A 288,358-nucleotide genomic window follows, 5' to 3' on the forward strand; every position below is an offset into this window, starting at 1 on the left:
ATGAAGCATGTAATGGACACTGTCCCATATTGGTGAAGACTTTATATGAAATCTGAAGGACAGAGACTCCACAGAAGAAGACCTGGGCAATCCTCATGCCTGAAATTCTCACCCTTTGCCCATGCTCCACTTATCCCTTTAGTAAGACAGAACCTTGTCACTTTGTATCAACAGCAAACTCACAGAGCAGCAGACAATGCCATTCTCAAAATGACTTCTGACGAAGATGCAAGAGCAGGGTCAGAAGGCATCTGTGATACAAGTTTCGAGGTCATTGTATTAAAGAATCCATCAAACCAGTGCATTATTATGTGACTTTAACTGGGTTTGATAATAGTCATGTCCAAGTCTCGTACAACAGCCATGCCTATTGTTTTTACCTTGGTACTGGTTCTCAAGAACCGGAGTCTCCCTGTCTCAGTCTATGACCTCTCCCTCCCCTCCCACCTATGGTGAAAACAAAAAGCTGTGTGATCACCAAATTCATTTCTTTTTCCTTTGCGGCACATAGATGGATAACATTCGCAGCCCTTCGCAGTTAGTTAGGATCATATGACTGGGTTCTGACCAATGAAATGTAGACCAACATTACACATGCCAACTCCTGTGTGGCCCATAAAAAATCCCTAACTTGTGATCTTTTAGTATCCTCCCCCAGGAGGTTCAGAGTGACCATATATTGATGTTGAAAATGGGATCACAAAGTGGAAGACTTGAGGTTCCTGAGTCACCATTTGGCAAAGAGCTGCCTACCCACATTGAACTGTGAAGAAAGAAAAAAGAGAATTTTTATTGGACCATGTCACTGATTTGGGGGCGTTGTGTGTTACAGCAGTTAGTGGTTACTTGTTCTAATACCCTCTCCAGGATGACAGATGAGTCACCCTCTAGAGGAACTCCAGCAAAATCACTTCCAGAAGTTACCAGGAATTTTCATTCCCACATGGGAGAGTCTTCTAGCCAGAGGCCATGTTTTGTTCAGCTCTGAACCCCCAGTGCTTCTCACAGGGGTTGACCCAGAGTAAACCTCTTCATCCAGGAAATATTTCAGAATACCTGCTGTGTACCTGACATTCCCACAGGCACAGGGGAGACCGGGTGAACCAGACAAATTCCAGAGCATATGGTCTAGCGGGAAACACGAACCAGAGCATACAAACAAAAAATATCTTAATCTAATTTCAGAAACTTGTAAGTATTTTGAAGGAAATGAAATGAGGCAAGGTATAGAGACTGAGTTGGAATGGAAGACTTTTGTCCATAAGATGGTCAGAAAGAGGCTTCTCCAAGGACATGACATTTAAACTGAGGCTTAAATTCATACGTCTACACCTTCATTTAACAAACAGTTCCTGTGCATCGAAGATGTGTTACTGTGCCAGGAACTAAAAATTGGTAGATATTTGATGACTGGCTTCAAGTCACCTTCAACAAAGAAAGAAGGTCAAGGCAGTGAGCAGGGGAAAGAGACAAGGACAAAAGTTCAGAGTCAGAGACAGAAAAGGGAAACAGAGGGAGAGGGAACACAGACAGGGGGTGCTTTGACCTGTGTCATTCCATTCTCTTTGACCTTCTGCCCCTGCAGCCCCAGATGACAGGTGCCTCCTGAAAGACTAGGAGGTCTTCTCCACCTAGGATTGTGAGGCGGATCTCATCTCATCTGACTCAGGGAGGGCACCTGGGATCCCATTCCTAATGAGCCCCTTCATGCTAGACCAGCAACCTCAGCAAAGGGTTCCCCAGACCCACCCAGCCCTTGGGGCCCAGAGGGGCCCCCTTTACCTGATCACCTTCAGAGAGCTCAGCCCTTACACCCCTCAGGTTTCTTCCAAGAACTGGCTGCTTCTAGATCCACCTTGAAGCATTTTTAGCAAGTCTTTCCCCGTCGTCACTAAACAGGAGGGGACATTCCCAACGACATTTGTTGAAGAAGTGAACTTCAGCATAACCCTAGAGAAATTCTCAAACTCCCAGACGATGTCCAGGCTAGAGAGAAAGGAGTAGTGTCCACTGCCAAGGATGTTCCTACCAAAGCTTCCTGTGCCCTATAGGGTCCCACTGGCAGCTGTGGGCTGCAACTCTTGGAAGTATGACTTCCAAATATCCTGCAGACACACAATCCATTCCACAAGCAACAGAAATAGCCTGAAAATGCTACTGTGTGAGAATCCAAACCACATGCCCCAGCCTTTACTCTGAGAGTGAACTATTCCTCTCAGACCACAGATTACTACTGATATATTCTCACCTCTTATCCTTCCCTGCCTGAGACCTGTCTTTCCACCACAGTAAACCGTTCCCAGAAGTCCCCTCCCCCCTCCCCCCAAGCTCTTCCTTTTGCTTTCCTGCACTTGCTCCATTTCCAAGGATTTCAACATACTGTCTCTCATTCTGGAGAGTCTGTCTCAGGTGCATTCTTTATCCAGTTAATTTCTCAACCTAATGGACCCAACTCAGTATCTCTTCTTTTGAGGAGCTTTTTATAATCCCTCTAGGTCAGGCTTTCTCAATTGCAGCATTTTGAGTCCCATTATTCTTTTCTGTGGGGGCTGTCTTTTACATTGTAGAAAGTTCGATGGCATTTCCAGCATCTATCCTCTAGAGTCCAGTGGTAACCCCCCACCCACATGACAACCAAAGGTGTCTCCAGACATTGCCAGTGGTCCACTGAGGGGTAAAATCTCCCCAGCTGAGAACTACTGTTCTTGTTGGAAAAGGAGCATCCTTTCCTCTATCCCCAGAACATAGAAGCCTCCTGTGACACTTCTCTCCCATCTTAGCATTCCTCATACTGGGTTCAGTTCAGCAATTGTCCCCCATTATACTGTGAGAGCACGAGGGGAAGGACCCATACCAGCACATTACGTGTGCGTGGCACACAGCAGTCTCTCAAGTAATGTTTATGAATTAATGAATGCACGAACCAGAGCAAGACCTTCAGGAACAGAGTCGATGAACTTTACCGCCCCATACTTCCCTTCAGAACTAGTCTGAACTGACTAGAACTATCTATTCCTTCTGATCCAGGTTCTCTCTATGCCAAGCTCTGAGAAATTGGCCTTCTGTGATTACAGGCTGCCTCTACTCCAGCTGGGAGCACTGTCTTCTATCAACATTCTAGTCACTAAGAAAGCCAAGGGTTTTAGTTTCTTTCTAGGCTTGAAAACTTTGGTCAGCCCCCTTCCCAACCCCACAATGACATCGTGCTGCTCCTAAAACCTCAGTTCCTTGAAAGGAGTTGTCCTGTTTTCTTTATTTTTGTAGCTCTGTCCACACCCAGTCATCCAGCACTGCTGGGCACGCAGAGGCTTGTAGGGGGCCGCCAGGGCAATATTTGCTGAGTGCGTGGCAAGTACGTGCCACTTTGAAACCCTGTGAGGGTGAGAACCCCGTCTGTCTCCCAGTAAATCCCCAAAGCTCCGAGCATGCAGAATGGAAGAATGGATGAGTGAATGGTGGGATGGCTGAAGCCATGTTCTAAGATGTTCTAAGGGTTTCACACATGTGGCTTCACTTAATCCTTATGGAAAACCCATGAGTCAGGTATGACTGCCCTTTGTAAAACAAAAGAGAAAAACTGGAGCTCAGAGTGATCACTCCTTGACACTAAATCAGACAACCTCAAAATGATGGACCCAGAGACAAATTTAGATCTGCTCGACTCCAAAATCTATGCTTGAGATGTTTGCCAAATTCGTCGAGCTGCACTGAACCTCACAGAACTGATGATAACTGGTCATTTTGACTGGATTCCAGGCCTCCAGTGACTTTCCCATGGGGCTGTGAGGCACTTTGGGGACATAACTGGAGCATGACAAGTCTTTCTTGAAGGGTGTTTTCATCTATGGATTGCGGCCAAACTCTCATTAAACCCCCACGAGGGAGGAAAGGGTCAAGAATTGGAAGCCATACTTGAAAAGAGAACTCAGCCGCCTTGATTTGAAGACAGGACAAGGAGGGGCTTGGAACAACAGTGAAAGCTAAAGGGTCTGGAGAAGATGCCACTCCAGGGACCACAACACCTGAATTCACATCTCTGCAGAGCAGTCCCACAGAAGATGGTTTGGGCATGTTTTGTCCTGACCCTAGAAACTAACAAAGAACAAAATACACAGGCTGAGGGTCAGTAATAATAAAGAGCTCCTTAGTTAGCAGTGAGGAGGGAGGGAAAGAGGGAAGGAAGAAGAGGAAGGAGGGAGGAGGGACAAGAAGGAAGGGGGAAAAGGAAGGGAAAGGCATGGAGGAAGAGGAGGGAAGGAAGGAAACAAGCAAGGAATCAGAAGGGAGATGAGAAAGAGCTATCTTGGGTGGGTCTCCGTTCCCTGCACCCTGTCAAGCCTGACTCGACTGACTTCCTGTAAGGCTAATAGAGGCTCAACAAGGAGTAGCTATTATTATAGTCATGACAATTACGATTTACGGAGGGAATTTTGAGCATAGGGGCAGGGTTGGACCGGCTGATCTTTAAAATTCCTTGAGGCCCCGGGAGCCCCTGGCTCTCACTCAGGGGGCCCCCAAGTGCAATGCTTGCCTTCTTTGTAGTAGTCTTGCCATCTCGCCTCCACTGCCCTTCACTGCTGTCTCTTCAATCCTTCCACCTCAGCAATTCAAAATACTTTCCTAACACATGACAGCAAAGTGCAAATAGCAAAAATCAAGTCCCAAGTTTCTGTCAAACCACTTAATCATAAAATGGCCAGAGTCAATGCAGACAGTCTGTTGACTAAAAGTCCCTCGTACAACAATAAGCACCTGACCTCAAGCTTCCACAGATGGCTGGGAGTGACACCAGCCCTTTGGACGCTGGATCTAAGAGATCTTCTGGAAATGCCTCCCGAAGCCACGGCCTTTCCTTCATGGTGGCTGTCCCAGCACCACCAGAGACTTCCCAGGCAGGCCTGGGTGTTTTTTTTTGTTTTGTTTTGTTTTTGTTTTTTTCCTGTCAAGGGACCAAGATTGGATAAAGCACAGCCAGGAAGAAGACAACCTGTGACACCGGCGCATAAATTCTATAGAGGAATAAAGTATGAGAGTTGTCCCTCCCCAGAGTCCAAGTACAGCCAGAGCTGTCCCAGCAGAAGACTGCCACAAATACCCAACCCCTCCTCCCACCTGGTTCCTTCTAAGTCACTGATTGTGCAACAAACAGGTACAGTACAGCGTACTTATTCAAAAAACATTTAACACCTACTATGTGTTTGCAAGTCTATGAACATATTCATATGCCCTAAACGTACCTAGAAGGCTGCAGAGGATTACCAGCCCATGCAAACACACACAGACACACACCTTCCCCAGACATCAGCACGCATGTAAATACACACAAGTACACGTGCAAACACACCACAGTGTACTATGTGCATAGATACGGTCCTACAAAAGCATGCTTATTACATTAGAGTGTCGGTGCAAGTGACAGAATCCCAACTCACACGGGCTTTAGTCAAAAGACGAATTTATGGCTTAAAGCAACAAGAGGTAGAACTATAAAGCCAACTGTAGAGCAAGGATGCAGCTGGTCCTCAAAGACAACTAACCCCAGAACCACAGACTTCATCACGTTCGTCACCCACTGTGGTCTCAGTTTCTCTGGACTCTATTTCTCTACGTGCCCGTTTCTCACGAAAAGCATGTGCGGAGCCAAATGTGGGAAAGAAGACTTACAGACACATGAGGGAACCAGGCTACAAATTTCCTGCTCTCTGGCCACAGATCACAGCAGACAGAAATTACAACAAGTGTTTTCTGGCTCTAGGACCAAAAGTCCAAGGGATATGACAATTGATTCCTGTGCCCATCTGTTTTAGTCAGCACAGGATAGGTTAGGCTGCAGTCATAAAACGGGAACAAACGCTGAAGATTGCTAGAGTTTACTTCCAGAAGGATTCGCTTTCACTGTGCTCTGGATTCACTGTGGGCTGGCTAGGGCTTGGCTCCACACTATCTCCTTTCTGGGTCTCGGGATGACAAAATCGCCTTTATCTGAATGTCACATGGCAAACGGAAAGAACAGAAAGAGGGAAAGAAGTAGCAAGTCATGCAAAGGTTCTCAGAACTCCTGTGCAAGTGTGCTTCGAGTCACCTGGGCTCTCATTCCATTGACCAAGGAAGGCCATTCTGCCATTCCTAACATCAGTGGGGAAAAAGAGCCAAGGAAAGTTCTGTAGTGAGCCCAACTACCACACCATCTCCTCACCATCTGTGACCAGCTGAAGAACGGACTCATCCCTTGACAAACTGAACTGAGCCAGGAGGCAGGACCAGGCTGGGCCCCTGTGGTGGCTCCAGTAGCCATGGTGTGACTCAGTTGTCCTGAATGCGGACTGCTGGGCGGACAAGACCACTGGGTTTTAGCGATATCTTGGACGAACTCATGAGGTGACATGTGCTCAGCCCCACAAAACCACACGGTGGGCCCTCAGACACACAGTGACGAACTCGCGTGCACAGACCTGGGCACACATATGCAGACCTATGAAGGCCCACGAACCTGTGTGCATGAACAGACATGCACCGTGCTCATGTTGGGGTCCAGTCTGCTCTCATTTCCATGTCAACCCAAACGCACACACACATGTGTGCACTCTGGCTCAGCAGGGAGTGGCTGCTTCTGCAGAGGGAGACATCAAAGGCAGCTGCTCTGGTTGCATATTTAAGGAGTCTCTGCTGCTTCCCAGGAGCTCTCAAGCTGAGCCCCCTGCCTAGCCAAAGCCCCACTCTGGGATATGCATGCCCCCCCACTCTACCCCAGGGGAAAGGCTTGGAATCTAATCACTTACTTAGAAAGGACCCAGAAAGAAGTCTTGGGCCACATGGAAGAGCTGCTGGCCCCTAGCTCCAGAGGCTAGGGCCAGGGTTGGGGCTCTCAGGCAGAACGGACAGCCCTCCTGGGACAGCCAGGCTCAGTGCCAGGGAAGGAAGGACTGACCCCACGCATTCACTGAGGACTTGTATTTCTTCCTGGGGAACACTCACACTGCCCAGACTTGAAGATGGATTTGAGACTTTGTGAAAAAGTCCCAAAAGGGGAGCTGAACCCTGGGTCGTCATCCTGGCTTTGTCACCAACTCATTTGGACCAGTCACTTTCCCCTTTGGCCCTCAGTTTCCTAGAAAAGTAGAAATTTAGAACTACTAGGAATCATCCAGTCCAGGAATGACAAACACCCGGAACACCTCCCATGGCCCAAACTCCTCCACACCATGGATGGCATCACTAGCCCGCCATGACTCCACAGTAGCTGCGTCCAGATGGGAATACTTGTGCACAAAATACTCTGTTGAGATACTAATTTGTCAATGTAGACTCATGAAAGGAAACCTATTACCAGCCCTGATCTAACCCTAGGACTTTGCTACATTGATAAAGAAAATGAGAGAAAAAACTCTTCTCCTAATCTCCTGGAAGCAAATTTGGAGGTCAAAACAGGGAAAGCCACAGCCCTGGACTTCTCCCTCCCCATCCTGTTTTCATCCAAAAAAGACAAGCTGGTTTCATCTTGTTTGCAACTTCGGATCAATTGGCAAGAGCTGAACAAAACATCATGTTGAGAAGACTCCCCACGACCATGCCCGGGCTCAGTAGGAAAGGGTATCATGATCAATTACCAACATCTGCCATCAGCACAGGTGTGCAAAGCCAGCCCAGGCCTCGTTCTAGCCATGTTTATACTGAGGGTGAATGATGCACTTTGCTACACATGCAAGATAACGATCCCAACCAGTCTGGAACAGGAAATACGCTTTTGCCCAAGAGTCAAGATGCTTTTGGTTGAGTCTCAGGAGACATATAGGAACCTGTTTAAAATGCCACTGCCCTCAGGGCGCCTGGGTGGCTCAGTGGGTTAAGCGTTGGGCTCTTGATTTCAGCTCCATTTATGATCTCAGGGTTAGGGATCGAGCCCCACATGGGGCTCCCTACTGGCTGTGGAGCCTGCAAAGTTTCTCTCTTTCTTCTGCCCCTCTCCCTGCTAATGTGAGCTCACTCTTTCAGCTCACTCTTTCTTTAAAAATAAAAGGAAAAAAGAGAGAGAGAATGCCACTGCTGTATAATAAGTAATGGAGAAAACAAAAACAAAAACAAAATTAGAGGGGTGGTGGGTGTGGGAATGAGTAAAGTAAGTGGTGGAAAAAAAAAAAACAACACCCAAACCATTGAGGAGATAAGTCCTGGGCTAAGCAGGCAGCCAGCACTTCCTTCCTGCCCTTGGGACCCTGCAAAGGCACATTTCTATTGCCAATTCAGTTTGCACACAAGAAGAAAATGGATGTAGCATCCACACTATATGATTCCTTTATGCAATAACACCAAAACAACCACATTATAATAATAATAATTTACTGAGCACCTTCTATGTGTCAGGTACTGTGCTTGGCTCTTTATACAAACTATATTCAATTCTCTCAACATTGCTGCAAGCGAGGCTGTATATTTGCACTTGACAGATAAAGAAAGGACACTTAGAGATGCTATCTGACTTGCCCAGTATCATTCATTGCCCAGTATCCTAATCAGGTAGCAAACCAGTAAGATCTGAGACCACTTCTGGCTGACACCAAAACCTCTCCTTTTTGTACTAGATATGTTTTGAATGAAAATAGAAGAAAACATGGTCTCTATGAATAAAAATTCCATATAGCTTTGGGATGGGAGCAGAACAAATGGGATATTGGTACCCAAATTTTTTTTTAATATTTTATTTATTTATTTGATAGAGAGAGATCAGAATCAGGCAGAGAGAGAGAGAAGGAAGCAGGCTCCCGGCTGAGCAGAGAGCCCGATGCGGGGCTCGAGCCGAGCCGAAGGCAGCGGCTTAACCCACTGAGCCACCCAGGTGCCCCTGGTACCCAAATTTTGATAGTGTTTCTTCCATCCCTTACTTCTTAAATTATGTATCTACTTTTCCATCAAATTTAAAGCTCACGCATGCATACCACTCAGATGTCTAGGTTTTGGTAAACAGATACTATGAAAATTTTATTTAAACTTCTGAATGCTCTTTATTAAGACTTTGATTCTTTTATCTCTTAACACAAAAGCATTACATCACCACTGAAAGAAATGGAAAAAATACAAATAAACATACAGAAAAAAAAATAAGACATACGCCCAATTTCCTAATCCCCCCTGCCCCGATATAGACATTGCTAATACTCTGAGATACAGGAGTCCCTCCCTTATCTGGGAGATGATATGTTCCAAGACCCCCAGTAGACACCTGAAAACCAAAGACAGTACCAAATCCTACACAATCAAAGTTTTTCCTATACATACATACTTACGATAAAGTTTGATTTATAAATCAGGCACAGTCAGAGAGTCTTAGCAATAAATGATAATAAAATAGAACAATTACAACAACATACTACAATAAGTTGTGTGAATGCAGTCACTATTGCTTAATATCTCATTGTTCTGTACTCACCCTTCTTCTGAGAATGACAGGAGATGGTAAGTGCCTGCGTGACTGAGATGAAGGGAGGCAAATCATGTAGGTGTTGTGATGTAGCGTTATGTTGACTGTGACATTCCAACTACATGTCAGAAGGAGGACCATCTGCTTCCAGACCAAGACTGACCACAGGTAACTGAACTGTGACAAGCAAAACCATGGATAAGGGGCGGTGACTATGTTCCCTCGCAGATCTTTTCCGTATGGACTTTGTTTACACAGGGAATTCACACTGCAATACAATCTATTTTTGTTATCTGCCTTTTCCTTCATGATACCTCACGTTTTTTCATCTACTGCATTACTTTTTTGCTTTGAGAGAGAGAAAGAGAGAGCTGGGAAGTGAATGAGGGGAGAGCAGAGGGAGAGGGAGAGAGAGAGAGAGAATTTCTGGTAGACTGCCTGCTGAGCATGGGGCCCTCTATGGGGCTCAATTTCACCCCCATGAGATCACAACCTGAGCTGAAATCAAGAGTCAGATGCTTCACAGAATGAGCCACCCAGGCACCCCCAGTCTACAACGTCACTTTAACTTACTGATTCACAGGGCCGTGTGTGGATGTATTATATTTTATTTAACCAATAACTACTAGTGGGCATTTAGGTTCTTTCTAATGAAGTGTTATCATCATAAAAAATATTATAACTAAAACTTTGCACCTCTTCATGGTAGATGATTCCCTTAGAATAAATTCCCAGAATTTGAGGGTCAAATATATGAATACTTTGAGGGCTTTGTTACCTAATCCAAATTGCCCTCCAGAAAAATTTGTATCAACGTACCAATTCTATCAGCTTCTCTAGATCTTTGCCAATATTGGACACTGCAGTTTTAAATCTTTGTTTTCTTAACTCTTATGAACAGGAAAACAGAGGGATGTACTTTGGAGGGGCCCCCTGGGGCACCCCATGCATCACAGGCACTGCCTGTGAAAATGGACCTGTTGATTTATCCAAGTGAACATGTGTTAGCATCACTTGAAAAGAAGGCACCAATATACCACCTCAGGAGATGATACTCCCCCATGCAACAGCACTGCCTAGACCCAGATATTATACACTGTAGAGTGCTGCCTCCCCGGCCAGAGAACAAGGGACAGGATCTAAGCTATATTTGTCTCTGCAATCTGCCAGAGCCTCGTGCAGAGCCCTGGATACAGGTGATAAGTCTGAATCTACTGTCTTCATTTCTGTCAATGATGAGATCCTGGAGATAAAAGCGTCCAGCCTGAGGTTCCTCCGGAAAAACCAGAAAGGGTGATGACCTACCTTAAGGGAGCAGGCTTAGGGTTTGCCTTTAGGAGTTCTGAGTTCACAACCTGGGTCCCCTGCTTTTTTGGGCAAATTCCTTAACATCTCTAAATTTACTTGCCTATTCTGGGGGGTGGGGGAAAAGGACATGACTACTGACTCCAGAAGGCTAGTTTAATTAATTAATGAGACAAGGCGATTGAGGAAGCCTTGCAAATGGCAAGTATTATACTCCTGTTTCTTGGACTCTTCTCTTAGTAGACACTGAGAGTTGTTTTATGGATGTCCCTCACCAGGGCAAAAACGCAAATTCAGAATTGCTTCAAACTTTTCTCCTCCTTCTAAAGCTCCCAATCAACGATCAGGGTTAGGGTGTTTGTAAACAGATCTGAATTGGAATCTTGGCCTTACGACTCCTTAGCTTTGTGATCCTGGGAAACTAACCCAAATATTCTGAATCTCAAGTCTCCTTGACTGTAACATGAAGATAATAGGGTCAACTAATGGAAATCAGATACCCAGTGTGAGGCCCAAAGTAGATCATATATACAGAAGTGCCTGACCCAGGCTGGAGGTACAGCAGGAACTCAAGAAATACCTCCTTTTCTCCAACCATGAGAAGTAGAACTTTCCTAACAATCAATCTCAGTTTCCTATCTGTCATTTTTTGGTGTAACATATCACCCCAAACTCACTGGCTTCAAATGGCAGCCATGCATAGAGCTCAAAATGCTGTGAGTCAGCACTCCATCGGCTGGTTCTTCTCGGCCTCCTCTGGGCTCATCCATGTGGCTGCAGTCAGTGAGCCATGAATGGCCTCACTCGCATGTCTGGTAATTGGCTGCATATCACCAGGGACAAAGAAAATAACTGAGCCACGGGTCTCAACTTCTAGAAGGCTATTTGGGGCTCATGCACATGGCAGTAAGTGTATATTTCCAAGAGTAGCAAGAGGACAAGTCACTATGCATAAGTAATACCTCTGTGGCCAAAGCTAGATGACGGTCAATCCCAGGTTCAAAGGGTGGAGAAAAAGACCTTGCTTCTGGACGGGAGAAGCTCCAGTGTCACATTGCATGGGGTGTACATACTGGGATGGGGAGGATCTATGGCCATTCTTGCAATTGCCCTCAGAGGCAAGTGCTTCTCCCATGCTGTCTGCACCCCATGACCCAGAAACTCACACAGAAAGTAAATCTCCTCCATGAATGTCAGGAAAGTCCTCCATAACTTTGCCAGCCCTCCCACAAATCAGTGCCACCATGGTGCCATGATCTCCAGCCTAGAAGCCTGCGAGCAGGAGACAGAGACAAAAGAACAAATGCTTAAATTATCTGATGAATGTCAGATACATTAAACTAATTTATGTAATAATGTAAGCACAGTGATGGGAAGGTAATATGAGAGACATAAATTATACATTATTATTGTCAGTTCTAGCACTTATCTTAGTAGCGTGTCAAAATACATCCTGATACGTTAGCATTTATAGAAATGAACAAGTGCTTATGCTCGGGGATCTGGCAGTGAGAAGCGGGGTGTCATTTGCATGTATGCACCCAGCCATCATTGTCTTTCCCTGGAATGATAAGGTAATGAGAAGAGGGTGTCCAATGTTCTTAGCTCCCCTAGACAGCCTTGGGCTCCGATCCCTGCAGCATGAGTCCCAGGGTACGATCAGAGTGGGAATCCATGAGAGAGCATGGTCTTAGGATGAGACTGACAACTTGCCAGCTCTCTGATCCAAGTCATTTCGCCTCCCCAAACCAACGTTTTCACATCTGTGAAATGGGAATGATGAATCTATCTTCAAAAGACTGCCGTAAAGATAAAATGAGATTGCTTTGTTTTTCTTCTCACTGAGGTGCTTCATGGGTAGTGGCAATAGGAGACGTACCCGAAGCACTCTTAAACAGTGGGGGTCTGGAGGAAAACCATCCTGATCATCTGAAGCACAGTTAATAACTGCCTGTGACCGTGATTTTGTCTATTTTCATTCTATTCACAAGATACCACCCAATGTCTCACACTCCCTGTTGTATTATGGCCAAACTATAATTCTCACGCCCAGGGTATAACACCAGAGTGTAATACTAACAGCAACCTCCTAGGGCTGGCAAGTCCTTTAGGGAACTATGGCTAATCTTGGACCCAGCCAGGGCCTGGTCTCTGAGGCTGATAAGACTCAGGGTCTGAGAGACTCAGAAGTGTGCAGACATTAAAGGAACCAGTAAGTAGGACAACTCCTACTGAGAAACATGGCCCTGAGGAGAGAAATTTGGCATAAGGGTCAGGCAACCAACCTCAAGAAGGATGACCCAAGGATGACAGCCCATTCCAAGGGAATCAAGGGTAGGCCCCAGCTAAGGCAAAGCCAAGCTCTGAGCATAGACAACCCCTGAGGAGGGGAACTGAGAGGAAGAACAGACAGAAGCTTAGTAAAGAGCTCCAGGAGGAGAAGCAGGCACAGCCCCTAGAAGCTTATCACATCTACCAGTCAGAGGTGAACCAAAGCCATGAACCTTTCTGCCCAGTGTATCTTCTGGTCTGGATGCCTAGGCAGGCTGAATCTATAGGGGGGACACAAGAATACAGAGTCCAGAAGGGGGAAGCTGGAGAAGCAGAATCTAAAGGTAGAAGAGCAGCAAGAGCCCTGAGGTTGGGATCTGGACCCCTGAAATCCATCTCCTTTCCCTTCTCCTTCCTTAGTAGCCCCACTGCCTGGGCCTTTGGTCTTCCCAGGTTCCCGTTCCTGCTTCTTCATTCTGAACAGCAGCTAAAAGGCCTGACCACTTAGCCCATTCCTCTTCTGGACCAGCTGTCTCCCCAGGGCCAGGACTAGGGCAAGACCACCAGAGAGCCTGGAGCACAACCTACAAGGAGGTGCTCTCAGAAGAATGCAGGTAGAGGCCCGGCACCTGACGGGAGGTGCTTCCTCAATGGTGCACCCTACTTTATTCCCTTGCCCCCCCCCCCACCGAGTCCTGGCCCTGAACCTCCACCATTCCCTGCTCCCAGGCCTGTGCAAGGAGTTCTGGGGTGGCAACAATGAGCAGACCTGGGGGCAATCTTCAGGACCACAGCACATTGTTGCCCTAATAGGACACAACTGGGAAGAGGAGAGCCACTCAGATCCCTATCTGGACAGGAACACCTTCTCTTGGTTCCTTGTGGTCCCTACGGTACTAAGCAGAGATGTGTATGCATAAATCCAGTCCTGCTCCTCCCCACCCAGGAGGCCTCCACGGCAACCTCATCGCCCATGGATCACAGCCAACCTCCTTTACTTGGCGCTGAAGGTCATTGTCTGTTCTGGCTTTTATCATACTCTATTATGACCATTTACCGTATGACTGGACTGGATGGTGACCATCTCCAGGGCAAACGTTACTCCCTTGCCGGTACCTGGCACATAACTATCTTATGAGCTACTGAGTACCTCTTCTGAGCAATGGCTATGCCATGTGGTGGGTATACTACAAAAATGGACTTGCAACAAGGCCCTGCTTCCATGGAGCTTACACTCTAGTTGGGAGATACAAACAAAATACAAATTACATACATAAGACACCACACAATAATATGTGCTAAGAGCACAGCGCCCAGCAGAGAGACAGTGAGACAGATTCAGGCACACTGTTTTAAATGGAATGATCTTATTGGTAGAAGAGAGACTTCCTTCTGATGGACGTGTTCTGCTAGGTAGAGCCAGACCCACATGTGACTTTCAACTACTGCACGTGTCAGCAAACCACATCCCCAGGCCGTGGATGGCCTCCGTCTTCTGTTTTTGTAAATAAAGTTTTATTGGAACACAGCAAAACCTGTTTGTTTGCCTGTTGTCAATGACCGTTTTCATACTACAATGGGAGAGTTGAGCATTGTGACATAGACTGTATGTCATTTCGAGAAAAAGTTTGCTGACCTCTGAATTAGAGACTCTTACCATATAACACATAAGCAATTGCAGATTGCCATGTGAACAGACCCTAAATCCTATGGTAGAGATTCTCTCCGTGTCATTCCCTTCCTCAGCAATAGGGACACGCGCTTTCTGCCACTCAGTCTTCCCAGGCACTAGGAATGTTGGTAAATGATCGCAGATCCCTCACTTCCTGAGGGGGCAAGAAGGTGGAGGTGCCGATCAAGCAGTCTCCGGCTGGCAGGGATGCCAAGCCCCTTTTCATCTGATCTACAACCCCCCTGACACCCAACCGGCAATATCATTTTCCCCATCTCTCCGCAAAGCCAAGCAACTTTGCCCACCCATTTGCCATTCGACAAAGTCTTTTAAACAGATGACTTTTAATAAGTTAATCCATTCATTGTCTGGAGCTCTGAAAACTGACATAAAAGCACAATGACGCCTAATTAAACTTGTTCTGTGAAAACTAATTTGTCAAACCCAGAAGCACAGTTCATAGATAAATGCTAATATTTGAAAGTCAAATTAAAGTTGAAAAGGTTTGTAATAACAGTTAATTAACTCTTGTTTTGTTTTCCTTCACTGCAAACTGGAACCAACTGCATCGCGGGCGCCTCTTTAACATTTTGGACCACAAAGATAAAATTCAAAGCTTTGAGATACGCCTTTGATGTTGGTATTCTCTGCAGATTCGATATTATTTTAAGTCTCTTTGTTTAAAAATTCATTTTTATTATCCCTGCATGAAATGCATGGCAATTCCCCAAATAACGAGCCATCAGTGCAATTAACATCGTCGATCGACACCAGCGTCCTGATAATTAATACAGACGCGCTGCCTCCCCAGCGAGAACTGTGAGGGCTTGATTTTTCAGAGCAACTGTTCATTTACAGACTCAGCTTCGACCTAATGAAAATGGATTGTGAAACTTTAATGAACAAGACTTTGCTGTCATAATAATAAAGACTTTGAAACAACGCGGCGGCCTCCACAGCAAACGTCTGGCGCTGTGCTTGTTGCTACGGTACATCAAACCAATTAAGCTGTATGATGAATATTTACACCGAGGTTTTTTTCAACTCTATGACATAAGATAAACTCGTAAAAGTGAGCATTAATTCTGCATCAACAGTTTCTGACACGACATCGCGGCAAAGACGCATCCGCCCAGCCAAAAGGCTGTGTCTGCCCACCTCTGTTTTGTCTTAATAAATGTCAACAAAGGATTAGAACGCTCTGAAAATCCAATTTGCATGCACAGGTTGTGAGTACAAGTGCAAAGAAAATAGCTTCCTTGAGGTGGATGTATGCGCACGTGCTTGTGTGTGTGTGTGTGTGCATGTGCGAGTGTGTGTGTGTTTTGCTTGTGGGTATGGTAGTACCCAGGCGGGCCTGCCTGTTCTGTATGTTCGCATCTCTGTAGCTGGGGGAGTGTGTCTGCCTTATGCACGTGGCTCTGGGGTGAGGAGATAGTAGGTGTAACCGTGCATGAACTCATTTCTCTGTGCATTTATGGTTGTGTACACATTTCTATCTTTGAGAATGTACATGGGGGAATGATTTGTTGCGTTTGTTGGAGTTTGTAGGACTCTTCTTGTATCCATTCAATGATTTTTATTGAGCATCTATTACACTAGACAATGTGAAATTACAATGCTCATAAAATCTCTAAAAGCATCTCTACTCAGGGAACCATGGTCTGATGGGGGACTCTATACACCCATTAATATCCAATCACAGTAAAGCATGTCAAGTGCTCAGACGAGAAAAGGAAAGGGTATCTGGGGTGTGTAAAGCAAAGGCACAGAACATAAATTAAGGGAAATTAAGAAAGACTTTTCAGAAGAAGTGGAACTTAAGCTGGACTTGAAGATAAGGAAGAGTTAGCCAGGCAAAGAAAGGGAACCAGAGGAAGAAGCTGCATTAGGTGCCTTTGTGCGCATGTGTGTACTGTGCCCACGGCAGCTGGATCTTGTCTGGGGTCTGTGCACATGCGCCTGTGTGTGTGCTTTGTGAGACACATGCGTGCATGTACTTCTGTATGCCCAGGTCTCAGTGCCTGAGAATCACAGCATTCCGTGGCAGGAAATATCTCAAAACCAGGCACCACTACTCTGGATTGTAAATGAGGCAACCAGAGAGCAAAGGGCCATGACCTTGGAAGGGCTCAGGACAGCAACTCTGGATTTAAAGAACTGTTACCCTCATGTCTACTTTAATCTAAGTTTGCAAGTCAAGCTTTCACATCCCCATGATTGCTTGAGGTTCGGTTTTACAGACACACTGAACTTCCCAAAGGCTAATGGAAGACAGAGTCATCCTCTGACTACACAAGCTCAGTAGTGTAGAAACTTTCAGGTCAGGGATTTCCAAACAACCTTATGCTAGAAGGAAGAGTGTCAGCCATAGAAAAGTCAACCACAGGACTGTAACTCCAGAACCTAGCTGTATTTCAGCCATACACAAGTGTGCACATGTGTGTGGACACAACAGCATGACTCTTGACACTAGGTGTGGTTAAAATAAAAAGTCAAGAAGTTAGGGTTGCTACACAGATGCTCCTGTGCCTCTAAGACAAGCGCTGTAATAGAACAGTGGAAGATTCTACAGTTTGTTTTCCAGTTGAACGGTAGGCCATAACTTATATAATGTGTGTCCTGAGTGCATCCAGGTACACAGAAGAAGGTAATCAAGATGGGAACCAGCCAAGAGAGCTGTCACAAACCCATGTTTTTTTTATCCATGGGGAACTCTCTGACATTCGGAAACTCATTTTACTCACAAAATTCTTGGATGTTCATTTCCCAAGCTACAGAAGGAGAGAGGCAGTCAATTAAAATCGTAGAGGAAGCTACTATTCCAAGATGCATCAACAGGAATGATGAGGTAGATGTGTGTTCTGGTTCTATTCATCATGGAGGTAAACAGTCCTACCCACCTTCCCAGGGGAGTTCTGAGCACTGGTTGCTGTTCATAATGAAGACCCCAAGTCCCTATGACAAGGTTAAATCATACTGTTTCCTCTGGTGAAGAAAGATAGAAAGATCTGGAGCTAAATATTTTTTTTAAAAAGATTTGAATATTTAAAGTATTAACCCTTGACTATCCAGAAAGTCCAACTATCCAGGTTCAGATTCACTAGCGTATACTGAGCGCCAACTAGGCACTGGACTAGATATTTCCACCAGTTGATCTCATAGAGTCCTTATGATCCTAAGAAGCAGAATTTACTGTCCACATCTTAGAGATGAGAAAATTGAAGCAGAGAGAAGTTAGGTTGTAAAGGGCAGGGACACTTCTTTGGTTCTTGCTCTAAGTACTTCTTAGGGAACAAATTGGCCAAGGGTTCCAGAGGCAAGAGGTCTTACAACAGATCCCATACTTACAACATACTTACAACATCCCCATATTCAATCAGCAGGCAATGTCATCACTATTTGGAAGGTCCTCTTCCCTTTGCATTACCCAAATCCTCTGTCAGCATCATGGTCCCAGCTTGGCCTTCCTTTGAGGAGCAGTAGAGATAGGGACTTCATGAAGAAAGATATTAGTTTACTTGGAATGATGTATCAGAGGACACAGACACCTCTGATGCACCAAAAGGGCCTGGGGATGGAAACTGATATTTCTGCTTCCCACCCTGTGTTTGCTCAGTCTGTACCACCTCCCCAACAACATGTGCATCCATAACATGCACATTACTGAGTTCCCCTACACTGTGCCTGACTCCACACAAGCTTATGGTCTGCTTTTCATGACAAGTGGGTAATGGGAGCCCAAGAAATCTGAGATGCAGAGGTTTAGAAAGTTGCCCAAAGTTATAAAACCTGAGTGGTAGTGTTGGGATTTGAATGGAGCATATCTGACTCAAAATACAGTATTCTTTCCCTTATCTTCTGCTCCCTCTGAGAATTAAGTCCCTGGGCCCCAAGGGGTTTGCACATCTGTGAAGGTCCTTCCAGTTTGGGGTTCCTGGTACAGAAAAAATGGTTGATTGTCTTTTATCAAGTGTACGTGGGCAATTCAGCTCTCTGATCCTGGAGTTTCCTAAACTTCTAGAATGTGGGGAGAAGATCTAGTTCTGTGCCTCCTGAAGGCAAAAGGGGCTCATCAGCCAGTCTAGAGACTTAGGACAGAGACTCCTAAGGGGTCTATGGACCTCAAACATCATCTTATCTAACCTCTTTGCAACATCTCAAGGACCTGTATTAAAAAACTATTAGTGTTTAGGTGCCTGGTGGGCTCAGTCAGTGGGGCATGTGACTCTTGACCTCGGGATTGTGAATTTAAGCCCCATGCTGGGTGTAGAGATTATTTAAAATAAAATCTTAAAACAAAAACTATCGGTGTCTCCAAATTTAACCCAAAAATCAAATCTTAAAACAAAAACTATCAATGTCTCCAAATTCATCTCAATGAGGTTTATTCCATCTTTATAGAGAATTATTCTTCAGAATTAAACTAGAGCTAAAATCTGTCTATACAGTTTGTTTGTTTTTTTTTTAACCCCTTTATCCAACACTGAGTCCTTCCTCCAGGGGACCCCTTTTCTATTCAGAGAATGAAATCAGTAAGGACATATGCTCCTTTTCAGGATGCATGCCTGGAGTCTGTTAGTGGTTTTCATTCTCCTCACTGAGCTTCAGTGGATCTGACTTGCAGACCATCAGTCGGTTAGACTGGTGCTGAGCTCTTAGAGGATCTGAGTGGCTCTCTGCAGCCAGGCTGAGGGGCGGGAGGGAGGGTGTGCTCTGGTCAGGCTCTAGTCTCTATTGACTCTGCTTATCTGAACCTCCAAGAAAATCCTATCCCACAAAGCCTTTTTTCCATCCTCCACATTGGGGTCTAGGACCCCTGTGAATCATCACCTCTAGGAACCTAAACCTAAGATATGTTGAGTGTTTAAGCAAAGTACTTGGGGAGGAGCCCACTGAGTATATGGCACTATTATTACTACTTTTGTTGTTGTTACCTAGCCATAGGATCCTAGGGTAATTAGCAGCGGCAGGAACTAAGGCTCACAGAAGACACCACACTGTCTTTAATGAACATAAATTGTGCTGATAAGGAAGCCTGGTTTCTAATTACAGTTTCACCATTAAAGATGAGGAGGAAGAGAAAGATTTTGAGAACAAGGGCCACAAGGGCAAGCACCATTCCCACCATGCTTATAACCACCAGGCACATTAAATTGAATACTTGCAATAACCCTGTGAGGTTTTATTTACCCCCACTTTAAAGATGAGGAGACTGAGGTTTTAAGAGGTTAAGTACCTTATCAAGTAAGGTAAGCAATGGGATTGAATCTCCATCGTCCAAGAGTCCTTGAGCCCCTGTTACTAACCACGAGGTGGTATTTCCTGTCCCTAAGTTACTGGGTGAGTTCAGGCAAGACACTTCCCTCCCTAGGCCTCAATCCCCCTTGGCCCTGGGTTTTCATAGCACCATTAAGCCAAAGAACTGACTTGAGGAGGGCAGTGGAGGTTCCTGGGGAAGCCGAATCTCTCCCACTGGGCGTGCCAAGCTCCACCCTCCTGCATCTGAATTCCCTCCCCTCGGCCAGGGTGGCTCTCAAGCTCATCTGAACATGCAAATCAGAATTAATTATTCAAGACTGGGTCTACTTTGCATACCAATTCCATTTTCTTCTGTGTGGGAAGGTTCTCACCCCTTTTAACAGTTTAGAATAATGTGCATCAGACCTCAAAAATGAAAACAGAAGTTTTAAATAAAAAAATGGACCAAGAAGGGATTTTTTTGGCCGGGGGCGGAGGGTGGGCGGGGCGGGGGGGCGCAGGTTGTTCTCGCTGACTAGGGCTGGGCTGGGCTGGGCTGGGTGGAAATCAGAAAGGCAGAGGCCCTTGCAGGCTGGGATGCTCTCCGTCACTAATGGTAGACAAAGGGTTGGTGAGTGTCCAGATCATGTATATCTTTGAGAATCTGATGAAAACTATGGAGTCTATCTCCGCTCCCCCCCACCCCAAAAAAGCAAATCTACAAAATGTGGCATAAACCGTGGAGTGTTTCTCAAGAATACTCAGCCCTGAACTCCAGGTTAGGAAGACAGGAATGGCTCAAATCAGAAATATCATGGAGATGAAGGCCCATGGGGTTCCTGGGCATGTAGGTGTGTCAGTGAGAGTTAAGGAAGATGGCAGAGACAGTGGCCTCCAACCTGGTCCAACAGTTGACCCGACATGCTTAAGGACCCCCATGTATTTCACTAAGACCAAGGTGAACGAGGTCCGTGTCCAGGCACCAGAGCCTTGATTGGCCCGTGTAAGAGTAAATACTTGAAGGAAGATAGCTTCCATCACATTTCTGCAGAAGATGTAAAAACAGTATTTATAAATTACACTATTTTCTATGATCATAACTATAAAAATCACCACACAGAAACAAAGGTGAGAAGAAAATAAGTAAAATTTTCATGGAAGTTACTATTCTGTATAACAATAGGTAATATTTTTCATTTTGCTGATTTTCTATTTTTTTTCCTACAATGAAAAGTTTTGCCTTATGAGGGAAAACATACCAAGTTTATACCAAACATTACCAAGGCAGACGAACAGGCAGCTCATGATTAAGTCTCTCGGACAAATGGACGGTATCACGATGTTAACAAATGATAAAAGCTGGGTGAGCAGGCAGGAAAGTCTATGGTGGCCTGAATACAGGCAGAGAAAAGAAAGCTGACTGGAGGAGATGCAGAAAGAACTGAAAGCCAAGCAAGAAGCAGAGAGCAGGGCCTCGGCTGCCACTCCTCCCTGGAGAAAAAAATCCCGCCCTGGCTCCTGACTCCCTTAGGGGACGCTGCTGAGTTCTGTGACACAGCTTTAATCTTTCCACTCAATCCTCTTCTGGCCCAGGCTGGCTTGAGTGGTCTTGGTCTCATATAACCAAATAGTACCTGAGACAGCGTGAAGCCAAACAGAACAAGTGTGTCTACTCTATGATCGAGTGTCTGCGACATCTGAGTGAGTGTGGGTGACATCTGAGAAATTATGTGTAACATCTGCATGGGTGTGTTTGTGTAACAGGCTGAGTGTGTGTAGCAGCCAAGCGTTTGTGACATCTTGAGAGTGTGTGTGTGTGTGAGATCAAAGTAAGTGTATGTAGCACCGGAATAAGAATGCATAGTTAGCAGGAGTCAATAAATGTTTAAATCTGTGACCTGTCAGTTGTAATTTCTATCAGTTTCCCCTCCACAATCTGGGTTTATACTCAGCCCTAGGGCCTCATCTTTGCAAATTTCACCTGGGGCCAGGGCAGACTTTCTCTGGATGCTTTTCTGCTCAGGTTCACAGGCCTGCGGAGAGAAGGGCAGCCAGTCATGTTTACCCCCTTCCTGCTCTCCAGGCAATGTCAGCTGATTCTCTGAAACTTTTTGGACAACCGAAACCCAAGACCAAGGGCCAGGTCCCCCTTCATCTTAGCCAAAGGGCAGGATCTCATCTGATGCTCAAAACAAACTTTGGATGTCTTCAGGACAGAGATAATGATTCCTGCATCACAGGTAAGTAAAACCGAAGTCCACAGTGATGAAAACACTTGTCCAAGTCACATGGGTGGGGAGCAGTTGGATTTGAACTCAGTTCTCCTGACTCTAGAGCCTGTGTCCTTCCTAGAATGTCACAGCCCTCCTGGTTAGACTCTGTAGATGTCATAATCGTTTTTTCTCAACACTGTTCACTTCCCTTCTCCCATCAAAACCCTCCTGATGGGCATCCATTGCCACACAGAGCCTGTGGTCGCAGGAGTGAATTCAGATCTCATCTGCCAGTGGTCTTGAGTCCACTGGGGTAGGAAGAAAGGGCATTGAGCTCTAAGTTGTACAAACCTACACTTGAATTTATACAAGTTGGTATAAACTTGGTATGTTTTCCCTCATAAGGCAAAACTTTTCATTGTAGGAAAAAAAATAGAAAATCAGCAAAATGAAAAATATTACCTATTGTTATACGGAATAGTAACTTCCATGAAAATTTTACTTATTTTCTTCTCACCTTTGTTTCTGTGTGGTGATTTTTATAGTTATGATCATAGAAAATAGTGTAATTTATAAATACTGGGAAGGCAGATTCTTGGTTTCTTGGGATTGATCATATTTAGAGAACTGACAACACAGAATTGTTTTATCATAAAGTGTTTCATTAAGGCTGAAGCAGAATTCAGAAGTCTTAGAAGATTCAGCCTGGTCGAACATTTCCTGTATGCTTCTAAAGCTCTACTGGCAAAGATTCCAGAGGCAACCAAAGGGTGCTAGGAGGGCATTTCACTTGGCCAAGGCCTAGAAGAAGAATGTATTATTTCACCAGGGGCTAAGGCTACTGGGGTGTGCAGCACTGGGAGGGGGGCAGTGCTGACCTGGTTTCATGCTGCTTCTTTCCTTGTTGGTCCAATGAGACCTGCCCAGCCCATGGGGCTATCTGCAGTGACCAGCAGAATTGTGTGGTTAACTCCTATTCCATTCCATTTCTCAAACCATGTCTGCCTTTCCAAGAACTGAATTCCTTCGACTGAGCTTGAAATTCCAATGGCATGTGCCATCTGGAGGGAAATCTCTGGTTCCAACCCCATCCTCACCTAGGTACCAGACAGAACAAACAGTATCTTTCCTGGATGCCTCACTCTGACTAAATCCATCAGCGCCTTTCTCGAGAGCAGGATTTTGTGAGGATCACAGAAGGGACTTGGCTAAGGTGCAGGAGAGGCGGAGAACGTGAAAATACAAAGACAGCCAGCAACAAGTCCAGCAAACTGTACCATCAGGGCAATCTGCAGGCCTATCCACTCGCTCCAAGTGGAGGTCCTCGTGTCTGAGCACTGATGAAATAATTTCTGCACGTTGCACACAGTTGGGAGCAACTTCATTCCCATGAACTCTCTTAATCTCTTTATCCTGCAGTTCGCGGGCTCACGAGTTTGCACCAATAAACTAATTTGCAGGCTGAAAGATGAACAAAATGGCTAAGACAGACAGGCGTGATAGTGACTCATTAAAAAGGAAGAGAATGGCCTAGGGGTGTTCCTGACACTAGTTTCAAAAACATTTTTCTGCCCATGTTCTCCATAAACTATTTTCAGTGGATCCATTTTTATCCAGGCTGTCTTTTCCCTACTTGGCTAGGAAACCATCACATGAAAAATGGTAGCTTTCTCTTAGAAAGAGAAGGCGAAATCACAAGCACCACTATTAATGAGGTGATTTAAAAATATATATATTCAATCAAGAGTAATTGGGGCTGAGCATAGTAAGTCATGGAAAATTATAAGCTCTGCCCACTCTAGGGCATGACTGACTATTAAAATCTTTTTCACACCATTGCCTACAAAAAGCAGCTGGGCATCCTGCCACCAGGGAGGTGGCAGCAGAATGGCCTCATTCCCTAAACAGGCTTGCAGAAAAGAGGACAATCGGTGGGATTGCTGAATCAAAATTAACCCTTTCTGTGCCACATCGAGTGGATTTTTGACAAAGAGTGGTCAAGAGTTAACGATTCAAGAGCCAGCTGGGGAATGCCTTCTCATTCAAGAAACACGTGTTGAACGCATTATTGAATGCCCCCTATGCCCTTTCACATCCTAGTAATCCCATTTCCTTGAATTGTCCAAACAAATACATATGTCCCACTTCCTTTGCCTTTGTTCATAAAGGCTGAAACTGGAGTTCGGAGAAGCCAAGATGGTGCCCATGATCCCAGAGGCAATCTATGGCAGAGCTGTAGTTGTATATTTCGATTCTGCTCCCAGAGCTAGACGGGGCTCCTTTCCTGTATTGGCCTCTACGAACAATATGGTGAACAAAGAGTCTTTCTAAGAACTGTTTGCACAGACAATCTTTGAATATACTTCTCACCACCCAGGACCGTGAGTGGTAGGGATCCCAGAATCTCTGAAGGTGCAATTTCTCTTAATCGGCCCTTGTCTTCCTGCCATTCCCTCCTTTTGTTCCACCCCCATCTTACAGATGAGGACCCAGAAAGAGTCAGGGACTTGGCAGACTTAGGTGTGGGCTGATCCTAGCATGGATCTTTCCTTTCTTCCTAATAAATCCGTAAGAGGAGTCTCCTTTGTGTTATACTCCATGTTCAAAAAAAAAAAAAAAGGCAGAAGGAAAATAAAAATTCTATTTTAATGAATAGGCTAGGATCTGTTTTGTCAAGGTTAAGGGCCATGCTATATGATGGAAAGAACTCTAAACCAAGAACTCATTAACAACGATTCCAGCCTCAAATTCACTATTACGGGTGTAACCATGGGACATTTATTTAACTTCTCTGAATCTCAATTTCTTCAACTTCAGGTGGAACTAATGATACTTACCTACTTCACCAGAAGGTGTGAAGCTCAAGTAATATGAGTATGGAAGTATCTGGGACATTTAGCTGTGTCTTGTGCTTGTGACTTGGCCCAACATAATCCCAACCTCTGATACAAGTAATTGAAGCATTACCAGGATCATAAATGGAATAGCATGAAAAGAGCAAAGGCTTTGGGATCAGATTGGTGCTGGTTCAAATGTCCAATCTACTGCTTGCTAGTTGAATGCCCTTGAACAAATTAATTATGCCAGCAGAGTCTCAGTTTTGAAAAACTAAGCAATTGAAAAGAGCAATACTTTTCTCATTGAGATGAAGAAAGGACGACAATGGTGTGCCAGTAAATGTTTATGAGGTTTCTGAATGAAAAAAGCCCTGGTTTATAGGGTTTGCTGACTCCCATGGTATCAATACTCCACCCCAGCCCCTTCAAGTTGCCAACATTGCATTGCTAGATGCTGAACGGGGGCACTGGGCTCCTGAAAGCCAGCCTTGAGCCCGTGCCAGCCTGCCTCTCATATTAGAGGACTTGATGAATGTGAACTCAGGACAGCTTTTCCATTTACCAGGAAATCAACAAATGTACATGGACTTTATTTCACTTGGGCCCTGTCCTCCAAGTTCCAGAATCTGAGGCAGACACCGAGGCAAGCCACGGAAGGGAAATCCATAAACAGATTCCCTCCTGGAGTAAAGGAAATAGAGGTGATGACTGGAGGGAAGAAGCATCCTGGTGCTGAGGTGAGAACCAGATACAGAGGAAGAAAATCAGCAGGAGAAAGAGGATTCCCCCCTCCAACCCTGGGACACCGTGAAGGATTGGAATTCATACCCGGCCCAGCCTTGGTATCATCCAGAACCTCTTCATTCCGCCATCACCTAGGTAACTTAGGCAGGGGATTATTTGCCTGGCAACAATGCCCCACCTCTCCACTCCTGCACACACCCACAGGCCCTCACCTCTAGTGACATCCCCTCCCCACAGGCCACTGCCTGTGGGGACAACCCAACTCTCTACTGCCACTCCTGACCCCTGGCTCAGCCAGGCCCAGGGCCCATTTCCCCAGAGTACATTAGGCCAGAAATCCAAAAGTCTGCTTGTTCTCATAGCAAAAAAGCACCAGAGACCGAGGGCCTTGGACTCAAGTCTCAGCTCCCAGAGGACCAGCTGCTGGAGGACCCTGAACAGGTAGCTTGACGTCTCTGAGTTTTTGTGTCTTCATCTCCCAATGGAGATTTCGTTCTCATCTGTACAACTGAGATTTTCCTTCGCCTGCAGAATGAGGGAGTATAACATTTGCTAGGCCAAGAAACACAGTTATCCTCGATCCGTGTGGGAAGTGTGCTCTGAGACACACCAGGTGCAAGGGGAGATGAGGTGATGATTAGAATCGCCAGCAATGCTGGCATCACAGGCTTCCAGCCTCTCCAAAGTCCCCCAAAGCCAGGCTGAGGCCTAGGAACCAGGAAGCAAAGGGATGAGTGAAGCCAAAGCTCTTCCAGGACAAAGCAGGTGACATGCTCTGATGGCTTCTGAAGAGGGTCTGTGTTCCTGCCCTTCACCAGTGTAGAGCCATTTGTACAGGCCGCCCGGAAACCTCGGCCCAATAGCTTCATCTCTCCGAGAGGAAAATTGGCAGCCCTGGGAAGTGAGCCGCTCTCAGGTTGAACTTGATTAGGGACCAATTTGGGCCTGTTAGCTGAGCCTCCAGTATCATCTCGGCCAATTACTGGCCCAGCCTGGCCTGCAGCTGGCTGCCGCTTCCAAGCTGGACACTTTTATTTCCAGCAGAGTTCTCCCTGTGCCTCAGGCAAGGGACCAGGGTGACTGCAGCCCATTAAAAAGATGGAGAGAGAAATAACTCACTCACTAAGGTAACAGTGTGGGAGGGGCTTGAGCTGGAGCTTTAATTAAAAAAAAAAAAAATCTCAATAAACAGTCTTGTGCCTTGCATGTAATAAGTATGGGAATTTATAAACTCTCCCAGCTACGGGGCTCTGATGGCTATTAAACTTCACATCTGGCAGAGGAATTCTGGCCTTATGGGCAAACTGTGTTCTTCACCTCTGCCAACCCAAACAGGCAGGCAACAGGACGGAGGTGGGTGGGACCTTCTGAGACTGTCCCCCCAACCTTTCAAGAGCTTCTGGGGTCGGGCTATCCCCTAACCAGTACTGGCCCTCAGGAAAACCAGAATCTGCCAAAAGACTCTCCTTCCTGCTCCCCTTCCTTGCCTCCGTGGGTACCTGGCACTTATTCCTACCTCCCTCCAACTAAAGCCTCACTTTTAGGAATGTAAGCATGAAGAGTCTAATCTCAAAATCACATGTTAGTGCCTCCACACCCCACCCCTGGCCCGGGGCTGGTGTGGCCTGGTATGTTTCACAGCCCCGTTTTCCATCATGGCTTCAAAGCCCACCCCACCCTAGATCTGTCCCTTTCTTACTCAGTTCCTTACCAGTCTCCGCTTCCCACATTTCCTCCACGTGCTCTTCCTACCATCTCATGCCTTTGGGGCTCTGGTCTTCTTGTTCCTTCAGCCCCAAGACCCACTCCCTCCTCTTCTTGCCTGGCGTAGAGTTGCCTTATGGTGTGGATCCTCTGGCCAACCTAGAGCTGACCTCCCTAGAGGTCTCTAGCTCCTAGAGCTCAGCAGCTGTTTCACTTTGGGTAAGTTTAACCTGCTAATGCCTCAAACCCCTCAACGATCAAATGGAGATGATGACACCTGCATCACAGGGCTGTGGTGAGGATTGAGTATTTATGTGTGTGCGTGTGTGTGCATACGTGCGTGTGTGCGCGTATCTGTGTGTGCGTGCCCTGTGTTTGGCACCCAGAATACAATACCTACCTATTCGTTGTTATAAAAGTCAGCAAGCTATGGCTGCAGGCTGACTCCATCTACCCACTTTCATAAATCAAGTTTTACTGGAGCACGGACTCGGCCACACCCATTTGTTCATATACTATCCAAGCTCACTTCCTGCCAGGGCTGAGAGTTGTGACAGTGACACTACGACCCCCAAGTGATATGCTATCTGCCTTGTGACAGAACAACTGTGTTGAGCCCTCGTTGAACAGCTCATGAAGACGCTGCCTCTAACAGCTCCCGGGTGCATTAGGCCCCATCCTTACCCCCCATCCTTTCCCTTTCACCACCGGGTTCTGCTGTGGTATCTGTTTCCACCGTTGGACTGCAAGCCCTTCGAGGGAAGGAGCCACTTTTTCTTCATTTACTTTTCTCCCACCGGTCACGGTGAACAAATTATGAATAATGGCTGAATGAGGAAGGGAACACCCTGAGCCCCAGAGAGACTCAAGCACAAATTTAGTAAGCTGAGCAATGCTGCCTCGTTGGGGATGAAGCAGACCCCGCTCAATGAGGGGGAGCTGCTGGAACATTTACAGGGAAAGCCTGAGCATTATCTGACCTCTTGTCTGTGGTTCCCAAGACAGAGCCATTTCAGACTGAAATAGCTTCCAAAACATGTGGTGATGAGAGAGAAGGAAGAACCACCTTGATATCCACACAGAGGTTTTTCACTATTATTAGTTCTAAGGGTTTCAAACTCTCATTTCTCCTTCTTCAGTGTCTTTAGCTAAACTTAGTATAGTTCTCAGAGCTGCTATCAAGTTATTCACGTGAGGTTTGAGGGAGTGGGTGGTGGTGAGGCAGGAAGGGGCCTGGAGACCCAAGAAACGCAACAGGAAATAACATTGGGACGATGTTATTGTAGCAATTCCCAAGTCATAAGGGGGCTAAGAAAACAGAAAGATAGCCACGTCTGAGGTGTTCTAGAACTTTCTTCTGCCTAGGCTTTAGTCAAGGAGAATATCTTGAAGATAAAAGCGGTAGAAGAGAAGATGCTATGACCTTGATGAACACATTCATACAAGCAGGAACTACTAGTTCACTGCCTTGAAAGAAATTATTCTTTTGACACCAGATGTGGAAAATTCTTTGTGTCACAGAGGGAAGGAGGGATTTAGTGATGCACAGGTGAACGAATATAGAGAAAAAAGGAGCCTCAGTCCCTGCCTTCAGGGAGCCCATCGTCTAATGAGAGGTGAAAACCAGTAGGACCGTAATCATCCTTATAAACCTGAGTGAAAACCCAACCGACAAAGTGCACAATGAACCCGAGAGACTCAATCAGTTCCTATTACTGTGAAATCTCAACTTAACCAAAGATTCCCAGCCAGTGACGCACTGAATGTAAGTAATACTTGAAACAATAAAACCTCCAGTAACAGGAAAAGAATTCAAAGAAACCCCTGGGATCCTTGTAAAACGGTTTGGCTTATATAAAACTTGCTGCATAATTGAGTACCCGAGCGCACTGGGCAAAAGACTAGATGAGATGAAACTTTGACAAGGCTACCAGGAGGACCAAGGGCAGCAGAAATCCCAGAACTGAAACTCAGCATCTTCCTAACTGTATTCCTTGGGACATTTCTAGATATTTCACCTAGAAATTGTCATGTGAGTGTCTTTACAGTAGACTCTTTCATGGCGTTTCTTACATGGTATGACTTTTAGAAAGGAATAGACAATGTAGCATTTCTTAAATATCTTACATGTATGTGATCAGGAAACATGATTCCTACAGACTATCATCCAGCTCTCACGTTCTGTGTGGATAATGATAAGGGTATTGGTAATATTGTGAGCTCTTCAAGCAAAGAGTGACTCATCTCTTCTGGTACTGCCAGTGCCCATGAGATAACCTGGCATACAGGCATGGAACTAACCTAGGCAAGACGCTGATGTCCTGAGCAGTAAGTCACAGATATATCATAGCCTCAGGCCACCAACGACTGTCTACAGGACAGAGAAGGTACAGAGAAGTCTGATAAGCTTCTCCATTCTCCAGATTCCAACTGAGCTCAATTTAGAACACAGTGATTTCCCAAGAAATTTAAATAGCTTGTCCTATCAGCTTCCAATAAAGGCTATACCTCCTTGAGAAATGATCGAATCACATTCTTCTGAAATGGTCACGGCCTATGGACCCTCTTTTACAACCGAAGTAACCAACCAGCTCATGAGTCCCCCAAGTAGCCATTACACAGGGAAAATGTCGGGTCAATTTCATCTGTGATTAGCAGATTTCCTTGACTGCTAACACTTTAGAGAATGTTTTAGTAGAAACACTTGGGGCAGATAAGTTTCTGATAATCTCATGAACAAAATTCTATAACATTCTTACTATTATAGTGCCAGAAGATTATAGAAATTCTTTTATTGGCCATGTTAATTTCCTCTTGAAAACATCTCAACATATCAACTGGAAATAAATCATCAGAATCCTGCAGTTTCATTTAAAAATGTTAATAATCATAGGTAAACAAACCCAAGGCTGAAATTGTCTACAAAGAATGGAGGGCAGCTTGTTGGAGGTTCACAAACACAATGTAGGATAATTATACACTAAAACACTTAACCTTGGTAACACGTGGAAAATTTACAAAGATCAATCGCTCATTAAAAAAAAAAAAAGAAAAGAAAAGAAATTAACCAAATGAGAGAGTTATCTAGTAAGTGGTTAGAAACTTGATGGGAATTCCTTTGATAACACCATTTTGATTTGATTAGTTATACTATTTTTATATCTTTAGTAAACAGAATTTGATTATACCACTGTGCACCTTTTCTGAAGAACTATTCCAAACCCATTAGTAGGTAAGAAATTGGAGAAGGAGGATTCAAATACCTTTTTTAAATTATGACCTGCTCTTCTGTCTCTTCTTGTTTTTTAATAATATTAGTTTGTGAAGGCTGAAAGAGTGGGCAGGGCCGGTTACTTCTGAGGCCTCTCCTTGGCTTGTACATGGTTCTCCCTATGTCTTCATGTGGTCTTCTCTCTGTCTGTGTCCAAATCTCCTCTTCTTACAAGGACACCAGTTATACTGGATCAGAGCCCACCAAGGTGACTTCATTTGACTATGGTCACCTCTTTAAAGACCCCACTCCAAATAGAGTCACATTCAAAAGTACTAGAAGCTAGCACTTCAAAATAGGAATTGGGGGGGTGGGGGGGACAAAATTAAGCCCGTAACATTAGTAAAAACAAACCTTTCCTTTCTCCATTTTTCAAAGGAGAAAATACCACTGCCTTAAAAAATTTCCCCTTAAATATGCACATTTATACTTTGAATCTGTCACCCAGATCAAATTACAAGTATTTCTACTGATTTTTTTAAATGTTATAATCAGACATGTGTACCTCTTAATCCCCTATTTCTATTGATTTTTTACCTCTTAAATTTCTCTCTTTTTCTCTGCTTCAAGCCCTCATCATCCCTCACTTAGATTCTTCCAGCAGCTTTTGCCCTCACTTCTAACCAACATCCAGTTGCAAGAATGATCTTTCTACATAAAAATCTTATGGCCATTTGTCTATTTAAAGCCTTTCCTGGACATTTAAAAATCCAACATTCTAAGAAACTGTAAATTACATTCTTGCCAGTTTATCCAAAGGAAAGAAACAGAAAATGAAACAAGATTTTTGTTACAGAATTGTTTACAGTAGCAAAAACTGAAAATCAAACAACTCCCCAATAATAGAACACTGGTAACTAAAATCTAGATATGCAGCCAAGCAATAAAATACTGTATAGCCTTAAGAAGGATGAGACCAGGGAATATGTTTGTTGACAATGAAAAACACCTATCCTATGCTAAATCTTTTTTTTAAAGCTGAATAAGTAATGGTATATATAGTATGGTCTTATTTGAAATACAAATGAATGGGGGCGCCTGGGTGGCTCAGTGGGTTAAGCCTCTGCCTTCGGCTCAGGTCATGATCTCAGGGTACTGGGATGGAGTCCCGCATAGGGCTCTCTGCTCAGCAGGGAGCCTTCTTCCTCTCCTCTCTCTCTGCCTACCTCTCTGCCTACTTGTGATCTCTGTCTGTCAAATAAATAAAATCTTTAAAAAAATAAAATAAAATAAAATAAAATAAAAATGGATGAAAGTTACAAAGATTGAGAGACAGATGGACAGACAGAATTCAGGAAACATACAGATCAAATTGTTACCAGTGGGTCCTCAGTGGTATTATAGATGATTTCTTAAATTTATCTGTTCTTATATAATTCTTCAAAAATAAATATATTGGGACGCCTGGGTGGCTCAGTTGGTTAAGCAACTGCCTTCGGCTCAGGTCATGATCCCAGCGTCCTGAGATCGAGTCCCACATCGGGCTCCTTGCTCGGCAGGGAGCCTGCTTCTCCCTCTGCCTCTGCCTGCCATTCTGTCTGCCTGTGCTCACTCTCTCCCCACCCTCTCTCTGATAAATAAATAAATAAATAAAAATCTTTTAAAAAAATAAATAAATATATTTGCTCGTGAAATAGAGAAATTAAGATTTAAATATAAAAACTCCGCTAATCCTCCCTTCCTCGAAGATGTAAGTTCAAGCTTCTTAGCCTGACATCCAAACATCTTGGCCCTGGAGGAAGACTACCTTTCCAGGTGGCGGTCCTGTTACCCCACCTCACCATCCCCACCCCTCCACACCAGTGCTGCCTCTTCCCTCAATATGTCGTGATGCCTTCTACCTGTATGCCTTTTTATATGTTTTCCTCAATACTACTGAACTATCTTTCTCCACACTCTTCAGTTGGCAGACTCTTATTCATCCTTTAAAACCCAAAACAAACATCATCTCTTCCGTGAAGTTTTCTCTACCTATCAAGACATGGCAGCTTCCTCTTCTGGAGCTCCACAGCTCTTTGTTTATGCTACAATTTCAGCATGTAACTTCTCTCATCTTGAATGTTTTTTATGTTCCTTTCACTATTCTGGGGCAACTCCAAAGATGATATTGGGATCTTAGGCGCTAGAGAGCTCGTGAGAAGTTGGTCGCCATGGCTGATGTGGCGATCTGTGTGCTATAGGGCAGAGTGGGAAGATTAAAGGGAGTCTTTAGAACTCAGATCCTGTCACCCTTCTGTAGAGCAAGCTTTTTCGACCACCCTCACCTTTGCATCAGGATAGACCGGGCCCCTCTTCTATCATCCGGCTGTGCCCTCCCCTTCCAGCATCCCTTCTAAGACTGTTTTTCTCCCTTGGGGCAGGATACATGCATGGGCAATGTGTTCTGCATTACAGCCCCAAGACTCGTCACTGTAAGCAGTCAGGTATTTCTTGCCTAAATGAATAGGTAAGTCAAGTGCCAAGCCTAGTGCCTGGCCCACACCAGCCTCCAGGCAATGTGTTCTCTTCCTCTGGTATCGTAAAATCTGAATATTCCACACTCTGTTCTGTACCTAAAAAATCTGCACCCTCTACAGGAGACTCTAGAAGAAATCACATCACTGCTCTCTTTCAGAATGATTTTGAAATATTTCCACCAGAGACCATTCTTCTGAGGCTGGAGGAAACTCTTTTCATGCCCCATAATGGACTGTGACATTTCTTTATCGCTCTTCCAGGAAGGAACCCTTTCAGGACCATTAAGAAGAGCATGGATAAGAATACAAGCAGCAGCAAAGAAAGGACCAGAAGGAAATATCATGAGGTGTTAGCACTGACTTTCGCAGGATGGTAGGACGGTGTAAGCAATCCTTCTCTTTATTTTTCCGTCCTTTTTAAATTTTCAATAATCAACATGCATTGTATTCATAATAATAAAACAGTATTATTTGTAAAGAAAAAGTCCTGGTATGTCTGCCTTGGTGCATGTGTAAATTTCAAACTGCTTTTCCTCACTAATACACATGGACATCATCCCGCACCCTAGGAAAGGAACCCCTTACTGGACAGCTGAGTGGAAGGCAAGGAAAGTGAAAATGACCTCCTTCTTAGATCATGGGTTCCCTGCCTGACTGGGGACAGATTAGAATCTGAAAGCCTGGGCCAAAGAAGCCAGAGATGGTCCCCCTGCCTGGGAAAGTGCTCTGAGCCTCAGGAGAAGGTCGCTGAGCTTCTGGAAGCAGAGAGAGTTCTCAGAATCCCTGGAAATACCTGAGAACAGGTTTCCTGGCCTCCACTCTCAGGTTGTTTTGTTTTGTTTTTCCAGACCAAACCTCCCTCCTCTGCTTTAACCAATCTCACTCATATGAACTTATTTCCATCCCTGGTTACTCCCATCTACCGCGACTGCCAATACCAACCATCTCTCTTAAAATATGCCTCCAGGGGCGCTGGGATGGCTCAATCAGTGGAGCGTCAGACTCTTGATTTCAGCTTGGGTCATGATCTTGGGGTCCTGGGATCAAGCCCCACGACAGGTCTGAGACTCAGTGGGGAGCCTGCTTAAGGATTCTCTTTCCCTCTCCCTACCCCCTGACTCTCCTTCTCTCTCAAAGAAATAAATCTTTATAAAAAATAAAAATAAGTAAAATATGCCTCTAGATCTGTCTCAACTGCAACAGGCTGTATTAGGGCCAACACTACCCTTGCTTGGAACACTGTACACTGACTAATCTTAAGATCCAACTACAACAGAGAGGTTAAGAGCAGAGAGTCTGGAACCACACTGCCAGGTTCAAATCCCAGCTCTGACACTAACTATGTGATGTTGACCAGACTCTTGGCCACCTCTGTGTTTCAGGACAAAGGGTGGTAATGAGAGTACTGACCCCCAAGGGTAGTTAGGAGGATTGACCGGGCTCATCCGTGTGAAGTCTTTAGAACTCTCCCTGTCACACTGGGGAGTGATGCCAGTATTGACTGTTATTATGCCTGAAACTGCACCGGCGTTCATACAGGTTCTTCTGTCCCGATTTTTGTGAGAAGAGAGGAGTATAGCTGCCAAAACTCTACACTGACGGACAGTAAGATTAAAGACGAATCCCCTCAGACCTTGGGGGTGTCCCCAATATGGAATAACGCAATTGATTTTTGAGACTAAAGGCAGCAAGATGAATTTGTGTATTTCCCAAAGAAATTCCAGAGAGAAAGTGAGAGACAAAGTGAGAGGGGGCAGAGAAAGAACAGGGACAGGGGGACAGAGCTAGAGAAACAGAACAGATTGAACCTGCTAGCCCGGCATCAGGAATGAGGGTCTCAGAAAAGCTGTTCATTTCCCAGCTGGGTTGTTGGATTTTGATTTTTTTTTTTTTTCCCCTTTTGGCGCGGTCCTTCTTTTCATTTGTGTTCATACTTCCCCCTCTTGTGGCTCATCAGAAAATCACAAGTGCTCCACGCCTGCCAGTGGATTTCAAAACTGGTGCACAATCAAGCCTGGCAGATCGGGCCAAGGCAGCTGGTTCAAACCCAGGGAGGGGAGGCCAGGTTTGTAGCCACACGCATCCCCTGCTTCTCAGCCAATCACAGGAGGACAAAGCACTGGCTCCTCTGTCACATCACTGAAGACGGATGGCAGGCAACAAACACCAGTTCCTCTAGGAAATCCTCCCAAAAGGCTTGGGGATGGGGGGGGCATGGGCTTATTCGGTGACAAGCCAGTAGAAGAAAGAAAGCATACCAGTAAGCCCAAAGGAGAAGTGGCCCCCTCCCTGCTCACAGCTCCCAGTTCCACGACATCCTGGCGCCTTTCCCACACTGTGCGCTACACCAAGTGCCCATCCTTCTAGAACTAGGGTAAATGGCACCCCTTTCATGATACTTTTACCAGCCTCTCCTGGACCCCTTACCTCAGTGAAGGTGTTTTCTCTTCTCCCTCCCCACAGCAGCTTATCTCAGACTCTAATGCGGCACTGGTCAGGTCTGCTTCTATTGCAATCGTATGTGTCCTTGTCATAACCCCTAAAGTTAAAGTGAAGAGGAAAGGGAAGGGGCTGGGTTTTATTAATCTCCAAAGAGCCAGACTCCAGCTTTAGGCCTGCAGCAAAGGAGGTGCATAGGAAGCATTTGATGAATGTTCTTTGGTCACACACTTGGACGTCTCTGTTCCATGATCGAAGGACTAGGTGAGGCTGGGTCTGAGGGTACACTAGTCCCAAAGTGCATGCATTCCATTCCAGGACTGCCCAGACAAAGACAGTTAGAGTTCTCTATGTCCCCATCTCAAATTTATAGCCCACCTGCATTTAAGAAGTATTTAAATGATCTCCACAACTTATTTTTTAAATGATTCCGAAGAAAAAGATGGAAGGGAGGCAGGGAGGGAAGAGGGGAGGAGGAGGAGGAGGGAGAAGACGAGAGGAAGACAAAGAAGAAGAGAAGGAGGGGAGGAAGACGAGGTTGAGAGGAGGAGGGGAAAGGGAAGATGGCAAATGTCGCCGTTGGTGACTCCAGCTGCAGGACGAATGGATAGCCATTGTATCCCTCTTTCTACTTCTCTGTAGTTTTGAAATGTTTCAAAACAAAAAGTTGGGGAAAAGACCAAAAAAGGTCTTTAAAAATCATTGCCAAGTTTGAAAATAAAGCACGTGGCAGAGTAAGCAATAAAATCAGGACACAAAAAATATTGTCAACCTAGAAGCCAAGAAGGGGCTTTAAGGGTTACACAACTCAGGAAACTGTAAGGATGAATGCTGCTTATTTGTGCTTTTTCTAGGGAGGAAGTTAGTATCTTTCATCAGACTCTCAGATTTGGAACATCCCTTGTCCCTCAAAAATGTTAAAATAGTAACCTAAAGGGAACCAGGAGAGCCCTTCTGACCAGACACCAGGAGAAGAGGTTGCACTGGAGAATGACTAAGTCCCAAATTTGAGAGACAAGAAATGCCTCAGAGACCATATAGCCTAGACCTCTATGTCCAGTTGGGGAAACTAAGTCCAAAGAAAGGTCACTGAGTTTGATGCCAACAAATTTAACGTTTCACTGGACCCTAAATGACAACTAGGCTCACAATACTGTACTTATGCCATGGGGATATTTCTCCCCCCAGAAAAGCCGTCCTGAAAAACATGTGCAGACAATGGCCATTTGTCGGCCCGCCTAGACCACGACAGTCATCTATGTTCTGAGCCAGACGACCGCATTCTTACAGAACTATCTGCAAAGGACGCTTTGTCAGGAGGGTTGAGGGTGTCTCGGTAGCATCCAGGATCCTCTCTGCTGTAGGGAAGACACGGGCCACTAACTAAGATTGATGGATGGTTCGAGCCCTGGCAGGCCCAACACAATGTGGGGCCAGCCAAGTGGGGGAAAAATTAGTTTGCAAGATTAGGACGTATTAACACAAGTCAGACAACTGTCATGTCACAGCTACTCACCGTAATGCTGATTGGCAGGCAAGCATTTCTGATTCTGATGGCCACGGAGGCCAGGCATCTGCAATCTGTCTCGCATGACATCCACCGGCTGGCAAATCCCCCCTGCTGAAGAAGTCAGCTTTTCTTAGAAAACTGGATCCCCGGGGTCTTGTTTGGCAGGCCCCCTGGGGCCAAAGGTGCACAGCAAGGTGGGAGAAGGCAGGGAGTACCGGTAGGCTGTCAGGAATTTCAGTGGCAGTGGAAGGTAGGCTTCCAGAGCTCAGAGCAACAAGTACTTCTGGGTCAGTCTGGGGCCTGGAGCCAGGAGAGGGGTGGCTAACCCAGGCAGGAGACACCAGGATCCCAGACTTACGGAATGTTCGACTTGGGGGAAGGGAGCAGGGAGCCCAGACCTACGCCTGTGGCCAAGGTACCCAGTGATGCAAAGAGGGCCAGAGGCAGCAAGGCCATGACCAACCCAGCCCCCTCCAGCTGACCCTAATGTCTGCCAGTTACCTCTGCCCCAACCCCTCTTCTCTGCAACTAACGCGAGGCCAGCGGTCCCGCAGAGCAGTTTTCATCACCATTCGAACCTGAAGAATTTGGAAGTAGTCATGACTGACTTACACCCGTCCTCAGGGGCACTTTATTTATTTTTTTTTTTAGTTGTCAGCATTGTTTGAAATGTTTAATGACTTACACCCGTCCTCAGGGGCACTTTATTTTTTTTTTTTCTTTTAGTTGTCAGCATTGTTTGAAATGTTTAATGTGGGCCTGCAAAATTGACTTTATTAAATATCGAGGAAGTACAAAATAAGCTTTGTAAAAGCGTGCGAACTCGTCCCCGGAGGCTAGGCTAAGTGCAGTAGCCAACTGAAGTATCATGGGCTTGACACGGCACACGTAGACTTCTTACCTCTACGGAATCCCCAGCCCATCCAGACACCTCTCCAGGTAAGGCTTGGAGGAGAAGGAAACGGCGCGACCCAGGCTGCTTTGCTCTCTCGCGGCTCCTCCACCACCGCCCGGAGTCAGGGAGGGAAAGAGTAAACCGCAGGTCCCACACTGACTTTTTCATGCCTCAATCCAGAAAACGCGCGCACGTGCACGCATGCGCGCATGCAAACACTCACGCGCCCGTAGCCTGCAGCTCATTGGCTTGAACCTGTCACATGGCCTTGCCTAATTTCAAGGGGGTTGGCTCTGGGAGGGAACAGATGGGACGTCTGTGTCACGGCCTATGAGCATAGAGCGAACCCTGTTGACCTCACGGACAAATGTAAGAGAAAGAACATTATCGTTCTAGGTCCCCCGTGTGCTCTTCTCACATGCCAGCCCCTTTCCTTTCACCCCAGAGGTAGCAACCATCCTGAATTTTGTATGTATTATTTCCTGTTCTTCTTTATAGAGTTTCACCACATATGAATGCGTCCTTCAATAACAGTATTCAGTTGTGCATTTTTTTTAAATTTCCTAGGAATGGGTGCATGTATTTGGTGGTTTGACTTCTTTTGTGAAACATGCTTTTACATTTTTCTGCACGGCTGGAATTCACTCATTTTTTGCTGTTTTATAGATTTCCACTGAAGAAATGACACAAATTCTTTATCCATTATACTGCTGTATGGACATTTAGGTTACCTTCGATGGGGGATCTTAGAGAGGGTGCTGCTATCTACATTTTTGAACATATCTCCTGATGGGCTTGGGCAAAAATTTCTCTACATAAAGTTATCTAAGATAGGGTATCTGAGATGCGAGTGGAAACGATATGCATAGAAACGGGCAATTACATGAATCTAAACAAACTCTAACTATATAAAACAACATAATAATGTCTTGCGAGTTAAAAAATAAACAAGAAGGGCCACCAGCGTGGCTCAGTTAAACACCCTTGATCTCAGCTCAGGTCTGGATCTCAGGGTCATGAGCTCATGTCTAGCACTGGGCTCCATGCTGTACCTGGAGCTTACTTAAGAACAAAACAAAACAAAACAGGGATAAATATACCAAAACAATAACGATTGTCTGGCAAGGATATTTGAAGACAAAACTGTTGATATACTGACTATAGTATATAGTCACAAGAAGTGGATAGTTAATTGAGATATTTTAGTCACAAGAAGTGGATAGTTAATTGAGATATTTTATCACAAGCAATGCAGACTCAAATGAACGATTAAAGCTAAAATATCCTTGTAATATTTGGGAGGATGATACATATATGTTTAATTTTTGACTTTGACATGTTAACTATGCATAATACATTTCTAAGTTAGTCACAAAAAGAAGAGAAATCAGTAAAGATGAGAAAAATAACCCATGGGGGGCAAAATACTCAATTCATTAAAAAAAAAAAAAGACAAGAAGAAAGAGAAAAAGAAAGGGTAAGACACCTAGGAAGTACACAAATAGGGGAACAGAAATAGTTCCAATAATAGAAATAAACTGGGTCTATTTAAAGAAAAATATTGTCACAGTAATTTTTGTTTTGTTTTGAGAGAAAGGGCAAGAGCAGAGACTGTCGGGTTTGAGGGGGGGCAGGGGGACAGGGAGAGGCAGAGGGAAAGGAAAATAATCTTTAAGCAGACTCTGGGTTGAGCATAAAACCCAACGTGGACCTTGATCTCAAGACCCTGAGATCATGACCTGAGCTGAAATCAAGAGCTAGACACTTAACTGACTGAGCCGCACAGGTGCCCCTCTTATACTGATTTTTTTTTTTTTAATCAAATGGCCTCTCAGATGAGAAGGTATCTCCATAGAAGTGCAAAGTCCTCACACAACCCTCTTTGGAACTGAGGGGTTATCCTGCATGGACTAGTTCCTTCAGGCTGTGGGTTCAAGGCTCCAGGGACAGAGTTTGTATTAATGCTGTGCTGAGTTCTTGAAATAAATTGTGAGCTTTCCCTGTTTGTTCCTGGACTGAAATAGTTCCGGCACCACTGGATTTACTTTTTCTTTAAATGTTAGTCCCATCTCAGCTCTCAAGCCATCTGATGTGATTTATAAATTTTGCTCATAGATGTATTCAAGAAAAAATAGGCCCCAAAGAATGAAGGTGGATGTTTAAATGGAAGTTGGAGATAAGCAGATGGGCTGTTCAATAACCGGGTTATGAGAAAGGGAAGAATCACGTATGGATCAAAGCCTTTCAGTCTGAGCACCTGCGGCAATGATTTGTCGCCATCTCAGATGAAGACAACTGGTGAGAGCACAGGACAAAACCCTCCCGGGTGTGGAAAAGCAGCCAGGCCATCTGATATAAACACTTAACAGCTCATGAAAAACGTTTATATAAAGTCTTAGGTGAAGAATTTCAGAATAATGAAAAAGCCAGTACTCTGAAAGTTCTGAAAGATCTCAAGGTTAATTAATTATACAAAAGAACCGTGGTACTTTGCAAAATTGCATGCATACAGATAATCAACAATTTGGCCCTGGGGAAAATTTGAGGATAATCAGGCCCAAGGATGCAGTATCAGCTAAGCCCTGGGCACTATTTAACTCTGTTGCAATTGAACGCTACCCCTGGGAACAGTACAACACAGTGTCCCTGACTTGACCAATCTAATTCTTCCTGAAGAGTTGGGGAGGGAAAGGAGAATGAACCTCTTCAGGAGGTACCTGCAATGCAAAGCTTCCTTTGGTGGAAAGAGAACTGTTAAGCCCTGGACCTCCTCATGGAATCAAGTCTGGGATTGGCTGAGGAAACCATTCTGACCAGGAATGTAGACAAGTTGTAAATATTGACAACTTGTTTCTTTTATTCCTGGAAAACCACGAATCTCAGCTCTGTGGGCAAAACTGGCTCCCGTGGAGATAAACAATGAAGACTGGAACGAAGGAGACAGAGAAGAAGAGGTCATGTGGGATGCTCTTCAAAAGATAATTTGTTTCATCGCTTGCGACTCATCTTCTTTTTATGGCAGGGTCTTTCTCACCGCTGCTACTAAAGAAATTTCCATGAGAGTCTTTGAAGAAAAAGAAGCAAAATCCAAAAAGTACCAGGAAGTCCAGTCAGCTGGACTGAAGCACCGTAGCACAGCTGAGGAAGGAAAAAGGGCCTCCGGAAATGGAGCAGCTGGTGTCCTTACACTACGGGTGCCTAACGGGGTCAGGAGGCCGTGGCCGTTTGACTGCAGATTAGAGAATCAGACATCAGCACCTCAAAGGGAGGCTCAGAACATGTTGAAAAAACCAGGAAGTCTCATACCTGTGGGTTATTGAATATTTAATAGGCTGCTTTAATATATAATAGGTTAAGATTTAATCAGAATACCCATTCCAAAAGGATAACTGAGTATTCTAAATGTTTGAGCACCTGGAGGGGGAAAAGTATTGCTGTATTGATGTAATAATAACTGCTAATGAAATATCTATACCTTTGAAGATGAAATCGTTGACAGACTGAGTACAGTATCATTGTTTCACGGAGCAGTGACTGATAGTTAATTGGGATGTTTTATCGCAAGGAATTCAGATTCAAATGAATGGAAAAATGTAAAAATTGCAGATTATTCTGTATTTCTCTATGAATAACAGATGTTACATTTTTTTGTACCAATCTGAAGTTAGGAATGTAGGTATTTAGGGTAATTCTTATTTTCAAGAGGCATTTTTTTCAAGGAACTAAAACTGTAAGAAAAACTGCCATAGTGCCTAGGCTATTCAAATAATCATATAAAACTTCAGCTTTCAAAACCACTACTCAGAAGGACTAGGTTGAGGTCACAGGACTGTCCTCAGATGCTGTACCTGAAATCTTGAATAGGCAGAGCCTGAGGATCCAGTAACCTGCTCAATGTTGGTGTGAATGCTAAATAGCTTGGAGCTTAAAGTACCTAATTTCTTTGTAGCATTGTTGCTTCTGGATGGCTGAAAACACACTTCTCGTAAGCTGACATTTCAGATCATTTGTTTTAAAATATTATATGATATTTTAGAGGCTACCATGTCTGCCATCTTGCTTTTCAGACTCTTGAATCCAATTGTTTTCAACTTGGAAAGAATTAATAATAATCCTTCACTGATCAGATCCTATCTACTTAAAGGGAACACTCTGAATGCATCCCATGTCAACTGTATTTTTATTATGTACTGAAAGAGGACATGAAAGCAAGAATGCATTTTCTGAATACATCAAGTCCTTTGTCGCCAATGAATATTGAATGTCCTATTCAATGGGGAGGGAACTTCTGCTTTGGATCAAGATGTACTAATAGGGATTAGACTCGATGCCCACTTGAAACAAACACTTAGACAAAATATACAAACCAACTCTTTTCAGATGTTGGACATCAATCAGTGTAGGACAATAGATTCTCTGAGAGAGGAGGAACAAAAAGAGGGAGACCTTGGATTTTTCCATCCTACTACCTAATAAGATTTGCCGCACCACAGTGCAGGGAGGTGGAAGGCAAGCAGAGCCTGGTTGTCTCCCTAAATTGAGAAGATAGAATTGGAGTACAAGGCAGCTAAAGTTCACAGGCCAGATTGCCAGAGAGGAGAAAAAGAGAGACAGAAACAGAGAGAGAGAGAGAGAGAGAGATCTATAAATCAGCAGGTGTCCCCTGAGTTTTTGGTCAAGGGACCAATGTGGACATGTGAGAAAATGACCAAGAGCTAGAAGAATCATTTGAAAGGATGAAACTATTTCAAGTACTTCCATAGAGCGAGGGATATTCTGTGTTCCCACCATCTAGAATGGGGAAAAAATCACAAGGTATCACATATCTTTGAGTATGGAGTACTCAGAAAAGCATTGTCTCTGTAGGGGGAAGAATTTTTCCCCAAACTAAAGGCTACTCTTTCTCCTCTACAAAGATTATAAGCAAGCTTTGAAAGGCGAAACTGTTTCCAAGTAACTCAACCATATCCTAGCACACAGTTCGAGAATATTTATAGGAATGCAAAAATATCTAGTGTCCCCCCCCAATAAAATTCACAATGACTTGCATTAATTCAACCAAATAATAACCAGGCATGCAAAGAAAGATGAAACTAGGACCCATAATAGGAAATGTCAATCAATAGAAATGGATCTATCAATGGCAGAGATGATCAAAGTAGTAGAGATTCATATTAAAATAGTTCCTGAAAATATGTTCCATATATTCAAGAAGCATGTTAAGTTAAGCAGGTAGAGGAAAGATGGAACACGTTATAACATTGAAGATACCAAAAAAAGATCTATATAAAGAGATAAAAACTACCACGTCTGAGGTGAGAAATGGACTAGGTGAAATTAACAGCAGACTAGACATTGCAGTAGAAAATATTAGTGAATTTGAAGACACAGCAGTGAAAACTATCCATAATGAAACAGAACTTATTTTTTAATCTAGGAAAAAATGAACAAACCATGAGTGAGCTATGGGACAATTTTAAGCAACCCAATATGCATGTGACTGAAGCCCTTGGAGAAAAAGAACAGAAAATGTATTTGAAGAAATGATGGCCAAAATTTTTCCAAAATTGATGATAATAATAAACAGATCCAAGAAGCTGAAGGAACCCAAATCATAATAATCATTTTGAAAACTTCATATCATACTCTAATTGCTTATAATAAATGATAAAGAGAAAATCTTAAAAAAAAAACAGCTAGAGATAAAAGAAATTATATAAAGAGGAACAAAGAGGGGCACCTGGGTGGCTCAGTTGGTCAGGCATCTGCCTTCAGCTCAGGTCATGATCCTGGAGTATCAGGATCGAATCCAACATTGGGCTCCCTGCCCAGCAGAGAATCTGCTTCTCCCACTGACCTCTCTCCTTTCATGCTTTCTCTCTCTCTCTCTCTCTAATAAATAAATAAGAACAATATTTTAAAAAAATAAAGAGGAACAAAGAGAAGGATGACAAAACAAGTTAGAAGATGGTAGAGCAAAAATGGAGAAAAAACAAATGAAATTAGGAAAACCTGTCTATTAGGAATTATATAACTTGCAAAAATACCTTTTCCAGACATACAAAAGTTAAAAGACTTCAGTAGTGGTAGATTATTCCTACGAGATAACCTTAAAGAAAGTTCTTTAGGCAGAAGAAAAATGACACTAGATAGAAATCTGAATTTACATACCAAAAAACAAAACAAAACAAAACAAAAACCAACCCTGGAAATGACAGGAAATGGCATCTATTTTCTACTTAATTACTTAACAAAGACTCTGCAGTAACATGAAGCCCATCACTGCTGAGGACCACCCCGCCCCCACTCTTGGACCCATTCATAAAATACTTCTTTTCTAAACTTGCTTTAAAAATTATATGAAGTGGTTTGGAGAGTGGATTGGAAGTTACAATTGGGACTTCTGGAATATATGCAGAAAGAACCTTTCTTTTGAGACCTTTTCCAATTCATAATGAATCATGTTCAAATTACCCAGCTGCTGTGTATACTAGAACATCCCATGGCTCACTAGTCTTGGTAACTGTAATAGAGTACTTTTATATTAGTGGGATGTGTGTATTGAGATAACTTATAAAGGAACATGAGATTTTACACAGTTTGCAATGGTAACCAAGGTATATGGGGAAAATATTGGTCTCTTCTGGCCCCAGTTCTACCTATTTTAAGAAAGTTCCACTTGCCCTTCTTAGCTTTCTCCCTGTAAAATTTAGTGATCCATTCCTCACAGATGATGGTCTTAATCATCAAGAAGTCTCAATTTAATTAAATACATGTAATAATAATTGCTCTGAAAATTGTTAACAGACCCCTATAAAGGCCAGTGCAGTTCCAAAGCATCTGTAAGTTTCCTCTTCTAATGTGTGTCTCTGACATTCAAAATCTTGAATCATGTGCAAAGTGGTTCTTTGAAATCCCATCACGTCATCCATTGTTCGAATTTCATCCCTGACCAAAGATGGAATACAAGTGTGACACATTCTTTGGATCTGTCATTTAAAATGTGGGTCAGGGGCTGGTGTGGAGAATGCAGGATGCCTCCACTATTTCCTAGGAAACATCTGGAGTATATGAATCCACAGCTGCCTTTGTCTATTTCAATGCTTCCTTGATAACCGTTTGTATCATTTCTTCTTTGGCACACTCCCTGCGAATGAATGTGGCATCTCTTACTGAAGCTGGATCCAGCTCTGAACTTTCCTTCTAAAGCATACATGTCCAAAAATAGAGGCTGGTAGGGGCCTCCATTTATTCCACTGGGGCCTTTAAGAGATATGCCCCTACATAAAAGGGGCATATTTTAATTTATTATTTATTTAGTCTTCTCTTGGTGTAGCCTCATTCACGAAGGGATAATCAATATCCCTACCATATTCCAAAATTCTGTATCATCGATGTAAAAACTGTGAAGTCTCGTTCTTACGAGGATCTTCTTCTGGTCCTATGGAGATAAACTACCTTCTAAAACATTGATGTGAGCCTCGATAATTCCTCTTTGATGAATCGTTGGTAAGGTGCTACTTTTGGCCTTAGTTTGGTGTGATATATGGTAAAATTGTCATGTTTCTCTCTTCTTTTCGTAGTAGAAGTGTGCCTGGAAATGCTTGTATACAGCCTTGAAAACATCAGATGGGCCTTGAAGAATATCAGATGATGTTTCACTGAAGAACAGTGGTCTTGATATCTCTTTTATCCCTTTTATTACTATTGAAGCACTATCCCTGCATGAATGATGTACAGATGTGCAATTCTCTTTTTCTATGACTCAAAGAGCCATTCCTTATATTTATCATGAGGCTGTGGATTGGACTCCACCTTTCCATAGACAAATAACTTTAGAACCTATACAACAAACTGCTTGGTCCTTGGTCTCATTCTAGAAAGTTCTTTATTTTAAATATTTTATTCCCTTCTCCAAAAATACAAATAATCCATCTCTAAGGATGAAACTGACTCAGGTAGAGTCTTAGTTTTTGCTCCACTTCTTACACAATGTTCCCTAAGATTTACCCAGGTTTCGTCTCTTTCTTTCCTTTTCGTTTCTTCATTTCCAGATTTTCCTTTTAGGATTACATTCCTTCCACTTAAAACATATTCTTTAGATTTCCCTTTTGTGAAATCTGTTTCGTGACAAATTCTCTTAGATATTTTTTATCTAAGAATGCCAGTCTCCCTTTATCCTTGAAAAAGCTTTCCAAACCAACAGTCACTTTCTCTCACTACCTGGTAGGCAGAATAACACCCCTTCCAAAGATGTCCACACCCCAGTATTGGGAACTAGTGAGTAGGTTATGTTACATGGCAAGAGGGAGTTTGCAAATGTAATTAAGGTTATCGATCTTAAAAAAAAAAAAAAAAGGAGAGTACCCTGGAGTGTCCAGCTGAGTCCAATCTAACTGCAAGATCCTTCACAAGCAGAGAAAGTCAGAGGAAGAGCAGTAGAAGAGGAAGAGAGATGTAACAAAGAGGAAGACAGACAGGTTCATGCAAGTTCTGTTGTTGATTCTGGAATCTAGGGACCCATGTTCAAGGAGCAGAGATAGACCTCCAAGGTCTGAGGGCAGCCCCCAGAGGACAGCCAGCAAAGAAACAGATTGTCACTCCTATATCTGCAAGGAACTGAATTATCCCAACCCACCACGGTGTGCCTAGAAATAGATTCTTCCCATGGCCTCTTGGTAAGAGGCCACCTGTCTCTTGGTTTCAGTCTTATAAAACTCAGGGCAGTGAAATCGGCTGGCAGCCTGGACTTCTGACCCACACAACTGTGAGACAGTACATCTGTGTTGTTTTAAATTTGTTGGTACTTTGTTGTGACAGCAGTAGAAAACTAATACATTGATAAGAGCGTTCCACTGATGGCTTTCATTTTGGCTGTTGAGAAACAAGATGTTGTTCTAGTGATCATATTTTTTTTATTTTTAGAAGTCATCTTTTTCTTCCCCCCTCCCTATTTGTAAGATCTTGTCTTTGTCTTTGAAATTCTGTGGTTTTATTTTTATATGTCTACATGTGAATTTCTTTTTATTTGTCCTGCTGGGAAATCAATAGCATTTCTGAGTGAGAAAGTGATGTCTTTTTTTGTCAGTGTTGGAATACTCTAAGCTCTGATTTTGAATGTAATCACTGCCTCACTCTTTCTTTCCTCCTCTTCTAGAATTCCAAGTTAACATGTGTTGAACCTATTGACTGTGTCTCATTTTTATTAACCTCTTTTCCACACTGTCCCTCAAAGACTTTTCTCTTTTTTTAAAAGATTTATTTATTTATTTGAGAGAGATCATGGGGCAGGGTGGTGGGGATAAAGGGAGAGGGTCAGAGCGGGGAGGGAGAGGGACGAGCAGACTCCATGCTGAGTGCAGAGCCTGATGTGGAACTCAAGCCCATGACCCTGAAACCATGACCTGACCAGAAACCAGGAGTCAGAGGCTTAACTCACTGAGCCCCCCAGGCACCCCTATCAAAGACTCTTCTATGTACACTTTTTTCAGACATATCTTCCAATTCACCTTTTTTAAAAAATATTTTATTTATTTATTTTTAAGATTTTATTTATTTATTTGAGAGAGATAGAGAGAGACAGTGAGAGGGAACACAACCAAAGGAAGTCAGAGAGGGAGAAGCAGGTCTCACGTCAAGCAGGGAGCCTGATGGGGGCCTCGATCCCAGGAAGCTGGGATCATGACCTGAGCCAAAGGGAGATGCTTACCCAATGAGCCCCCTGGCACCCCTATTCAGCAGCTTTTTTAAAAAATATAAACATATAATGTATTATTAGCCCCAGGGGTACAGGTCTGTGAATCGTCAGATTTACACATTTCACAGCACTCACCATAGCACATACCCTCCCAATGTCCACAACCCCACCACCCTCTCCCTACCCCCCTCCCCTCAGCCCCCCTCAGTTTATTTTGTGAGATTAAGAGTCTCTTATGGTTTGTCTTCCTCCTGGTACCATCTTGTTTCATTTATTCTTCTTCTACCCCCCAAACGCCCCATGTTGCCTCTCCACTTCCTCATATCAGGGAGATCATATGATAGTTGTCTTTCTCCGATTGACTTATTTCGCTCAGCATAATACCCTCTAGTTCCATCCACATCATCGCAAATGGCAAGATTTCATTTCTTTTGATGGCTGCATAGTATTCCATTGTATATATATACACCACGCCTTTATCCATTCATCTGTTGATGGACATCTAGGTTCTTTCCATAGTTTGGCTATTGTGAACATTTATTCAGCAGCTTTTAACAGGCTTTTTAAATCATTCCTTGAGGGGTGCCTGCCTGGCTCAGTCCATGGAGCATGTGACTCTTCATCTCAGAGTCATGGGTTCAAGCCTCAGATTGGGTGTAGAGCCTACTTAAAAAAAAAAAAAAAGTCATCTATTCTCATTTCAATTACTTTATTTTTAAAATTATTTTTAGAAGTTTTTTTGTTTCTATTTTAAATCCATTTGGTTTTATAATCCATTTGAAAAAGCTTTCCAAACCAACAGTCACTTTCTCTCACTGGGTACCCAGTAGGCAGAATAATACCCCTTCCAAAGATGTCCATGCCCCAGTGCTGGGAACTAGTGAGAAGATTATGATACATGGCAAGAAGGAGTTTGCAAATGTAATTAGCAGTTATAAATCATAAATTTGTAAGTTTTATAAATCTTATAAAAAACAAGTCTTACTCTTCAAATATTTTCAAATATTGTGAATACTCTATTTCTCTAAAAAAAGAAATATTCTTACTTATATTCTGGATTTGATGATTCAACTCTCTATATTTAATGTAGATCTGGTTCTTTTTGTTGTTTTGGTCCTTTCTCAAAGTACTTTATTTCCTTTTGTGTCACGTGGGTTTTTTCCAACTGAGTTCATATATCTTAGAACTTTATCTGTGGAAATGTTCTGAGGCCTTTGAAATTGTTTCTTTCACAGAGAATTCTATTTTTATCTGATTAAAGAACAACATTAATGAAATCCTTGACCTGGAGGGTTTTTTTGTTTGTTTTTTTTGAATCACCCAAATAATGTGACTTCAGTCTGCAAATTCGCGTGCGCGCCCTCTTGTGGCACACATGTCTCTGTGTTGGTGTCAAGAACCCAGAGAGACCACTTTCCCTCCAGCCTTCTGGGTTGGAAGCTTGGATTTAAAAGCTCACCTTTATACTGAGGGTGCGATCCTTTAGAGCCCCCAACTTTGTGCTGGAAGGCTTCTCTTTAGACTCTCTGCTTCAGGCCCATTCTGGACTTGGTATTAATTCAGCAGGCTGTGAGGCTCTGAAAACCATAGCTCCTTTTTATCTGGTTTAGCAAATGCCCTCCTGGTAAAAGCCTGCCTCTTGGGTTTCTACGGTTTCTACTTCCACTTAGTTCCGAGCTTCTTATTCTCTTGCCAGCTCATTAGAGTCTTTAATAAGATGCTGTCTATAATTGATGCCCTGTTTTCAGTGAGGGCCGTTCAGGGTACCCCATGTTTGGCACACTGTGGAAATGGAAGTTCCAGGCACTCTCGTCCTTTCACAAGATTAATTCTCCAAGGGGAGCACCAGCTACCACCTGCTTTTTTCCCTCTCTCTCTCTCTCGGGTATCTTGTGAAGCAACAGGACCCAGCAGGATGGGAGCCTCATCCTATACTCTGGAAATTAGGATAGTCTTACTTTGCTTCAAGCTGCAGGCCCTGTGCATCCCCTCCACGGAGGCCCAGTCCCACTGTCCCTACTGTGCCTGCCATTCCTACCATGCCTGCTCCGCAGTTTGAATCTTCCTCATCCCTCTGTTTTGCTGACCTACTTCAGTGCAGCCTGATTCCCATACCTGGAGCACAAGTGGGTTAGACCATAGCTCCTGACAGCACTTGGCCTATCACTGCCCATTTCTTTTCTAGGAGCTCCTGCTAACTTGCCCATCTCTGCCACTACTCCTCGGGACAAGCACTGCAGAGTTCCATATCCTAACTTGTGCTGCAACCAAGTGTGGATGACAGCAAATTCCAGAACGAGGCCTGTAGTAGGAAAAGAAGAAGATATTTTGAGACCCAAAATACCAACATTTACATCCAAGGTCTTTTTTTTTTTTTTTTAAAGATTTATATATTTATTTATTTGACAGGCAGAGATCACAAGTAGGCAGAGAGGCAGGCAGAGAGAGAGGAAGGGTAGCAGGCTCCCTGCTGAGCAGAGAGCCTGATGCGGGGCTCCATCCCAGGACCCTGAGATCATGACCTGAGCCGAAGGCAGAGGCTTTAACCCACTGAGTCACCCAGGCACCCCTACATCCAAGGTCTTATCCCAGAAGTGAATTGTCACTCAAATTCTCTCAAGTCTTCATTTCCTCCTTGGTAACTACAACTATGTCAGATTATTTGAAGTACCAGAGATGATGTGTGAAGAAAATCGAATACAAAATACGTGATTCATTAGACACCAAATGGCTGGAAGAATACAGAGATGTCTGTGGTGGGGACTGTGTTCCTCTATACTTTGAAGACCAGACTTGGAGCTGGTGCACAGAGAAGGAGCAGTCCGCTGTGGGGTGTTGGCTCTGACAGAGGAACGTGGAGCGGACTAGCCAAGGCTGAAAGGGAACGTGGACTAGCAGGGTGTAGGAAGGAATGATAACTACAAAACTAAACTCAAAACTCAGCATATGGCAGAAGGAGAGAACTTAGATCAGGGCTAGTAAACAATGCCCCAGAAACAGATGGCAAATACTGACGTCTCTTACGGCACTCCTCCCTCCCTCAGCCCTGGTGGGGATTACTAATTCATGCTGCTGCTGCTGGTGACAATAATAATAATAATAATAATAATAGCAGCTAAACATGTTGCTGTTCTAAGCTCTTTACTAAATTAACCAATTTATTCCTAACAAGAATTCTGCAATCCAGGTAAGGCTCCTATCAGCATCTTACAGATGAAGGCTTGAAAGCAGGAAGAAGTCAAGAAGCTTACCCGAGAGTAAGCAGGGAACAGAGAGCACGGCTCCGGAATCCAAGCCCTTAGCCACATTGATATCCTGTTGCTAGAAGGAGAGTGTGCTATGCTGCTCTACTCCAGATTCCCACCAAAATAGCTGTGCAGGAAGCCACCCTCAATGGTCAGAGTGGGTATGTGAAATAACGTCTAATTTCCATCTTTGGCCCAGAGAGTCCTGGCTTAGAACCTTACTCCAGTGGAGTACGATGATGAAGGCAAGAGGCCCCCGACGTCTTTAGACCCTATAGGATATGTAGCTTTTTAAAAAATATAAAATTATATTTACATTATCAAAGAGTAAACTGTAAAATGTGCTCCCAGAGAACTTTGCCCTTCCCTCAGTCAGAGGACATACCTCATCCCATCATCCATTCGAGTTTCCATGTCTGGCTCTAATCTTAGGTGTGCACTTCTCAAAGGCTCACGGGCAAAGTTCCCTATTCTTTCTTTCTTTTTTTGGGGGGGGGTGTCCCTGGGTCTATCCCAGGCTCTATTGCATCAATAGAACAGGACAGTCATTTCAAATACATAATTATAAAAAGCAATAATAACTAGCATTTTGTCCTTCAATACCTTCAATGGGCGGGGCCCCGAACTAGATACATCCCATCTATTACGTCAAATTCTTAACAACAACCCCGTGAGCTGATGTTAGTCTCATTTTATGAATGTGCTGCCTTGATAGAAAATGATAGTCCTAGATTAGATAGTAAGTGACTTGGCAGGGATTTATATCCAATCTAGATGGCCCGTACACCTGCCTTCTGTCCTAGGACATCAAGAACAGGTGCTAGATGAACATTTATGAAATGAACAAACTTGATCGCACACTTTGTGATCAGTGTGCTTCTCGGGTGCGTTCTGCCATGGTCGTCCTTTAAACAACCCAGTCAAGAGCACAGTAGGTGGTGACCCAGGCGATGTCTGCCTTGTGTCCTGGGATGGAATACTGGGTTAGAAACTGGCCTCTGGCATCTCAGCTTAGAGATGGAGCAGGACTCGGGGCTTTGGGAGTGTGGGCCAGGCCTCCCCCAGCCTGGCTGGGTTGGGAAGGGTCCTCTCCTCTGCCCCTTGCCTGTTGGATCTGTGCCTGCCTTGACCATAAAACCAAACTTCCATGTCTGTTGTCATCACTTTTTGCCTACTGCTCACTCTGCTGTTTTCACCTTCTGCTTCTCTCCCACATTAGAGTACAGAGAAAGGATTTGAGTCTGAACACTGAGAATATGCATATTTCCATTGCTTAAGTACTCAAAAGAGACCTCAGTAGAATTTAGTAAATGTTTGCATCCAGCGTTCGTTGCATCCAGACAATATTCTAGAAGGGAAAGAGCATGGGCTTTTGAGTCCCACAAAACTGGGTTTCTATCCTGCATTTGCTAGTTGCTCATCGTGAAATTGAGGGCAAAATACTGAACCTCTTTGATGCAAAGTGTCTCATCTGTAAAATGGATATAATAATATCTGCTAAAAATAAAATCAAAGGATACATGTAAGGTGTTAAGCACCTTGATAAATCTTATCCCTTTTCTTCCATCTTGTCTCTTAAATAGAAAGAATCTGAGAACTGACTTTCACCCAATAATAGAAAAATAGGGGTGAAATTTGCCTTACAATTTAATTTTAACTCAGATCCTACAACTCTTTCTTCTACTGGGAGACTATGGGGTGGAAGGGATAAAAATATAGTTATTGGAGTCATGATCCATAGTTCCTTTTCAGGAGGAAAATAAAAGTAATTTCATTATTATCTCTAGAATAAGCTTTTAACATTTATACCACAAGGGAATTCTTTTCATTAATTTTCAAAGATGATCCCACTTTTAGATAGACATCTCCCTGTCAAACCACAGTTCTCGAGTAGTAATTCACTTTCATGTCTTCATTAAGCAACAACAAAATCCAATGACGATTAGAACTTTTAATTCCCACGTAGCCTGTATGCCACAAGCAAAGGAGCTGGGTGTTCATTCTCTGAATTGCCTCTTCTTGGTTCTTGGACCTCCATTCATATCTTTCCTGACTCCTACAAGGACCCATAGGACCCAGTAGGATTGGAATTTGATTCTGGAGAGATGGTCAGAGCCCAGGGGCCCAGAATCAGACAAGATATCCTTTCCTCCTACACAAGAGGAAGAGCGATTGCTGAGTTGGGGCCTCAAAACAAAAAGGACTCTGTTTTGTATGGTTACCGCATGGCCCCTTCCTCTCTCGCTGGAATTTGACAAGCAAATTGGCATTTGTGTTGCTGAGATTGTCATAGAATAGTGATTGTTAATTATACCCTAGATGTCCTGCCTCGTTCTGTCATGGATGCATTATGCTAAATGTGTACAGTGAGCAAAAGATCTTAAATTTGATTTCAAGTTGCATATCCAGCATGATGTTGGACCCGCCCCAGGGCAGAGAGCTCTGCAAGCAGCCGGTCAGGAGCTGTGTTCCAGAATTCCTGGTTCTAACTCAGGCCAGGGAGTATTCAAAAGGTCTAGCAGATGTCAGTATGAAGTCTTGACTGTTTCCAAGTCGAGGATTAACACATCAAATAACATCATGCACTGGCCTGAAGAACTGTCTCTAGATGGGGTATTGTGTGAACATTAGCTTCAGAGACTGTATTTTCCATAAGGATCTACTCCTCTAATTGGTAAATCTCTGACCTTACATCTCAACCCCAAGGCAAGATGAATGGGGCAGTATCAATTATAAAGAATGTTCAAGGGACAAACAAGTGAATAGGTGGTGTTTCTAAATATAAATCGAGTGTGGGCCAGCTCTCCAGTTCCCATGCAGCCCGCATGGATTGCTCCCCAGCATCTTCAACCTCCTACCCTGCAGGCTTTCCCTTCAGCACTAAAGACAACGCAGAGCCATCCGCTTATTGCAGCTTTAGAATCAGCAACCAAACTCAGGTGCCCGGAGATAGACAAAGACAGCAGACTCTGCTTGTGGTAGGTGTGCTCACACACTCCTCTAAATAGCTTTTTTCTTTAAAGATTTTATTTATTTGTTTGTTAGAGGGAGAGCATGAGCGCACAAGCAGGAAGAGCAGCGGCAGGCAAAGGGAGAAGCAGGGAGCCTGATTCGGGACTTGATCCCAGGACCCTAGGATCATCAGCTGAGCTGAAGGCAGACACCTAACTGACTGAGCCACGCTGGCACCCCTCTAAATAACCTTTTTAATTCATTTTGGGACATTTCACATATTAAGAAAAGTACAGAGAATAATATACAAGCACCCGTATGTTCACTCCCCAGATTGAGCAACAGTAAGATTTTACCATAAATACGACAGATCTTTTATTTTAATATTAATGAAATAAAGGTCTTTTATATGGTTCCTTAATGCCATCCCTTTCTCTTCCTTCCCAGGATAAGAATTATCTTGGAGTTCACGTGTATCCTTCCCACCTGTGTGTGGCCTGGGGCTGCCACTATGAAGAACCACAGATTGTTCAGCTTCAACGACAGAAATGTATTGTCTCACAGTTCTGGAGTCTAGACATTAGAGACCAACGTGTCGACAGCACCATGCTCCCTCTGAAGGGATAACGCAAGGATTTGTTCCAGGCCTCGCTCCTCGCTTCTGGTAGTTCCTTCACTTAGAGCCACATAACTCCATCCTCATAAGGTATTCACTTCCTAGTGTTTGTCTCTGTGTCCAAAATTTCCACTTTTGGTAAGGTCTCCAGTCATATTGAAGAAGAGAGCCACGTAACTGTTGGGGAATATCACTAAGCAACAAAGGAGAAAAGGAAGATATTTTAATTGATGAATAAGTATTAAAACTTTAAGTTTGGTTTGAGGGAGCCTTGGGGTGACAGCTGGGGGTCCCCAGCCTGTGGGATGTGCCAGTAGGATGAAGGCAGATGCTGCTAATGAGCTCTGTATCCCACTTCCTGACTCTCCTGAACTGGTCTTTGGGGAAGGAGATTGAACCTACTGTCATTTGATCAATAATCATGGTGAGGAGCCAGCCCTTCAAAAGGAGGTTAAATGGTAACATGGATGCTATGGAATGGCTCCCAAAGTCTCTTGAGAGGAAGCATCTCTGATCCTTACCTACTTCTCTGGGGTCTCCCTTGTCCAAGCCATGACTCACCTGAGGTTCATCGAAGTGAAGAAAGCCTTGATCTTAAAGGCAGCTGAGGGACACACATGCATCCCTGTGGGGAGGAGAGAAAGGCCCACCAGCATCTGTGAGTACCCAACATGGCAGTCAAACTCAGGTGCCCGGAGATAGACAAAGACATGGCTGTCCTGGTCAAGCTCTTAAAGAAAGTGAAAACGTCCGCTGGTCATTTGACTCAGAGGTGCTAGCATAGATGGAGTGATAGGAACCTTCATGAGGAGTGACTTCAGAGGAAGAGGTTGATATCTTCATCCAGGCCCACTTTCTTCCTGTTTGATGGTGTGACATCTGACCTCCATGAACGCCTTCTGCTTTCATGTACCTACATCTATATCATTGTCTGAAGGGCCCCATGAGAGAACTACACATCATTCCCAAATACTAGGCCCCTTGAGGAAAATGCTGGGAAATCAGATGGGATTTGTCTTCTGGAGGTGAGAAAAAAGGTTGGATGTGCATTTTAAGGAAAGAACTCCACTTTCCTTGCCTGCTATATGCCTTATAAACGTCTTGTTCACAATTGGAAATTCTCTCTAAAGACCTCCCTAAGGGGAGTGCTAAGCAGGTACAAGGCAATGAATTACCTCAGGTGGGTCATATGAAGCATTTCTCAAAACAGACCATCTAAATGGAACTCCCCAGATGAACTTCTAACTTTAGAAGTTCTCTAAAAGTATAGGTAAGTTCATTATTACATTTTAACATGTCTGAAGTCTAAAGAATATATTTTTCAAAGACCATTGAAAATGGCATGCTCCCCCCACACACACACACTGTGTACCCAAGGCAAGACTGGATTTAGCAGAGAGCACAACACAGCTGGGGGCTGTGGGGGGGGGCAGCCAAGCCTGCAAGATGGAGCTGAAAATCACCCTAAAAGCTTCTCCCTCAACTGACCTTCCCTGAGAATGAAACCTGGAGAAGCCTCACTCACAAGTAGTCACTCCAACATCCCTTGCTGTCAAAGTGGTCACTGTGGCCAGCAGTAAAGGGAAACATCAGTATTTTATTTTATTTAAAGATTTTATTTATTTGACAGAGCGAGATCACAAGTAGGCAAAAAGGCAGGCAGAGAGAGAGAAGTGGGGGAAGTGGGCTCCCTGCTGAGCAAAAAGCCCAACTTGGGGCTCGATCCCAGGACCCTGAGACCATAACCCGAGCTGAAGGCAGAGGCTTTAACCAATTGAGAGCCACCCAAGTGCCCCAAGGGAGACAGGAATATTTTAAAGGCTAGTGGTGGGGCATGGCTCAATGGGACTGATTCAGAGTGAAGAAGAGAAAAGCCACAGACTTTAAGGAAAATATCATGTAAATGATGTAGGTAAACTGATGAGAGTCTTGTTTTTATATAATCGAAAATTTGAAAATAGGCAAATAGCCCTTTATGGATTTTTCTGTGGATTTCTATTACTTTGATGGTCTCAAGTCAAAGACTATCTCTCTCTCCCTTTGATTCTCCCCTCCCCCCCCCCCGCCCCTGGCCACATCTTTAATTTCTGCTTTGGTTAGTCACGTATAGCCCCAAACGCTGCAGAGAAACCACAGATAAACATCATGGGGAAGGAGACTATAAAGGTACAGACCTAAATAAGATCTCTACAAAGGGGCCATCAGAAATCTCCAACAAGAAGGAATTTTAAAACAATTGTTTTCAAAGGCTGTCATGGCTTTAAAAATGGAATTGATAATACGGAACATCTACTTTGATTTGTCTTTGATGATTTATTCTGAAACTAGATGAAGGAGTATCTGTTTTAGACATTTTACTGGTATTGATCAGGAACTACTCGGGATTTCTATTTTGATTAAGTCATATTTCATTGTTTCATTCCTATTCTCTTTCTCCCTGAAATTAATCTTCATATCTATTACTTCAATCTTAACAAGTGAATATCCTAGCTCATGTATCAATGCTTAAAACTTAGTTAAAAATGAAAACTTTTTTTTTTTCAAATAAAGAGAATGTTCAGACTTTGCCAAAACATTGTCCTCCTATTTTTCAGGTCAAGCATCTTACATTTGGGTTTACGTGCACATGGATGCAGTAAGAGGTATGCACACCAAAGCGAAATGATCATGGCTTTGGTGCTGGGTAGTCTTTGCTGAAATCCTGTTTTCTGTTACCATTGATGCGGCGTTGGGCAAAATGTAAAATCTCTCTAAACCTTGGTTTCCTTATCCATAAGAAGGGAATAATAATGACTACTTAATGTGGTCATTTTAGAAATTTCATGAAGTCCTGTTTGTTACAGTGCCTGGCATGGAACCCATGCTCCCCAAAATGGCAGCTATGGTGATTGTAGTTGTTATTTCTTGGTTCCAAGTCCCAGCTCTTCCATTAATTTGCTGTGCAATTCTAGGCAAGTCTTCTTGCTCCTATGTGTAGAACGTAGAAATGGGACTAGATAGTCTCTACATCATTTGCAGGATTAAAGTCTGTCCTAATACACTATGGGTTTGTATTTGAAGCATCATCAAGAGTGACCAGGCAACTGTATAGATGCAAAGGTGGGATTTGGGGGACAGTAACTGCTGCCACACTTATTGCGCATTGGACATTAGGCATTATTCTAAGCTTTTTCCGTGTCTTAACACATTTAATTCTCACAATGACTCTATGATTAAGGCACTATCCTTATCCTATCTTACAGAGGAGGAAACTGAGGCACAGAGAGATTATGTGCCTTGCCCAAAGTCACAGAATGAGTAAGGGGTAGAGCCAGGATTCAAAATAAGATAGGATGCAGAGCCCATATATTTTTAACCATTATGTTTTTACAGCTTTTCTAAGGGCACTGGCTTATTGAAAACTAAAACCCCAAGTAATCCCAGGACTTTCTCATTTTTACTTTTCTTTCCTGGCCCCGGGGCAGACCCTCACAGTATATTGGCTGGAGGATTGTGGTTCTACAAAAGTCCAGAGCTATGTCTACCTTCTAGTAGGTGCCTCGTGCTAAGTGCCGGCTCTCTTCCCAGTAAACATCTAAGTCAGACAGATGTGGCTGCACTATCCACCTCGGTAATAACTATTCGATGTTGGCAACATTGCTTAACCTCCCCACGCCTCCTTTTCCCATCTGCCGTGGAAGGTATAAAAAGGGATATTGACAATAATAATTCACAAATGTGAGAATTCTGAGAGGTAGTACATGCATGGCCCAATGACTACAGGCAGGAGCAGGTCACTAAATTCGAATCAGCATTCGTTCCCACCTTGGGGCAAACAGCAGGTGGAGCCACTGAGCCATAAGGAAAGGCTCCTTCCTGCCCACCTTGTTCTGAGTCTCAGAGTGGGATTTCTGGCCACGGGAGCCCACAAGCTGTCCCAGATACAGCCAAGCCTTCAGTTCACACTGCAGGCTGCTATAGATTGGAGGGACTTTGAGGGTTTCCTCAGCTGAGACCACGTCCTGCCATCTTGCCTCCCACCCCTTACAGCCTAGAGAGCAGGGACAAGGCGTTCACCTGCTACCAACAGGTTGTGACTGTAAATTCCATCAAGGCCTGATGTCACCCTTTCATTCTACTTTCAAACTGTCTTTTTCTTTCCGAATAACATTATTAAAAAGAAATGTTTTGGCCCGAGTTTTCCATTTTGTGTCCAGCTGCTTTTTCTTCCTTCTCTTTTCGTTTTTGATAACGTGTCCCTTCTGTGTCATATCATACATCTGTGGGTGTTACAAAAGATGTTAGGGGTACAGTAATTATTCTGAAGTTGAGTAAAGCCAGAGAACGACGTGACGAAGCTGCAGGTCTCCCAGGGGCAGAGTGCTGTCCCCCAGCATCTTACGGTAGAAGCACATCCCAGCACCTTTGACTAGGTTCTTGGCTCCCTCCGTCTTTGATCTTCTCTTCCTATTATTTTTATTGTTAAGACTTAATCTCTTTAGCTTAAGGCTCATAGCAAAATTGAGGGGGAGGTACAGAGATTTCCCACATACACCTTATCCCTTCCCACTATCACCGTCCCCCACCAGAGCGGCACATTTGTTACAACGGATAAACCCACATGACACATCATCATCATCGCCTGAGGTCCACAGTTCACACTGGGGTTCACTCTTGGTGTCTGAGTAAAGCTATGACCACATGATCCACCATACGGGATCCTATAGAGAGTATCGTCACTCCCGTAAAAATCCTCTGTGCTCTGCCCATTCGTCACCTCCACCCCAACTCCTGAAAATCTTTTCACTGACTCTATAGTTTTGTTTTTACCAGAGCATCATATACTGGGATCATACAGTAAAGAGCCTAGTCAGATTGGCCTCTTTCACTTAGTAATATGCTTTCATCCTTGTCTTTTCTTGGGCTAACCGCTCATTTCTTTTTAGTGCTGAAGAGAACCATTGCCTGGATGTACCAGTTTATCTATCAACTCACCTGTGGAAGGTCACAGTACTTCCGAGTTCTAGCAATAGTGGATAAAGCTGCCTCGATCATCCACGTGCGAGCTTTTGTGTGGATGTGGTTTTAACTCCTTTGGGTAAATACCGAGGTGTATGATTACTGGATTGTATGGTAAGACATGTGCTAAGACATATACTTGTATGTTTAGTTTTACCGGAAAGACCAAAACTGTCTCATGAAGTGACTGGTCCTGCTTGTATGCCCATTGGCAATGAAGGAAAGTTCCCATTGCTCAGGAGCCTTGCCAGAACTGGCATTGTCAGTGTTTCAGATCTGGGCCATTCCAATGGGTGTGTAGTAGTATCTCATTGTTGCTTTAATTAAATTTCCCTTATGACATGATACAGAGCATCCTTTCATTTGCTTATTCGCCATCTATATATCTTCTTGGTGAGGTGTCTGTTAAGGTCTTTGGCCTAATTTCTTTTTTTTTAAATATTTTATTTATTTATTTGACAGAGATCACAAGTAGGCAGGGAGGCAGGCAGAGAGAGAGAGAAGGGAAGCAGGCTCCCCGCTGAGCAGAGAGCCCGATGTGGGGCTTGATCCCAGGACCCTGGGATCATGACCTGAGCCGAAGGCAGAGGCTTTAACCCACTGAGCCACCCAGGCACCCCTGGCCTAATTTCTAATAAAGCTATTTATTTTCTTATTGTCAAATTCGAGGAATTTTTTGTATATTTTGGAGATGAGAACTTTACCAAACATGTCTTTCACAGAATCGTCTCCCTGTCTCGGCTTGTCTTCTCATTCCCTTGGCATTATCTTTCATAGAGCGGAAATTGTTGATTTCAATAAAACCTGGCTCATGAATTATTTCTCTCATGGGTCATGACTTTGATGTAATATCTAAAAAGTCATCAACACACTCAAGTCATATCTATTTTCTCCTATGTTACCTTCTGAGAGTTTTATAGTTTTGTGTTTTACATTTCAGTGTGTGATCCACTTTGAGTTTTCATGAAAGATATAAAGTCTGTGTCTACATTCAACATCTTCTTTCATTTTTTTCTTTTTGTTTCAATTTTTCATTTTCAATTTTTTCGTTTCAATTTTTCATCCAATTGTCCCAGGACCATTTGTGGAAAAGACTACCTTTGGTTCTCTTTCCTGTCTTGGCTCCTTTGTCAAAGATCAGCTGACTATATTTATGGAAACCTATTTCCATATTGTCTATTCTGTTTGTGTAATCTATCTGTCTAGTCTTTCAGCAGTACTATAAGGTCTTGATCACTGTAGCTTTATAGGAAGCTTGAAGGTAGGTGGTGTCAGTCTTCCAACTTTGGTCTTCAGTATTGTGCATTATTTACCTTCTGTCACTTGTTGATATTTGTACTAGTCGTGCAAAACCAATGGTAAGTAAAATCATACATGATCTGATTGAGGTAGCAGTACCACACTGTTCTTACCCTCATTGTGTGCTTGCTTTACTGCCACGCTTAAAGTACTTTTGTCAACTACCAATTTCACTTAGAAAGATCTGGATGAAACAGGACAAATCATGAACACCATTAAGTACTGACCCTTTAGTAGACACCTTTTTTCTATCTTCAGGGTGCTAACAGGAGAATTACACTTCAGGCACCTCTGTGGTGTGCCAGACTAGGATGGGTGTCAGTTTCAAGAGAAAAGCACTTGTGTGATTGTCTGGATCGCAAAGAGAACTCCTTGCTTCCCATGGAATACGGTTTTTATTTGAGAGAATAAGTGACAGAAAAACTATGGTTGCTGAGACTGAAGAAGTATTTGGCAGTCATTGTCACAAAAACAAAGCGAGCTTGTCGCCCCAAATAAAACAGCTGATGGTGTTTGCAGCCAATGCTAAAATTTGAGCTCTCAAGCCGTTGATGAGCTCAGAAGTGATCTTAATAGAATTTGCTGCCATACAGGGAATGGTGTCAACATTTAGATAATTTGCATAACTCAGTGAGATATATCAAAAATCTTATTCCTAAAAGTAGAAGCTTGGTACAAGCACTCAGAAGACCTTGACTTAAATCCAGGGACTGCCATTTCCTTGCTACTTCAGCTCCATTGCCTCATGTGAAAATAATGAGTTTCCTCTGTTTCCTCATCTGTAAAGTGGGCATCGTAGCTACCTCGCAGAGTTGCATAAAGACTGAATAAATAATATATAGTAATAAATATTAATGTATACTCATAAGAATATATAAACATATATTATATAGGCAATATATAAATATATAAAACAAAGGCTTGGCACATGGCAAATATTGTACAAGAAGTTTGTTCTTGTAGTGATTATCACTGTTATCTTTGTCATCATTTTAGGTGGAAGGACCCTGATATCACCTTTCTCTATAGCATAGGACTTCAGAGCAAAGGTTCCAGGAATAGATATTGCTGGTTCAGATCCTAGCACCACTTACTAGTTAGTGATCTTGGGCAAAAGGATTTAATAATACAGTGACATCTTATGTAATTATTATCAGAAATAAATGAGATCATGCATATGAAATGCACAGCTCAGGACAGGATACATGACGTTAACTCATTTAGACTAGTAATAGGAGTTTGAGACATGTTTCTTGAATCGTGTAAAATCATATAACAATCTGATGATAAGAAGCCTTTCAGAAGGATTTATAGTTGTTTTTTTTTTTTTTTTTTTTTTTTTTTCAAGCAATGATGTTGGCAAACCAGCTCTCTGGAAAAAAAAAAAAAAAGCTCTCAGTTATAACATCATCTAATTTCTGAGATGTAAATACTCCCACCATTGCCAATTTCAAGCTACCAAAATGAGATCACTGAATGCAGAATTGGAGAGAAATTCTCACGGTTGTCCCTTGCAAGCTGGCAAGAACCAGCTCTGACACACTACTACTTTCAAGTACACTTTTGAAAAGATATCATTTACTGAGGATCCCAGCTGCCAGGAAGTTACACAAGAGCAGAAAAGTCTAGGGAAACTGAGGTTCTGGAGACTTCGGAAATCTCTTTGATTTCTCACTAAATCCTTCAGAACTTGACCCATTTGTGCACTTATGAAAGCAATACAACTCCCTACAGGGTTTTAATAGTTGGAAAGGATTTGGGGGCATGAAACCTTATGATTGAAGAATTTGGTCTAAGATGTAATATAACCTGAAAATAAAAGACACATTCTGTATGATTTCATTTGGTAAAGAATAGAACCTTCCTTCCAGTATATTCTGTCCAACTATGAAATTTATTTAAAATCTTTTAGAAAAGAACAAGACATGTTTAAAAAAAAAAAAGTCAGAGGCTACTGGGCAGTAAACATACTTTGGTTCCAAAAGGGGAAATAATGAAGCAAGATTATATAGTGAGAGTAGAAAAAGCAAGATGAAGGGAAATCGCCCATGATAATAGGTGATGTTAGGCACTGTGCCTTTCAACATCGGTAACTGAAAAGTCACAGAAGTCAAAGATAAAAATACAAAAGACTCCCAGGCCCACAGACTGCCTGATGCTGTTGCTAGACTATTTATCCCTCTGTCCATTTCCTGTAAAAAATAAATTAAGTATAAATAAGGAGGTGAGGGAGCTGGTGTGTACTCAGGTGTGTTCATGGGTACATACTCAGAGAGGGCATGAGAATGGGGCCCAATGCCTTTCCTCTCCCGCACTCACTACACAAAACTCTCCTCCATGTTGCTACAGAGTAAGAAGGAGTCCACAAGCCGGGGCTGGACCAGCTGCTGGAAGTCAGAGTCCTGCAGGCCTTCAGGGCAGATCCCGGCCAGTCTCCGCAGCGCAGCCTAGCGGGAAACAGAAGAGGTGACACAGGTCAGACCAGGCTCTGCTCAGGTGCATGCATCCTCCTCCACTGCCCCGCGAAGTGCATTCCAGGAAGTGGCTCCTGTAGCAGTCATTTTGAGTCAATCATCACTTCGGTCAGCTGACACCGTTGTGATGTGGTCCTTTTGGCCATCTGGTGTCATGTGTACCTTGATCATTATGGTGGGTGTCATCTGACCGCTTTCGTGGTCTTAATAATGGTTCTGCCATCTTGGTTTTTCAATCAGCTTAGGAACTTGGTCGTTCTAAACATCTGTCATTAAAAAAAATCGGGTCCACTTGCTGACGTATTTAGGTTCAAGATTTGTTCATGCCAGGACCGTTACTAACAGGAGCATGAGTGGAACGATATCCTTGTTTCTGGATCCCTAGAGTATAGCAAGGGCTATTTATTGATCCATACATTCAGCAAGGTTCTGACAAAGCATTAAGGGATGGGAAAGAGGGAAAAGAAAGAGGAAGGAAGGTCATAAAACTGAAGGAGACTGAGGTTCTGAGCTGGGAAGAGAGGTACGGATGGATGATGCCACTGGCCAGGTCCCCCTGCGCTGGGCATTTCACTCTTCCTTGAGAGCTCTATCCTGTTTTAGGTCCCCGCACCCCTGCTCAGCTCTTCTCCATGACACAAAATTCCTCCCCACTTTTTCTGAGCCAGCGGGCCTTATCCTGTGGGCCTGGTCCACCGTCATCTCCTCTGGGAAGCCTTCCCCGATTCCTTGAAGCAGAGACAGTCCCTCCCTCCTCTCTGCAGCCTGGGTCCCTGGGTGGATCTCAAACTTCTCACCCTCGACTGCAACTGGTTTTGAGGGGTTTGTCTGCCACACTAGACTCTGAGCTCCTCAGAGAGAGAGACTCTGTTCTATTTTTCTCTGCATCTATAGCAGGTAAGACAGGGTTTGGCATAGGGCCCCATAAATGTCTGTTAGGGGGGAAAAAAAAAGAACAAACGAAATGCTTTAAACAGAGTTCTATTGCTAGAGCAGCCTGAAACTCCATGTGGGTTGTGCGCCTATCAGTCACCTGTAACAGTGCCTGCTAAGTGCTCAGTGAATTTTCACTCCTTCCCTCTTCTTGGACCTGTACACAGCAGGGAGCAAGGCGGGAGATTAAGCACCCCCCTCCTCACCGCCCTCCCCCGCCCCCCCACACAACCTGGGAAACAAAGAGAGGGGAATATCTGGAATGGCAGAAGCAGAAAAAAAAAAAAATTAGAAGAAGAAGAAGAAGAATACCAACACTACTCAGTATCTACACGTAGTATTTCATTTTAATCCCTATAGGTTACTACAAGGTAAGTATCATGATCTTCGGTTTGGAAATGAGGAGATAAAGGCTCTGTAAGGGAAAACGGCCTTCCTGAGATCCCACAGCAGTCCCACTTCAAGGCCCTCATACTCATCCACACAGGAAGACTAGTACAAGCCCAGGACAAGGGGTTATATTGAGCACAAGGCAGGCAGAGGCCCATTACCTACACCTATTGCTGAGAAATTACCAAGTTGGTAAAAAGAAAAGAAGGCTTAAGTTGGTTGTCAGACAAACAGATGCCACCATGTCCAAGGTAGATCAAGGAGAGGGGACCTATGTCTCTACGCACGTAAGCAGGGTCTGAAACACCAGTGGCAAGAAGTGGACTCCAGGAGACTATCCCTTTCTAGTGTGTCCTGCCTCTCCTGGGGTAGGAGTTCCCCTAAGAGCTATGGAGGCTGAACTCCGTGGCACTTCCTGATTCCTCTTGGCTCCAACCGGGAGAAATAACTCTATAACCCTTGGCTTGTCACAGAAAAAAAAATGGAACCTGAGATCTTCAGTAGAGGAGGCTCTGAGGCCACTGAGGTATTTTACATGATCGGGAGGAAAATAAAACAAAAGGGAGGGACCAAGAAAAAGAAATGGGGAGAAAATAGACTCATGAGGAAAGAGAATGAGTTAGAAGAAGAAAATAGACAGAGAAAAAGAGACAACAGAGAAATGGAACACGGAAGAAAGGTCAAAACAAAGAGGCAGAGATGAACTGGTGAAAGAAAAGAGATCAGGCATGAGAGGGAGATGGAAAGAGAGAGAGAAATGGTGACAAAAATAAAGAAAGTGTCCTGGGGATGGGGAGCTAATGGGACAGGACCAGGACGGAGGTAGGAGCAGGTGAGGAGCCAGAATGGGAGGGAAGGGAGGGAGTGGGAAGCAGGGAGAGGGTGGAGGGGATCCAAGAAGGAGTAAAGGGAAAGAAGGAGAGAGGAAAACCTCTGAGAGAGGCAAGCTCTAGAGGAGAGAAAAAGAAAAGATAAAATGAGAGAGAAAGGGGTCAGGTGAGAGGGAGATAGAGAGAGAAGGAGAGAGAGGGAGGGGGAGAGAGAGAAAAACGGGGGGAGGGAAGGAGAGAAGGAGAGAGAGTGGGGGAAGGGGCAGAGAGAAAGAAGTTCCAGTAGCCTCCTGGCTGAGCCTGGAGCCCAGAGCAGGGCTTGATCTCACAACCCTGAGATCATGACCTGAGCTGAAATCAAGAGTTGAACGTTGAACCGACTGAGCCACCCAGGCACTCCCTGGCTTGTAGTTCTCTTTTTTTAGGGTGAGAGAGCAAGAGATGGGGGTAGAGAGAGAGAAAGAAAGAGAGAGAAGAGGTGATTAAAAAAAAGGGAGAAGAGGGGAGGGAAAGGGAACGAACTAGAAACAGACCTTGAAAAGCGCAAAGGCAAACAGACACCCTCATCTCCCCAGGGTCCCCAGGAAGCCTGTGCTACGGGAACCCAAACCAACTCAAAGCACCCCCTCCTCAGCATCCCAGAGCTCAAAGGACCCATCCCCCTTCTGAAGACTGTCTCTGGGCCCCTGCTTCCCTCGGAGGGTTAACAGCCAGTCATCCCAGGATCTCCTTCCCAGACAGTCTGAAAACACCCAAGCCCAGCAGCCCACTGGCAGCCGCCTCATTAAGGAAAAATCAATTCTGTTTGCGAGAGGCAATCTGCACTGCCACTTTCCCAGATGTGGGAGACAATAATTGAAATGTCCTCCTTCCACCTGAAGAGAGCAGTTGAAGCCTGGGAGAAGGCCATGGGGAAGGCAGGAGAGGTAGCCTCCGACTCCATCTGCCAGCCCAGCCACCCAGCTGCCCCCATCGCAGCAGCCAGGGGCCTACACTCAAATGTGGAGCCCCTTCTAGGAGCCCAATCAGCAACACCTGCCCATTCTGGGGCCTGGGATGGGAAGACAAGTCTAAACAGCCCTTGGCCAGGCAAGAAACAGTCCCCAAACCCAAGGTTCTATGGAGACACCAAGAGCCGGAAGAGGGCCCCAGCCCTAAGGAGGTTCCTGACTAGTTGGGGAGAAACACAAAAACCCACCAGGCGCTGAGGTAGCAAGACCAGGGCCATAAGACATGGGGGAGAAAACATGGCTGAAAACAAGGTCTGGCCATAATGTCAAGCCCTTCGGCATCAGGCAGGCCTAGGTTTGGATTCCAAGAACCTCCCTTTCTAACACCTGGTATCCTGGATCACATAACCTGCCTCCTACTAAAGAAAACAAAATCCCAGCCTCTAGGCCCGGGTGCACACTGTGTGTTCCCTGCCTCTGAGCCACAGATGGTTCCTGGGACACTTCACAGACTAGAGGAAGTCTCGTCTAAACCTTGAAGGGGCTGCTGGCAGAGGGAGAGAAAGGGCATCTGCTGAGGACAGGGGCCAGGGCAACGTCAGGGTGGCTCTCAGCACTCTGGCCTGGCCAAGCGGGACAGGGCCAGGAGGCAGTGGGAGGCTTTCTGACTCCGGCGGTGTGCTCCAGCCAGCCTGTGTAGGGCTGGAGATGGTAGGCCATCAATAAGGGGAATCATGGAAGGGCCCACTTCCGTGACAGAAGTGTCGTAACTGTAAAATTAGGGTTACCCCAGAAGCCACATGGAGGGTGGATTAGGAAGGGAGGAGCTCTCTTCAGCATCCCATGACCCACCCTCCAGGAAAAATGTAATCCCCTTTCCACCAGGAAGACCTTCGAGTGATTAAAGATGGTGGCCAAGCCCTTCTGCATGTTTTACTTCAAACTAAGTATGGCGATGGACAAGGAACTGTGACAGGCCCACATACTGCTTGGAGACTTATGGCTCCCCACTATTGCCTCGGGGCCTCATAGTGCTGGGCACTGTGGGCCCGCTGAGTTGTGGAGATAATGGCAGTTGGGGTCAATGATTGTGTTTGCCCCCCATTAACTCTCTCCACTTGACTCCCTAAGCCAGACAGAATTAAGAAGTTCTGTGAACTTAGAGGGGAAAATTACATTGCTCCACCTACTAACCTCCAACAGAAAATTAGCATCTCCTTCAGTTGCCAGTGCTGCTAGACTGCGAAGTCTCAACAATTCCTGCAACTCATGAGCCAATAAAAGTCACAGAGTAACTCTTGTCGAAGGTACTGTCAGATACCATTTATGCTTACTGCTAGTCAAGATTATAATCCTCATTAGACCCATGCTTTCTCTTATTGAATGTGTTCATTAAAAGTACATATATTAATACATCATGTATAAATACTCTAATGATTATTTTAATAGAATTAGTCTCCTTAATCCTATATATTTTGGTTTATGCATTTAAAAATTATTCTTAGAAGGGATCTAGAAGCTCTACCAGATCACCAAAGGCACAAAACAGTTAAGGTTCTCCATGAACCAGAATCAAAACCTTATGAGAACAGAGATGTTTGTCTTTTCTTCCCTCCAAAGCTGTATCCCCATAGCTTAGAAGTGTACCTGGCACACAGAATCACTCAGTAAATATGTACTGAATAAGATTTATAAGCGCTTAGTGTCCTACTCAATGTCACACAGCTCATTAATGGCAAAACCAAGACAGGTGTGTCTTACTGCAATGCCCTCCTGTCTTCACAACATACAATGTCTATCAGGAGCTCCTAAAAATGAGATGAGCTTAGTCTAGAAAATAATGGGATGCAGAGCGGGCTTTACTGTGACCCAGCTCAAAGGTCTTCCAGATCCATTACTACCCCCATGTTCTTTGAGGACCAACCAAGAATCTGGCACTCCCTTCTGAAAGCCAAATGACCTGTTTATACATTGGTTTCCCTGCCCCCTCATGCTTCCAACTGGAGGCTGTTCTATTTTGGGATTTAGGATAGCTCCTGCATGGAGGAATGAAGAGAGACAAAACATGCACCCCCAGCTGGTACAGGGGATTCATTCATGGTGGCCTCAAGCAGCAAGGAGAAGTTGGGTGGGGACCTTGTGAGATGCACTTGTCTGGTTCAGGTTGAAGATCCCGGTGAATAACACTCTTTGTCTTGTCCTACTGCCTCCAGTCCTATTCCACAAAGGAGGGGGGAGCTACAGAACTGAAAGGGCTCCAGTAAACGGGCTCTGTCCAAGGGGATGGAAGGCTTTTCTCCCAGTGTCCCCTTTAGAACAGGCAGGAGACCTCCACACCCTAGCTCCTGTTGCTGCAAGCATCATGGTGTCACTGCCAGCTCCCAGCATTCCACCCGCCAGACACCCTGCTCTCTGTGTGCTCTTAAGACTCCTCAAAACCTCAAAGGTTCATGGTTCCTAAAAGCACAGGTTGGAGGGAGGGTTCCCATATGTATTACCCCATATCATTTTCTTCACAGTTGTTTTTAAGATTTATTTATTTGAGAGAGAGAGTGTGTGTGCATGAGCTGGGGGGAGGGGCAGAGGGAAAGGAAGACAAGTGGACTCCCCACTGAGCAGGGAGCCTGATGCAAGCTGGATCCCAAGACCCTAAGATCACGACCTGAGCTGAAACCAAGAGTCAGATGCCCTACTGACAGAGCCACCCAGGTGCCCCTTTTCTGTTCACAGTTTCGTGAATGAGTGAAACACCCTTATCACCATTTTGAAGAGAAAAATTGACTGCAGAGTAGTCTATGGCTTATGCAGGGCAACTGAGGCCTCAGCTGCTCTCCTGGCCCTGGCCTGCAGTTCCGAAAGCCTGGGGAGGAAGCCAGGGGACCTTGGAGAACTCACCAGACAGGCCACGAGCACAGCATCACTGCTGTTCCTCTCGGAGGGCGACCTGCAGAGCTCGATGAGGCGGGACATACCTGCGTGAGACACACATGAACGTCAAGCCCAGGAAGGGGACGGACCCGGCCAGGTCTGACCCAGAGATGCTCCCTCTCCCTCACGCCTTCTACGTGGGGCGCTGTAGAGGGAGGTGACTCCTGGGCCCCACCAGCTCACCAACCAGCTGGGGAATGGGAGCTGAACCGCCCTGGAGGAGCTTGTGGTGGAAACCTCCTGCTCCCTCGGGTAGGAGGAGACCCGGGTCAGGGCCCGCACTGAGCTCAGGAAGACTGCAACAGGGTATATGGGGGACCTCGGGGAGAGAACTTCCTGTGTGGGTATTTCTGATTTTGCCGGAACTCTATCAGATGTTTACGTCATTATCAGCAGGACTGCCCAATACTGCTTTCCCCCAAATGTCTACCTCAGTCAGAAAATACGTTACTGCTAAGATGACAGAAAACTTTAGAGTGAGGAGGCTAATGTTTCCTTGGCCCTTACAGAAGAAATGTAAATAAAGGCCTGTGCTTTTCAATATAAGGGGACTTTCTACAAACTTCAAAAAGCAAAAACAAAACAAAAAGTCAACTCATGAGATATTAATTAAAAAGGTATAGAGACACATTTTGTATGTTTACCTTCCAGAAAGCCTTTCTGGAGCTGGAAGCATGGGCCACCTCATGTCCTTTGCCAGGGACCTGCATGATGGGCAGCAAGGCCATGCCTGTCCCCGTGCCCCTACCTGGGGCATCCTTTCTCAACCACCACACTGCAATAAGGCCTCAAACCGTGGCTGAGGCCTCACCTCCTTGCTAGAACATTCCTTGACCCACCCGGATAAATGTGAGCTACCTCCCCTCTGCGCCGAGACTGGGGCATGCTCTGAACATCACTCTGCGGTCTTCAAGCGCACGTTTTCCTTCCCACATCTGCCACGCCGTGAGGCTGTAAGCCCCAGTGGTCAGGACAATGTTACCATCAGGGTGACAGTTGCAGGGGCCAGGACGGAGTCGAGCAGGCAGTGGGTGCTCTGAACCCCTCCACTGAGTAAATGTGATGAACTGAATGCATGAGTGATTTAACGGGTGAATTAATTAATAAATGAGCGAAAAGTGAGTAAAAGAAGCAACGAATGAGTTAATGAATGAACAAAAGGATGAGGTCATGAGTGAATCAACAAATGAGCAGGTAAGGAGACACGAGAGGAAGCGGATAATCGAGTGTGGGAGTAAAGGATGGAATGGAACAAGTGAATGAAGGAACGGGGTTCTAAATGGGAAGTCTGCAGGGGAGTCACGGTTCCATCCGACTTTAGCCTCTCTGGGCCTTCTCCTCTCTAGCTTTGGCCCCAGCTTACAAGCTAGACGAGGGACTGTACCTGGCCCCCCTTTCCAGTGTTTCTGGCCCTGGGAGAGTACGGCTCACCTCTGCCAGGCTTGACTCCGAGTCATCTGCGGCTGCCATGAAACCGGGGCTACTCCTCTCCCCACACCCGCCCTCCCCCCACTCCTGCCGCAGACAACACCACTTACAGCTCAGCCGCACAGCCTCCCGGGCCACTTCTGGGTCTCGGCTGAGACGGGCCAGGGTCACCGCAGCCTTCTGCTGGACTCGCTCGCAAGCCGCCACCTCGGCAGGCGTTCCAGACCTTGGCTTCTCGGACAGCATGCCCATGATTAGCTGGACCCCTGGGTAGGAGGCAAAGAACAGGTGGCACCTGCCCCAGCAGGGAGCCTTCCCCTGGGAGCCAGCTGGGTAGAAAGCTGCAAGAGCTGGAGACTTAGGGGGTCTCCACCCCAGGAAGGAAGCTGGATGAGGCCATCACTTCTCCTCCTTCTGCCCTGAGGATATCTCTGACTCCACGTACTAAGTCACTATACTTGGAAGGGACAAGGGAAGATATCCCTTTTCATTTTTAAAATGTGATTCCTGAGCTTCTATTATATGCATGACACTATATTGAATACACAATAAATGCATGATCCCCTAAAACCTCCCAGTAGCCCCATGAACTAGATACTAGTATAGTTTACTGTGAGGCCCAGAGAGAAGGGAAGTCTCTTCTCCAGGGTCACACCTGGAGTAGCTGGGGAGCTGGCATCAGAACTCAGGTAATCTGGTTATTCTCCAAGCCTCCTCCATCTCTGATTCAGCTGCACCTGAGATCGATCCAGAGGGGATGGGGCGCCAGGGGAGGTGACCCAAACCTGGGCTGGATAACCAACAGAGCAAATGTTTTAGAGGGAATTCAAGCCCAGGAGGAGGGAAGGTAACTGGATTAAGAGCTGTACACCTGAACTGGGTCAGCTGAAAGGACTTACCGCCCTCCCCTGAATCCAGATCTGTCTTCTAATTGCCCCATAAGCCCATCTCCACATTGATTCCCACCTCTGTGCCTCTGCCACCTAATTTTTCTGCATGGATGTCCTTTTCCCTCTCATACTCTATTTAAGTAATTCCCATCTTGCAGGTTGTAGTAAAAGTCCTTCTCCTAGGAGAGGTGTTTCCTACCTACCCCAGCCCACATCCCCTTCCCTACTCCCAGTGGCACCTGCCAGATTGGAACTTGAACCAGACATGGCCTACGGATATATTTTACGTTGCTTTGTTGCTCCACACACTGTCTAAACATTTTTAAAATTTTTTTCTATTATGAAAATTGGAAGACTTCCATTAAAATTCAGATTTCCATCAAAATCCAGCTTCCAAAAAAAAAAATGCCTCCTGACTTCACACTGGGCCCACATTTCTTCATGACAATTTGCTGAAGCTTATTATAAGCTCCCTCTTTTAAGTGAGGCTGGCTTGGTCCCTGCTGAGTCTACGTCATCCATTCATATTACTTGTCTGGGTCTACAGGCATCTAAGTTTGGAACCTCTGACCATGGAACCAGAAGGATTTTTAGAGATCTAGCCCAACCCCCCTAACCCCCATTTCACAGAAGAGCACCCAAGGTCTGGAGAGAGAAAATGATTTCCCAAGTTCACACAGGAGTCTGTTCCAGTCCAAGACCTTAGCCACATGCCTCTCTGAATCATACTTGAGCCAAATGTGATTTCTAACTCTCCTAGATCCCGCCAATGCACAGGGGCTATAGGTCACTTAGTTATGGCCCTGGGACTATTCAGTCCTAGGGATGAGCCTTTTATCTTTCTGATGAGCTTCGTAAATAAATGCCCCTTCCTCCTTCCTACAGGCTCAAGGGACCCAGTCCCTCTTACCTCTGGCACCACACCTGCTAACCTTAGGGCAAGGTGCTTCTCTTCCCAAGCCTCCCACGGACCACTGAATGAAACATAGTCCTCAGGCTCCCTATGTCCACAATGTCCCTAAGACAAGGTCAAAACCATGAATGTCCTGAGGTGTGTATGTTATAGCCTGTGGGCACATGAACAAGGGGCACCACAATGACAACTTTGAGAAGTGCCACAGGCTCAGAAAATTTTACTAACTCCTGGTTAAGGTTCCTAACAAAGAAGCCATTTTCCCTACCCCCACTTAGTACCTGGGATCTGATAAAGAATCAAATAGTTTCTCATCTACTAGCAGGTAAACCCCAAGGGGTAAGATTTGTGTCCATTTCCTTCATGGAAATAGCTGAAGTATCTAGAATAGTGTTTCACTCAAATATTTGTTGAATAAATATCAAATGAATGAATATGAATGCCTTCACGTGAAAAGTCCTACAAATGTATAAAATCTAAGTTTCCTTTAAATATATACTTTGTAAGTCTTATCTAGAAAAAGATAAGATGCCATAAAATTGGGGCTGCCTAGGAAAATCCAGACTGTTTCCAAGTCCTGCACAGGCTCAATGCCAAAAAAATTGCCTGAAGGTTGGGAGTTACATCTTCGGAGACCAGACCCCAAGGCCCTGTTCCCTCCCCAACACTCTCTCCATCTCAGCCCAGCCCCTACGGGAGAAGACTCAAGAGGGATACTGATGTCAGTGGATTGACAGGTAAGAACTTGGGCTGCCCTGGCCTGCCTCCCCTTATAGGGGTGACAGCAACACAGTCTCTGACCCCCCGTCTGGCACCCATCCTCCAGCCCACACCACCAACACTCACACACAATTCAGGCAGGACAGAGACTCTGCCACGTCAGAGTCTCAGGCACTCCTAGTAAGAGGACTGCCTTTCAAAGCCCAGTCCCCACAATAGCCTTGTCTTGTTCCGTCCAGGGTCCCACTGAGCTCCCGCTGGGGCTGGCTGCCTCACCACCACAGCCCATCCCTCCAGTTCTGCCCCATCAAACACTCTTTAGCTGAGCCCTGTGAGACGGCCACTGTTTCCTGAAAGAGCAGGCACCCTTGGCCCCGCGTCCATTCTTTGCCAGATAGTCTTCTAACAAGCTGCCTATTCATCCTCACATCGGTCAGGGAGCTAGGTACATTCCCATTTTGCAGACAGAAAATCAGAAGTCACACAGCTAGTAAATTACAGGGCCAGCATTCAAGCCCAGCCTGTTTCCAGTTTTCCCCCCCGTGACGCCCCTCCCTCGGCTGCAATGTTTTATTGTCAATTTCACCCTATCTCACATTATCACTCTGACCCAGTTGGGCTCTCCTGCCAGGACAAAGCCAAGGATTTCTTTACCTCTGTGTGCATTTGTTCAGCACAATGCTGGGCCTGGAGTAGGTCTCTAACTGCTGACTGAACAAGCTTGTCAATAGCCCTTTGTAAGCCATCAAACCCCCTACAGAGGCCAGATGTTCTGACCCCAAATCCATAGGCCTCTGGAGACCTGCCGCTGCTGACCACTTGAACTTAAGGCTCTGAGTGCGGAAGGAACGGGCCTCGAATGACACCCCTCAGTCTCTTAGCCTCAGCTGGCTCAGTAAAGTTTTTCATTATTAGCTCAATCACATAAAATTAACTCAAAATGATGTCTTTCAATTAATGATAGGGCAATGGGGGATGGGGAATGTGTGTGTTTGTTAAAACAGCAGGACGACCTGAGAGAAGGGGGTTTAACAAGAGCAGAAGCAGCTGGCCCCGGGCTCTCAGCTCACTCGTCCTCATTAGCGTCTCGGGTTTCCAACCAGCTGCTAATTGCTCCCTTATTTCCCAGTCACAGGAAGCCCTTGCTACCCCAGCTGCAGGGCGGCAGACCTGTCCTCTCCTCCCACAGAGGCAAAGACGGAGCAGGCTGCTCCCCCCACAGCGAAACCCGGTCCACCTCACCTGGACTCTGCGGACACCCTGGATGCAAGCGGGACCAGGGAGCCAGGGGGATGGCCATGCTCTCGGGGGAGGGGTCCGGGGGTCAGGTCTGCTCCCCCACCCTCACCTTCCTCAGGAGCTCCGGTTTTCTGAGGGAGGCCGATATGATACGAACGATCGAAAGTTCAAACATATCCTCTGGCAGGGAGAGATTTTTCCTTTTTTGGATCATAATGAAATATGTGTCTACTCTTCACCACCCTAGTTAAAATAGCACCTGCTAACCCCTCAGCTTGGGTGTACTTTACCCCCGCCCTGCTTTATTTCCAGCATGCCACCGGCGTCATCTGACGGGCTCTGTCTTCTCAGTCAGTGCCTGTGTCCCACGAGGACTGAAGTCCATTGAAAGCAAACAAGCACTTACACATTGGCCTGGCTCTACACATATGCATACACACAAACACACACATGATCATGTAAGTGTGGAGACACACACCCCCAATTCTCATACCGACACACAGGCCTTCACACAAACACAAAGGCACACGGTCCTGGAGAGCCATGTAATCCATGCAAGGTACACAGTGCTGAAAAGACATACCATTCTCCTGAATGATGTCAGAGGCACACTGCTCGAGGACAGACATGTTTGCCAAGATGGTCACAATCTGGAAAAGAGAATTGGGAATCTGAAAAACGGGCACCCTGGAGCCGGACGGTGCTCTCTATAGACAGGGGAGCCCGGAGCTACGAAGCTTTCCTTTAGCTTATGGGTCTTTCCATCTGCATGACCCATCTTCCCATGGTATGGCCTTCCGTCCCCATGGGCTCCTGCCTCCCACATGTGCCTCCCCCAGTCACTGGTTCCCACTCAGCAGCATGTGGCACTGGGGTGGCCCCTGGGGGCCCCAAGACTCCACTGGAGAAAGCAGTGTGGCTTGAGTGAAGATGGGGGGCCCATCACCTTTCTACTGGGTATACCTAGCTCCAGATCCTGAAATGCAGACAGAACCGGCTGACTCCTTCTTAGCCCCTCCCCTGGCTTGGGTTTCACTCATCCTAGCTTCTTCCCCTGATAGTGAACCCCACCTACTTTCAGCCTGAAATTAATGGGTATCAACGTCAAGTTATAGGACATGAGTAAGATTACAGGGCAGCATTACACCACAAGTGTCATGTATTGTATGGAATCTGGTGAGAAAGTTCTTGCTCAGCTGACTTTACGAGTCTGCAGTCTACGATCCTTGCCTGTTGGTCATCCCTGAAGGGCTCTGTCTGTAGTGAAGATATGATGAAGTCAGGTGGATAACGAGCCTGGTTACAACCATGTGGGCTGGGTAGCCAATAGCCCACCCCACCCCGACCCCTTGACATAGTCAAGATTGCAGAGACAACTCACGGCCCAAAACTGGATTAAGGAATGGGCCATCAAGGGACCGCTTATAGACCCCCAAATTGTAAGATGCCAAAACACCACTGGAAAATGTTGGAAACTTGGTGCCTATTAACTCAGATACCACCCAAGACACTGCTCCAGACATAAATGGCAAAATGAAACCCACCCACTGCCATAGAAGCAGACAGCACTCTTGAGTGGTAATTTAAATAAATGATAAAACAAAACAGAAAACACTTCTCACTGGTGCAGTCCTATCTCTCTCCAAAGGGTTCTTCAAAGCTTGTGAAACATTATAACTGGAGGCCATGTCCCCACCTCTGAGGCAGCAGCTGACAGTCTACGGAGGACAGTTCTAGAACTGGATAATGCATAGTAATGTGCTGTTTACCAAGAAAGAGTATTATCTAGATTTTAATTGGTTCAATACTGGCATATTATTCTGCATAAAAAAATGCATATAACAAAGCTCTTCTTCTGCACAGAAAAGAAAAAGTTTGCCATATTAATAGAGTATCTACCCCCATCCCCACTAAACATACTGAAAAAGGATATGTATGCTTAGGCTGCTGTGTGTCATCCCTGAGGCTCAGCCCTGGTCAGGGGCCTGGCTAAGCATGCTGGGATGGGCTGCCAGGGGAGGAACGAGAGAATACCCCCAAAGCTCTATCCCATAGACAACTCTGCCCCTCCCCCCAGATGTTCTATGAAGGCTTCGTCCCTAGAAGCTCTTTTTCTTCCTCTTCTCAGACAGTGAGTGTGTATGGGCTGAGGGGAAGGAGTTAAAGGAAAAATATAGGTCACAGATACAGTTAAAACATGGAAGGTTCCCCAAGAGGCTTAAAGTGCACAGTCTTATGAGCAAGGAAACGAGAGGCCAAGTCTGGGTCAGACTGTGGTTCAATGGCCTTCTATGGGCCGTTAACAGTAGCAGGGTGCTCAACCTCTCTTCCCACCACCCAGACCCACCATGCCCCAACCGTCACCAGCCAGCCATTCCAAATAAAGACACTTCCTGGACACACAGATCCAAGTGGGAAGGTCGGAAGCAAGGAAGGAAGGACAAAATAAAAAAGGAAAAGGAAACCTTTGTCTGCAGCACCAGGTTCATTACGCGGCAATTACTAGCTGTGTCACGGGCCCAGGTAGGTCTTTGTGCCAGACTAATTTAGATCCTGTTAATGAAAATTACTTCCTCTTTGCAAAGCCTGTACCCCATGTGGTTTTCTGAGGTTCAGATGAAGTATTCAATTAAGCACAATTTGAATAAATGCCAATTATGCCCTGCTTTGAGTCCCCCTTCTGAAACATCCTTGCATGTGCCCTGTGAAGTAGTGGGGAAAGCGAATCAATACTTCTTGAAGTCAAGTGCAGGAATGGGATTTTAGGAACAAATGGTTTACCTTGTTGGAGACATGATAACAATGCCGTCAGGGGATAGTGCAAGAGCTGGGAAGTTTTCCCCTTGGCCCAGGCTGATTTAATCCTGTCTTAATTAATTGATTTTCAATTAAGTTCTAATCCTCCTGAGTGAAAGGGCACTATTCCCTCTGCAGTTAATTGGTGAATACAGAGGATATCAGTCTCAAGAGACGCCCCAGGTGAGAGGCAGTGCAGCGTAATGGCTAAACACAGGGATTAGCCTAGTTCCAAATCCTGGCTTTATCATTTCTTTTCCATAGGATCTCGGCCATGGTATTTAGCCTTTCCTTGGTTGATGAAGGTGTATTAGTTTTCTACTGCTGCTATAACAAATTACCACAGGCTCAGGCTTAAAACAACACAATCTTCCCTTGTAGTTCTGAAGGTAAGAAGCCTTCCACAGGTCTCGAGGAGCTAACACCCGACTATCAGCAGTGATGCATTCCTTCGGGAGGCTCTAGGGCAAAATCCACGTCCTAGCCGTTCCTGGTTTCTATTTTTTTTTTTTTTAAAGATTTTATTTATTTATTTGACAGAGAGAAATCACAAGTAGATAGAGAGGCAGGCAGAGAGAGAGAGAGGGAAGCAGGCTCCCTGCTGAGAGCCTGATGCGGGACTCGATCCCAGGACTCTGAGATCATGACCTGAGCCGAAAGCAGCGGCTTAACCCACTGAGCCACCCAGGCGCCCAAGATTTTATTTATTTATTTGACAGAGAGAGATCACAAATAGGCAGAGAGACAGACAGAGAGAGAGATGAGGAGAAGCAGGCTCCCTGCTGAGCAGAGAGCCCTATGCGGGACTCGATCCCAGGCCCCTGGGATCATGACCTGAGCTGAAGACAGAGGCTTAACCCACTGAGCCACCCAGGCGCCCCCGGTTCCTGGTTTCTAGAGGCTACTCGCATTACTTGGCTCTCAGCTCTCTGACCTCTGCTTCCTCACTCGGAGCTCACTTTCTGACCCTGCCCCTCCTGCCTCATTGTATAAGAACCCTTGTGGTAAGGTTAGACCCGCATCGATAATCCAGGGTAATATTCCTTTACTAATATCCTTTATCACACTCGCAAAATCCTTTTGACCACATGACATAGAACACAGGCTTGGGGGATGAGAATGTGGACCTCTTTGGGGATGTGTGTGTCATTATTTGGTCTACAACAGGATAAATGTATAACATGATTCGTAAGATAGTTACAAGCATTCAATGAGCTAATATTTTGTCAAACACCCAGAACTTCTGCTAAACAAAATGAGCATAACTTCCTTCTGGGAAACAGAGCCTGAAAGTATCCAGAGCTTCAAGGATTATGTAAAGGAGTCCTAACCAATGCAGCACCCCCTGTTTCCAAATGTGCTGTTAATGGGAAATCATTCCTGAAGGGAGGCGAGATCCCAGAACAGAAGGAGCCCTTCCCAGTGGAGAACCCCCACACCCCACCACAAAAAAACTCTGTGCTCATTACCTCTGTGGCATTTTTCCTTTGGCCTCCCAAAGACTGCCTACCTTAGAAAAACTGGGGGGAATAGCAAATTGGCCCAGCCAATTAGCAGGGGACCTCCCATGTCACTGATTCAAGAAGAAATGCCCCATGTGGTAAGAAGGAAGTTGTTAAAGCCTTTTGATGTCAGCACACACAGAGAGAAAAAGGTTTACTTCATGCTGGCCTAGGGCAGATGCCCCTGGAACACTTGTCTGCAACTGATCCCAAGGCATGAACCAGGCTGGTCTTACATTCTCAACAAAGCCTGCCTGTGATCACACTCTGACTCTATCTCTGTCCCTTTCATTTTCTATCTTGTAAACTAACATTTTTTACATTGTAAACTAGGGAGACCATATCCTATAAAAATCAAGTGAGGATGATCCCGAATAAAAGGAACAGGTGTGCTCATATGAGAGAATTCACAACACAGAAAATCTGAGATGCATTTAATGAAAAGTTATGATTGCTTTTATGCTGTGCAGTAATTAGGACAAAAAGGCCAACATTTCACATGACTGTAATTAGAATTACTCTTTAATTGCTAGATGGAATATTTAGATTTCTACCATCACTGTGTTAACTCTCTAAAAGCTAGAGCAACAGTGTCAACAGCAGCCAGCAAAATCTCTTTCAGCCTCTAGGGGGAACCCAGTGCTTCTCTCTGTCCTGCTTTCGTCCCTCCTTACCATTTTCTCTACCCCCCCCCAAAAAACCAAAAACAAACAAACAAATAAAAACAAAACAAAACAAAACAAAAACAGTCAAGGGGCGCCTGGGTGGCTCAGTCATTAAGTGTCTGCCTTCGGCTTGGGTCGTGGTCCCAGAGTACTGGCATCGAGCCCCGCATCAGGCTCCCTGCTCAGTGGGGAGCCTGCCTCTCCCTCTCCCACTCCCCCTGCTTGTGTTCCCTCTCTCATTGGGTCTCCCTGTCAAATAAATAAATGAAATCTTTAAAATAAAGGAAAAAAAACCAGTCAAGACAAGGACACAGGACACCGGACACTGGTCTGAAGAATTCCGCTTCCAAGAGCGGAAGGATGTGGTCTCTTTGAACGCACTTTCTTCCCCAATGCCAGGGAGACAAGGCAGTGCAAGGGAAGGCGCAGCCTCTGCTTCTCTCTCCTGAGCCTCTCACTCTATCTGCTAGGCATGGTCAGGGGCCAGGGAGCTGGGAACTGGGCAGGCCTGGACACCAGGAGCACCTGCCTAGGCCCGAGAAAAACACAGATCCCACTCTCAGGAACTTGGATCTTCCAGACCCAGCCTTCCCTCCTCACCACCAGAGAGACAAGACAAGAGGGCTGGGATTTGGACTCAGGAAAGAGAACCACAAAGGCCATAACACTGTCTTGGATGTAGGTCCCAGGCTGTTGGTGAACTAAGCCATAGGACAGTGATCGGGGATTGCATCGAGGTTGGGGTGTGCGCCTCATAGGATCGAGAACGGGTAAATGCCAGATTACAGGTTCTGTGTTTAGTGTTCCCTTGGCTCTGTAAGAGGGGCAGGTCAGGACTGGGTGTTGTGATGCTGGTTTAGTCTTTATCAAAAACCCCCGAAACCCCACTCCCCGATCCACACACACAACTTGCATTTACCCACACAGACTGGAGCAACACATGCATTGCCTGACTCCACACTACACGCACCACCCCCACATCACCTCCATGTTTGGCCTCACCCTCCTTCCCCAAAGCTGACATTCCATCTCAGACCCATCCCAGTTCCTGGTTCTATCACAGACCCCAGCTCCATTCATCACTGAGTATCTGCTTTGCTTCCGACTACTTGATGAGCCTTCTGTCATCTAATCATCATAATGACAGGAAGGGGGAAGAAAGAGATTATCCCCATTACACAAATGAGGAAACCTATGGCTCAGAGAAGTTAAGTGATTTGTCTAAGGTCACACAGCTAGCAAGTGGCAGAGCCAGGATTTGAATTTGGGTCTGTCTGAACCCAAAGCCTCTACCATTACTACTATGTTCCGTGTGTCACATAGGTATATAGAAGGGTTTTATACAGTAGAGAGGGGCCTTTGCAACGTGAGTCGATTATAATCCCTACTAACTGGCATTTCTGATAATGGGTTCCCGATGATAGTATTCACAATGAGTTTTCAGAAATGCCACAAAATCTGAACATTCTAAAATACAAACCAATGCAATGTGCGTTTTCATGGGAAGCAGAAACCGGTACCTTCCACCTCTATGAAAGCAATTATTTCTGAAAGGTCACAGAAAGTCATGCTCAGGGAAAGCTTCTGTGGTGGCCTAGATCAGATAACTGGGTCCCTGTCATCTTAGGTTGCCACTGCCTTGGGGCAGAGCAGAGATGAAGCAGCCCCAGGTCGTGGCTGTGGCTGGATTCCCTGGGCAGCGTGGCCCCTAGAACATAGTTCCCGGGAATGAAAACAGGCCATGCAGCTGTCTGGTGAGGCAGGGGGTTCTGGATGCATGACCATGTCCAGCTCCCCCACATTAGCAGCAGGGGTGGGGGTGGGGCGGGGGTGAAGAGTGCACACCCAAGGTAGCCCTCAGCCCTGTCCACAACCCAATGCTGGGTACAAGATGACATGGCAATCAAGGCTTTTGTCAGGCTCTTGAAGGGAATTCAGCTTGCTGGGGTGACAGGGGTTCTCACGGAAATGGCCATGCGGAGGTGGACAAAATAGAGATCCAAGACCCGGGAGCTCTGCACAGTCCTGGCGTCACTGGCAGACGCATTACCGGAAGCCTCGAGGCATTTAATTTCCTAAGTGTTTCAGGGGGCGGTGAGCACTTCAGTGCCTAATTCATCTTCGTTGTCTTCATTACAGAGAGCTCTCTGATCACTTTAATCCTCCCCCTGCCACAGGAAAGAGCCATTTGTTTCTTTAATGGGTGCGCTTTCCCTAGCTAAGTGGCTGCTCTGAGTCACCAAGTAGGTGGGCAGAAGGTGAAGCTGTCCTGAGGATGGAGAGGGTTGGGGACGTGCCAGGCCCAGACTTGGGGGGAAAGAGGGGAGGGTGGGGGGTGATGTGGGGGGAGCAGAGAGAGTGTGGCAGGAAGACTCCAGATTCAGAAGGAACTGCCACCTGCATAGAGTCTGACCACCTTCTCTCCTGGCCCTGAACCCCCTCGTTCCGAGGAATCCATGAGGTTTCAGGAGGGGGCCGGTTGCTCCTCATGATACAAAAGGGACCTTGGCCCCTAGAGCTGCAGGATGTCTGAGCTGGAAGAGACCATGACCATTTTACAGATAAGGAAATTCTAGTCTGGAGGTTCCCCATTCGGGGCTGCATGCCTCACATTTGTATTCATGTGTTTAGTTCATTCTTATTTCAACTTGGTGAAGTATGTCGTTTTCGACCCCATGGGCAGATGAGGCTCAGAGTGAATCGTCCCCAAGGTCCGTGAATAGAATAGTAGAGAAGCTTTTGGCCTATAGGGAAAAGCTTTTGGCCTCCAGAGAGCTGAAGCCATCCGGGAAGGCTTTCCAGAAGTTTCTGGGGGCAGGGGTCCAACAGGAAGCTGTGGCAGCTTTGACGAGGTGTTGGGGATGGGAGAAACAGACTGGAGCTAAGAAGCAGATAGGGGTGAGTGGGGTTGGAGGCTGGGGGGACCATCGGCTCAGGCACCTGGTGGAAGTTACAGGGGCCTAACACCCACCTGATCCACCACCCCCACCTGCTGGTAGGGAAATAGGATTCTGAGCATGACAGGGGTGGGACAGGGTAGAATTCTATCACCTTAGAGCTCAGGGCTCCAAAAATCCCCTCAGTCAATGTTTTCCAACACGTTTAGCCATAAACCCTTTTTCCCCAAACAAAACTTTATGTGGAGCTCAGATATACAAAAACTCTGAGAGAGGGGTTGAGGCCCCGAATCAAGGCTCTGCTCCAGCCCCTGCCTTTCTGGAGGCAGAGAAGGGAAGAAACTCTCTGCAGGGAACAATGTCAGACTGGGACACAGAATTCTAGAGGAAGCCCAGGGATCTCCCGCTGGCATCTCTGCTTCCTGGGCTATGCCGGCATGGGTGGGCATATAGAGGAGGGCCTCACAGTGGTCAGGAGGGAAAAGTGAGGTGGGGAGTGGGCTCACAAAGATGCTTCAAGGGCAACAAGTCTTGTCTAGAGCATTTTCCTTGACCTAGAATGTGACTAGCAGGATGGGCTTTGTGCTGCCCGCCCACATTGTCTCCCCCAGAACCTTTGCCCTGGCCTCCCGACCTCTGTCTTCATGGCTGCAGGCTCTTGGCCTGCTCCCGTCTGGGCCTGCTCACCTGATCCCGAGTGTAAGGCGTATCCACTCGCTGCTTGTCGCTGCAAGCCTCCAGGAGGACACGGATGGCATTCAGCTGCAGAAGCATCTCGCAGGCCATCGTGTCAAAAAAGGTGATGTTGGCAAGGGCTGCAGAAGCCAGCAGGAACACTTCCCCAGAGGAGGCCTCTTGGCACAGTTCTGGATGGTAGAGAGGAAGATATCAGCCTCCTTGCTAGGGTCCCTGAATCCGTTATCTCCTTCGGGTCCCGCAATAGCTCTGGGGGAAAGTCTGCGCAGGATACCCATTTTAGAGATAGGAAAGCAGTTGCCAGAGAGGGAAATTTATGTGTCTACATAAGTGGCAGAGCTAGGATTTGAATCCTGGTGTACGCCTTCTATTTACTCCCGTGTCCATTTAATCCTTAACCGGGAGAACACAGTGCATCAGGCCCTGCTGGTGTCTTGGGATGGCATGGTGAATAACACAGATCAGGGCTTTGCTCCTGTTAAGTTTACATCCTAGTTAAGTAGGTGGGAGAAAATAAGCTTTTAAAAAAAATGAATAAGATTATTGCAAATTCTAATGCGAGAAAGAAAAAGAACAAGAGCTAAGAGATTAACTAAAGGCCCAGTGGGGTGCATAAGGAAGGTTCCCCTAGGAAAGTGACAGCAGAGACTTTAAGGAGAAAATGAGGCAATCATGAGAGTATTTGGGGAAGAACATGTTCTAGGCCCAAGGAACCAGCAGCATGTACAAAGGCCCTGAAGCAGGAAAGAGCTCCCAGTCCATCTGTGTCTCCAGCAATGTACTCAGGACTGCTCCTGAATTTGCCTTAAGAAAGAAGCTGAAGTTAAAACATAAGGTCTCTGCCTTTCCAGCTGCCATCAGCAGAGTTTCAGGATTTCCTCTGGTCCCAAGAAAAGGGTCACATGGCTGTGGAAAATTCCTACACCAAGCCTTGGGATGCCAGGCTCTTTCTTTTGGATCCTAGTGGCCATGACCCAAACCTAACCAGAGCTCCCCAGTATAATCTGCAAGTGATGAATCTGATGGGTCTTTGCAGAGGAGGGAACATCCCCCACACCCTGTAATTCTCCACCATTTAACACATTTCCCCATGGGCTCCACTTGACCCCAAATGGCCTCCTGCCCCAGGAGAAGGTGTGCCAGCCACCCACTCCAGTGGACTCAACTTCGGACCCTCAGCTCCCACTGGAGCACCATTCAAGGTGCTGCTGCGTCTAGGTTACTCTCCTACTGATCACACCTCTATGAAAACATGGGGAGAGAAGCCACTCTTCAGGAAAATGTGCTTCCAGTTTCTGACATTGAAGCTGGCACCTCTTGTCCCTTTGAGTGAATACAGTTAACTGGTCCCTTCTTAAACAGGAACAGAATGTAATATTCATTGGGCCACCTGCTATGTGCCTTGCCCTGCACCATTAAATTCTGAGCACCCTTAACACAGCAAAGACTGGTCTCTCTTTGCAGGTGTAGAAGCCGAGGCTCAGAGAAGCTTGTAGCAGCAGTGATGTTCCCATTTGTTGAGTGTTTACTTGGTGCAGGCACTGCTGTGTACCGTTGATCTCCTGAAGCCACTCCACATTCACCATGATCCAACTTTCTATCACAGTTTTATAGTGGGAGAACTGAGGATTCAAATATGAAGCAATTTTCCCAAAATTGGGGAATTGAGGAATACGGGGTCATTGTTACCATCTAGACTCAAAGGCAGGTCGGCCCGATCTCAGTCTCCATTCTTTCGGCATCCCAGGCTGCCTCTTGTCACTAGGCCTCTTTGACTTTGCCCCAATGGTTTTCCTCCATATTTAGCTTTCAGTCCTACCAGGGAGGCAATTTCTGCCCTTGGGCAGTGCTGTGGCCCTCAGCCTAGGTGGGACCAACTAAGCAACTTGGCACCTTGATCTAATCCTCCAGGGCAAAGCAGCGGATTTGCCCAGAAATTCAGAACTCTGTGATTGCTGATTTCCAATGACTGCCCTCTCCTCTAATTTGGAGGAACCCCTAGGGACAATCCAACCTTTTCCAGGCCACCTCCTTTTACCCAAAGTTTGAAGTGAGACCACATGAGTCACTGGCCCACTTTGCTGTAAAGATTTCTTCTAGATCCAAACACCCACACTAATTCTCATGCAGTCACGGATGCCGCCAACACAGCAATTATTAACACAACCACCTAAGTGCCTTTTAATTTGGGTGCACATTTATTTAAACTACAGTCTGAGTCACCTGGGATGCGTTAGGAAGATTAAATTGAGGATTCCAATGACTCATTTATAAATGTTTCCAGGGAATAGCAAGAAATTGGAGGGCTATTTCCCACCAAAGAACAGAGCCCTGGCGTCCTGCCCAGGAAATTCATCCCATCTGCTGACTCTTGGAGTAGACTCTACAATGCATCTTCATCAGGGGGAAAGAAATAGAGAAGTTCCTCTTCTTCAGGAAGAAATCCAACCTGGACCAAAAAGTAGGGATGGAGATACAGCAATAGTTGGAAAGCTTATTTAGACTATATAGATTTGGGGATGTTTAGTTGTTTCTTGCTTATACATTGGGAGATTTTCAATAAAATTTAGGATTTTTGTCTTGTCTTTAAAAATTGGCCTTTCCTACATGGCAACTGATCAATGGGGAGTTTAACAGTGACCACCACCCACCCTTCATCAATACAAGTGATTTTCAGTTTCAGGCAGGATTCAAATTTTCTTATTTTCTTCTTCCATATGGCCCTCTTCAACCATTTGTGTTTCCTGCCTGGCTCTGGTGGAAGACTGAGGATGAGACTCAAGGCATAAGTGAATCCTCACAATGTTATGTTCCCTTAAGAAGGTTCCTCAACCTCTCTAGACCTAGGTTTTTTTCTCCAATTGAGTGAGCATTGAACTTTCTGCTCTCTTGAGTTCTCTCCAGCCAAGACTTTCAAGAGTTGGCTTCTAGGTTTTCTCAACTTTGAAGAAATGTAGATCCTGGCAAATTGAGGTATCCCAGCCTGGCCTGTGGGTGCCACTGCCCCCATACCTAGAATCAGCCATAAAGTCAGGGTAACTGATGACTCTTCTGTTCAAAGTCCTTGCAAATCTGAAAATTCTAGAGCTAGAAGTACTCAAGAGAAATGGCTCCAACCTCATGTTTGCTATATCAGGAAAATTGTGAAGGGCCTGCCCCAGGACTGCTGGTCAACAGCTGTTTGTTGAATAGATGAATGAAAAGACAAAAGTCACACTTGAATGTTCTGACTCCTAACCCAGTTTCTGTGCTGCTCCTATATTCATGCTACTCCAAATCTTCCCAGGCCTGGTTTGATGGTCCCAAGAGTGAAGGCTGGATTTTCTGATGAGACTAATTTTCATTCAGTTTCAATGGACATGGAGACAGTGGACATGGAGACAGTGACAGGGATAGGGGCAGAAGTAGAAACACACACCCTTGCCAGCACTTATAAAAGAAGGATGTGGTTTGCAAAACCAGTTTCCTGAGGATTTTATCTAGAGAAGTCTCAGCTTCAGCAGTTTTGGAAAGGGCAGCTAGAGGAAGAGAGTATTCTAGATCTCAGACTATGATTCTCCAGCCAGGAGTACACAAGTCTGAATGGGGGAATCCAGAAGAGTCAAAGCCTTCAAGGCCCTGGGCTGTGGGCCCAGTGGTGGGGTTGCAGGTGGTAGGCTGGCATATACCAGTGCCTTCCGAGAAGCTTCGTGCCCCTTCATTGTTGTCCCACTCATTGTCTATAATAGTCTGAGACTTCAGGAACAAAACCCGTCAGAGTCTTTCTGGTCAAGGATCTGAACCTCAAAATTCAAGGTCCTCCACATCTCCACGGGGCCTGTCCTGGTCTCTGTTCTGAAAGGTCCATTAATCCCAATGTGACCTTAACTCAAAGAGCTTCTCAGAAGGCTGCATACATTTTAATAGGAGATTTGAAAAAGAAAGTTCTTTCCCATCTCTGCTGCATGAACAGTGGGATTTCAGCTAGTGTGACATCAGTGCAAGCTACATGGGGTGCAGTGAGTGTGGGCGTGTGATGGAGCAGAGCAGGAAGGCCTCCTTGGCCCCCGCTGAAGACAACTATGACAAGTCCCACTCACGCAGCAGTCCCCTCCCGCCCAGGGGGACTCACTGACAAGAGCTGTCACGATTTCTTCCATGCTTTCCAGAAAGCTGCTGAGGTGCTGAGTAAAGGGCAGGTGTGGGGATGTGACCTGGGCGACCACAGCCGCAGCCTCAGCCCGCGTGGCCTCTGAGTGGCTGTCATCGGTCAGGATGTCGGCCAAGCATAGAACGCCGTCCACCTGCAGGGGGAGAGAGGGCACGGCCCTGTACATCCCAGAAGAGCGTCACTGCTCACGACAGTGTGGAGATAGACACAAGCCCCCCACAGGGTCCAGCCAGTCCAGGACTCTGTGTAGAGCCAGGAAAACCTGGTGACAAGGCCCCCAGAAGGACCCCAAGTCTGGCATCTGAAGCCTTACCCTTGGCTTCAGCAGAGACTGGTGACCTCCCACGAGCTTCTTAGATAGCAGGCATCAAGCCAAGTGCCCAGGGGCTAGCCCCTGACCATGCACCACAGCAAAATACAGTACAAAAGAACAGTCACTTAGAACTCCCATACCCCGAGCTCCAGCCCTGGCCCCCTCTTACTTGCACCGTATGACCTGGCCGTAGTCACAGCTTCTCCAAGACTCGGTATCCTCATCCACCAACAGGGTGTTGGGGGTTAAGGTGATGAAGTAGGTGATGCAAATCCAGACAGGACGCTTGACAAGTGTTGGCTCTCTCCTCCCTTCCTTGGGTTAGCTCTAGGCTGAGCTCAACCTCCTTCCCTCCCTATCCCATCCTCCACCATCCTTGCCCTCTAAAAAGACGGCTGCTCCCCTAGAGGCTTGCTCCCTCTGCCTAACCAGAGAGGAATGAACCTGGGTGTGGTGGGATAGGAATGCCAGATAAAGGCTTCAGCTTCCCAGTTCTGCCTCCATCAGACTTACTTACTCATGGCACAATAATAGCTTCTACTTATCAAGGGCTCATCCCTCCAAGTGCAGTATGCATACCATTTCCTCCTTGTCAGAAGCCTGGGAGGCCAGTGTGATTAGTCTCCCCACTTTACAGATGAAGAAACCGAGACACAAAAAGGTTCACTGACTTGCTGCAGATTACAAACCTTAAAACAAGTTGGTTTGGAATTTGAACCCGAATTGTCTAGCTTCAAAGCCCACGGTTTCTATCAGGACATCATACTGCCTCCTGAGAAGTCACAGCTGAGCTCAGACCCCCGCCTCATCAAGCATCACTAGATGAGTCTTTCTGGAGAAAGGCAGGGGACAGGTGGTGGGTAGTAACATATCAGAGTTAGCTTAGCAGGGTGCCTGCTGCCCCTGAGATGCCCCAGGACACCAGCCTGCTTGAAGACCGTGTCATCAAGAACCCAGAAGTCCTTCCCCTGCTAGGAGTGGGGGGCGGGCAGGGATGATGCCGGGAAGAACCAGGGAGAGGTGAAGTGAGGGGACCCCCATGCCAATGCTCTCCGTGCCTGCTGCAGGTCCGGGGCTCCTGTCCCTACACCTTCACTTCCTGCCACTCAGCTCAAGCAGCTCTCCAGAGGTCAGTGTTTCTCTTGACTAATTACCACCATTGACTTCTGGGCCTCCCTTAAATGGCTCTTGGGAGCTGTAAGGCCCATTAGCTGTAAAAGCCTTTGGCAATCTCAGACTCAGAAAGAGACGAACGTGGGAACAGGAGCTGGGGGAGCTGTCCACAATAAAACTCACCTGGAAGTGCCTAATAAAAAAGAACAAATAGCAGCCAGGCGGCCACTGGCAGGACTGGACTCATGCCAGACATCTGACTAGGGGGCCTTCAGAGGGGCCCTCACTGGGGCCCAGGTAAGCAAAGGGGGCTGCTCTGGGCCTCGAAACAGGAAGCAGCCCTACTTGCAGCTTGCCAATGTAAGAAACCTCTTAGACCTGCCTGGCCCTTATCCCTTTCCCCCTTCCAGCACTATCCACTGCGACAGCTAAGGGTCTCAGTTATCTGATCTCCTAGTCTGATCTTGGAGGCAAATGGAACTGCATTCCCAAACCCATCTGAGAGTGCTGGTCAGGCCCAAACCAGACCTAAACCTAGTCCCCAGTACCTGCTTGGAGATGGGCCACTCTAAACACACTAGAGAGGCCAGGGGCCAATGGTCTCCAAGGGCTTGGGCCATCAACGGCTGGACGGCAGGCTTGCTTCCCAACCCAAAATGCTCCTCAGCCAACCCGCCGAGTGTGATTTCCCTGAAACAGAGGTAAGCCAGGGCAGGGTAGCCCCTGCAGTGAAGCAGGAGGCTCATCCACAAATAACCATTTTACAGTGTGGTTTCCCATGAGGGTACCCTCTGGGGAGGCCCCTGGAAGCACCCTGACTTAATGCCCACATCCCAGCTTGGGGTGGGGGCCCTCAGAGCTCTACTAGCAACACCACATTCATCACACTGTTTCTCCAAGAGGTGTCTGAGGACCAGCTGCACCAAATTCACTCAGGATTTCTCTAAAGCACATTTCTGGGCCCCACCCAGACCTACTCAGACTCTGGGGAGGCCTGGAATTTTCCTTTTAACAAGGTTTACAGATGACTTTATGCCCCAGCAATTGGGAGCAGCACCACTGTGATGTGATTCTCTCTCCCCTGTCTGAGTCCTCTGTCGCCCTGGACACTCTGCATGCCTGGGGACGACAGCTCATTCAGGCCTCACATGTAGTAGCAGGCTTTGGGCACAGGAGGAGTAAATGCAAGCGAGTGACAGTTAGCCAAAGACTTGAACACACACTTTAGATGAGTAAAGGGAGAGGAACGGCATCACAGACAGAGGAGATATTGGGAGCAAAGGCCACCACAGGAAAGAGCAGCTCCAGAAAGAAAGAGCAGCTCCTGGAGTCCACAGATTCCTGACCTCAAGAGAGTGACTCTGACTGAGCCTGATTCCTCTTCTGCCCTTAGATTTCCCAGAGAAGAATGTCTGTGGTGTCCTGTCCTTGCAACTGCCCGCTGTCCTGCTTCCCTTATGTTTCAGATCTCTTCTGGTACCTTGTTAATTACAAAATATACCATCCCTTCCAAAGAGAATACATGTGTGTGTGTTGCAAATGTATGACATACAAAAAAATATCAAAACAAACACCTCTCTGTGTGTATGTATATGCCTAATATCCAGAAATTCTACTATTAGGAATAAAATAACATCAGAAAGCCCCCAGTATGCAGTTCTTGATCTCATACCTCTGTTGTTCCCTGGTGGATGGGCCACTACCCTGAATTTTGTGCTTATTATTCCCTGTTTTCTTTAGAGATTGATTGCATGTATATTGCTTTACAAAATTTTGAACTTGACATAAATGGTATCATACTGTATATAGCATTTTGCTTTATCCCCCAATCAGCATTATGTTTGGGAAACTCCTACCTGTTGGTGCCTGTGGCTAAAGTCCATTTATTTTCACTGCTGGGTGGTATTTCATTGTATAAACTGATTGTGATTCATTTATGTATTATCCTATCGATGGTCATTTGAGTCATTTCTCAGTTTTTGCTATAATATATAATAATATTCTGTATATGCTGTATAATATACAGTAAATATTCTTCCAAGTGTCTTCTGGTGCACAGATGCCAGATTCTCTAGGGGTCTCCATCGAGGAGTGGAATTACTAACTCACAGGGTTTGCGCATCTTTAATTTTATTAGTGTTGTCAATTTGTTCTGCAGAACAGCTGTAGCAATCTATATTCCCATCAGTAATGTATAAACTCACTTAACTCCATATTCTTGCCAACATTTGGTACTGTCAGATTCTAAATTTTTGCCAGTTTGGTGGATATGCAGAATTTGTATTTTAATATGCATGTCTTCACTTTCTACATAGAAGCTCAGAGCCTTTTCATGCTTCCATTTTACTTTGATTAGGTTTGGCTTTTGATTTTGGTTTTTGCCATTTGGACTTTTTCTATGAATTGCCTGTTCATGTGTTTTGCCCATTTTTCTATTTGGGAGATTGTCACATTGGGCCAATTTCCTCGGCCTTTGGCTCTGACAATAATGATGTGCCACTCTGCCTGCTGTCAGCAAGATGCCACTAGCCCAAGTTGATCTCTGTGTGCATCACCCTCTCAGCAACTCCAACCAAGCCAGCTCATCAGTGAGAGGCCTGGTGGGACTATATCACTGGGCTCTAGGCTTCCCAGTGCCTGAACCCATTCCTGTAGCATCAGAACATGCACAGGCTCTGGAGTCACACCTACCTGGGACTGCATTCTGCTTCTGCATCTTACTAGCCGCACAATCTTTGTACTTACTTTGAGGCTTTATCTCTAAGTGGGGGTAAAAATACCCACCTCAGAGGATATTGGAAGTTAACAAAGATAATGCAGGTAAAATATCTGCCACATGGTGGTTCCATCATCCCATCTCTTCCACACTTGATGATTGTAGACATCTCCAGATCTGGGGCCCTGAGTCCTACTCACCTTTCTGTAGGGCCCCCCCAAGACTGAGACCCCACTGGGAACCTCAGCCCTCTGGGTTGGGGCCCACAGGTTTTCCTACTTGTTTGAGCACCAACTCATGCAGCCCAGAACTAGAACTTTTAAAAGAGGAGTGACTCTTATTTCAATTCCTGACCAGCACCAATAAGATGAATAACTACAATCCCTCAGAGGAGAATAAAGAGAAAAGTAGGATAGTCTCTGCATCTCTTCATAGCTCATCAAACATTAGTTGTGCACCTACCTTATGACAGGCCCTGAACTAGGCACTGGTACAAAGATGAATCAGGACGAAACAAGAGATGGAGAAACAAAGACAGAGAGATGCACAGAGAAATAAAAGACAAAAGAGAGAGAAAAAAAATCACATGCTTAAAAAGGATTTGGGGACTTGTCTGGCAGCCTCCCAGTCCCTCTTTGACTTGGCCTCTCCACCTTGGTGCTCTCTCCTGCCTGGGACTCCATGATACCCCATTTGGGGGGCTCATCTCTTCCCTAGCTAACTACCACTATCGTTTGCTCCTTTAGTCTGCCCTCCTTTGCATGCACCTAAGGTAGCTTACCCCAGGTTCCCCCATTAGCCCCCTTTGTACCATCTCAGTCAAGAGTGCCCAAGCCAGTTGGCCTCAGTGACTCACTCTGATGATTCCCAAACCCAGCTCTCCAGCCCTGACCTTCTTCCCTGAGATCCACATCTACATTTCCAACCTGCCACTCAATCACTTTATGTTTAGCTCCCAAATTAATTTGCCTGGATATTCCATAGGCACCTCAAACCCAGTTCGCCTAAAGCTTGAGTGGTCATCTTCCCAGTCCCTGCCCCAACTCCCTTCTTAGATTCAGGTGAGATGTCACCTCCTCTGTGAACACATGCCTGCCTCCCACAGTGTGTCTCTGTCCTTCCAGCTGCCATACCACTCTGGTCTGATCACAACTAGCACACTTATTGTGTCAGGCTGTCCGCATAAGTTTATATGTCCACCCTGCACTAGAGGAGAGCTGCTCTGGGCAGCTCCTGTACTGAATCATCTCTGGTCCTCAGCACCCTGCTGAAGCCTGACCCATGGCAGTTAACACAGCAGGCTGAGTGGTGGGGGAGATGGAGCACTGTGGAAGCAAAGAGTTCATCGAGGCCATGAAACACATTAGTGCCAGGGCCGAAATTCCCATCCTGGTCTCCTCACTCTTTGCCCTGTGCCCCTCTGGACAGCCTTTGGGAAAGGCAATGAAGGGAGAAGCGAGTGAAAGGGTCAGGTCAATGGGGGCTGCTTAGCTTATTTCCTACACTGGCCCCAGGAGTGGCCCAGCGTGAGGCCAGCTTCCTCAAACACTGGTCCCATTTCTGGAAAGTCTCCATCCTCACATCACCACTTCCCATCCCTGGACATAAACTTAATGATGCCAGGAGAACAATCTAATCAAAGCACTTTCACATCTCTAAAGAAATTGCTGCTGGAAGCACTTATATGTAATTAGCTTTTACATGGAATGGGATGGGCCTGGGCCCAAGGCCAAGCTTTCCTCATGGGAGGGCATGCAAATGGTGATGAGGATGGTATGGCCTGGTCATCACCTGAGCAGCAGGGCTGATGCACCTGGAGTCTGGACAGAGAGGGAGCTGGTGGAACCCAAAATGCACAGTAAACATTACATCAGATTTATGAGCAAACTTCTCCTACTACTAATTATTAGAAAAGCATCACTGGTGGCATTAACACACATATCTAAAGGATACTGGCTAGTACGTAAAGACCCACCATATATACGGTGCTGGGTTGCTATCTTCCAGTTCCATTCTGCATGTTAGGGAAAGGCAGAAGGTTGCTGGGTTGTAACAGTTAAACAGAATCACACGAATGTGGTGGCAACTCAGCCACAGGGGAGGAAGAACACCTAAAGACCCCCGGATTTCCTCTTTCATCTGTCTGTCCACTCAGACACTTGAAGTCTGCAGGGGGTGGGGGAAGACAAGTGGGGATGACAAAGCAGTGGGAATTCTGTTCATGGGACCAGGCAGGACAGATCTGCTTGTCCAGGATATAGCCAGAGGGAAAAGTCAATCATAGCGAGGGAAGCAAATGTCATGCCCAAGGAAGCAAAGACAAGTGTGGGCCAAGGGACAGGGAGAAGCATTGGGTGGAATAAATGAATCCATCCATCAGAAGCAAGATCTGAATGCAGGGCATAAACCAGATCGGGGCAAGTTCCAACACAGAATCTGTGCACAATGTAAGGGGTTAAAGGCTCACTTTATAAAATGGGATATTTGTTTTAAGGAGTGCTGGTAGAGCCGACAGCTCTGTAGAAAGCTACAGAAAGTAAAACAGGCCTCTGAGAGGGTCATATTATCCTCTTCCAGGCTAACATGTCCCAGTCACCACTCAACTTCCTTTGCTACCAAATTCAAACAAGAATTTTTTTTATTAAAAGCTCAGTGTCAAAATGGATAAAACAAACATTAATATGTAATAGAGAAGGGGACAATGGATGAAGGGGATTATAACCACTTTGCTAAGGAAGTCATTGAGGTACAGAGAGATGACTTATTGCAGTAGAAGAAAACCAGAGATAGAATCACTTTACTTTACTGACAAATAAAAAATAATTTCCCTGTCAGGCAGATGATTTTCCTTAAAGTAGACTGTCAAACAGATGCTCTGAAGGCATTTGGAGGTAGAAGGAGAGGAGTTTGGGAGAAGATATCAAAAGACCAGCAAGAAAAAGTTCACTTCCCTTTGAGTTAGGGTTAGCAGGACTGTGCTGATGTAAAAACACCAAGTTTTCAGCAAAGCACTCCTGGGCACAGCTTGGGTGGGAATTGTACCAAAACTGCTTCTAGACCAGAGATTCTTAGCCTGGGTTTTCAGATGATTAGAATCATCTGGGAAAGTTTTTAAATTACTAATGCCTGGGATTCACCACCAGAAAATCTGATTTAATTGATCTGGGATAGAGTCTTGGTATCAATATTTTTAAAGACTCCTCAACTAATTCCAACGGGGATCTTAGGTTGAGCACCCCTGTCCCAGATGTACCTGTGGTATCATAGAAGCTGCCCAACCTTAGGAGAGAGAAAAGTGTGGCTTCACAATTCACCTGTGCTACTTGCTGACTTGGTGAAATGAGCAGGTTACTTACCTTCTCTGAACCTGTTATCTAATCCTTAAAGTGATAAAGATATCACAGTTAATAATGAAATAGTAAATAAAATTTTGAAGGAATTCCCCCAAACCAGGAAAAAGACAGATATCCATTATCACCACTCTTATTTCACATTTTACAGTGGCCCTAGCCAATGAAATAAGATAAGAAAAAGAAATACAAAGATAAAATCACCAGAAAAGAAGAACTTTCATAATTTAAAGATCCCATGACTGTGTACACAATCTGAACACAATCCAAATCTGTATAAAATCCAAAAGAGTCTATATACCATTATATTCAAAATTGTATTTTCTATGTATCAGCAACAACTAGAAAGTAAGAATTTTAAGATAGGACTTAATAAGTATAAAACACCCCCAGAAATAAGTCTTAAAGAGATATGCAAGACGTTGACACTCATGCAAGATGTTGAAAACTCAAAACATATCTAAGAGAAGTTAAGGCAGTCTCTATAAAGAGATTATACTACATTTATTGATTAGAAAAACCTATATTATCTAAGATGTCAATAATCCCAAAATTTATTTATAAATTTAAAGAAATCCCAATCAAAATTCTTGCAGGTATTTCTGTGGGAATTAACAAGTGGATTCTAAAATGTACAGAAAAAGGCAAATAACTTAGAATTACCAAGATAATCTTAAAGAACAAAGTTAGAGGATTTATACTACTAAATGCTAAAATTTGTTATAGACTACAGGGACTCAGACAGTGTCATCTTGGCACAAGGATAAACGAAAGACTAATGGAACAGGAAAAAGAAAAAAACTCCAGAAACAGACTCACTTTACTAACAACAAAACCACCTCTTTAATTAAATGGTGAAAGATAGTCTTTTTGGCAAATGGTGCTAGAACAACTGGATATCACTTGGAAAACACTGAACTTCAAACACCACTAAAAAAATTAATTTGAAATAGATCAGAGACCTAAATGTAGAGTGTAGCACAATAAAGCTTCTAGAAGAAAATATAGGATACCTTCATGATTAGGGGGTAAACAAACACTTTTTTTTTTAGGGGTTTTTATACTTTTTAAAAATGAACATATAATGTATTTTTTGTTTCAGGGATATAGGTCTGTGGTTCATCAGTCTTACACAATACACAGCACTCACCGTAGCATGTACCCTCCCCAATGTCCATCACCCAGCCACCCCAGCCCTCCCACACCCCTCCACTCCAGCAACCCTCAGTTTGTTTCCTGAGATTAAGAGTCTCTTATGATTTAAATAAGCAATTCTTCAATGGACACAAAAAACACCAACTATGAAAGAATAGATCAATAAACTGGACTTTCTCTAAGTTAAGCCTTTCTATTCATCAGAAGACGCCATTAAGAGAATGGAAGAGCAGACCACGGGCTGAGAATGTATATTCTCAAGATATATACCTGACAAAAGTTTCATACGTAGAATATGTTTTTCCAAGTTTATAATTCAGTAACAAAAAGACAAAGAAGTCTTTTTAAAAAAAAAAAAAAAAAAACGGACCAAAGTATAAGACATTTCAATAAGGATGTGGGAAAATGCTCAAAATCATTGCTCATCAGGAGAATGACAATGAAACCCACCCTACGAGGCCACTCTGCACCTTGAGCAGATGACACTGGGGGCACTGCCTATCCAGCTATGGCTAAGTGGCAAAGTGCTTCCTACCTCTGAAGCAGCCCAGAGGAGAATGAAACTCCCCTGCATGTTGTTCCTTGTCCATGGGCATGTCCAACCATCTTCCCTGCCTCTTCCTCTTTCTCATCCCCCCTCCCTCTCCCACAGGCTGGTCACCTGCTGGCCGGGGCGGGACGGTGGTTCTGGCTCTGGACAGTGGTTCTGGCTCTGTGCTGTGAGAGGGGGCTTACTCTCCCGCTCTCACAGCACAGAGCCAGAACTTACTCTCCCCGAGTGGGTCCTCCCTAGTCAGGGACTAGGTGCCCCACACCGACACCTTCTACCACCCCCTCAGCCTCTTTAGCTTCTCCCCTTCCTGCCCCAGCAACTGCCTTTCCCCAGCTCACCTCCAGACTTCAGAAGCCAAAGGGGAACGCAGCGTGGGAGGTGCAGGCTCCTCTACACCTTGTCCAGGACCTCCAGGCACCCCTGCGTCCCCGTGGCTCAGCTTCCTGCCTCCCCAGCACCGGCATTGTGTTTACATCGGACTTATTTATTTTCTGCTCTCACCAGATTGCTTGGGGGACAGGCGGGAAATGCACTTCTCCGAGTCTGCACCTCCTCAGCCCACCACCCACCTGCACAGAAGCGCAGGCCTCCATCTGTGAACTCCCAGGGGGGACAGGCGCCCAGGCAACTCCTCAAGGAACGAGGGATGTCGCCCCCTCACCACATACCCAACCCTGGAGAAGAGGCCCGAGAATTCCCAGCCCGGCCTGCTCACCGCTTCGGACATTTGTTCATCACATTTGTCTTCCAAAATTATTTCATATGTCACACGGTCCCCAGGGAACACACGCCTCCCTCCGCCAAATGAGAAAACGGAGTTTCGTGGGGACTAGAAAACTTGCTTGTGGGTCTTCAGCAAACCTGCGACAAAGGACAGTCTGGCCCGGGTTCTCCCCATGAACCCCTAAGCTGGGGACAAGGTTTGTTTGGGGACCCGAGAATGTGGGCTCGGGACCAGAGGAGTGAAAGCAAGGGGAGGGCAAGCTGGAACAAATTCCTAGGGATGGATGGTATAAAAGGGGGCTCAGGGAAAATCCCACAGGCAGATTTTGGGGCATTCTGTGCTTACTGAAGGGATGCTTCATTATCTGCACTCCCCACGCCCACCCCACCCCGGGCCTGAAACAGTTCACAGAGGCCAGGCTGCAGCCCAGTGAGCTCCCATGACCTGCCTTCTGGCCTCAGGCCTGCTGCTCACAGTAGGAGTGGGGGTGTGGGGGGTGTGCACGTCGCCTCCCTTCTCTGGGCCTCTACCCTCTCCTCTGCAATGGGGAAGAATGCACTAGAACTCTTCCAACAATATTTATCCAGCCATGTGGCAAGCATTGCTCACCTGGGTGTGCAAGCCACTTCCCTGATGGGCTACGCGGTAGACGATATGGTGTCTATTGGTAGGAAGCCGAGGCAGAGCTCCGAGGCCAGGCAGCGTGGGACACGCTCCAGGAGCAGCCGCGAGTACAGTGTGAGTGCCAGGAGGGAAGAGAGCAGTCAGGAAGGCTGACCAGAGAAGGACACCAGAGCCCTTTCAGCAAGGGCATGTGAGACGCCTTCCCAGGCCTCCCCAGCCGAGGCAGGTGCACCAAAGCAAGGAAGGCCTGAAGACGTTCAGTGGAGGACTCTGGCAGGAAAGGGGGAAAAAACCTCACATGTATGGCACATGCACTCATTTCATCCTCACAGCCTGCAAGGTAGGGACTGTCACTCCTCTTTACAAGAATATGAAGGGACCAGGACTTAGACGACTACCAGGTCAACACTTCTTACGTGCTGAAACCGGGCATGGAACCCAGACTTGCGCCCCAAAGGGGGAATGTGCCAGAAGCAGTCTGCTCACAGGCACCTCTGTGTCAGGCCAAGCGGTGTGGGGGTCCAGTGAGAACTGGGGGGCTCAGGAAGGTTTCTGGGAGTCGGACACATGTTAGATTACAAATTGTATCCGCATCCTTCTTCTGGAAGAAGCTGGATTGGTAGGAAGAAGCTCCTGTTGCCTTGAATTTTCAAATCTCCCTCCTTCCTTCCCACACACGTGACATACACAGGACACACTCTTCTGGATGGGTGGTTCGGACCCTGAGCCCACTGGCCCAGACAGCTCCAGAGGACAGCCTCAGGCGCTGAGACAGGCCTGCCGCTGCCGCTCTTATCCACCAGGGGGCGCTGCCGCACAACGCACGGGAACCTACGGCAGCCCCGACTGAGCTCCGCTGCTGCACTTGTTCCCGCTGCCAGGGGGCTCCCTGCCGTGTCCAAACTCAGGCTGTGCCTTGTGCGTGGGCTGCAGCCCCCCAAGCCAGCAGGGCCTTCCTTCAGTCTGAACAATACTGGCCTGTCATCTCAGCACGAACTCTTGGCGGGGGTGGGGGAGGTGGATTGGGGGAGGGAGGGCTTGCAGGGGGGTGGGACAGTGCCTAATTTTGTTCTTGCCTCTTCACATCCTGCCCTCCTTCAAGCCCCCTTACCCCCTACTCTCAAGGCAGAGGGAGAAGCTTGGGAGACTTGGAACTCAGGAAAGGAAATGAACCACACTCCCTCTAGGCAGCCCCCTTACAGTCCCCACCCCTGTCCACCTGCCAGTCAGCACAGACAGCTGACCTCGAACCCTGGGGTTCTCTGCACTGTTCCAGCCCATTTCCAAGGCAGGAGAAGGCCTGCACCTGGGGGCTGGAGGGGAGGGGGAAGCTCATAAGCCTCGGAAGGTTGAGCCCTGGGATGGAGAGGTATCTGGGATCTCCATCCAGAGACATTATCTCTCTCTCTCTCTCCCTCTCCCTCTAACAGCTACTCCTGGCTAAAGAAGGGGCTGCAAGTTAAATTAAGCAGATTTCCTGCCCCACTCTCCCCATCAAACCTCACTGACAAACTAGAACTGACTATATCAAGATAGAATAGCTTCCTTGCCCTGGGGTCTGCACACCACACCCTTTTTAGCTAGCGAAGTATGCAAAGAAGACTGTAGCAAATAGAATCTACAGCTGGGGGCGAAAACAATGGGGTCCCCAACCCAGGCTCTGCCTCCCTCACTGTGTCGGATGCCTTCCAGCCTCAACTCTGCTCTCTGTAAAATGGGTGGGACCATCTCTCTCTGCCTTCCTTACAATGTGATTGTGAGAATCAAATGAGAAAAAGAAAGTAAAAACCAGATTTTTCTGTGTGTGAATATTATCTATTGATGATCATCTGCAACTCTGCAGGGAAGAAGCAGGGAGAGAAAGTCCTGTGAAATGGCAGCTGAAGTGGCAGATCGTGCCCTAGTGGCGGCGCCCTTGCACCCTGCCCCCTCCTGCCAAGTGTCTCTGGGATTTAAATAGCTGGATTCAGCCACCCCCCCCCCCCCCCCCCCCCCCGCCTCCAGCCTAGCCCTTCAGATGTCAGGGCATCTCAATCCCAAGAAGTGGGCCCAGGAGACAGGGGAGAGAGGCAGCAGGTTTCCCAACCCTTGCCACTGACAATTTTCTTCTTGGACTTGACATTGAACCCTCATTCCCTGCCCCCTGCTCATCTTTAATTTCCTTCCATCTTTAATTTCTCCATCGATTTTCATTAAACTCTCCCTTTGGCTCCAGCACAGGGTGAACTCCTTATTTGAAAAAATAAAACAAGAGGGAGGGGGTGGGAATAAAAGGAAGCTCTTTTGAAAGCAAGATGGTGTCTGGTCGCAAGGCTGGAAGAGGTACTTTGTAGAACTGTCTCTGAGGTTGTCTGAGGCTGTCTTAGCATTGGGCTTTGGGTGCCCCCCATGTCCCCACTTATGGCCCTAGACCCATCGGTTCGTGCCCGTCAGATCCCCATCCCCCTGCCTGGACCACAGCCCCAGTCTCGCTCAAGCCCCCCCCCCCCCGCAACTCCATCCTGGCCCCTGGCCCTGTCCAAACCGGGCTCCTGCACCAGCAGTGCCCTGACTGTGCCTCTCACCACGCAGAACATCTGGGACTCTGCCAGGACTGTTGTAAAAATCCCAGGACTCAGCCTCTTTAGGGGTATGCAGGGTTTCCCCAGATCCACCTGAAATAGTGGAGACAAATGGGCAAGAAGGAGGGAGTGGAAGCCAACCCAGGCGGAGTGCTCCCTCCTCGCAGGCACCACTTGGCGAGCCCCGCCCACTATCCCACCACCTCATCGTGGCCCCTCCACCAAGGAAGAGTTGTCCCCGTGTTATAAAGAGGAAACCATGGTTCAGAGAGGAATGACTTGTCCCCTAGCCTTCTGTCAGCTTATCTAAACCCTACAGCTCTCCCCAGGAAGGCTGCCATGACCAGGCCAGGCAGGCTGGGTCATCTGGCCATCCAGACGGAGTTGGGTCTGTCTGCTCTCATTGGACCGTGTGGCTCTGGGGCCCTCACTCCCTCCTGCTTGTTTTCTTCCTCCAGTCTTCTCCAAGGTAGGATCCAGAGAACACTGTCTTTTTTTTTAGGCTCCCCCAGTTCATTGAACATAGAGCTCCTGAAAGAATTAGAGCTCCACCACCCACTAGCCAGCTGTGGAGAACCTCTGCCTTTGCCGAGGCCTCTTGCCCTTGGCCTGCCTGGGAGCTCCTCCTTGACCCTCTGAGCCAAGCTCCACTGCCTCCCTACTCCTGCCTGCACCAGCACCGAAAGCAGAGGTGGTGCCACTGGCCTGTGGCCTCTGATGGCCATGGGACAGCCGCTTTCCACTGTCTGAATTTCTTGGCTTTGCCCCAGCCAACCCCAGGGGGAGACAGAGAACATAGCTGTTTGTCCCTCCTCTCCAGAGCCCAGCACAGAGTCTGGGGAGCGAGGGGCGACTGTCTGCCAAGACACAAGAGACGTAGGACAGACTTCCTGAAACTCACTGGTTTAGGGGAAACACAATGTAGGAGAGGCTGTGGCCAGGATGAACCAGGCCTCTGAAAAGAAAGAATAGATTCTTAAAAGACCTTCCAGACACCTTTGGAGAGGCCTGCACTGTGCTTTGACGTGTTGCCCCACCAACCCTCTTCAGGGAGTGTCCAAGTCTTCCCGCTGCCCAAGCTAACATGCGCAGCCTGGCTCCCAGGAAGCCGTTCCTCTGCAATCCCCACCTCAGAGCCAGCCTTGGTTCTAAAGCTCTCCAGTTCCAAGCAGTTTCCTCATCTGTAAAATGGAAAGGATTCGAGGACTCGTGCCCCAGCCCCACCCAGCTTCTCTATACTGAGCCCTGAGCAGCATGGGCACCATGTCAGCCTCCTCCTCCCGCCAGGTCAGCACTCCCCCGGTCCACCCGACGGTAATCTTCCCCAGGCCACTGATGGTCAAATCCTGGTGACTGTCTCGCTAAATGCCATCATAACAGCTACCCTTTCTTGGGTACCCTCATGCGAACAGCACCACGTTCCTGTGCATCTAGTCTCCTCTGACGGTCCTCGGGGCTAGATCTCCTCATGCCCATTTAACTGAGGACGCGGCCCCTCTGGGAAGGTAAGCCAAGTCCTCAGGGAAAGGTGCCCAAACTTGTCGTGGAGAACCCTGTGCTCCCCAACCAGGAAAGTCTGACCATCAGAGGCCATGGCTTCCCCACCGTGCTGGGCGGCTTCTCAGCAGATTACCAGGAGGGAAGGGGGCAGACCACGGTTGCTGCGTGATGGACTGAGCAGGTGAATGGATGAGTGAGCGGACGGCTGGATGACAGAAAAGGAGGACGCCGGTGCTGAAGTGACTTCCCAGAGTGGATGAGCGGATCCACGCCTGAATCGAGGACCACGTGAGTGCCCCCCACCCGACAGAGCCCAGGCATCCCACGGCAGTCTGTCTGGTGTCCTGGCTAGACCCGCGCCGCTGTCACTAGGGTCTTTGAGTGATTTAACAGACCTTTCTGGGGTTGGAGGAACGTGGGGGAGCAGCATGACAAAGATGAATTTCACCAAATCCAGCATATTTCTCACTGCCAATTAGTCAAGGGCTCCTCAGTGAGAAGCCCAGGCCAGCAAATCAGCCGAGGCTGGGACTTTGACATTCTGTGACTAGTGCATGAATTGGGCCTTGTGACTGTGCGGCGGGCAAGACCCCCTGGACATCACATTCCCTATCCTGTCTTCACCTCCCCAGTCCTGCTGCGGTTTCTATAATCCAGCCTGTCTCTGGGCTTCTCCACCTTGTGCTCTAAACACTAACAATGGCCAACCTCACTAGAGCCTCTGAGGCCAGCTCTCAGCAGCCCAGACCACACAGTTGGGACAGGTGTGGGCACGACCTGAGGAAGAGGGCATGGCAGGGGTGGGAGAGACCCCGAGCTCTTCCTGGGTCTAGAATTTTTCTCGATTTTGGAAGCAGCGCACTGTGAGGCCTCACAATGTCAGATATGAGTCCTGGGTCCACATGAGGGTTCACAGCTCAGGCTGGCTCTGGCTTGGTAGAGCTTGACTACATGTCTCCTGGACCACCCGTTAGCTGTGTGCCCTTGAGCAAGGTGCTTCACTTCCCTGAGCCTTCCATCCTTCTGTAAACAAAGAGGATAATCACAGTATCATCGGGGTGGTAACGATTATACAAGACACAGTGAAAGGAAGGGCTTAGCAAAATGCTTGCCCAAAGCAAGTATTCGCTGTTAACTGTCCTGTTCATCATTGTCACAATGATCTGATTACCTGTTAGAACTGGGGTCAGAACACATTTTCTGCCGAGGGCCAGATAGGAAATATTTTTGGCTCTGTGGGCCTTATGGTCTCATACAATTACTCAACTCACTGCTGGAGCATAAAGGTAGACTGTCAACACCTAAATGAAGAGGCATGCCAGTTCCACGACAACTTTCTGGGTCAAAAATTTGAATTAGAATTTCGCAGAATTTTCACAGGCTACAAAATGTTATTCTTCCTATTTTTTTTTTTTAACTATTTAAAAAGGGGGTGGGGGGTAATTTCTCCACTCACGGGCTATACCAAAAGAGGCAGCAGGCTGAATTTGACAGGTCTTGGCTTGCCACCCCCTGCACTTGAATGGAATCTCCATGAGGATGAGGGATTTGGCTGTTTTGTTTACTAAGCTCCCGGTACCTGAAACAGTACCTGGCAAAGAGCAGTCAAAAAATATTTGCTGAATGAATGAAATACATGCTGTGTAATTCTGGGTGACAAGTCATTTAATCTCTCTAAGCCTTGGTTTCTTCATCTGTGTAATGGGGATGTTTGCACACTCAGGCAAGCATCAGATCTAAGTAGAAATCCCTGGGAACCGCTAGGCAAAGCACCACGGCTGTAGCATGTAGTTGCTATTCTGACCACCAGGGGGCTCTTCTCTGGCTGTTTTCCCTCCTGCTCAGCGCCGGGCATAGAGGTGTTTCTGGACTCTTTGTGTATGGAAAGTAATCTGCCCTGGATGAGGGGAATGCCCAGTTAGGACTACCTTCTCCTGGGCCATCTGGGGCCAGGGAAGGTTGGCATATTGGCCAGGAGCAGCAAGGAGACCGTGGGTTTAGCTGCAGGGACTCTTTTGGCACTCTGAGAGAATCTGTAAAACCAGCAAGGCGGTCAGGAAGCCTAGACGTCAGACTCAGGCTGATGGGGTCCAAATTCTGGCTCTAGAATGTTCTTTGTGATTTTAGGCAAGTCGCCGAGACTGCCTGAGACTCAGTTTCCTGTCTTTAAGATGGAGACGTAAAGGGTGTTCACCTCGGGGCACCTCGGTGGTTCAGTGTTTAAGCCTCTGCCTTGGGCTTGGGTCATGGTCTTGGGGTTCTGGGATCGAGCTCCACATCGGACTCTCTGCTCAGCAGGGAGCCTGCTTCCCCCTCTCTCTCTGCCTGCCTCTCTGCCTGCTTGTGATCTCTCTCTTTCTCTTTCTGTCAAATAAATAAAATCTTTAAAAAAAAAAAAAAAAAAAGAGGGTTCACCTCACAGGGTTCTAGTGAGTTAAAAAGGGATGTGTGTTAGGGCTAGGTCAACACAGGCCCTGGGCGGACCATCTGGCCTGGTAAAGGTGCCTTCATGTCTTCTGGCTTTGGAGCAGCAGCAGGAAGGTGGAAGTAAAAATCGCCTCCAGACTCCCTAGCTACACAGGTTTTCAGCTCTAAACAAAAAAGCTCTGCTGTTTTTCTTCCCTGGATTAGAAATTTCCTGCTGCTTTGCAAATCTCCGAAGCCAAGAAATCCACTGCTTTTGGAGAACTGGTGATTCCAGTCCCTTCTATTTTTTCATGTTCTTCCCACTAACCAGCATGAAAGAAAATGAAAAACAAAACCAGTTTGGCTGTGTTTCCACTGTCCCAGGAAGAGGATTTTATGGGAGAAGGGAGAAGATTATTCAGCGCATAGAGCTGGAGACGTCCAGCTGGACAGATGGACTTACCATCCCTTACCATTCTCCAACCCTGGCCAAAAGCGTCTCTCAGCCCATGATCCCTGTCCCGTGGAAAGAGGTAGGCAGGACATGAGATAACCATCTGACTAGGAGTCCAGACCAAAGTGAAGAAGCTGGTAGGGTGTGGGTTTTCTGGAGCCAGCACCAGACTGGGGGACATGGGTACAGAGGGAGGGGAACATTTGGTTTGCCCCATCCCCATACAGACCAGACTCAAGGCACCTACCCCCTCATCCTGAGAGTACCACAACTGTCGCCAGGCTATTCCTAGCCTTTGTGCCTCTCTTCCATAAAAGTGTTCAACATCTTTCCTTGAAACTTGGTTGAGACATTTCCAAATGTCAGCCCCAGCCTCCCTAACCCTCCTGGTTAAAGTCCCTGACGGCCACTCAGGTCTGGGTAGCTGAAGAGCAAACTTACCCTTACAACCTGGGTGGGTGGGGGGGGTATGATTGATGGAATTAGTGACACTGCCTTGGGGTGTCTGGGCCTGAGGCACCTGGGTCTACCATATCACTCACTTCCCTCTGGCCCCGCCCAGCCCATGCCATATGGACCCAACATACGCTTGGACTTCGGCTCCATTTCCCTGACCCAATCCCTCTGTCTTGGCGGAGCCCCGCCTGCTTTGCCCCGGTCAAGGCACATCCTTCTTTTGCCCACTCAGTTCCCCAGGGAGTGGGGTCCTCCACCTTCCACTTGGGTCCTGCCATGTGGGAAGAATCAAAAGCCCTAACCTTGGACACCACTCTGCACCCTATCTGTCTACCTCCTGCTCTGTTCTGCCCACTGGACTGTTGGCCACTCCACCCAGAACGTGCTGAGTGCCCCTATGAGCCCTGCCCTACCTGGCCAGACTCCTCAATCCCTGTCCTCTTCATTATCCCCCACAGTCAAGATCCCAGCAACCCCTTCAGAGGGATGCCTGGGGAAAGAGGTTCTCAGGGAAGAGGCCCGGGGGGGCCACCAGGTCGATCGGGCCCCACCCGCTGCCCCCCTGATTCAGGGACCTCACCCCCCACCCCAGCCAGGTAGCTGCTCTCTCACCTTCTCCAGCTGGTGGACACCCTCTTCCACGCAGCAAATGGAGGCCAGCGTGCGCAACGCCTGGGGGTATAAGCACCGGAAGCTGTCCTGGCGGCAGACCTTGAAGAGGGCTACAACCCCACCCTCCTGCCAAGAAAAGAGAAAATGTCACATGACCTCCCTGGGTCCCCCGTCCTGGGGCTAATGTGAGAATAACTGGCATCCCTCACCCAGCTGTGATGTTTTTTTTTTTTTTCAGGTTTGGAAAGCAGCTGAATATGTCCCCCCCAAATACATTACTGGGGCATAAAGATTATTTTGAACTAAAGGTAATTGGAAAGAAAGAGATACCAGAGATCTCTGCCCTCCTCCTGTTTGCCTAAAAGGAGGATGCACATGTACAGAGCTATCCCCTTCCCCTTTCTACTGCGAAGGAAAAAAGTTAATCATCAGAGAAAACGTCAGAACCTTCTAGCACGGAGATGGCCCCAGGGGAATCTTCACAACAAATCTGACTAACCATCCTTCATCCATTATTAGTTTTCTGTAGCTTTGCCTTATCACGATCTGCCAGCCCTAGAGATTCAAAGTTCTTCTCAGGCTTCCTGTTCCTTGTTTTGTTATTTCTCTAAAATTGTTCTTTGCTATATAAGTACAAGTTCTAACCAACCCTCTGACTCACTCGTCTCTGAGAGCTCCCTGTGTCATCCTGATGTACTGATGTACGTACTAAGAAAGTTTGGTTTGTTATTCTCTTGTTAATCTATCTTTTGTCAGCTCAATTTTCAGGACACCAGCCAGAGAACTAAGAAGGTGGTAGAAAGAAAAGAGCGTTTCCTCTCCTATGGTTCCTAAACACACACACACACACACACACACTCTCTCTCTCTCTCTCTCTTCCATGCTCACACACATGCTGCAAAGAAATGCTCCTTCCACAAGGAACATCGCTCTAATAGTCCAAACTGGAGGAGGGACTCCCCAGATGCTTCTGGGGCTAGGGTCGTAGGGTCTAGGCCAGACATATTTGAGAGGGCCAGATTCAATGCCATTCAACACCGCTTCCACTCAGTGCCTGCCTCAGAACAAGCCTGGAGCCCTCAGAAAGAGATTCTAGAAGAAGCAAATCTGAGGCAGGTGGAGGAAACTGAAGCCTAGGAGGCCAGTGCGGGTTCCCCCTCCTCCAGCAACCACCATCATTCCTCAAATCCTCCCAACCATGGCAGGCATACAAAAAAGGAGTCTTATTTATATCAATACTGGAATTTATTCTCATTTTGGGAGGGAAAAAATGCCAAGTCCAGATGGGTGAAATAATTCACCCAAATCTACACATCCTTGTTTTCCCTTCTTCACCCTGGTGTAAAAGGAAAAAAAAAAAAAAGAAAGAAAGAAAAGAAAAAGAAACCTTCAGGAGCAATCACCCTAGCTGAGTGTGGACGTAGACTTCTTTTGTGATAGCTGGTCATGGAAACACGTTTTACTTGTGGAGACTTCACAGCAGTCTGGGAGGACTTCTGAGAATAAGCCTCGGGTGAGGCACACGTCCTAGGTGGTCATAGTTACCCTATTAAAAAATCACTGGAGCTTCCCCTCAGCCCAGGCTCTCCGACCAAAGTGAGGGAGCCAACAGATCACAAAGCAGATCCACCAGAGTGCCCAGCAAACCAGTGGTAACACCACCATGAATGTCCAGAGCAGGAGACTCTGGACACCCCCAACTGGCTCTGCCCTCTTTCCTCCCTCTGCCCTCCCCTGATGGCTACAAGGGTGCGTGGGAATGGCGGCAATCAGGAATGCGTGAAGACTGACAGGAACTCGGTCTGGCAGGGCACCTGCCTTTAACCTTACTCCTCCTGGCTCTAACTAAACCTGTTGCACTCTGCTCCCCAAACTGGAAAACAAGACAAAACAACAAAAAAAATGCTGCAGGAAGAAGAAGGTTGAGCTCGGCAAAAATACCATTCCCTGTCAGATCTTTGTGAACTCTTTCAAGAAACAATATACCTAGCAACAGGCACCGTTTCGTGTTCTGGGGATGCAGCTGTGACTGACGGCACAGATAATGAGCGAGGAACTGGAAGGAGAAGCAGCCAAGACCATGACAACCCGGCACAGAATTGTTGCAACAAGTCCCGAATCTTCCCAACCCAGCATCCCACAAAACTCAGCCTAGCAGCCCTTTCATTCTGAGAGTTCTGCTGCCTGTCACTGCAGGAACCCAGATGAGTTCGTCATTTCCAACATTTTATCATCAGCTGAGAGCGGTCCTTAAATTTCATCTTCCCACTCCCTTTTGGGGTAGTTCATCTGATGGGGAAACAGCTTATTATATAGACCTGATGAATGCATTCATGCAGCCAGAAACTATTAATGGTGTATTATAATCCAGACGCTGTGCTGAGCACTGAGCAACACTGTCTCAGACCCGGTCCATATTGAACTCTTGGTCCGACAACCTGTGAGTCATGGGATGACAGCTAATCTTTAAAGCGGGAAGAAATCCAGGTAGGAGTGCGATGAAATGAGGGTGTGCGGGGTTAGAGGAACACAGAGAAGGAGCTCCTAACGTCATCTGAGAGAGGACTGTGGAAAGGTCAAACAGAAGTACTCTGATTGTAAATGCACGGCACGACTCTGATAAAGATAGACTAGTGCGTGACAAGGCGCTCCCTCTCTGACTTGTCACTCCACAATCCTTTATCCCTGTCTTCCTGCTTTCTCATGGTCTCTGAGACAGCTGAAGAGGGCTGCACATAAAGGTCTTATTCAGAGAGTCACTGAAGGAAAATCAAATTGCTTTTTAAAGGGAGAAGAAAAGGAACAGGAGCTCTATGGTCTCCCGAGCCAGCCTGGCTGGTTATTAAGGACCTCCCTCCACATACAAGTATTTATATACCTATAGATGCTTATATATGTAGGTACATCTATATGTGTTTATATATATTTTTATATATATATATTTTTTATATGTATATATATTTTTATATGTGTATGCTCATATTTAAGCATATGTAGCATAAATATTATTCCTACGTACAATGATAGAAATGATGGATAATGATAGATGCATAGATACATAAGTACATGGATATGACAGGTAGATCAATAAGTGGGTAGGTATTTACGTCTGGAGCATACAACAAAGAAATGATACCAAAGAATGCCAGACTGAATGCCGGGATCAATATGGCAGGCTTCCTTTGGCTCAGGAGACAGTGAAGCCAGCATATTTATATATTTAAGCCTCTGTATCCATCTGCATTGGATTCTCAATACATTGTTTCCCAAGCCTGTGAAAAATAGCTCTCTTTGCATTTTTAGCTGCTGCAAAAGCTAAAGGGAAGAAATCCTAAACCCGAATTGCAGGGATTCTGGTTCAAACCTTGGCTTTGCTGCTGGTTAACTTTGACTAAAAATGGGGTCATGGTAGCTACACAGCCAAGCTGTCGGGGGAACAACTGAGTTACTGTATGTGAAAGGGCCCAGCTCCCAGGTCTGGATAGCCAGGGGAGGGTCAGCCTGTGGAAAGCTTCCTGGTTGGAAGAGGGTCTCAATTCCTCATGAAAGGCATCCCAAGAGTTGGGGTATGTGGAAGGGAGAGAAGGAGGGAGGCTGCCGAGAAAGTGAGATGGACTAGTTGTGTGGACACCCCTGGAGACCCCTCCCGGACCCAAGAGCAGCACTCAGCTTAGAGCAGAGCCGGGAATCGCCTGTGCCGGTGGAATGGCACTGTTGGCTGGAGCTTGTTTAATTTTGTAGAAAGCGCTGGGCTCAAAGCCAAAGTGTATCATGGTAGGTATTATTCAGACAGGCTTAGGATCAACTGTCAGAAAGCTAAGGAGGCCACTTGTGGGGTGTAGGCTAGTCGGGGGCGGGGGGGGTAGTAATAGAGGAGCAGGAGAGGGGGTGATTTTGACAAAGCACAGGGGAGTTTGCTCAGCTCTGCCCTCAGGAAGGGGTGGGGCTGACCATGACCGTCACAGGGAAGACTAGGTTTGTTCTTGGCCTTCAACGGAACTCAAGGGGCTGAGAGGACAGACCTCAGATAGGCTGCTCCAATCATCTTCTGGAGGCAGCTCAGATGGGTGAAGTGTCCAAAAGGCAGACCATGCTGGGCCCCAAGAAGGTGGGTGAGGAAGGTCACTGAGAGCAGCCATCCCACATTTGTCACAGCGTTGGGCACACTCAATGAGCATTGATAGTGAGGCTGCCATGCAGAGGCGTAAGCGGTACGAGGGACTCCCAGCTCCTGCGTCACTGTCAGGATTGAGAACCCAAGAACAGTGACTCCACTGGATGAACAGTGTCACCATCTTCCAGGCCAGAAAGACAGGAGTCGTCACTGAATCTTCTCTTCCCTTCAGCCTTCTGTCTGCTCTCTCCCAAGGGTTGGAGACATAAGAAGCAGAGATTAAGATTCTGGAGTCAGTAGGTCTGGTTAAAATACCAGCTTTGCCCTGAAAGCACATGACCTCGGACATGTTGTTTACCTTTTCTCTGAGCCTCTATTCCCTCATCTTAAAAATGGGAATTATAACACGTCAGAAGGCCATTGGGAGGATCAGTGAAGTCGTAAATGAAAAGCTTAGTGCGGTGCTTGGTGAAAATAAAGGAGGCAGCAAATGATGAAGGTTGTAGAAGGGGGGAGAAGGGCAGAAGGAGGAAGAGGAGGAGAAGAAGGAGAAAGAGGAGAAAGGACTGCTAAGAGGCAGCTCAGAATAGTAAGTAAGATCATAGCCTTTGTTGCCAAGCAGGCAGTATCAAATTCCAGCTCACCCACTTACTAGCTGTGTGACACCTAAAGCTCCCTAGTGATTCCAATACTCATCAGGGTTGAGAACTTCTGAGTCACTCTTTGGCCCAAGAGTCTAAAGGGTCAGGATAGAACAAGAAGTCACCACTGTGGGCTTGAGGATCATGAGCTCTGATTTAAAGAGACTTGGGTTCCAATTCTGACTCCACTCTTTATCAGTTGAGTAAGACCCTTAAACTATGTCCTCAATCATAGATGAGTAAAACATGATACCTACTTCCTAGGATGGTTTTAGGATTTAAAGGAAATAATGTCTGTAAGGCATTAAGCATGCTGGACAGCGACACTCAAATGTCAGCTACTGCTGTTCTGTACAATTTACTTCTCCCCTATGCAGAGTCGACAAGCATTTACTCTCCTCTTCCAGATTTCTTTAAGGACTTAGATGGGTGATTCTGAGAATGGAATTACCTGTAGGGTAAATTGGAATTTACCTTGGAATTACCTGTAGGGACTGTTAAAATGCAGAGTCTCAGGTCTTACCCCAGGACCTCAGTAAATTTAGGTGGGGCAAAAAATTATCTGTGGTTTCCAAAAACCCCCTGAGGGATGGTGACAGAGCCAAGACAGGGAACCACTGAGCTACAGTGTCTTCCTGGGGCTGCCACGTGAAGTCGACTGAAAGACATAACTTGCTTCCAATTAGATCAGTGCTTCTATCTCCATGGCAATGTCATTTCTCAAGTTTAAAAAAAATAGTAAAAATGAAATAGAGTCCTAGGGTTATCAATTGTCTGTATTTGCCCAAAGTGTTTGGACTCCAAGTTTAGGGGCAAATTAACCACGAAGCTAGCAAAATAAAACTTCCACCATGGGGTGCCTGGGTAGCTCAGTTGGTTAAACATCAGATTATTGATTTTGGCTCTGGCCATGATCTTAGGGTCCTGGAGTCAAGCCCCACACTGGGCTCCCCACTCAGTGAGGAGTCTGCTCAGGAATCTCTCTTCCCCTCTGCCCCTCCCCACCATGCTCTCTCTCTCAATAAAACAAATAAATAAATAAATCTTTAAAGAGAACCTTCCATTGTAATTGATGAAAACCACTGTCATTCTCAATTTTGTCTTTCCCTCATATAGTATTGTAGTTGCTGCAAGTATTTTGTGGAACCATCAAGAACCTGAGTTAGGGGATGTGTTTTGTTTGGGTTTGGTGGGAGAGGTGGCTGACATTTCTAACAGATACCACATGAAGAGAATTATAGAGACTCTGGGGACCTAAGCTTTTCCCTAAAGTGGAAACTGAAAGCAGAGGGCCTAGCCACTATTAAAAATGGAGACATCAAGGCCCAAAGAGGGGAACTGACTCTTCCAAGATCGCACGGCAAATAAATGCTAGAGGCAAGACAGACTTCTTGAGCAAGCTAGTCCCACCAAAGTAGGTTCCTCCCCCTCTCCCCAGGTCCCTCAGTTTGGCCACCAACTATCAGCTCACCTTTGCTATGATGCGGCACAAGGGAGCCCCCTCCTGGGTCAGGCTGAACAGGTTTCCTGTGGTAGATTCCGTGGTGTAGATGTTGTCTGAGGCATTGATTTTTCTCACCAGCGCCTAAGAAAGGAGAGCAGAGTCTGATGGTTGATGGTCACGCACCCCACCTAATCTTCTTTAACGGAATACCAGTGGGTACATGCTCTTAGAAGCCCCCGGGAATCGATAATCCCACCCCATCGGGAAAGACACGAGTCTGCATGAGGTCCAAACTACGTTTCAGGAATATGGGATAATTTCAACCCCCTGGGACATGGACAGCAAATGTGCTCTTTTCCAGTGGATCAGAAAACCAGCTCTCAATCTTGATGGTCTCAGCAAGTATGCTTTGTTGTTCTACTGGTTTCAAATGAGAAGAGAAATGATCAGTTAAATAAGCCATCAAGTTGAAAACCAATGAGTTGCTACGGCTATGACCAAAGACTTGGTTCATTTGCCTACGGCAAACTCCAGCTGGGTAATGGGTTCCGGGGTTGAGTCAGGAGAAGTAGTCCCCAGTGGCTTAGTGCTCAGGGCACATCTCCATCATGGGTATAGCCAGGCCAAATGCAGCAACCCCAGGAACCCTCTCTATCAAAGAGTGGGTAACTCAGGAACATCGGACTGCTCTAGGCTCTGGGAGCTAAGGCTTGAGGCAAGAAGCCTGGAAATGACTGAACGTAGGACCCAGGGAGAACCAGGAAGAAAAGCAAATGGAAAATTCATCAACAAATGAGACATAAAGATTAGTTTAGCTTATTTCTGGGAAAAAGCTTTTTCACATATCTTGAAACTACCTCCTAATCAGCCATTTGCTTTGAAGCATATGATTCATTGATTATAAAAGATTCCTACCTGCTAATTAATTCTAGCTGCTTGCGCTTCTCCTGGGAGATGTGGAGATAGTGATTCAGAAAGATCGCCTTGGGGGGCTTCATGCGAGAAAGTAACACCTCCCGAGCAGCAGCTCTGGGCAGCTACTCGGGAGGTTTCCGTTGCTATGTTATTTCAAAATATCAAAATGGATTTGTTTTTATTAAACCTAACGTTATGGGAAAAAAAACACTTAGAAGGAAATGAGGAGATTGGAATTCTGATGCCAGCTCGCCTTTTCTACACAGTGTGTTGATGAGGAAGTGTGTCTGAGGTTGAAAGCAGGGACTCTGGAGCCAAAATGCCCGGGTGCAAATCCTGGCTTTGCCCCCTCTGCCCTTTTTCTCCATGTGCCCCAGAGCAAGCCACTCAGCCTTCCTAACCTGCAGTTTCCTTATGTGTGAAGTGGGGGAGAAATAACTGCCTGTCTCTTAGGTGGCTGTACCCATTTCTTAAGGTAGCCAATACAAGGTAGCCAATACAGAGCCCACATACATATATACAGAGAGAGAGAACTTTTTTTTTTTTTAAGATTTTATTTATTTATTTGACAGAGAGAAATCACAAGTAGTCAGAGGCAGGCAGAGAGAGAGAGAGGGAAGCAGGCTCCCTGCTGAGCAGAGAGCCAGATGCGGGACTCGATCCCAGGACGCTGAGATCATGACCTGAGCCGAAGGCAGCGGCTTAACCCACTGAGCCACCCAGGCGCCCGAGAGAGAGAACTTTTTATATAGGAAATATATATATATATATATATATATATATATATATATATATATATATGACTTTTAAAGGTACTCGGCACATGGAAGCAAAATAAAATTGTTAGCTGTTATTATTTTGTGATCTTGGGCAATACACACCCTAGGCCTCAGTTTCCCCATCTGTAAAATGATTAAAATTAAGTGGGTTTAGGGCTCCAGGTAAACTGGACTCTCCTTTTCTTTATCCAAACTCCTACAATTTTTCACACACGCAATACGCTAATCCCCTACATAAAGCAGTCTAGGATTAAGTGGGTATTTAATCAAGCTACATTAAATGTAAAAATTATTCTCTAAGATTTGATAGATGCCTCATGTAAGGGATTCAACAAAAGGTAAAATTAATAACCAAGATTTGTCACTGCAGAGCTGTGTAATGAATGCATTTCTTAGAATCCTCCCCCCGCATGCTGTAAGCAGCTACATAAGTGATAATGATGTTCACATGAAAATGCCGATTTCATATATTGGGGTCCTGTACCTAAATCATAATTACTCAGTGTTCTTGATTAGTGTTTGCACTTGAAGCAAATTAGCATGATGTTAAACAATTCAATCCAATGTCTTTTGCAATCATCTGCTCACATTAGACCATTTATGCCTGAGAATAATTTCTTGCTAATGCCTATACACACATACACCGTAATTATACCTCAAATCATCTTGGTGAATCAGCTCTCTGACAATGAAAAGTTGTAATCATCCTTTTCACAAAGATAAATTTGGAAGAATATGAGATCAAAGGCTCCACTGAAATCATCAAGGCCCTAAGCATCACAGTATGTGAGAGCCAGAAGGGCCCTTAGCAGTCTCGTCCAACCCTCACTTCACACTTCAGGAAACTGAGATGCAGAAACCTGACATATGTGGTATGTGGTGGAGTGAGTTGGACCCTAACTCCTGTGAATCCAACTTTCTGTTTTCCAAAGTCAGTGAGTTCCTCTCCCTCAAAGTCGGCAGCACCTCACCTGGACCAGCCAAGATAGAGATCTCAAGACAACGAGAATATCCAGCCTCATTAGCAGCTCTCACCAAACTGGAGAGGAGCTCTCCTTCCTGGCTCCCATTAGCATCTACAGCCCTCTGCCCTGGCGTAGCCAGAGCTCTTCCTGCGGGGGGGCAGCATTCATAGACAGCCCCCAGCAACTTCCCCTCTGGATCCATCCCATGTCTTTGTTGAGGCCATAGCCCCTGAACCGCTCCAGCTGTGACTGCTCACAGCAGGGACACTACTGCCACCCACTCCAGCTGTGACTAGGGACACTACTGCCACCCAGGGGTGTTGGGGGGACTCCTTTAATAGACTTCGGCTTGAAAATTCACGTCTCTTCCAATTCATGTCCTCCTTCACCCTTTTATTTCTGTTTTCAGACCTGCAACATGGTTTTTCATGCCTGACCCTGCTTCTCCGCCCCCCGCCCAACCCTGTATCCTGGACAGGCAGCTCCCCCACTTTATCCTAGACAGGCATTTATCCCATCCTATCTTGGTGTCAGCTTCAAACTACCACAGTCTCTAAAATCAAGATTTGTTAGGCAATCAAGAAGGAACTGAAGAAGTGTCAAAAATATGCTTTACCCTGTATTGTGAGAAAAGTGGTAGAAAAGAGACAAAATAAAGGAACAAAGATTGATGAAGCGGAGTGACAGAAATATTGTTTTAAAGACAGAGTAGGCAGAGAGGAAACAATTAAAAAAAAAAAAAAAACAGAATCTTGAAGACCAGGAGAAAGGGATAAACAGAATTAGGGAGATGCACACCACCTAGCCTCTCTAAATAAGGAATCCAAAAAGGAAAAAAAGAAAAAATTTAATTGTCTCCCAATTAGAAAGAGCAGTTGCAGCCCAGGGAAACTGATCAGGAGAGGTAAAGTCTCATACATCAGCCTGGAATGAGTTCCTCAGAGGGAGCCATGCTCTAGCTAAAGATTCAGATAGAGAATCCATAGCTGGGCACATTTAGGGCAGCCCAGTCATGCCAAGAGATTACATAAATGTGGGCAGATGTGACAGGTGTGATAGATTAAACATGGCCACACGTTCTTTGCTACTTCTCCCGTAGACAGATAGGCTCTGGTACCCACCCCCACCACCACTATTTAAATCTGGACTGGCCTCAGTGACCTGCTCGAACAATAAAAGCCAGCAGTTGATAGAAGGAATGTTCCAGAACCTCCAAGGCTAGCTCACCAGACACCTTGAAGCTGCCCCCAGGCTTCGTGGAACATTCTTTTCCGTGTCCCAAGTTACCATGTAAGACATTTGGGAACTCTGAGGCTGTCATATGTAGGATCTGTCTGCTGAGAGTATCAGTGCTCTCAGCAGACACCAGCTTTCCCCCAATCCCCTCCAAGGCACTACACATACGAAGAAGCTTTCTAACGACTTCCCGAACCATCTGCTAACTTAGTAACACCAAGTGACCTCTGTTGATGCCACACAGAACAGAAGAATCACTCAGCCAGGCTCTGCCCACATTCTTGATCCTTCAGAGGATAAGATATAATAAAAATGGTTGTTACGCTCCAACAGAGCTCTGGAAAACAGAAGACTACAGCGAACAGCATGAGATATCTAAAGGATTGCTAGATAAATTTCTAGGAGAAAGGTTTTGAAAAGGAGCATACAGTATTGTTGGTGTCCTCAGAGAATATATTGGAGAAATGCGTGAATCAAGCGTCACAGGAAAGGCACAGAAAGACTGCACATACTAAAGAGGAGATGGTAACTGAATCCAGGCTTGGATTAGTTATTGTTCTGATGGGAAAATATCTCCTGGGTTGGAATATCCAATTTAGGAAGGCAAATGGGAATAAGGTCTCTTAGAATTGGAGGTTTGGGGGCAAGCACAGACCTTAATTGATTTCATTGTTCTCAGTAAGGCAAATTCCAACATCTAGAAGTTGTTTGTTTTGTTTTGTTGTGTTTTGAAAACAAAACAAAACAAAAGAATGTTCCAGAAAGGAAAGAGAAGTCAATGTGGTAAAGCTACTCAAATCCAGCAACTCGTGCTCATTCTATGAGTTAGATAAAGAAAGAGACCAACATGAGACCCAGGGTAAACTTCAGAAAAATTCAGCAGAGTCTCCCTGAAAGGAGGTGAGGATTAACAGAAGGAGAGAGAATCCTGGAAGTGTAGTTCATTAATGCCAAAAAAAAAAAAAAAGGAGATGTAGCAGAAGGAAATGGTACTCAAAGTTAACATACTCAAAAGATATGGAAAGGGACGTCTGGGTGGCTCAGTTGGTTGGACGACTGCCTTCAGCTCAGGTCATGATCCCGGAGTCTCGGGATCGAGTCCCGCATCAGGCTCCCAGCTCCATGGGGAGTCTGCTTCTCCCTCTGACCTTCTCCTCGCTCATGCTCTCTCTCACTGTCTCTCTCTCAAATAAATAAATAAAATATAAAAAAAAAAAAGATATGGAAAGACTGTTCTGAGAAGCACACGGCAGAAGGACTGGTCTTCACAAGGCTATAAAAGTCCAGACTTCAGGAGCATCACAGAAAACCCTCCCTATAGACAGGGATTTTAGGGCTGAAGCAATTCTCCAGGAAGAGGCAGGGAAGATAGCCTTCATGATATAGAACTAGAACACCTGTGTGTTCTAATGCAGTTTTTATTTTCTTATTTAGCTCTAAATGAATTTTGAGAAACACATGACCCCTTACACATTTTTCATTCGAAAAGTAAAATTTTTCATCATAAGTTTCAAGAACAAAGTTGGAAAGGATGTAATTTCCAGTAGGTTGTAGATATCGACGTAAAATAAGACCATTACATCACTCTTTTGGATGTGTTCAGTGGAATTTAAATGCCAAAACAACTTGATGCCCTCATCATCCCCTTAAAAATGTATGAATAATCTCTTTTTTTAACATTGTGAGCATTTTGCATCTTTTCTTTTCATCCTTTATGTTCCCAATCTAATCCCTCCTGCGAATTTTATCTTAATGTAATATATTTAAGTTTCAAAGTGTTTTAGGGATCATCCTTGTCATATTTATCACTGACATTTGAAATGTCATTTTATTTCCTGTGACTATCAGGCTCTAAGTGCTTAAAAACACTCTCTCCTTGGGGCATATGGTTGGCTCAGTCCAGCTCTTGGTTTCAGCTCAGGTCATGATCTCAGGGTCATGAGATTGAGAACCACATCAAGCCCCACATGGACTAGGCACTCACAGCAGAGTCTGCTTGAGATTCTCTCTCTCCCTCTCTTTCTGCCCTCCCACTGCTTGCTCTCAAAATAAATAAATAAACAAATAAATAATTAAAATCTCAAAAAAATACTCTCTTCTTGGTTGAGTTATTGTTATAATTATTATCAGTACAACTGGTCCAAATGTAAATTGTAAATTCTGCTTAATAACCATAAATTATAAAAATTAAAATGTTATTATAAATATACGTCTTAATGAGATAAATGAGGCTCTGTATCCTTTTCAGGGTTTCTCATTAATTGATCTATACATGATTGAATATTGACCTAATGCTATATTTTTAGATGTAAACCCTGAAAAATCTCATTCCCATAAATCCATAGAGAGGAATAGAAAGAGTTTACATAGCCAAGTTGCTCAATCCTGCACATTCTGAGTTACACAATCACAATGGCGATCCATCATCAAACACCATTTTTAATGATCTGCCAGTTGATAACTCCTTTAAATTGATAAAAGCAAAGAATTGGAAGCCACTTGACTTGTAAAAGCGTTTGTCACCCAATCATTAAAGTTGTTCATTCACTATCTCAGTTTCTGGGAAGAAGTCCAAAAGTACTTTACCAAGACTTATCAAATACTTTTTAATTATACCCACTGCTCTTTCACTTGGAGTACCTTGGGTTATCCAAATTATTCAGAAAGGATTAGGAAAATCAAAATATTATTACATTCATTGCCAATATAATTTTTAGTAAAATATTTGTGCTTGTTTCAAATATGTTTTATCAAAACCTTGAAGCTACAGCTTTTGCTTACTTAATTTATGGAAAACGCCCACCCTATAAACTAATCGGCAGACTGTTCTTTCAGCCAAGCCAATCAGCCAAGACAAATTTTTCTCAATATAGAACTGACTTTGTTTTTAATTGCAAAGTGTTTTGATATGTTTCAAGAAACACTAAAACAACACTGACAAATAATTATAGAAATCATTCTCCAAGGGAAAATGCTAAAAACTGTAAATATTAAAAGCTAAAATAAAATTTGGTTTTATTTGTGTATGTTATAAAGCCAAGATAAAGCAATTTACTAAACTTTTAATAATGCAAGGTAATATGTAGCTATATTTTTTCAGCAAATAGGTGGGTGGGTATATATATTGAAATCTGGTGTTCAGTATAAGGAATAATTAAAATTTGAGAATAAAAATATTAGAAATCGGGGTACCTGCGTGGCTCAGTGGGTTAGGTGTCTGACTATTGACTTCAGCTCAGATCATGATCTCAGGGTCGTGGGACTGAGCGCCATGTCAGGTTCCATGCTGAACATGGAAAGATTCTCTTTCCCTCTCCCTTTGACCCTCTTCCTACTTGTGTGTGTGTGCTCTCTCTCAAACAAACAAACAAATAAATAAATACATATATATATATATATATATATATGTATTAGAAATCATTTGATTATTTTTAGGACTCTGATGATCAGACTTCCCTCATATTTAAAAAAGGAAAAAGGTATTTACTGCTTAAATCTAATTAGTCCAGCTGCCAGCAATTAATTTTATCTTTTGCTAACAAGAAGCAGAAATTAGTATAAATATCTCAAAAATATGTTGACAAAATAAGCTTTAACTGCTTCCTTAAATAATGTGTACCAAATCTGACAAAAAAAAAAAAAAATCATGTAAAATTTGCATCTGTGGATTTTATCCAATATACCTTGAAAAATTTAGTCATTCTCAAAAGTATTCCAGCATTTAAAAGAATCAGTATCATTAACTTTTAGAATCTTTGGCTCTTCAAAGATGTTTTTCTTTCCAGTGAATGACATATCCTAGGTTTGAGTATGAGATATAGTTAAAAGGAATTGCTTGCATTTAAATTTGTGCCCCCAAAAGCCATTTTGAGTGCTTGCTGTGTCTGACCAGCTCACTCTTCGCGTTGTCTAAGGAGAATGTCCCTTAAGAGCTATTCACAATCTGGGAGTAAATACAGATAGAAGGGATATGATAAATTGAAAACTTTCAAATCCACTCCTCCAACACACACACACACACACACACACACGCACACAACCATTCTACCATATATCTCCATACTGGGCAAAACACGTAATTTCTAATGCCTTTCTCAACAGAAATATGTAAGAAAAAGCACAGAAATAATTCATGGAGGCCTATGGGTTTATGGTTCAGGAATGAAGGCTTCTTCTTTGATCTCCCCAGTCTTACTGCTACTCCAAGGTTTTACACAGCAGGGCAATGTACCATAACATTTGGGATGGGTGGGCATATGTCCTTCTTTTGGAAAGTAATAGAAGGGATGTTAGAAATTGCATATTATTGGGAGGATCGTTTTGAGAAAGAAACAAAAATTGAAGATCTGGGCATTGATTTCCTTAAAAGTATATATGCTTGCATTTCTTCTGGTAAATCTTTGAGAACCTGGAGAATGCTATGTCTTTGAAGTGGTTTGGAAACTTCTAGTCTAAGTCACTTCGAGCAGCCCACACCAATGCAGCCCGGGGTGACAGAAAGACAGTGTTTAGAGGAGAGCTAGAAATTAAGAAATGTTGAAAATGCTGGATGGGAAAGTATGCAAACCAGGCAAGTTACTGGGAAGAGATTCTAAGTGCCTGACTTTGCAGGAAGAAGTAAACATATCAAATGTCCTTCTATAAAGAAGAAGACATTTTTCCCTATATATAGTAAACATCATGCCACAGTTAACCTAGGGTGGATGCTTTCCCCCAGTGAGTGAATTTCCACAAAACCTTGTGGACGATGGACACCTGAGATAAACTGATGTCCCACCACAGACCCTATCAAGATGCTGCCCATTGCCAACCCTCTTTTGTTCAGCAGCAGGTAAGTACCTGTGAAGACCTTCAGCAACCCTAAGACAGAGTCCCAGCATGAAATGTCGCATGGAATTCCTGCCTTAGGGACCAAGGATTGGTCTGTTTTGACTTTCTGTGAGTGCAGGGGTAGTGCTATTATTCTATTGCATATCCAAGGTATGAACTCTTCCAAGTATGGCTGGGAAAGTCCAAGGTTTTACAAACTGAGAATCCTGGAAAGAACCCCGTCCCATTGCTGGAGAGACAGCCCAGACTGTAGCTTCCCAAGAAAACATGACCACACACACACTGGAATGAGACCCTTCTGGCTAAGATGAGCACAGTAAGTAAATGGGAGAGAATTTTATTAACCTAAGTACTTGGGACTTTGAATTATTCCCACAGGTAAAGGGATGTGGGGATTTTTGTTTGTTTGTTATGTTTTGTTTTTGTTTTTCATGCTGTTTTTGGTTGCGGTGGTGGTGGTTGGTTTTTTTTTAAACCTTTTTCTTTAACTTTATTTTCTCTCTGGGAACTTTATAATGAGACACAGTATTTCTAAATTTTGGACATCTTTATATTTCTCATCTGACAAGTAAAGATTATCTTTATGCTACAATTTAGTTGCATTGCAGCCTCTGATTACCTATATAGGACAACATAGCTGAGCAAAATCTGACAGTGGGAAATAGGACAGGAAAGCAAATTTTGAGCTTTAGTTACAAAACCTCCTAGAGCTAACTTAATGGATCTAATATCATGAGTCATTTTCAAGCCTTCTGGGAGCAGAATGTAAATTTCCCACTATGATTCCAGAAGGATCTACAGAGAAAGAGGGGTTGTTATTTGGAAGAATGGCTTCATGAAGGTGGGAAGTATCTTTCCCACTGGCAGCTGACCTCCTCCCCCAAGGCGCTCAGCTGCACTCCCGCCTGACCACAGCCCAATGGATAAGGCCACTGAGACAGTAGGACAGAAACTATCACTACTAAGGGGCAGTACTTGGTCCCCACTACTCCTGTTCCCTAGGTAGGGATTTCAGCAACACACCCCTGCTAGCGTCACTCCCTACCTTTTTAGGTCACCCTACTGAGAAGGTAGGGATGAGTTTGTGAGTTTGGGAAGAAGGAACTGAGGACATGGCACCTGTCTCTCTCTTAGGAAGTGTCCCTCAGGTCTGAGTTCTGTCACAAGCTAGGTGCTTTTCCCTCAGGTGAGGCCTGAAGCTGACCAGCTTTGCCTAGGACAGGGAGGGGAAATTTAGTTGTGAGATAGTTTGAACTAGTTCGTTTAGCCACAGAGCCAAAGATATATTCCCTAATCAGTTTTATTAGAATAAAGATGTTATTTGAAACTAAAATCAAAAGTAATAGAGGGAATGGAAGGATAAATTAATATAACATCTACCCACATGAAGCTGAGTCAAGGAATCAAAGGTACAGCTAAGAGTCAACTTATTCAATAGAGTCCCCTTTATTTTAGAGTAAATCAATTTTTACAAGTTAAGTCTTCTCTTACCTCCCACACAGCTAATCCTTTATTCCCAAATAGATTAATCATCAAGGTTCTTTAATTTCCTATCGGTGGCTCCTGACATTTTAACTTGAAATTCTTCCATACTCGCCAAATAGTTAAATTATCTTAAAACAATTCATTAGGTGGCCGGGGGCTCTTTTAGCAAAGCGTGCTGCGAGCTTCTCTTAAGGTAGAGCAAGACTTGATTGAAGAAAGCAGCTCACTGAGTCAGAAAAGGCCACTGGTTCCTCATGGGTCATTTCATTTAATCCTAATGACAACCCACTGCAGATGTGAGGACAGGAAGTAACTGACCCAGGTCTGCATATCCAGTGAGCAGCACTAGCGGGATGTGAACCCTGATATGCCTCCAGACTCCATGCTCAGGCCCCTACCTCACCATCCCCATATCACAGAATGCCATACTACCAAGATTAGAAGAGACCTTGGAACTCATTCATCCCCTGCCAGTGTCCTCCAAGCCTAGCTTGGCCTGTTAAGGGACGGGACTTCAAAACACAGTCCCCTGCAGGACAGCCCTGTCATTTCACAAACGCTTCTCTACACAGAACATCCTCTAGGTTTGATGGCTGACCTGAGCACCTTCTTTCCTTTGGGGTCCCCAAACACAGAACGCTGGAGATGACAGAGTGTCCATCTCTGGACAAAACATTCTCTGCTCCTCTACCCACTCCACAGACCTTGATCTTCAGCCTCTCTCCCACCCTTTCAGGAGCCTCCTCAGAGTACTGCCACTGCCAGTGATGCGTCTGGGGTCTGGAACTGGACATGACATTCCAGGATGGAGCCAACCAGTGCAAAGTAGTGCTAGATTGCTGCTGCCCTATCATAAGCATTGTTCTACCATAGATTATTTTTGTGCAAGGTGGGGATAGGGGAGGTGGCAAGGCTCTGCTTGAGAACTTCCCAAGGACAAAAAATATTTTGACCAAATTGCATTTTTTGAAACACCAGCATCCCGGAATAAGTGATCAGGTGCTTTAAGAAGAAAACAGATTTGTTTTCTTGTGACTATGTAATTTTGGAACATACAGCTTAGTATTCAGTCTTTATTGAGTGCCTACTGTAGCAGAGGTACTACCCTGGTCACCAGATATATACCCATAAACAAAACAAACCCAAATCCTTGTCTATGGGAGCTACAGATCGGACAAGAAACACTACGAATGTGTGAAGATCTTTTAGAAGATTCTCAGTGCAGAAGAACACATCACAGGGGAAGTACCGATGCAAGGACACAGGCTTAAGTCCCTGTATGTCAAGAGACCTCAAATATAGGATCCTCATATAATTATTAACATCCTAGGGAACGTACTGTTCACCAGTTTAAGAAACACATGCTTACAACACTGAACACAGATCACCTTGCCTTCAGCCAATGTATCTCCTCATGTCACTGCCATCTGTATGGAAACATACACACACACACAACTAAAGATCAGCCAAAATGTATTAAGAGCACAGCGATCCCAAACAATAGGAGGGTGTAGCAGACACCACGGTGCTCACTGGGAGGAAAGGGGGGGCTTATTGGAAAGCTAAGGAATGCAGGGCAGACAAGGGGAGGGAGGCCAGTGCACCAATTTTTTTTTTTTTTTTAAGATTTTATGTATTTATTTGTCAGAGAGAAAGAGCACAAGCAGGGAGAGCAGCAGGCACAGGAAGAAGCAGGCTCCCCACTGGACAAGGAGCCCGATGTGGGACTTGATCCCAGGACCCCAGATTCTGACCTGAGCTGAAGGCAGAGTCTTAACTGACTGTGCCACTCAGGCTAGTGGAGGGTGGGGGGTGCAAATTCTAAGAGAGGAGCTGCTGATCCAGCTCAGCTCCCAGGCCAAGCATCAGTGACCCAGGTGGCCAGACCTGGGGATGGGCAGGATTTAGCTGGGGAAGCAAAAGGACCCAGAGCAGGAATTCTACTGCAAACAAGATCAGGATGAGGGAAAAACCAGAATAGACCCAGAAACCCCAGGAAAACAGCTACCTAGCCCACAAGGTCCAAGCAGACTCCTTTGTAGCCCAGGGAGCTCTCCCCAGGATTCTGACCTAGACCATGCTCTCTACCCCTTTGACTCCTGGTAGACTACTTCCAAACCCAGCTGACTTCTGTTTATAATTCAACATTACTCTTCAAGGTTAGCCCTTTTGTTGAACCTGATAGTTCCAGGAGAGAGGACACAAAATTCACATAAAAAGCATCGTCACCACCAGCAGTCCTTCTCCAAAATACCTCCAGGCTCCCCTCGTCCCCACGGCGACCTTCAATGTTCTCACTCTTCACTCCCTTGGCTTTTTTACCCACTTCGGCTCCATGTCCCACAGGGTCCCTCTGGGACTTGAGAGCTCAGTGTGGGACACTGGCCCCAGCTTAAGCCATTACTCGCCCAGACATGCACAGCTCAGCATTTGCGTGTCAACTCCAAGGCCAGCCCCAGCAGCAACCCGCACCCCCCACCCCGCCCTTGGCCCTTCCTTCCCTTCCTCCCAGGCTCCTGGGACAAGAGCGGCCTCTGCAGATCTCTGGGGTGGGAAGGGTGAGGAAGCCTGGGGCCAGACACGCTGACGAAGCAGGTGAACCAGACCAGAAGACCCTGTACCCTGTGGAAAATGAGCTGGACAAATAAAAAGGAGAAAAAGGAAAGCTCCGGGCTCTATGGAAAGGCTGAGTCTGGAGAGAAGCTGATAGGGGAAGAGACTCGCTATTTGTGGAAGGCTTTTATTTGGTGGTGGGAAAAGAATGGCAAATATGTAACACAATATTTCTGTAACTATAAATAACACGTAAATACCTTTCATAATGAAAACCTTATGGAATCTGCTTTTCTGGGAGGCTTTTAAAATAGGAAAAGGCAACGGAGGGAAATCACATATATTTAACCCACACTGTGTTGTTTGCTTAATCCTCTCACTTTTTCTTCTGGGGAAGGTTTTCACTTTGTAGGTGAAGAAAATGAGGCCTTTGAGATGTTACGGAACTTGATCTCGGTCTCACGGTGAGCCATAGTTTGAAAGTAGATCTGGTTCCAAAGCCCTCATTCTTTCTAGAATCAGACACGAGCCTGCTTAGAGGCAGGGGCTAGACTATATGACCTTTCTAGATTCTTTTCTATTGCCAGATTTGGGGACTTGGCTTGTTCCCCCACAGATGCCTCAAGTCTTTCCAGATAATACAGATCTGTTGTGCGTACTGTAGACAATAGCAACAGAGATTTAAGGTAGTAGGGACAGTACTGAGACAGCAGCTGGGAAATGCTTCTGCCATGGCCTCGTGTGACCTTAGGTAAGTCTCTTTCCTCTTTAGGCTCCAGTTCTCACATCTAGAAAATGCAGATTTGGGCTAACTTGGTAAGCATCGAGCTCTAACAGTCCTGTTTGCTAAGTGTTGGGGTTCATTTTGGTAGCCTGAGGATGTGCCCCAAGAAAAGCATGTGAGAGCTTCCCCCAGCCTGGCCCAGTGCCTCGGTCCCACCCCCATTCCCACCCCAGGAGTCCACGCAAGCGCCCCTGTCCATAGCCCAGCCTGCACCGACCTGCACCTCCCGGGTCAGCGCCAGCTCCAGCAGCTGGCCGAAGTGCTGGCCCAGCGTGCTCAAGGTCTCACTCACGCAGGCCTTCATCGACTTCAGGACATGCTCATTCTCAACCTGGAGGCACCTGGGGAAAAGAAATCATGGTGTGGGCCCCTGGGATGGGCAGGTATTCAGCCCAGAGCCATTACAGGGGCCAGATCTGGGCCTGCCGCAGGCTTGTGGGTGGTGCGAAGGGCCTAGGAGGACGTCATCAGCTCCAGGGGAGTCAGAGATGGAATATTTCACAACCGGCTCATCCTCTGGCCTTCTAGTGTTCAGAGAAGGGCTGGTCAAAATGGGAGCGAACAGTCCACGTCACTAGGAAGACAAGCCGGCAGCCAGTGGTCAGACCCATTCCTCTGGGCTCCGCCCTGAGAGGACCCGCCATCGCTGCACCAGGGTCTGGGGTGGGGTGGGGAGCTGCAAGGGGATGCTGCTGCTGTTGCCAGGCCGGCCGGTGCACGGTAATACTCACAACCCTGGAGGAAAGGGCCATCTACAGTGGTGGTCTACAGAAGGGAGCCTTGAAAATTTTCTCCCCAGGTGGAAAGAACAGGGGCGTGGATCAGGTTTAAAATATACCCCAGGGGCCTGAGAATGTTCTCCTAGAAGGCCAAAGACGCCACAGGGTCCTAAGGGAAACCAAGTCTTGTGTTTCTTCTCTTACAGGGCCTGGGGGCTGGAAAAAGTAAGGACAGAGGGTGTGTATACATGTGAGACTGAGCCTCTGTATGTGTCTGAGTGTGAACATGTACATATTGACGTGTGCGAGATACAGAGAGGAGGGTGTGAATGTGTTTCTGTGAATATATGAGTGTATGTTTATATATCTACGTACAGGCAAGTGTGTCTGTGAGATCCTTGTCTATGCGTCTGTGAGAATAGGCTGTGAGGGTCTGCTTTCATTTTGTCTTGACTTTGGGGATCAGGTTAGGGGGTTTCCCAAAGCTGCACGAAACCTTTTCCTTTTTACTAACGCTCAATAATCCTCTTTTTTCCTCTGCATGGGCCTCTCCTCTTTTACATTCTCTCTAGGACCTGAAAATGGGGCAGAAAAGCCCAAAGGAGTCTTCCAAGGATGCTGATGAAAGTCAGCAAAAGGAAGCTCCAGACTACCACCAGTCCCCCACCCCACTCCCTCTTTCCCCCTGGAAGAAGATACCAGCCCCTTCCCCTGACTGAGGACAGGCTGTCCAGTCTCATCCAGCAGCCAGGTTTACCTCTCTGTGATTGCCGAGAGCTCTGAGCATTTCTCCATTAACAGTTTCTCAATCTGTGGAAAAAAACAGAAGAAAGTTTATTCAATTCAACAAGCACTGGTTGAGGACCGACTACTGCGTGGGGCTCTCTGAGGTATAAAGATGAAGAATCAAATCATCTGATTTTGGAATCAGGCCCATCAACTATAACACAGTGTTGTATGGATGGCAAGACACCATCGTCAGCTTCTTTGAGAGCTCCAAAAAGAAAACCAAGCCCTTAGTTGTGCTGGAGGATCTGAGAAGCTTCTGAGAGGAAGGGGCATTTGGGCTGGGCTGCAGAGGAGGAATAGAAGTTTGCTGTTTGTGAAGTGGAGCAAGGAAAATGGTAAAGCTGTAAGCTGGGAAGTGAATGCCAGAAGAAAGAAAAACAATGACAAGGGGATTTTCAGTGCTCCGCTATGGGTTTGGAAAAGAAGATTGGAAATCATGGGCTTCAGAATCAGAAAAACTTAAGCTGAATCCTGCTTATACCATTCACTGCATAACTTTGGGCAAGTTACTTAGGCTCTCTGAGTTTCTATTTCCTCATCAGTACAGTGAGGACTTCACACTAGCTAATACTTTTTCAATAACCATTTTTAATGTTTCATTACATGTAAATAACATGTAAATAACATGAAAAAAATACTATTACTCATTTCATTAATGGGATGGAACTGGGGTACAGAAAAGGTAAGTAACTTGCCAACGTCACAAAGTAGAGCTGATCTTTGAACCCAGACAGTCTGGCATTAAAGTGAGTGCACTGCTCCCCTGGACAGCTTCTCACAGTGGTTCTGTCTGCTTTGTATCTAGTGCGGGTTAAATGAGATGGGTGAGTGAAAACACCTAGCTCAATGCCCAGGACATGGTACATACTCAGTAAAGGCCCTTATTATCTTCTCTGCTCTTTGGAAGAGAAGGGAAGTGCTGGAGCAGGAAAAGTTCAACCTCCAAGCACTTCAGACCCATGCTTCTAGAAGGCATCCCCCTTGCAAATGCCCACCCGCACCCACCCTGGGGCAGCTGACCTGGCCCATCTCCTGGGAGGAGCTCCTGCTGAGAGTGCTGTACTCGCTGACCATGGAGCGGGCATGGCAGGCCAGACGCACACTCATGCTGTGCACACGTGCCCAGCGGTCCTGGGCCAGCTTCTGCCCGATCCTGCGCAGCTCGGTGCTGATGACCCAGCCCCTCTTGAGAAGCAGCTGCAGGGGGTCTCCGGGGCCAGGGCCGCCAGCCAGGATGAGGTCACTCTGAGCATCTTCCTCCAGGCTGATGGGCTTTGCCTGCAGGACGCACATGCACTCACACTCCGTCATGAGCTTCAGGTCCTCCATCCAGCGCTGGACTGAGTCCGCCTGCATCAGGTGCAGCCTGCATCCGGGGAGCAGCACCACAGTGATGGTCAGCGCCCCGCAACTTCCAGAGGTTCCCATTTGGGCCATCTGACTTTTATGAAGCACCTGCTCTAGGCTCATCACTGTTTCTTGCACTCGCTTACATTAACCCTCTTTTCTTCTGTTATCTCCAACTCACAGATAATAAGAGGGAGGCACAGAAGCTTTGGAAGCAGATGACCAGACAAGCACCAGGCCATGAAGTCAGGCACATTAGCAGACTGTATTTACAAGAAGAAGAAAACAGAAGGAGCCTAAATATTGAATCCTGGTTATGTGATTAGGAGCTACCGTCGGCTGTGTGGTTACCGAGTGTGAACCTTTTTAAAATTTATTTTATTAATGAAAGCATTTTTAAACATGCTTTCACAAAGAGTGGCCCAAGACTAACATGGTTAGAAAGGGGATAAAGAGAATACAAGAGCCTCTGATCATCATGTTCTAGAGATAGAGAGCTGAAGCAGACTGATCTAAGAGCATCCAAGAGGGAGGAAAGGAACTAGACCCTCACTCACAGACTCATTTACTCCATGAACACTGCAGAGGACAGCTGTCATTTTGTCCTTCTAGCATCCTTCCTCCTCCTTCTGTCAATAGCAGAGGCAAGTGATACCGTTGCCCATTGGTGTGGCTTCTTGCCGTGAGCTACTGCTGTTCCCTCCTTCCAAACATAGGGCTTGCAAGGCAGCTAAATCATGGTACCTGGGAACCAGCATTTGGCACAGAGGAAGCCTGTTGTACTATGCAGGGAAGAGCTCTGGACCCTTGAGCGGGACCCACTCCCACCCCCTACCTCAGGCCTGGAATGGAAAGGGCCATGGAAAAGCCACAAAGGGAGCAAAAGGGAATCAGTGCCACCAAACTGCCCCTGTCCTGGGCCCTTCCCGGGAGGCCTGATTAGATCCCAGACTCACCATTCTGTCACCCCCACTAGCCCCCATTCGCACCGAGCCATACTCCATTCTTGTCCTTTAAAATCTTTTAGAACTAGAAAGAAAGTGGGATTTCAGAAGCTGTGTTAATTAAAATCCTAGTTGATTTATCACTTGGCGGGTAAGAGACATGGAATGACAAAGCTATTGATTTCTCGAGTATCTGCGTTATTGGGGCCTGTGAGAGTCTGTGTTTGTGGATATGAACTCATTTAGGTGTCTGTCTATATTATCTGTGTGCTCGTGTCTGGGATGTCTGGCTCGGAGCTGCTGTGTCTCTACCTGCACGAATCATCCGATGATTGCGGGTGCTTACAAGCCTTGCATCAGATAAACTCAATGACTAAGAACAGCTGGGGTGGGCCGTGAGCGTGGGCTGCATTAAATGACTCAGCCCCAAAGTAAAGAGTACAGAAAGGGGACGGAGAACAAGTAACTTTGCAGTGGAGAGACCTGACATAACCCCATCCTACTCAAGTGATCCAAAGGAACCTCATTGCTCATCAGCCTCTGTTGACAGCGTGGGCTTTGGATGGGACATGATGAGCAGGACTTTCTTCTCCCAAACACCAAACTTTAGTCTAATCAAACGAAAGGCCCCAGGGATCGGCTAAGGGACATTCTACAGAATACCTAATCAATACTCCTCACAAGTGCCAGTGTCCTCACCAACAAGGTCACGCTGAGAAACTGTCAGAGGCCAAGGGAGACAAGGGAGACATGATGACTGACTACAGCAGGATCTCCTGGATGGAATCCTGAAACAGAAAAGAACCCTCATGGAAAACTAGTAAAAGCCAAATAAAGTCTGGAGTTTAGTTAATACAACAGACTAATGATGGTTCCTCGGTTGTAACAAATGCACCATGCTCTCAGGGGATGCTAACGATCAAGGTAATTAGGTATGTGGTTAGCGTACAGGGGCCGTCTGTACTATCTTTGCAACTTTCTGTAAATCTAAAACTATTTTAAAGTTTGAATGTTTCTTTAAAGAAATGGGGTTCCGGGGAGAGAGGTAGAATTCAGCTGACAGAGCTGAGGGTTCCTTACTCCATTATCCACAGGAAGAATTGCATTTCCATTGCCTCTTCCCCAAATAGAAGCCCAGGCTGGAACTGACTGTCTGTCCGGCCTTGTGTCATGAGCCTTAAGGGAGGAAAACCTAGAGAATGTATCATCCTCCACTGGAGCAATCCAAACCCCAGCGGACAGGTAGGAGGAACCTAGCTAAGGAGCCAGGAGTGGAAGCTTCCTCAAAGAACCTGGAAGTGGAAGGAAAGAGGGTATACCTGGTTGGACCAGAGGACGAAAGTTGTTCTCTCAGAGGAAAGGAATGTGGCAAGCCTAGTTGGCTTCATCTTCCAGTTGGTCCTATGATCTGCCCTGGAGCCCACCAATGGCTGATTCCAGGCAGGCCTCCTGGACCTGCCCAGGGAGGCCCCCTCGGGCAGAGTCAGGCCCTCAGACACCTCTCTGATGATCCTGCTCCCTCCTTAGTTGCCTGAACAGGCTTTGAACCCAAGCTTCCCGGGGATGAAACAGCCTACTGTGTAAGGAAGGCTACTGTAAGGAAGGTCCTTGAGCTTATGAAAAGCTACTACAGGCTCAGGCCAAGAAGGCTTGTACCTTAGCATGTGGGGGCGTGAAGGGTTGGCTCTGCTACTTACAATCTGTGTGGCTGAAGGAAAGCTATTGTTGCTTTTTTCCCCCTTTTCTGAAATTTGTATTGAAATAACATATGTACATGAAGGTGAACAAATTATAATATCAAGCTGCAGTCTGATGAATTTTCATAAGGTCGACATGCTCATGTATCCAGGAACCAGTTTTGAAACATTGCCTGCATCCCGGTGGTCTCCCTGGCGCCCCCTTTTGGTCACTCCCCGACGAGGATATCCAGTATCCTGACTTTTTAACAACATACATTAGTCTCTGTAGTAAGTTTCTTAACCTCTCTGAGCCTCAATTTCTTTATCTGAAAATAAAGGTAGTAATTTCAGAGAGATGGAAGAATTACATTAAACAGTGAACAAGAAGGACTTAGGACATTGCATAGTCTAAAGAAATGCTCAAAAATGTTAGTTCTCTTTGCTGTGTGTCCCCCATGGAATGCTTCAGCACCTACAATAATTACCATCACAATGGCTAGAAGTTTCTGAGCACATGCCACATGTTGAGCCCTGTGCTAAGTGCTTTACACGAATCATTTAATTTACCCCTCAAGACAAGTGTCTGCGTTAGTAGTATTATTATCCCCATTTTACAGATGAGGAAGCCAGGATGAGAGAGGTAAATCCCCCAGGTAGAAGGTAGTAGCATTGACATTAAGACTTTGGTCTCTTTCACTCTTTTTTTTTTTTTTAAAGATTTTATTCATTTATTTGACAGAGAGAGATCACAAGTAGGCAGAGAGGCAGGCAGAGAGAGAGGAGGAAGCAGGCTCCCCGCTGAGCAGAGAGCCCGATGCGGGACTCGATCCCAGGACCCTGAGATCATGACCCGAGCCGAAGGCAGCGGCTCAACCCACTGAGCCACCCAGGCGCCCGGTCTCTTTCACTCTTAACCCTTAACCTCTTTGCTTTACTGCTTCCCACTCTAACAACCTTAAAAAAAAGAAAAAAAAAAACACCACATCAAGGAGCAGAGAGCAAGATAAGACAGCCTGACACAGGGAGACAGGAAGGACAATTTTCCCAAGCAAAGAGTTCTGGGGCTGCTTATAAGCAACAGGACGAAGAAGGGAAGCTGGGAGCCCCTGGCTCTGCCTAAAGCTCTGGGGTACAGGGTGGACTGGGAACCCAGCTCCAGAGATGCAGCTGCTGCTTCCAGGCCAAACCCACTCCCGGCTGTCCAACCGCCGGAGTGCCTGCCAGGGTGACAGCCGCTGAGGCAAGGACAGACAGAGGCGCCTTCGGGAAAGCAGAATCTGGTTTTCTTTAAGAATGAGCTTAAAATAACTTCCATTTCTAGAGATTGTTTGAAGAGAGACCTCCTCTTTCCCCACTAAGGAGCAAACAAGCATACGGAGAAGAATAAACTGGGTAGGTTAGGAAGCGCAGAGACCCCCACCTCCTCTTAACCTCGCTCAGTGACTAGGCCTCAGGCCCCATCAAGTAGGCACAGTCTCCTTAGGTCCAGGGCCAACTCCAGGAGGGCTGGGAGGACTTCAAGAGGTTCTGACCTATTGAGGCTGGAGGGGGAAAATGAGTCGGCTGCTCAAGGCATGTATCTATCTCCCACTCAGCCTGATTTTACCCAGGATGCTCTGCATCCATGCTGCCCAAATTACAACGAAACCATTGAGATTACAATATAATTGTGTTTGGCATTTAGTATACGTGCTACCGAAGCAAGCACTGTGTTTGGCATTAAAAAAAAAAAAATAGCGAATTGGGTGAAAAGCAGTTCTGAAAGCAGAGGAAAAGGGAAAATAGACAAAACTTATCAGGGATAATAATTAATATATATTGGACCCTTATAGTACCCCAAGGATTGTATAATTATCACACATCATTTTATTCTCGGAATATCCTGATTAAGTACACACTTTCCGAGTCTCCATTTCACAGATGAAAGTACACAGGTATGGAAGACTTATATGACTTAAGAGAGCCAAGACTCCCTGCAGGCAACCCAATTCCAAAGACTGTTTACCTACTGACCATACTCTACAGTTTCTCCACCTGTCTCTCTCTCCTACCAACTTCAAGATATCCTCAAAGGCAGGCATTGACCTCCCTCAGCATCTCCAGCACTCAGCACAAGGCCTGACACATGGTCAGGATCAGTAAATATTTAAGCGATCAAGTAAATCAGAAATTGCCTGGGAAGCATGAATTGTAAGCCCTGCCACGCCAGCTAGAAATATTTTCTGGACTTGTAGGGGTGTTACAAGATAAGCATGAGTGCTCCGGCCTGACACATGGGAAACCCTTGAACTCACGCAATCCTCTGTTCTGAATTACATTTCAGGAAATGTGGTTTCGATCTCTGGCTGGCGTGTCAGACAAAGTCTAGGTGAGTTCCCTGCAACGTGGTTCAAGTTTAAGAGCTGGGTAAGTAACTCCATTCCACAAAAGACATCATAATAAAAACTTCTGTGTTAAATAGAAACACGTGACCAGGGGTCAGTAGAATCAGAGAAACCTTTTGTACAAGTCACAAACATTCCTCGATTCCACTAAGCCATAAAGCTTGGGCCCTTCGCAACCACTGTCCCAATTCTCAGAATTTCCAAGCAAATGGTAAAGTATGGATATGGATACTCAAGCCTGGGGTTGGGTGGGGGGGGTGGATAGGAAGTGGCTAAAGGGAGATCTTAGCTCCTATGGGAAGTGCTGTCCCCAAAGGACACCTGTAACAAACACAAAATATCTTCACTCAGTTCAATAAGGCTTAAAATTTGAAGCCATTCCTGTCAGACAACCCCTACTTGACCTGATTCACTGACGCACTATCGATGTTGAGCACACACACTCTGTGCTGGTCCCTGCCCTCAGGACACTCACCCCATTTAGGGGAGAGACAGACATAAGTAAATGTAACCCAACACCATGCACCATACACCTCAAGCATTTCCAGGAGTCCCCAGAGTTCATCTCATATACAGCTGACCCTTGAACAATGCAGGCTTGGACTGCACAGGTCCACTTAGAGGTGGATAGTGCAGTACTGTAGACACATTTTCTCTTCTTTATGATTTTCTCAGTAACATTTTCTTTTCTCCAACTTACTTGGTAAGAATACAGTATAGGACATACGTAACACAGAAATGATGTGTTAGTTGACTTTATGGTATCAGTCAGGCTTCCAATCAGTTGTAAGCTATTTGTAGTTAAGTTTTGGAGTCAAGGGCGACATGTGGATTTTCCACTGTGTTGGGGGGTGGGTGCCCCTAACCCCTGCGTCGTTCAAAGGTCAAGTGTAGATCCTCCCCCAAATCTGTCACCTTTAATCCCTAGAGCACCCTTACACTGGGATTACCCTGACTGTCAGGTCCTGCCAGGCCCCCTGGCACGCCGACCCTTCCTTCTGGGGGCTCTCCTGCTGTCCACCTCCACTAAATATCTCACGCTGATCACAGTCACCACTTCTCTTGCTGCTGTGTCTTCTAGGCACCATGGTGCCACCATCAGAGCCAGGCACACCACTGGGTCTCCTAGGCATCATGTGCCTTTTGTGGGGTATCACTGTTCCCATCAGAGCGTGAACTCGGGAGCTGGATTGTCTGGATTAAATCCCACATCTGCCACTTGCCACCTGCATAACTGTGGGCAAGTTATTGAATCTCTCTGTGCTTCAATTTCCTCGTTGGTAGAAAAGAAATGAAAATACTACCCAGCCCCCAGGTTTTTTGAGATGATTAAGTGAAGAGAGTATATACACATACATACATATGCATCTATGCAAATATGTATATCTACTTGCTTAGAATAATGCCTGACAGGAAGTATTATACATGTCAGTTGTTATTAGAGAGGTTTCAACTAAATCAGCTGTATCAGAAGAAATTTAATTACTTCGAAGGAGAGAAATAAGGAAAACTCTGGGAAGACGGCCTCCGTGACAGCAGTTTTTAAATTGCTTTAAATTCCCAGGTGAAAAACCGGCAGAACAACAAAGATAACAAAACTGAAACCTTATGGATAAAATTTACAACAAAACTAGATGATAAAATATCCCCACAAAACTCAAAATACAAGCAGATGGGATTGACCACTTAAAGCTACAAGACCTGCTGGACATCATCTGTCCAAGAGGAAGAAGGACGAAGCAATAGGGTGGTGTCTGAGGAATACGAGGGAGGAGCACCCCCAGCCCCATAGCCACTGGTATTTATTGGAAATCACAGTATGACCATTCAATTGTTGCTGAAACTAGGAGGGAACATGCCTCTCCATTATCAGGTGCATGCAAGGCACCTACCAAGAGTTCTAAAAACTAACCCAGCAGGAGTCCCTTCTCTAACAAACTGCCACATAGAGAAGAAACTTCTGGAAGCACAATCAGAATTGAGCAGGACTGGGACCTCAGAGACAAAGGTGAGAGGTCCATGGGAGGGGTGGAAGCAGAGCTGGAACTCTCAGAAAGCAGATCACCTGATGTTGACCCTTACACAAAAACGAGGAAGGAGCTGTATGAATTTAGAACCACCTTCCTGATCCCTGCCTCCCTCTAAACGTTCATGAAAACGAATTTCACGTAAAAATAAGCAACACAAAAATACTGAAGTCTCATTCCACGCATAATCACTTAAAAAAGAGAATAAATAACAAAATAGTATCCCTACAATGAGAAAATACCAGGAAAATGGTCTCACAAAACAGAAGGGAATGTAATATACTAGTTCAAAATGAACTTAAAATTTTTAAAAATGATGTAAGTTGTGAAAGAGAAGCACAAAACCTCAGAAAAGAGATATCTTAGGAAAAGAATTAGACATAAACAGGAAATGTCATCTTTGAAACAGATTAAACAAGAAGAAAAGTGTGGGATAATGCCTTAAGAAAATCAAATGCAAAAATAAAACGGTTTTAAATTTTTTAAAAAATGAAGAAAGATAAAAACAGGTTTGCAAGAAAGTGATGAAGTTTGAGGATGGGCAAAAAAGATCGAACATACATACAGTAAGAGTTCCCAAGAGAGGTGCCTGGGCGGCTCAGTCGGGTGGGCATCCAACTCCTGATTTCAGCTCAGGTCTTGATCTCAGGGTCATGAGTTCAAGCCCTGCCTTGGGCTCCATGCTGGGTGTGGAGCCTACTTGAAAAAAAAGGAGAAAGAGAGTTCCCTAGGGAAGAACCCAAAACACACGACAAAATGCATATGAAAAGCTATGAGCTGCGAAAATGTTCTTGGGAAAAAAATATATTGTTTCATAGTGTTACATATTCATATTGTTACATATCGAAAAGGCATACTCTGTACATGAAAACAAACGTACAAGACATATTCTAGTAAGATTACTAGACTTCTATTTCTTTATTTTTTTAAATATGGAAGGCTTCACAAATTTGCATGTCATCCTTGTGCAGGGGCCATGCTAATCTTCTCTGTATCATTCCAATTTTAGTATATGTGCTGCCAAAGCGAGCACAAGATTATTAGATTTTTAAAAAGAAAGAAAGGAAATCCTTTGTGCATTTAGAAATAAGTGCATGTTACTTGCAAGGGATTAAAAAAAAATGATACCATGATCAGTTTGTTTTGTGATAGCAACATTTCATACTAGAAAAAAAGTAGAATAACCTATTTAATATATTCAAGAAATAAAATGTGAGCCAAAAACCTTATATTCAGCCAAAATGTCTTTTGAGTGTGAGGTAAGAAGGAAGCGACACCAGCGCCGCGGTGTTGGAGGACAGTCGTTGGAGATGGTCCTTGATCTTGGATCCTGGACGCTGATGCACACAGATGATGAATAAAAGGGACAAAGAGAACCCCCGATTTTTCACTTGAGCACAAGACCAACGGGAGAAACCTGCTCAGAAGACGGCTTAGTCTGAGGCATGTTGAGCGCAGTGGGCCCATTTCTTCCTTGGGGTCCAGTCCCTCTCTCTGGACTGTGCTCACGTAGCACCTCATTTCAGAACCACCCAGGGCTCTTAGCATCCATGTGGGGTGTGCGGCCCACACACTCCCACAAATTCCACCCTGAACGCTCAGTGCACATTTCCCGGGTGCCCCCTATGTGCGGGAATGGGTCTAGCTGCTTGGGACACACTGGTGAGCAAAACAAACATATCTCTGCCTCTCTCCCAGAGCAGGGGGCAATAAATATAGGAATAATATATGGGAAAATGTTCTTGGGAAAAAAAATATATTGTTTCATAGTGTTACATATTCATATTGTTAACAATATAGGAATATAGGAATATTCATATTGTTAACAATATAGGAATATAGGAATATAGGAATAATATATGGGAAAATACCATGAATGAAAAAGGATAGTATATGTTAAAAGCGGATCATTTCTCTCTGAGTTAGAATAAGTATGGATGAGATTGCTCCTGCGGGAGGCAGGGGAGGGAACTGCCATTTGAAAATGAATGAATGGTCGGGCTCTCGGAAGAAGTAAGGCCTCGACAGAAGCTTCCGGGGGGGGGGGGGGGGGGGGGGGGGGAGTCAACCATGTTGGCGTATGGGTACAGAGCCATGCAGGCAGAGGGACCCGAGCGTGCAAAGGCCCACCTTGGGAGTATGCCTGATTTGTGTGAGAAAGGGTAGGAGATCAGCGTGGCTGGAACAAGGGAATTGAGTAGGACATGAGCTCAGCTCTGGGCTAGATCATGCAGGGCCTTGGGAGCCACTGCGTAAAGAGAAGCATGGAAGGAATCTTGTCACCAGATGTCAGCTGGATCTGCCTAGCCCCTGTACCTCTCTATGGCCCAACCTGGAAGGCTCTCTCTCACTAAGGGCTTTGTAAAAACAACACACAGATTCATACACAGTGACTTAACCTCACTATGTAGTGAATTGTAAACTGTTTACTAAACAGTTAATTTAAGTACAATTATTTATGCAACAAGCTATAAATAATTTACAGTGTGGTTACGATATTAACTTCTAACCCCTCCTCACTAAGGCCCTGGTGAGGCCTCAGCCACTTGGGGCTAGAGGAAATGTTGCTTCTCTGATCTTGTTTGAATCTTCCCGTGTTTACATCGCCCTGCTTCTGATCCACCCAGAAGCCCATGATGAGCTGCACTGGCCCTGGCCTTTCCGTGCCCTGGGACTTTGCAACACTCCAGCCTGGACTGCTCCAAATTCACATGGCCAGTGTTGAGCCTTCATGACACGTGGTGTTGGGCAGCTCACAGAAGTTCTGTTGCTAACTTGTAACTGACCCATGTGGGCAATCCCAGAACCAGGAAGGAGGTTTTCTCTCCTATAGCAGACTGTGCAAAATGGCTCTTGCACCCACCTATTATGCTGGGGTTGGTCTCTTTCCCTGTGTGATCTCTATGTCCTCTGCCATCTCTGGGGCACAACCTTTGCTCCATGCTGTTGCACTGGAAAGAGTTTTCAGGTTGTTTTCCAGAAACCCCCACTTTCATAATTTACCCTACCCACTTGGATATATAGCATTCTCTGTTCATTAAAACGTCCAGTATAACGTGGTGGGAGAGAGTTAGTCCTATGCCGGACCACTCTAAAAAATCAATTTAAAAGAACCTAGCTTCGTTCCAAGCATGCTATAAAGAAAACGTTGAGTACCTTGCATAAGCCAAGCACATATCAAGTGCTTGCACATACGATCCCCGTTTGGATTCACAGAAATGCTATCTAGTATCCCCATTTTACAGAGGAGGGGAAACCGAGGCTCAGAGAGGTCAATGACAGAGCCTAGGCATCCCTCCAGTTCTGCTAACTCCAAAGCCCACATCCTCACCACCCCCCGGTCTGTCCAGGACCCCAGTGGAGTGTGTTGTTGTTTCAGAAAGCCAAGGAACAAGAGTTTGGCTCCAGGTAACTTTTTCCAATCCAATAAACCAATATGTTCATTTGACAGCTGCCCACTCTCGGATGACTCAGAGCCCATCTTGTTAGCTCTGTCAAACTCGGGCATTTTAGATGTGCCCCGGGGAGAGGGGGATGCTGATTAACATTCCCTGGCCTTTCATTAACTAAGGAATGACTCATTCTTAACCTCTTAAAAGGCTCCATGCGTGTCTCTCGGCACTAGCAGCCTACGTAGGAGAGCCGGGATGACGGTAATAACAGCAAAAACACCTGATGACACACCATCCCCCGGGGCCCCTTCCCGCCTCTGCCTCTCCATAGCTGCAGGCTCGTGCGCACGACTCTCGCCTCCCCAGAGTCACATCCCTGACCTGCCTTCCCCCTCACTCCCAACTTCTGTCCCAGCCACGTGGAGCTCTTTCAGCCCCTCGGCTGTCACTTCCGGCCCTTCTAGCCTTTGCACAGGCTGGCTCCCCTCTCCCATCTCCTCTCCACCCTGCCGAGGCCCATACACCCCTGAAATCTTGTCTGAACATCTCTGCTGAAATAGGGTGCTCCAACTCCGAGGGGAGCTTATGTCCCAGGTGTCCCATGTGTCTGTAACACCCCGTTTTTCCCCCACCCGGGACACCAGCCTTGACTGTTTCACTACTGGATTGACATCTGCTTCGTCCACCGGACCCAAGGGCAGGGCTCACGTCTGTCACGAGCTCCCAACATGGCACCCAGCCCTGGTCTTGGTGTGCTGAGGAGGCTCGGTGTCTAGGGGGCTGAGCTAGGAATCAAATGGGAATAATATTAACCAGCACCGTGACGCAGCCTCGGTGGCTAAGGGTGAGGGGCAAGATGAAACCCCAAAGCATCACTGCTGACTTTTAGAGAGGCTGGGCTTCATGCCAGCCCTCACACAGATGGCTCATGGATATTACCTTATCTGTGTCTCAGAATGACCCTACAAGGAGGGCCATCCCACTGCCTCGAGCTTACAGTTAAAGAAACTGAAGCTTGGAGAGGGAAAGTGAACTATCTGACATCCCCCAGCTCGTAAGGGGCAGAGTCTGACTCTGAACTCAGCCCATCACACTCCAGACCCCACATGCTTAAGTGCTGCTTCCGGCCCTGCCCTGTCCAAATGGCACGTTTAGCACTGTCAGGTAAAAAAGTACAAATGCCTTCTCACACACACAGGGTCAGCATCAGGCTGCCCTCCACCTTCAGGGTGCTCCCACAGGGCCTGATGGATAGACTAAAAAGGCTTTGTCTTTCCCATTCTGTTCTCCTTCCTTTAAGGAGAGTCTTTTCATTTGCCGAAGTGGAACATTTAGGAGAATTCACATACTGAATGTGTCTGTTGTCATCCTGGTATCTCTGGATAGTTCTGGAAAATGCAGTTGTCAGTAGATAAATCACCACTAGTGGGTTCTCAAGACCTGGTATACACTGTGGCCAAGACTCCATAGAAGTAAAAGCCTCCCATCCCCAACCCCTAGGAACCCTTTCCTCTACCACACCCAAGCCTCAGGCTCTGGTCAAGATTCTCTATCCCTCAGTTGTGGGCAGACTCCGAGGATGAAAGATCCTTCACCTTGGGGCTCCACATGCGATGCTGCCCTCCAAAAGAGCCCCTACGAGCAGCAGCCAGAAGTTAACTGTCCCATCAGGTCCCATAGCCAGTGTGTGTGCTGGGGCCAGGCCTGAGGCCCTGATGTTCCAGAGCTTTCTGTGTACCTGCTCATCAGCCTGTGCTAGGAGCTGAGGACAAAACCAACCAGAAGAAAATTCCAGAAAGCACAGCGCTCAGCTAAGACCCCAAACAGGCAAGAAAGTACCAGGAATCCACTCCAGTGGTAATTCCAACAGCAGCTAACATGCAATGAGCACGGCAGTGTTGTAAGCCCTCTCTATGTATTATCTCTTTTAATCCACCCTCTCCCCACCCCTGCAATCTGAAAGAGAAAACTATTATTGCCCCCATTTATAGATGAGGAGACTTCTGTCAGAAGAGGCCACATGGTGAGTTAAGTGGTAGAGCCATTACTCAGACCCAGTCTGAGTCTCTGCTCCTGTCAACTAAACACCAGACTGCTATCATGAAGCCATCAAGAAGCTGTGAGCAGGATGGCTGAGGGCCACAGGAGACAGAGGGCCTGACTTGGCCTGGGAATATGTATACAAAGGAAGTGACATTTGCCCCGGTTCTTAGAGAAGAGGAGCTGGCCAGGATGACAAGGGCAAAAAGACCTCTGCACAAATGTGGAAAAGCCTAAGAGGCCTAAAAATAGAAATACACCAAGGATTCTCACCGGACTCCAGCATGGGGGTTGGGGGGCTCTGCGTGAGTGGCTGAGGAAGGACCTAAAGGGAGAGATAGAGGCCAGGTGATCAAAGACCCTGACTTAATTAGTAATTTGGGTTTAATCTTAAAGATAATTTGGAGCCACAAAAACGCTGTAGAGCAGAGCAATGCTATCATTGTGCAGAGAGTTAGTAGAAACTGGATCAAAGCAAGGTTAAGTACAAGAGGCTGACCTACCAGGAGCTGGTGGGCATAAAGCAGAGAGAGGATGGAAGCCTGAACTTGGCAGTGAGTGACACGGGAGAGGAAGTGACTGGTCTGGGAGGGAGAGGAGAGGATGTGAGGGTGAAGAAGGGAAAGGGACAGGCCTGGCTCCTGGGTGTCTAGCCTGGGTGACACAGAAAACCCACACAGGGAAGAGCTAGTTCTCATTTTGCTTGTTCTAGGGCGAGGCATGATAACAAGTGGGGTACACAAGGCCACAGCAGATGGGGGGCCCAGACCTAGACAGAGGTCTATCAAGGACACCCCAAACTTTTTCAGGGAAGAGACTAGGCCCAGTGAACCCGGCATGGCCCTGCCACAAGTCGGCCCCCCCCCTCCCCCCAGCCACGGCCACCGTGCCGCCACATAATAAGCTGCTCTTCTCAATTTTGTAGTCTAGGGACCGCGACTCATTAAGGTTTGGACTGCATTAGTGCTCAGCATCCCATAATTGCATAGCTCGCCTGACTCTCTGTCATTAGCTCTCCGCTCTCTGGGCTCCACCTCTCCTATTGGATTTGCTGACTGACCCCAACACAGAAAGTCTGGCTACACGGGGCAGCTCTCACCGTGCAGTGAGGACTGCCTGCTGGCCCTGAACCTCGCAGCTCCCGGTGCTTTGACCATCCTCAGCCATAAATTTTGAGCTACCATTTCCCTACACATGACCTCTTTCCTTTGCACGTCCAAACGACTGATCTGATTACTCACAGAAGAAGGGAATTGAAAATTGAGGTCAAAGCAGATGGGTTGGCAGCAAGTCACATTCCCTTCATGGTGGAAAACCACCACAGTCAGGACAGGGTAGGGTCTCTGGCCAAGGAGCCTGAGGAGCCAGGGGTCAGGGCCCAGGACTGGGGTTGGATTTTCTCAGTCTCCGGCACGAATTAGAATCTGAGTCTGACACTGTCAAGATTATCCCCACCCCTGGAGAGCAGGGAAGCCATCGACAGACAGTGAATGGGACTCCCAGGAGCCCGCCCAGTTCTCAGCAGAGAGCCCTGGAGACAAGCAGATGCTTGCTCCCTGAGTAACCTCCTTGTTCTCTGATGGCAGCTTTCCTGGACATCTGGAAGAATGGGACCAAAGCCTAAAATCTGGGTTTTCTGTAGTCTGACAGATTTCAAACACAAAGCCAGACGTAACCACAATCATCTCAATATACCAGGGTACTGGTAGGATGATTTTTTTTTAAGCTGGAATTATCCAGGGTGGAGTTGGAATAGGGGAAGAGAAGAGTGTATTCTCATACCAAGAAACTACAGTATGAAACAATGGGGCCCCTAACCTGTTTCTAAAGTCAGGGGGAATTAAGCACCCATCCAGCAAGCAGGGAGGCTTATCAACAATAGAGCGCCTTCTGTATACCAAGTGCTCTTTCCTTCAGCCCCTAATAGCACCACTGCCGTTGGAGATCACCACCCCCATTTTATGGGTATAGAAAGGGACTCAGAAGCATGCCATGACTTGGCTAAGACCTCACTGCTAATAGTGTAATAAAGCTGAATGGATCAAGGGTTTATCACATTCTGGGCTCTGTGCTAAGGGCTTGATTCAATCTTAATTGTTCACTTAACCTTCAAAATAATCCCATGAGGTCCACCTAACCGAGATTTGGTAGGTTAAGTGACTTGGCCAAGGTTACACAGTGGATAAGTAGAAATATGTGGAAATAAGAATCCAGGCACTCTGAGACCAGAGCCTTTCTATGATTTTGCAGCTCTTGGAAGTCTTCAGCAATTGAGCTGACGCTCAATTCACACCCTCAGATGCACAGCCAGCACCCTTTCTACTATGGTAGAATGCCCTTCCATGACATAGCAATACCTTTTTAAAACTTAGAATCATCAAAGACTATGGCGTGTCCAGTCATTTTTCAAACCCTTACCCCATTTCTTTCTGGGAGAGAATCGGATGTGTGTTGTTTGAATTCAGGACTGAGCTGTGGCCTAATGGCCCCATCATCACATACCTCTGTTTGCACCAGAAAAACTATCAGAGGAGGGAAGCCAGGGAGACCATGCAAACAGAGGGGGAAGTGACCTGCTCAGGACTTCGGCTGCAAAGGGGTCCTCTCCTATCCCTCCTTGTCCTGCCTCTGCTTCTATCTCTTGGATTGTCCCCTTCAGTAATCAAAGCCCATCACTGGGGAAAGGTCACTGTTCCTGACCCTTTAGATGCCAAAGGGAACAATTACTCCCAGCTCAGCAGACCCACGCCCTGACACCCAGCTGCTCGTACCAGTTTTTCATCCCCAGCTACATCAACTGGCCTGGCATCCAGTGCTCCCCCAAAACACTGGGGGTCAACAGTTTGTGGAAATCTATGCTGACACCCTCATTGATTCATTTTAATCTCTATTCACTTAGAATGGAACTTTATTCCTTCAAAGTCCGAAATTTGGATTCCTCTGCCCTACCCTACTCTACCCGTTGTGTGGAGTGTTTTCTGTAAAAACAAAACAAAACAAAACAACAAACAAAAACCACTCCACTATGCCAAGAACACTTGGTAATGGCCTCCAAACTTTACCAAGCACCCCCACTGTGCCAGCACTAGGCTAGAGTGCTGCAATTTAAGAGGGAGGCAGTGGGAGGAGGATCTCCGGGAGTGCAGGACCTTGCACAGTGACACATTCCCTCCACCCAGAGTGGCACCTGGCACACCTCAGGCATTGACAAGTGGAAGAAGGGATGTTTAGTCCAAGCTATGATATCTGAGAAAGCTACCAGGCCAACACCGGAAGGGGGCTGTTGAGTTCCTCAGGAGAGGAACCAGAGTTGGAAGATGATGGGGAGTCTGATGGGAGAAACAGCCTGTACGAAGGAATGAAGGCATGGGACCACATACTGGGAACATGGCAAGTCCTAAGAACAACCAGAGGTGTAGAGGTGGAGTCAAAAGCAAGAATGTTAAATTACAAAGCACGTTCAAGTGCTAGGGGTCATGGATTTATCCGTCTTCTATCCCATCAAAGTAGGGCACCCTCTTCCCCTACAGAACATTTCTCCTGGTTACACCAAGGGACTTCCATAAAAACTGAACAAGGCATCCCCTCGGATGCTGGAAGGGGCTCCCATGCCAGTAGGTCTTGCAGTTTCCATCCCAGCTTCAAGGCAAACACTAGACCTCTTTGTGCATGTCACAGGAAGGAATGAGAAGGCCTTGTTTTGGTCAGTGGGATTGCTTTCCCAGCCCTAGGCATGAAAGTGTGATATTTTTATCCAGAAAAGGGGACTGACTATCCAAAACTCATTCACAAACTCCTAGCGTGCCAGAACTAGAAAGGTCCCTGGGGAAACTTTAGCCTACTTCCTCGTCTTCAGAAGAAGAAACTCAAGCTCAGAGAGGAAGAAGGACTGTCCAGTGACACACAGCAGGTGAGTGCAGGCCAGGGTTGGGAAGAGAGGAGGGCGGGGAGGAAGGAAGGAGAGGAGGAAGGGAAGCCTCTAGTTTCTAGTCCATACTCCCCACTGCACTGTGTTTTCCTGCAAGAGATTTAATGATGAAATTGCAGACTTTTTTTCCAGTAAACATAAAACCAAAGACTAAAAATATTTCTGAATTACTTTTCTTTAGAAGAAAAAAAAATGTCTCTCCAGCTCTCTGACTCCATCAGCCAATTAAATCTTTGGCTTCCACTCAGAAAGAGGATTTAAATTAATCAAGATAAAACTAGCTGACTCTTTCCCTCCAAGCAGCAACTTTCTACCAAGAAGAATGAGAGTAGTTTGCTGGAGACAGGAGTGTGTTGGGGGAAAAAACAAAATCCAAGCCATTTAATTTAACTTCTCACACTCACCTGAGACTCCTCAGCCATTTGTCCTTCATTCATCAAACATCTATTAAGTATTTATTCATTCAACAACCACTTATTGAGCTCCTTCTGTGTGCATTCTAATTACAGGAGCATAGCTATGAATCAGAACGTAATTTGGCCCTCAAGACATGGACATTTGTCATTGAGTAGGGTGATGACGTTTACATAAATCATCACCCTACAACCCAGGGCCTGGCCCAAAGTAAATTCTTAGCCCAAAGTAAATCTCGTTTGAATGAATGAGTGAATGAATGAAATCAGGGTTTACTACAGATCACTGCCCCCATGAGAATTCCACCGGGACTAGGACACAGCACTTCGAGAAACAGCTTAAGAAACAGTTCAGAAAAGGCAGGACTTCACAAATGGGCAGGTGGGCGTCTGAAGAGTATTTTGAGAGCTCTATTCACTTCTCTGAGCCTCAGTTTCCCCACCATCATGATGGGATCTGAGGAAATTTCCAGCACTAACATTTGATTATTCTCTGAGCCCAGTTCCCGACACTTTATGGGAGTTTAAACCCAATCTCTCTTCCTAAAAATAACTATTGAATCATTGTCCCTCTGCCTTCTCAAGGTCATGCCTGCGTTTCTGTGGATTTCTCCTGGGAGATGAGAGAAGTGAGGGAATTCGATTCTAACTTTGATTGGCCTTCCTCTCTGTTTAAACAAGAGAAGAAAATATCCAATTATCCCATTGACAATTACAGTCTGCACATTTCACCGCAGGCATAGAAAACAGGCCAGCAGCAGAAAACCAGCCACAGCCCAGGGGTGCACACATGCAAGCCATTATCTATTCGGAGACAGGCAGGCCTGCGGTGGCCCCCAGTGGCTCAGAAGCTGGACGGCTCCTTGCCAACAGGCCAGGCCATCAGGGAGGCTGCGTGCCATTAGGGGCAGCAGCCCCCATCCCACCGTCTCAGACTCCAGGCTGAACAGAAAGCAGGGGAGAAAGTGAGTCACTGACAGTGAGTGATCCCAAACCAAAGACCCCGGCTGTATCCTTGTACACCTGCAGTCCTGATCAGGTCAAGAGCTAAATCAGTGAGTTCCACGAGGGAAGGGACCATGTCCAATTCTGTCACCATCATGTCCTTAAGCACACAAGCATCATACAAAGCCCATGATCTGCATTTGAGATGAGCAGGTAGTAAAATTTGTAGAAGGCTAACGAGTATGACCATCTGAAATAATGTATGAGTGGTTTGTTTGTGTGATGCCCCCAAGAAGAAAGAGACTATGGGAAAGAGACTGGTTAGGGTACTGGCTAGCACTTAGGCTCAAGCGTCATCTGGAAACATCTGTCTAAGCTCTACTCTTTATAAGCTCTGACCTTGGGCAAGCCTCTGTTTCCTCATGGGGCACATGTATGTGCTGTTTGGATTCCCCTTTAAGGAAGGACTTGTTGCCTCCAGCTGCTGGGGGTATCATTAACTAACTGCCTCCAGCCATCAGGCCCTCAGACTGTCTCAAAGCCACCTCACCTAAGGTCATGCCTTGTCCACTGCTGCCCACGTGAAACACATATCAAGTGGGGCATCCCAAAGGCTGCTTCCCAAAGGCTGTGGTCACCCTGGCCAATGCACAAAACTGTGATTCCAAAGCTCCCTGTGAGGATAGCTGAAATCACTCAGCTCACCTTCTCCCTCCCCCAGTCCTGCTTCTGTCCTCTTCTTTCCCCAGGGGCTTGGACCCAAAGGCACTCCCTATTAACCACCCTGAATTCTCAACTCCATCCCAAAGGCTGCTTCCCAGAGAACCCAACCTGTGACCCAGCATTCACAAAATAGAGATAATAACCAGCCCACAGATGCGCTATCTGACAGGCAGGTTTGTGGGGGAGCCAAGGTCACCCGGCGGGTAGGGAGGAGCATTGGGACTTAAGTCCAAGTCTAATTCCAAGGCCTGTATGCTTTCAACCCCTTAGGCCCACATTAATGCTTCCAACAGTAGGGTTTTGTTCTTTGGCTTGTTCATTATTTTTTAAATCTGAAAGCTTTCCAACAGCTTCAGATGAAGTTGGAGTTGAGAACCCTGACCCTCCCTCTCCGATTGCCCACACCAATTCAGCATGAGATCCCAGCCCCTGATGTGACACGCTGGGGTGCCCTGCCCTCTCTCATCTCCCCGGAGTCCATGCCTAGATAGGTCCTTTTTGGTGCTATTTATTCCTAAGGGTCTCCAATACCAAAGGCCTACCACATAGGAGTCACCCAAGTGCTGGCTAATCCCACGCAATTCGACAATATTGATTTATTTTGCATATTGAAGTGAACAATGGCACTTTAGAGTGAAATTCAGTTTCAGCAGAACACAGCAGAGAGAAGTCAATTATCCAGCATTAATTATGTATGTGGGGACAATAACTGTGGTGATATTCCTCACTCTCGAGGCCTCTAGAGCTCGGAACAAGAGGAAAGAAGAGGTAGCTGCTATTATCTGTCCACAGTGCAGACTGGGTTGGGTAAATTAACCCTCCTGACATCCTGTGAATACACATAAGCCTTCTTTGGGAACATGGTCCATGCACCTGCCCCCAGAACACATGAAATTAATAGGCTGCTAGGCCCAGAGATCGCATTTCCCCAATATTCTGGCCAGGCCAGGCTCTGAATATACTAAAGGAGCTAGCACCTTCTCTCTGTCCCTCCCCCACCCTGCCCCATCAGAACTTTACGGCTGAAGACTGTCTAAGCAAACCTCTTCTCAGGTTGCAGCTTTGTGGTCAGCCAGAACTCTCATGGTCACGTTAGACCAGGACCTTCCTCCCAAGGCGCGTGTGTGTGCAATATCAACCAGAAACCCTAGCCTGCCTCCGAAAGAAGAGAAATCCAATTTCTAAATCATTGTCATGTAATTTAAATTTCTGTATTCTTAAAATTTCTGAGAAAATTGGAAGTGAGGGGGGCTGGGGGAGAGGTTCCCCAAGGCAGAAAAGGTGCGAGGGTCTCATCTATCTTTGCCCCAATTTGCTACCCCAGGGACCCAGTCCTCATCTGGACAGCTTAACACTGATGGGGCTGTTCCCATGTTTAGGCAGGTGCTTTATACATATTATCTTAAATTCTCTTTACAACTCAGTGATGTAAGTGTAAATATCTCCTTTTTATAGATGAAGAAACTGAAGCCCCAGGTCACATCTAACATGCAACAGAACCAAGAACTAAGTTGAGACTGTCCTGGTCCTTAACCACAGTCCTAACCTGCCCTATGAGAGCAGCTTCTCCTACCCAAGCACAGGAACTGGTGGACCATCCCAGGACCCACGAGGCTCAGAGGAAGGGTCCTAAAGCCCTGTTGTGTTGGGTGAAGTCGTCAAAAGGACATGGCACCAGTTGACCCGTGCACATGACCCCGGCCATCAGAGGCTCCCCCCACCCACCCCATCCTTGGGATGTGCACTCCATTTGCCTTCCCCACTCCCAGAGGCTGCCCCAGGGATACAACCTTGAGATAGTGATGAGATGCTGAGACCATCTGGATAATATACGCAACTGAACCCACTTAAGGCCTCCGTATAAACTTTTAAGATCTGGTGGCAGGTGCAGAATCCATGTGTCTTGCTACCGCTGAAGACAAGCTCCATATGTAAGTTCCCTTGCCAGCTAAACCTGCTGCCCACCAGTCTGGAGTGGTCCGCCTCTGTCTTTGGTCTCTTCCTGCCATCTCCTTACAGAGGCTGGTTTCAGATTGCACCTGGGAAGTCCCCAGATGCTTCTGAACCAACACACCGCCCATCTGGTACGTAGGTACCAACCTATTGCCTGGTCTGGACAGGAGCCAGGAAGACTGTGATTCCACTTCATCTAAAACAGTTCCACTTCCTCCTGGTTTAAAATACTGGGAGTGTCTGTGGGTGATTTCTTACTTTCTCATTGAGGTCACTGGCCAAGAGGGGTCCAGGAAGGAATTTCTAGAAGACTGCCCTGAGAGCCAAGGTGGACCTCCAAAGTCAGCAGGCACTCAATAAACAAGAGCACCCCCTATATAGCGTACCCTGCACTACAGACACTTTGTACCCACTAATTCCTTCCATTCACACATGAACCCTATGAAGTGGATACTCTTTTCATCTCCATTTCATACCTGAGAGAACTGGAACCGAGGGGTGGATGGAGTGTGAGAAGTTGCACAAGACCATACAGTCTTAGAGGTAGACCCTGCCTTTGAAACCAGGCTGCCATGAATTCAAAGACGAATGGCCACTGCCCACCCTGTGAAAGGCCATTAGCTCTTCCAACACACATGGATCCCAACGGGTCTACCTCTCACAATCTCTGAGCTCGGCCTAAGGCATACCGCGTGGAAAGATATTTGGGCCCCCATAGGATCTCCTGTTCTCAGCGTCAGGCTGCACAGAAAATTCCCACCTATATCTCTAACAGGGTTTTCTATTCTAAATGGCACACACAAGCTATATGTCATACCCGTAAGCCTTGCTGCCATGATCACTTTGGGGGAGCAGACAGATGACCTCATAAAGGTTAACCCAGTACTAGTAGACTTTCAGCAAATAGTCAACATTTTTTTCCTGATTTTAGAAGCAACACACACTTATAAATATACTCAAAACCCAAGCTATGTAGAAATGAATGATGATAACTCAGGTGGATGTGGTTAAGGACAAAATAAAGTTCAGTTGTCCATGATGCCTTTGATATGCAAAACAAAACCTACAAAACAAAAACCAAACAACACAACAGTGACTTAACAGTCTTACGAGGGCTACTTGGATTCTGTTACCTCAAAATGGCCCCATCAAAATGTCTCAGAAACAAAAAGAAAAGAAAAAAAAGAAAAGAAAAGCAAGACGGAAGCCTCGAACACTCATTTGCACAGGTCCTCCGTGATCAAACCTGCATGAGAGAGGAAAGAGCCTGGTCTTCCCACGACTGAAGCATTTCCAAAGTCACAAACCTTTCAGGGCCAAAATCAGGACAGTCCTGGGGCAACCGGGACAGCTGGTCACCACAGATTCATTGTTCTGGTACATTCCCCTTTGGTTCTCATTCTGACCTTCAGGACCAGCCAGGTCCCCAGGTCTTTCAGCGTGTGAAGTCTCCTCTGGTGCCCCCGTCTCTCGTTTCCACCTCATCATCTGGGCTTCAATTTCTGTTCAGTGGATTCCCCCTCCTCCTCCCCATCTCTCACCCCCAACCCATCTCAGGACAATAAATATTCCCAAGGATCAGCTCTGTGCTCTGTTCCCTGTCTGGTGCCCTGGGAGAAGGAGAGGACACTTAAGGGTAGGCTGTCCCTTTCAAGAGACTCTGAGAGAGGCTTCCATAACCCCGAGGGTCCCCAAGGACTCCAGCCTCCTGGCTCAGGTGGGATCGGGAGCCTCCTCTGGGATCCCCTCTCTTAGGAGAACATCCCATTCAATCATTTGTTTCACTGTCTGCCTGCATCACAGACTCCATTCCAGCTCCTTGGGGGACTGGACATGCCTGATTCCTCCATGTCTCAGGGTCCAGTTCTATCAGGCTCTGCTGAGTCAACATGGCATCCCCAATACCTTGCCTTAAGCTTCCTGTCCAGGACAGTGCACAGAGAGGCGGGACTACCTGCAACTTCAAGATCCTGGAGCTGGGCCTCAGCCAGAGGCCTGACCCTAAGAGACGGGACTTACCGCTGACCAGGCAGAGGGATGGAGTCCAGATGCCGGCCTCCAGGCAATGCCATCATGTTGATCCCAATTTGCAGCAAAGCCTTCCCACAGCGGTCATGACCCTGGAAAAAAGGAGAGCAGGCCAAGGTCAAGGAATGCCCTGAGAGAGGAGGTGCAATGATTTTCTCTCCCAGTTCCTAGCTACAAAGGAGTCAAGGCAGGTGTGGAGGAAAGGCCCCCTCACCCTCTTCTTTTTGAACCAGCTTAGACTCCACTGTCCTCACACAAGTAGTGTAGGACTTAGTCCTATGTCCCAAGCTTGCTAGGAATCCCTACAATCTTTTATTTCCCATTACTAAATATTTGCCTGACCCATCTTGCTTTGTTCCAAACATCGGGACACATAGACCAGCAAATATTACATAATACGTAATTATACTTAAAAAGTATCTATGGTTTATCTGGAATTCATATTTATGGGCATTGTGTATTATTTGCTAAATCTGGAAACTCCACATGCTAATTCTCCATAACCATCAGAGCACTGGGTTATTCACTTCGATTATGCCCGGGAAATGTGACTCTGTAATGAGCATGGTGGTTGCATCCCCAAACCCATTCCACTTCAGATGATATAATTTCACCCAAACTGCTACTAACTGGTTCAGGAATAGGCATGGGACTCAATTCAGACCAATGAGCCATGACAGAATTGCTTCCAGAAAAAGTTTTCTTTCTCCTAACTGCAAACCACAAGGAGACAGTATCTGTCCCGCTGGACCTGAGCAAGGAAGCACGTCACTTCATTGCTGCTGGAGACCATCTTGCAATCAAGAGAGGACCCAGCTGGGAGAATAAAGTTGCCACACAGAGAATAATAAATCTGGGTCCTTGATCCCTGAGCCACTGAATCAATCAGTGATCCCTGGAGTCTGGCCCACCCCTAGGCCTATTATGTAAGATAATAAAGTTCTTGTTGTTTAAGTGAAGATTGTGTTGGTAGATAGCCAAAAGCAGCCTAACTGATAACGGTAAACCAGGTTCTAGGGGCCTCCAATCCCAGCACTGAGGACCTACCTGGTGTGCCTGTGTCTCACAGATTGGACCAAGACAAGAGCGTCCTTCCACCTGTTGGACTCCTCCTGTCACCTATCCCTTCCTTGTTCCTCCCTCTCTGCCACCTCCTTCTCCAAGCCAGGGAGGAAGCCCTCCCCGAGGAAAAAGGAGATTCTGTCGCTTTTGCCTGGGTAGAGCAACCCAGGAGAGGACTGGCCATCATCTGGCGTGCCCTGAGCTGAAGAAGAGCAGATTTCAAGACTTTCTGAGAAAACACAAGTATGAACTTGTGGGAAGAGAATAGCTAGGAAGGGTAAGATGAGTCCAGAAAAAGTAAACTCTTACTCCATGATTACAAATGACCCTTATGAGAAAAGAACGGAGGAGGACTTTAATTAACAGTGGCATCGTTGGACATAATGTACCCTTTATGATGCGTGGAATAAAGAAGAAAACAGTCGATCTGGAAAGTATGGGAGCCAGGAGCTCAGAATAAACTAGGGCATTATGTAATTGCAGAGACTCACTCCCACTGCCTATTTCCTGGTCTGCGGGTCCCACCACCCTATAAGCCCCATAACCCAAGGGCCAGCCATGCAGCCAGCATTCTATGTATCTGTTGAAAAGATGAGTGGAATACATTTTTAATACCTTTATGCTGAGCCCGAGTTCTTTTTCTGTAACTGAGAATAATACTATCTATTGTATCTATTGTCAATGCTATCTATGATAACAGTGACCTGATGTAAGGACTGTGCAAGTGTCAGGCCAGGGTGACAGTGTGATAAACAGTAGCCCTTTGTTATTCTTATGCCTGAGAGTCTGCTGTACGCTCAGCCCTGTGGTCCGCTGAAGGCGATGCAGAAAATGAGACAAAGCCCAGAACGCTTTGATCGTGCTTGACGAGAGCCCATCAACACCGGCATTATCGCCATTGTTATCTCTAGTGTCATGATCATGATTGAAAAAGTGTATTTTGGGGAGCCAGTGAGTCAGCAGTCTGAAAAGGATGGCACATAAGAAAAAGCCAGAAACAACAAAAGGAGGTAACTGTTCCCCTTCTGACGCACGGGACCAAAGAAACCCAACAGGAAATAGGAGCTTCGCAGAGTGAATGCTACGACGTCATCAGACAGCAGTGCGCAAGCAAATCTTATTTTACCTCCACTCCATCATCAAGCAGAAAGGGATACAGCGTACAAACAGGGAAGGGAGGATTCAAACTTATGGGCTCCAAGGCCCTTCAAAGGGTGATCTAGTCAGGGTTCTGTGAGGAGATGAAGCATGTCCTTGGTATTGGGGGAGCTTTGGATCCGATCAAGTTGTATCTGATGCCCCCAGACAAAGGGACAGCTGTCATGAACAGAAACCTGGATGCAAGAGGATGACCTGAATTTCTAAGAGGTAGATTCTAGAAACACAGCTCAGTGACCCTGAAATCCTAGAACAGATTCCTAATTGCTGATCCGTAAGCCCCGCAGGCAGAAGCCAGCCAGAGCCCAGGAGGAACAAATCAGGCCCAGACAATCGGCTTCCTTTTCATTAGGGACCGTGGGCTCCTAGCAGAGGGGAACTACGACAGTAAACCTGGTATATCTTGATTTCGTTAAAATGCCCCGGTGAGATGACCTTGTTCATCCACTTCACCCCTGGCCTCCCAGCAGTTGTGCCAGTGGAGACACCCAGCAAACAAAACCTTGGTTCCTGGGATTGCAGGTTTTCCCAGGGGCTGGGGAAGCCTCGTGAGTACGTGTGGGTTGCATTTCCATTCCTGCCCTATCTACTGACTGTATTATTTATGCCTGCCTCTTTCCCCCAGTGGGACAAGGCTCCTTGATCCCTGAAAGCACATCTTGCTCAGTGTGAGCCTGGACACAAGATCCTACATGATGACCTGCGTGGTAGAAACCAGGATTGTGAATCAGACCAGCTCACAGAGGAGCCACCGCTCTTAGGCGCTGGCGATGGGGCACAGGTAAGAGAGAACATCTGGAAGGTAAGATAGGAAGTACCAAGAGTTTAACCCAGCTGATATTTTTAAAATATCTCTAATAATAATAATGGCTAGCATTTATTGAGTGCGTGCCATGAACCAAGCACTGTTCTAAATGCCTCATATAGTATTAACTCATTTTATACGATCATCATGCCCATTATGGATGAGACTCTGAAATTCAGTGGTGGTGTGTGCATTGCTCAGGGTCACACAGAGGACTAGGGTCCAGGCTTTAGGACTTCGAGGGGAGGTCCTGGAGCAGATGGAGGGATGACGACAACAGACAACAAACAAATGACAGGTGTCTGCATTTGCTAACCGGAAGCCCGACTCCCTTCCAAGGTCACAAGCACACCTAGCCCTCCAACTCTCTTCCTTCACACCAAGTGCCTCCTTCTGCTGCCACCTCCCTGACTGGGAGTCCTCCAGCTTCGTCTGGTGCTGGCCCTCTATGACACAGCCAGAGGACAGAAGAACAGTCCTTAGAAAAATGAAGCAGATCGCCAACACTCCACTCAAACGGAGGAAGGAAGAGGGGCACACCTCTTCTGTCCCTCATTTCTTGGTTCCTTTTGTGAGAGTCATGTGAACGGCTGTGGGCCCTAAAGGAATCAGGGATGAGGAAACCACAATCCCAGCTAAGGCCTTAAGTGTCACTAGCTTTACAGAGAGACCTGTTTCAAGCATGCAGCGCTCATGGAAGTTCCCACAGCCTGCTGCCTTGGCAGCCCCCTCCCTAAGCCCTATGCTGGGTTCATTCTAGTGAGCAGAAATCCCAAGTACGATGCCTCCTGACAGCATGTCAGAAAATGGATCAAGGTAATCCCTTTGCTCCCCACTGTCTGTCCTCAATGGTGTTGCAAAAAGAAGTTGGATTGGGGGATCTGACAGACCTGGATTCAAATCCTGACTCTATACCAGATTAGTGCATGACCTTGAGAAAATCATGAAACCCCATGAATGAGGTTACCTCAATTATACCTGCCTCCTAGGAGCTTCATAGGGGTTAAATGTGATCACTTGCAAAAGCCCCTTAAAAGTTGGGAAAGGACGGGAAGAGGGAAGGGAAAAGAAAAGAAAAAAAGAAGAGAAGGAAAAAGGAAAGGGGGTGATAAAGGGAAAGAGAAGAGAAGAGAAGGGAAGGGAAGGGAGGGGAACAGAACGGAACGAATCATGTGCTTGGCACATGGCAGCCTCAAAGAGGAAGTGTTCTTCGTGGAAGGAGGAGTTGAGAAATGTGTCTCAGGGCAGAGATGCTGTCTTGGCCCTGGGAACAGTGGAAAGGACACAGGCAGGAGTGCGTGAGAAAGAGGAGACTCCATCCCTTCCGTCCCCACCCCACAACCCTGCCCAAGGCGCTTCCTAACTCATCGGCAATCTCACCCTCGAGGCTGCAGCCTTGGTTCTCTGGGGGCTCTCAGCAATGCCTCCCCCACCAGAAAAGGGTAGTTTACAAGACAAACCTGAAGTCTTAAGTGCCTCTGATTTAATTCAATGCCTGCTGTGACAACTGCTCATTTGGACAGCTCATTTCTGTTCCTGCCTCTTCTTAGAGGCAGGCCTTGCTCACCTCCATTTGGCAAACAAGCCAGCTTGGACTCAGAAGGAAATGGTGGGCGATTTACAGTAAATTATTCAGTTAGAACCAGGATGGGAGCGGCTTCTGCCATTGTTTGATGGACCAATCCTGGTATGGTTCAAGGCTGGGCTGGGAATATTTAATCTGCAGAATCCATTAGGGCTGTCAACAAGGCAGGACAGTAAATATTGTGGAAAGAGGTTAAGTTCCACTCTGTGCTAGGTATAGAGAGGAGGCAGCTGGGGCAGTGGGTGGGGGAGGAATGAGAGGTGGGGATTCAATCAAGTCCCTCATTATGTGATCCCCCACCCCCTCAATATTTCTCTTAGAATTTATCACAATTGTGATTAAACAACTGAAATTAGTGGCTTTAAGTTTTCTCCCTTGAGGATCCTGGGAGCAGGGACTGGAGGTCTGTCCTGCCCACTGCTGTATCCCCCACACCCCCTCTGACAGGTGCCTGGTGCACAGTGATCAGATCGATGAACTCTTATTGACTGACTGGGTGGGTTCTTACCGGAACCCCAGTTTCCTCACTGGTAAGAGACAGGTGCCTATATGCTGTCACGCTGTGATCAGTACTGGTTGAGAGGGTTGTGGGAGGGCCTTTTCCAACCATACATGCTGCAGGGAGAGGGCTTGGCATCCTAACACCCACTGAGACAAAGCCACTTGCCCCTCCTGAGTTTCTGTGGTCCTCACTGTTCAATCATACCTGGCTGAGCAGGCTCCTTCCCCACCATGAGCTCTTTGCTCTGCTAGGCAGGTTCTCCCAAACAGACAGACAGACAGACAAGAGACAGTTGCATGACAGCTGCAAAAACTGAGGGACAAAAGAGGGATTGCTAAGGGATGTCCAGAAGGCTTTCCAGCTGTGTTAGGTGGGAATGGAAGGTGGGGAGAAGGGGTCACGGCAAGTTTCTCAAGGCATGACCCTAAAAGTGACCCTTGCAAGAGGCATTTGAAGACAGAGGAAAGGGGAAGGTGCTAAGGGAAGAGTGCAGGGGCAGAGGGAAGAGCGTGGGAATTTCAAGGAACTGCAAGTGTCTCTAGAAGGCTGTAGTGAGCACTTCAGGCTGGGGGAGGGGTTTAGGGGCAACTCTCCTAGTGGCATGGGAATGCAGAAGAAGGAGTGACCACTTTCAGCGGAACTGGGTCTTATGTGCAGGGTGGGATTTTGCCAAGTGAAGATAAGACAAGGACGTCCAGTGCCAAGAGAGCAGTGTGAGAAGTGGCAAAAAGACCAGAAAATGAAGCAAGTATTCAGGGACCCAGATTCCTTCATGGGGCTGAAGGGAAGGTGCCTCTGTGGCACCTTCTTTGGATGCCAGATTCCTTGGGCTCTATCCTGTGGGCAATAGGGAGTCACTGAAGGTTGTTTGAGTAGGGGACTGAAATGATCAGAGTGGAATTTCAGCTTCCATGGTGACCAGTAAGTGGAGGGACTCCAGGGAGTGAGGCCAGCAGCAGGGGTCCATTTGAGGTCCATGCTACTCCCACAGGGGACCACAAAAGTCCTGGGGTTAGAGCCATGGGGACTTGCAGGAGAAAGGAGGGCGGTTACAATGAGCTTTAGGAGGTAATGACGATGAGCTTCCCTCCTTGCCCCCTCTCAAGGCCCTGTTGATCTGCAGGAGGGTGGCAATAGTCATCGAGACATTTCAGTATTGCAAGCTGGGGTGGTCAGCATCCTGCAGCAATCAGATATCTGACTCTCTGACTCTCATTTCCAGGGGAGGCACAAGAAACTAAGGAGGCGGTCACCTAGCTTGAATGGACTACTGGAACCTACTGAATGGACTGAGCCTTATGAAATACAGACAGAGCAACTCTCTAGAGGAAGCCCGAGTGACATTTTACAGCTGTCAGGCAACAGGGTCCAGTAAGTGGACAGAATAGACCTCCGGGCTCCCAGAGCTAGGCAGCCCAGAATGACTATGTGTCAGGTAGGGGCCACCTACACCTGAGCTCTGTTCCTCCATTCCAGATTTAGAACAGTTTCAACAAAGCACAGGCAAGGCTCCGAGTTTCCCCCTGATTAACTGGATACATCTATCTTCTAGGCTTTACCTGAAAAGTAACAAGAATCCCAACTGCACAAATATGTCAAGGGTAAGACTATAGCCTCCAGCCTCCAGCCACAATCTAGGTAGCCTTCCCGGAGGAGCTCACATCATAAAGCTAGAGTATTAGAATTAGTAGGAGGCCTTAGGGATTCCTGCTTTGTAATAATAACTATAATGATAATAATGAGAAGGAGAAGAGGGAGAAATATTTAGGGTACAAACATTATGTTAGACATTATGGTAAGTGCTTTAAATTTCATCTTCAAAATACTCTTGTTATCCCCATTTTTCAGATGAGGAAACTGAGGCACAGAGATGAGCCTGGGCAGATGGAGAGACCCATTCAGAGAGGGGAAGAGATCTGCTTGAGGTCACATAGCAGCTGAGCTATATCTGGGACATGAACCCTGGTCTCCTCACTGCCATCAACTTCCCCATGGGAAATCCAAGGAAGGCTTTTGTGTGATTAGAGCACTGAGAGACCCACCCAGGCTCGGAGTGACTTACCCTGGGAAATCAATGGTTCTGGCAGTTCGCCATCTACAAAGTAGGATACTTACTCAGGCTCTTTCTCTTTTGCTGCTGCTATCAACACAGGGAAATGAAAAGTGGAGAGAGAAATTACAGGGATTCCTAGTCTAATTAGGCCCAGTTTTGGAATGAGCCAGGCAGTTTGATGCAGACTCCCCAGGGGTCTGAGAGAAGGAACCAGAGTCAAGATCTCCCTACAAAGTTCTATGTGCCCCAGTCCCTAATCAATATGACAGCCCATCCTCTAAATGGCTCCAACTTGTCAAAGATAAGCCCTAGGCAGCCTTTCCTGAAGGAGCATGTGTAACAGTCCTGGAGGAAGCCCAAATTCCTGGAGACTGGAAAGCCATGCTGACCCCCATCCTATACCCCAGGATGGGTTCTTCCTGGCTCCAGGACTCCAACACCCCAGCTGCCCATCAGATGAGCGCCCAGCCCTGAACCACAAAAGGAAACTGTGGTTGCAGGCATTTGGGAGCTGGACTTGAGCTGCTGACTTTCTAAGGGTCAGAAGTGAGCAAGTGGCGCCCCAGACCTCCAGGACCTTTGGCAGAGCGTAGCCCCTGGGAGATACTCGGCTGGACCTTTTGGCCACCCCAGTCCACACCTCTGTTGCTTAAGATTATAGATTCGGAGTCAGTTACTAGCTGTATGATCACGGGCATTAAGTGTCCTTATCTGTAATGCTGGGTTTATAAGAAGGACAATGGAAGCAATGGTTCCTTCCTCAGGGTGCTATGGTGTGGATCATTGAGATCCCGTGTGCACCCAGCACATGGGGTGCTTGATATAAGACTGGTTCTATTTCTCTCCTGGTGAGGACAAGTACCTCGCAGTCGGGGAACAGCCAGATGGAGGCCATGCTACAGCCTCCTGAACTATATCCAACTAGTCAACTGCTTTTTACTCTTTAACTTTTTAATTATCCCTTCTTACTTTCTAACTTTTCCTGATATGAATGTTAGCCAACTGCTCAAACGTTCCTTAGCTCTGATTTGCAAAAGTGAGAGCTCTCTCTCCCTGGGCCCAGATCCCAGGGTGCTAAAATTAACAACCAGTATACTTTAAGCTAATGACTTACTGGTCGTGACTGCCACAAAGAGACATAATTTTCAGATAAAAGCCATTAGAGAAAATTGAATAGCTCCAGCGTGGTGAAAATTTGGATACATCTTGTTTCATAAATCACACTCAGAGGTTACACTGGGCAAGCTATTTCCCTCTCTGAGTCACGATGAGGCCCCAGTTTGAGGGGTTCTATACACCCTTGGGAAAGAAGACATAGGGGAGAGAACCATGCAATCTGGAGCATAGAAGGAGTCAAACATGAACAGCCCATTCACAGAATGTTGTCTTATTAAGACTCTTTTAAGTCTGATATGTCACATGTCCTAGTAGCATCCAAACAGTGCAATGCAAGGTGTCTAGTACTGAGTAGGAACTCAATAAATATTAGTCATTACCCAATAGGGGATCCCACGGTTCTCCAAAAACATCGTGCCCTTCCATAATGCTATGCATTGGTCATGGCACTGCCACATGTCCAGACCAAAAGAGCATCAATTCTCTTCTTCTATCTCCAGGTAATACCAATGTTTCAGGACTCAGTTCTAATCCCACCTCATCTGAGAGGCCTTCTCCAACCACTCTAACTGATAGTAATTTCTCCCTCCAAAAAGTTTCCTAGGAATCAATGAAAGTGGGAGGTCTTGAACAGTTTTAAATTATATTGTAATAGAAAGTATATTTTCTCCATGTCCCTCTCTCTTCCCCAGTCGCCCTGTTAAGTGATGCCACAGCAACTGGAAAGTCACAATACAGCAAGGCCAAAAAAGATGGAGGAAGATGAGTCCCAAACACTTTTTGGGGTAGAGCCACCCAACTCACATCAGTCCAGGGGGGGCAGTAAGAAACACACACAATGTGCTAGACCACTAATATTGGGGGGTTGTTTGTTATAGCAACTAATCTGAATTAACCTAATTACAAAAACTAAAATAGATGTTATACTTACGGCATCTGTAAGTGTGCTAGACACAGAAGTCTCTCAGTAAATATAAGCTCCTTTTCTCTTCTTCTTCAGCCTTGGAGATGCTGGAATACTGTGTCTATTGACAGTGAACCCTCTGGACCCTGACCCTAGTTCATGTACCACACAGCCAGAGTCCAGAAGTTGATGAGTGAGAGTAGGATGGAATAAATACCTACAAACGTTCGAAGTCCCATCAGTTCCAAGACTAAGATTGTTTCTCAGCCACTGCCTTCTCTGCTCATATGCATCCATTCACAATAATAGCTAAATTTTATTATACTCAGGCGGTTCTCAGATGCATTTTTTTTTCATATTTTAGCAACTGAAATAAGGATGCATGTTTCAGTCAATGGTCTCTTGGCACTGTGTCACAGTTTAATTGAAAGCGTATTTTCTCTTTGAAGAAGTAACAGGTCATCTTATAATCTGTAGCATCTTAAATTCAATGATATATAGTACTGGGCACTTAAGTATATGCCAAGCACTCTTCTAAGTGCTTCCCAGAAATAAATTCATTTATTTCTCAAAAAATCCAAAATAATCAGTACCACTATTATCCCCATTTTAAAGATGCGGAAATGAAGACCCAGAGGGATTCAATAATTTGCCAAGGCACACAGCTAGTAAGCTGAGTGGCAATAAAGATGACACCCTCTCTTTAAGGAATTTCATACCATGCCACTGTTTTTTAGCTCCTGGTTTTGAGGTGACTAAATAGAGTCCCCTTCTTATAGAGAAAGATCACACATGAATTTTATGTTTGGCAATATGGTGGATCACATATCTAAAATACTTCTCCATAAGAAGAATTTGGAAGGACTGATAAAAGTGTTCTCAATGTTTTTAAAATGCATCACAAAAAGATAAGCAATCTGGAGAGGCCAGGAAGAAAGCAAAAGCAGGAACCAGAGGTAATAAGCAAGAACTGAAGGGAGTTTTTGCCCTAAGAACATCTGCTACTGTACTCCTTAAGCTTCTGTTTCACATGTGTATGGGGCAGGGAAAACTAGGCACAAAGCCTAGGGGTTAGGGAAAGAATCAAATAGGGGTCCAAAAGATCAGAAGCTCAATGTTGAGAGTAAATGAGAAATAATCTTCCATACAGAAGAGGCAAGAAAAGTGTCCCAAATTTTGCATTGAGTAAAGGGAAGTAAAATCTCTCCCAAGAATTAATGACCACAATATGGCCTTCATATAGGTTTGTGGCCTGAATTCACACTATCTGGAAGGGAGGGACTCAATTAGAGAATTAAGTTTCAAGAAATAAAAGAGAGTCTTGGAAATATTTTCAAGGAACAAAGGCTATAAAATATGACCAAGCAGATTTGAGAAAGAACCAAATTTGAGATGGAACTTTTATAAATTAAAAAATGTATAATTAAAATGAAAAACTCACTGGACAGATTAATCACAGCTAAGGAATGAATTAGTGTACTAAAAGGACAAAAGAAATGATCCAAAATGTAGCTCAGAAAGACAAAGGGAGAGAAAACGTGAGTGAAATAAAGCTAAGGAATAAAGAGTTAAGTAGTCTACCAAGTATTTAATCAGATTTCCAAAGGCAGATAAAATATAAAGAACAGAGGAAAAAGTGATATTCAAAGAAACAGTGGCTGAATTTTTTCCCAGAAATTTTGAAAGACAAAGCAACTTTCAAATCCAGGAATGCCGATGAATTTCAAGCAGGAAAAATACAAAATATATACACACCCTAGAAAACTCCTAAGACTAAAGAACACCAAAGATAAAGTTTTTAAAGCAACCAAAGGGGGCAAAAGAGGAGAGAGAGACAGAGACTCAGAGAGACAGAGAGACAGAGAGAATTAGACCAACAGGTGACCACTTAAGAGCAACAATGAAAGTTAGCAGGCAATGAGAAAATATCTGATTACAAAAAATAATTGTCCTAAAATTCTATATCTGTAGAAACTCTTTTCAAGAGTAAAGATAAAGAAATTTTCAAACAGGTAAAACCCCACAAAGGAAATTCTAAAGGATTTCAGGCGGAAAGAATATAATGCCAGAATGGAAGATTTGAGATACAAGTAAGAATGATGAGCAAACTTACTTGTAACATTTGAGTAAATCTAAACAAACCTTAATTATAAGAAACAATTACACCTCACCTATGAGGTAAGGGGAAAAAAGATAAATTCAAAATACTGTATGCAAATTCCAAAGATGACGAAAGTGTTCTAAATTTCTTTTATTTGAGGAGAAGGAAAATAGCGATGTAACTTTAGCCTTATTAGGTAATGATTAATGCTTTAATATCTAGGGTTACCTCATTAGGTTATGATAAATGCTATAATATGTATGCATAACTAAAATAATTTACATAAAAATAAAAATAAATATTACCATTCAAATAAGTTAAAAGGGGAAAAAATAAATGAGTAATAAAAAAAGCAACAAAAAAGAAGAAAAAAGAAGTTTGGGAGGCTATTATTGGTGAATAATAGTAATCACAGTAAGGGGAGGACAAATTAAACAAGCTAATTGTAAGCAAAGATTATAAAGTGTGCATTCCACTTACCACATTTACTCACACACACACACACACACACACACACACACACACAGGAAAAGAGAGAAAGAAAAGTAGAGAAAAAAGTGAGAAAGTGTGCCATGTTCTGGCAACAATATCCTGAAAATAAAAAGACCCAAAACAACTTAAAGTTAAATGCTCCAAAAGATAAACCAGAGAAATATTTACTTAAAGACATCTTCAAGACAATAACCATTATGGAAATGAAGAAATTTGTTACATAAAAATAAAAAGACAGACCCACCAAGAAAATATAATAGTGAGGATGTACATAATAACAACAATAATCTTAAAATATACAAAGCAAAAATGATAAAATTTCAAGGAAAAATGAACTAGTCCAGAATCACAGATGGAGAGGCCAACACAATTTTGCCATTAATTGATAGCTCAAGCAGAAAAATTATCAGTGAAGATATAGGACATTTGAATGACACAAGTTAGATTTAGTATTTATAAACAGAACACTGCATTTAACTTAACAGAAATACACATTCTTTTCAAGGATTCATGAATTGTTCTTCTTTTTTTTTTTTTAACAACTAGATACTAGAGCATAAGCAAGCCTCCACAAATTTCAAATGATTGGTATCCTATAGACTGCAATCTCTACCCCAATATAAATACCCCCATAATTTGGATATTTTAAACATATAAATCAGAAGTCAAAGAAGAAATCAGAACAGAAATTAAAAAACAAATCAAATTATTATAAAAATACATATACAAAAATCATGTAAAGAGATAAAATTAAAAGCAAAAATTACAGCATTAAATGAGAAAATAAGAAAATATAAAAAGTAGATTTTTAACTTCTAAAATAAGACACTTTATTTTTTTTTTTTGTTTCTTCTCAGCGTAGCAGTATTCATTGTTTTTGTACCACACCCAGAGCTCCATGCAATACATGCCCTCTCTAATACCCACCACCTTGTTCCCCCAACCTCCCAACCCCTGCTCCTTCAAGACCCTCAGGCTGTTTTTCAGAGTCCATAGTCTCTCATGATTCACCTCCCCTTCCAATTTCCCTCAACTCCCTTCTCCTCTCCATCTCCCCATGTCCTCCATGTTATTTGTTATGCTCCACAAATAAGTGAAGCCATGATAATTGACTCTCTCTGCTCGACTTATTTCACTCAGCATAATCTCTTCTAGTACCATCCATGTTGCTACAAAAATTGGGTATTCATCCTTTCTGATGGAGGCTTAATACTCTATAGTGTATATGGACCACATATTCCTTATCCATTCGTCCATTGAAGGGCATGTTGATTCTTTCCACAGTTTGGCAACCGTGGCCATTGCTGCTATAAACATTGGGGTACAGATGGCCCTTCTTTTCACTACATCTATATCTTTGGGGGTAAATACCCAGTAGTGCAATTGCAGGGTCATAGGGAAGCTCTATTTTTAATTTCTTGAGGAATCTCCACACTGTTTTCTAAAGTGGCTGCACCAACTAGCATTCCCACCACCAGTGTAAGAGGGTTCCCCTTTCTCCACATCCTCTCCAACACATGTTGTCTCCTGTCTTGCTAATTTTGGCCATTCTAACTGGTGTAAGGTGGTATCTCAATGTGGTTTTAATTTGAATATCCCTGATGGCTAGTAATGAACATTTTTTCATGAAGACACTTTATTTTTTTTTTTATATTTATTTATGTGAAAGAGAAGGAGCACATGCAAGCAGGGGGGAAGGGAAAGAGGGAGAGAATCTCAAGCAGATTCCCTGCTGAGTCTGGAGCTCCATGCAGGGCTGATCTCATGGCCCATGAGATCATAACCTGAGCCAAAACCAAGAGTTGGACACTTAACTGACTGAGCCATCCAGGCATACCAACATAAAACAATTCAGAGAAGAGAATAATTCTAAGGAAATTAGCAGAAGAAAAATAGTTAAGATAGGAGAAAAAACATTAAGCAAAACACAATGAAGACACAAAACTAAATGTAAACACAAATGAAAGGATCAGTAGAGTCAAAGTTAGTTTTTGAAAGCACACACAAAAAAATAGACAAAACTCTGAGATGATCAGAGGGAAGAAAGGTCAGAAAAAAAAGAACACAGACAATATTAACAATAAAAAGGAATTTATAACTACAGTGCAGCAGAGATAAAAGAATATTATGGATAATATTATATGGACAGGAATATTCTACAATATTATTATTCATAAATGCAATATTATTATTCATAAATAAGTTGGACAAATTTCTAGAGAAATGTGTTAGCCAAAATTGAGTCAGTAGGAAATATATCTACAACCATGAAATAAACTAATTTTCCCATAAGGAAAACCAAGTACAGAGAAGTTCACAGATGAGTTTCTATCACTTAAAAAAAATAAATAAATAAACTCACCGAAACTTTTCCAGAAAACACACCTCAATTCATTTTATGAGGCTGACATAATTTTGATACTGGAACTAAGCAAAAACACAAAAAAAGGACATTTATAGGCCAATATGATATACAAACATAGATGAAAATACACTAAACAAAAGACCATCAAACAACCCAGCTGCATATGAAAAGGTTAACACCATGGCCAAGTTGGTTTTAGCCTAATGTTTCAGCTGTTCTAACATTAGAAAACAGATTAATGAAACTCACTGCATTAATGCGCTAAAAAAGGAAAACTTTATGATCATCTTAATAGATGAAGAAAAACAACTTTATAAAATTCGACAGCCACTTATAATAAAACCTTTTAGTAAACTAGAAATACAACAGATCTTCTCTAAACTGATTAAAGGGCATCTACCAAGAGAAAAAATACCAGGAATGACATACTTATTGATGACATGTTGAAAGCATTTCCTATGAGACCAAAAGCAAAATAAAAATCCCCAGTTCCCACTAACTTCTATTCATTATTGTACTACAGATCTTAGCTAGTGTAGAAAGAAAGAAAACTTATAAGAATGGAAAGAAACAAAACTGTCATTATTTGCAATTAATATGATTTTCCACAGGGTTGCCACATCTGCCTATGCACAACAGCACACAGCCAAGGGAGTGAGAGGAGCTTGCATTTGGCATTCTGCTGTGACCACCCAGTCACACTCCTTACACAGACACAAACCTGTAGTCCCCTGGGCATGCCCAGTCTCCAGGGATTCACATCTCTCCAGATGTCGTTCCCTAATTCTTATTAAAATGTAGCATGAACTAGCGAGTCACTCTCATTGTGAATATAGAAAACTCAAAAATATCTATAATATAAACTATTTTAATTCATAAAATGGCTTAAGAAGTTGGCGTTAAATGAATATACAAAAATCAAGTGTAGTCCGAGACATTGACACAAATGTAAAGTGAAATGTAGAACAAAAAGCATTAATAAGAGCAACAAAAATATGTAAGGTATATACATGTTAATCTTAAAATGTGCAAGTTCCTAAATGAGAACAAATATTATTAAAATATATTAAAGAAGGCCAAAATAAATGAAGAGATAATTCACATATATAGATAGGAAAATGTCAATTTACTGTAAACTGATGTATAGATACAATGTAATCCCAATCAAATCCCCATAGGATTTTGTCATAGAACTTCATGAGTTAAATCTGAAATGTATAACCAAGATTATTCCTGAAAAAGAAAAATAATATCTAAGGTCAAAAACAAGACAAGGGTGCCCACTTTCAACACTCCCATTCAACACAGTACCAGAGCCCTAGCTAGAGCAATTAGGCAAGAAAAGGAAATAAAAGGAATCCAAGGCAGAAAGGAGGAAGTAAAACTGCCTCTGTTTGCAGATGACACAATATTATGTATAAAAAACCCCTAAAAATAAATATATATAAAAATTATATATAAGAACCCTAAAAAATACCCAAAAAACTGTTAGAACTAATAGATGAATTCAGTATATTTCAGGATTAAAAAGCCACATATTAAAAAAAAGTTGCATTTCTAAACATTAATAACAAACTAAAGAAGAAATAAAGAAAATAATCTCATTTACAGTAACATCAAAAATAATAAAATACTTGGGAATAAATTTAACTAGGGATGTGAAAAATATGTACACTAACAACTATAAAACACTGATGAAAGAAAGTGAAGAAGACAAAAATAAATAGAAAGACATACTATGTTCATAGATGAGAATAATTAATATTGTTAAAGTGTCTATACTACACAAAGCAATTTACAGACCCAATATAATTCTTACTAGAATTCTAATGACATTTTTTGAAAGATTTAATTTATTTATTTGACACAGAGACATAACGAGAGCAAGAACACAAGCAGGGTGAGTGGAAGCAGGAGAAGCAGGCTTCCCATGAGCAGGGAGCCAATGCGGGGCTCCATCCCAGGACCCTGGGATCATGACCTGAGCTGAAGGCAGATGCTTAACAACTGAGCCACCCAGGTACCTCTCTAATGACATTTTTTCAAAGAAAGAGAAAACTATCCTAAAATTCATATGGCACCACAAAAGCCTTCAAAGCAATCTTAAGAAAGAACCAAACTAGAGGTTTTCTCCTTTCAAACTATATTACAAAGCTATACTAATCAAAACTGTGTGGGAAACTGATAAAAACAGATACCTAGACCAGTGGGGAAAATTGAGAGCCCAGAAATAATCCCCCGCAAATATGACTAACTAACATTTTACAGGGAGCCAAGAATACTCAATGGGGAAAAGAAAAGCTCTTCAATAAGCAGTGCTGGGAAAACTAAATATTCACATGCAAAAGAATGAAATTGGATCCCTCTCTTATAGTGTCCGCAAAAATTAATTCAAAATAGATTAAAGTCTTTGTTGTCAAACCTAAAACTATAAAACTAGAAGAGAGCATGGGAGAAAAACTCTCTGAAATTGGTCTCGACAATGACATGGTGGCCGCCCTGGGCTCATGAGGCAATGAAAAGACTGTGACGGAGAGGAAGGGTCTTCCTCCTACCTCACCCCCTTGTGCCTTTCTTTCTTCCTCCTCCTCTCCTTTCCGGCCAAGTCTCATCCATTTCCCCTAAGGGCACTCTAATGCTACATAAAGGCAAGACTTCCCAGCACCGCAGGAAAATAGGGTGCAAGCCCACAAACTATTTCCCCATCATCACTTGTGCAAAAACTGATTTGAACGCCTATCTGGGTTTGAACAAAGGCAGTGCCAGGATTTCAAGTGTCTCTGTTTTTGCACTGGAGACCCTTCCCTGCTAAGTATGAAGATGAAAAAAACTGGAAACTGATCAAAACCTTATTCAGAGTTGGAATGGAAAGATTTACGGTGACAGCACTACCTGGCTGAAACTGTTCTGAGATTGCTTTGCTGTAATTCCCCTGAATCCAGTCACTGAGTTTGGAGGTGAGCTGCACAGAGAGGGAGGAAAACCCGTCTGCCCTTCTTGCAATGCGGTTTCGAATCACGCTCGCAAGGCTGCCGTTAGCAACCACCTCAAGTCCAAGACTCACACCAAGAGCGAGGCAGCATATGAAGAGCAAAATGTGAGAATGAAGCAGAGGCTTCTAACTGCATCCCTTCAATGCTAAAGTACTGCACAAACAGAAAGTCACTGCTATCCAAGACTGTGTGAAAATGTGCCTGGAAGCCAACATCCCACTTGAGAAGGCTGATCACCCAGAAGTCCATGCTTTCCTGTCTCGCCATGCGAAGAACGGAGCCTCCATACCTAAATCAGACCTGCTGAGGAGAGCATATATGCCTCATGGACATGAGAATGAGAATAAATTCCTCAACTCACAAGACTGTTGACAAGGAGGTTGTGTTAACCATGTTATCAAGATAAATGTGGAGTATTTGAGTTGACAACAGCAAAAGAAAATACAAGCAACAGAAGCAAACAAAAACAAAAATAAAAAACAAAACCAAATGGGACTATAACAAGCAAAAAAATGAAAAGACAACCTGTAGAATGGGAAAAATATTTGCAAACCTTACACATCTGATAAGGGGTTAATATCCAAAATATATAAGGAGCTCCTACAACTCAACAGCAAAAAACAAACAAAAAAAAAAAACCCTTAATTTAAAAATCAGTTTAAAATGTAAAAAGGCTCAAATAGACGTTTCTTCAAAGAAGACATACAAATAACCAACACATACATGGAAGTTGCTCAGCATCACTCATCATCAGGGAAATGCAAATCAAACCACAAGGAGATATCACCTCACCCCCGTCAGAATGGTTAGCATCAAAAAAGACAAAACAAATGTTGGTGAGGATATGGAGAAAAGAGAAGCCTTGTGCAATGTTGGTGGAAATATAAATTGCTAAAACCACCATGGAAACAGTATGGCAGTTCCTCAGGAAATTAAAAGTAGAACTAGCATACGATCCAGCGATCTTACATCTAGATATATATCCGAAGGAAATGAAACCAGAATCTCAAAGAGCTACTCATATCCCCACATTCCTTGCAGCATAATTCAGAAGAGCCGAGGCATGGAAATATCACATTTTCTATATATATGGAACACGATATATACACATATATATAATATATACATATACACATACATATATATACACACATATATATGTATATATATATATATATATATATATATATGCGTGCAGTGGAATATTATTCAACCATAAAAAAGGAAATCCTGCCTTTTGCAACAATATGGATGGATCCTAACAGCATTATGCTAAGTGAACTAAATAAGGCAGAGAAAGAGAACTATTATATGACCTCACTTATATGTAGAATCTAAAAAAGCTGAATTCATAGAAACAGAAAGTAGAATGGGGGTTGCCAGGGGCTGGGGGTTGGGGGAAATGAGGAGATATTGGTTAAAAGGTACAAATTTGCAGATGAATGTGTTCTAGGGATCTAGCATATGGCCCAGGGGATGACTATAATTAGCAAAACTGTATTGCATCTTTGAAAGCTGCTGAGAGTAGATCCTCAATATTCTCACCACAGTTACAAAAAAAAAAAAAAAAAGTTAACTGTGAGTTGATGGGTGTGTTAACTCACCTTACTGTGCTAAGCATTTCACAGCCAATACATATATCAAATCATCACGCTATATACCTGAAACTTACACATTATTACATGTCAATTATATCTTCATAAAGCTCGGGGAGAAGAAAAAACAAGAAGGCCCAGGCTTGATCAGATACCTACCACCACGCTAACAGTCTGTGACAGAGAGCAGAGGGCCTGCTTTCTGCCTGGGCAGCCTGGGCATATCCAGGGACAGCCCCTCAGCACTGCACCTAGGGCTGCCCCAGCTTAGGATACTTTAACCTTACGGAGCACCCATGTGTGGGGTCTCATGCTTTTATCCTGATACTTCTGCCACCTGATTAAAAAAAAAAAAAAAACCCCACAGCCCGCATCTCATACAGTCCTTATGACTCCTTGACAAACCCAAAATGTGGCACAAAAAGAAAACAGACTAGCAGTTAAGAAACCAACAGTCTCCCCTCAGCTCTGCCAATAACTAACCTTGTGAACCTGGTCAAGTTACTAACCTCTCCAGACCTCTTTTCTCAAACTGGAGATAATAATACACTTTTGATTAATCTGGCACAGTTGTTGTAAAGACTGAAATATAATAATGGAGTGGACACTGCTTTGTATCGCTACACGAGGTCATGAAAGTTAGAGGGATTTTGTTAGGCAATATGGTCTGTGGAATAAGAGTCTCTTAAAAGACCCGAAGGAATAAATCTAAAACAGTGGGATTTCAGGCAAAGCGAAAAATGAACCCAGGACCAAGATAGAAATCTAGAAGTTGGGGCCTAACCAAAAATCTCTATTAACATAATGTAAGCAAGAAACCCAGAAGGTTATAAGAGGACAGGTACTCAAGAATTGGCTTTTCCAATCCTGCAACTTGTGCAAAGGGAAACCAAGCCCGGGAGAAGGTGAATGACTTATCCAAATCACAGAGTGAATTCGTGGCTGAACCCAGACTAGGACTCAAGTACTTTCTTCCCTCCCTCTCAGTTCTGTCCTGATACTGGCCCATGATGCTATGCTGGTCTACTCTGGCCCACAATGCCCCCTTGGAGAGAGAGTGCAATGACCTGTCACCTGAAAAAAATGCCACTGCCTCCTCACTGAGGGATGCTGAACTTGGGGGCACTTATTTTCCTGCATCTGCAAGTTCAGCTTGTTCATGAGGATAAGTCACTCTCCTCCATGTGGAAATCCCTCTGCCAAATCCACAGTACAAGACAAACAGAAAGTGTTGACCAAGAGCTTAAGAACCAATTCCAAACCCAGTACTAACCCAGACCACAGGGCCTGGGCTGGCAGGAGCTATGGCCCAAATCCCTGAGACTCTTCAGAAAACTGTCTCCTGTTCAGCCCTCCCCACTAGGATCCTGGATGTGTCAAAGGACAATTCCATCTGTAATCCTGTCTTCAAGTTGCAGACTTCTGCATGCTGTGGTGAGAGGACATGTTCTTAAGGAAGGGGCTTCTAGCTGGCTGGGACAACAGAAAAGCAACTAAGTGGGTCTAGTGAAGTCTCTGGGGGCTGAGCCTCACAGACAAGACCAACTCTGGACTTGTGTCCCAAATATGCATCCCAGGTATCTATGTGGGGGCTGCCTCCCACAGGGGAGGCTCCCTATCTCCTGCTGGGCAGGGACTTTGTCTCTTGCAATGACCTCAGGCACGGGACACCCTGGACTATTACACATCCATCTCCTTACCGTCTTGGCAGTCACTTTCATGGGTAGCCACCCCCTTTACTCACTCACACCCATGGTCCCCAGTGAGGCTTTGCTAAGAGCTCTGAGTATAACTGCAGTAGAAATGGTCACAGGCCAGGCCACACGAGTGCATGAGGGATCCAGAACCAGGCTCTATCCACATCGGCAGGCAGCCCACCTCTGGCCCAGCCTGAGACCTGTCTAACACCTTCTTGGTCTGGATCAAGAGGGAAGACGGCATGGTCATGGTTGGGGCAGGGGTGTGGACAGAGCATCTGCTCTGTATCAGGCCCCAGCTAAATGACAGAGAAGTAAATGAATCAAATAATTTTCTTTTTCTTAGAATTTCCTCTTCCACTGAAAGAAATATATAAATGTATAATTCAATCTAGTAATTCCCCCAACAGGAGTTCAAATAAGATGCTTGACCTTTCTCTTGCCACATGTGCTCTCTCTATGGCCTTAAACATCTTATGTCCCTTCTGGGGACCAATTGCCAATTGTCCTATCTAGAAGAGGAGGGGAGTGGATCAAATGAACTTCTACTCTGAAATTTATGTTCCCACAATCCCATGACTCCCTCCCCAGAAGCTTCTACAAAAGTCATCATGGCCAGAGGCCAGACCCAAACTCTTCTCCAGATTGTTCCGCCCACAACTCAGCTTGTTCTATGTTCTTTGCTCAAAGGTAAGTTACAGAAGACATTTGGAATTTGTCCCAGTGATAGCTGTTCACATCACCTGCTGCTATCATTGGCCATTAGAGCCCCCACAGCATTGCATTCCTGCTCACTGGGCACCTGGGGGCCACCTCAACAGTCTCTCCACTCTCAGAACCTATGGGTCATATAGCTAAGAAAGCTGGCACAAGGCAATTGTTTTCTTATTGGCCTCCAGCCTAACCCAGGCATTCTGGTGTTAGTTTCAGCCCCTTAAAATATAGCTTTCATAACATCTCCTTGAAAACCCCTTATGTCTCCCCATTATCTCTCTTTTTTTAAACATTTTATTTATTCATTTGACAGAGATCACAAGTAGGCAGAGAAGCAGGCAGAGAGAGGAGGAAGCAGGCTCCCTGCTGAGCAGAGAGCCCGATGTGGGACTCGATCCCAGGACCCTGGGATCATGACCTGAACCAAAGGCAGAGGCTTTAACCCACTGAACCACCTAGGCGCCCCTCCCCATTATCTCTTAACTCAAGTCTGAACTCCTTAGCCTGGCTCTCATGACTCCCCAGACCCTGCGTCCAGGTCACCCCACCTCAACTGGCATTACCACCCTTTATTCCCCCCCATCCTTTATGTTCAAGCCACAAAGCAAGTTTCCTGCTATTCTTTAGAACTGATTTGCTGGCCCCGCCCATCAAGATTCAGCATAAATGTGGCCTCCTCCTGGAAGTATATTCACACTCCCCAAACCACAAGGCATCCAAAATACTGAAGCATTGATATGATTTATTCTGGTCTTGCCAGGGCCCACTTGGTTTTCTAACTGACTGGTGATCTCCCATGGGTGTATCTAGCACCCCCTGCTGGGGTCCAAGTCCTTGAAGAATACGTTCCAAGCAACCAGCCTTTAGCATAATGCTCTATGTGCGGCAGGTAAAGACTTACTAAAGACCAGTAAATACTTGTAAAGAATTGCCTTGAAGATAGCTGGACAGAGAATGGAGGGACAGGGGAATGGATGAACAGTGATGAAAAGCCTCAGACAGAGGCCATGTCACAGTGGTAAAAGAAAGACTGAAATGGATGGAGAAATAAATAAGTAAGACCTCGGTCCTGGCCACCATAATATCTCAGCTGCATTATTACAACAGGCTCCTAACTTGCCTTCCTGCCTACTCTCATCAAATTGCCATCCCTGCAGCCAGAGCATGTCATTTCTCTACTCAAAACCTTCCAATGTCCACATGTATCACACAGATTAAGAGCCAAAGTTCTCCAATAGCCTTCATGACCTCACCAAATGATTGCACTGACTTCAACTCTTTGACTTTCATTTCATTCCAGGTATATGGACCTTCACGTTCCTCAAGCATTCATCAGGACTTCCACCTTTCTCTTCCCCCAAATATTCACACAGCTTGCCCTTTCACTTCCTCCTGGCCTCTGGTTAAATATTTGCTCATCAGAAAAAACCCTCCTGAGCCTATATAGATACATAAACCTTCCCCCACACTTGGGGTTCCCTTGCCTTTGTTGTATTTCTCCACAATGCTCAGGACCATTTACATGCTGTATATCAACCTGCTTACTGTCCATCTTCCCACACCAGGAAGCAGATTCTACAAGAGCATGTGTTTTGCTCACTGCTGTATCTCCAGTGTCTAGAACAATGCATGGCCCAGAGGAGATACTAGGTGGATAGCTGCTGGCTGGATCAGTGAGGGATTCAGTGAATGGGTCTGTAACTGAGATCCCTGACACCTTCGGGCATTTTTCTAAGATGTTTTTGTCTGATGTGGTTGACATTGTCTTGTGTCTGCTCAGTTCTAGCCCTGTCTAATATTACAACAGATGGACAGCACACATTCTTAGGGGTTCTTTGTAAATGGAAAACTTAAGAGAACTGAACGACATCTTCTGGAGGGGATATGGCCAGAATTAGTCTACTGCCTGCTTCCTAAGGCCACATTGTAAAATCCTGCTTTCCCTCTTCCTGCCAGCCTCTTTGCAAATTCCACAAGGCTAAAAGCACAGTTCTGGTAGAAGATGAAGAAGAAAACAAATGCGTCCTCTTTCCCATGGTGGAACTCTGAGGGGGCTGTGTTTCTCTTGGCCCTTTGGACCCCAGGCCCAACCACCTCTGCAGAGCCCAGCTACCATCTTCCATTTATCTGATCAAGGAGCCTAATTCCTAAGCTCATATCACACTGAAAAGGGGGACAGGACACTAGAAGAATAGAAAGTGGGATAAGAAGGGCAATCGTCGTGACAGCTTCTGGTCTCCCTTTCTTCCTGTTAACTACCTACAATCACACATGGCCCTCAAACAGCACAGTTGACATCTCTCCACCCCAATGGTCTCTTTGTCTGAGCTTTTGGGGTGTGAGAACCATGTGAAAGAAGGATGAAGAAGAGGGACTGCGATTCACCATTCTTGAGTCCCTCTACAAACCCAATACAAATTCTTGTCTGTGGCTGAACAGGTGAGTGTTGAAGGAGGGTGAAGGGAGTAAGTGACTTAAGTGAACACCAAAAAGATCATTGAATGGGTGAGTGAGGAAAGGAAGAGTCAGTGAGCCACAGTGACTGAATAGGCTATCTGTCCCAGTGCTAATGGCCTCATTGCAAGGATGGCTCCCTGGGCTTAGTAAGACTCTCCAAATGCTCTTGTAGACCTAAGTCTAGTACAACCTCAGGGGTGGGAAGAAGACTGTCAGCTCCTGTTCCACGTATCATGCAAATAACTCTCAAGCTCCAAGCAGGCTTCATAAGTTTGTTAAGATCCTTCATAAAAGCAGCCATGGAGCCCAGTCAGGACCACCTGGAGGCCTCTCAGATCTCCTGTATCCTCTACAAACCAGGGTAGATGGGTGAGCCACAGCTCAGGAATGCCTTGTGACTTAGCTCCCTTCTCCAGGGAGCTCCTTAAAATCCTCTAAGAATTAGATGTCATCTATCACCAGTCCCCCCTGCAGAAGCTTCTGAATGACAAGTCTAATTTGTGTTGCCCAAAAGATGGTAAGATCTTTGAGAGGGAGGGGCTGATAGGCACCTCAAATGCCATATGTCTTAAAACGAATTATTATCTCCCTCCCCCCACAATCTACTTCTTCCTTAAAATTTTTATTCTACTGAATGGCACCACCATCTACCTGGGTGCTCAGCTGATAAAACTTCACTTATTCATTCACCCAACAAATATTTTCAGCATGTCTCAGTAACATATTAACTGCTAGGATCAAGCAATGAGCAGCCCTCATGGAACTCATGATCTAATAGGAAAAAAAGACATTATCATGTGATAATTATAAATAAAGGTGAAGTTACAACTGTGATAAACCCTTGAAGGAGGTAAATGGTATTTTAAAGCCTTACAAAATGGGATTTGGCATAGTCGTGGAGGTCATGGAAATGACAGCTGAGCTACAGACTGAGAGATCAGTACAAATTCAGGATGTGAAGATATGAAGGAAGAGTGTGCTAAGCAGGGGAACAGCAAATGCAATGCCCAATGGTAGGAGGGAGTCTGACAAGCCCAAGAGACTGAGACTACACTAGCATGGCAGAAGGAGATTGCTGGATAGGAGGACACAGGAGATGGTGGTAGCGTTGGACAAAGGAAACCTTGTAGGACTTACTAAAGTGTTTGGTCTCTATCTTAAGGTCAACAGGAATCAACTTAAAAATTTTCAAGGACAGAAATGACATTAACAAGTTGTGTTTTGAAAGGCACTCTAGCTGTTCTGCAATCAACAAATTGGAGAGAGCTAGCATGGATACAGCTGGACCGGTTAGGAGGCTCTGGTGGTTTTCCAGAAAGATGAAAATGGTGCCTTGAACCAGAGTGATCCTAGTGGAGATGGACAGACAGAAGTGATGAATTTCAGAGATATTTACAAGAGAACATCAACCAGACTCGGTGAGGGATGGGACGTGGGCTCTGAGGGAAGAGAGGTGCTGAGGAGGATTGCCAGCACTCTCTGATGTATGCAGCTGCATAGAAGAAGGAGCTGGTCAAGGAGATCTGACATATCTGAAGAGGACCCCACAGGAATGGGATAGTACCGGGAAAGAGCCCAGAAATCCCGTTTCAGACATGCTGAGTTTGAGAGTCCATTTGACTTTTTTGTCTCCCTCCCTTTCTGCATTTGACTGGTCATCTGATTCTACCTCCTCTCCGCCTTGTCTTAATTAAGGTCCTTGTCATTAAAACAAACTCCAGGCTTTCATGAAATATCACCTCCTCAACGAGGCCCTCTTTGACCACTGAATTAAAAGTACCCTTAAGCTACTACTCTCTATTTCAGTCACATGTGGGGTTTTTTCCTTTCTAAAAATAGAGAATAATTTCTTGTATTTTTAATCATAGAAATAAATATGGACATACAGGTCTATGTCTTAGCTCTGTTTGCTAAGAGGGCATAAAAGCAATGACACACCCAAAGCAAGGAGCACACGTTGCCCCAGAATTTGGTTTCTAAACACCATTCTCCACTAAAAGGATCCAGAGCTTCTTGGAGAAATGGCTAGTTCCAGGGCTAGAAACCTCCTATTATCTCTCAAGATCCAGACCAAGAGTTTTCACCTCTGGGAAGGCCTCTCTGATTTGCCCTAGTAAGAGAAGATAGGTAGGTCCTCTTCTGATATGGCAAGGAGTCCTGTAGCCGCTGGAATCATGTCCCACAGATAGGCCTGTTGCTTACTGTTCACAAGCCACGTGATCTGACTGCAGCTGGAAGACCAGAATATGCCCTGCTCACATTTCCCTGTGCCTTGCACAGATCCTGGCACACCCCAGGGTCTCAATTAATCTGTGTGGTATGAATAAATGAATAATAGTAACTGAGAGTTCTGTATCTTCTGAGAGATCCCCCTGACTTCATTATTCTCAAAAACCACAGTATGAGAGAAATTTGTTCTTGCCTTATTTTACACACATGGAAAGTGAGGCCCCGAGAAAGTAAGATAACACAGAGTCTGAGTTAGAGCAGGAGTCCAGGGCTGTTGCCAATCAGTCTGGTGTTCTTCCCCCAGAAAGGGAGGGGGATACAGAGGAAAGATATGCCATTCATGGTTCCCCTATTCTATGAAAGATACTATACTTCAGTAAACTTTCTAGTGCTAGCAACACCCTAACATTATAAGGAACCCCATTTTACAGACGGGGAAACTGAGACTCCAGGTCAGATCTGTCTGTTTTTCTCTGCACATGGCTGGAATGTACATCCCTCCTCTGACCCTCCATCAGAGGCAGGGAGACAGCCTGAGTCCATCTTTCTGTCTCTCAACCATGTCCTTTAAACCAGCACCACACACAGGCTCATAGTGCAGCCCACACTCCCAGACCACAGGCTGTATTTTACATGGTTTCCAAACCCAGGATATTTGGGTTGTAAGACAAAACCTCCATTTCTCCAGCAGAAAGTGAACACTACACATAATTACCCAGCCAAACTGCTGATGTCTACAGACACTGCATCATGCCGAAAAGGGTCTGGTCTGCCCAGAGACGTCCTCGGCGGATCCTAGACTCCCCCAGAGCTTGGCATTAAGGGGACCCTGGAACTGGGGGAGGGAGACTGAGCTGGCTGGATCACAGAGTCCTGGGGGAGCCTCCATTCCTTGGGCAGAGACTGATCCAGGGGAGAAGTGGAAACACAGAGGCCCAGCACTGCCCACCCCAAGAGAGTGGGGGTGATCCCTGCCAAATCCAAGAGACGTTCCCATCCCACCCCTGCTTCCCACAGCATGGCAGTCTCCATTTGTGACTGGTAAGGCTGAAGATGCTCATGTTCAAGTCCCGGAGTCAGAGACGTCAAGCCCTTAGCCCTTCCCCAGTTGTCCTAAGGGGTGGATTTTCCTGTTTTCAGAGCTTTAGAACTGGGGGAGTGGTTAGCAGACATTCCCTACAGACCCTGATGGCAGACAGACCTGGAATGGACTTGTGGCCAGCTCTTACTTAACCTCGCTGGGCTTCCGTTGTCCTATCTTTAAAACAGGAACGCCTCTCTCACAAGGTGGTTCCAGAGGTTTCATGAAACAAAAGATGCAAAGAACCCGCAAGGGGCTGGCCTTTAGCAGGTAGTAAACAAATGGGAGCAACCCTGCTGTAAGTCCTCCCCCAGCCACTCTGACTGCTGGGCCGGCCACATGCTCTTGCTGGATTTTAAGCCTGTTCTCATTTGGTTGAGCTAAAAGTCCTGAGAACACCCCAAATCCTTACCAGAGACACAATCAAATCGGTCTTACCTTTTTGAGATGACATTTAGCAGTGAAGGAGGAAACCACTCGCCTCACCCTGCCCCCTGCCCGCCCCTGCCCCCACAGCATATCTCCCAGCACCAGGTATTTATTTCCCAACGCCTCAGGCCAATGACTCCTCTTTCCCACTTTGAAACCAAACGTTTTGGGGAGGCTCAGTCTTAAATGTGGTTAACAACAGCCACCAGCATGTGGGGGGTGGGGCAGGGTGGTGACTTAATACACAGAGAAGCAGAATCCCAATACAGTATCTGAAAGCCTGCCATTAGAGTCCTTCTAATCATTCTTTAGTACTAAACACGCCCCCCCACAAGTGGTCCCCCTGTCAGACATTAATAGGGCAGGGAAAAGTAGTCAGTCTTGGAGTCAGTTAGTTAGTAGAAGTCTCATCAACTTTCAAAGCAGCCCGAGCCCTGCCCTGCATACAGAGGCCCCTAGTGACCAACATCTCTTATGGGTAAGAGGTGACAAATGATGCCCTCACCACCTGATATACTTGAAACCCCTTCATTGGGAAGGAGAAAAAAGTGAGCATTTATCTATGCCTGCACAGGTCCAGGAAAGGGGGCAGAAAAGCCTCCACATTTCAGAGCCCAGACTCCTCAACCTGAGCTCTGGTTATAGAAGAGCCATCATGATCGGAGACCATGTCGTCCACAGTGGAGGAGGCAGAGCTCAAGTCCAAAAGACACAGACCTCCCAGCAGAGCCCTGGGCCTAGACAGGGTCATATGAAGAAGGGGTGGCCATGGGGTCAGGGCCAGGCTTAGGGCAGGGGTCAAACTCCTTTGGGCATCCAGACACTCACTCTTTTGAGACAGGGAAGCACTGGCAGCTGAAGTCCTCAGAGCAAGGGGCATTTATCAATGGCCCAATTCATTCTCAACAATCCCCATTGTCTGAGCCAGTACAGAGATAGGCATTATCACTCAGAGCGACTAGAAAGAATAGCCCCAAGACACAGTCATGAATCCAAGGCCAAAGATACAGAAGCCAAAATTGAAACATGGCTTGGAAACCATGCGAAATATTTGAAATTGGAGCTGTCCCCCCACAAATCCAGGCAGCACACTTCCCATCCTCACAGGCAAATAAAAGGCTTAATTGCTAGTTGTTCATTTATTTATTCTGATCTCTTTCTACAAAGGATGTGGGAGTTTACATTTAAAGATGTGTGTACTATGTAGTTGTTAAAGCAGAAATTAGAAGTCAAGCCAGATTTCCAATGAACACAATTACTAGGCTGGAGCAATATGACAGACTAAGAGCCTCCTGGCAGCTAGAGTAGGAAGAGAAACCCACAGGTTCGGTCATGCGCTCAAGTCACGGAGACCTATAGAAATCCCTTGAGTGCTCTCTGCCTCAGTTTCCTTATCAGGAAAAAAAAATGGGACTATTAACCTAAGAAAGTTGTTGTGAAAAGTAAATGAAATAAAGCAGATTTTTTTAAATAAAGCAGATTTAAAGATTCAGTCCCTATGTTTCTATTACCATTATGACACATGTGATTATTACCATTACTTTGTTGTCTGATTTCTCCTTTTTAAACTGGAACTATGTGAACTTAGTGGGGTTGCCCTGATGCTCCACATTGTTGTTCTGAAGTTCTGACTGGCAGGTATATGTATTTGATTAAGGGGGGGAGGAATAGATCAGGACTGAGTCCCTATGAGTCCTCCAGTTTTCCAGTCTTGTCTTGCGTCCTAAGGTGGCTGGGGCCCTACAGAGGGTAAGGCCGGAGAAAGTAGGCAGACTTCTTCACTGTGCAAGAAGGCTGCCAGGCTGACCTCAGCCTGCCTCATTGAACCATCCCCAGGGTTCAGGCTGAGGACCAGGGCAGGGGAGAATAGATCCCTGCACCCCACTCAACAAATGGCTGAAGATCATCTCTCCCCGCATACAAGGAGACTTGGTGGGGTGAGAGCTCAGGCACTCCTTGGACTAAACCATAAACCCTAAGTAAGGGTAAATCAATGTCATCTTTCTAACTTCCCAGTTGAAGGAGCACATAAGTCTGGGCACCCCACTGAAGCCTGTCCAGAGGAGAATGACCTGAATGGAAAAGGTCTAGAAGCCATAATAACAATAACAACAACAACAACAACCTGATTTTGGGTCACCTACCCCTCCAAGCACAGTTTAGTGTGTCCCCAGTGGTCTCCAGAGGAAGGAGATCAGGGAGAAAAAGATTCTGTCCAGGGAAGGGATAACCACTGGGGGAAGGGGGAGGAGCAAAGCCAAAGGCAGCCCTTCCAGCCTAGCAGAGATGAGAGACTCAACACAGGACCGATTAAGACCAAAGACAAAGAATCAGCCCAGCTCAACTCACTGTCCCTCTCTGTCAAATGACTGCGTGGCCCCAGCCCATAGAAGACTCATGGTTTTTCTACAGCAGGGAGAATCCAGAGTGCAAACTAGAGCCCAGTACAAATTACAGGTGCCGTGCTCTGCCTCAGCCTGCAAGCCTGGCCTTTTCATTTATAAGAGGGTAAAAGCTGTTTCTAAGGCCAGACCCTTAAGCCCCAGGCTATGTGGGCAGCCTCAGTTCTAGACCAAATGGGAAACCCCAAAGACACTGTGTTACCATCTTCCCTGAAGAACCCGCAGCCAAAGTCCCTAACTTAAGATCATCCCTACTGTGGCCAGCTTCTTGGACTCATTGTCCATGGTCCTACGGGTAGGTTAAAGGGGACCCAAAAAGGGGATCTGGAGGCTGAGAGTACATTAAGCCAGGGGGGCATATCTATGCATATGCACATTCTACATGTGTTGCATACATGTCACTGTCCACAAGTGTATGTATTGGAAGTGCGTGAGTATCTGCATGGGATGTCCTGACCAGAAGCGCGTGCAAGGCTAGTGTGTGTGTGTAGGAATGTATGTACATGGGCAGCTGTGAGTGTGTGGGTGTGAGTGCCCTCTCAGTGTTTGTGAGTATGCACAACTATGTGGTCTGCCCATCCACTCTCTCTGTCCTCCTGCTCCTTCTGTCGTGACAGTGGGTACCCCAAGTTGTCTCCTCACCCTGGCCAGCCCGCTGGGGTCCCTCAGAGCCCCATCTACTCCAGTGTCAGGGGAAGACACTGAGCTCGCTCCCTGCTCACAGCCCTGAGAAACCAAAGCCGCCAAAGTGACCCACAGAGAAGGCACCCCAGCTGGGGACAAGTTTGGTCACCCTGGAAAGTCGGAGTTCAGATAACACTCTTTATCCTTATTCTGTCTTCATGGGCTCACTCACACACAGAGTCAACCGTCCCCACGGGTGCCCTCTCTCAGCCCACCTGCAGGCTTCCTACCCCACACGAATGTAAGTACAGGAAAGGGACACCCATGCCACCTGTGGATACTTTCCTCTCCGCCCCGTCCCCCCGCCCCCCCCCCCCCCACACAGGGACATACTCTCTCAGAACTCATACTCCTACCCTGGGACGCATGCTAGAAAGTTCCACAGGCTTAACACATCCACCCAGGCACTCCCTCCCACTGCCCACTGCCACTCCTACACCTACTGTCCAAAGAGTCGCAAGCATGCTGCACCCCCTACTAGGCTGGCCCACCTGGTAGGGCCCCAATCAGCTGGCCCAGGGGGGTTACTCACCTCGAGGGAGCGGGCGGGGAGCCGGGTGCGCGCGGCGGCCGGCGGTGGCAGGACGCAGCTGGGGCTCCAGAGGCCGGGCCAGCCCAGGGGCCGCCCGCCGCCCTGCGCCCCCGCCCCGCTTAGCCCCAGCCCGCCCACTCCCCGGCGGCCGCAGGACCTTCCACGACAGCGCGCCCCCTGCCAAGCCTCGGTCCCGGTCCCGTGTCAGCCACCGCCGCCGGAGTCTCCACCCGGCCTCGGCCTCGAAGCTATTTTGGTGCCCCCGCGGTGGAGACTGTCGCTCTCTGGTCTGCGGGGAGCGCTGGAATGGGGACGCGGTCAGGCTGAATTAGAGCCCGGCTCACCCCGGGACCCGGCAGGAGGCACGCGGGAGCCCATGAGGCAGGGGTGCCCACGTGTGCCCCGTAGGCCAACATCTGGAGAGGGGAAGGGAAGGAGAGGGGAGCGCTTCCCTTGGAGCTGAAACAAAACAAGGAGGGGTTTGGGTGCGGTTCACAGGCTCTGTGGACAGAGCCGCCAAACTTTGAGCAGTCCCCAAAAGCCTGGAATGCCCCTGGGTTTATTGACCACAGGTGCTTCCCTTTGGAAGCTAAGTCACCCATAAAAGATCACCGACCTCCAGACCACCGACCTGCCAAAACCCACAGACCTGTTTGTTGAGCCTCCTTCTAACTTGGAGCACATCAGTCTTCCCCTCTGGATGTCTTTGTGTCAGATGGCTAAGTCTAGAAAAGAAGGCTGATTCCTACCCAAAAGCTCAGGAATGTTGCATTCCTGAATTCGAAGGAAGCTGCAAGGTCATTCCGTCCAAGTCCCTCCACCCTGCCCGGAATCCAGTGGGGCCTGAAGGGCCTCTACCCACTCTGGGAGATCACCAAGGTAAGTCAGCCCCTAGCCTCCCTGGGGACCCCGTTCCTAAGCTCACACCCTCTAGTTGGCAGGAAGTTCTCCTTGGCATCTAACCTAAATCCCACATGTGTAAACTGTATCAATATGCTCACACTAGGCATTCAGAGGGAAGAAGGCCAGCTCCATCTCCACGCCAGAAGGACTGTTCTCAGGTCCCAACTCAGCCTCCTCTTCCTTGATGCAAGTACCCTTGTTCCCTTTTCCAGCCTTGGGCTAACTAGGACAAATGCACCCTTACCCTGGACACCCTTACCCTGTCATTAACTCAACTGCATCAGCTCTCTGGGAACCCCAGCTCTGGGTGCTGGAGTCATTCTGACGAGCCAGCTTCGCCGGCAGCATCCATCTCTCCAGGAGGGCCTGATTCCACTCCCAGTCCCCTGAAGGCTTCAGTTCCTATCTCAGTCATGTCTGTCTCAGGGCCTGGGAACAGAACTGGGGCCCCAGCCACCCAGCTGGGCATTGACTCTGAAGCCACAGCCTTCCTCCAATGGGCATGGTTTGCAGAATCTTCTCTGAGTCCGTTTCTGGTAAATGGGTTGTATTATAAAAGTAGTCTGGACTTGCTCCTCAAAGAGATCTGACTTTGCATCCTGCATCTACTGCTTTCTAGATGTGTGTCCTTAGACAAGTCACTTAACCTCTCTATGACTCTATTTTCCTGTATTTACAATGGGAATCATAATAATTCTCCTAGCTCAGAGGGTGTTAAAAGTATGAGATGAGATCAGGAATGTAAAACTACCTGGAAAGCCAAGATATTTTTTAGTATGCAAGTAATGGGATGAGGTTAGATCATAAACAGGATAACTACTGGCAAAAGCCTCAGAAATCTTTTATTTCCAGGACCAAATTTTGTGCCTGGGTTTCAAAGCAAGAGAGGAACAGACGTGGTTTGCTAGAGGTTCCTTTAGTGCACTTGTATGAATGTCTCCCACCCTGCATTCCCTGACACACACACACACACACACTGACACACACACACACACACACAAACACACACACTTTCCCAGATACATACGGCACAGTTCAGCCTCCTGGCCTCCTGTCGGCCCCATAGGCCCCAGCTGCCTCTACCCTCGCTGGCCGCCTCTCCATTCCCAGGAGGACGTCTCATGGCTCCGGTCCTGGCTGCAACAACTCCAAATCTCCCTACGGAGGCCCCTGTGGGCAACTCCTCTCTCCTTGCCCCTCCTTCTGGGCCATGGCTCCAGCAAGGCCTGCAACTCAAGGCAAAGGTGGCAGAGACCTTCTCCAAGGCAGTTCAGAATTGAGGCTGTCCAAGGGAGCGCAGAGCTGGAACATCATCCCCCTCGACCCCCTCCCCTCTGTCTGCCTGGCTTCCCAGTGCTGTCCTGTTTAATTCTTAATGGAAATTCCATCCCTAGCGCCGGCCTGGCTGGCTTATGGCGTCCAGGTTTGGGCCAACAGCAAGCTCCACCCAGAGACAAGCAGCCTGCCTGACCATATAAACATAGATACATCATAAGCACATATGTGTATACACACATGAGCAGAGGACTTACCCAGAGACATTCACAAATTCAGAAATTCTCACCCAGATACAACCGTATACAGAAAGATAATAGGCACCCTAATCACTAATAGTTAGGGCATGGTGCTAAAGACTTTGCAGATAGCAACTTCTCTGATCCCCACAACAACACTGGGTTCTATTATTATCAGCAATGTACACATGAGGAAACTGAGGCACAGGGAGGCTAAGTCATTTGCATAAGGCATCTAGTTGCAATAGTCTGACAAGTGGGTGCTAAGAACTATGGAAGGGGCTTATGTGTATTTCATTTTGCCACTGCGGTCATTTTTCACGGAAGTTACTCTTATCCCATTATACAGACAGGTAAAATGGAGGTCAAATGGTTTAAGTCACCTGCCTGTGGCCTCACAGCTTGCAAGCTGCAAGGAGACTTTACAGAGATATGCACAGGAACCCGCACAGAGGAGCATGGAGACACACAGGTAAGGAGATGCGTGCATGCACACACGTGCACACACACATAGAGGCACAACCATAGTTTCTTCTACCAAAAGAAGCCTGAGGAATTGTCCAGCGCTGCCTTAGGCAAAAGTCCCCTGTAGCCTAACTCTACGCTCTTCTTCCTTTCCAGCTCCACCAGCTTCACAAATTGCTTTAGGAAGGACAAGTTCAGAGCTAAATGGAGGGAAGATTTCAGGTTTATAGTTTACCCAGCCAGGTCAGCAGTCAGCCCCCCAACCTGGTGCTGAATCTGGTTTGCCCAGCACCCACTCCAAGGTCAGTGGAAGAAGACCCATGTGTCCTTTCCTGAAGAGATCGTCGGGAGCATCTTAGAGACTCTGGGCACTGTGGAGGATCTAGCCTAGGAGGGCTTCTGGCTGCCAGGGCCAGAGGAGGATGGACGAGCCCCAGAGACCGGGTACAGCACCAGAGTGTCAGGCAGAAAAGAGCACATGTTGCCCAAGGGAACTGGAGCCACAGTACAGACATGGCAAGACTTTGGTGGGAGGGGGAATGGAGCAGAAGACAAGGCAGGGCCATGATGTAGGACAAGTAGCCAAGTCCAGAGCCCAGGGAGTTAAGAGAACAGGCCTGCAGAAGGACAGAAGAGTTTAGCATCCAAGAACTTGTCCACTGTTTGAAGCTTCCACGCTAAGCTAGACACCCCCAAAACAGAGGCTGCCCTGGCCCTGGGCCTCCTCCCAAGCAGCTCCACCAGAGACCACCCAGGAAGGTCTGTCATAGGCTTATATCCATTGGCTCTTGTGGTTTCTCACCGCCTCCCCATCGCCGTCCAGAATCCCCGGTGTGCTGTCACAAGCCCATCCCCTCTGTGGTCTGAGGACAGCTCAGCAGGGCAGCCCCATGGAGCATCTGGATTGGAAAAGGGTTTTAGGGGAGACAAATGCTAAACCTCCACAAAGGAACCGGCCATCACATTGTCAGGCAAGGGCTCAAGAGGTGGAGACATTCTGAGTGTGCAAATTTGCCTTTCTAAAAGGTTCTCAGATGCTCCCCATTTGGGCGTCAGGCTATGAGAACTCCTGCTTTATAGAATAAGAGAAAGTCAGAGGTCGCTCCAGCTCAAAAGTAAATGTGCAACCTAACTGAAGTTAGGTGAAAATGGATCCTTCTGCAAGGTCCCTAAAAAAATAATTGACATCCCAGGGGTCGTTTCCACTCCCCCCTCCCCGAGCTCCATCTTCCCAGCCTCTGTGCAAGCCCTGCTATCCATTACTACATTACTACTGTGTCTCCTGTGGGCTCCATGATGGCCCCTCTGCCTTGGCACTTCCCAGGTGAGAGACAGTATCCTCCACTCTGTACTCCAACTGCTCAGAGAAGGTTATCAGGTTGAGGGACTTGCACAGAAATCACTGCCAACCAAGGTGGCTGGAGATATCAGATCACAAGGTCATGCTGACAGCAGGAAGGCCAGGGCACCCAGAGAGATGAGAGCTGGGAAAGGGTCCCAGGAACCACGGCTGTTCCCTCATGTCCTGTAACCCCTGTCTCCATCCCTGAGGCATGCACGCCAAGGCAGTGCCCTGCCTCTGGGTGTGATTGCATGACAGGGCACTCTGGGAGAATAGGAAGAGCTCAATCTGGCCCCAGAGTCCCAGACCGGGACACACTAGGCCCACCAATCTTTCCAGGATGTCTTCTGCGATGTTCTCAAAAGGGAAAACTTGCCCCAACTTCCAGAGCCAGTGTGAGAATTTGTGATATAATCAGAATGAGGCAGTGTTAGGGCCAGAAAGATCCTCAGAGATCTCTAAGCGCAGGGGTGCTGAAATTGTATTAGTCACCAGAATCACCTGGGTGGGGGGAAATGCAGATGCCCAGGGTTCCTTCAGAGATCCTGATTTTGTTAGCCAGTGATGAGTTGGGGCCACAAGGGCACCTCTCTTCCCAACTCCCTGCTCAGTGACTTTCACCTTGCTAGCTTGAAACTGGCCATGGTGGGATGTTTGTTTACATCACAGAAACTGGGCAAACATTACAAATTGGGGTGTTCTGTTTTGTTACACACTGTTTTGCTTTGTTTTGGAAATTCTGTTGTGGAACATTTACTAGTACACCATGAAGCATGTGGGTCTCTATTTTCAAGGATCCCAAGGAATTGTGATGCAGACCCATTTTGAGAAAGAAACACTGATCCAGGAATGAGGTTCTAACCCAAACCCATCATTTTACAGATAGAGAAACTGAGACTCAAAGAAGGGAAGAATCTCAGTCACCGTCACTGTGGTAGGTCCCTTGTGGGGTCATGGCTTCTCAGTTCAGAGCAGTGGGAGCTTGGGGCAGTCCTGCCTGTTTTCTAGACCTTTTCCTGTGGCCTTTTCACCACACACCTGTGGTGGTTTGTTGGTTAAGAGAGACAATGCAGGAAGGGTCCCTTTGTGGATCAATCATATGCTCTTATCAGCATCTGGAATTTGAATAGGCTGGACTAGAGGTTCTTCATGGCCAGATCATTCAACTGGAGTGCCCTGGAGAGCAGATCCATGAATTCCAGGCATGGAGGGCTGCAGGGCCGCCCTGCCTTTTCCAAGCCTGAATTGTTCATCTCTTCATTAAATTTAGAGATCCTCCCCACAAATTCCCCGCCTTAAAGTAAAAAGCTATTTGCCATTATTCCTAACCAAAACCTCCAGAAATACAGCCACAGAGCAAGTTAATAGAAGTAAGAATCCAGGATCCCCACCCCTTTGTCTTGCCCCTATGTCCAAGCTGCAAAGGAATGAGTGAACATGAAAATAAGCAATTCCCCAGGGCAGTGGTTTTTGCAAGATGATCCCAACCAACAGCATCAGTGACCCTGGGCTTGTATAGGAAATGCAAATTCTCAGGTCTTCCCTCAGAATTGCTGAATGAGAAACTCTGAGGCTAGGGTCCAAAAAGCTATGGCTTTACAAACCTTCCAGGTGAAACTGATGCCCCCCTAAATTTCAAAGACTGCCATTCTAAAGGAGGGGCTGTAGCTTCTGTCTCCCTGACAATGAATCAAAGGCTGTTTGGCTCCAGAGGAAAGGTCATCCTGGTGCCAAGACCAGAGCCAGCTATGTGACCAGTCACACTCCCTCCTGGCCAGCCTCCTTAACCCCATGCTCCTGGGAGTGTGGGGTATCAGAGCTGTAGCCATGCATCTTGAGCTAAGACAGCGACCCTCTTTTCAAAGTCTAAGGGGTCAACATATTTCCAAAAAGAGCAGGACAAGCTCATCAGAGATACAGTAGAGAATTTCCCGTCACTGTCTTGGTGTCTGGTTGAGGGAGTGACTCAGTGGACATTGCCTGACCCTCTGAATTCTCAGAAGCTTGCTCTGGCTGGCCTGGGGACAGCTTCAGGAATCCTTCTAGAAAGAGGCCTGCCAAGAGCCTGGCCTTAGAAGCTGCTTCAGCCTCTTCAGTGTGAGTCCACTATTTTCTCTGCTTCTCTGCTCCCAGGTTCAGGAAGAAGATGAGATTTGAGGGTAATTTAAAAAGTGAGGTCTTGGAGCATCTGGATGGCTCAGTCTTTTGAATGTACAACTTAGCTCAAGTCTTGATCTCAGGGTGGTGAGTTCAAGCCCCACATTGGGCTACATGCAAAAAAAAAACAAAAAGTTAGGTCTTTGGAAGAGGGACAAAATAATAATAAAAAGAGTTACTACTGTTTGGACAGGAATTGACTTCTTTCTGTGTATCATGGTTTACCTAGTTTATGTCTCATCATGATCTAATAATATCATTATAACTATCCCCACTGTAGAGGTAAGGAAACATGGACTAAGAAAGATGAAGTAGCTTTCCCAAGATCACATAGCCAGGGAGTGGAGGATCAAAGACTCAAACCCAGGTCTGACAGACTCTAGACCCTACAGACTTCACAAGGTACAACACAAGAATACAGTGCAAAGGTTCACCCAGGGCAGGAAGAAGGACACCTGCTGCTGAGACCGATAGCAAGAGCTAGCTCAGATGGGATGGAAAGGAGAGGTGGGAGGGACCTTTTCTATAGTGCGAGGCCAAAATAGGGACAGAGCCCTGAAGAGTCGAGGAAGGAACAGCCAGCTCCCCTAGGAAGCAGGGGAAGAAGCAAATTAGGAATGACAATCATGGCCAGGCTAGAGTTAAAAAAGAGACATTTGAAATGAAGCTAGGGAGAGCAATTACACAAGCCAGAACTCAGTAACTCTAGATCTGAGTTTGGAGATAAGAGCTGAGAGGTGTCCTAAATGGGGATTGGAAGGAGCTTACCGTCTAAAGGCAGAAGGGGAAATGGCTGGGACCCTGCCTCACTATGGTTGGGGGATGTCCCAAGTAGGGCATTGTGTGGCCCAAGCTGTTCTGAAGAACTTTGTCCCCAGCCCTGGAAGAACACGGCCCAGATTCTCAGATGGAATAGGGTCTGTCAATAGAGGTGGTCAAGGTGGAAAGAACTTTCCCCTCCCAGAGAGTGGAAGGCTCTGGAAATGGTTGTGACTTGGAATTAAGGCAAGTCATTAAAGGCACCACCTCTACCCAGCTAATCAAAAACAAATAAATAAAATAAAAAACAAAATAAAAGTCATTTTTAGTTCCTCTTAACTCATCATTGCCCTCTCCTAACATCCAGCTAGTCAGTCCATCCTATCTGTTCTAATTCCATATTGAATCCATAACCTCCTAGACTCCATTAATCACAAAGCAGTCAGAGTCATCCTCTAACAATATAAATGAGATCACATTCTCCTCCAACCTAAGTCTTCAACGGCTTCTTATTTTTGCACTTAGAATAAAAGTTCTAGACCCTTTACTCTGGCTCATAAAACTCTACATGATTCTTCTCTCCATTAGGGTCTCAGATCATGTCATAGGTCTTCCCTGACCACCCAAAAAAAAAAAGAACCTTCCCCTGCCATTCTCCTGTTAATATCACTTATCACTCTCTGAAATTTTCTTGTTTATTTACTTGCTTGATTATTGCCTCTCTCACCTTCTGCTCCACAAGAACAGAGGCCTTATCTTCTAGTGCAGTGCCTGTCACATATTAGAAGTACCAGAAACTTCTGTGGAATGGTTCAAGCATGGTGGAACCCCATGTAACAGAGCAGAGAAGTGGCAGAGATCACCCAGGAACCAGATGCTGAAAATATAAAGGGATCCAGATAGACACCCAGCCCCTAAAAGGAAGAACACTTGGGTTTCCAAAAATTTTCCCTGAGAAGAGCATTTGCATCCATGGTTTATGAGACCCAAAAGCTTCCCCGTCCTGGAAGTTCCATGAGATGACACTTTTAAAAAAAATTTTCCTAAGCTGGCTTGAGTTTTTTTTTCTTTTGCTTACAAGTCAAAAAGTACTAATTTATACATTCTCCCCATGTCTCTTTGGTGAATATGGCATCAAGAGAAGATCCAGCAGTTGGTGGGAAGAGCACAGCACAGGAGATAAGGTTCCTAGGTTTATCTTTTCTCGCTGTGACCATAACTCAATGTCTTGCTTTCACTAGGTTGCCAACTCTATACCATTTGATATCTGGTCTAAGAGTCCTCTCAGGTATATCTGACAAGGACTCTGAGGTCATGAACTAAGGAAAAAAGTTATCATTCGGCAGAATGTATATTCTATTTATTTTCATAGCCCAGGCAGGTCCCAGCAGGAAAAGAAATCTACTCAGTTGGGATATGGAAGACAATTTAATGAAAGGCTATTTATGTCAGGGTTAAGAGTAGAACACCTGCTGTGAGGCACCCAGGTACTGACAAGTGGGGAAGCTGTTATCACCTCTAAGCCTAGAGAAACAGAGGGGAAATAGCTCACAGGTGTTCCAGTGGAACCATGGAAGGGGCTATGCATCCATGAAAGAGATCATCTCAAAACCATAGCAACAAGCAAGGAAGGAATTCCCTAACCTCCCTCTTCTCGTTTTTCTAATCCCCAGCCACTGCCTCCATTGACAGAATCCAACCAGAGAGGCCTGGTGGTATGATCTGAGGACCAGCTCCTCAGAATACAGGGCAAGAAAAGTTGGGGAAGCTGTTGGGGAGGGTGTACAGTGTAAATGGAAAACAACCAGACCCAGAAAATAACCATGATCTACAAATGCTCTCAATCTCCACATCTTCCCTCTCATTTAAATCTCTCTATAGAAGCACTAAACTGTCCAAGAAGCCACTAAATTGCCATAATGGTCTTGATAGACCCAGATTTACAGCTTTTGGCTAAGAGCTTGCCAAAGACAGAGGCAAGAACTTTAGCTATGGATCAAGCACAAGCAACAGCTGCCACAAGACCTTCCAGAAAAATTTCACCAGTAAATGAAAACTTGGACAATTTGAATAATTGGAAAGCCTTAATGCCAACCTCCAGATACATTATTGAGAATGAATGGATAATTAGCTAGAAAGAACCCTTCTGATAGAAACCATACCCTGCCTAGGACTTTGTAGGGGAAAAAATCCCCCAATAGATCTACTTTAAATTTCCTGCAATTAATGCCCACCTTTGGTTTAAAAGGTCTGGCCTCAAACACACCTTATTTGGTTACAACAAATCCTCCACTAAGGCCCTAGATAAAAAATAGTAGAAAAACTAATGACCAAAGTACAAAAATCTTGGTCATGCAGAATGTTGTGTTTCATCCTGGAGCTAAGAATATTTCTAAAGTCATACAGACGTTTTCCATTCCTCTGACTCCATTCTTCGCCCCATCTCAACAAGAAGTAACTAGAATGGTCATTGTCCCAATTCCCTCAAGAATAAGGAATGATCAAAGGACAGTGGAGACTGAAACCAGCAACCAAAGGGTTAATGGGACTAACTGTTCACAGTTTTAGACTAGCAAGCTCAGCTGCAACTTTTTACATAGACCTTTTCATTTGCCTTTAAATTTCCCTGACTCTCCCAGGGAGAAGCAAATTTTAGGTTTGCACTCCCATCTCCTCATTTGGCTGCCAATCAAATAAACCCTTTCTTTGCTGAGTCCTTGGTGCCTCAGTGATTATCTTTTTGTGCATTAGGGAGATGAACTTGGGTTTGGTTATAAACCCAGGTCATTCTGTCTATTTCTACAAGAAAATATTTTAAATATGCAACTCCATACTCCCCCCCCAAATACATATTTCAAATGATAAACTTTTTTAAATTTTTTATTATTTTTTAAATATTTTATTTATTTATTTGACAGACAGAGATCACAAGTAGGCAGAGAGGCAGGCAGAGAGAGAGAGGGGAGGAAGCAGGCTCCCCGCTGAGCAGAGAGCCTAATGCGGGGCTCAATCCCAGGACCCTGGGACCATGACCCAAGCCAAAGGCAGAGGCTTTAACCCACTGAGCCAGCCAGGTGCCCCTCAAATGATAAGCTTTCTTAGGATTTAAAGTAAAATGGGAAGTATGTGTCTGTTACATTATTTAAAAAATGAATTTAATTTAAGAAATAAAAAGTCTGACCTCAGACACACCCATTCTTCCTGGAGGGAAATTCTCCAGAACCCATCCATGCCCAAGTCCCATTAGAAAAGCTGGAAAGAGGGGAGAGGACAGGTTTTAGTCCAGAAGACTAAGACCCTTCTAAGACAAAGAACATTCCAAAAGAAAGAATGTGCCATTTCAGAACATAATCATCTAACTATTGCTAGATATTTAGTCCAGCAAACAATGAATGAAGACTAGCCCTGCACCTGGCACTATGCACATCACTTGGGATGCAAGTGATCAAGGCAGTCTCTGACCTTGGGATGTTTCACAGTAAAAGAGTGGGGAAAGAAACATACATAAAGCACTCCCATACTAAGAGTTAATTAATAAGAGAGGTGTATCAAAATGTCTCACCATAATTGTGGATTTCTACTTTATACATTCTGAGGTTATGTTATTAGGAGCATATACGTTTAGAATTCTTACAACCTGTCAGAAAATGTTGGGTTTTATTATTATAAGGGCCTCATTATCTCTGTGATGTTTTTGATTTAAAGTCAAATTTATTCAAAATTAATAAAGCTAGATTACCATTATTTTGATTACTCTTTTTATGGCAAATTGCATTCTTTCCTTTGCCCATTTTATATTCCTACATTTTGATATTTTTTGTGAAGAACCTGCAGTTAGACTCTTTTTTAAATCCAATCAATGTATATAGAAGTAAGGGGTTTATGTGTTACTACTCAGCTGGTTATCTGGGAGAAGAGCTTTCCAAGAAAAGGAAACAGTCCAAGCAAAGACTCTAAGACAAGTATGAATCTAATGTTTAAGCAAGAGCAAAAGACTAGGGAACTGGAGCAAAGTAAGCAAGGGTGGGAGGGAGGGGTATAGGAAAGAATGAGAGCGAGATGGAGAGTAACTGGAGGAATGCCCTTGAGTCATGGGAAGAGAATGGGATCTATTGCACAAATGGAAGAAATGGCTTTAGCTAGGAGCAGTTAAAGTTCATCTACAGCAACTAGTGGGAGAAGCGGACCAGGAATCAGATACCAGTGTATAGCACTTTTAGTGGAGTCTTTGAAGGGTCTCTTCTGATTGATGTTGTTTTCTCAATGAAGTAGGAAGCAAGGTCAGGAGGAGGTATTGGGATTTTTGAGGAGAAGGTGTGAAATAATGATCTAGAAGTATATGGGAGAGTGAATGGACTAAAGACATATGATTTCCTGGCAGTAAAACAAAACAAAACAAAACAAAATAAAACCAATTAAGGCTCAGGCTCATGGATTCAGGGATCTAAAATGAGGCAATCAATGAATACAGCTGTGTGTTTTTCTCCAGGCATTGAAGGTCCTCAGTCCTGATGCCAAGTAGCAGACATCTTCTGCACCAAATTCTATTGAATGGTCATCTGGCCTCTCCTTGAATACCTCCAGTGACAGGGAGCCTACCACTTCCAGAGAAGCCTATGCTATTGTTAGCTCCGATTGTTAGAAGTGTATCCTTATCTCTTCCTGTTTGTTCCTCCTATATTTTAACTTCTGTGTCTGTGTTTTATGTCACTCCATCTCTCCCTGTGTTAAGTCATCCAGAAATTTGACAACATATCCAGGAGGCGAGACTGGGAAACACAAGGATGCTCACACATGGCTGGTGGAATGCAATATGGTACAGTGCCTGTATCTAGCAAAGTTAGATATGCATTTACTCTTTGACTCTACAATCTCACTTCAGAAAAGATAAAAAATAATTATATCAATTAGATTAAAATTGGATTAAGATGATCCCAGGTTGTGTCCATGTACACTCCCTCTAAGGAAATAGCCATATTTTACAAAATTTAGCTCTAAAGCTGATTATTACAGCATTTTTAAAAAGATTTTTATTTATTTGAGAGACAGATTACAAGTAGGCAGAGAGGCAGGCAGAGAGAGGAGGAAGCAGGCTTCTTGCTGAGAGAGCCCAATGCGGGTCTCGATCCCAGAACCCCGGGACCACGACCTGAGCCGAAGGCAGAGGCTTTAACCCACTGAGCTACCTAGGTGCCCCTATTACAGCATTTTTTACAATAATAGAAATCTCTCTAAAAGTAAAAATATACAATATACATTATGTACACAAGGGATTGATTAAATAGACCCTGGCACATTTCTTCAATGGAATGTGAAATAGACATACAGAATAATATAAGAATATTGAATGATACAGAAAGATATACATTGAAAAAGACAGGTTTCAAGGAAGTATGTACACAGAATATAAAAGAAAGACTATACACCAGACTTAATAGTGGATTTCTCTGCCATGTAAGATAAATAACAAACACAGTCCATCCTCTTCATTTTTTTTTGCTTTCTTGTATTTTCTAAATTTTCTGTTATTTTTATTTAGTAATTACAAAAAGAAGTTATTGAATTTTTAAAAATAAACCTTTAATTTTAAAACAGTTTTAGATTTCCAGAAAATTTTCAGTATAGACACTTCCCATTTACCATGTAGCTGGCTTCCTCTATTATTAACAGCTTACATTGGTATGGCATATTTGTTACACTTAATGAGCCACTGTGGATACATTATTATTAACTAAAGCCTATATTACTCAAATTTCCTTAGATTTTACCGAATGTCTCCTATTCTAGGATCCCATCCAGGATACCTCATTACATTTAGTTGTCATGTCTCCTCAGGCTCCTCTCAGTAATTTTTTTAATTAAAAAACCTTTTTAATAAATAAAAAAAAACAACCCTGCCAACACTTCTGCATTGAGTTCAAGACTAACTCCTCCAAAAACCTTCCATAAAACCTAATTTTGCCTTCACCCAATCCCCCAACTCCAGACAGGAGATAGTTATGCCTCCTCTGAGCTCAGACAGCATTTTGAAATAATAAATCTTAGAAAAGAGACTCAGGAGGAAGACCAGTCCTGTGTCGGAATGCATGATGCTGAGTTCATGTCCTTGGTGCCCCCTGCTCCCACTACTCCTTCATCTCTGTCTCAGCCTGTGTCCTTTGAGGGACATAGAAGGTAACCAAACAAGTCTCACTATGGCTGCCCTTTTTCTAGTCCCTGGGCATCTCAGACCAGGTCCCCAGACAAGGAGAAATTTCTAGTCTCTCTCTTCCCTAAAGGACTACCATCTACCCCAGAATTCTGAGTACCTTCGATAGGATGTTGAGGAAGTCGTTATTATCCCAAACTTATAGACCAGAAAACCAAGGCTCGGAGAGGGAAGAATGAGAGGTCAATCTGAGAGACCTGCTGGAGAGACTGGGTGGAAGGGGTCCTGGCAGAACAAATTTAAGTGCCTGCTTTGTGCGCCCTCTGGTGGAGAAGGGGCTGCTTTGCACTCCGAGGAAGGGCCTGGGGGAGACAGGGTATTTTAAGATGTTGCCAGGTGGCCTACACTTTTATTGTTGACATCCTCACCCTACATTATATTAAAATGCACCTGCACCTAACATTAAATATGGTTTATATAAAACTACACAAGAGTCGAGTTGGAGTAGACCAATGTCCATGTAGATATTTAAATAAACATTTTTTCAATGTTTCACAATTTTCATATTTTGGAGCTAATCACTTAACTTTGGAAACTTGAGCATTGTCATGGGTCCTTGAAAAGTTTTTAGGCCTTTAGCTCATTATTCTGGTATCTTAGTGACAAAATGTCCAGATCTTTGCTCCAGTCAATATCAGCTCAAGTTTGGGGTCTCAAGAAGGCAGCCAGAGCAGGGACCAGAATTTGCACACAGTCTGGCTCATGATGTTCCAGATATGAGCCTCAAGAGAGATATAGTATATGTTCATGCTTCTCACTAAGCTTTACTTCCTCATTCTGCATTCCCAAAGCAAATAACCCCAACAGTCAAGAGAAAGTGGACTGTGGCTTTACATATATATGACGTCTCCAGCTCATGCAGAACACAGGCTCTTCTTCTAAGGTACCCAGCTGAGTCTGCCCAGAAGTTTCACAGATTTTTTTGAATCCAGACGGAGAACAACAGGTAAATAAAAGCTGGGGGAATAATAAGTCTAGCTTTATTGCCAAAGGCTGGGATTACCACAAGGAGTTCATTCCTAGGGCTCAAAGGCCTTTAACAATTCACTTCCATCCCAGAAAGACTACCATCAACTAGCTTCAAAAGGTTGGCCACCTTCCTGGGGTCCTGCCTTCTCAATTCCCAGCCTGCCTCCTTGTGGTCAGTGTCATCTTAACACCCAGCATCAGTGAACCTCCTTCTAGCCATCCTAACATCCCTTCTCTGAAATCAAGGCCAAAGATGAGATCAATTCCCTTCCAGTTACTTGGGACACTTCTCCCTAGTATTAGTTTTATTGGAGAAGCAGGCCTGCTTCCCTAGATAACTGGAACAAGGAATAAGCTTACTCTATAGGAGAGACCTTATCTCTAATAGAAGGGCTCTGGTTTTATCCTTTACTGTTATATCCCTATAGGTGAGCTCCAAACACAATATTCATTGAATAAGAATGAAAGGTTATACAAGCAGAATATCATTCCCTAAAAAAAAAAAAAAAAAAAAAAGAATATCATTCCCTAACACAAGACATACAAAATATTGGAAATTTTGTCTCTTTGTCTGCAATAGATTAAAGTAGAATGACTTCTACTCTTTTTCTTGAGGCTCAGATTTGAGGCAACTGAAGAATCATCAGATGGATGGATGCTATTATTTAGAAAGGATTATTCCTCTCCAAAACAAACTCTGAAAGACACTTGCTACATTTGCATTACCTTGTATTCCAATTCCAGTGACTACCACATCTAATTACCAGCAGAGGTCAATAAAAGCTATAGATTGTGTTAGCCACGTAGGAGTCCTCAACTCTATATGACTATATAGAATATTGTCTATTGACTAACGTGTCTAGTGTCTTTTTGGAGGGGGCAGTGAGACATCTAGTTTTAAAACTTTCTTTCATATTAGCACCCTGACCTCCCATCTGAAGAATTCCTTATTGGGTGTAGTCTTGGTGGAAGATGGTTCTTGATTCTCCCAACGGAAGCTGAATGTCTCCTTAACCCGTCACAGTGGGGATGCAAGCACATGCAGCAGTCTCAAAAATCTCTAAGGATTCTAAATCTTGAATGAGTGACCAACAGTGCTGAATGACTGAAGGTTATATTCATCACAGTGGCAACAATGTAAAGATCTCTGTTCCCACTGTGCCATTTTCTGAAGTTTTACTGGCTGGCCTTCAAGACCATCCCTATTTTCTTCCTGTTTCCTAGCTTTGTCCTCCACTTCCATTGCAGTAGGAAGTCTCAAAGACAGCCCCCAATGATCTCTTCCCCTAGTATTCACACCTTTGTCTAATTTCCCCCACATTGTACTAGGGTTGGTCTGTGTGATGAGCAGAATATAACAGAAATAATTCAGATATGAAAGACCCTGCAGCTTCCATCTTGCACTCTCATTCTCTCCCCCAACCCAGCCATTTTCCTCCTTCAATCAATTGCTCTGGGATAAACCACAACATGAATGATGTTATGAAGAGGGCAGCATGACAAGAAACTGAAACCTCCTGTCAACAGTCACATGAGTGAGGTTAGAGAAGACCCTCCATTTAAGTCTTTGGAGACTGCAGCTCTGACTGACATCTTAACTGCAATCTCAAGAGAGACCCTGAGCCAGAACCACTCATTCAGCTAAGCCTTCCCCACATTCTATGGATTCAGGAATTCAGTGAGGTTCCTATATTCTTCCAAAGAGATTGCTTTCCCACATGACAGTACCCAAGTCCAATGTTATTGCTTCCAGCCAAGAACTTTTACTGACACGCAGATTGATGCCATGAATGGAATGCAGGAGACAGATACTTAGGGAAATGTTCAGAAAAAGGAAATTTAGGATATTTAAATATCCTAAATCCCAAGTTTAGGGTATTTAAATATCCTAAGTTTAAATATCCTAAGAATATTTAAATTTAGGAAATTTAGGATATTTATTTAGCTGAAATAGGTAAATAGCATAAAAGCCCATTCACATTCCAGAACGGAAATACAGCAACTATGACACTCGTAAGAAATTGGTTACCTGGAACCAAGTTCCCGTTAAATACAAGGATATTGGTAATCCAAGAATCTCAGGGTCGAGGTGGATACTTATGTCCCTACAATCCCCAAATTCTCAAACTCAAGGTGTGAACTCAAAGACTTTGAGTTTTCTCAAACTCAAGGACTTTGGGTTTTCTATGATAATGTTGAAGAAATTTCTCATCAGTTGTAGGACCAAAATGACCAAAATCCAAACTTGAAGTTTAAGCCTGCCTTTATGGAATTATATCATATGATCACCAGGTGTCCTATATGAAATTAAGACATTAATCAGGAATGAGGATGATCCTGAGATTTCTGAAAGGAGATCTTTCAATAGATTCAGGGAGATTTCAAATATTTAAAGTCATTACTCTTCTATTGAGGCTCTTATACCTCAGAAATAAGCCTCCCATACCCAGTTCAGAAGGTTATTTTTTCATTGCTTGAAGATACTTTTACTTTATAAGAGAGGGCCTATTTCTCTCATGTCCACTATATATGATGGGTGGCAGGTAAGTAGGTAGGCAGATAGATAGACAGACAGATAGATAGATAGATAGATAGATGTATACCTCCTATATTTATATGATACAATGCTATCCTTTATTGATCATATGTGTTACAAATACCTCTACTAGTTTGCCAATTGTTTTTTCATTTTGTTGCATTTTTTTAAAAAATAGGAGTTTTTTAATTTATTGACTTTTCTTCTATGGTTAGCACTGCTGAGGTTAAGATGACTTCTTTACTCTGAGGTCAGAAAGACTTCCCTTATATTTTCTTCTAAATGTTCTAAGTATTTTCTTTTCACAGTAGAATCCCAACCCATCTTGAATTGGTATTTTTCAAGGTTCAAGATAGGATTCAAGTTCATTTTCTCTCCCAAAGGTGTAACCAATTGTCCAAACTCATTTACTGGGTAGTTCTTCTGGCAAAATTTTACATATGTGTGAATCTATTTCTGGGGTCTTGATGATTTCCCATTGAGTAATTGCTAGATCAATACCCCTTTGTTTTAGTTGATATAGGTTTATAAGGTAAGCAATCCTCAAAAAATATTATTTTTTTCAGGAACATTTGCCTGTTCTTAACCATTTTCTTTTCTATATAACTTTAAAATCAACTTGCCAGATTCTAAGGAAAACCCTAGTATTTCTCAAATTTGCTTTGAATTTAATTATGAGATATTTGACACCTTTAAGATACTGAGTTTTTTCAGCTATGCACATAGGATGTTTCTTCTACTATTTTGCTCTCTTTTTTTTTTTAGCATCTCTCAATAAAGTCTGATGGTTTCTCAGCACATATTTGTTTAATTTATTCCTAGATTCTACACATATATATGTGTGTATGTATATATATATACATATATATATATGTATATATATATACATACACACACATATACACATTGCTATTGTCATTGGTATCTCTTGTTTACCATATTTTCAAAACATTTACTGTAAGTCAATCTATTTAAGGTTTACTAATCTCATGGCCAGCCATTTTCCAAATATTTTTATCAACTCTAATAATTTTATTTCTGTATTGTTTGGGGGATTCAACATATAAAATTATTAAAACTTCTCCCCCATTTTAAAAACTTCTTTTCTCTTTCTTGTTTTAGTGAATTAGCTAGAATCTGTTGTAAATTGCTACATAGAATCAGTGATAGTTGGTTTCTTAACATTTTACCTGATTTAAAATGGATTCTTTTTAATGTTATTCACTAAGATTGATAATTGTTGCAGATTTTTGGTCTATAATCAGGTTAAGAATGTTCCTTTCTGGGTACCTGGATAGCTCAGTTGGTTGGGCATGACTCTTGATTTTCGCTCAGGTCATGATTTCAGGATCATGGGATCAAACCTCCTATCAGTCTCCATGCTCAGTGGGTAGTCTGTTTGAAATTCTCTCTCCTTCTGCCATTCCCCTGTCTCTCTCTCTCTCAAGTAAAAAAATAAATCTTTAAAAAGAAAATAATGTTCCGGGGCGCCTGGGTGGCTCAGTGGGTTAAAGACTCTGCCTTCGGCTCAGGTCATGATCCCAGGGTCCTGGGATCGAGCCCCGCATCGGGCTCTCTGCTCAGCAGGGAGCCTGCTTCCTCCTCTCTCTCTCTCTGCCTGCCTCTCTGCCTACTTGTGATCTCTGTCTGTCAAATAAACAAATAAAATCTTTAAAAAAAAATCACTAACATTTATTAAAAAATAAATAAATAAATAATGTTCCTTTCCATTCCCTGATTACTCTGAGGTTTTCTCAGATCATTTTATCTACTGAGCTAATCATAATATTACTAAATTTATTAATTTTTTATGGATTAATGGATTTTCAGATGTCAAATCACTCTTATGTTTGGGAAGCAAGCAATTATTGATCATGATGCATTGTTTTAGGTATACTGTTATTTTTGTTTGTTATAGTTCCGGTTAGGATATATGCATCTATGTACATGAGTGGGATTGAATTGAATTTTTTCTTTCTCATAAACTTATTTTCTGCTCTTAATATCTTTGTCACACTGGCCTTCTAAAATGAGTTAGGCAATATTTCTTCTTTTTCTATTTTTGGGAAAATTCTGTATATAAATGGAATTGATACCTTGAATATTTGAGAGAATTCATCATAACTTCAGCAAGTCTATGCTGTTGTTGTGATAAGATTTTACAAAACTGATTCAATATATTATAGTTATAGACATATTCAGGATTTCCACTCCCACCAAGTGAGTTTTAATACTTTCAGATTTTCTAGGAATTTGTCCATTTTCTAGGAATTTGTCCAATATTATAAAAATTGGGGGCATAAAGATAGTTGTGATATTCTTTTACTATAATTTCATCTCTGCTCTATCTATAGGCATGTTCTCCTTTTTATTCTTGGTATTATTTGTGTATGCTCTCTTTTTTTCCTGCTCAAACTCACTATTTGTCAATTCCACCTACCTTTTTAAAGAACAAACTTTTGGCTTTGTTGATCTTCTTTATTTAATCCTCATCTCATAGTTAATGTCTGTTTTATCATCTCCTTTTCATGTTCTTTAGGTTTTTTCCACTTTTCTTTTCTAATTTCTCAAATTGAACATGTCAAGTGTCCAACTGAAAATCTGAAGTTTAGCTCATTACAAAAACAAACACAAAACAAGTAACAAAGTGACAAAAAATATATATCTATAAATAATTATTTTGAATGCAAAAGGACTAAACACTCTAATCAAGGGGACATAGGGTGACAGAGTAAATTAAAAAAACAAGACCCACTGGGGCATCTAGGTTGCTCAGTTGGTTAGTGTATGACTTTTGATTTCAGCTTAGGTCCTGATTTTGGGATTGTGAGATCAAGCCCCACATCAGGCTCTGCTCTAGTCATAGAGCCGGCTTAAGATTCTCTTTCTTACTCTCCTTTGCCCCACCCTACCCACCCAGCTCTCTCTAAAAAAAAAAAAAAAGAAAGAAAGAAAAAGAAAAAAAAAGAACCATCTATATGCTGTCTACAAGAGACTCATCTCAGACCTAAAGACACCTGCAGATTGAAAGTGAGGGGATGAAGAAACATTTATCATGCAAATGAATGTCAAAAGAAAGACAGTAGCAATATTTATACTGGACAAAATAGACTTTAAAACACAGATGGTAACAAGAGACAAAGAAGGATACTATATAGTCATAAAAGGGATAATCTCAAAGAAAATATATCAATTGTAAATATGTATGCACCCAACATGGGAGCACCAAATACATAAAACAAGTAACAACAAAAATAAAAGAACTCATTAGCAGTAATACAATAATAGTAAGGAACTGTAACAGCCCATTTACATCCATGAATAGATCACCCACACAGTAAATCAACAAGGAAAGAGTGGCTTTGAATGACACACTGGACCAAATGGATTTAACAGATATTTTCAGAATATTCCATCCTAAAACAGCAGAATACATATTCTTTTCAAGTGCACATGGAACATTGTCCAGAATTGATCACATATTAGGCCACAAAACAAGTCTCAACAAATTCAAAAAGATCGAAGTCCTATCATGCATATTTTCTATGAAACTAGAAACCTACCACAAGAAAAAATCTGGAATGAGCACATGGAGGTTACAATAACATGTTATTGAAGAATGAATGGGCTAACCAAGAGATTAAAAGAAGAAATTTTTAAAATTACATGGAAACAAATGAAAATGAAAACACCAAGGCCCCAAACTTCTGGCATGCAGGAAAAGCAGTTCTAAAAGGGAAGTTTATAGCAATAGAAGTGCCTCAAGAAGTAAGAAAAATCTCAAATATACAACCTAACCTTACGGTGAAAGGAGCTAGAAAAGAAGAACCCCAAGCCCCCCCACCCCAAATCCCACAAAACAAGCCGAAGGAAGGAAACAATAAAGATTAGAGCAGACAAAAAAAAAAAAAAGATTAGAGCAGACATAATGGCTATAAAACTAAAAGAAAGAAAGGAAGGAAGGAAGAAAGAAAGAAAACAATAGAATGGTCAGTTAAAAAAATAAAATAAAATACAGCAGTACAGAACTATGTAAAATAAACCCATAAAAGGAAAACAATACAAAAGTTATGGTTGAATTAAACTTACTGAAATCTGTTATCATGGCTGGATTTTTCCAAGCTTTTGTAATTCATTTTTCTTACTTTGCTTAATTAAGCAATATAATTATGTTTATTATAGTATATGTAATAATAAGCAGAATATAAGGTATTATCTGTAGATTATTTGGTAACAATTATCAAGCATGTAACTGTATGGGGACAGAGATTAGAAGGTAATTATAAAAATAAAAGACTTTTTAAGGAAAAAAATAAATATACTTGCCAAATGACAGCAATCCCATTCCAAGGTATTTACCTAAAAAAAAAAATTGTAAATACTTTATTAGTTTCCTGGGGATATCATAACAAACTGCTACAAATTTGGTGGCTTAAAACAGCAGAAACTTATTCTCCCATTCCAGAGGCCAACAGGGCTCTACTCCCTCCAGAGATTCTAGGGGAATATCCACTCCATGCCACTTGTAGCTTCTAAAGGTTGCTGGCTAACTTGGCTTCCTTGGCTTGTGACTCTCTGCTTCTGTCTTCACATCACCTTCTACTCTGTGTGTATTTTCTCTGCATATCTCTTATAAAAGCATATCCTTGGATTTAAGACCTACTTAAATAATCCAGGATGACCTCATTTTAAGACTCCTAATTTAATTACATCACCAAAGACCCTTTCCCAAACAAGGAAATATTCACATACTGCAAGGATCAGAACATAGACATATATTTTTGGGGAGCTCCATTCATCCCACTATACTTATTTTCACTCAAAAATCTATTCACAGAAATTTATAGGAGCTGAATTCATAAATGCCAAAAACTGGAAACAATCCAAGTATCCTTCAACAGATAAATGAATTATCCAACTGTAGTACATGCCTACAATGTCATTCTGCCCAGCAATAAAAGGAAACAAATTATTCATACATGCAACAACATGGATAAGTCTCAAATGCATTATGCTAAGTAAAAGACTCAAAGCTACATACTAATTTCATTTATATGACATTCTGGAGAAGGCAGAAGGATCTGAATAGATATTTTCCAAGGAAGATATACAAATGGCCGATAGAAACATGAAAAGGTGTTCAACATCACTAATCATCAGGGAAATGCAAATCACAATCACACTGAGATATTATGTCACAACCCTTAGAATGACTATTATCAAAAAGATACAAAATAATAAATGTCGGCAATGATGTGGAGAAAAGGGAACCCTTGCAGACTGTTGGGAATGGAAATCAGTGCAGCCACAATAGAAAAGAGTATGGAGGTTCCTCAAAAAATTAAAAATAGAACTGCCATATGATCCAGCAATTCCATTTCTAGGTATTTATCTGAAGGAAATGAAATCATTATCTCAAAAAGGTATCTGCACCCGCATGTTCACTGCAGCATTACCTACAATACAGAAGATATGATGTTAAAAAAAAAAACTATCAACAGATAAAGGTTAAAGACGATGTGATATATATGCCATTTATATATACGGGGAGAAATGTATAGATATAGGTATAACGGAAGATTATTCACCATAAAAAGGAAAGAAATCCTGACACTTGTTACAACATGAGTAGACCTTGAGATCATTATGCTAAGTGAAATAAGCCAGATAGAGAAAGACAAATACTGGATGGTCTCACTTATATGTGGAATTGAGAAAAAAAAAAAAAAAAAACACAGGCAACAAAAACCAAACTCAAAGGAACAGAACAGATTTGTGGTCGCTAGAGGCAGGGGCAGTCAGTGAAGGGGGTCCAAAGGTACAAACTTCCAGTTATAAGGTAAGTAAGTCCTGGAGAATGTAATGTACACATGGGGACTATAGTTAACAATACCTTACTATATATTTGAAAGTTGCTAAGAGAGTAGATCTTAAAAGGTCTCATCACAAGAAAAAAATTATTACTATGTGTGGTGATGGATGCTGATTAGACTTATTACGGTAACCATTTCACATTATCTACAAATAGCAAATCCTTATGTCATACACACAGAACTAATACAGTGTTATGTGTCAATTATATCTCAATGTTAAAAGGTAAATATAAAAAATACACTAGATGGACAGAGACATAACAGTTGTTAGCAGGGGTTGAGGTCAAGGGGGCAAAAGAGAAGCATGGGAGACTACTGAAGAACAATGAAACGTCTTTGTATCTTTATTGTGGTGGTGATTGCCCAACTCCGTGTATTTGTTGAAATTTATAGAACTATACACCAAAAAGAATTGACCTTTCTCTACGTCAATTTAAAACAATATGCTGTAACAGAGGGACGGAGCTGGGACTCTGAGAGCTGTGTTTTCCTTCGTCAGGTGGATCTCAGAGTCTGCCAGTTGGGAACACTTAAAGGAGATAAGAAGGCATGAAGAAAAAGAAACTTGCTCTTTCCCATTTTGATTTCTGTCTCTGTCAGTATCACCTTCAGAGTTTACTCTGGCAGGGAAGTCGTTTCCAGTTTTATTTTGTTTCCCCATACTCCTTGAGCAGTTTTGTCACACCCTTGCAAAGATACTGCATCAGCCCATCCCCCCTCTTAGTGGTCTGAGCGTCCTTCTCCAAGGTTCTAGATTTTCAGCACCCCAACTCTTGTCTTTGTTCCCCAGCCCCTGAGGATGGCAGCCGCCTCCTTCACTTTCTATCTCTGTGCTAACTCTTGTTCTCTTTTGCTTTTTTAGAACTCTACTACCTGCTTCGTCAGTTTCTTAAATTATACTTTCTGTTGAAAATTACTGATGCAGTTTCTGCTTTACTGAAGAGAAGCTGACAGGAAGTCGAAGTCTTTCCTGTGCCCTATAAGGTCCTACATGATCTGCCCTTCTCATTACTTCTCTGACCTTGCCTCTAACTTCTCTTTCTCCTCACTCACTGATTCTCAAGAAATAAAGCAGATAAAGGAGCATGTTAAACCTCACCACAGAAATGTAGTCATCAAACTTCAAAGTGTGGAAAGCCCTATTGGACAAATAATTAGTTTCTCCAACAAATAAAATTGCAAGGGGGGAAAAAAACAATGGAACAGCCAACCTCTAGATCAAAAGGGCCTTAAAGCATATAGACCAGAAAAAAACAAAAACATATAAACCCACAACAGTGTGAAGATATAAGTTGAGCCCTGATTTTATATATGCACATTATCTTATGGATTTGAATTTGAATTTGAATCATGACTGGATATAAGATATAGGAATTAAGAAATTACTGTTAATTTACTTTAGTTGTGATTATGTTTAAAAAGTCCTTCCCATGTATGGGGAAGTATTTATGGTTACACTGATGTTATAATACATGTGGGGGGTGTAAGAGATGATGCATAGATGTAACAACATTGACCATAAAAGGATCATGGTTGAAGCCAAGTGTCTTAGTCTATTGGGACTGCTATAACAAAATGCTACAAACTGGGTGGCTTTTAAATAACAAATATTTATTTCTCAGTTCTGTAGCCTGTGAAATCCAAAATCAAGACACCCACAGATTTCATGTCTGGTGGGGGCCCCTTTCCTCCCTCAGAGCAGTCTTCTGACTGACTTTTTATGGCAAAAAAAGCAAGGGATTCCTTTCCATCCTCATTTGAAAGGACACAAATCCCATTCCCCAAGGGATGGCCCTTATGACCTAATCACCTTCCCAATGCTCCACCTCCCAAGACCATCACTTTGGGGGTGAGGTTTCAATATACAATTTTTGGGGGGGTAGGGACACCAACTTTCAACTTGTACCACCAAGTAATGGGGCAGAGGGGACGCATTTTATTATATAAAGTCTAGGTTGTTTGTATGTTTTGGGTTTTTTTTTCCATTTGTCTTCAAAATCTACCATGTCAGGCCATTAGGTCAAAGAATAATGCATGGGTCTCTGGAACATGTCAGAAGCCACTGTCGAGAAGTATACAACACAGTGGTTTCAACCGTAGACTCTGGAAACCACCACCTGAGTCTGCCACGATCTATGTGACTTTGGACTTAACTTCTCCAGGCTTCTGTTTCCTCAGATACAAAGTGGAAATAATAATGGCATCTCCTTCATGGAGTTGTCATAAAGATTAAATGAATTAATAGGTATAAAACACTGTCTTAGAATATCATCTGGCCTATTTTGAGTTAGCACTCAAAAAACATCAATGACTACTATTATTATTATTACACTGGGAAACAAGTTGAAATGAACCACCAGGGTCTCAAAACACATGTATCCAAAATATGTTTTTAATCTTGATGAAGTTCACAAATGGTACAATATTGAGATTTCCTTAAACAAAGTATACAATCATGTTCTTAGACAACAAGGCAAAGCATCACTGTTCCCATGTGTCCTAAAGGCCATGAAGGCAATGATTTATTGCCCCCGCTAAGGCTTGACAGAGCCACCATGATCAACAGGATAGCTCTCAGAGAACCCATTTGCTATCAGATAAGCCAATAATAGATGCCATCACACTGCACACATAATCAAATATATTAAAAAAAAATACACAATACATATGGAATTAGCTTATTTTGCATTCAGTTTCATTCCTTTCAAGTGACAAAGGTGCTTTTTTTTTTTTTCCAGTATCTATTGGGATGCAAACATGTATATCTTCCATGGGGCCTTCTCACCAGTGTTGTCAACAGAAATTAATAGAAGTGGTGAGTTCAGCTTCATGGTTACCTGAGATGGGAAAAAATAAAAATAAAAAAAGAAGAGGAAGAAGGAGGAGGAAGTGGAGGAGAAGAAAGATAAATTGGAGAATAAGAAGAACAAGAAGGGAATATTCACAATTATTACTAAAAAGAAAACAAATTTACGGGAGTGCTTCCTTAAATAGCATTTACAAAGTATGGGTCTGAGGTATCAATAGGCTTTTAGCAAAAATAAAAAAAAGCAACTATCAATCAGCAAGCTTTTTTTTTTTTTTCATATCTCCTCTTAGAAAGATGACACTGCATGTCTGCAGCCTATCCCAGTGCTCTGATTTCAGGCTGAGGTACAAAAGAAACTCACTATTCAGAAGGAAGAATGCTATTGGAAGGACGGGATCTGAACACCCTACCAGGTCCAGTGGATTCAAAATGTGGATCATAACCTCCAAATTCCTTCCCCTCCCATTCAACAATACAAGGGTGGTCACCTTCTTCCTGGAGTCCAGTAGCTGCTCAGGCATGAAGGTCCCTGCGGCGACGGCCAAAGGCTTCAGAGCCCACATCGGTGGGCACAAAGTTGTTCTTGACCACAGCTCCAGATCTGCTGAGCAAGCCTGCCAGCCGATGGGTCACGCAGGTGGCAGTGTTGCAGGATCTCTTCTGGGCAGTGATGCTGATTTGCAGGATGGAGAAAGAAGACAAGTCCTGTCAGTGAGAGGCAAGAGGCAGGAGCTTGCCCCATGGGGCCTTCATAAAGAGAATTGCAGCTCTTTGACATACCACTTAAGAATAAGGGTTTCTCCTAAATGCAATTATCAAAGCTGTTAGGAGAAATGGCCTGGCAGCTTTGGCTAGGAGCCCTGCCCAAAGACCTTCATGAAAAACACCCCACGCCAATGGTACGGAAGTGTGCAATCACTACAGGGTATGCAGGAAGCTCATGTTACACTGCACTTTAACTACCTGGAACTTAAAGAAAAACTTAAAGAAAAAGAAAAAGAAAAAACCCAGTGCTAAGCTAGACTCCAGGACACACGTACTAAAACCTACAGTTATTGGCACTTACATCGAATTCTTTTAGAACCAGGAGGAAGGGACGACCAAAGGCGCAGCCCTACCCCCAAGACATGCAAGGAGCAACCAGCAGCCCGACGGCAGCCACAGACACCAACAAAACCACTTTCCGTGGGAAAATAAAAACCCCTGAAGTCTTACCTGGAAGGGGCTCAGAGAGCACGGATGCCGCATCCTCCCCCAGAAGTGTTTACCTGCTCCTCAGCACACCTGTTCTTGATGGTGGAGCTGGTTCATAGGGACCACTCACCAAGGCCTGTATCCGGCTACCCTGAGGCTAAAGCTACGTTTGAACATAGGCTCTGGTCACTCTCAAGCCTCAGACAGGGACCAGAGTAATGACCACCACAGTGCAAATTCTTGTAGAAAATAGGTTTATTCATCAATGGTGAAGCATGAGGGATGAAGCAGAAATGGGAGGACTCTGCTTTGAAATCCTCTGGGATCTCACAAAGCTTCCCTTGCTCTTACCTCTAACCTGGTCTAGGAGTCCTGCCCTCTTCCCTCCCACCCTGAGATCCCCAGCATTCTCTGGCATAAGCAAAGCTGCCAATACCAGCTTAAAGAGCTGCCGAAGTGAAATCTGCATGCGCTAAGTTCATCAGTGGGAGAAGGAAGGGAAATCAGGAAGGAGTGGGAGTTCAGTTGGCATCCTGGGGCGCCCCAAAGTGGGGTTAACTGCCCCTCTCCAAGCCGCTGGCTATGTCCCTTCTCTTCCCAGGTGTTTCAGCCCCGAAGCCGATGCCAGAGAATGTATGAAAGTTGTTGAGGTCCTTCGAGTATGTGCCCAGCACACAGGTACTCAGATTACTGCACCGCTTAGCTCGGAAGCTGTCCAGGCTGCAGGGAAAAGACATGCCAGACAATACCATGCCCAGGGTCTGCCTCAGAGGGCAGTCATGCAGAAGGCTGGGCCAGGGAGGGGGGCAGTTGGAGCAGAGGCAGGAGGGGCAGGCAGCCACACAGCTCTCAATCCACCAGTAGGAGAACCTAGAGGTTTCTTGAGCCAGGGCAGGGTGGGGAAGGACTGTGGTGGGGAAGGGGTAGTCTTCTCTAGCATTCCTCATGCTGCAATACGTCAGTCGTCATGCTCTGCACTGAGATTTGCAGGGTAGCTGCTTGTGTATCTCATGCCTCTGAGCCAGCAGGGCCACGGCCAGGCCGGGGCTGGTGTGTGCTCCAAGCTCAGGGGACACAGGGAGGGGAGGCAGGAGCAGGGCATGTGGCCCCCCGACAACGTGCGCATCTTTGCACAGCCTACACATTTAAAGACCCCAGACCTACCTCAGACAGTGCCCTACAAACCCTACCCTCCGCAAAGGCCTTTGGTTTCACCTTGCCAACCTGCAGTAAAGGCTCCTTGTCAGTGTGAAAGAACACACTGGTTCAATTTCTGAAACATCCTGAGATATACCAAGTCCATCCCCTGGCTTCACACTTACCAGTCCCAAGCCAACCGATGCTGGAATTTCTCCTCAGTAGGGCAAGACCAATGCCCCATGTGCCCTACAAACCCTACCCTCCGCAAAGGCCTTTGGTTTCACCTTGCCCATTCTATCTCCTAACAGCTTTCAGGAATGGGCCTTTTTAATGTGTCTAACCACAGTCTCTTCGGCTCCACCGGGACCGGTCTTCCACGAGCCTGAGGACGGCAGCACTGCATGGCCTGGTGAACAACCACAGGCTGCTGGACTCCTTCTGGCCAAAGGCTGTTCTTCCTACCTCTCTCGGATACGTCTTTCCGGATGTGCCAGGGCGGAGTGGGGAGGCTTACCTGGAGCCCTCCATCTCCTCCTGCTCCTGCTCCTGCTCCAGCTCATTTGCCTTCCTCTGCACGTAGGCCTTCACCAGGGCAGCCAGCAGGAGGCGGCCTTCCTTCTCACTGAGCGCAGTGGGGTCTGGGAGGCTCTCCAAAGCAGACCTGAGGGAGGGGAAGCAAACCCAACAGAGGCTCTGAGCCCCTGCCTGCCTCCTCCCCAGGATAAGCAGCAAGGCTTCCTGGTCTCTGTGACTTTCCCTGAGGACATGCTTTCTACTCCCCACCGCTGCTGCAGGGCTGAATTCAGTGTCCACCAAGCATCTTAACTGTAGGGGTGACTTCAGAAGCAAGGACTGCCTGATCCCAGGGACAGTAGAAGGGGAAGGTTCTAAGGCTTCAGGCTGCCTCACCTGAATGGTGCCGCCTGGAGGCTGCCTGCCTGGCACAGGACCAAGATGCTGAAAGCCAAGAAGGGGGAGGACTTCCAGAAGCCCATGATGCCTCTCTGTAAGGAGAGAAAGACATTACACGCTGCGCCAAGACCCAGCAAGGCCTGGAGCCCACAGACCTGGGTTCCTGTGCTGCCTCAGTCACAACTGCCTGGTGGCTTCAGTCAAGTTGCCCCGCCTCCCCCAGCTTCCCTGCACTTGCCAGAAGGGCTGTTGGGAATTTCAAAAGATACCAGCAATGAAAGGGGTTGTAGAGCAGAAACAGGTGTCCTGGGGCTGGTAGAGTTCTGTGGAAAATCAGGGAGAAACCACACACCAGTGCCTGCAAATACATGCACACCCTTCTGCCTTCTGCAGTGACCAAGCAGGGCCCACCCTAACACACAATTGTTCTCCCACTGTGCCACTCTTCTCAGGGACTGAGAAATCCACGACCACCTTCCCCTCCCCGCTAATGCGTGGGAGAGGGAAGTGGGAAGGGTACCTTGGAAAGGAGCACTGACCTCTCAGTGAGTTTGGACTCGGCGAAATTTTTAACCTGCCAGTTACTGGTGCCTTTGGGCTCTGGCACCCCAGCCCCCTGTGCTGGAGTGCAGTTTAGCTGTTGCTGCTGGTCGCCAGCCTCCGGAGGTGAGCCCCTGCCCTCTTCGGCTGACTGCACAGCCCAGGTCCCCGCCAGCGTCTCAGGACGCTCGTGGGCTGGCGGACCCTCATAGGAAGTCTCAAGGATCCGCCGTCCTGAGAATCAAACTTGATTCCTCAGGGCACAGATCGCGCAGGGTACTCCCAGACCAAACTTAGGCTGGATCCTGCACGTCAAGGTGCACAAACGCAGGGGCCGCAGACCCGCCTACCTGGGCTGGCGGAGTTTCCAGAGCCCAGGCGACGCCCAGGGAATGCTTGGAGTTCCACCTGCGCTAATTAGAAAACAACGCTCTAACAGCCACCTTCCTTCCCCTGAGCCGGACAGAGAACTAGGAGCACCTGCCTGCAGGTGGGCCTCAACGGCCTTGAGAGGCAAAAGGCAGATAGATGGAGCAAACCAGATGAACTAATCCAGAGGCAAGTTACTAGAGTTAGCGGAGTGGGAAGTTCCTCACCTGGATACTGGAGTTTCTGGAGAGCTCTAGCGGCCGGTCCGCCCCGATGGACACAACGCCTGCTGCGGGCGTCTTCCCCGCGGAGCTCTGGGCTCTTATTCCAGCGATAGTGGGAGGGGGGTCCCCACGAGTCCGCGCGGCCAATCCAAAGTGGCCAGGACCTATCCAGCTCCAATTGCGTCATTGCTCGCCCTCCCTGCACTGGTTCTCTAGGGAGGGGAACCATCCGCTCTGGCTGTCTTTTGCAATGAGGTCATTGCTTGGAGAGCGGGAGGGCGTGGAGGGGTGGAGCGCTTTCGACGTCCAGAAAGTGGGGACCCAGCGGGGAGTTTGGCGTTACCTACGGTGAGGTGCCAGAGCTTCTCTCACTTTCTTGGTGCCTGAACTCCGTCCGATCTCGAAACCCCTCCTACTATACCAGTATGGGACCCTCCTCCCCCACCATCCGGACTGGCCGCCTAGACCCCCAGGAAGTTAAACAGCAGGCTGGGGTCCTATGAAGAAATCTCAGCTGAAATAGTCCCCTGTGAAGAAGTGGGTGGGGGCAGGGGGGAGGAACTTGGAAGACTGATCTCCTTGGACCACCTTGGGTACTCCTGAGATATCCTCTGCTCTCCCCTCACCCCCCACACCACCTGCGCCACGCAAAGTTGTTCTGCTTCTAGTCTGGCGAGCAAAGCCACCTTGGCCTCACTCCTCTGGGACGGTTGGGAGTGGGAGGGAGGACAGGGGAAGGGGCTAAGCTGGCATTTCCCTCCTACTCCCGAGACCTGGACTGCCGGCTCAGCATCTTCCACTCTAACCCATGACCCTCCACTGCATCGCTGGGCTGGTTTACACAGCTGTCCTGTGCTTCAAGATTCTGTTTGCCTAGCTGCTGCGCTGGGACAGACTGTGTCCGGGTTTCTACCTGCGTCGCACCACACCCCGACCCCACTTCTCTGAAGCTCTTGATTGCGGAGCGGGTGGGGCTCCTGCGCGGTCCCACAAAGGAGAGCCGGTGCTGCAAGCCCAAAGGGCAGCCTTCGGACTTTCACACTCGTGCTTCTTTCAGCTACAGGAGGGCTGGTGAGTGCACTCACGCTGCGCGCGGGGCGCACGTCCGGCACTGACACACCTGGACCCCAGCCACCGCTCGGCTTTTCGCATTCACACGCGGACACTCGGTTAGAGCCAGTACTTGCTGCAACTTAACGCGCCTCCACCCGCTGTTAGCAAATGAGCGCGCGCCCAACAAGCTAAACCAACGTCTCCCAAACCCAAAAGCGACCCTGCCAGTTTCTGCTTTGGGTAACAAACACGTTTTACACATATAGGGGTGCACATTGTTCCCTAAGCACGCGCGCACTCACCCTGTCTCAGCTTTATCTCTTTAAGGAGAGCCGGGTTCTTGGAGCCCTCGCTGCGGGCTCTCGCCCCACCTGGACGCGGAGAGATCCCCAGCTCTTGGCGAAGGGCCATAGAGTGGGCTGGCGGATAGAAGCAGTAGGAAGAAGTGAAGATTACCCCCCCCACACACACACACACACCTCGGGGCCTCTGGCTGGTCCTTTTAAGGGGTGAGGGCTGTGCCCCCAAATGCGCCCTCTGGCCCATCCTGAGCTCAGAAGCCTCTCGAATAGCCTCGGCTGGTGGTGAAGGGCAGAGGGTGAAGCCAGAGGCTCACGGGATCCCACCTGCCGGTGCTTACTGCTTCTGCAGATCAGAAGGGCGCTCAGGGGCTGCCTGTCTGGGCCCTCTGGGTCTTATTTGCCATTGCACCTGGGCAACTAAACTCCAGGTAACAACCCCAAAGAATCCTGATCCTGGAATCCGGTGGCTCTTGCCGGGCCTGCTTGCTACCCCAACAAGCAGAGTGCACAGTGGCTGCATGACCCAGGTTGCCCGTAGCCCCGGTACGCTGCGCCTAGAGTGGCTCAGAGCAGTAGAGGACGGCTAGGAGAAGCCGGCCCCTTTCTCCCAAAGCCCTGCAGAAACAGGAGACTTCTGTGTCCCTCTCTCCCGGATTCTGGCAGGAATGGAAAGGCACAGCTGGGAGGCACCACCTGACTAACGTCTCTGCCCTCTACACCGCCTGTTCCCGGACGGCTGCTACGGTCTCTGAAGTCTGGCAGAGCCTGTAACCGGCTCCAGGAGCTCAGGGTTGCACCTATCTCTCCCGAGCTCTGGGGAACTTGCGGAAATAGCTGGGCCGACTTAGGGGACGAGGGCGAGGGGGAAAGAGTAGGAAAGCAGTTCCAGAAGACCTCAGACCCTAAAGCCCCAAGCTGCCTAGCCAGACGAAGCTAGTGGCGCCCCGAGCCTGGGAAGCAGATGGGGCGCGTGGGTGGATTCAGGTTGGGGTTTGGCCTCCCAGGAGGCCCACAAATAAGAATTTGGGGAAAAATTTTCCAAGTTTCCTTGGGATTGAGGACTGGAGAGAGCCAGAGCTTTCCTGAAGTGTTGGGACAAGCTGCTCAGCCACCAAGAGGAGTCCCCAGCTGTGCCCTCTGCCCCCACGGCGCGAACTGGGTCGCCCACAGTCCAGCAAACAGCTGCTACCTCGGATAAAGTCCGGGGATGTTTCTTGAAAGGCCTCTGACAAGTAAGGTGTGCACCCCACCCGCAGGCAAACAACACCAAAATACCTGGGTCCGCGCTTTGAGTATCTTCTTGCGCACTGCAAAGGGACCGGCTATTTCACCTGTAAGCCTCCAGAATTCTTTGACATGGTCTTCTCTCTCCTGTCTTTGCACAGTGTCTGTCGCACAGTAAGGGTACAGCCAATGTTCGGTGAAGGGGGAGTCAGCAAGAGGATGAAAGAGTGTGGAGTTCCATGGGTTCATAACAGTCAGAATCAGCAGTAAATCCGCAGCCAAGTTGGACTAAATAGACCCAATTTAGATCCATTAGATGGCAAAACAGATCCTTGATCCAAAGACGCACCTCTTTACCGAACAGAAGGAATCGGTGTCCTCGTGAAAACTTTCTGGAATCTAATGTGAGAGGAAGTACTAAGGACTTCTCTTCCGAAGCACACCAGCTCAAAAGCAGTTTTCCTCACCGCATCCTTGTATTATATTAGTGAGTGGATGGAAGGAAAAGTCAATACAATAACTTGCGTTCTAAATTGAGAAAATTAAATTTTGATTTCCCTGGAACTGTTTGGAGCTCCAAGGCATCCCCAATCAAACCAGCTAGCATAAAGATTTACAAAGGATAGTTTCTCAGGAATGCTTTGTGCTTTTACATCATCTCAAGTATTTTGATGCGCTTGCTTAACTATCTTATGTAATTACTTTTAAATTTTGAAATTGCTAGTCTTTTTTTGCTAGTCTTTTTAAAAATAATTATTTTTCAGTGTTGCAAGATTCATTGTTTATGCATCACACCCAGTGCTGCAGGCAATATGTGACCTCCACAACACCCACCAGCAGGCTCTCCCAACCCCCACCTCCCTCCCCTCCAAAACCCTCAGTTTGTTTCTCAGAGCCCACAGTCTCTCATGGTTCATTGTCCCCTCCAATTTCCCCCAACTCACTATTCCTTTCCTTCTCCTAATGTCCTCCATGTTATTCCTTATGCTCCACAAGTAAGTGAAACTATATGATAATTGACTCTCTCTCTGCTTCACTTACTTCACTCAGCATAATCTCCTTCAGTCCCATCCATGTTGATACAAAAGTTGGGTATTCATCCTTTCCAATGGAGGCATAATACTACATTGTATATATGGACCATATCTTCTTTATCCATTCGTCTGTTGAAGGGCAACTTGGCTCTTTCCACAGTTTGGCAATTGTGACCATTGCTGCTATGAATATTGGGGTATAGAGGGTCCTTCTTTTCACTACATCTTTGGGGTAAATACCCTGTTGAAACTGCTTGTCTTAACCAATTTTAGAGAGAAAGAGATTCTATATACTAAATTTTTAAAGTTTATTTTTACTTACTCTCTGTTTTCTTTACAAATTTCCTAGGAGAAATATTCCTTAGGAGTAAGTTTCATACATGCAACAAATATTTATTTGAGGACCTACTATGTGCCAGACATCATTCTAGGCACTAGCAATTCATGATGAACAAAAACCCTGCCCTCCTGATGCTTGTATTAAAATGATGTATTCTTGGGTGGCTCAGTTGGTTAAGCGACTGCCTTCTGCCAAGGTCATGATCCTGGAGTCCTGGACTCTGCTTCTCCCTCTGCCCCTTCCCCTCTCATGCTCTCTCTAATGTGTTCTCTCTCTCATTCTCTCTCTTTCAAATAAATAAAGTTTAAAATGATGTATTCAACAGAAATCTTTGTGTATTACTCTACCCAAATAAAATACATCCCTACCCTACTCACATCCTTTCAGTGTGGTAATGTCATATATTTATTTATCAGAAGGATATTAAGGGTTTACATAATTAAACAATGTGAATATTACTTATTCTCAGCTGATCAACATAGTATACTTTGATTACAATTCCTTGTTTATTTGTTTTACGTCTAGTAATTCCCTCACTTTTCATTTGCCTAATTTTCTTTCTGCTCTTACCTGTTTATTCCTTTTCCTTGATCTTATTTGTTTCTCATTCTTGGTTTCCTCTCACTTTTGTGGATCACATTCACCATTATTTGATGGATAGATTTTCTGGAAATGGAATTCTAGGCTGCAAATTACTTTCACTCAGATTTTGAAAATATTCTCCACTGTTTTCTATTTCCTCTGTGGAAACCAACCTTCCTTCCTTCCTTCCTTTCCTTCTTCTTCTTCTTCTTTTTTGTTTTTTGTTTTGGGTTTTTTTGTTGTTTTTTATCTCTCTCTCTCAGAGTCTTCTCACTAGTGTTCTAAAATACCATGATGATGTACTTTGGCATAGGCTATTTTTATTTATTGTTATGAGTACTACAAGAACACTTGTAATCTGAAAATTCATGCCCTTCACTTCAGGGAAATTTTCTTGCTTTATTTCTTTGATAATTTCCTCCCTCCCTTACCACCTTGGGTTCAACATTCTGAGCTGGGGGGTTCTTTTCTAATTTACCTTGTTTTTAAGTTCTCTTGATTGTATTTTTAATTTCCAGGAGGTTTTTTGTTTTTATTTTGTGAGTGTTACTTTTTACATACTCCTATTTTTATTTAATGAATACAACTTTGTCTCTAGTTTGCTGAAGCTATTATATATGGGTTTTGTTTTTCCCTAGGGAAAATACCCCTAAGGAATATTTCTCCTAAGAAATTTGCAAAGAAAACAGAGTAAGTTAAAATTTGTTTTGTTCTTCTCCCATTAGAGGCTATTCTCACACCTCTAGTTCTCCTTGACTGCTCATTTATATTTAAGAGAAAGGTAATAAACTGCTAATCAGAATAAGGGACTTGTCAGAGTTGTCCATCAGTAGGCCTCAATATAATGATTAGATGGGAAACAACCTCTCCATTTTACTGGAGGGGATCCTAAACTATGAGTGGGTATAAGAATTTTTCCTTGTCTTTTCATTCACCCTAAGAGTCCTCCAATCTCCTGCATGGGTCAGTGGGATGGGGTACGAGGAAGAGTATAATCCAATGAGTAGGGAAGGAGGCTAACAGTTTGCCATTCATTATAGTAATCCTCCAGGTTTTCTAGGACCCAGGAGGGATAAACATCTAACTGCATGGGATATAGAAAGAAATCTTGTGTCTATGTATTCCTCTGAATGTCTTGCAGTTTTTTCACTTTTCAGTCCATCCTGTATCTCCAACAACAGAGACAACCAACTGCTCAAAGCCCCAAGTTTGTCCTGGGTCCTTGCTTCATTCTTTCATTCTTTTTTTTTTTTAATTTTATTTCATTTTTTTCAGTGTTCCAAGATTCATTGTTTATGTACCACACCCAGTGCTCCATGCAATACGTGCCCTCTTTAATACCCACCAGCTGGCTTTCCCAACTCCCCACTCCCCTCCCCTCCCAAACCCTCAGTTTGTTCCTCAGAGTCCACAGTCCCTCATGGTTCTTCTCCCACTCCTATTTCCCCCAGCTTACTTCTCTCCTTCAACCAGTGTCCTCCATGTTATTCCTTATGCTCCACAAGTAAGTGAAACTATACGATAATTGACTCTCTCTGCTTGACTTATTTCACTCAGCATAATCTCCTCCAGTCCCATCCATGTTGATACAAAAGTTGGGTATTCATGCTTTCTAATGGACATAATACTCCATATTTCTGATGGCATAATACTCCATTGTATATATGAACCATATCTTCTTTATCCATTTGTCTGTTGAAGGGCAACTTGGCTCTTTCCACAGTTTGGCAATTGTGGCCATTGCTGCTATGAACATTGGGGTACAGACGGCCCTTCTTTTCACTACATATGTATCTTTGGGGTAAATACCCAGTAGTGAAATTTCAGGGTCATAGGGTAGTTCTATTTTTAATTTCTTAAGGAATCTTCACACTGTTTTCCAAAGTGGCTGCACCAACTTGCAGTCCTACCACCAGTGTAAGAGGGTTCCCCTTTCTCCACATCCTCTCCAACACATGTTGTTAACTGTCTTATTAATTTTGGCCATTCTAACTGGTGTAAGGTGGTATCTCAATGTGGTTTTGATTTGAATCTCCATGATGGCTAATGATGATGAACATTTTTTCATGTGTCTCTTAGCCATTTATATGTCTTCTTTGGAACGGTGTCTGTTCATGTATTCTGCCCATTTTTTGACGTGATTAATCTGTTTTCTGAGTGTTGAGTTTGAGGAACTCTTTATAGCTCTTGGATATCAGCCCTTTGTCTGTAGTGTCATTTGCGAATATCTTCTCCCATTCCATGGGTTGCCTTTTTGTTTTGTTGACTGTTTCCTTCACTGTGCAGAAGATTCTGATCTTGATGAAGCCCCAAAAGTTCATTTTCACCTTTGTTTCCTTTGCCTTTGGAGACATGTCTTGAAAGAAGTTGTTGTGGCCGGAGTTGAAGAGATTACTGCCTATGTTCTCCTCTAGGATTTTGATAGATTCCTGCCTCACATTGAGGTCTTTTATCCATTTCAAGTTTATCTTTGTGTGTGGTATAAGAGAATGGTCAAGTTTCATTCTCCTATACATAGCTGTCCAATTTTCCCAGCACCATTTATTGAAAAGACAGGCTTTTTTCTGCTGTATATTTTCTCCTTCTTTGTCAAAGATTATTTGACCATGGAGTTGCAGGTCCATATCTGGGCTCTCTACTCTGTTCCACTGATCTCTGTGTCTGTTCTTGTGCCAGTACCATGCTGTCCTGGTGATCACAGTTTTGTAGTCAAGCTTGAAATCTGGCAATGTGATGCCCCCTGTTTTGTTTTTCTTTTTCAACATTTCCTTAGCAATTTCTGATCCCTTCTGGTTCCATACACATTTTAGGATTGTTTGTTCCAGCTCTTTGAAAAATGCCAGGACTTTTGATCAGAATGGCATTGAAAGTATAGATTGCTCTAGGCAGTATAGACATTTTAACAATGTTTAAAATTAAAATGTTTAATTTTAAATGTTTAACAGTATAAACATTTTAGCTATGTTTATTCTCCCGATCCATGAGCATGGAATCCTTTTCCATCTTTTTGTATCATCTTCAATTTCTTTCCTGAGTGTTCTGTAGTTCTTTGAATATAGATCCTTTACCTCTTTGGTTAGGTTTATTCCCAGGTATCTTATTTAAAAAAAAAAAAAAAGATTTTATTTACCCATTTGACAGAAGAGATCACAAGTAGGCAGAGAAGCTGAGAGAGAGAGGGGGAAGCATGCTCCCCACTGAGCAGAGAGCCGGATGTGGGGGCTCAATCACAGGACCCTGAGATCATGACTTGAGCTGAAGGTAGAGGCTTAACCCACTGAGCCACTCGGGCACCCTTATCTTATGGTTCTTGGTGCTGTAGTTAATGGAATCAATTCTCTAATTTCCCCTTCTATATTTTCATTGTTAGTGTATAAAACAGCAACTTATTTCTGTACATTGATTTTGTATCCTGCCACATTACTGAATTGCTGTAAGAGTTCTAGTAGTTTGGGGGTGGAGTCTTTTAAAGTATCATATAAAGTCATATGATACTTATATGTCATATAAAGTATCATGTCATCTGCTTCTTGTTGGATTTCCCTTCCCTACCAGAGTTTATACTAGAAATTTATGTCTTTGCAATGCTTTCTCTTCTACTCAACCAGTTAAGAACACTGGCTAAAAGAGGGAGATACAGACAGTCTTTGCAGAGCTCTCAAATTAGACCCAGTTCACTAGGCACTTGACCTCAGCTGATTCCCACTCCCCATCACAGGCCACCTGCCTGGAGACTTTTTCCCAAATCCAAGAGAAATAGAGATGCCAATATTTAACCCAAAGAAGTCCCTTCTAGAGAATATTTTTAGAATTGTCTCTCCTTGCCAGAGAATGAGCAAAGCATGGTGGCCCGGACCCAAGCTGGTCACTGTTAGAGATGGACAGACTCAGTGAATGACGTCAAGGAATTACTCAGGTTGGGTTCCTCTGAGATAATTAAAATTCTCTCTTGGCTCAGACCCACAGGACCAAAATTGACTCTCTCTTTGCTGTCTGAGAGCATTGCCCCACACTACAAAGGAAGTAGAAATACAGTCCTTAAAACTTTCTTGTAAAGCTAATTAGAGCAAAATCTCCTGATTTCAAAAAAAATGTCAGAATAAAAGGGAGTTTCGGTAAATTTCCAGGTAACTGAAACATACTTTATATGGAAAAGTGTACCTTTTTAACAGCCGTTTTGGATGGAAACCATTTTTAATGCATACATTCTCCTCTTAACCTTCTCTGGATGACTCACAATTATCATCAGTCACAATGCTATATCCTCAGTAAGGGCCTGAGTTAACTGGGATGTTTACCTCCAGGATTGTAGACCTCAGATGCTGTGATTTTCAACTCCTGGCCAATCATTTTTAGTCATCTTATATTCATCTTAGTATAGTAGTTATTCATATTTAGTTGCCTATAAGATCCTCTCAATCAAGATCGCAGGATAATATTTTTTATTTCTAATAGTTTCTTCTGGTCTCCAATAATGTATCTTCCCCTAGCCCTAGGCCCCGTGTACCTGAATTTTCACCTGCTGAATTCAATGCCGTCAAGAAAAGCCAAAAGAAGCATGCTCAGTAGAACTGGCTGGAGCAAATCAAAAGGAGGATTAAGGGAAAGAAGTGAGTATATCTCTTATGAGCAGTGCTAAAGAATTCTAATGTACTTTCCTATCTTTTCTGGTCCTCGCCTATGTCCTATATAGAGAATGTTTCTGGGGAAGTGAGTGTTTCTATGGTGTTAAAGAAATATGAAATAGGCCATAGATATAAAATGGGGTCTTGCATGACAGTGCTATCTAATAGAACTTTCCATAATAATGGAAATGTTCCATATCTGTGCCATCCAACACAATAGCCACTAGCCACATGTGGCTCTTGAGCACTTGAAATATGGCTAGTGTTCACTAAAAGACTAAATTTTTTAATTTAATTTAGTTTTAATTAATTTAAATGTAAATAGCCAGGGCACCTGGGTGGCTCAGTCGGTTAGGTGTCCAACGCTTGGTTTCAGCTCAGGTCATGATCTGACAGTTGTGGGATTGAGTCCCACATCAGGCTGTGCTCAGTGCAGAGCCTGCTCCAGATTCTATCTCCCTCTCATACACACACATTCTCTCTCAAATAAATAAATAAAACCTTCTAAAAATAAAAATAAATGTAAATAGCCATATTTAGCTAGAGGCTACTATATTAGACAACCACAGTCTATGGAATAGAGCAAGTGGTTAAATGCACAGATTCTGGAGCCAGAAACCCTATCATTCAAATTCCGACTCTCAAACTTATTAGCTGTTTGACCACAAACCTCTTGAAGTTCCTGTGACCTTCCTTTGTAAAATGGTGATACTAATACTGCTCATTTCATAGCATTGCTGTGAGGATTACACAGGTAATAAACATGGAGTACTTAGAATAGTGCATCACAAACTAGTAAGTGCTGTATGAATGTTAACCACTGTCTTATATTGGATTTTTCCAGAAGCATAACCCAAGATAAGAACTGGAGTACAAAATATTTATTTGGGAGTTCTATCAGTAAGGGAACAGGAAAGGGAGACAAGATAACCATTACAGAGTATAGTAATAGGTAGGTTACAGCTGCAGGCACTGGGGCTTTAGCCTGCTTGGGACCTTCTGGAATACTGTAGAAAGAAAACCTAGAATTGTCCCATCCAACAAACGATAAGCTATCTATCTACCAACTCCAGTCCATCACTGCTTTGGGGGTCTACCCAGAGCACAAACTCCCCAGTACATCTAGCCAGTCCCACATGGCCAAGCTTCTGGCCCAGGCAGAGGGTCCTGGGGGGCTTACACTAGAAAGCTGTGGGTACAAGTGGAATTGGGAAACACTGATGGGGCATGAAGACAGTCTAGTATAGTCATATTAATATTATAGTCTGCCACTCCTTAATGACCCTCCCTAGAAACAGGCAGGAATAAGTTTCTCATCCATAATATGCTGTGAAAGATTAGCAAACAGGTTGTTCTATGCTGGTGTTATCTCCACCCATCTGACTCTTAAGGTCTTTTCTCAGAGTATCTAGAAAGCCCTTTGGCACTCCCTGGGTCCTAGATACTGTTAACGTCAGTGCTCCTTTCATCAGTAGATGAACACACAGAAAGATCAGTGCTCTATTCTCTTGAAGCAATAAATCAAACCCATGCAGAAGGCTGCCATTCAAAGGAAAATATAAAGGATGTGTTGTCAGAGATTTATTAATGCTGGATAAAGGCCAGCAGCAGGAGTCAGTAGAGCGGGTGTGGGGGGTTCTCAATCACGATTTATTAGTTTTCATGAATTGATTTTCTATTTCTTGTTGAACAGACCATATTTTCTCAAACCTCACATCCTACAAATTTCCTTGGCCAGGAAATTACTGGAGAATTCCTTCTGCTTATTGTTGAAGATAATTATATCAGGATTTTTTTTTTCATATATAGGTGTTTTCAGCTTTCAACCTTGGTGAGTTAAAATTAAATTTTCATACTCACTCCTGAAAGGATGGAGGGCTATGGAACATTGTAGAATAACTCTTACCAATAATGCTAATTGTTAACATTTGACATTGTATCCAGCAGAGTACTTAATGTCATATAACAGAGTCCTCTAAACTAATTTAAACAGGACAGTATTTGTTACAGGTTATTGAGTAGCTTACAGATTTTTTTTTTTAAAGGCTAGAGAATCAGGTCTGGATGCCACACAGCCAGGAGAAACCAACCACACCATGGAAATGTTCTAGTAGGAAGTTGTTACTATTCACCTATAGCAGCTTTGCCTCCAGGAAACTCCTCCATGAGTGCCGCCCACAGAATATCCAGGACCCTCTCATACTGCCAGTATGCTAAGATGTTCACTCTTGCTTGCTTTCCAAGTGTTCATGAATGTCTGGCTGTTCATGAAAGATTGCCAGAACCTAAATTTTGTGCAAAACTCTAGCTGCAAGTGGATCTGAGAGGAAATGGTTTTAATTCTCTAACCTGTAAAGGAAGGCTTGCAAGAAGGGGTTTGGATGGTTATTGAGTAAGCTACACTCAGCTTCACTTGGATACCTAATAATCTTCTCTAAAAAGGAATTTTACAGGGTTTTTTTTTTCTATCCAAATCTATTTCTCCCTCACTTTTACCTTTCATAGTAAATGGAAGCACCAACAGCTTAGTGTGTTCAGCTCAAAATTTAGGTATTATCCTTAATTCCTCCTTTCCCTTTATCTATATCCAGTCTGTCAGTAAGTCTTATTAATTCTACTCTCCCCACCCCAAACACACCCCAAATACATCCATTTCCATCTCCACTAGTATCTCAGTCTGTTTGAGCTACTGTAACAAAATAACACACAAGGTGGCTTATAAACCATAGAGATTTATCACAGTTCTGGAAGCTGGAAGTCTAGGTGCTAACATGAGCAGAGAAGAGCTCTCTTGTGGGTTACAGACTTCTCACTGTATCCTCACATGGCAGAAGGTGACAAGGGAGCTCTCTGAGATCTTTTTTCCATGAACATTAATCTCATTCATGAGGGTTCATGACCTAACCACCTCCCAAAGACCCGATCTCATAACACCATCAGATTGAGTATTGGGATTTCAACATATGGAATTTGGGAGGACACAGAAATTCAGACCACCACAACCAGGGACCTGGTCCAAGCCACCATCATCTCTTACCTGTAGAATCCCAGTACTCTTTGAACTAGTCTCCTAGATATGACTGTTGCATCTGTGCTCCCTTCTCCACATAACCCTTACAGTGATCTTTTAAAAGCATGGATTATACTGAGTCACTCCTTTACTTACAACTCTCCAGAATAATTAGAATAAAAAATTAAATAATTTTATATAGCTTTTAAGACAGATGTAACCTCCCTCTTATCTGTCTCTACAGTATCCTCTGATGGCAATCTCCCTTCACCCATATAGCTACACTGGGTTTTTGAAAAGTCCTAGAGCTATCAAACTGAGACCTTTCTTACCGCTGAGCCTTTGATTTGCTGGTTCCTGTGCCTAGAAAAGCCTTTCTCATCTGTCAGTCTTTCCCTTCTATGATAATACCCCCACCTAACACATATACACCCACCACTCTTTTGATGGCTGGTTCCTTATCACTCCTTAGTTTTCAACTTAAAAATCAAATGTCATCCACTAAAAGACTTCCCCTCACCACCCCCCAATCTAAAGAAGTCACTTCAATCTCTTTGTGATATTAATCTATTTTTTAAGATTATTTATTTATTTATTTATCTGGCAGACCACAAGTAGGCAGAGAGGCAGGCAGAGAGAGAGGGAGAAGCAGGATCCCCATTGAGCAGAAAGCCCGATGCCGGGCTCGATCCCAGGACCCTGGAATCATGACCTGAGCTGAAGGCAGAAGCTTTAACCCACTGAGCCACCCAGGCGCCCCAATTTTTGCTTTCTTTACAGAACTTACCCTTCTTTGGAATTATCTCTGAAATCTACTTATTTGTGTATTATTTGTCTTCTTTCACTAGAATGTTAGCTCCTTGAGAACAGTCTTTTTAAATATCTTAAATATCAGGTATCTCCAGTACCTGACATTGCCCAGCACAAAGCTGGCTTAATAAACACCTGAAGAGTGGCACCTGGGTGGCTCTCTTTGTCAAATAAATAGATAAAATCTTAAAAAAACAAAAAGTAAAACACCTGAAGAATTATGGAAGTGTATGAATGCTGACTCTGTAAAACATAGCAGTGTGCCAAGGGCTCTACTTTGATCATTTTACATAATCCTTATGTAATAAGGATTCTGTGTTCTCCAGAGAAACAAAATCAATAGGGAATATATATGTATTTACTGTAAGGAATTGGTTCCCATGATTATGGAATCTAAGTAGGTTAAGATCTGTAGTCAGCAAGCTGGAGACTCAGGAGAGTAGATAGCATAGTTCCAGTCTAAACCCAAGTCTGAAGGCAGGAAAAGACTGACGTCCCAGCTTAAAAACAGCCAGGAAGAGAAAGAATTATTTCTTACTCGGTTTTTTTTTTATCATATTCAGGATTGAGTGTATGAGATGAGGACCACCCACACTGGGGAAGGTAATCTGCTTTATTCAGTCTACCAATTCAAATATTAATCTTATCCAGGAATACCCCCACAGATACATTAGAAATAATGCCTGACAAATTTCTGGGCACCATGTGGTCTAGTCAAGATGACACATAAAATCTACTATCACACCTCACAACAACTCTTTCAAGTAGGTACTGTTATCCTTGCTTTCTATTTGAGAAAACCAAGTATTGAGAAGTTATATACTAGCCCAGTATCACATCAAATAAGCTTAAGAGTAGGATTTAAGCATAGACAGTCTGACTCCAGAGCTCACACTTTAAATATTTACATTTATTTGCCTCTTTCATAGAAATTATAGATATTTATGGAGAAGCATAACACTCCTGATAAATGGTCTCCTGATCTCCACCAATGCAAACAGGCATGCAAAGCAGAGCAAACTCTGGGCAGACCCAACTCTCTCTCCAGGTACCCAGACATAATTACTAAGGAAGGCTTTTGGGGGCCAAATTCACTCATTTATACACCATCACATTCCTTCCGTCATCTCTTTTTATCTCTTCAGTGTATTTGAAGACCATGACAGTATCTTAGAACTTTTCAGAGAGGGTGCCTCCAGTCCCAAGACCAGAGCCCCATCTCTCCTAGGATGCCTACTTCTCCACAAAGGGTAGATGGCATGGGTCAGAGATGATGTCTATTTTCCACAACTGAATGAATAAATGAACTACCAGGTATAGAAGTTAGAATTTACCCAAAGTCTTGACCCACGGGCAACAAATGTGATATTCCAATTGAAACCAGGTTCTAATCCTGAGAAGATAAAAATTCTACACAAATTTCTGTCCATAGTGCTTAGACCAGTGCCTGGCACACAGTAGTCACCCAACATATTCTGTTAAAATTAAAAATAGTAGTATAACAACATTTTTTGCTTGTTCGTTTATTTATTTTGTTTATTCATGATTACCACTGTCTTGCTAGATCATTGAGGTATTTGGATATCTAATGTTGTGATCTGGACTTGGGAAAAACTGCACTTGTTCTGTACACCAGAGAGATTAAAAAAATGAAGTTCCTTTTTAAAAAATATTTTATTTAGGTGATGCCTGGGTGGCTCAATGGGTAAAGCCTCTGCCTTCAGCTCAGGTCATGATCCCAGAGTTCTGGGATCGAGCCCCGAATCGGGCTCTCTTCTTAGCAGGGAGCCTGCTTCCCTTCCTCTCTCTTTGCCTGCCTCTCTGCCTACTTGTGATCTCTGTCTGTCAAATAAATAAGTAAAATCTTTAAAAAAATAAAGTAAAAAATAAAAAAATGTTATTTATTTATTTGACAGAGAGAGAGAGAGAGAGATCACAAGTAGGCAGAACAGCAGGCAGAGAGATGGGGGGGAAATAGGCTCTGCACTGAGCAGAGAGCCCGATGTGGGGCTCGATCCCAGGAACCTGAGACCATGACCTGAGCCGAAAGCAGAGGCCTAACCCACTAAGTCACTCAGGCACCCCTCAAAAATGAATTTCCTTTAGGGGAGTCTGGAAGAGATGTGTGAAAGAGAAAGAGGAGATAATTGAGGCTTGAGAACTCACAGGGGTGAAGAGGTTGTAAGAAACATTTCCTGGTAGTTAGGGAATGAAATGAAGGACAAAAACTAATGAAAACAAAATCCCCAATATAAAAATTTAATTTATTTTTCTGGAAAATGGTGACATGACTTCTCCTTTACCCTATATCTTTTTATAAAATTGATTATAATTATTTTCTGTTTTGTTGAACTGGGTCTTTTTTTTAGGAAATCAAGTAAGAGTTTGAGCTTTATTTCAGATTTCACAGGAGGAAGAATCAAAAGACTAGTTTTTAATTATCTAACCTCTAAGGTTAGAAATCAAAAGACAGTACATACAAAAACTGAAACTTAGAAATAATGAGGCATGAAATCAGAGTTTGAACTGACTATCTTATAAAGGGGCGCAAAAGGGGTTGGCAGAGCTCAGCTCACATCCGCGGCTTTACCAGTATCAGGGCAGCCTTCAATGGAGAAATTTCTCAAGGTTATTGTCTTCCATTCAGTAGAAATGGGAGTCATCCCCATCCTTCTCTCCTGTGAGATCCCATTGGGAGTTGTTCACTGAAAAATCTTTATGCCATTGCATCAGCCCCCTTGGACTCACCATGCCTGCCCCTAGCTCAGCAGTGACTCACAAGTACCTTGTTGCAAAAAGGAAATCCCGTAGAGGGCAAAGCTCTCACCTTATATTCTTTATTAAGAGTTTCAGTATTCTCATGTGTTATTTGGTAATTGAGATTGTCAGTTAGTCTCTTCATTTCTGGTCTTGATTTTCCTCTCTTTCGCTAAACTCAACCTTCAATTCACACAATGGAAGTCAACAAAATGAGGTAACAGCTTTCTATGTGAGTCACTCTGGGTGACACTGTGTACAGAGAGCCCTGTGGGGCAAGTGGACAGAGTCCTCCAGGCTAGTGTTTCAGCCATCCAAGAACTGGCATTCAGCCCAAGAAACACTCTCACCTGATGACGGACTAGTGGGATGAGTCCTGGAGGAAATAGTTCCCAACAGCCAGAGTCTCTTGGCTCATGCACAGCAGTGCTCTTCTCGATTAAAAATGTTGTCATCATTCACACTGCAATGTAAAATCCTCTTACACCATGCTCACATTTCCATAGGCTTCCATCTACTCTGCATATTAAAGACAAAACCCTTCCATGAAAAGGTGACATTTCTAAGTTACTGTTTTGCCTGAATAGCCCTAAATAATGGACAGAAAATGATTTGAAGCCCTCAAAGGGCAAATGCAAGGAGAGAGATTTCTATGAGTTATTTCTCTTTGCTGGGCACTCAGAGGAAAATTATGAGAGGTTGGAAGAAGCCTCTGTTTTCTGAAAGACTTTTAGTTATTCCTGAGAAATCCCTCTGCTTATTCCCGGAGAGAGGTCATCTCTTAGATGCTGTCAGTCACACAGAGATCAGCAATGGAGGAGAGGTGCTCAGAGAGATTTCCAACTAATGCAGCCAGAGGAAAACTGCCAAAGAAGCAGGGCTCCTTAGGATAAGTAAATGGAAGGATATTTGGGGGATAAAAATAAAGCCTTTTTGAAAATGAAAGATAGCAGGATGCTGTATATGCAAATTGCCTCGTACATCAAATTCTGAACAACAATGTCGCCATGGCTGACTGAGCAGATCAATGACGCAAATAAAGATCTTCTCAGCTATGCTTGCTGGCCCTTTCCTCCAAAGGTAGCTGTCCTGTTTCCATTCTCATTTTTATAGGACTTGTAACACAGTGCTCATAAAGATTTCACTTTGGTCATAATCTCCATGGCTCCCTGTTGAGAACTTTGGGGATACAGAGACTGGGGAAATACAGGCTAAAGAGAGACATGGGCAGAGGAAAGGTAGATTGTCTAGCCTAGTCAGAAAGGACACTGCCCCAGAGCTTTAATTCCAGAAGTAATTGCCACTGACTACCAGATCTCATTGGTGAAACCAGTGATGAGGAATCCATAAAGGGAGGGACCACTCAAGAGTCTGAAATATTTCAAGTACCAGAGTATGGATCACACCCCAACACCCAACCAGAAAATTGGTGGAACTGGAGCCAACCTCCCCCACCCGCATGAAGGTAAAGTTGAAATTGCAGCATCAGAGCTGTGTCCTCATGATGGAGGAGACAGAGCTAATCAGTGAGTATCAACATAGGAATTCAGTACTGTGTAGGGTCATAAGAGAAGTAAGCAGAGTACTAACTTGGTGCTAGAGGAACCTGAAACACTGGTTCCTAGTTTTAACTATTAGCAAAAAAAAAAAAAAAAAAAAAAAAAAAAAAAAAAAAAAAAAAAAAAAAAGTAATAAAATAAAATTAATAAAATGGTGGTCTGCGGGGAAAGGATCTAAAAGGACCCAAATGGGGGCTAAGCAGCTGGCCAGTAGTTTGAGGACTATGACAATTCCAAGTCCTCTAAGGTGGTAGGAGAGATACTATTATGGAGGGTGTGTATTGCATGGAGCACTGGGTATGGTGCATAAACAATGAATTCTGGAACACTGAAAAGAAATTTAAAAAACAAATTAAAAAAAATTTTAAAAAGATATATTCTGCCACAGTGAGGCTGTTCTACCAGAGAGGATTTGTAATTAAAATAGGCAAACAGGAAATATAAGACAGCGTCCAACAGTGGCTTTGTTGCAATTCTTAAAGAACTCAAGAATAAAACCCAAAAGACTAAAAAGCTGCTGATTGAATTGTAGAGCAACAAACAAGCAGTCAGGGGTTTTTAGAGTTTTGTTAAGTCTTGCTTACCCTTCCCTGTTCCACTCCCAATTTCAACTATTCTGTCTACCAGAAATGCACCTAAGTCCTTGGGCTTGGTAAAGTAATGTGTGTGCTCAATACAAAACTGGTAGTTCAACAACAAAGCCTGAGGACAACCTGACTTCATTATTTCCTGGGGCACACAGTTACTTTAAAGTAGGACCACTTATAATAATGATAATAACAATGAAGACCATATTTATTTCACAATTTCATACATCTAAGCTAACAGTTAGCATTTATTACCCACTGTGTAAATCTTTACAACAACCATATGAACTATGTCCCATGACTGATTCCGTTTTACAGACAAGAAAACTGAGGCTCAGAAAGATTAAGCAATTTTCCAAAAAAAAAAGATTAAGCAATTTCCCCAAAGTCACATGGCTAGTAAGTGCATGCGACAAATAAAGAAAACTGGCTCATTCAATACTCCCTTACTCCCTCCAACTTACTTCTGGTATAACACCAGTATCATAGAGATTGGAAAATTAGACACTACATTTCCTAGACCCCCTTGAAACTGGTCTCCCATGTGTAGCCTGGGTTCTCACAAGCAACATCTGGAGGCAGAAGGGACTACTAGCAAGAGCCTCCATGCACAGACATTGTGGTCTCTTCAAGTGTTTCTTCCAGAGCAGCTGTGTGGAAAGTTCAGTTTCTGGTCCCCAGTGTCGTAACTGCAGCAGCAGCAGAAGCAGTGGGACTCCCCTAAAATAGTCCTATGATGTGCTTCATTGTTTCTCCAAGCTGCTGTGTTCTCAGCTGTGTAGAAACCAGGCTTGGTTCTTTGGGCTCTCTAAAACTTCTCTAAGCTACATAACCTCCACTAACACTTTCTGCTTCGGTAGGTAAAAGAGAGTTTTGTCATCCACAACTAACACCCTGAATAATCACTGGGAGAGCTAGGATTCAAACCTAGACTCATCTGACTTGAAGCCCAACACTTAACCTGAGTTTTATTAAGAGGCAAGGACAAGGGGCGCCTGGGTGGCTCAGTGGGTTAAGCCTCTGCCTTTGGCTCAGGTCATGATCCCAGGGTCCTGGGATCGAGCCCCACATCGGGCTCTCTGCGCTGCAGGGAGCCTGCTTCCTCCTCTCTCTCTGCCTGCCTTTCTGCCTACTTGTGATCTCTGTCAGATAAATAAAGAAAAAATCTTTAAGAGGCAAGGACAAATGTTCATTGTAGGGAAGTCTATCAAGCAACATTTGACACAACTTTCTTTAATCACTTAAGTCTCTGTGAACTATCAAATGTTCCACACCCAGCTAACCACACATATTCTTCCTTCACATATTGGCTGTCCCTCCACATATCAGCTGTCCCTTCAGGATGCCCCACTCCCGTTATTTAAAGGCACCCTTGTAGTTTCCCTACCCCTGCATTCACCTACTGTGCCTGCTCATTTCAGTGACCATAACACCTGTTAAAGTGTAAGGTTCGGGAGGCAGGGCCCAGGAACATCTTACTCTCCTCTGTATTCCCAGCACTTATCACAACCTCGGACACACAGTGGGCACTCAATAAATATGTACTGAGTTCTCAACACGCACCCCAGGGAAAATAAATAAATCTAGAAATCTGAGAGGTGGTGTGTGTGTTAATGAACTAGATGTGGAAATCCCTTCCCAAGTCTATGTATCTCAAAACACCATGCTGTACACTCTCAATAACTAATAGTTATATTTGTTGATTATTCCTCAATGAAGCTGAAAAATATAAGACAGATAGATAATTGAATAGGTTAATTACGGAAACAATGCCTATGTGGTGACACATAGCTAAGGGCATTTGCCAGGCACTGAAGGAAGGGTAACTGAATCCCTGTGTCCTGTATTGCATACATTTGTTGCTGGTAAACTCTCTGTATCAGGGATGGAACTTTGGGTAACTGAAGACAGGGTGAGAGTTCTTAGTAACAAGTGGGCTATCAATAGTACCAAGAAGTAGGCAGTTTAGGGGGATCAGACTAAGTTGTAGAACATGGAATAGAGATTTCTAACCTGGGATGTCTGGGTGGCTCAGTTGGCTAAATGTCTGCCTTCAACTCAGGTCATGACCCAAAGGTTCTGGGATGGAGCCCCACACACGACTCCCTGCTTGGCAGGGAGCCTGCTTCTTTCTCTCCCCACTGCTTGTGCTCTCTCTCGCTATCTCTTTCTCTCTTTGAAATAAATAAATAAAATCTTTTTAAAAAGAGAGAGAGAGAGAGATTCCTAACCTGGTTAGTGAAATAAGAAAGGACTAGAAAGAGTCAGCAATTCTCACAATTCTGGTTATGGGCTTCACTAATGCCTTAGTGAGAAAATATTGGTAGTTGGCCCCAATACACACTGCAGAAGTGCAGTGATATGTCTTCATTTGTAGTATTTGTAACATAAGACAATATTGGAAATATATACAACATATATTGTTTATAATATAAACTACATATAGCATATATCATAAAGCACATATATAATAAACATGTAAGTAAATTCTCAATAGCTTCTGTTTCCATATAGTTCATCCTTGCCAAAGGCAAATTTGTTGTCTTTATTATGAAAATACTTTTAGGGATCCCTGGGTGACTCAGTCAGTTAAGCATCTGCCTTTGGCACAAGTCATGATCCCGGGGTCCTGGGATGGAGCCCCGCACTGGGCTCCCTGCTCAGTACCTCTCCCTCTCCCTCTGCTGCTCCCCCTGCTTGAGCTCTCTCTTTCTCTCTACCAAATAAATAAACAAAATCTTTAAAAAGTATGTTTTTAAGGACCTTTCAAATTGTTGTTAATGAGTAATAACTGAATGAAGTAGAACCAGTTGTCTAATGGAGTAGACTAGGCAGCCATCCCCTTCCATATCCATACATATCCTCTCCTCTGAAAGAACACTGAAGACCTTTATTTAATATGAGTTATTGCAGATGATTAGCACAGTTGAAACCATCCCAATGGCTGATTATTTTTATTTGTTCTATTGATATATGAATTCTCAAAGGTTACAACTTACTGGTGTGGGTTGAATTTCACAAAATGAGAGTTCAAGCACTTGAAATACTGACTGAGAGAACTAATTCATTAATGCTGGCAAGAAATCTTATATCTTAATTGGCTGAAATATAGGATTCCTTGGTTTTAAAAAAGAAAAAAAGAACAAAAAACCTTCCCCTGTTTCTAAATACCAATCAATGTATTTCTAATGCTCCTTGGATCCCCTCTTATCTTCTACCCTCTGCCATTTTCTATTCTTCCCTATGAACTAAATATTAAATGTACCAATTAAACATGTAACCTGAGCTAGTGGGTTTTCCTGCTTATTTTAAACCAAAAATAAACAGGTCTACATTTTTACAAAAGGGTGTAAGAAATACCCTAACGAGAAAACATGACTTAAATTCCTGTATGTTCAAAGTAAAAAATAGTAAACTTGTTCAAGAAAGGATAAAAAAAAATCATTCAGTAGGTAGAGATTTAAGTCATAGAAATACACCAGGTAAGTAAATGTCCAAAAAAGTGTATCTTTCTTTTCATTTTCTTGCCTAATATGTACACCGTGTGAGACACTGACTCCATAAACCAGTGAGGTAATTTTTCCACTGGGTCCATCAGTCACTGGAGATGGCTTCAAAAGAACTATAAGGCTTCTCAAGCCAAATTGCCCAGAGCCTTTTATGTGGCAGGCACTTTGCTGGGTGCCCTAGAGAAAGCAAGGAGTATAAATGTTTTACAAGAATTCGTGCTGGAAATGTATTCCTAATTACTCCCGCAGACTTTTCCAGTCAGATAAGAATGTAGTGGGGTATAGGCCTGGGGCAGATACCTCTTTTGTGAATGCACTTACACGAGACTCAGTGAAAGCATTACCCCAGATTCTTGCAGGCACACCTACTTGGCACGCCCTGTGCCCACTTCCACCCCAACCAAGCAGTAGACTTCACACAGTTCCCATGGTCACAAAGCACATCACCGAAGCTTCGCTAACTCCCACCACACACACACACACACACACACACACACACACGTGCGCACATCAAGTGGCCCCAGACATAGGACTGATTGGGAAGGGGGACCAGTAAAAGCCCAACAGCTGCTTGGAGTGGTGAGACAGCATAACCCACACATGCAGAGGAAGTGAGGCCCTTTTAGAATGGACTTAGCCAGTAGAAGACAAGACAGGAGGGAGCCAATATATGTACCTTTCTTTCCCTCTTCCTCCTCAACCCTGGTCCAATGCCCACACCATGGACAGTTTGAAAGTGCAGTAAAAGCTTATCTGGTGTCTCTGAAGACATCCCTGAGGCCAAGCCGTTGACAGGTTTGTTGTCCATGAGGTGGTGGTCTGCTCAGTAACACATCCCTGGATTGTCCTTCCTCTTTTCCCTGCCTCACCTCTCTTTTTCCTTCACTTTTACTTTCCAGGGATGAAACTCTCCTCTAAAATGTTAGGATGGAGGTGCACCTAAATGGGTCAGTCAGGTAAGCATTTGCCTTTGGCTAAAGTCATGATCTCAGGGTCCTGGGATGGAGTGCCCCAATGGGCTTGCTGCCCAGCGGGGGAGTCTGCTTCTCCCTCTCCCGATGCCCCTCCTGCTCCTCCCCTTCCACTCCCCATGCTCATTCACTCTCTCTCTCTCTCTCTCTCAAGTAATTAAATAAAATCTTTTAAAAAATAAAATAAAGTGTTAGGATGGAAAGTTTTGTCTCAGATCCTGTTTTCTAAGAAACCTATGCTAGGACAGCCCCCATGGCCCTGGGAAAACAATCCTCCCAACAGGATTTGGAGTTGGATTATTCACTGATTTGAGGGCAACAGAGACCCCGTGGATATAGTAAGCTGGGTGGCTATGACCCCTGGTATAGAGGCATTCACAATTACTGAGACTTTTTTCCACCTGTGGCTAACTGGAAGGCAGAACAACAGGATATTTGGTATTGAGATTATCAGGTGACTGTTTCATTTGACTGGTATAATCTTATGGGGTTAACCTATTTTAGGGACTTGAGAATATTCCATATACCCTCAAGGTGGCAGCTATCTGTCCTTACTACAATTGAGACATAATATGGATATGAGTGTGCCTTCCCCATTCAGCACCACATCTCATGGACTTAAAAATGTCTGATCTACTGATATTGTGCCCCACACAATGTTCTCAAAGAAAGTGTGCAATTGTCTCCTACATACACATCTCCAGGAGTTCCAGTTTATGGAACGATGGAATAGCCTGTTAAAGGTTCAGATAAGGCACCATTTCAGGGCCATTTTGCCAAGGTGGATGCTTTCCTCCAGGATACAACACATGTATTAAACCAACATTTTACATGTTGTGCTCTGTCCTCCGATCATTATTCTCAGTGACCTACTTAAAGAATGTGTGCTTCCTATCTCTGCAACCTTAGGGTCTGCTGTGGATCTCATGAAATCCTGGTGAACAAGAAATAGATATTTGGAATGTCAGAAGGACAACTGGTTATATATATTTAAAAAAAAAAAACAAACCTAAAGTGTACTGATCAATTGACACTGAGCTGGAAAGAAATTTGTAGTTGTATATCTAAGACTGCGTGAGCATTTAGATCAATGATTTGTATATATCTATTGAAAAACTTGCTCAGGGGCACCTGGGTGGCTAAATGGGTTAAGCCTCTGCCTTCGGCTCAGGTCATGATCCCAGGGTCCTGGGATAGAGCTCCACATTGAGCTCTCTGCTCAGCAGGGAGCCTGCTTCCCACCCCCTCTCTGCCTGCCTCTCTGCCTGCTTGTGATCTCTGTCAAATAAATAAATAAATAATCTTTAAAAAAAAAAAGGAAAAGAAAAGCTTGATCAATAGAAATACAGAAGTATTCAGAGGATGCTCTAGTGCCCAAAGGAATGGACATTTATCACCAGATAGCACCAAGATGAACTCTGGCTTGATTTGACATTTTGGGGAGAGTTTAATGAGCAACCTGAGATCTGGGTCTTCAGCCAATATGCTTATATTTTAGGATATTCTGGGCACCCTAATTTTTGTCTCTTTGGAAAATGTGTTCCTAAATTCTCTTTTTGCATTTCAAGTACTTCACTATTCCATTATTCAAAAAATTATTCTTTTTGTATCATTTTAAACCAGTAATACATGGGAAGAACACCATTGACACCTCTACTTAGAAAAAATTTAAGGGTGCTATATCTATAAATCTCTAGAATGTCTGAAAGATGGTCACTGGCAAGAGTTTTAAGGAAAACAAAATACATAAATCTAGTAACAAAGGAGAACCAGTGAAGTTGTTTAAAATAAAAAGAGAATTTGAAAAGTGTTTCTGGTAAACATTCACCTATGAAATATTCATAGAGACAGCTGTTCTAAGGACAAAGGTCCTTTTAAAGTTAAAGGATTATATTATTCCATGAAGTTCTATGGAACTTGTACTCTGAAGAATTACAGAAACCATTATCTACAGCAAGATTCTGTTAACAGAATAGGAAAAATTCCAAAGAGATTCACAAAAAGAGTGAATCAAAAATGTCCCCATTCAATGGGCTAGTGGCCCGAGGATTCCCATGATGTCTAATCTGCAATATGAATGAATGAAAACAACTTCTGTTTAACTTATCTCAAAATTTCCAGCCAGAGTATTTTCCCAAAACATGGTTTCTACCTTCAGGTGCTAACTAGGCTTGGAGAGACAGACCCTGTTGAGTTCAGTGTTGTATGCAACTGTATTATGTCTAAACTTCCATTCAAAGGAGGAATGCACAACTACATTCAAACTTTCTTAAAGGTTCTAAAAATCTTCACTGATTTTTTGTATGAAATGTGTCCCAACAAGATGAGGCTTCCATGCAGATGTTTTGAGGTGGTGGGATGTTATGAAAGAAGAAATTATGAAAGATCCTGAAAATACAATTCTGTTTTATGTCCTGGAGCATTCTGGCACAGTTACCATGTATGCTGCCAAACATTCTATTCATGGGGCAGGGCTGTTCTGTAGGTGTGGCCAGAGAAGTAAACTGTTGTGTGTAGGAAGATGACACAAGAGTTGGCAGGTGGCAACTGACATGCCTGTCCAGACTTGGCAAGTGAGAAGATGGACAACTGAGTGTATCGACGGATATACAGGCTGGCAAATTCAAGCAAGGTATCACTATAGTCAGTATCTTGATCAGCTCTCCATATCCAAGCTCACATTCTAAGCTTTGAAGTGTAGAAACTCAATTTTTTTTTTTCAGTGCACTGAGAGTTGGCCAGTCTTGGGGAGTTGACCACCCCCACCCATAATCACCACCATGAATTTAACTCACTCAAGTCTGGTGTATATAATTTATAATGCTTTTCTCTTTCCAAGGACCAAAATTTTATGTCATTTTCTAGAGATTGATCTTCCTCATTAAGATACCTGAGGAGCTAAATTATTAGGCTCTTGCTTAGCAGAAAAAAACTGAGGTGCAAGAAATTTGATAGCCAGCAGGGATATTTCATTTCATCACTGACAAATCCTGGTAGATCCTGCCCCACAACAAAGGTTACTTCTTTGATCAGAATCCTCTGCTAGATATGGTCATTTTACTCCTTGGATAATGCTGAACCAATAGTGATAAATTTTTATTTTCCAGTTTTCCTTCTTATAGACTTTACATAGGAGAATCCTACAAAACACAACCTCAAACGGATTGCAGAATTTATGTTTACTTATGCAAATATTTGTTTTTTGCAAATATTTCTTTATTGTAAATATTATGTTCCCTTCTCCCAAAAGACAGGTTAATACCATCAGTCAGAGACTGAATGTGTTCCCCCCAAATTCATATATTGAAGCCGTGAGCTCCAATACGATATAAAGTATTTGGAGGGGGGGCCTTAGAGAAGTAATTAGTTTTGGATGAGGTCATAAGGGAAGAGCCCCTATCATGGGATTAGAATCCTTATGAAAAGAAAAACAGCGCTTTCTCTCCAACACAAAGAAGAGGTCATGTGAGCACTCAGCAAGATGGCAGTTGCTACCAGCCAAGAGAAGAGGCATCAGAATAAAACCTACCTTGCTAGGATCCTGATCTTGGACTTCCTAGCCTCCAGGACTGTGAGAAACAACCTTCTATTATTTAAACCACTCAGTCTATGCTATTTTGTTATGGCAACCTGAACAGACTAAGACAAATGCCATTTGCAATAAGATAACACACAGTGTTACTTTCCCAGAGTTGTTTTTGAAGTATTTTTTGCTGGCCCATTTGGAACAAACAGATCAATTCTTAACCACTATACCTTGGCATGGTGAGTTGGGGGAGGGTAATGCTTAAATCCACCAATAAGTTTCTTTAATGGCACCTTGGATATCTTCCAAGAAGAAGCATAAATACTCTGGGTTCATTTATAGGTCATAATTGGTAATTTGTCTCCAGGGTTTTTAAAAAGAAGTATGTATTTATATTCAGATGGATGGCCCATCATCCTTAACCCTGATTAAATAGTTTCGGGGCAATGTACAGGCTAGTAAAATTCCTGTGGTGGATATATTTCCTGAAAGCCTCTTTGAGCTTCCTACTCTCAGGGGTGTCAGTAGTAAATCACTGGCTCTATGGAAATTCATCAAAAATTCCAGACCACAGATAGAGCTGTGGATATCTGTGCTATAGCTGAAATGTGAGATTATTGTTCTTATGGTCCCATGACAGATTTTTGTCCATGTTTGTTTCCTAAAATTTGCCAGGCACTTGGTACTCTTCTTTACCTATTTTAATGTTCAAAGTCTCTGCAGTAGATTATCTACTTTACAATTTGAAATATCCAGGCTAAAATACATTAATTAACTTTCTATAGATGTATATCTAGTAGATGGTTAATTCCAAGAAGGGAACTCTTATCCCTCCATTCTGTTTCTCTTTTTACCAAAGGCAGGTTCTTCTTAAATCAACCAAAGGTTTAAAACATTATAGAAGTAGTCATCTGGATAGGTACTCAAAAGGAACCACTAAATCCAAGAGTTAAGCCAGCACTACTAATTAATAGGAAATCTTTCCAGAAAATAGGTTTCTCCCCCCATCTATTCATCTGGAACTGTTTGAAAAGACCCCTAAAAAAGGTTGAAAATATTTTAGGGGTAAAGCCAGTGCCCAAGAAAGCAAAACAAATGGAGCTAGAAAGAGTTGGTTGAGCCATCTTTAAAACCTTGAATCTGTAATTGATCTGAAGAAAAGGTTGCCATAGTCTCTCCATCTATCTCAAAAGACAACTCCCAATTTTTGAAAATCCCCAAAGCTTTCTTTTTTGTTGTTGTTCTGTTTAGTTCTGTTTCATTTTTGAACATTCCTAAAGTTTTCTAAGTTATTCCAACAACATATGGTACACAAGCTGTTGTCATCCTTTTTGGAAATTCGGAAATTGTAGTTCCATACCCCTCAATGATTCAGCTCTCAAGAATCCCTTCATTTTATCCCATCCTCATGTCAACAGCAGTGGCACAGGGTGCTTATTTGGGGAAGTTTTTCAAATGTGCAGAAACCTTTTGGCCTATGGACTATTCATGGGGAAACTGTTAAGGATGAACCAATAAACCAAAGACTAACATGTTTAAACTTTCTATTGCTGTGTAACATTCATTCATAAAAATTTATACATCTAACATTTAAACTGAGATAAATACACACCATTTCTCTTCTCCTCTCTCCAGCTCCCCTCCACACTCCCTCCTTGTCTTCCCCCACTACTTGTCCCTCTCCGCCATAAGAAATCAGCCTTCAGATTCTCAAAGAGCAGTATATACAGTATAAAAGAAACTTTGCAAGAGAGGCTAATAGTAAAAAATGAAGCTTTTTAATACAAATTAATTCCCTTGTAAGCCCTACTGTACAAGGTCTGACTTTGAATTCCCACTTTGATTTTCATTTATGATTTCACCCTATAACTCATGCTTTATAGATACTTTATCTGTTAATCAACACCCACCCTTGTTTTCAACAATGTCTGGTATTGCTGCCACTCTGGGTTGCAGTGTTTCTCATGCATGTTCACAAACGAGACACAAATAATAGTCACCACACGATATCCACCACCATCCCTTTGGCATTCACTTGGTGATGTCTACTGCTGCAGCCAGTCCCCACCAATGATCTTCATCCAGTGGTTATCATCGTCTTCTATTTGACCAGTAGCTCTTTGGAGACTCATCTCTGCTCCATGTTCAGTCTACATATAATTTGGAAAAGTGACCTCACATCTTGGTTGTGCAGTAAGCATATAACATAGGCCTAACCAATAGGAGATTCCCATCCTTTTTAAATATGTGATTGCTTCAGAGATGGGCTTGTAAATTAACCAGTACAATGAAAGCCATGCCTGGGAGTGTCCCTGGAGCCACTGGGAAAGTAGTGCTCTTTCCATCTGGGGATCATTGGCTGAAAGAAGAATGTATCCTAGGACCACTGGCATATCTTTGCAACCATACTGGAAAAAATATGCTGTGAAAGGAGCTAACATAGAAGAAAGCCAAGTCATATATAGAAATAGAGTCAATCCAATGACAGCTTCAATCTTGGATCCAGCCATACCTGAAGGCGGAGATGCCCTCAACTTCCCAGTTAGTCACTTTTAAATAAAAAGATTCCTGACAAATGCACTTAAATAATTATACCTATTTTTTGGCTTCTACAGTCTCAAATCTAATATAAAACATAAACCACAGCTCAATCAGAAGTGAAATTTATTATAAGATCAAAATAACTTCCTTCAATGTTTTTTTTCACCCATAAAGTTTCCCTCTATTTAAGGATTTGCCCAGATCAAGAACTTTTCCTCTTTTCTGGGCCTGAATACACTTTGGTTTGTTAAATTGCTTTGAGACAGAAATCTCAGGACACTAAAAGGAAAAAAACAACAACAGGGCAGAAGGTTTCATGTGCCCTTTTATTCCATATTAAATATAATGTCCAATAATACTTCTGTATCACCTTCCTAGCATTCCACAGTGCCTGGAGGCAGAAAGTATCAATTATTCAGGCAGCCTGAACCCCAAACTAGATTGCTCATTCATACTGGGGACAAATAACATTGGGTGGAGTGTCTGAAGCCAGAAGCCAAGCCTCTGTAGGAAATTTCTGAGTCATTTCTACAGTACGGTCAAAGAGGTGCTCTGACCTTTTATTACATTCTCTGAGATTGGAAACAGAAGATAAATTCTACCCATAAACTCTCCTAAATTTAATCCCATCAAAACCTTGTTTGGTTGAAGTTCTCATTAGGCGAATCCAATTTGATCTTACACAAAGGTACTCACTTCCCCTAAATATATTAAGGCAACCATTCTCAATCTGCCTCAGAATCACCTAGGGCATATTTTGTTGTTTTTAGTACTTTCAAAAATAAATTGTCCAATTGATAACTATTTGGAGAAGGGTAAGATTATTTGGGGATTTTCTTGTTCATATTCTTTATTTTACTTTTTATTTTTAAATAATTTGAGACTTATAAGAAGTTACAAAGACATCACAACATGTGCCCTCCTGGATGTTATAGACACCTAATGAATCGTTGAACACTACATCAAAATTAATGATATACTATATGTTGGCTAATTGAACATAATGATAATAAAAATAATAAAAGAAGTTGCAAAAACAATATAGAGAGTTCCCTTACACCCTTCACCAGCTTCCTCCAATGACCAAACCAGGCAACTGACATCAGTACAATACTATTAACTAAAGTACACACCTTAATCAACTTGACCAGTTGCACATGTACTCATTTTTTAAAAACACAGGTGTCTTCTACCACCTCAGATTCTGATTCGGATGGTCCGGAGTAGAACCTGGGCATAAATATTTTATAAAAATTTCCCTGGGCAGCTCTGTAATGAAGGTTAGGAACCACTGAATTAAAGAGAGGCATATATTCAACAGGGTGAACTAGCAAAATTCCTAAACAAATGAATAGAATCCAAATATGTTCTTTATTTTTTCTCAGGGCAATCAGATATTTTACAATATGATGTTTATCCTACGACTTTAGGCCCTCCATAATCTAAGAATAACAATAATAAATTAAGGACCCACATCCCCATGAAAAGAAAAAATCATTATGTGGTAGCGCAATATGATATTCAAACTCTCCACATGAAGACTTCTCACAGATTCCCCTGTATCATCACTAAGTAATACCACCAAGGTCAGAGTGAATTGGACCAGGAGTCAACAGTAAACTGGACTCTTTCCTGAGAAACAAATATAGTGCGAAGAGGTGACTGCATTTTTTTTTTTTTTCAAAAAGCAAAGTTCAGGAGATGTGCTGCGGTCATTTTAGCCACATGGACTGGAAACCTGGAGCAGGGACATGGAAAGAATCTCTCTGGGTTTCTATCTGCTTTTCAGTTCCTGGTCCAGACTTTCCTGAGGCCTGACTGCTCTCTTGGCCTTAGGTTCCATTTTTCATCCTACATCCTTTTAAGAAAATCATTTTTGTTTAAGGCCAATCGAGTTGGCATCTAAGGCTTTATCCAAAGAGCACTAACTAATATACAGGATTCCCCAAATGCTAAATTGATCACCATTTCTCATATGCCAGCACTCCATTCTTCTGTGCCTTTGCTCATGCTCTTTCCCCCGGCCTGGAATTCAGCTATTGGAGGGCAGAGAGGTGTCATTCATCTTTGATTTCCCAGAGCCCAATTAAATATTAGAAACAAAGCAAGTGCTCATATACTGTGGTAGACATAATAAAAGGCCTCGCCAAAATATCAACATCCTATTCTTCAGAACCTAAGAATACTATGAATATGTTATCTTAAATGGGAAAAGGGACTTTGTGGGCGTGATTAAATTAAAGTTCTTAAGGTAGGGAAATTATCCTGGGTTATCTGGGTTGGCCCATTGTAATCATAAGGGTCCTTATAAGAGGAAAGCAAGATGTTGAGAAAAAGTGAAAAAGCAGATCTGACCCTGGAACCAAGTGTTGGAGTGATGCTTGTTGAAGATGGAGGAAGAGACCACAAGACAAAGAATATAGTTAAACTCTAGAAACTAGAAAAAACAAGGAAGCAGATTGTCTCCTGAAGCCTCCAGAGGAAACACAGCCCTTCCACTACCTTGATTTTAGGCTTCTGACCACCAAAACTAGAAAAGAATAAATATGTGTAATTTTACGCCATTAAAGTTATTGTAATTTGCTACAACAGCAATAGGAAAAAATAATAAGCTTCCTATTCACTAACGGGTTGATCAAATGGTTGAATGAATAAATGCATATGAAATCCTGACACTTCTCCAATGAAGACATACAAATAGCTATCAGACACATGAAAAAATGTTCATCATCACTAGCCCTCAGGGAGATTCAAATTAAAACCACATTGAGATACCACCTTACACCAGTTAGAATGACCAAAATTAGCAAGACAGGAAACAACATGTGTTAGAGAGGATGTGGAGAAAGGGGAACCCTCTTACACTGGTGGTGGGAATGCTAATTGGAAAACAGTGTGGAGATTCCACAAGAAATTAAAAATAGAGCTTCCCTATGACCCTGCAATTGCACTACTGGGTATTTACCCCAAAGATATAGATGTAGTGAAAAGAAGGGCCATCTATACCCCAATGTTTATAGCAGCAATGGCCACGGTTGCCAAACTATGGAAAGAATCAACATGCCCTTCAACAGACGAATGGATAAGGAAGATGTGGTCCATATACACTATGGAGTATTACACCTCCATCAGAAAGATGAATACCCAACTTTTGTATCAACATGGATGGGACTGGAAGAGATTATGCTGAGTGAAATAAGTCAAGCAGAGAGAGTCAATTATCATATGGTTTCACTTATTTGTGGAGCATAACAAATAGCATGGAGGACAAGGGGAGATGGAGAGGAGAAGGGAGTTGAGGGAAATTGGAAGGGGAGGTGAACCATGAGAGGCTATGAACTCTGAAAAACAATCTGAGGGTTTTGAAGGGGCCCGGGGTGGGAGGCTGAGGGAACCAGGTGGTGGGTATTATAGAGGTCACGGATTGCATGGAGCACTGGGTGTGGTGCAAAAACAATGAATACTGTTATGCTGAAAAGAAATTAAAAAAAAAAGAAAGAAAGAAATGCTATCTTCTTTTTTTTTTTTAAAGATTTATTTATTTATTTGACAGACAGAGATCACAATTAGGCAGAGAGAGAGAGGAAGAGAAGCAGGCCCCCTGCTGAGCAGAGAGCCTGATGTGGGGCTTGATCCCAGGACCCTGGGATCATGACCTGAGCTGAAGGCAATGGCTTTAACCCACTGAGCCACCCAGGTGCCCCAAAAGAAATGCTTTCTGTAGAGCATTTTCCCCATTTGGTCCCTGATATAAACTGAACTACCTGAGATCTACCCAGCAGCCAGATTTACTGACTTCCCACCTGAACCTCAGTGGCTGGAGTCTCATAAAGTTAAGCTGACCTGACCCTTAAGTACCTGCAAAGAGTCAATGGGCAAAACATAAATAAATAAATGAATAAATATTTTTTAAAATTAAAAGGGGCTTCCCTTTGGGGTAGGGAAGTGGGCCACCTGCCACTTCTGCCTTGTAGGAGTTTCCTCAGCTGCCACCAGAACAGCATCAGGTAGCCTTTGGCAGGCTGAAAAAGAAGCATCAGCTCTTTCTCTTAAGCCACAGAATAAGTGGAGGTCAAATTGTGTATCTCTGGGAGATGGGATTTTAGGTGGTTTTTACTTTCATATTATGTTTCTCTGTGTTTTTATAGCTTTTTACACTAAATGCATGTTTTTATAATGAAGAAAATAGGTAATAAAATAGTTTTCATTCCAAAAAAAAAAAAAAATCCTCTTTTACCTAGGCTTTCAAAATGTAATTCCCCATTTGATGACAGTTTTCTTTCTGGAAAACAAGTCAACAATTTACAAGAACCATATTGTTTTCAAAGGAAATGCATATTAAGATAAGAATGGAGTGTTATATGGGATTAGGCTGAATGTTTTTCTCTGACTGTCTCCTCTGATTGCAGTCAGCATCCACAGTCAAATGACAACTCTGCATGTTATGAGTAGACGAGCAAACAGGACCTGACCCAGTGATACTGGCCGCCGGCCTTACCGAGGATAACTGTGGCATTATTTCCTTATTAGTCTATTTAAGGGACCAGAAGATATTTACTGCAAAGGGCAGATAGTAAATATTTTAGACTCTGCTATAAAATGTCTGCCAAATTTCTCAACTCTCTGTCATTGTAGAGTGAAGGCAGCCATACACAATATGTAAGTGGTGTTATGTGTTTCAATAAAACTTTATTTATAGACACTACAATCTGAATTGCATATAATTTTCATGTGTCACAAAATATCATTCATCTTTTGATTTTTTTCAGCTATTCAAAAATGAAAAAATAAATAAATAAAAGTAGCTCACAGACCATAAGGAAACAAGCAGCAGGTGAATTTGGCCCATGAAACACAGTTTGTCAACCTCTAGTTTATATCATTTTCCTTTTTAGTTTATATAATTTTTTTTCACAAGGTTCAAAGAGTAGATTTTTACTCTCAATTATGTAATATGGAGCTTTCTTCATAAAAATATAGCTCTATTTGTTTTAGAAGCATACATCAAAGCCATTGCTTTGTTATTGTATATATACTATGATTATGCTTAAATACTTAGAATCTTTACATGTTTAAAAGTTATTGATTGTCACTTCCAGTTTCTGGTTCAGCATATAAGGAGCTTGAAAATTCCACCTCTACTGTAACAAGTAAAAAGCTAAACAGACTGAAAAATCAACATCTCTTCTAGGATCCATAAGACAAGTGAGGACACAGGGAAAAGAGTTCCCTCCAAAATTGGAAAGATAGATGGGTAAACTTAGAGAGTCACAGAGACTTAGCAAAGGAAACTACCTTGGGAATCCGTGTCAGGTGAAGAAAACCTGAACCATAATTGAGGAATTGCTGGAGGCACCATATGGACAACTCTGAGTATTAAAAACTCAAGGCAGACCTAGTCATGGGGAAGGTGCAATTTTGTGTCATTTACCTTCAGGAGCTTGACTAGGTTCTCAGAGTAAATATTGGTGAAAAATCCCCTTGCATTTCTGGCAACAGAAAGGGATAAGATCCATTTTTAAATATACCAGATCATTCTGTTTTTCTTAATAAGGATGCCCTCAGGAAAAACAACTGAACCAGAGCCTAACCTGCTGGGGTATTATCAGAGCCTAACTGACTAAAAGGAAGAGAAATGCCCAACAACAGTCAGTTTTGGCCTTTTATTCTAGCCATCCTCTCCCACCTAAGGAGGAGGGGAAAAAATAAGAAACACTTGTGACATTGACAGTTCATAAGAATAAAAAGTCCGAGACCTAATTATAAGACTATAAAACACTTATCTCTGCACATCACCACCATATTACTAAATTTACAGCAATTGGTTTTTACCTAGTACCTCATATCACACTATCAAGAAAAAATTGCAAAGCATACTAAAATGCAAAAAAGAAAAACCCCACACAATATGAGTAGACTGACCAAACATCATAAACAGACATGACAGGGATACTGGAATTATCAGACCAGAAATTTAAAACCACTACGATTAATATTCTAATGGTTGGTTGCTCTAATAGATAAAGTAGATGGCATATAAGAATAGATGTGCAATGTAAGCAGAGAGGCAAAAATCCTAAGAAAGAATCAAAAGGAAATGCTAGAGATCAAAAACGCTGTTAACAAAATGAAGAACACATTTGATAAACTTATCAGTAGACTGAACATGACTAAAGGATCTCTGAACTCAAGGATATGTGAACAGAAACCTCCAAAACTAAAAAGCAAAGAAAACAAAGCCTGGAAAAAACAAAAGAGAATATCCAAGGGATGTGGAACAGCTACGAAGGGTGTAACATATGCGTAATGAGAGTATCAGAAGGAGAAAAAGCAGAGAAAGGAACAGAAGAAATATCTGAAACTGTAATAACTGCGAATTTTCCCAAATTAAAGTTAGATACCAAACCACAGATCCAGGAATCCCAGAAAACACCAAGCAGGATAAAACAAAACAAAACCAAAAGCCACGTGAACCGAAGCATATCCTTTACAAACTACAGAAAATCAAAGGTAAAGAAAAAATTCTGAAAGAAGCCAGAGGAAAAAAAGAAACCAAGATAAGAATTACAACTGACTCCTCCTCAGAAACCATGTAAGCAAGAAGAGAATGGAATGAAATACCTAAAATGTTGAGAAAGAAAAAATTCTGCCACCTAAAATTTTGTACCTTGCAACATTATTCTCCAAAAGGAAGGAGAAACAAATACTTTTTCAGACCAAAAATAATAATAATAATAATTTAGAATATTTGTTACCAGTGGACCTGCCTTACAAGAAATGTTAAAAAGAAGTTCTTTAGAGAGAGGTAACTCAGCTTTACATAAAGAAAAAAAGGAGCATCAGAGAAGGAACAGGTGAAGATAAAATATGTTTACCATTACCAAAAATATTATTTTAATTATTAAAATGTCATATTTTATCTAATAAAATCCTAGATAGGTATCTTATAAATATCTGTTAGAAATAATATATACTGTATATGATGTATGTGATGTAACAGAAGTAAAGCCAAATGTTTGAGCTGCCATTTAGCTATGCAACTATTGTCCCCATGAGGATGGACATGAAATGGTAAAACAAGAAGGCCCCCAAGTGGTAGCAGCCATGGGAGATAGAATCGCGACTTGGAACCAACATTTCCGGTAAGGCTAGCAGACCTGAATCCCTGTGCTGGTATGTGAAGGCAGACTGCTGATCACCCAGATACAGAAGACAGAATGCTCAAAATAAAAGACAGGAAGCAAGGAAGCAACAAGACCTGGCAAGTGGAGAGATAGGTCATTCCTAGGGCAATTAGAAATTATACTTTGCAAAGTATATTGGCAGTAACAATACTCTGTAGAAGTACAATTGATAAATACCAGACTCTAAGTGAACTTTGAGCAAGTTCATAAACAGATTAAGAATGAGTGCCCTAATACAAGGAAGGAACAACCCAGAGACAAAAATAGCCATGGACAATATGCATATTCTGAAAGTTCTGAGAGTCCAGAATGCAGATTCTGAAGCCAGTTTTTCAGGAACTGACCCCAAATCTGCCACCTGCTAGCTCTGTAATTCAACCTTCTGTGCTATCTGCATGACCACAAGTAATAGTATCTGTTTCTTAGGGTTTTGTGAGTGAAAAAAAATGAGGTAATTTGTATAAAATTCTTAGAAGAGTGAAGAGTGCCTAGCTACTAAAGAAAGGCTCTTAAAGTGTTAGCTATTGCTACTGTAACTTTTTAAAATTTTTGTTTTGGGGCACCTAGGTGGCCCAGTTGGCTGGGCGACTGCCTTCAGCTCAAGTCATGATCCTGGAGTCCCGGGATCAAGTTCCGCAAGCAGGAAGCCAGCTTCTCCCTCTGACCCTCGCCCCTCTCATGTTCTCTCTCTCTCTTTCTCTCTCAAATAAATAAATAAAATCTTAAAATAAAATAAAACAAAATAAAATACTTGTTTTGAACACTTGTTTCATGTCAGGTACCCTGCCAATATTGTGAAAGATGAAATAATTATCAGAACAATCCCATGAGTCACACAATTATTTCTCATTTTACTGATGACAAAATTATGCCATAGACAGGTTAAAAGAAGTGTCCAGGAGCACAGAGCTAGTGAGTCTTGGAGCCAGACCTGAGCCCAAGTAATCAAGCTATAGACCGAATGCTTTTCATTGCTGGCCAGTGAGAAAGTGTGGCTCAAGGTAACCATTTATATTGTTTATGATCTGACTTCCCTAGTAGAATATAGGTTTCATGGAGGCTGGGATTTTCACTTGCAGGTGCAAGTTCCTACAAAAGTCTCAGGCACACGATAAACACTCAATAAATACTGAGTGATAAATATCCAGAATTAATGTGTGAATGAATGAGTGGATGAATAAATTAATGAATGATCAATTGATGGTTAAAGAAATGGAAATTATATCAGAATCTTTTTATAGTAACCATTGTTATAGATTAACATTAGAATTAAGTTGGGACGCCTGGGTGGCTCAGTTGGTTAAGCAGCTGCCTTCGGCTCAGGTCATGATCCCAGCGTCCTGGGATCGAGTCCCACATCGGGCTCCTTGCTCCGAAGGGAGCCTGCTTCTCCCTCTGACTCTGCCTTCCACTCTGTCTGCCTGTGCTCGCTCTTGCTGGCTCTCTCTCTCTGACAAATAAATAAATAAATAAATCTTAAAAAAAAAAAAAACACACATTAGAATTAAGTCAATATCCATCAGTTTTTATTTTTTTCAAAGACTGGAGAAAGTTTAGACCAGAAGTCAAAATGGACCTTTCTCCTGAATTTGAGATTAACCTGGCTCAGCTATCCAGGCAGGATGAAGCCAAAACCTAGACAACAGAAACCTGATCTCCCTGCCTAAGGCAGGGTACAGCATCCTTCCCAGAAGCCGACTCATTATCAGCAAAGAGCCAAAGAGAGGAAGAGAGACAAACCCACTTTTTGTTACAAAGATATTTCCCCTACTAAAGTGGTCTGACGCTGTTACTTTCTCTTAAGCAACATCCATCAGATAATTCACTCCTTCTGCTATGGGAAGTAAAGTAAAAACAAGTAGAGAGAGAGGTCCAGGCTTCATACTTCCTGAGAAAATGCATGATTAATAATAAATTAAATTAAAATAATAATAAATAATAAAAATAAATTATCCTGAAGTCATTCAAATAATGAATCTCACTCCAGTTTCCCATTCTATAATGTGGGTCTGATATTTTTCAGCTTACCCTTTTTTTAATATTCTATAACACTGACTTAATGAAGCTCCCAGACATTATTATAAATAGAATTCTGAACTGGAAAGACCCACATTACAATTGCAGTCAGAATTCTAGTCTCTAAGATGAGTAATAATGCACATCAAACATGCACATTAAACATGTGCTATATGCCAGGCACCATTTTAAGATCTTCATAAAATGAATCTTTTTTAAATTTTATTTTATTTTTTCAGTGTTCCAAGATTCATTGTTTATGCACCATACCCAGTGCTCCATGCAATACGTGCCCTCCTTAATACCTACCAGCAGGCTCACCCAACCCCTCATCCTCCACCCCTCTAAAACCCTCAGTTTGTTTCTCGGAGCCCACAGTCTATCATGGTTGTCTCCCCCTCCAATTTCCCCCAACTCACTTCTCCTCTCCTTCACCCAGTATCCTCCGTGTTATTCCTTATGCTCCACAAGTAAGTGAAACCATATGGTAATTGACTCTCTCTGCTTTAGAACTTACTTGGACTTAGAAGGTTAAAGAATTTATTCAAAGATTCACAGCTAGGAGATAATGGAACATAAACTCAAGCTATTCTGTCTGATTAATCTAATTCTGTCTGATGTCAAAGTCTATGTCAGATCACGAGACCTCACAAACTTCACCAATGTGGCAAGTCCCTGAATGTTTATGGAGTTTTATCATCCACCTCTGGATCACCTATGCCTTACATGAGCATTTAAAGCATTTACTATTTCCTGATCATCAGGGCCAAAAATATGATGTCATCAGTATATCAAACTGATTTGATATTCTGCAGAATGTCTAGATGGTCCAAGTCCATTTGGACTACTATATTGTGACAGAGGGCAGGCACAGATCAAAAAGCAAATTCATAAACGTGAACCATTGCTCATCTCTTTATTTAGGGGAATTGAAACGAAGGCATTTCCTAAATTAATAGCCATATAACAGGTAGCAAAACTGCATCTCTTAGTCCTTGAGAGTCTATATAAGATTTATTTGAAGAAAAAAAAATCCACAGCTTTAAAAATGTTTATAAATCACTATGGCAGATTGAGGATGTTATTATATGATTAAGATCTTCTATGGGCATTTCTATTTATGTAATCTGTCAAAGACTAAGATATGTTGAAGTCTCTCACTATCATTGTGTTGTCAACTTCTATTATTTTCTAACAGACCTTAATTGAATAGTTATGAGGTAAAACCTAAATTTCTGTATTTTTAAATAGTTCCCTGCATAATTCTAATGATAGCTGTTTTACCACTATGCCATACCACTGTGGGTGAAATCAATTCATTCATTCCACAAATATTTATCTAGTACCAATATTCTACTTTTTTGAAGATTTTATTTATTTATTTGACAGACAGAGATCACAAGCAGGCAGAGAGGCAGGCGGAGAGAGAGGGGGAAGCAGGCAGCCCACCGAGCAGAGAGCCTTATGCAGGGCTGGATCCCAGGACCCTGAGATCATGACTTTAGCCAAAGGTGGAAACCTAATCCACTGAGCCACCCAGGTGCCCTTCTAGCACCAATATTCTAGACACATTGTTTATAAGTGATATATATGTTAATGATGTACATAAAAATAGTATATCAATAGCAAGAATTAACATTGATATAATATTATTTATGTCTAGAAGGTGATTTTTTTTTCACCTTGGTTTTTCTAGTGGCTTTTTTCATTCTACACTACTATAAAATCTCCTGCTTGAATCCATTTTCTTTAATCTCCTTGAAAGCATAAAATGGTTACAGTTGAAATTTACTCTGTTTCCTAAAGTCAATGTTCCCAAACAGTATTTTCATCCATCTTTTTATTAAATATCCCTATGATGCTTTTTGCTCTAAAATGTTTATTTGCCTGCTAGTGTTTTCCTGCACAGTTCTCTTGTAATGTAAATCCAACACTTGTCCCAGATCAGTATGGATGGAATTTCCTTGATTCTTTTCCCTATTTAGTCAAGCATTATTTTCATCTTTCTATTAGCACCAGAGCTAAAGAGATGGGTTTTACCTTAAATATTCTCTCTTCTACTATTTAGCTGCCTATGGTTGATGGGGGAATGGGTGGGTAGAAAATTATCCCTATGAACAACTGTTGTCTGCAAGATTTGACTCCTCATTTTCTTCCTGAACTTATTGAAAATCTTTCATTATCATCCATTCTGTGCTATCCCCTTTAAATTGGCACAAACTTTACTACTTCTGACATAGAGTCTATTTTCAATAGTGAGACTTCGTTTTAAAAGGTGCATGCTTAGTTTTGTGAGTCAATACTATTATTTTTGGTCCACAGTTCCAATAAAAGGTCATCTATAGATCTCTAGTGATTAGGAAGTTAGATCAGAGAAACAGAATGGTACTATTGAAAAGTTACACTGTTTCTCTTCCAGCATCTCCTACACTCCCCTGAAGATTTTTGCCACCCTTCCTGCCACCCATTCATACCACCTTTATCTGCTCCTCTGGATGAGAAGGCGCTTCTGCACATCTCCACTTACTTCCTACAGCCCAGCACTCTGGGCTTGGGAGTAGGACAATCACGTGTCTGCCCTTGGCCTCCTTTATCCAAACATTGTACTGCGAAAATAAAGCCTGCTCTAGTTTCAGCATTAATGAAGTTTTCTTTTTCTTAGCTGATTCTTTTGCTTCCTTTCAGTAAACATTAGCCACGGATAAATGTGCACTTATACCATCATCTTTCCCATTAATCCATTACTTTTATAATCAGAAACAAACAAAAAGCCTTTTTCATTTTTGAAAATAAAATCCATTTTAAAAAGATATTTGACAGTAATTCCAATTCCAGGAAATAGATTTTTCTGATGAACAATCTAGTTTTCTTCTGAATGTATAATCAATGGGTTATCATCATTCTTTTTTTTAATTTTTTATTTTTTATAAACATATATTTTTATCCCCAGGGGTACAGGTCTGTGACTCGCCAGGTTTACACACTTCACAGCCCTCACCAAAGCACATGGGTTATCATCATCCTTATCCCATCTAGATATAGACAGAGACCTGAAGTTTCTCTCTAACAGGAATTTTTGTTTTCTGCCTTTTACTCTCCCTCACATCAAATGTAGAGCATTCAATAAAAGAACGTCTCTAAGCTTCCTGATCCATGAAACTCCTCCCTGTCCTGGAGTCCTCACCCTGTTTATAATCTGTTAAAAATTAAAAGTTATTTACAGGGACGCCTGGGTAGCTCTGTTGGTTAAGCATCTGCCTTTGGCTCCGGTCATGATCCTGGGGTGCTGGGATTGAGCCCCACATCTGGCTCTCTGCACAGGGAGTCTGCTTCTCCCTCTCCTACCCCTCTGCTAGTGCTCTCTCTCCCTATCTCTCTCTCAAATAAATAAATAAAATCTTTTAAAATTTTTTAAAAATAAAAATTATTTACAGATGTCTCACTAGATCTAATATAGTTCTGCATAGCCAAAGTTCAATTTAAAGATCATCTGTTATGACCAATATGACTTAAGCCACACTTGCAACTGAGTTAATCCTGGAAAAGATCTTCAAAACATGTTTACTTGGGGCGCCTGGGTGGCTCAGTGGGTTAAGCCGCTGCCTTCGGCTCAGGTCATGATCTCAGGATCCTGGGATCAAGTCCCTCATCGGGCTCTCTGCTCAGCAGGGAGCCTGCTTCCCTCTCTCTCTGCCTGCCTCTCCATCTACTTGTGATTTCTCTCTGTCAAATAAATAAATAAAATCTTAAAAAAAAAAAGTTATCCATACACTGCATTTCTTTTAAAAAAAGCAAACATGTTTACTTGTTTTTCCTGATTCCCCTAATCAAACCACCTAAAGCATTACCAACAACCAAAAAGTATTCCTAAAATTCATCGAAGATAAATACTTGAAACCTAAGAATTTTAAATTGGCATCTATAAGGCAGAAATACAATCTTCTTTGATAAGATGCATACTACATTGAATCATCTATGCATATATGGATATCACTTTGTAAACTGAATTTTCACAGGTGTGGTGGAGATGAAACTGTGCCTCTGGGCAGAGGCATCATTTTTTGTTTTTGTTTTGTTTTTGCCAAGCAGATAACAAGAGAGACTACCTTTCCAGTTTTTCCAATGATCTGACTTATCTCTAGATCAAAGGACCACTTTGAAAGTGAGTGGAAGTTAATTCACCAGAAGTTAAGAACCAATTGCCTAGGCACAGTCTCATGATAGAGCATCATTGTCCAAGGCTGTGGTTTCCTTTCCTGGTCTGGTTTTATCTATGAATCCAAGCTGATGGATCCCAAATTCTAAATAAACAATATATAAGCCAGAAGGTCAAATTTACTAATTTAGACTAAAAAACCATGGTTATAAAACACTAATCACATCTTCTAACCCCATATAAATACATTAATTGACAATGGAGAGTGTACCTCCACCATGAATCATGTGCTTGGGTTTGCTTCCTCATAGCTGGTTAATTAATATGTATATGTACAAATTAAAAATTACTTGGCAAATGAAAAATTATTTTGGCAAGCACAGAAGCCATATAAAACAGAGATTGCGCTCAAGTCATGATAAAACCTAATAAAAAAAAAGTCTCTACTACACAATAGAGATATATAACTGCCATTTCAGATTTTCTCCACATTCAGTATTTCTCACTCAGATTCAGTCTTTCTCCATTTCCTGGAAAGCACTGAATGAAAGCTGCCAAAATCTTCCTCTTTGACTTCATGTGAACCATATTTCATGCTGATCCTATCCATTCTTTTGACATACCCTTCTTTTAAGTACATTAATACTGTCAAGTCCTTCTTTACCTGTTCATAGCCTGGAAGACATTCTGTCTTTTGACATGACTTGCATAGTTATCATCTATTAGATATTGATTTTTATTAGTGTAACTAGGGATGCTGGAAGAATGCCCTGCTATTATGTTCATTATATAGCACTATGATTGACAGCACCATTCACTAGTTTTAACTATCTTATTTTTAGTGAACAACTAGGCTAATGGGTCCTTATATTCTTTCCTTCACATAGAGCACTGTGTAAAAGAAGGGGCAAGGAATGGAGCTCAATCTTCGCTTTTCCCATTCAGATACTTGTGTATCTTAGGATTCCGTGGTACTCCTGATATTATTATCAACCACAGAATTCTGGGGTCAGGTTACTGGAGTTTTGAAATCTTCCTCTCTTCTGTTCTTGTACTACTGCCATGGAAACAGAGATCTTATTATTTTTGAACAGCTCTGTTTCACTTGAACTGTCATAAAAAAGAAGAAATTTTTATGTGTGTGTGAAATAGGAAAATAATGTAGCTTTCTGTCAAATTAAATCTTATTCATAAGCACAGGTCAGGATAAAATTCTTAAATTTTTTAAGATTGTCTTGGATCGCATAGCTTATAGCATGTCATTTAGATCTTAATAACTTGTATGTCAGCTTTGCTTGTCAAAACCCAGATTCCCCTAACAATAAAAACAAAAACAACAGAATTATGGATTTGCCATCTGTTCTTTTGGTATAGTAAACAAAGCTGTGTATTGCAAGTAGCACAAAGCAGTGATTCCTAATCTTTGCAAATACCTTCCGTTTTGGGTTTTTTTTTTTTCCCCCTCTCAGCTTTTATAACAGTGCCTAAAACCTAGTGGGTTTCAGTACATAGTGAATGGATGAATGAATAAAAATGTCAATGGCTAGAGGTGTGTGGGTGGCTCAGTCTGTTAAGTGTCTCACTCTTGTTTTAGGCTCACATTATAATCTCAGGGTTTCGAGACTGAGAACCATGTTGGGTTCTCTGCTGGGCGTGGAGCCTGCTTAAGATATTCTCTCTCTTCCTCTGTCCCTCCCTTCTACCTCTCTAAAAAAATAAGTTAATAAATAAAATTTAAAAAATTCAATGGCTAAAAAAATTTTTTCAATGGCTACTTACATGATCGTAGTGATGATATTATTCATTTAATTTAAAACGAATATTGAAGCACACATGGATTCTTGAACCCTCTGAAACAGATACTTCTATCCCTTGGGGTCTGAAGCCCAAAGGTGAGAAATTACTGGTTTCATAGATGTTCTTATTCTCATATAATCTCAGGACTGGGAAGTCACCCAAGTGTATCTACGTATCTACAGCCATTCGGATCTAACCCTTTTCAAACAACTCAAATAAATCATGAATTTTCACAATTTCTTTTCTTTGGCCCCAAATAGGATTTTCTGAACTGTCTGAAGATGGAATGCTTCAGTTGTTTGTTAAATTCTCAGTGAGACTGTAGTTGTCATGAAAGCAGAGACGACATCTTTCCTCACTGCTAAGACTCGAGTTTCTAGTATCATGAAGAGCATTTGTGGGTACTCAATGGCTATTTGTAGAATAATTGTTAAATCCCTAAATGTGTCAAGAGTATTTCAGCTGTCTATTAGGTAGATACCTGTTCTAATAGAGATTTAGGCATTGAATGCCTAAACTTCTAATAGATTTTAAGGGCCTTTGAAATAGTATTAAACAAATCTAATAGCCCTATATCAGGCTATCACGGTCTTAATGTAGTCTCTTTCTCTCTAATTTAAATTCCCAATTCCTTCAACCTCCCTTTATATGATGTGACTTTGAATGTCTGCACCAACCAGAATTACTATGATGCTACTGTTCAGGATAAAATATGCATATCATTTATCCCACCCTAAATAATTATAATATTGTAGACTAAGATTACATTAGTTTCTATGACAGCAACATTTAGTCTCACTTTGGTTGCAAGTGATAGAAAGCCAACTGAAGTGAATTTAAGTAAAAAGAAATTTATCAAAAATATGATAGATTTTTAAAAAATATTTTATTTATTAAAAAAACAAAAACAACAAAAATATTTTATTTACTCATTTGATTGAAAGCGAGAGAGAACAACCGCAAGAGCAGGAGGAGTGGCAGGCAGAGGGAAAGGGAGAAGCAGACTCCCACCTGAGCAGAGAGCCTCATGTGGGGCTTGATTCCAGGACCCTGGGATCATAACGTGGGCCGAAGGCAGACCCTTAACTGACTGAGCCACCCAAGTGTCCAAGATAAGGGATTTTATTTTTTTTAAAGATTTTATTTATTTATTTGACAGAGAGAGATCACAAGTAGGCAGAGAGACAGGCAGAGAGAGAGGAGGAAGCAGGCTTCCTGCTGAGCAGAAAACCCGACGTGGGGCTTGATCCCAGGACCCTGAAATCATGACCTGAACCGAAGGCAGAGGCTTTAACCCACTGAGCCACCCAGGTGCCCCAAAGATAAGGGATTTTAAAAGATGAGGGTAAAAGAAAGGATTTTGAAAGAAGTTTGTACAGATGACAATAACTGGGATTTAAAATTTTATTTAATGGCACAGAAAGAGGAAAAAAATCTGAAAAACCACCAGTATAAATATTAGTTCCTTTCAGGACTGAATCCTTCCAGGGCTCTCATGCCAGGAAAGTTAGGGATTTGATGGGTACCATGTCTCATATCAATAACAGAAACCACCACATAGTACTAGGTGACAAATCCTGAAAAAAGACTGGCTGGCTGGTCTTTATCAGATCCCATCAGAGCCAGTTGCCTGTGGGTAATTCATTTCAGACATGACCAACATAGGTCTAACCCTGTGTATTATGGTGGTCCTTAGAGAGAAGAGGGACTAATCAATCATCCTAGTTGATGTCTACTATACTGTCACATTGTCAATAGATGTTAAAACCAAGAATAATTAAAACTACTAAATATTTTTCACAACCATATCTGTACAGCCATGTCACCCCCAACTTTTCGACCTGCACGTACGTATGGGTAGCTTTCAGAGACCAAACTGTAGTGTTATATTTATTCGTCTTACATTAGATTTATTAGAGAAAGCTTATCTCTCAAGCCTATTCTGTTCACATTCATTTTCCCAAAGGACTGATCAAGAAATGCCAGTTCTCCAAGTGCTGGTCAAGAGGAAATATATTACAGTAAAATAGGAGGAAATTATTAAGCTAATGAGGATATGGGGAAAAAAGACATTTTGTGAAAGATTTAGTACATTAAGTATATAACTATGTGGTTACACATTGATGTGAACATTTGCATGCTGTGTTTTATGGTAGAAATAGGATGAATTGACTCAGGGGAAAGAAGTAATTTAACTTAATAAGCATAATTGGTCAACAAGGTGCCTGAAAACAAAAGCAGGAAAAGCAGAGACTATACATTTAATGTTTTTCTATTATGAGAGAGAGCATAATTGAGGTGGATTTTGAAAGAAGTATGTACAAAGGACAGTGATGGGATTTTAGAAATAATTATTACAGCAGTATATAGAAGAAGACTGTAATTGCTGAAGATTTCTGAGGCATGGTGCCTACCTGTTTCTTTTAGGAGTATGGTCATGATAAGCATGAATAAAGCAAATATTTGTAGATCCTCATGGGTCTTCTGGTGCTACCATCTAGTTTTTATGCAAGGGAAATGCCACAGATTGTATATGACAATGCAAGCTTTCCAAATGGCTTTGGTGAAAACCTTGGATTCCTAAAACTAGTAAAAGACCGAAATCTCAGTAACTCACCCTACTCCTAGCTGTCATGGGTGAGGGTAGAGCGCACCCAGAATGAGGGAAGATGGGGAATACACAGAGGTTAAAAATAGAATAGTACTTCAAGCCAAAATTCTTTTTAAAAATTGTTCAATGTTATGAGTGGGGGTAGAATTTCTATTCTTGTAATTAAAATAGTATGCCTGTTTATGCTAAAAACTATGCTTGTAACATTTTTGCTCATTTAAAATTAGAATGTTTGGGGGCGCCTGGGTGGCTCAGTGGGTTAAGCCGCTGCCTTCGGCTCAGGTCATGATCTCAGGGTCCTGGGATCGAGTCCCGCATCGGGCTCTCTGCTCAGCAGGGAGCCTGCTTCTTTCTCTCTCTCTCTCTCTGCCTGCCTCTCCATCTACTTGTGATATCTCTCTGTCAAATAAATAAATAAATAAAATCTTTAAAAAAAATAAAATAAAATTAGAATGTTTGAAATTGCGATTTTTCTGAAACTACTTGTTGAGAGGTATTTTAAAGAATGAAAAATTAGACAACAAAATAAATCCCTTACTCACAGTTACGTGTATTTTAGTGGTTTGAAAATCTCGGTTGACTCTGACAACAGACTTAAGGCATGACAGCCAGTTGGCCCACAGTTAACGGCTTATAATGCATGGTATTCAATGATGAAAGTGTTCTGTAGCTGTGCTATCCAGTACAGTAGCCGTTAGCCACATGTATCTATTCTTCAAGTATGGATGTTGGAACTGGTAAATAGAATTTTTAATTTTACTTAATTTATAGGAAATTAAAACTAAGTAGCCACAAATGGCTAGTGGAAGATGGTTATAGTAGGTTGACACCACCAATGAGGGTATTTTTGTTGTAATTTCCACTAGAGGGCACTATCTACTTCAGCAGAAGTGGGAACAACGTACAGTTGACCATTTTCCATCTGGTACTAGAAAAGAGAATGAACAGGTACCATATTACCAATTGTCTAGAGATGTTTTAGCCTCCTTAAAAATTGGTGCTCCAAGCACCCATCCAGCTGACCTATCCCTTCACTTTTGACTTCTTCTGCAGCCTCACTTCATCTACTAATGTGATAAGTAATGCTTTTATTTTTTCCCCATCTTTATTGAGGTATGATTGACAAAAAAATTATAATATATCTATATACAATATTTATATATTTCACATAGAGTGTAACATATATATGTACTATACATAAATGATAATACATTTATAATATACAAATTCTACTATGTACGGTGCATATTTATATATTTGTATTGTGTTAAAACTGTATTTTTATATACTATATTGAAAGTGTACAACCTAATAATGTGATATGCATTTCATAGTAAAATGATTAGCACAATCAAGTTAATTAAGACATCTATCACTTTACATAGTTATCTTTTTTAGGGTGAGAATTGTTAAGATCTACTCTTAACAAATTTCAAGTACACAATAAAGTATTAACTATAATCATCATTAGATCTACAGAACTTACTCGCCTCATAACTGAAAACCTGTACCCTCTGACCAACATCTCTCATTTCCTCCAGCGCCCAGCCCCTAGCAACCACCAATCTATTCTGGTCGACTATATATGGGTTTATTTATGGGCTCTCTATTCTGTTTCACTGATCTTTGTGTCTGGTTTTATACCAATACCATAATATTTTGATTACTATAGTTTTGTAATACAATTTGAAATCAAGAAGTGACCCCTCCAGCTTTGTTCTTCTTGCTCAAGATTTCTTTAGCTATTCGGGGTCTCTTGTGTTTCTACATGAATATTAGACTGTTTTTTCTATGTCTGTGAAAAATATCATTGAAATTTTGATAGGCATTGCACTGAATCTGTAGAAAACTTTGGGTAATATGGCATTTTAATAATATTAATTCTTCTGATCTACAAACATAGGCTATCTTTCAGATTAATTGTGATTTCTTCAATTTCTTTCATTGATGTTTTGTGGTTTTCAAAGCATAAGTCTATCCCCTTCTATGTTAAATTTATTCCTAAGTATTTTGGTTTTTTTAAGTGTTATTTTAAATTGGATGGTTTTCCTAATTTCTCTTCCTAATAATCCATTGTTTTAGATGGATCAGTTGTAGAAACATTTGATTTTTACATGTTGATTTTATATTCTACAACTTTATTGAATTCATTTATAAGTCTAACAGGGGTTTCTTTGGTAGTTTCTGTAGGATTTTCTTCTCTTTTCTTTTTTTAAGATTTTGTTTATTTATTTGACAGAGAGAGAGAGATCACAAGTAGGCAGAGAGGCAGGCAGAGAGAAAGGGGGAAGCAGCCTCCCTGCTGAGCAGAGAGCCTGATTTGGGGCAACGTTTCCAGGACTTTGGGATCATGACCTGAGCTGAAGGCAAAGGCTTTATCCACTGAGCCACCCAAGTGCCCATATTTTCTTTTCTTTTAAAAAATATTTTATTTATTTATTTATTTGACACACAGAGAGAGAGAGATCACAAGCAGGCAGAGAGACAGGCAGAGAGAGGGGGAAGCAGGCTCTCCTCCACTGAGCAGAGGGCTTGATGCCGGCCTCGAACATGGGACTCTGAGATCATGACCTGAGCCGAAGGCAGAGGCTTGACCTATTGAGCCACCCAGGTGCCCCTCTGTAGGATTTTCTATATATTAATATCATGTCATCTGAAAATAGGCAATTTTGTTACCTTTTATGTCTTTGATTGCTAAATTGTTCTAGCTAGAATTTACAGTAATCTACTGAATAGAAGTGATAAAACTGGGTGCCCTTTCTTATTTGTGGTTTTGGATGAAAAGCATTTAGCTTGGGGTGCCTAGGTGGCTCAGTTGGTTAAGCGTCCAACTCTTGGTTTTGCCTCAGGTCATGACATCAGGGTCCTGGGATCCAGCCCCATATCAGGCTCTGTGCTGAACACAGAGTCTGCTGGAGATTCTCTCTCTCCCCCCCTCTCCCTCTACTTCTCCCCCTGCACTCTCTCTCTCTCTCTCAAAGAAATAAAATCTTTTAAAAAGGAGAGAGAGAAAGAACATGGGATACCTGGGTGACTCAGTTGATTAAGCATCTGCCTTCTACTCGGGTCATGATCCCAGGATCATAGGATCAAGCCTGCTTCTCCCTCTCCCTCTGCCCTTCCCCCAGCTCGTGCTTACTCTATCTCATGCTCTTTCCCTATCTCTCTCATATAATTAAATAACATCTTTAGAAATAAAAGAAAAGAAAATCTTTCAGCTTTTTACCTATAGGTATGATATTAGTTGTGGTTTTGTCATATATGGCCTTTTTTATGTTGAGGTACATTCCTTCTATACCTAGTCTGTTGAGAATTTTAATCATGAAAGAATATTGAATACCTTTTCTGTATCTATTAAAATGATCATATGATTTTTATTTTTTCATTTTGTTGATATAGTGTATCACATTTATTGATTTACATATATTGAACCATCTTTGCATCCAGGGATAAATCCCTCTTGATCATAGTGTATGATCCTTTCAATGTGCTGTTGAATACAATTTGTTAGTATTTTGTAGATGATTTTTGCATCTTTTAAAAAATATTTTTGCATCTTTGTTCATCAGGAATATTGGCTTATAATTTTCTTCTCTTGTGGTGTGGCCTTGGTACTGGGATAATGCTGGCCCGGTAGTACATATTAGGAAATGTTGCCCCCTCTTTAACTTTCTGGAAGAGTTTGAGAAGAATTGGTATTAATAGTAAATATTAATAAATAAACATTTATAAATAATGTTTGGTATAATTTACCAGGGATGTCATCTGGTCCTGGACTTCTCTTTTTTGGGAGATATTTGATTACAGATTCACTCTCCTTACTCATTATTTTTCTATTCAGATGTTTTATTTATTCACAATTCAGTCTTGATAGGTTATATGTTTGTAGGAATTTATCAATTTCTTCTGGCTGAAATTTGTTAGCATATAAATGTTTATTGTAGTCTCTTATGATTCTTTGTATTTCTATGGTATAGTTGTAATGCCTCCTCTTCCATTTTGTGATTATATTTACTTGAGTCACTTCTCTTTTTTTTCCTTAGTCTAGCTACACGTTGTCTATTTTTTGGTAAGTTCTTAGTTTTATTAATCTTTTCTATTGTCTTTCTAGTCTCTATTTCATTTCTTTCTCCTCTGATCTATTTATTCCCTGTGTTTCCCCTCCTTCTATAAACATTGGGCTTAGTTAGTTCTTTATTTAGTTGGCTGAGGTGTAAAGTTAGATTGCTTATTTGAACTTTACTTTTTCTTTTTTTTTTTTAAGTTCTTTATATATTTTGGATAGTAAGCCCTTATTGGATATATTATTTGCAGAAACTTTCTCCCATTCAGTAGGTAGCCTTTTTGGTTTGTCAATGTTTTCTTTTGTTATACAAAAGATTTTTATTTTGGTGCAGTCCCAATAGTTTAATTTTGCTTTTCTTCCTCTTGCCTAAGGAGACATATTTAGAAAAACGTTTCTATGGCTGATAACAACTAAATTACCATCTGTGTCTTCTTCCAGAAGTTTTGTGGTTTTGGATGTCACACTAGGTCTTTAATCCATTTTGAGTTTACTTTTGTGTATGGGGTATGATAGTGCCCCAGTTTCATTCTTCTGCATGTAGCTCTCTGGTTTTCTCAAGACTGTTTGTTGAAGAGTCATGGAAGAAGTTTTTTTTTTGTTGTTGCTGTTGTTGTTTTGTTTGTTTGTTTTGTTTTTAAAGATTTTATTTATTTATTTGACAGACAGAGATCACAAGTAGGCAGAGAGATAGGCAGAGAGAGAGGACGGGGAGCAGGACACTCGCCGAGCAAAGAGCCTGATGCGGGGCTTGATCCCAGGACCCTGGGATCATGACTTGAGTGGAAGGTGGAGGCTTTAACCCACTAAGCCACACAGGTGCCCTGGAAGAAGTTTTATCATAGCAATATCACAATTCTTTAAACTGCTTTGGAGTTAAATGCCAGACAGCACTTGTGATCTAGCTTTAATAACAAATTTTAATAATTTGTAAGATAGCATCTTGATAAAGTCCTTTTTCAATTTTGTTGAAAACAATAATTGGAAATCATTTGACTTGCCACAGATTTTTAAAAGATTTTATTTATTTATTTATTTATTTGAGAGAGAGCATAAACACAGATGGAGAAAGAGAAGCAGGCTCCCCTCTAAGCAGAGAGGCTGATGTGGGGCTCAATCCCAGGATGATCTGAGCCAAAGGCAGATGCTTAACAGACTGTGCCACACAGGCACCCCTAACACAGATTTTTTTTTTAAGATTTTATTTATTTGACAGACACAGATCACAAGTAGGCAGAGAGGCAGGCAGAGAGAAAAAGGGAAGCAGGCTCCTCGCTGAGCAAAGAGCCCGATGCGGGGCTTGATCCCAGAACCTTAACAGACTGTGCCACACAGGCACCCCTAACACAGATTTTTTTTTTTTAAGATTTTATTTATTTGACAGACACAGATCACAAGTAGGCAGAGAGGCAGGCAGAGAGAAAAAGGGAAGCAGGCTCCTCGCTGAGCAAAGAGCCCGATGCGGGGCTTGATCCCAGAACCCTGGGATCATGACCTGAGCCGAAGACAGAGGCTTTAACCCACTGAGCCACCCAGGCACCCCCCTACCACAGATTTTTAAACACAGTATCAAGAGATTCTCTTTCTCAATATCATCAACAAAAAGTCCAAATAACCCTTGGTATCCCAAAGGTTTCTAACTCTAAAAGGAATGAATGACAGTAAATATGACCAAAAAATGACAAAGATATTCTTTGCTTCCAAAAATGATTCTATGCTTCCTCAATATGCTGGAATTTTTTATACTGAGTCAATTTGGGTGCATAGCATTTTGAAACCTTCATCCAGGTTGGAGTCAACTAATCACTTTTCTGCCTAAATGAATCTTATATTTATATTTAAAATTCTTTTCAGTTGGCTCTAGATAAAACTTTAAAGATATTTTAATGTCTTTTCCTCAACCATGTTAGTTCCTGTCATGCTTTATGTGGCCACAACTCTGAAGTTGTGTTGACAGTGAACACAAAATAAAATGTAATTATAAAACTACATATAGATGTGTGAAAAAAAATGAAGTCATCAATTTGCAATATTTGTATGGAGTAGTTTTAAAGATAGAGCAAAATAAGTATCTATTTTCAGACAGGACCACAAAGGGGCTTTAGATTTTTGTTTTATCTATCAATCTTTGTCCTTGTGATCATCTTTTATGTTTTATCTATCATGGTTTTGAGGTGATCATTTAGCACTTGGTAAGAGTTTTAATGGAAAGCATCAAAGTAACCATGAAAATCATATCCTTCAAGTAACCTTTAGACATTTAACCACGCCCCAAGAAAGCTATAGCATCTGTCTGGTTTAAAAAGCAGTTTGTTTGTTTTTTTAAGATTTTATTTATTTATTTATTTGACAGGAAGTGAGAGAGCAAGGGGAGTGGCAGAGGGAGAGGGAGAAGCAGGCTCTCTGCTGAGCAGGCAGCCAGATGCGGGGCTTGATTCCAGGACCCTGGGATCATGACCTGAGCCAAAGGCAGATGCTCAATCAACTGAGCTACCCAGGGAGCCTGTTTAAGATTCTCTTCCTTCCTCTGCCCTCTGCCCCTCTACATCTGCATTCACACACTCTCTCTCTATAACAACAACAAAAACAAAATAAAAGAAAACAAAAAAACAAAAAAGAAAGAAAGAAGAATAAAAAAGAATAAAATAAAGAACATCACTCTAGATCCCACATATATGTTTTTTAAGATTTTATTTACTTATTTGTCAGAGAGAGAGGGCACAAACCAGGGGAGTGGCAGGCAGAGAGAGAAGGAAGCTCCCTGCTGAGGAAGAAGCCCCTTGATCCTGGGACCTTGGGATCATGACCTGAGCAGAAGGAAGACATTTAACCAACTAAGCCACCCAGGCATCCCAAGATCCCATGTATAATAAAAGAACAGTAAGTGACAATTGTAAACTGATTAAAGAAGAAATAAAAAACTCCTCAAGTAGGATACTGAGTTTGTAACTCAAATTTTTCACTAAAATAATTCAAGACCAAAATGATTTTATTAATGACTTTTATCAAACATTTTTAAAAGGTATTATAACAATCCTACACAAATTCCTTCAGAAGATTCAAAAGGAAATACATATCCCTACTCATTTTCTGAGGCCAACATTACCTTGATTCCAAAACCAGATGAAGACATTATAAGAAAAGGAGACTGCAGACCAATGTCATTATCTACATAGACAAAAACAATTCTTTAATAAAATATTAGTAACAAGTTAGATCAAGTAATATGTATAAAGAATAATGACAAAGTGGAATTTACCCCAGGAAAGCTAAATTGGTTCCATATTTGAAAATCAAACTAATCTAACATGTTGACAAAATTTCAAAAAATTTAGAATCGTCTTAATAGATGTACAAAATGCAGTTGACAGATGTTCATGATAAAAAAAAACCTCACTTCCAATAGAATAGAAGGAATTTGATCAAATCTTTCATAAATATAAAATATTTTTATATATTTTTTATTTTTATGTTTTTATATACTTTTTAAATAAATATAAAGCTAAAACACACTTACTTGTGAAAAAATGAATGCTTTCTCCCAAAGATTGTGAACAAAGAAAGGGTGTCAACTCCCACCACTTCAAATTTGTTCTAAAAGTCATAGGCAATCCAATAAGGTAAGAGAAATAATATCGGAAAAAGAGTGTGATATTGTGATTTTTAAGAGAAATATATGGTCTTCCTCCTATTCCTAGAACAGAGCTCTAAAATCCCTAGGAATTTCTTGTGATGAAATAAATAAAGTTGTCTCTTGATATGTTAATAAGGTAACTTTTGGAAAGACCCTAGGGTCACCTAAGGGTGAGGAATGTTCACCTGGAGGAACCAGTCTTGTGATTAGCAGTTTAGAATTTTCAGTCCCACCCCCTGAACTCTGAAGAACCGAGAAGAGTTGGAGAGGGGCTGGAGTCACTCACCAATGACAATCATGCCTATGTAATGAAGCATTGATCAAAACCCCAAAGAAAGGGATTTGAAGAGCTTCCAGGTTGATGAATACCGTTATGTAGGGAGGGTGATGCACGCCAGCTCCACAGGGAGAGAAGTTCCTGCATTCAGGATCCTCCCTGACTTCATCCTTATGTGTCTCTTCATCTGGATGTATCCTTTATTATATCCTTTAATAAACTGATATATATCAAATAATGATATATATCATAATATATATTATGATATATATCAATATATATTACATTATATATTAATATATATCAATATATATTAATATATATCAGTTTATATATCTTGAGTTGAGCTATATATCATTAATATATATGATATATATCATTAATATATATCATATATTGATATATATTAATATATTATGATATATATTAATATATTGATATATATCATATATATTAATATATATCAATATATGATATATAAACAGTTTATATATATGATATATAAACTGATATATATATCAGTTTATTAAAGGATATAATAAAGGATACATCCAGATGAAGAGATATATATCATATATATAATATGTATCATATATCATATATATCATATAACTGATATATACATTTATCAGGTATATGATATATAAACTGATATATATTAACATATATTGATATATATTAATATATCATAATATATCATAATATATATGATATATATTAATAATATATATCATTATTTGATATATATATCAGTTTATTAAAGGATATAATAAAGGATACATCCAGATGAAGAGATAGATAAGATATATATATACAAATATATATATCAGTTTATTAAAAGATATAATAAAGGATATTATTTGGGTTCTGTGAACCTCTCTAGCAAATAATGAAATCCAAGTCTGGGGTGCCTGGGTGGCTCAGTCAGTTAAGAGTCTGACTCTTGATCTCAACTCAAGTCTTGATCTCAGTGCTATGAGTTCAAGCCTGAAGTTGGGATCCACATTGGCCATGAAGCCTACTTAAAAAAAAAAAAAATCAAATTCAAGGAGAGAAGGTCATGGGAACTTCCAATTTATAGCCATGTTAGACAGAAGTTGTGGGTAACCTGGGGATCTCCAACTTGCAACTGGTATCTGAGTTGGGGAATGGGACAGTCTTGTATGACTGAGTCCTTAGCCTGTAGGATCTGATGCTATTTCTAGGTAGATAGTGTCAGAATTTGTAAAATTGTAGGACCCCCAGCTGTTGTCACAGAGATACCAAAAGTGTCAGAAGTGTTGTGAGTGTGGAAGCAGTGTGAGAGTAAAGGAAATACACAAGAGGAGAATCGGGTTTTTCCCTAACACAAAAAGTAAAATTGCTTTTATTTACAGATGGCAGAGCAATGTATACAGAAAATCCTGAGGAACTTAAAAAAAAAAAAAAAACCCTATTAGAACAAGTACATGAGTTAAGCAAGGTCACAAGATACAAGGTCAATATATAAAACACATTGTTTCTAAATCCATATAATGAACAACTAAGAATTGAAATTTATAACATCAACAATATAAAACACTTAGGAACAAACTCACAGTGAAAACTACAAAACACTCCTAGGAGGACTAAAGAAGATCCAAATAAATGGAGAGAGATATCAAGTTCACAGATTAGAATAGTCAGTATCATTAAGATTTCAATTCTCCCTGCAGTTTGTAGGTGGCTCATTCAGTTGAGTGCCTGTTTCTTTGTTTCAGCTCAGGTCACGATCTCAGGGTCTTGAGATGGAGCCCGACATCAAGCTTTGTGTTCAGTGTGAATTCTGCTTTTTTCCCTCTCCCTCTGTTTTCCCCCAACCCCCACTCATGCTCTCTCTCTCTAAAATAAATAAGTAAATCTTAAGAAAAGGAAAAAAAATGTAATTCTCCCCAATTTGATCTACAAATTCAATGCCATTCCAAACTATTAGCAAGATTTTTCTTTGGTAATTAACAAGTTCATTCTAGAATTTAAATGGAATTATGAAGAGCTTAAAATAGCCAGAAATGTTTTGAAGAAGACTAAATTGAGAACACTTACATTATCTGATTTTAAGACTTAATATAAAACTACAAAAATCAGAACAGTATGATTAGGGAGTGAGGACAAACATAGATCAATAAATACAACCAAATAGATAGTCCAGAAATAAACACATATATAGTCAACTGATTTTTGACAAAAGTTCTGAGGCAATTCAATGGGAAAGGGATAATTTTTTATTATTTTTATTAACATATAATGTAATATTTGTTTCAAAGATATAGGTCCGTGATTCATCAGTCTTACACAATTCACAGTGCTCACCATAGCACATACCCACCCCAATGTCCATCACCCACCCCTCCTCCACTGCAGCAACCCTCAATTTGTTTCCTGAGATTAAGGGTCTCTTATAGTTCATCTCCTCTCTGTTTCATCTTGTTTCATTTTTCACTCTTTCTCTCTAATCCTTTGTCTTGTTTCTCAAATTCCTCATATCAGAGAGATCATATGATAATTGTCTTTCTCTGATTGACTCATTTCGCTCAGCATAATACCCTCTAGTTCCATTCATGTTGTCGCAAATGGCAAGATTTCATTTCTTTTGATGGCTGCAAGGTATTCCATTATATATGTGTATACATATACATATACAATATGTATACATATGATATATTTTATATATATATATGTATATATATATATCTATCTCACATATTCTTTATCCATTCATCTGTTGATGGACATCTAGGCTCTTTCCATAGTTTGGCTATTGTGGACATTGCTGCTGTAAACATTCGGGTGCACGTGCCCCTTCAAATCACTACATTTGTATCTTTAGAGTGAATACCCAGTAGTGCAACTGATGGATCACAAGGTAGCTTTATTTTCAACTTTTTGAGGAACCTCCATACTGTTTTTCAGAGTGCCTACACCAGCTTTCATTCCCACCAATAATGTAGGGGGGTTCCCTTTTCTTCGCATCCTTGTCAATGTTTGTCATTTCCTGACTTGCTAATTTTAGCCATTCTGACAGGTGCAAGGTGGCATTTCATTGAGGTTTTGATTTGTAGGGAAAGGGATAATCTTTTCAATAAATGGTGCTGGAACAACTAGACATTTATATGGTAAAAATCAAATATTAATCTTCATACCATACCCAAATATTAACTTGAAGTGGATTGTAGACCTAAATATAAATGCTAAAACTATAAACCTTAGAGGAAAAAACATAGAAGAAAATCTTGCAAGTTTGAAGTTGGTGAAGATTTCTTTAGATAAGTTACTAAGATGAAACATTGGACTTTATAAAAACTAAAGGAATGCCAGTTGGTGCAGCCTCTTTGGAGAACAGTGTGGAGATTCCTCAAGAACTACTGGGTATTTACCCCAAAGATACAGATGTAGTGAAAAGAAGGGCCATCTGTACCCCAATGTTTATAGCAGCAATGGCCACGGTCCCCAAACTGTGGAAAGAACTAAGATGCCCTTCAACGGACGAATGGATAAGGAAGATGTGGTCCATGTACACTATGGAGTATTATGCCTCCATCAGAAAGGACGAATACCCAACTTTTGTAGCAACATGGATGGGACTGGAAGAGATTATGCTGAGTGAAATAAGTCAAGCAGAGAGAGTCAATTATCATCTGGTTTCACTTATTTGTGGAGCATAGCAAATAGCATGGAGGACATGGGGAGATAGAGAGGAGAAGGAAGTTGGGGGAAATTGGAAGGGGAGGTGAACCATGAGAGACTATGGACTCTGAAAAACAATCTGAGGGTTTTGAAGGGGCAGGGGTGGGAGGCTGGGGGAACCAGGTGGTGGGTATTATAGAGGGCACGGATTGCATGGAGCACTGGGTGTGGTGCAAAAATAATGAATACTGTTATGCTGAAAATAAATAAAAAATAAATTAAAAACGAAAAACAAAAATCTAAAACCTCCTGCCTTGAAAAAAATATTCATAACATATAAATTTGATAAAGGACAAGTATATATATATATGTGTGTGTATGTGTATATATCTACACACACACACACACACACACATATATATGTGTGTGTATATATATATATCTATCTCCTCTTGCAATTCAATGTTAGGAGACAACTCAATTTAACCATGGGTAAAATAACTCCACAACAATGGATAAAATAGCTCCATGAACAAATACTCCACAAAACAACATATACAAATTGCTAATAAGCACATCAAAAGATGCTAATATTGTTAGTCATAAGGAAAATACAAATTAAACCATTACCAGATACAAATACACGACCAGCAAAACAGCTAAAAATTTTTTAAAAGCTGACTGTACCACGTGTTTGTGAACATGTGAAGCAAGTAGAACTCTCAGACACCATTGGTGGGAATGTGAATTGTTATAATCACTACAGAAAACGATGTAGCAGTTTCTTAACACAATTAAACAGATGTTTACCGAATGGCCTAGTAACTACAGTCTTTTTTTTTAACCCCCCTTCCAAATTAAAACATATTTCTACACACAAAAACGATATGTACAAAAATGTTCACAGATTTGTTTTTATGATAGACAAAAACCGTGAACAGCTACAATGTCTATCAACAAGGGAATGACCAAACACAATGTGACTTATTCATACAATGAACTAGTACTCAGCAATAAAAAGGAACAAACTATTGTTACACACTACATGAATAAGTCCATGAAAGGAGCCAGATAAAGAATATATGCTGTATTTGGTTACATTTATTGAAAACTCTGGAAAACAGAGTAATCTAATTGCTAACAGAGTAATCTAATATAGACCAGATAACAGATCAGTGGTTATATGGGATAGAAAGGAGTAATTGGCTGGTAAGAAGAAGGAGAAGAACTTTGGGGCAATGGAAATGTTTTATGTCTTGAATACAATGGTAGTAACGTTCAAAACTCATGAAACTATATATTTAAAATGAATGCATTTGATTGCATGTAAGTTGGACCTCAATAAAATTAGGGGGGAAAAAACAAAGAGATATAATATCTCATTCTCAATTTAATTTTTGCCAAGATAATGTGGTATATTTCATGTAAGGCTTTGATTTAAAACAAGTGTATTTCAAGCTTTTTATTAACTAAATCCTGTCTTTCTATTGAAAAAATATCATATGTTCTGAAAATATAAAAATAATTGTAACAAAAATGAGAAGGTATGAAGTATTTTTATAATAGGGAGAAAACACATTGTCTAAAAAGGGAATATAGACACACATTAAAGAATTGAAAAGTATAGCTCTAAATATTTAGGACAATAAAAATACTCTGTGTGATATTATAGTAACAAATTTATGTCGTTATACTTTTGTCCAAATCCATAGAACGCACAATGCCAAGAGTAAAAACCCTAAGGTAAACCATAAACTTTGGGTGTATTAGTGCAAGTTCAACTTCGGTTAAAAAATCTACCATTCTGGAGAGTGATGTTGATAATAGGGGAAGCTGTGCGTGTGTGGGAGTGGGAGGCATCTGAGAAATCTCTGTATCTTCTCCCTACTTTTTTGTAAACCTTGAAATTAAAACCTTTAGAAAAATTAATAGAAATCTTCATCTGAAAAGGGTAAGTTTAACGTTATACAAATTATACACCAATAAAAGAAATTGGTGGTAGGAAAAGTATAGCTTCAATTTGTAATAATTTTTATGGTGATGTTGTTAAATAAATATCTGTAATCCAGCAATTCTTTTAGCATATTTTTTCTAGTACATTCAAGGATGATAAATATAATACATTGAAAAGGCATATAGAGTATGATCCCAGTTTGTGAAACTATTTTTATTTACTTTCCCACCACCTATGTATCCATAGATTTGTCTGTGTTCATAAAGGTATGTTTGGAATTACTCTTACCAAGTGCTAAACCTTGTTATCTCTAGCCATTTTGAGTAAATTGTTGCTTTCTCCTTGAGGCCTTCCTTAGTCAACTTAAAACTGAATCTTCACTGCACCTAGCATTCTTAATCCCTCATCCCTAATTTATTTTTTTTCTCCAGTGAACTCTATCACCATCTGACACACTATTTTATTATTTTAAATTTTAATCAACTTTATTGCAATATAATTTATTTGCAGTTAATGCACCTATTTAAGTATATGCTTGGTCTGTAAGATCCTTTTCCTGTAATGACTTTGATTTTAATGTCAGGGTAATTGTGCCCCAAAAATGACTTGGACTCATAAGATCAAATTGTAGAAGATTGGTATTGTATTTTCCTTAAATATTCAGTAGAATTTGGCATAGAAGCCATCTGAATCTTGATTTCTCTTTGTGGGAAAAATTTTAGTTATGTATTTAATTTTCTTTGTTGATAGAGCATTGTTAGTTTTGTCCATTTGGTAGCTCAGATCTTTTAAGGCAAGTATATATTTTAATTTGCATGTATTATTTACTGACATGAATTTGGTCATGGTAACATTCCTTAATATCCCTTTAATATTGGGTATCATTAGTAATGATGTTCTAACATTCCTGACATTGGTAATTTGTGACTTCTCTTTTTATTGATCAGATTCACTAAAGCTTTATCAATATATAATCTTTAGAAAGAACAAGCTTGCAGTTCACTTAATATCATTTGTTGATTTGCTACTATACCAATCTTTGCTCTTTTCTTTATGATTTCCTTCCTTTTATTCACTTTGGGCTTAATTTGTTCCTCGTTTTCTATCTTCTTAAAATGGAAGCTTAGTTCATTGATTTTAGAACTGCTTTCTTTTCTAACATAAGCATTTAAGCCTTTGAATCTCCCAGGAAGCAGTCCTTTAGCTCTCTCTTACAAATCATGATATATTTTTTTCATTTTCATTCCATTCAAAATATTTTCCAACCTCCCTACAATTCCATCTTCGACCATGGGTTATTTAAAAATGTATTATTAGCTTCCAAAGTTTGGCAATGTTTCAGAAATCTTTCTAGCATGGATTTGTGATTTAAGTCATTTTTTATATTCTATGTGATTTTTAATTCATTGAGAATTGTTTTATGATCTAGCACATGGTCTCTCCTGTTAAATATCATGTGCACATTTGTAGAAAATGTGTATTCTGCTGGTGGTGGTGGAATGTTGCTGTTAGCATTGTTCCTGTCTTTTTTCACCTTGCTTATTTTTTGTGTACTTCTTCCATTAACTACCAAGAAAGGAGTGTTTTCAAACCTTGAAATGTGATTGTAGATTTGCCTATTTTTCCTTCCAGTACTGTCAGGTATGGCTTCATATTCTTTTCAAGCTCTCACTGGGAATAAACGGATGGGATGGTTATGTTTCCTTTTTTTTTTTTTTTTTAAGATTTATTTATTTATTTATTTGAAAGACAGAGATCACAAGTAGGCAGAAAGGCAGGCAGAGAGAGAGAGGAAGGGAAGCAGGTTCCCTGCTGAGTAGAGAGCCCGATGCAGGGCTCTATCCCAGGACCCTGGGATCATGACCTGAGCCGAAGGCAGAGGCTTTAACCTACTGAGCCACCCAGGCTCCCCGGTTATGTTTCCTTTACTGATTAAATCTTGTTATCATGACAGCAATGCTTCTCTTCATCCCTGGTAATAATCTCTGTTCTGACATCTTTGTCTGACATTCCAACTTTAGGGTGATTAAAACTCACATGGCATATCTCTTTTCAGTCTTTTAAGCTAACTTTATATGCAGCCTGACAATCTTTTAATTAGAGTTCTTAGATGATTTATTATTTATGGTTTTACTGTTATCATTGGGTTTTTAACCCATTACCTTGCTATTTGTACTATCTGAACCTTGCTTTTTTGCCTTTATTTTTGGATTGAGCATTATTACTCCATTTTATCTCTATTTGTTGTATTTTATTGGTTCTTCTAAGATTTACAATATACATGTTTAATGTATCACAGTCTATTGCAAATAATACACCTTTCCCCATATAATGTAAAACCTTCTAAAAAATATACTTCCATTACCCAACTCCAGTTTTCCTTTTCTGTGCTCTTGTTGTCATTTTAAAAAAGATTTTATTTATATATTTGACAGACAGAGATCACAAGTAGGCAGAGGGGCAGGCAGAGGGTGGGGGGAAAGGAGGCTCCCCGCTGAGCAGAGAGTCTGATGCTCGGCTGGATCCCAGCACCCTGAGATCGTGACCTGAGCCAAAGGCAGAGGCTTAACCCACTGAGCCACCCAGGCACCGCTTGTTGTCTTGTTTTAATTCTACTACATTATAAGCCCATAACACATTGCTATTATTTTTGCTATAAACCTTTAATTATCTTTTGAAGAGTTAAAAATATTTTAAACATCCATACCAAATGCCACTGAGGGGTCCTAGGATACTGTAGCAAACTCACAGGAACACCATGGGATATTTACAATTTTCTAAGAAAATCTAATATCTGACATCCACTGGATAAGTCATGAACAACTAGGTTATGGTAGTTGATAGCTTCGATATTTAATCATGCTTCTTTCCTTTTGCAGATGTCTTATTTTAAGATATACAACAATCATCAGACAAAAAAATTAGTGTGAACCAGGCAAGGGAGGTGGTGGTCTCTGATCTACTCCTGAAGTTTGAAAAGCTTTGCCATACCCAACAGGTGCATGCATAGGATTAGTAAGTAACTGTGGCTACTTAATTCAAATTAAAATGTTAGATTTCCTTCCAATTTACATATATTATTGTTTCAACTGGCTACTAGGTTGTTCAGATATTAATACTTCAAGTTGTGTGGCCCTGACTATTTAATAAACACAAGGGCTAAGCATTTCTTTTGGTATGGATGCTGTGGGAAAAAGAAAAAAAATCACTGAGCCAGTAAGGATATCATAGATGAAGAGACTTTGAGAATCTCTGCCATTGAATATTATCCAGCCACTAAAAATAGTTAATTAGATGGTTTTTCAGATGACTTGGGAGAACTATTAAGTACTGTCAAGTGAGGAGAGCAAGGTTTGAAAAAGTATATATAAAATGAGTCCATTAAAAAAAAAATCCCTCCAGTTTGGGTGGATTTGTATTTGAAATAATTGCCTTTTCCCCCCTTTCCAATGCTTTTAAGGAACATGAGCATGGTTCAATGAGATCACTGAAGTTTAACTAAAGAAAGGAAAAAGGTTGTGTTAAAACTAGGACTTGCTGTGGTATAGAATGTGAGCTTAAATCATTTTTATGTAAATATTAAGAATGACCCTTGAAGCTGGAGAAATACTTGGGTTACATTATTTTAAAGAGAAGAGAAAAATATTTAAAATATTTAAATATTGGTTAAAATTGTTAAAAATAAAAATATTGTTAAAAATATTGTTAAAAATTGTTGTTGTTATTTTCTTTTCTTATTTAAAAGGGTAACTAGAAACTGTGACTGACCCAAAAGATAAATATATGTAAATAATCCTCCCTAGTCATGTTTACAATGTTTGATGGCTCCAGAGGACAAATTGCTGGGCCAGGAATTTCTCTTCATCTTCTTCTAAAGTGCAGATATTAGAAAAGAAAAAAATGGAAGCCCTGTCATTTTCTTGAATTTTTTTTTACACCTCTTTTTCCAGGTGAAAACAGGTATCTCTGAACTGGGTTTTCACCAAGCACCAAATCAGCCAGTGCCTGGATCTTGGATTTCCCAGCCAGAACAGTGAAAAATAAATTTCTATTATTTATAAGACTCCCAGTCTATAGTATTCTGTTACAGCAGCCTGAACAGACTAACATATATGCCTGCCTTTGTCTTTTGTCTTTTAACCACTAGGAAATGTTAACCTGGGTTTTTGGGCCATGGTTTCATGGTTTCAATGAATTTTAGACATCTTCAACATGTTTCTACACATCTAGCCAGATTTGTGAACACTCATCATGCTCATTAAGCTCATATGATTTGTGTTCATTGATGAATACAGTCCATGTTTTACTATTGTTTTGGCAGCAATAAATTACAGAGGCATATGTCATAGAGGTCTGTACAGTAGTGCCAAATGAGAATTTCTCACTGTCTCTCAAGCTGCCTGATGTCCTAAGATAAGGCCTTTGGTGAGGACTGTGTTAAAATGGCAAACAACAGCCTTGAGTAAGGCCATGAGGAAGTTCCCATGAGAACGTAAGTCAGATTGGACCTTAGGTAAAAAGGAGGCAGCAGGAGGAGGAAGTTGATCCAAAAAGGATGATCTTGAGGCCATCCCTGCCTGAAAGCCATGTCACTAGGCTCTAGTCTTGCCAGTCATTGATCAGGAGAGGATCCTTGGTCAGATGATTTTTTCCTTTCAAAAAAGATAGATTTATAATCTGTAAATATCCTCTAGTGTATTTAAATTAAAGAGCTTTCCTTCTTTGGCATTCTTCCCCTGACTACATTAGCAAAGAAGAGCTCAATCCTCGACTCAGCTAGCTATGTCTCCTAGGAAGGACCCTAGGAGGACCTTCCCTTAAAGGATAGTGAGGAGGAGGTAGTTCTCAGGAATCATTAAAAGTCTCTCAGAGGAAAAAAAAAAAAAATCTCTCAGAACCCAGAGCCTTCCCTGTAACCATTATCATAGTCTGTAAGTGCCCAGCAAAGAGAAATAGTTCCCTGCATTTGCTCTTAAAATGATAAAAAAAAAAAAGGTCAGTAATGCTTGTCTATGGATTTGATCATGATAGAGATGTTTAGTGGAACAGGAAATGAAGGATTTTACTCCTTCATGTGAGGGATCCCAGTATGCAGTGTGGAATGGGTGCCTGGAGAAATGTGAACACCCAATAGAGAGCATTGAAGATGCCAGCCCTGCAGTGTTCAAGTGAGAGCCTCTTTCTTGCCCTTTGGGAACTGCTCCTCCAGCCCTCATTCTTAAGAGCTGCATCAGAAGAGAGTGTCTGGTGGTTTCTCTTGTAGTTCTTGGATGGCAGCAGCTCTGGCCTGGGCCATGCGTGCTCACCCCACAGAGCTTCTCCAGCACAGAGTGATTCACACAGCACAATATACCTCCTTTGCACATTCTGTCATGTGTCCTCACAGTTGTTTTCATCACCGGGGAGGGAAGTAAAAGCCTAAGATGTTACAACCTGGTTGATAACCTCAATTATAAAATTACACGAGAGTATATGACATTCCTGAGCAGTAATAAATTGAAAAGTAAGGGGTTTGACCTCTACTGGATATTCAAAATCACAAAGTTTAAAAAAAAATTGGTAAAAGATCATTTATGAGTTAAGATCTGAAGAGCCTTCGTAGCACCAAGAGAAAAAATACTTTCTTTCAGTAATGGGTGAAATTCAACTATTAGAGATACATTTCTTTCCTTTGAGCCTTCTTCATGGCATATTGGGAATATTCAGAGGATGGGAATGGTGTCAGCTAATAAGGATCCCTTCAACTCTCCCAATCAGCTAGAAAACAAACAAAAAATCACTATTTCCACACTTTCTTGTTTTGCCTCTGCTCGTCTGTCAAAGATCAGTTGAATATATTTATGGGAATCTGTTCCCTATTCTGGGCTCCCTATTCTGTTCCATTAATCTGTCTTTTCTTTCACTAATACCATACTGTCTTGATTACTGTAGCTTTATAGTAGGTCTTGAAGTCAGATAGCATTAATCATCCAACTTGTTCTTCTCCTTCAAATTGCATTGGCTATTTTGGGTCTTCTGCCTCTCTATTTAAATGTTAGAATGAGTTCATTAATATTGATAAAATAATTTGCTGACATTTGGGTTGGGATTACACTGAATTAATAGATCAGTTTGGGAATAACAGACATATTGATGATATTGGATTTTCCTATCCCTGAATATGGACTATCTCTCCATTTACATAGTTCCCTGACTTCATTCATCAGAGTTTTATAGTTTTGCTCATATAGACCTTGCACATACTTTGTTAGATTTATGCACAAGTATTTCATTTTGAGGGGGTAAATATACATGGTATTATGCTTTGAATTTCAAAATGTTCATTGTTGGTTTATAGGAAGACAATTGACTTTTTATATTAACCTAACATCCTACAAGCTTGCTATAATCATTTATTTGTTTCAGGGTGGTTTTTCTTCCTTTCAATCTGTATACCTTTTATTTCCTTTTCTTGCCATATTGCATGAGCAAGGACTTCCAGTTTGATGTTGAAAAGGAGTGATCAAAGTATATTACCTTGTGCCTGATCTTAGTGGGAGGGCTTTAAGTTTCTCAGCATTAAGTGTGGTATTACTCTAGGGCTTTATTTTTTTTTTTTAAAGACAGTCTTTATCAAGTTAAGAAAGTTACCCTCTGTTTTTACTTCACTGAGAATTTTTCTCATAAATGAGTGTTGGATTTTGTCAAATGTTTTTTCTCCAACTATTGATATGATCTGAGATTTTTGTTCTTTAGTCTCTTGGTATAATGGATTACACTGACTTTCCTGACACTTCCTTAAAGGAAGGGTTTGAAATGCTAGGGTCTAAGTGCAAATTTTGTCCAATTAGATGCCTTATGTGGAATTGGAAGGCGGAGTGATAAAATTCTATTTTTGTGCTCTGCTGTTTCCTGCGGGAGGGCACAATAAAAAAGCCAGGGGTTCCACAGCAACATCCCAGAACCCAGCATATTGTGGGTGCTGACATGCAGTTGTGGCAGTCCCAGGCAGCAATTTCCTGACCCATAGATCACAGCCTCCATGGATTTTGTTTTATGTCTACAATTCACATGTGTGACTTTCTTAGTCTCCAACTTTCTAGTAGGTACCTCTCTCATGGTAAATCTAGCTTCTTCCTGAACTTCAAACATTATTTTTTAACATCTAATTCCTGTATGAAAATCCTTTCTGCTTAAAATACCTAGAGTAGCTTCTATTTCAAAAACTGAATAGGGACTGTCACAGATGTGAATAAGCATGCCCACAGGGGAGAGGGAATGAAGTAAGGCAGGGAATAAAATTCCTCAAGAAAGTATGAGCTCTAAAACATAGGGAGAAAACAAAGATCACAAGAAAACCAGTCCCATTTCATATGTGACTGAAAGATGGCTTCCCTGAAAATTGCTTCTTTGAAATAAGTCTGTCAGAGAAAGACAATTATTGTATGATCTCACTGATATGTGGAATTCGGGAAACAAAGCAGAGGTTCATAGGGGGAGAGGGAAAAATTGAACAAGAAAAATACAGAGCGGGAGACAAACCATAAAAGGCTCTTCATCTCAGGAAACAAACTGGAGTGGAGGGGGGTGGGAGGGATGGGGTGGCTGCGTGATGGACATTAGGGAGGGTATATGCTGTGATAAGTGCTGTGTATTGTGTAAGACTGATGAATCACAGATCTGAACCCCTGAAACAAATAATACATTATGTGTTAATTTTTTTTTAAGATTTTATTTATTTATTTGAAAGAAAGAGAGACCACAAGTAGGCAGAGAGGCAGGCAGAAAAAGAGGGGGAAGCAGGCTCCCTGCTGAGCAGAGAGTCCGATGCGGGGCTTGATCCCAGGACCCCGGAATCATGACTTGAGCCAAAGGCAGAGGCTTCAACCCACTGAGCCACCCAGGCGCCCCCATTATCTGTTAATTTTTAAAAAATGGTCAAGGATAGGGCGCCTGGATCGAGTCCCGCATGGGGCTCTCTGCTCAGCAGGGAGCCTGCTTCCCCCTCTCTCTCTCTGCCTGCCTCTCTGCCTGCTTGTGATCTCTCTATCTGTCAAATAAATAAATAAATAAATAAAATATTTAAATTAAAAAAAAATGGTCAAGGATAGATGTTCACAGCCATAAACTCTTTCACAGGAGGGAAAAGCCAGTCTCACAGATGATCATAAGTGTAAAGATCCTAAACGAAAGGTATCACTCTAAATTTGAGGGTATAAAACATATACATTATAAATATATATGTGGTGAGTATATATAAACACATATATTGACCAGGTTGAATTTATTCTAGGAAAGGTTGGTTCTACATTATAAAAAAATTAATCAGTTGTATTTAACCATATTAGCAAGTGAATGAGAACAACCGTATGATGATATCACAGACACAGAAAAAATTCAATAAATTTCAAAACAACAACAAAAAACAAAACAGGCTATCAGGTCAGGCTGGCCTTCCTCACAAAAATACAATATAAAATCATCATCATCGTCTTCCAACTAATCTCCAAGTAAATCTTACTGCCACCACAGAATGTCTTTCACCTCTTCTTTGTTCCTCTATAGCACTCCTTCAAACCTCACCATTTTAATAAAACAAAAAAATAGAAAGCATCTCACAGCTATTTTAATGTTGTTATTTTCTAGACAGACAAAGAGGCCAAGTCAATATGATTTTTTTTTAAGATTTTATTTATTTATTTTCAGAGAGAAAGAGAGCGTGTGCAAGCAGGCAGAGTGGCAGGCAGAGGCAGAGAGAGAAGCAGGCTCCCCGCTGAGCAAGGAGCCCGATGCAGAACTCGATCCTAGGACCCTAGGATCATGACCTGAGCTGAGGCAGACACTTAACCCACTGAGCCACCCAGGTGTCTCCAATATGATTTTCTTAATCTGATCTATACATGATCTAATGATTACACATGATCTAAATTTATCCCACACCTAGTAGGACTGCAGAGGAAAAAAAAATAAATGCAACAAGGCAATTCTAAACATTTAATGGTCAACATGAATGGCAAAGTAGGACTAAAGCTTCTCAGTAACCTCCCCCTGTGCTGCCTTATCACCTGAAGGAACCTAGAATCTCTATCTCCCTAGCAGAAATTATTTCTTAATAACGTTTTGGCAAATGAAGATGCCTGAGGCATCTTATGAGGCAAAAGAAACAAGCCCTTCCCCTCTTTATCACAATGCAAAGCAGTGACAAGGAGAAACAAACCGTCTCAAACCAGTGGTCTCTGCTCAGCCTTAGAGCTCCCTGAGGAGTCTACCCATATATTATCATTTTAACTGAAGGTTTACCTGTGGAGGGCACCTATTGGGGCTGAATAGAAGGTAGGCACTGATGTCTTAGGTATGTTTGCCTACGGCTTAAAGGTGTGCTGAAGACAACTGGTCCAGGACCGAGGGGTTCCCAAGGGCCTCGAAGATTCCCTGGGATTTTTCGCTTTGTGGCCAAAGACTAACTTTGATCTGAGTATTTGACAGTTAACTTATCTCTCACTGTCTTCAGGGACTGATTACATACCTGCTTGGAAATGAAAACAGTTTCTACTTATATCCTCAGAACCCAATTATCCAGGGACACACCCCTCACAAGATGGCAGCCTGGATCGTTGGCCTTGACCCACACAGTGGACTTGGGTGTTCACCACGGCTGTGCCTTATCAAAGAAACTGCAAGAACACCCACTCATCAGCTGTCCCCTTGCCTGCAAACCTCCCTTAAATCAGACAAAGCTGAGAAGAGATCAAGAAACTCACTCCTCGATAACTGACGTAGGTGTCACAAAAACTCATTGCTGCCACTATGACCACGCCCAAGTTCTCATTCCGTGTCTGTAGGCTCTGCACTCACATACAGCTCTAATCTGCTTGGCTGCTTTCCATTGTTGCCCTGAGCACAAGTTAGTTGAAGCTGTTGTTGCAGAAGACCGCGAGGTTCCTGACCGTTATTTGTAAATGCTCACTCGGTATCTATTTGCTCCGTGTTTACACATAGTTCTGGCCAGCCCTGTTTCTCTCATCAGTACAGATTAATTGTATAGATGTCCAAAACCCTTTTTATAGTTATTGGCTAGAATGTACAGGTTTGCATTCAGTGAGTATAGGCTATTGGTTCCTATAGCCTTTGGCAAAGCTTGGATTTTATTGTTGTTTTGTTGTTTATTTCACTGCATACCAAATTCCATAAGAGTGGGTAGGTTTTGCAAGATAGTGACATTGACATGTGCAAGAAGTGACTACTGACAACTTAATGTGAAAAGATTAAACAGAACAACCATAAAATTATATAGATATTAGACCTCACAAAGAAAGATCGCATGATACATCTAGTTTGAGGTGGCTGACCCTACCTATCTTATAGAGCCTGAGAGCAGACAGGTTAGTGCCCAGTACATTAGGTGGTATTTTTATAATGGTGTCAATATATCCTCAAGAAATGTTTTATATTATGTTCAGTTTATTCTATTAAAGGTATGGGAGCATTCAATGCATTTTATCCAACTACCCATAAAAACTGATATAACTTGGAACTTGTAGGCAATAAGCTTTTGCCGTAATGATAATAATAGCCACCACTGTTGAGTGCCTCCTTCATGCTAAGCAATGTGCCAGGTGTTTAACAAAAATTGTCATTAACCCTGCTAGGCAATGATACTACCACATGGCCAGCCATGGATCTTAATGGTTTGGGAAGGTATATTCATTCTCCGTCAGCCTTGGCAATTGATTTTACTTTGAGAATTATAGAGTTATAGATTTCCTTTCTTTCTTAAAAAAGGAGAAGAATGTGTAATGATCTCATTTAATTTACCATACTAAGCTGATATAATTTGGAACTTGAAGGAATAGGCTTTCATAATACTGCTACTACTAATGATAATAGTAAAAGTCACCACTCTTAACTATCTGCTCCATGCCATGCAATATGTCTGACCTTGAACATCAAATATTCTTACTCCAGCTAGGTAGTTACTACTATCTGCATTTTATATAGTGAGAAACACTGGCTCCAGGGGAGTACCATCTGCTCAAGGACACTAGGTGAGTGATAGAGCCAAGACTCAACTCCACTTGCATAAGAACCTAAGGCCAGACTCTTCCCAATCCCAGACCACTTTCTACCTGCAATTTATGGTTCCTGAACCATAAATTGTCCTAATGGACTCACCTCTGCAAGAAGCTTTCTGATATAGTGGGAAGGTTTTGTCTCTACCCCTCTTCTCCATGGAACAGTGTTCTCATCAGGGGAGAGGAGAGCCATTCTGCATCCTGTAAATTTGAGCCAAGGGAAATTTTTAACCATCTAGGAGGAACCCAGCCAGAGTAATTCCTTGACATCACTATCTGAGTCCATCCACCTCTCAGAGAGACCTAGCCTTCCTCCACCATACTCAGTTTTTTCCCTGACAGATGGAGGCACTCTAAAAAATGGTCTCTGGACCTTGGAAAGAACCTTACCTATAGCAAAGAAGCTCCCTGTGGTGTTGAGAGAGCAGCCTCCAGAGCAAGTCCCCTCCACTCTGTAGGAAAGTCAGCTCGTTCTCTTATTTCCATACCAATGAACACCAAATTCCGTTCCTTCCCTCTACCATAAATGTCTTTTGCCTTGTTTAGTGTAAAATCCACCAATATCACCTCCTAGATTCTAATTTTTAATGGCAGTTGATATGTCCCACCAAGGGGATAGGGAATCCTACGTCAAAGCTCTACAAGCTCTGATGCCTGAGTATGAATAATAATCATGTACTCTCTGGGAGCAGGGACACATCAGAGAGCTCCCCCAACCATGGGTGGTGGAAAGTATCAAAGTTCATGTGAACCTGCATATTTTAACACTTCTCTATTGCCTGCCCGACCTCAGTGAAGTCTCTACATACTGGATACAAGTTTTTAAAAAGTGGTTTATTTCAGGTAGGTTTTAATCCAATGCTCATTTAACAGTTTTTTTCTTTGTTTATTGTCAAAGAAGTCTAGCAGAGGCACCTAAAGCATGGGGCTCAAAGTCCATGTCCCAACTTTAGAGTTTATTTAATAGCATCATAAATACCTATCAAGGCCTGGAGTGGTATAATGGCAAAGCTTTCCATTTCCTGCCTCTGTTGAATTTTCACCCAATTGACACCAATTCGCTCTATAGTTCCCCTTTTTTCTGGAGCACATATGAATAGGAATATTGAAGAGCACATAATACGTTGGAAGTTTCCAAGGGAAGAACATCTTATACTTGAGATTTCATGATTCTTTTTTTATTTTTTTAATTAACATAAAACGAATTACTTGTTTCAGGGGTACAGGTCTGTGATTCATCAGTCTTACACAACACCCAGTGTTCTCCACAACACATAACCTCCCCAATGTCCACCACCCAGCCCCCCATCCCTCCCTCCTCATCCCCTCCAGCAACTCTCAGTTTGTTTCCTAAGATCAAGAGTCTCTAGGGGTGCCTGGGTGGCTCAGTGGGTTAAGCCTCTGCCTTGGGCTCAGGTCATGATCTCAGGGTCCTGGGATCGAGCCCTGCATCGGGCTCTCTGCTCAGCGGCGAGCCTGATTCCCTTTCTCTCTGCCTCTCTGTCTACTTGTGATTTTTGTCAAGTAAATAAAATCTTAAAAAAAAAAGAGTCTCTAAGGATTTGTTTCCTTCTCTGGTTTCATCTTATTTCAATTTTTCCTCTCTTCCCCTATAATCCTCGGCCTTGTTTCTTAAATTCTGCATATCAGTGAGATAATATGATAATTATCTTTCTTCAACTGACTTATTTCACTTCGTATAATACCCTCTAGTTCCATCCACATTGTTGCAAATAGCAAGGTCTCATTTTTTGATGACTGCATAGTATTCCATTATATATATATATAATGGAATATATATATTGGAATATATTATATATAATGGAATATATATTATATATAATGGAATATATATTATATATAATGGAATATATATATATCACTATATATATATATATATATATATATATATATATATATATATATATATATATATATATATATACACCACTTCTTCTTTGTCCATTCATCTGTTGACGGACATCTAGGATCTTTCCATAGTTTGGCTATTGTGGACATTGCTGCTATAAACTTTGGGGTGCACATGTCCCTTCAGATCACTACATTTATATCTTGGGGTAAATAGCCAGTAGTACAATTGCTGGGTCATAAGGTAGCTCTTTTTTCAACTTTTTGAGGACTCTCCATACTGTTTTCCAGAGTAGCTGCACCAGCTTGCATTCCCACCAACAGTGTAGGAGGGTTCCCCCTTCTCTGCATCCTCACCAACATCTGTTGTTTCCTGACTTGTTAAGTTTAGTCATTCTGACTGGTGGGAGGTGGTATCTCTTTGTAGTTTTGATTTGTGCTTCCCTGATGCTGAGTGATGCTAAACACTTTTTCATGTGTCTGTTGGCCATTTGGATATCTCCTTTGCAGAAATGTTTCTTCACGTCTTCTGGGCATTTCTTGATGGAATTATTTGTTGTTTAGGTGTTGAATCTGTTAAGCTACTTATAGATTTTGGATACTAACCCTTTATTTGATATGTCATTTGCAAATATCTTCTGCCATTCTATCAGTTGTCTTTTGGTTTTGTTAACTGTTTCCTTTGCTGTGCAAAAGCTTTTTATCTTGATGAGGTTCCAATAGTTCATTTTTGCCTTTGTTTCCCTTGCCTTTGGAGAAGTGTCTAGCAAGAAGTTACTGCAGCCAAGGGCAAAGAAGTTTCTGACTGTGTTCTCCTCCAGGATTTTGATGGATTCCTGTCTTATATTTAGGTCTTTCATCCATTTTGAGTCCATATTTGTGTGCGGTATAACAAAATGGTCCAGTTTCCTTCTTCTGCATGTAGCTGTCCAATTGTCCCAACACCATTTTTTGAAGAGACTGTCCATTGGCTATTCTTTCCTGCTTTGTTGAAGGTTAGTTGACCATAGAGTTGAGGGTCCATTTCTGGGTTCTTTATTCTGTTCCATTGTTCTATATGTCTGTTTCTGTGCCAGTACCATACTGTTGTGATGATTACAGCTTTGTAATAGAGCTCAAAGTCCAGAATTGTGATGCCACCAAATTTGGTTTTCCCTTAAAAAAACAACAACAAAAAGATTTTATTTATTTATTTACTTGTCAGAAAGAGAGAGCAAATGCAGGCAGAGTGGCAGGCAGAGGCAGAGAGAGATGTAGGCTCCCTGCTGAGCAAGGATCCCAATGAGGGACTTGATCCCAGGACCTTGAGATCATGATCTGAGCCAAAGGCAGTGGCTTAACAGACCGAGCCACCCAGGCATCCCCAAATTTGGTTTTCTTTTTCAACATCCCTTTGGCCATTTGGGGTATTTTCTGGTCCATACAAATTTTAGGATTATTTTTTCTAGTTCCGTGAAAAAAAAAATTGATGGTATTTTGATAGGGATTGCATTGAATGTGTAGATTGTTATAGGGAGCATAGACATTTTAACCATTTTTGTTCTTCCAATTTATGAGCGTGGAACACTTTTCCATTTCCGTTTTTAAAAAGATTTTATTTATTTACTTGTGCAAGAGAGAGCACAAGCAGGGGGAGCAGCAGATATAGAGAGAGAAGCAGACTGTGCTAAACAAAAAGACTGATGTGGAACTCGATCCAAGGACCATGGGATCATGACTTGAGCTGAAGGCAGACACTTAACCAACTGAGCCAATTCTTTGTGTCTTCTTCAGTCTTTTTCATGAGTATTCTATAGTTTGTTGAGAACAGGTCTTTTGCCTTTTTAAAGGTTAGATTTATTCCTAGTTATCATATGGTTTTGGGTGCAATTATAAGTGGGATCAACTTCTTAATTTCTCTTTCTTCTACCCTGTTGTTGGTGTATAGAAATACAACTGATTTCTCTGCATTGATTTGATATCCTAACACTTTACTGAATTCCTGTATGCTTCTAGCAATTTGCAGTGGAGTTTTTTGGGTTTTCCACACCAAGTATTATGTCATCAGCAAAGAGTGAGACTTTGACTTTCTTTGTGGCAATTTGGAGGCTTTTTATTTCTTTTTGTTGTCTGATTACTGAGGCTAGGACTTCTAGTACTATGTTGAACAGTGGTGGTGAGAGTGGACATCCCTGCTGTGTTCTTAACCTTAGGGGAAAAGCTCTCAGGTTTTCACCATTGAAAATGATATTCGCTGTGGGTTTTTCATAGGTGGGTTTGATGATATTGAGTTATATACCCTCTACCTCTACACTGTGAAGTTTTAATCAAGAAAGGATGCTGTACTTTGTCAAATGCTTTTTCTGCATCTTTGAGAGGATCATATGGTTCTTGTCCTTTCTTTTATTAATGTAGTGTATCACATTGATAGATTTGTGGATATGGAATGACAGTTGCAGCCCAGGAATGAATCCCATTTGGTTGTGGTGAATGACCCTTTTAATGTACTGTTGGATCCTATTGGCTAGTATTTTGGTGAGAATTTTTCCATCCATGTTCATGAGGGATATTGGTCTTACTTCCCCTTTTTATTGGGGTCTTTGTCTGGTTTTGGGATCAAGGTAATGCTGGCCTCATAAAATGAGTTTGGAAGTTTTCCTTCCATTTCAACTTTTTGACACAGCTTCAGAACAATAGGTATTACTTCTTCTTTAAATGTTCTTTAACTTCTCCTTCTATTCTGAATGACAGCCTTTTTGTATGAAGTATTCTGGGCTGCATACTTTTCTTAGTTAGCACCCTGAATAGATCATGCCAGATTTTTCTGGCCTGCCAGGTCTCTGTGGATAGGTATGTTGCCAGCCTTATGTTTCTACCTCGTAGATTAAGGACCTCTTCTCCTGAGCTGGTTTCAGGATTTTCTCTTTGTTTCTGAAATTTACAAGCTTTACTGTTAGTGTTTCAAGGTGTTGGCCTATTTTTATTGATTTTGAGGGGGGTCCTCTCTGCCTCCCGGATTTTGATGTCTGTTTCCTTCCCTACACTAGGGAAATTCTCAGCTATAATTTGCTCCAATATACCTTCTGCCCCCCTATCTCTTTCTTCTCCTCTGGGATCCCAATTATTCTAATATTGTTTCACTTTATAGTACACTGATCTCTCAAATGTTCCCCTCATGATCCAGTAGTTTTTTGTTTCTCTTTTTCTCAGATCCTTTGTTCTCCATCATTTGTCTTCTGTATCACTAATTCTCTCCTCTGCTTCATGTATCCAAGAAGTTAGAGCCTCCTTTTTTATTGTACCTCATTAATACCTTTTTAATTTTGACTTGGTTAGATTTTAGTGATCTTATTTCTCCAGAAAGGGATTCCCCAGTGTCTTCTATGCTTTTTTCAAGCCCAGCTAGTATCTTTATAATCATTATTCTGAACTCTATTTCCAACATCTTACTAATGTCCATATTGATTAGGTCTTTGGCAGTCAGTACTACCTCTTGTTCTCTTTTTTGAGGTGAGTTTTTCTGTCTTGTCATTCTGTCCAAAGAACAGATGAACAAGAGAACAAAATACTAAAGGGACAGCAAGAACCCAAGAGAAGTATAAACCAAACAAATCAGAAGAGACCTGAAACCAAGGGTGGGAGAAAAAGAACATAATCAGACAGGTGAGAAGAATAGAGCAATATGCTGGATTCTGTGTGTTTTGGTCTGTTTTTTAGAAAACTAGATCCCAAATTGTAAAGAAAGAAAAAAATTGTATATGTACTAAAATAAAATTAATGGGATATACTGGGATATAATGGAAATAAAAGAAAACAAATATAATGGAAACAAAAAACAAAAGTGAGAACAAGAATAACAAAAACAAAAGGAAAGGATATAAACAGACAGGTGAACAGAACAGGACAATACACCATCTCCTGAATGTACTTTGGTCTCAAAATTGTAAAGAAAAGAAAACTTACATATACAAAAATAAAATTAAATACATTGAGAAGAAAGAATGTGAGTGTAAAGCTGAAAATTAAAAATGATTTTAAGAAAACAAAAAT

At 43.4% G+C, this 288,358-nt stretch overlaps 2 protein-coding genes, 1 non-coding gene and 1 pseudogene across 3 annotated transcripts; 1 reads left to right on the forward strand and 3 right to left on the reverse strand.

Annotated features, from left to right (window-relative positions):
* Positions 1–62,655: 62,655 nt before the first annotated feature.
* Positions 62,656–181,780, reverse strand: INSC (INSC spindle orientation adaptor protein). The gene is made up of 14 exons (XM_013055857.2): positions 181,732–181,780; positions 164,916–164,980; positions 150,767–150,867; positions 127,993–128,338; positions 126,941–126,993; positions 125,682–125,805; positions 111,945–112,058; positions 105,719–105,844; positions 87,143–87,314; positions 83,023–83,201; positions 75,059–75,125; positions 70,824–70,979; positions 69,253–69,329; positions 62,656–63,227 (listed from the first exon to the last, which is right to left on the reverse strand). The coding sequence occupies exons 3-14, from the start codon at positions 150,820–150,822 to the stop codon at positions 63,099–63,101; spliced, it is 1,599 nt and encodes a 532-aa protein (XP_012911311.1). The 5' UTR covers positions 150,823–150,867; positions 164,916–164,980; positions 181,732–181,780; the 3' UTR covers positions 62,656–63,098.
* LOC123387791 lies at positions 136,280–136,386 on the reverse strand. The gene has a single exon (XR_006602280.1). It is a non-coding gene; the product is annotated as a U6 spliceosomal RNA (small nuclear RNA).
* Positions 167,783–168,283, forward strand: LOC101672413 (annotated as a pseudogene).
* Positions 181,781–206,833: 25,053 nt separating the features above from the next.
* LOC101671405 (calcitonin gene-related peptide 1) lies at positions 206,834–211,755 on the reverse strand. Its single transcript, XM_045065879.1, has 5 exons — positions 211,649–211,755; positions 210,510–210,604; positions 210,115–210,261; positions 207,755–207,939; positions 206,834–207,294 (listed from the first exon to the last, which is right to left on the reverse strand). Exons 2-4 carry the CDS (start codon positions 210,593–210,595, stop codon positions 207,780–207,782), a joined length of 393 nt encoding a protein of 130 aa, XP_044921814.1. The 5' UTR covers positions 210,596–210,604; positions 211,649–211,755; the 3' UTR covers positions 206,834–207,294; positions 207,755–207,779.
* Positions 211,756–288,358: the final 76,603 nt, after the last annotated feature.

Source organism: Mustela putorius, unplaced genomic scaffold, assembly GCF_011764305.1.
Source record: "Mustela putorius furo isolate JIRA1106 unplaced genomic scaffold, ASM1176430v1.1 tig00003859_pilon_pilon_pilon, whole genome shotgun sequence".
NCBI classification, from domain to species: domain Eukaryota; kingdom Metazoa; phylum Chordata; class Mammalia; order Carnivora; family Mustelidae; genus Mustela; species Mustela putorius.

What these genes read in the sequence shown, in the direction of transcription:
- INSC (XM_013055857.2), bottom strand. Translation starts at nt 150,822, where the DNA reads ATGATGGCATTGCCTGGAGGCCGGCATCTGGACTCCATCCCTCTGCCT. An exon ending in CCTCCCAGGAGATGGGCCAG is followed by an intron (nt 126,994 to 127,992) that starts GTCAGCTGCCCC and finishes TTTTTTCCACAG; the next exon opens with ATTGAGAAACTGTTAATGGA. An exon ending in CTCTCGGCAATCACAGAGAG is followed by an intron (nt 125,806 to 126,940) that starts GTAAACCTGGCT and finishes TCTTTTCCCCAG; the next exon opens with GTGCCTCCAGGTTGAGAATG.
- LOC101671405 (XM_045065879.1), bottom strand. Translation starts at nt 210,595, where the DNA reads ATGGGCTTCTGGAAGTCCTCCCCCTTCTTGGCTTTCAGCATCTTGGTC. An exon ending in CTCCAGGCGGCACCATTCAG is followed by an intron (nt 210,262 to 210,509) that starts GTGAGGCAGCCT and finishes CCCCTCCCTCAG; the next exon opens with GTCTGCTTTGGAGAGCCTCC. An exon ending in GAGGAGATGGAGGGCTCCAG is followed by an intron (nt 207,940 to 210,114) that starts GTAAGCCTCCCC and finishes CCTGCAAATCAG; the next exon opens with CATCACTGCCCAGAAGAGAT.